General features: G+C 41.4%; 8 protein-coding genes and 8 non-coding genes across 24 annotated transcripts; 5 read left to right on the top strand and 11 right to left on the bottom strand.

Moving 5' to 3' along the window:
- Positions 1-6,303: 6,303 nt before the first annotated feature.
- LOC115372844 (glycerol kinase) lies at positions 6,304-20,511 on the bottom strand. Of its 2 annotated transcripts, XM_030071002.1 has the most exons (21): positions 20,303-20,511; positions 18,779-18,852; positions 18,474-18,580; positions 18,286-18,363; positions 18,087-18,166; positions 17,025-17,162; positions 16,814-16,923; positions 16,503-16,569; positions 15,424-15,441; positions 12,894-12,929; positions 12,711-12,778; positions 12,399-12,441; positions 12,218-12,298; positions 11,906-11,984; positions 11,368-11,464; positions 11,173-11,257; positions 10,533-10,653; positions 9,867-10,010; positions 9,632-9,718; positions 9,292-9,378; positions 6,304-8,290 (listed from the first exon to the last, which is right to left on the bottom strand). In XM_030071002.1, exons 1-21 carry the CDS (start codon positions 20,393-20,395, stop codon positions 8,280-8,282), a joined length of 1,704 nt encoding a protein of 567 aa, XP_029926862.1. In that variant the 5' UTR covers positions 20,396-20,511; the 3' UTR covers positions 6,304-8,279. The 2 variants fall into 2 exon arrangements, with proteins under 2 accessions (XP_029926862.1, XP_029926870.1); XM_030071010.1 differs by lacking the exon at positions 15,424-15,441.
- Positions 20,512-21,780: 1,269 nt separating this feature from the next.
- trnae-uuc (transfer RNA glutamic acid (anticodon UUC)) lies at positions 21,781-21,852 on the bottom strand. The gene has a single exon. It is a non-coding gene; the product is annotated as a tRNA-Glu (tRNA).
- Positions 21,853-22,065: 213 nt separating this feature from the next.
- wbp4 (WW domain binding protein 4) lies at positions 22,066-26,082 on the top strand. The gene is made up of 10 exons (XM_030073030.1): positions 22,066-22,191; positions 22,356-22,428; positions 22,511-22,573; positions 22,944-23,067; positions 23,151-23,321; positions 23,638-23,708; positions 23,848-23,923; positions 24,086-24,312; positions 24,404-24,630; positions 25,179-26,082. Coding segments are annotated over exons 1-10 (1,236 nt in total). The 5' UTR covers positions 22,066-22,189; the 3' UTR covers positions 25,381-26,082.
- A 156-nt stretch (positions 26,083-26,238) lies between these two features.
- On the bottom strand, positions 26,239-30,696 carry mtrf1 (mitochondrial translational release factor 1). The gene is made up of 9 exons (XM_030073017.1): positions 30,191-30,696; positions 29,517-29,614; positions 29,353-29,434; positions 28,950-29,057; positions 28,443-28,615; positions 28,180-28,297; positions 27,839-27,975; positions 27,589-27,687; positions 26,239-26,878 (listed from the first exon to the last, which is right to left on the bottom strand). The coding sequence occupies exons 1-9, from the start codon at positions 30,609-30,611 to the stop codon at positions 26,738-26,740; spliced, it is 1,377 nt and encodes a 458-aa protein (XP_029928877.1). The 5' UTR covers positions 30,612-30,696; the 3' UTR covers positions 26,239-26,737.
- ccdc122 (coiled-coil domain containing 122) lies at positions 30,638-34,578 on the top strand. Its single transcript, XM_030075477.1, has 7 exons — positions 30,638-30,642; positions 30,762-30,787; positions 31,462-31,577; positions 32,512-32,910; positions 33,129-33,245; positions 33,805-33,878; positions 34,338-34,578. Exons 1-7 carry the CDS (start codon positions 30,638-30,640, stop codon positions 34,411-34,413), a joined length of 813 nt encoding a protein of 270 aa, XP_029931337.1. The 3' UTR covers positions 34,414-34,578.
- A 27,494-nt stretch (positions 34,579-62,072) lies between these two features.
- On the bottom strand, positions 62,073-89,524 carry LOC115371978 (TSC22 domain family protein 1). Of its 3 annotated transcripts, none has more exons than XM_030069656.1 (3): positions 86,608-89,524; positions 65,639-65,690; positions 62,073-64,059 (listed from the first exon to the last, which is right to left on the bottom strand). In XM_030069656.1, the coding sequence occupies exons 1-3, from the start codon at positions 88,740-88,742 to the stop codon at positions 63,790-63,792; spliced, it is 2,457 nt and encodes an 818-aa protein (XP_029925516.1). In that variant the 5' UTR covers positions 88,743-89,524; the 3' UTR covers positions 62,073-63,789. The 3 variants fall into 3 exon arrangements, with proteins under 3 accessions (XP_029925516.1, XP_029925524.1, XP_029925532.1); XM_030069664.1 differs by lacking the exon at positions 86,608-89,524 and adding an exon at positions 70,442-70,591; XM_030069672.1 differs by lacking the exon at positions 86,608-89,524 and adding an exon at positions 66,182-66,507.
- Positions 89,525-96,432: 6,908 nt separating this feature from the next.
- On the top strand, positions 96,433-96,504 carry trnad-guc (transfer RNA aspartic acid (anticodon GUC)). The gene has a single exon. It is a non-coding gene; the product is annotated as a tRNA-Asp (tRNA).
- Positions 96,505-97,759: 1,255 nt separating this feature from the next.
- Positions 97,760-97,830, bottom strand: trnag-gcc (transfer RNA glycine (anticodon GCC)). Its single transcript has one exon. It is a non-coding gene; the product is annotated as a tRNA-Gly (tRNA).
- Positions 97,831-98,262: 432 nt separating this feature from the next.
- Positions 98,263-98,335, bottom strand: trnak-cuu (transfer RNA lysine (anticodon CUU)). The gene has a single exon. It is a non-coding gene; the product is annotated as a tRNA-Lys (tRNA).
- A 3,157-nt stretch (positions 98,336-101,492) lies between these two features.
- Positions 101,493-101,565, bottom strand: trnam-cau (transfer RNA methionine (anticodon CAU)). Its single transcript has one exon. It is a non-coding gene; the product is annotated as a tRNA-Met (tRNA).
- Positions 101,566-101,878: 313 nt separating this feature from the next.
- On the bottom strand, positions 101,879-101,951 carry trnam-cau (transfer RNA methionine (anticodon CAU)). Its single transcript has one exon. It is a non-coding gene; the product is annotated as a tRNA-Met (tRNA).
- Positions 101,952-102,291: 340 nt separating this feature from the next.
- Positions 102,292-102,364, bottom strand: trnam-cau (transfer RNA methionine (anticodon CAU)). Its single transcript has one exon. It is a non-coding gene; the product is annotated as a tRNA-Met (tRNA).
- A 1,712-nt stretch (positions 102,365-104,076) lies between these two features.
- LOC115373738 (N-chimaerin) lies at positions 104,077-131,872 on the bottom strand. The gene is made up of 15 exons (XM_030072265.1): positions 131,837-131,872; positions 131,385-131,483; positions 129,159-129,197; positions 128,863-128,918; positions 122,353-122,384; positions 121,818-121,931; positions 120,380-120,506; positions 119,603-119,764; positions 114,219-114,296; positions 113,085-113,169; positions 111,839-112,012; positions 110,673-110,750; positions 109,933-110,070; positions 109,586-109,691; positions 104,077-108,899 (listed from the first exon to the last, which is right to left on the bottom strand). The coding sequence occupies exons 2-15, from the start codon at positions 131,401-131,403 to the stop codon at positions 108,728-108,730; spliced, it is 1,380 nt and encodes a 459-aa protein (XP_029928125.1). The 5' UTR covers positions 131,404-131,483; positions 131,837-131,872; the 3' UTR covers positions 104,077-108,727.
- A 628-nt stretch (positions 131,873-132,500) lies between these two features.
- Positions 132,501-132,574, top strand: trnai-aau (transfer RNA isoleucine (anticodon AAU)). The gene has a single exon. It is a non-coding gene; the product is annotated as a tRNA-Ile (tRNA).
- Positions 132,575-132,810: 236 nt separating this feature from the next.
- LOC115371355 (FERM, ARHGEF and pleckstrin domain-containing protein 1-like) lies at positions 132,811-203,255 on the top strand. 3 transcript variants are annotated; one of them, XM_030068701.1, is made up of 28 exons: positions 132,811-133,109; positions 139,125-139,352; positions 164,895-164,999; positions 167,473-167,515; positions 168,131-168,209; positions 170,879-170,976; positions 172,333-172,447; positions 174,573-174,720; positions 176,268-176,363; positions 176,503-176,669; positions 176,872-176,940; positions 177,610-177,685; positions 179,076-179,286; positions 186,328-186,533; positions 187,357-187,446; positions 190,595-190,728; positions 192,784-192,865; positions 193,024-193,085; positions 194,175-194,350; positions 194,474-194,604; positions 195,011-195,079; positions 195,256-195,345; positions 195,730-195,812; positions 196,433-196,545; positions 199,031-199,191; positions 200,513-200,620; positions 200,744-200,895; positions 202,074-203,255. In XM_030068701.1, exons 2-28 carry the CDS (start codon positions 139,179-139,181, stop codon positions 202,147-202,149), a joined length of 3,114 nt encoding a protein of 1,037 aa, XP_029924561.1. In that variant the 5' UTR covers positions 132,811-133,109; positions 139,125-139,178; the 3' UTR covers positions 202,150-203,255. The 3 variants fall into 3 exon arrangements, with proteins under 3 accessions (XP_029924561.1, XP_029924552.1, XP_029924543.1); XM_030068692.1 differs by having other exon boundaries at positions 179,076-179,310; positions 187,360-187,446; XM_030068683.1 differs by having other exon boundaries at positions 179,076-179,310.
- A 1,507-nt stretch (positions 203,256-204,762) lies between these two features.
- On the bottom strand, positions 204,763-208,593 carry LOC115371370 (gamma-glutamylaminecyclotransferase). 4 transcript variants are annotated; one of them, XM_030068720.1, is made up of 3 exons: positions 208,493-208,513; positions 207,498-207,569; positions 204,763-206,949 (listed from the first exon to the last, which is right to left on the bottom strand). In XM_030068720.1, the coding sequence occupies exons 2-3, from the start codon at positions 207,530-207,532 to the stop codon at positions 206,457-206,459; spliced, it is 528 nt and encodes a 175-aa protein (XP_029924580.1). In that variant the 5' UTR covers positions 207,533-207,569; positions 208,493-208,513; the 3' UTR covers positions 204,763-206,456. The 4 variants fall into 4 exon arrangements, with proteins under 4 accessions (XP_029924580.1, XP_029924573.1, XP_029924596.1 ...); XM_030068713.1 differs by lacking the exon at positions 208,493-208,513 and adding an exon at positions 208,307-208,480; XM_030068736.1 differs by lacking the exon at positions 207,498-207,569 and having other exon boundaries at positions 208,493-208,593.
- Between the last annotated feature and the right edge of the window lie 215 nt (positions 208,594-208,808).

The raw sequence follows: 208,808 nt of genomic DNA, 5'->3' as shown, positions 1-208,808 counted from the left end.
AGTGGGTGGCAATGGGGTAAAGGTTTAAATCCCCTCTCCACCACCAGTAACTGGAGCACCAAAAAATGAATCCTGGTTTGGTGTGTGAGAGGTCTGTAGGCAGGGTGTTGTGAAGAATGTGACCCAACCAGCTGAAGTTTTATTGTGCCATAACAGCAGAAGTAGCTGCTTTGGAGGGTACAGACAAAATGAAAACCTCTGAACCTGAACTCTTCACACAGTGTTGAGTCTATGTATTGTTAATTATGTTTGCTGTACATTTAGTCCATAGATTTCCTCGAGGAACCGGTCTCTATTACAACACTGACAGCAGTGTTTTTGTGGTGATGTAATTCACTGGAGTGGTATTTACATTGTCTGTATTTCTTTGGAGTGGTCAATTGGAGGCAGTTTTTGTTCTCTCTTGTGTCTTTACCAGCCTTTTTGAAGACATTGTAGATTAGTTGTTACATAACACCTTAGTCCCAGTGGGGAATCCAGGCTTTTGTAATTGTGTTCCCACAGAAAACCAATCCATCTGAACTCCCTCTCACTTTGAGCTCAGCTGTATTTATCAGGATATTTTCTACAAGTGTTCACACGACTGACAGCAATAAGATTTCAGAACAGTACAGCTATGAAACAAGCTTACAACCTCTGTCACAGGAGGCAGGTGTTTATCTTACTGAGCAAGAGCCAAGGCAAGGACAGGTGACATTTATCACTGAAATAGAAATTGTGATTACCTGAAGGGAGAGGAGGTGGCCTTTTTCAGCACATACATGCAAAGGTGAGCGCCCCCAGCTGTCCCTGGTGTTGATCTGCGCCCCGTGTGCCAGCAGGTCCTGCACGATCAAGTGCTGATTGGTGGCAGCAGCTACCTGAAGCGCCGTCTGCGCACAAAGAATCGGTGTTTTCAAAAAGTGGAAACGGGAAGATACTTATGTTACATTTATTCATGTTAACAAATACAATCCTTTGCATACATGTACCTGGTTATTGTGCTCTTTTATATCCAGTGAGCCATTTATGGCCATTTTTGCAGCAAGCACATAGGCGAGAGCTCTTTTGCCTTGCGCCACTGCAATGTGAAGAATTCTGAGGGTTGAAACAGGCGACAAAAGCAAAGTAATTATAATAATAATTGTTCGATGCACAATCAGGTTTTGCTTGTGAATAATGGCATTTTTTTTCATACAAACAATCAATACATACGTGTCCCCGTCTTCATCCTGCATGTTCAACACCTCAGGGTCTGTTCCTGCCATTCTGTTTGCCTCTTGATTGATTTGCCAGTGAAAAAATGTCAATTTGCCATTAACATTGGGCGCATCCCTCTGCAGAGCTGGGGTTTGAATATATTCTGGTGTAACATGACCATTTTCAGGACTGGGGAGGAAATTATTATGAAAACTGGGGTTTATGGGCAAATAAAGGCTGGGTTCACTGAAGTCGATCTCGGGTTTCACAGCCCGAATTTTATGTCCCAAGATCTTTTTTTCCTGTGAGCGGATCCATTTCTAAAAGAGATATGGGTGAAAAATCTCAGCAAGACTTGAAAACATTATGCAATACAATTTAAGAGCTTTTTTTTTCTTATATAATTACACTTCCACTTCAAGGGTGAGAATTTAAGTATGAGTTGTTGCATTTGTGGTCTATTTTCCAGCGTAATAACACACACCCACATTTGGCACTGGCAATAGCCTGGGGACAATCAGACCTCTGATCACTGACACCGCTTTTCACCACATGATTTGCATACTGAACTTCCTCCACCTCACACTGAAAGAATTTGTTAACACACTGTATCCTAAAATGAAACAAACTGAGGTCGAGACTGAAACAAACGATGGCACTGATGTTTGTGTGGGACTGTCAACCTCGAGCAAAAATCACCCAGAAACTGCAAACACCACGTCTATACTTTTCTCAGGGACATAACGCACATCCAAAATGTACAATATTTTCATGTAGCTGTTCAAATACCTGTTCATGGAGCCTACCGAGGCGCTTCATCATTATCAGTTCTTTCACAGTGTGCTTGTTGTGAACACTGGTCCTCGGGCTAAAGAGAGCACACCCTGTGAAAGAGGAATGGAACGATTACACCTGGACATACCAAAAAGACGATGTTTGTACTTCCAAAACTGTATAAGTATCACTCCATTCCCTTATATTGTGTAAACTCCATTAAAAATATCTTGTTTATATTGTCTTATTTGAATGCTGACCAATGTCTGCTGTGTTGACTACACAAATAAATTTACAGGACACACTTCTTCCTCACCATGGCACTCTCAAACAAGGCTGCTGGTGTACAATTTCAAGGAAGCAGGCTGTAAGAATTGCACCAGTAATGAGAGAAAGACTCACCCTTATCATTTTCAATGGAGCTGGAGACCCTTGACAGAATTTGTGTCCCACTCATGTCACTCCGACTTTGATCCAACACGCTCAGGGAATCATGTATCAGCGCTGTCCTCCGGCTGGAACAGACGTGCCTCCTCTCCCAAAGCTCTCCTGAAACGTGTTCTGCTGATCAGTGAAACGCAGTGAACCTTTACTTGCAACATTGGTTTTGAACTATGCGTGACTCACCCGGCTGCACCTTTCTCCTTTATCAGTACGTTCAGAAATGAGGAACAAGTGCGCTGTTGTCCCACACCAGGGAGACGGGGGAACAGCTTCCTGGTTAATGGATGACTGATGCAATCCTCATGTTTCAAAACAAAAGTTTGATTTTGAGAGGAGACACAATATGCATTACATGTAATTACATTAGTATAGACATTACACATGACTACATTTTATTGTATCTCCTGTTAACTTTATCCATACGCATTTTGGCAACATTTGATTTAGTTATGACTGAGTTTTGTACCTATGAATTTACCTTCCAAGGTCACAGCGTTGCCATGACAACCACTGCCTTAAGCCAGTTTATATGTAAATGAGCTCAAATGGCCACAGGTGCAAAACAACACACCTTTTGTCAGTCATCTGAGTCAAAAACAGAAAGAAAGAACGAAAGTAAAAACAAAAAGAAAATACAAGTAACAAATAAATGTGCAAATAATAAATATATTTAATTATACTACATATTTTACCTTTATCTTCTTTGACTAAGAGCATGTTTCTTTTCAGCCTGAGTGTATTTTCAGAACAATTTTATAATATATGAAGGGTGACTTTCCACAATAAGATGCAAAATATAAGATGTGAGATGACTGGGCGAGTCAATATCAATATAGGATACCATTTGGTGTCCCGGGCAGAAATCACTCACTTTTCATGAAAAATTTGCAAAATAACAAAACTCTGAGGGTTTATTATAAATAGCCAAACATTTAAACACACATTGGTACAGAGATACATCTTTAAAAGGGTGTTTTTCATATTTAAAAAAAATGTTCTATGATTAGATGCATGTGATTTTGCCATGTCCCAAACTCCTCTCTATTAACTTCACTGAGTGAAATAAGTAGATAAATGATATACAATGTACAAACCTTTTACATGCTCTTGTTGCTCTCATCAAGTACTTGAATAAAATGAGTCAATTGGATCATTTATGGTCTAATTTCATAATAATAATAAACGTTTTGCATGTGTCCCTAGATTTGCTGTCCACCCCGTCATTAGGTGGTTACTGCCACTAAAAGAAACCACCTGCTATAATCAGTGACATCACTACCACTGCTTTGTCTTTTACAAATGGAGTGAAGAATAGCTCCTGCAGAGAGTACATATCAACATTTATATTTTGACATTTTCATCATTTTATGATTGAACTTGAATGTGTTCAATCTTAATGTGTCCACCCTGTCATTGCAAAAAATGAATCTATATAAATGCTTTTCAGAAATTCAAAATATGTTTGTTAAAGTATACAGAGTCACCTTCCTAACTGATACATGTTGCTAGCTAATGGTCCAACATGTGCTCATTAAATGCAAACTTCAGCCAAAAACGTCCTCCCTGTCATTGTCCACCCCGTCATCAAGTCTAGTTTTATAACAGTTTTATAAGTTTTTCAGTGTTTTTTTGTGATCGGCCGACATTTAGGGACCAACATGTTTTTGTTTTGTTTATATTAATCTTGTTTTTTTCGTCTAGTTGAAGGTTTTATTTATTTATTTTTGCTGTTGTTGAGTGTCATTTCCAAATGTAGCCTACCTGTGCACAATTCAAAATACAGTAGGTGAAAAAAGTCATGTTTTGACAAAAAACATTTGCTGACAAAACCGTAACATTGTTTCCTTTAAATATATATGAGGCACTTCACTATTGTCCACCCTGTCATGCCAAGGTCCACCTCGTCATGTCATTGTCCACCCCGTCGTGTTCATGTTTTACGTGAATAAATAATTATTTTCACAAGTTATCAAAACCTTTTGTGTGATTTTGCTCTGAAGAGATTAGGGCCAAACAGTATCATTTCAAAGTTTGACCAGATACCTTTATTTATAGAGTTTATTCAGAAAAGAAAGTACAACTTTCACAGATTTTACATATACAAACATATTTTTCCATAATTTCTGTATTTTTGAGAGATGTTTTCCAGAAACTAAAATATATTCCTGAACGAGGGACCAAATACCTTTCTGAAAATGTACATTTTGTAATCAATATATGATTAGAACATATTTACTCTATTTAGAAATTGTCCCATGACAGGGTCGACACATTTTGCAATTCGCTATGCTTGCAGTCAATTTATAAAAGGTGCAGGAGTTTGACCAACATGCATTTCTAACAGCTGAAGGTCTACTTTATACAATGGATATGGAGTTCAGTGGAAAATCTCATCTTTTTTTGTGTGATATTGGGAAGTCTCAATGGCACTCTATACTGATATTGACTCGGGCATCATTGGATTATTTGTTTACAAGTTAGGATTATTTTTGGATAATTAGTTGTATATATTTTTTAAAAATTGAGCAAAGGACATCAGGTATGCTGTTTTCCCCCAAAGAGAGCATTTTGCATCAGGGAATAATGTGTATATTTCAAAGCAGTTGTAATAAATCTGCAATAAAATGAGCATTACACCTTTAACATGCCTCTTCTTTGGAGTAGTTTTGAGTGAATGTACACTGTAGTCACTTTCACACCAAATTATATTCCTAACCACTCCTCTGTGGGATTTTCCCTTTCAGAGGTGTGATGTGCTCAGAGATGACTGGCATGCAGAGCCGCCTGCTACAGCATGTGCTGTTTCCATGTGAAACACCTGCAGATAAAAGAGGCCAAGTGAACTTATTTTGGCTACTTTTTGTTGTCAAATGATATATTAATGGCTGGTAATGGCTGATAGCAATGGATGGAGGTGAATGCAGTTTTTATTACTGTATTATTGTCTCATTTTATGTTGTGGTCTTTTATCCGTTCCTATTTCATTTTATTTTTAACTCACTTTTTTAAAAACTCATTTGTGGCTTATTATATTCTTGTATATTGTTTATTGTTTATTTAAATCCCTATTAGTTGTTAACTCGGCAGCAACTACTCTAACTGCATTACTGAAAAACAGATTAGACATTGGAGAATAAGTTTACAGCACTAAACACTGTATCATATGAGTGCTGATCTGTGATTAGTTTTGTACATGAAATCATAATAAATGAAATAAAACTCTAATCCCACGCCAGCTCGACATGTCCCAGTCCCTGTGGCAGGATACTGAGTGGAAGAAAATGATCACTGTAGACAAGAAAAACAAGTTTCAGTGGATTGTGTTCCTCCTCAAAGCTCATTGGTTCTCAGATTCAGCTTCCTCATGCTGGTTGTGCCGATAGATTTGACCAAACTGACAAAGACTAAAACTAAAGGCATGTTCTGTATATTTTCATTTTAGTTAGTTTAGTGAGCTTACATGATTGTTCACACTTTCAACAACTTTTTCCTGCTTTTTCCTGCTTCTTTACATCATAAATAAACACATTTTGACAAAGATCAAATTTGGAAAAATCCAGAGATACAGTGGAGTAGATGCTCCATGGAGTTTTGCCAAGTGATGCACAGTAATTCTTTGGTGCCTGTGACTAAATTACTGGCATATTTCTCTTATCTTTCCTAGCTGCTGCACTGCAAAAAATGATTGTTAATCCACAGGTCAAGATAGGTCATGGCTATCACAGATACAGCAGCAGCAGTGATCTGTGATCAAATGATAACTGTCATGAGCTATTATTTGGTCTCTGTCATGTGTTCAATGCCCTATTCAGCCAATGTTGTCATCGTTTAGGTGGCATCCTGGTGTGCACAATTTGTACTGTGTAAAACCCAAGTGCAAGAGTGACCTGCAGCACAAATGGTTGTTTTTTGATGACATTTATTTACCTGCAAAACATGTTTTCATACATTGCAAACGGTGATGAAACACGTACCAGATTTGTTCAAAGTCAGTATACGTGGAATTTCAGATTGTACACTTTTTATATACAGTAGGTGATATCAATATGTCCCAAACTGTGAGGATGAGTGTGAGGAAATCACATGCAAAGTGAGGGATAGGCTACAACAGGATGCAAAACACTGCACTGCGGGCAGTTGTAGGTTTAAAATCCATGTGTCAAAGATGCTACCAGAAAATTCATTGATCATTGTTTAAAAAATAATAAATAAAAAACAAAACAAAACAGAAAACCACTCACTCCCATCTTCAATGGTAATCAACAGCCTGCTTTGGTCTCATGTCTGCAGTCATTTAAGAATCAGTGTTTTTCAGTGGCGACTTTATCTCAGAAGGAAATTCTTCCTTGTTATCTTGTCACATCATGGAGCGAAGCAAATGACTCCAGAATGAGTCATAAAACACACAAAGACAAGATGACGTCTTCCCTTATATTCAATCCATTGATAAATAACTAAACTGGGCAGTCCTGCCAAGTAAACAGTGTTTACACATCTCAGGAGCCCTTCATGCCGTCACACACACTGTAATTTGAGACCTTCTATGGGATTCAACATCTTAACAATTCAATAAATAATCATATAACTTGAATTCAATACAAAGCAATTAAATAAGTGAAAAATATTTTTAAAATTTTCCAAGCAATATACCCGCTCTGCATGTCGATGCAATGCAAATACTGGCTTCCTCTTTGTTTCATAAAGGGTCAAAATCAAAGCTCAGATCCACCGTTTTAAGCACATGGAAAGAAACAGAAACACAAGACTGAATGCTCACAAACGTAGCTTGAGCAAATTCACCGTGCAACATTAATTGTCCTTTCAGTCCGTCTGTAACCTTCATACTCAAAACCTTCACAAGTCAGTGAAGGGAAGTGCCACATTTCCATCATCTAACGGATTTACTCTAAAGTTGGAACATGTAAAGTTTTGTCCCTTGACTTTTTCCTTCTTCCACTGTCCTATTAAACATTTGACAGTGGGTGGACTGGTCAGGAACACAGGAATCTAAAATCGTCTGCACATTCATCCCTGCTCATCGAAACACCTTATCTTTCACTCTACAAACATTCAAGTAAACAGAACATCACTTTTCCCCAAAAAAACCCTGTCCGTTCAATAACTCTCTTCCATTAGGTCCCAACTTTTCTGTGCCCTAAAAACATACCGAAACCTTTTCAGCGTGTTAATCCAAACTGTCCAAAATATACGCAGCCTCTTTTTCTACACATCTCACAAGACAAACAACAGAAAATATATAAAGTGCTCTAAAATTGTTCTCTAAAGTTCATGGTGGTGGTTTGGGAGGGGGGGGGGGGGTCTCAAACAACATCAAGTCGCAGGATGTTAGAGGACCATTCAAGTGTAACAGTGAAGTGACAAAATAATAAGCGATGCAGATTTAGACAGCGTACTGCACTTAACACAGCCATGGCAAAATTTACAATCTGGAGTACCATCAGTTTCTACATAAATAACAACCTTGGGAAAAATTCACCTCGTACAAAAAAAAAAAAAAAAATTAAGAAAAATATATATTGCATGCACACCTTCTAGAGTTCATGTCTAAATTACAGACAGAGGAACAACCGTGTGTTGTGCCTTGCTGCAGAGAAAAACACACACAAAAAAAATCATCTGTTATGTCCACATCCCATTGCTCAGTTCAAACTTGGCATTCGAGCGTCAGCGATTGAGTAAAGCTCGCTTTGAATTTCAAGTCATCATCGGATTCAATAGCAAGGCTGCGAGCGTCTCGTTCCTCGGGAATGCGTTTTTGTGGAGAGAGCACAGCCAAGAGGACAAGTGGTGGTCTGGTGCGATGAGGATTTGCTTCCACTCTTCCTCTTACTTAATGCCTTGATGCCTCCAAGCGTCAGGGCCTATTTCTGGCCTGAAGTCCAGGGAAAAATATGGAAACAAGAAAACATGTTAGTGAAGCAAACCGTCACTTTGATGTCACTTTTACTATGTGAACATATCAGCATGCATTACAGCTGCAATAATCAAACAGAGGTGAAGGTGTTTCAGACTCAACAGTCTAAATGATCCTTGTTTTTGCAATTTCAGTTATTGTAGGTTTAAGAAAAACCTTGACGTGTTTAAAAGTTTTTGTGTTCCACATGTCACTATTTTTCTAAATGTGAAGCCAAGTCATTGTATTTCTAATAAGACATGGTTAGGATTGTTATGAACAAAACTACAGTAGCTAATGTTATTGTATTATGTGACAATTGCATGGTGAGGAATAACATGAACACTCAGTGCAAAAACATAATTTTAAAGTTGTAAATACAAATTAAAATGATGACATAAGGATGCTAAACTATGAATCCACTGATGAAATCCCATACATTTTTCTCCTATAAATCTAGCTACATTCAAATAGGAATTTTGATTGTAGTTTCTTCAGTGACTACATGTATAATTGTATGTGTTTGGTGTTCACTGTAAATAAATCAATTTAGTGAGGCTGTCATATAGACATTACTGCAATCTGCTCCTAAATGAGAAGTCAAAAACCGTTTGATTGTGTAATTTTGGGGTCTCAAATAACATGATCTATTGATGGTATAAACTCTTCAATACTGCTATGATTATGTGAAATGTAATCAATATGTGAGGCTAACGTGCTCTGCATATGCATATAATTTGATTACCTCAACAGGATCACGTCATGCAAAGAGCACAGGAATTTTTTGTTGTTGTTTTTCCACCAATATGAGTCATCATAACTGGAGTCTCCATGCAAAAATGAAATGCCAAAAACACTTGTAGGAGCAGAGATGGTACAGGCCATCTGTGCCCTGTCCTCCCTAACTGTCTATGTTAGTACAGATTAGCTCACTGGCATATGGACACACTCAGCAGATATGCAGGCAAGCAGACACTGACCTGAGATGTATTTTGCTCCGATTAACATTAACATGCTGCCCAAAATGTAAAAGCCCAGCGGGACGCTACTGAAGATACTAGTTTCACCTGGTGGTTGTTCAAGCCAAGGTCCAATTCACGTGAGACGAAAGAGAGAACATAAAATACGATAAATACACCACATCCCAACACTGACAGTTCATAATCAGTGTCAATCAGGTAGAAAAAACAGAAACAAAATAAAACAAAAGAACATTCTTGCATGACCTACAGGACTTCATAATCGTCCTGGTTTTTATTTTGTGGTTCTATCTGGATTGGCAGCAAACCATTATGTTGAGAAAAACATGACTGTGTTTACCGTTTCCATTACAAATGGGCTCCGTCGTTTCCCAGTTCATGGCTTTCTGAACTGCCTTCTTCCATCGTGCGTACCTAAACTCACTCTCTGCCACACACACACACACACACACACACATACACACACAAGCAGACAGACACCTCCTTTTACTCAGCAGCCCGTGAGGAAACATAATGATTAACAGGCATAGCAGCAGTCTGAGCTGCCCTGCTGTACAGAGGCAGCCATGTCTGACCTTCAGGGTTGATCTGTGGCTCAAATTTCTCTGAGGTGACTTCACTCAGGTCCTCGGGGCTCAGACTCCACACGCTCACGCCCTCTGCTGCTCCTGCTGCCATCGCCGCCCCGAGAGCAGTGGTCTCAGGCATGGAGGGCTTCACTGAAACCACAATAATCCACCGAAGTCAGAGGTCATGGTCAACCACAGAGCAGCAGTGTTACAGTTTTCAGGGGCAATTTTATTGAACTATGAAATAACACATTTGCATTGCATATTGGCAACATTAAGTGTGACATTAAGTTTTTTCAATGACACACACGTCCCACAGTTTTATCCCACTACTTAAGAGGATGGTGCCATTTTCCCCTCTCTGTTCCAAGCTCGTCCATCTGACTTGGCTATTGAGTTTTTGACAATATTGGTTGTTTTGATTTTGGCTGCCCCTGTTGTTTGTGTGCATCATTTCCATTATTATCTTCATTCCAAGATTGCTAAGAATTTGTGTATTGTGCGTCAGAGTGGCCTCGACATCAGACCACCCAGAAAGTCACAATCACAGTGTCTCTATTATGTGACCATATGTGCTGTTTCAGTGTCTTTGAGTTTGACTGTGACCCCAACTGGCCAACTTGCTGTTAAACACCTAAAAATGTAGCGGAAAAAGGCACTGGGCAGTCTTACCAACAGGGATACAGAGTATGTCTGCCTGCAGCTGCATCAGCAGTCTGTTGGACGTCATCCCTCCGTCCACCTGCAGCTGATTCAGAGGAATGCCGCTGTCCTGGTTCATCGCATCCAGTATCTGCATCCAAACACACATCCATCATCCAAATACCCCCGGCTTATCAAATATATATGTAGAGTTTCAAAAGAAATGCTGGCTTGTGCACACTACAGTGCTTTGTGTCACATGTGACATTTGAAATCCTTTTTTTTTTTTTTTTTTTTTGCACAAAGGACTATGTTGTACAGTGAAATGTGGTGGGCAATTAAAATAAACTGAACTTAATCATAAAACTATACATAGGGGCTGGGTGATAAAAGCCTGGTTTTAAAGGCTGCATTACAGTAAAGTGATAATATTTTCTCTACTTTTTACTTTTAGCAGTTTAATTATTCGCCTCTCCCTGCTTGGTCGTCACAACCAGTCTATTCTAGTCTGTTTAACAGAAACTGAACAGATAGCTTACTTATTCAGTTTATTTTCTGTAAAAGCAGAAATGTTTTTAGCTGACGATTGTATCACGCTATCTGGGATGGCATAAACATTTCTCAATGTTGTTCACATGAAGAGAGAGCGGGAGAGGTGTTTAGGTTTTACCTCTCGTGTCTGGAAACAGACGGCCTCCAAAGCAGCGAACGCTAGGTGACTCCTATTTGTGAACTGAGTTAATCCACAAATGATCCTGCAGCAGAGAGAGAGACGGCCAAACAGAAACGTTTAGGGGCATAAGTTCACTCATGGTTACTAAATACATACAATATCAGAGTAGATTTGGTGAAGTCTTGGACTCACCCTCTTGCGCTGGGCTCCCAGTAGGGGGCATACAAGCCAGAGAACGCAGGAACAAAATAACAACCGTAAGACGTGCCGACAGATGCAGCCAACTTCTCTGTAAAGGCAAAAGAGGAGGGGAGTGAGGTCAATTGGTTGGATTATTTGGATCTCTTTCAGCTCACTGGGTAATCTCTCAAAAGTCAAAAAATCTTCCAAGAGTCCAGTGAAAGATGTTAAGAGTCTTTGTGGTTTCAAATCTTTCAAAGTTAACATCAGAGTAGCGGATTTTTCATTTAAATCAACTATATCATGCAGAACTCAGAGGAAGAGAGGGAATGACATCCTGGTGATTTTAGCAGCATCACTGAGTTTGCAGACGATTCAAAAACTGTTTCTAAGTAGCTCCTTTCTTGTTTTTTGGTCGCTGCACGCTGCACAGCAGTCAGACACACACCCAAACATTTTTTTACAGACAGTTCAGTGATAACCGAAAACAGCAAAGCCTAAAGCTGCTCTTCATGTTAGACTTTTCTTCACCATAAACAGTGGCACACACCCAGTTCTTCAGAACCGTCGATGATGCCCAGATTGTCCTTCAGCCACCGAACCACAGCTCCTGCGATGGCCACAGAGCCCTGAGAAGGACCGTCACAGACAAAGATCAGCAAAACACTTAGCACACACTCCAGCTATTAACTGAGGAACTGGGGAAATATGAGATGACAGTTCACTTTTGACACTAATATGCAAACAATTCTACACCTTTTCCATATTATGATCATTTCAGGATGTTTTTGTCTTCATTTTTTTGTCTTAGCAGTTAGTGGGTTGAAAAAAGAATGTGTTTGCTAAAATGTATTCAAATTACCTCCAGTGCATAGCAAGCAGGTTTGTCTCGGCCAAGCTTGTACGCCACAGTGGTCAGCAGACCGTGGTCAGACATTACAGGCTGAAAAACACCCAAAGGAACCAACAACAACGCTAAAGTCAATGTAGATCATGATTTTTTTGTAGAGACGTCATAAAATATATGGCATCAGTAAGTGTACCTTGGACCCGGTGTTTCTGAGCAGAAAACAGCCAGTCCCATATCTGAAACACATGATCACCAAACTGTTAGTGATGAACACAGAAACCTGAACACATGAACAAAAACAACATTAAAAGCGACACAATGGGGGAAATGGTACAAAAGTCAGAGCTCAGTGAATACTTTAGCTTTATGGGCATGGTTTAATATTTTTTTTTAATCCAGCTGAGATTAGTGATGCAGCAGTGTATAGATGAGCTGTGAGCACATGACCATATCTGACAAGCAACTGCTGATACTACTCCGTAATGCAAACAAGACACACACTTACGTGTTTTTGGCGTGCCCGTCCTGAAAGCACATCTGTCCAACAAGCGCCGCTGACTGATCCCCGAGACACTGTTTTAGAAAAAAATACATTTATTTGTCAGATGCTGCCACTACTGATTGGTGCCAAATTTTAAAAAACTAGTTATAGGACCATTTTTTAAAAACAATAAAGAGACAAACTTACGCCAGATATCGGAATACCTGTAAGAGCCCCTGATTTCTGTCAAAAAAAAATAAATTGGAAAAGCTGTTAAAAAGGAGACTCAGAATGTGTATTTTCCTGTTAAAGTCACAATGAAACAGCATTTATTTTGAGAGCATCTTGTTTCTGTAACTTGTGTGTTTGGCTGAAACAGGATACTGGTGACAGGACATCATGTAGGGAAGTTTAAAAAAAAAAAAATCAGAAGTGTAACCCAGCAGGACATCAGGGAGAGAAAGGTGGTTTTATTTGATGGGAAGTACAGGACTGTCAAAAAATTTGATGTTTTTTACTTGGAATTTTACTTCTGGCAAACATAATGATGTCATCATTAAGGATAACCCTTTTTCAGGCAGAAATACAAAAAGATTTTCATGTGTTTTTTTGGCATTTATTTCAACAGGTATGTGCAAAAGTAGCTAATGAGGATTACATTTTAAAAAATATTAATTAATAATAATGATAATTTCATTGTGACTTTAAAGCCAAGCAGAAGCCCTATCTAAAATGCAGGGATTTCTGTGATACGTCAACAAGACATACAGCCATTTTCTTTTCACATCTCAATGCAAAATCTGAAACAGCAAAGGTATAACACTGATTCTTCACATATGAAAATTTGGACTTGCTCAGTGTGATACTGTAATCACTTTGCTACATTCATCAAGCATAATGTGGATTAATTGCCTGTGAAGTTAGTGATGGTGCATTTTTCCGTCATTTGAACATAAGAATAACTGACCAAGACCTTAAATTCCCCAGAAATTATCTGTGTGTAATCAATAATAATAATAATAATTTATCTTAAATCACAAGTGAGTCATCAGTGGATAAATGTTTAAATGCTAACCACTATGAGCTGTGAAATAATCTATGAATATGTATATGTCAAACAAAAAGGGAGTTATACATGTTATTTGACCATATGAAGCCAAATAACCACATTTTGGCAACATTAATAATATTAATTCTATTGTAATGTTAAACATGGAATAATCTAACAATGAACACACGACAAGGGGAAACGAGAGCAAGTGTGAGTTTGCACAAATCAAATGTCTTCACTCCTACATGAGGTAGTGGTAAGAGAGAGAGCACAGCGTGGGGATCTGTGGCGGCTCCAGCAGGCCTCTGCCTCGTTTAGACTTTTCAAAACGGTGGTTTAAATAAAACTGTTGCCAAGAGTGAAGAGATTTAGAAGACGTGGAGGGACATCACACAAGGAGGACTGTCCCTTAGGCAAGCTGTGGGCATCACCGACAATTCACATGCCACAACAGAAGCAATGTGGGTCAATAACCATCCAGCACATTTCCAATAAAAGTAGTTCTTTCACAGAGGCGTATGAATATGTGTGTGTGTCTGTGCAGGGTCAGATGTTACCACCCACCTAGGCCAAATGCTGGTAAATTTTGTCTTTGGCATATAAATGTTAATAAATTATATTCAGGCAATTATTTTTCTCCTGTACTCATTTTCACTTCAGACTGTTTGATTTTGAAAATGCCAAAACAGAGCGATGATGCGGATTACCTTCAACAAAATTTGTGGCGTCTGAGATAGTTTGACAGACTAAAGGGGGCTGATCCATGGTCCCTTGCCCCAATTCATCACAGGGCACTATAAAATAATTTTTTTTTCCTATGTCTCTTCTGCTGTCTGGATAGCTAACGAGCATAATCTGAGCTGAAACCCAGCATTATTCCCTTATAGTGACACACAGCAGGTCTGAGTCCAGCAAACACTTAAAAAAAGACACATTGTATAATCAAGTGTTAATTTATGAGTCTAAACTCTGGTCTTTATTCAATCTTTCACCCAGCACCAGATTCTGTAGATTAAATGCCACTTATACCAGATTAAGTGGCATCCTTCTACAAAATAAACGCATGTTAATTTTTTTTGGCAAGTAAACAATAATTGCCAGGTAATTTTTTAGTTTCCTTGACATTACTTTACCAGCTCTTGACCAGTGAGCCGAGAAGTTAATCTGAGACGGTGTGTGCAGTTTCTGAGGCAGGTGATTATTCTGTGACAGCACAGCTTTCTTTTCTAATTGTTAATTGAATTAACAGCAGCAAACCAGACAAGCACGTAGAACGCAGAGGGAGGAAAGGCTTTGAGGACATTAGATGTAAGAGATATAAAATGCTAAAACTCTCCATCAATATGGAAATGACGTCAATACTTATATAGTAGAGCAATTTGGCAGATCAACTCAATGTTTCATACTGATAGTACAGTTTTTGCGTTTTCATAATTTCAAAGGAAAATGATCCATATTCTGAGATATATTTTATTAGCTAAATCAACCATTAAAATTAGATCAATAAATCAAACTCAGCAATATTTTTATAATTGCTTCCTCATCTCTGTCAAATGCAATTCAATACAACTTGTCTTTAGCTTGGAAATGCACTGCGTGATGGTGTGTTTGCTTTGGCCACGGAAAAGCAAGAGAGGGCGGGTTACTTTTTGTGTGAGGAAAACACCGATGGCGGTTATTACTTACCAGGCTAGAACATATTTTCTACCAGTGAGAGAAGAGAGACAAACATGGCACACAGAAAATGCCTAAAATAATTCCTCAATCAACCTTCATGCATTTGAAAACAGTTAAAAAGCACACCAAGGAAAAACAACAAGCACGAAACCGTGCAGACCCACGGCGCGTACTGCGCATGCGTCCTACTAAAAACGTCCCTCGCCAAACGTCCCTGAGTGGGCGAGTGACCACAAATTGCCACGCATAGCCCAGAGCGGCAGTACTGCACACGCCGTGGGAAAAAAGAATAAAATAATACTCGTATCACCCTCTTAGCAGCCTGTTGCATGAAACTCTGTCAACACAACACTAGACTCACAGGAGACAAAACAACATGATATTCCAATGATTAAAAACTTAAAGTTACACTCACTAAGACTGGAATGCCATGTTGAATTTTACTATTAAAATAAATTAGAGCTGAACAATACTGTGGTCATATTGTATAGGTAATGAATTAATTAATTTTACAGCTTTTGCAATTGTGATATGATTCAAGATATTAGTAGGAATGATCATTTTTGCATTATGATTTCCATTTTCACTGAAAGCACTATTAAAGTGATGACGTATGTGATGTTTACTGGGGTCTGTACAAAACAAACAGGTTTTCTTACACCTGGAAAATACAATTTGTAAGCCAGGTCATCTCTGTGGCAACATAAGAATTAATTTACAACAAGGTCTGGACCCACATTTTACAAAAAAATGCAATTTGGATATTGTAATTAGCCATATAGCGACTTCAATAATATTTTTATTACTCATTCAGCCCTTCAATAAATACAGATATAATTTGTTGTTAACATCAGTCACCTCTTATTACCTCCATATTGAACATAATTGTACTGTGGCTGCTTATACACAGTCAGCACTCCAGTCTTAGTGAATGGAGCTTCAAATGTAATAGTAAGAACATTTTGAGTATCCACACTGTTACAATGATGGCCTAGATTTGGTTAGTTACTGAGAGATTTATCTGATGGCTCAGCATGTCAAGCAAGACATTTCCCTGACGTCAGAGTGAAACTGCTGACAAAACTCACCATGAGGCCGTATATCTCTGAAGAGCTTCTCACTCTGGGCAAGATCTCCATCGGAATACCAAAATAACTGTTGGAAATTAGCAGAGGGAGAGGTACGAAATGTGAGAGACCATGTGCTATTTACCATTTTGCAGGTGAAAGCCACATACACACACACACACACAATACTGGGCTACCCTGTTCACAACTGAATATTGCTTTACTTGTGAAACGGTTTCTTCTTTACGCAATTGTCTTGTAAAAAATGATTGCATAATAATATCAAGCACATAGACTGTTTTACTAAATGGCACTCCAGACGACTATCATACCTGCAAAGCTCTGGGTCCCAGTCCATGGTGTGAATGTTAAACAGCATGGTTCTGCTGGCGTTGGTCACATCTGTGCAGTGGACGCCTCCCTTTTTCCCCCCTGTCAGGCACTGTGGAGGGTCACCAAAAAGAGCAAGAAAAAGTCAGTTTTACACACTGTGTCACACGTTTCCACAACACTGACACAGGCGGGGGGGGTCTTCATTCTCACCCAAATGAGCCAGGAGTCGATGGTGCCGAACATGGCGCGGTGGGACAGGATGGCCTCGTGCACTTCGTCCACGTTGTCCATCAGCCAGCGAAGCTTCACCGCGCTGAAGTAAGTGCTGATGGGGAGGCCTGTTTTATGCTGCAGGGACACAGGGAAAATGATCACAACTCTAATAACTCTGTTACTATTACATCCACTAATAAGGTTAGACCAATCTACCTTTTTTTGAATATCAGATATCGGCATGTTGATGTTTTCCCTGTCTGATACAAAAGAGGTTTTTCTCTAGATCTGATAAATAATCCTGTTAGACAATATCTCATCCTTTTGTTTTACATTTGCAGCATTCTCTCTGTTCATTTTGTTTATTAGAACATTTCATAACAGGGAAAATATGCTAACAAAAATACATACACATATAAAAATAGGAAATAAGGGGAAAAAATATTGCAAAGCATACTGAACACGTATCTATGACGTGGGTAATCGCCATATATTTATTTTACTATTACCATAGCACACACCATTCTGTTAGCACAAACAGAATCATGTTTGATTTAGACACACCTAGAGTGACGCAAACTAATTGAGAGCACCTGGTTTTCATTTATTACTTATTTTGTTTGCTATTATTGCGTGTGTAGCAATGTTTTTTTTTTTTTCATGTCTACTTCACCAGTCTGACCTGCACCTCGATACTCCGGGTGTGCATTTGCTGTTTTTGAATTTCACAACTGATATTGAGCTCCCAATAAATAATTAACATTGACGAGTAGTAATAAAAATGTAAAGGTTACATTCAAGTTTGCAAATAATGAACAATAATAATATTGCATGTGAAAAACTGTGCATATAAACAATATAGTACACAACTTTTGCTCAGTAATCTTGAAGATAATGTGAATTGCTGTGACTATGCAACATTAATGTGGTGATATAACTTCTGTGACCACAACTGCTCTCCGACCTCCTTGTGGAAGGAAAAGGGTGAGCAAAAAAGACAAAAGTGGAAAAAAAAAAATCAGGATGCTGACAGAGTCAAGGGCCAGAAAAGCAGTTCACCTTAAGGTGATTCTTGTTCCTCCCTGGAGTTTTGTTAATCAGACGTTCAACTGTTGATTGGGTTCGCAGGTCCAGCCACACTGAAGAAAAACAAAAATGTATACCACAATAAAAAAACAACAACATTTTTTTAAAAATCAGGAGATGTGTGCAGCAGTTGGGAAATAATGTAACTTCAAATGCTTCACAGAAAATTTACCGATTGCATTGTAGAGGGGTTCCCCTGTCTCTTTGTCCCACACAAGCGTGGTCTCTCTTTGGTTGGTCACTCCAATAGCTAAAAAACAGTCAAGCACGGCAAACTGTAAACACTCAACACAACAAAAAACGTGCGCCATGTTTAAGTGGAGCATGTGCTTGCATAAGACCAGTGTGTGTGGTGCATACCTTTGATGTTTGAGATGTCGATGTTGAGCTGTGTGAGTTTCTCACACGTCCGCTCCATGCACTCATACACCGACTGCAGGATTTCTCTAGGGTCCTCCTCCACCCATCTGAAATATATTAATTTTAGGGGAATTTTAGCCTTGTTTTTTTATCAGAAACCCTGTGCTGCTGCATCAGGGACACTTCTGGTATATTGAAATTTGTTTGTCATTTATTATAATGTGATTGTGACACTTGATCACTCTGCAAAGGGAAATTCAACACCCCCTTAATAGAGGATTTTGAGACAAATTATTTCCACGTACCCCTCTTTGGGGAAGCTCTGTTTGATCTCCACCTGATGATGGCTGAGGAGTTCTGCTGTTTTCGAGTTGAACACCTTTAAAGAGAGAAAAAAAACACAAGAGAAAAGAATTCAGTCTCACCCAACCGCATAGTTTCCTTTGACCTTGATTCACTCATGGAATGTTGACGGAGTGTGCCGTCACTGCGGGCCATGGCGACTGAGGTGAACGGGAGAGTATCTTTTCACAAGCTCTACCGTAGGTTACTGTCTCCCTCAAGTAAAAAATGAACGCTGGTTAGTTTTATCAGGTTATTATGTTGTAATTCATGGCACAAGGCAGAACCTGCTCCAACTGATGGCATTTCCAGACACACCTGTAATAATTATAACTGCAGGGAGGAATACTGCACATTAAAAAGCTGCACCCCAAACTGGACAAGCTGCAGCGAGGAGCCCCTTTTGCAGCATCGATACACACTTTGTGCTCCTTTGCTGCATGTGTGTGTGATGGAGGAAAGGTGGATTATCACTCACTTGCATGGCCGGTATCACACTTTCATGGTATAATAATCAAAGCTACAAATATCCAGGCAGGTGTCACATGCTCTTTACCAAAAATAGCTAAAAATTACAGAATCACTTGATCAAAAGTATCTTGGACATCAATATAACTGCTTTCCTGTTTTGTTTTTTTTTGTTTTTTTTAAATCATTTGTTATCCTTATTCCTCCATAATAATAATAATAATAATAATTAATTAATAACTGTAATTAAAGTTTTATGTAGCTGCCTTTCTGTTTGTTCACTGGGAGCCAAAGGTTATATGGACTGCAAGTGTTACAGTGTTATAATTCCTTTATACGAATAAGTTGGGCGAGTTAAAGCTTGCAACAACCCGGGAACTCTTTAGCAAGGCTTTCCTGGCTTTTTTACAGTTTCTCACTGCCAGGAAGGGTGACTCATGGTAATTTAACTTCAAACCAGCACCTCTTGTTCTTACTCTTGAACAAGTTAGAGAGCAGAGATTTAAAAAAAAAAAAAAAAAAAAAAAACAGGGTTCAGCTTTCCTCAGTCCTGTGTATCATGAACTCATCAAAAATGTTTCAACTGAGATTTATTTATTTATTTATTTATTTATTTATTTATAACTATTACAAATCCGGTATTTATTATCTATAAATCACCTAATGCAGTATTTCTGTTGCTACAAGACAAAATACCTCCGTGTCATTTTATTTTCAAAGTAAAAACGGCCACCAAAGAAGCAATTTTTGACTAAAAGCGCATTAATCAGAGGTTTACAAAGAGGACTTGACAGCAGCACATGAGTCAAAGTAGCTAACTTAGCTAAATGGTATAATTGTGTCGGTTCACGTTAAGATAACAGAGATAACGGTACATTACATTTAATGTTTACAGTTATCATTACATTGTCTATGTTGGTGAAGCGCACACAAGGGCACAGCTCGGGTTTTAGGTGTCTAAACAGAGAAATAACAGCGCTAGCTTGCACTGAATGACTTTACTGTCGTCTCTGTCTTACCAGAAACCGAGTGGAGCTCGTCCCCTGGTCGATGGCGGCGACCAGCGGGCCCAACATGATCCGGCTTGAAGATGCGGCCATGTCACCGTTCATGTGCGCTCAGTCGGTGGTGTGGAGCCACGGAGCTTTTTGGCACCGACGCGGAGAGGAGACCGACGCCACGACCGGTGTCACGGCAGGAGGTGCTGGCTCCACGGCAAAGTCGGTCGGTCAGTCGCGTCTCACAGGCGTCACTCTCGCCCCGGCTCTTAGTGATGACGCGACCAGGTGGACCAGATCCCATCCCTCACATGAATTCCTCCGTCAATACATTAATCAGTACAGTGCAATAAAACACAACTAAACATGGCACAAATAAAATACGAAAACAGGTTTAACTGGATGATAATTTAATTTAATGTAAGGTCTCATTTCATCTCATGTATTAATAATAATGCTCACAATTAACTGGGGTTCCTTAAAACCAGTAAAATAACGTGTAAGTACAGTGGAGACAGTTTTATAAGCCTGAACACAGGAGAGATATAGACTCTGTAAACATCAGCTGACTATTGTTACTGCCTTGCTGCCATGCTCTGACCTCTTACTAACAGCAGTAAAGACAGAAAAACAGTCAAAGAAATATCAGGATTATCAGGGAATATGCTATTTTGGTGACAAAGGGCCTAAACATAGCAGCACAGGAAGGTCACTATGAACTCAATAATGAGTGTACAGGCCTACTTTAACTTTGTACCAACAGGGATATTCTAGTGTCTGTGTTTCTGTTTCCTTAGAGAAAAGGATTGAGTCAAAGGACTGACACAGGCACAGTGAATTTGTCTTTTGTGTTTCAAGACTGAAGAGGATTAGGACCATATGACCTTTTTTTCTGTTTAAAAAAAAAAAAAAAAAGAGTTATGGGACTAATTTCAAAATTCTGAGTGGGGGAAAGTGTGAATTTTGATATTAAAGTCATATTTATGAGCTTTAAGTCAGAATTTTGACATTATAGTCAGAATTTTGGGGTAGCCTAAAACTGTTCCTGTGCAATGTCTGGACAACCTGCTGTTGTAACTCAAGAAATTCCCTCTTTTCTGATCAATAAATTACATCTATCTCTGTATCTATATATTTATATATCATGTCAACATTCTGGAAGAGGATTAGGGCTATATGAAAAATAATAATAATAATAATAATTATGGGATTACTGCAACAGTTCAGAGAAAAAAGCAAGAATTCTGAAATTAAAGTCTGAATTCTGACTTTCTTGTTTTCCTTCATATAGTTCAGCTTCTGACTTGTTCCCACAGAAATCTGATCCTGCGGTCTGAGTCGCGCCTTTTCCCTCGTGATGCTCATTTGTCCATCTCAGGATGTAATTACAGTCTGAATTCTCCCTTTAATTAAAAGTGAGTTCTCACTTGTTTTATTTCCACATGGCCTTTAACCTGTGCTGTGTATCCTGAAGTACAAATGAAAGGGAAAAGGAGTAGTTCCCATACCGGGAGTCGAACCCGGGCCGCCTGGGTGAAAACCAGGAATCCTAACCGCTAGACCATATGGGAAGTGATGACAAAGTCACACAGAGAAAGGTTTTTACTATTAATAATAAAATATAATGTGATTCAGAATGTGTCAGTAAGTGTTGTCAAGTTTACATCATTTAATATAAAGAAGCAAAACCCATTAAGTGGCTATTATCTGTGAAGGGTTCGTTTTTATTCAGACAAAACGAGGTAAAAAGGGCATTTTGAAGTAAGTGGCAGCTTCAGTGACGACTAGTGTTTACGTCATCAGAAACGGACAGTGTTGTTATTCTTGAAATGTGCCGAGCTGTTGTCCATATTTAGTTCGTTTTGTTTTATCTTCCTTTTTAGCCAGTATTTATAGCCCGAACTGAAAATGTAAGTACACAGGTTTACTCTGAATTTTTATGTGTCAAATACGTGTAGCAGCGGGTCATTTATTAAGCCTCAGGATGAATCAAACCTGTCCAGTCAAAGTTAGCGTTAGCCACCAAGGCTAATTAGCACACTCTAACATGACATGTTTGTGTCCATGCTTTCAGGGCTGATTATTGGAAATCGCAGCCGAAGAAATTCTGCCAGTACTGCAAATGCTGGATAGCAGACAACAAGCCTGTGAGTAGCTCAGCTGATGTTGAGGTGGAGGAGATATGTTGACTTCTGGTTGTAAAGCAGTCATGTTTGTTTTCCTCTGCAGAGCATTGAGTTCCACGAAAGAGGGAAGAATCACAAAGAAAATGTTGCTGCCAAAATTGCTGAGGTATCTTGCCGCCTTTGCATGTGAATCAATCCACAATTTAGCTGCCAAATTCCAGTTGAATACATTATAAGATATGCAGGAATCAATAATTTGCTCACACACACACACACACACACACACACACACACACACAGGCATTCAGTTTGCTTGCCCAGGATTGTACACACACTGTAGTGATCAGCAGGGGGTCTCCTGTGCAAAGAGGAGGCACGAGTTATGTTAACAGCTGCAAACAACTTGACCGTCTTGGCACAGTTTCACAGGACTGGCAGGAGAGATAACCTCCAGACATAACACTCTCACCACAGCACTGCCCTCTTATTGGCTGCCAACGCCTGCCACTCATCTGCACATGTCTCTTCTGCTGCAGATTAAAAAGAAAAGCATCGACAAGGCAAAGCAGGAGGAACGCATGTCCAAAGAGTTTGCAGCGATGGAGGAGGCCGCACTGAAGGCGTACCAGGAGGACATGAAGCGGATGGAAATGGAGTCAGGTATTGGTGTCGCATTTTCGGTGTCGAATGTTTTTTCTAATGTGAGCATTTTCAGGTGGATCGTCACAGCTCTTTTTGTGTAGGTTCAGCTTCCCAGGCTCGACCAGTAGCCCAGGTGCAACCTCAGGCACCAAAGCAAGAGAAGACAAAAACAAAAGCGAAGAAGGAGCGCAACAAGCCCACACAGTCAGAGGCATGGGTGGAAGGACAGACGGATGATGGAAACACATACTACTACAACACAATAACTGGAGGTGAGGATAACCCAAAGAGAAAAAGAAAAAACATTGCATATCCAATAAGAGCTTTAGAAAATAAAATACACTAAAAAATATCTATAGAATATCTAGACCTTTCACCTTTGAACCTTTGACTATATGTATAATGAAATATCTGCAAAATATCTATAGAATATATGTATATACTGAATAGATGCATATATGCTTTGCAATAGATGTGCAATAGATGCTTTTAGGTCATAGGTGTGAAGAGTTTTTGTTTGTTTCTGTTATTAGATAAAGTGTTGTGGCTCTTACAGTTCTATTGTTTGTGCTTGTAATGTTGCAACAGAGTCTCAGTGGGAAAAGCCAGAAGGTTTCCAGGGTGAAAGTTCAGAATCTGCACAAATCGGACAGAGTGAGGTACCCTCCGAGAAATTTTTATTTCATGATTTATCTGGTAATGGTTTCTGTTGTTGGTTGCTTATCTCATGCATTCACATGATAAGTGCTGCCTTTGAGACTTCAAATCATGGTGTGAGCTCATGCTGTGTCTCTGTAGGGCTCGTCAGGCAACGCTTGGATGGAGGCGGTCAGTCCTGATGGTTATACCTACTATTACAACACAGACACTGGAGGTGAGCTCAGCAGCATAGAAGAAAAGATAAATAAAATACAAAATGCAAGACATGTTTTTGTGGAGTAATTTAGCACTTGCAGCTGTATGTGCTTTTCTCTTTTTTTCTGATTTCCATCTCACCTTTTTCTGTTATTCACATCATCCATCTTTCTTGCCTCAGAGTCCAGTTGGGAGAAGCCAGAAGACTTTATTGCTACGGAGGCGTCTGGAGCTGGATCCGGATCCAGTGGAGAGGTAGAGGGAGAGGGTCAGGAGGAGCCGTCCACACCTCAGCCGGAGCCTCTGTCAGGGGGAGAGGAGAGCTCCAATGGGGCCGAGGCGTCCAAGGAGGCTGAGGACAGCGGACAAGCCAGCCAGCAGCCCAAAGTCCCCAAGATCAGCTTCAGGGTGAGAGGATTCACCCAAGAGTTCACAAGAATTGTAACTTCAGACTTGATTATCAACATTCAGTGAATTCTTCCTTGTTTGCTGTTTTCAGAAAAGAAAAGCAGAGACGGAGCCATCAGAAAAGGAGGAAGGAGGGGATGAAGCCAGCGCTGACACCAAGGAAGATGACAGTGAGGAGAAGAAAGGAGAGGAGGAGGCCCAGAGCACGTCGGCTGAGCCCAAGGAGGAGAAAGAGGAAGAAGAAACACAGGCCAAGAGGCCGAGGGCAGCCAACCCATATGGGGTGTGGGAGCAGATCCAGCAGGAGGAGGACCCATAGTAAGTGTCCCATCTAGGAATACAGAGGCTCATTTCTAAACATGTGCACGTTAATTTTGGGAAAAAGTTGCTACCTGAAATTCATCATTTATTATTAACAAAACCCATACAACATCTGGACAGTCTCATAGCACAAAGTGACATACAGTTCTCTCTCATTATAGAAAGAGTATTGCAGGAGTTTTGTTAACATTTACAAAGAAGTTAAATTTTCAACATATATCTTACATCCATTTATGGAGAACATACCACATAAGAACATGCATGATTTGTTGAAAATGATGTATGTAAGATCCATAAACCAGGTATATAAGAATGCCAGAATGCCGCACAACTGAGAGAAAAAAACAAAACAAGATGATCTTGTCAGCAAATACCCTGCTATTTAGTAAGTCATTCACAACTTTAAAGCTGAATGTTGCTTAAAAACATACTTCATTTTGACATTGGCATGATTCCCCATTTTAGTGCATCATAATTTTAATTGTCACTGAAAATATTTAATTGAATGAAAATACAAAAATGATCCCTTTTTCTCTCCTTCCCAGTGCCAGCGTGGACCTGCAGTTGCCTCAGGTGGAGGGAAGTGCCACCGGCGGGCCAGATGAGCTGCCGCCAGAGCCCAAGCCCAAATTCAAGGAGCGCATCATCACCTCACTCGGAGAGGAAGGGGGACCTGCTTCGTTCAAGAAGAGCAAGACACAAAACGGCAAATCCAGGAGTCTCCGACAGAGGGACAAAGACGACTGACCCAAACACCGAACGCCTTGTCAAATTTACAGCCAGAGTGAGATGAGACTTCTGCAGCATCAGAGACTTTTTCATGTGTGAAATTAAACATTTCAGCAGGTGAAATGTGGCTGTCAGGGAGCTTTGACATTTAGACGCACTGCTTGGGTCTTTGAGGACTCTGCTGACTAGGAATTTAATTTTTTTTTTTTTTTTTTACCAATGATGCATGTCACAATGTCATCATATTTTGTCGTGGGTTTTTTGTTTTTTGCTTCCTTCATAAAGTAGGGGGGCAAATTGGCCTTTAAGGAATAAACCAAGAGGGTTGAAGTTGCAAGGAAACAGGATCATTTTGCACTATCCACTGTCTTCCCTTTGTACTGAAATCTATCAAAATAAAAAAGGTATGTGACAGTTTTGTAGCGCACAGGAATTATCTACTCCATACAACATTGTCATCTTCTCAATCTGGTCATTTTATTCATGTAAATACAATTCTCCTGTTGTCTGTTATGTGCAGACATACGATAGAGTAATTGTGAAAAAAGTTTTTGTAATTTTTTTTCCCCCATATTTGTATTTTTTTACCTGTGAAATTTATGTGACGCTAGTAAGGCATCGTGTGGAAATGTCATCATTTTGTCATGTAAAGTGACTGACTTTGTTATAGCAGTATGAAAAGAAGTTATTAAAGGAGGGAAAAAGCTGGAGCTCCATGAACAGAGACTAGTTTTTCATTTCAGTAATTTAATTTAGGCAATATAAATTTGAAAATTCAAAATTTTAATTTGAAATTTCCCCACTGTGGGACTAATAAAGAAATATCTTATCTTATAATGTAATAAATGAAGAATTTTAGAGGTCTTGTACTACATCTTTGTATATAAGATAATTTATTTTCCAAAGACAAACAATAGAGAGGAAACAGCTTCCAACCATGGTCAAAATACATTCTTTTATTATGAGGTCAAATGACATGGAGAAATATTGAAGGCTGCCAGTCAGCTGGCACACAAACACATAGCAACACACTTGGGGTGTGACCAGCTGTGCCTGAACGAGTGTGTGTTGAACTGATAGGTGTTTTCACCACACCCGGGCTGGCAGCGGACCACTGAGGATACTTTGACAATAAATTAATGTCTGTGTTTGCATCCCACGGCTCCTGCTAGTACTGTATATGTCCAGATGATTTCACTTTGTGTCTACTAGTATCTACTAGTAATTCCAGCTCAAGCTGACTGAGGAGAAAGGTACGGTTGTCCTGGAGTTATTGCACTGACCCTGCCAGGGTTTAGAGGTTTGGTCTCCACCACAGTTAAGAAAATCACTCCAGCATGCTCCTGCTCCAGACTGCGTTCAGGAGCTCCAGGTGTCAATCCACAGACTGTCCAGACTCGGGTGGTTTCAGGCTGCTGGTGCTGCTCTCAACCAGCTCCAGAAGCGCTTCTCTCTCTCCGTGTTCAAGAACGTCAGAGATTAGATCATCCAGGGCCACCCCTCCTCTCATGAACTCCTAAATATGGGCCAGAACAGATTGTGACATGTCAAAGGAGGTTCAGAGGGGTTTGGTTGTAATGCCTAGCTCAGGAGTGAAGCCGTGTGATGCTTCTTCATGAAAAATGAGTGTCAGATAGAGGCAAACCGAATTACTGTCTCCTTTCAACAGCTTAAATGTCTGTTTTATGAGTGGGACTGTATTATTTTCCCTGGTGAAACATTACAAATAATGTGAAGCATGACAAATATAACCTGCACAACAGCTTTAAATGGACAGCTCACCCAAAATAATAACAAAAAAAAACCTAGTGCAATCTATCCATAAAGACAGCTTCTGTGTACCCACTATCTATTCACGTGTGAGTTCATATTCCTTTGGGGAGGCTAGACACAGTTTGCTGGTATTCTTTGACAGGAAACAGTTTAACAATACTCTGCACCCCTGAGCCCTGGGGATTACATACTCGTGTCAGTGGCCTTGGTTGGGCTTCCTCTCTGAACAGGCTTTGCATTAACGGGCATATCATTAGACTGGAACACGGAACACACATGAACTGATACACTGTATCATTAGAATGGAACACTGTATATACAATGTATCAGTTCTTGCAAAGCCCATAGAGAGAAATCCCAGTGAGGGCTGCATCACTGAGTGGTTGCACATGTACATTTTTGGAGTTTGGAGCTCCACAAGCTCATTTGAGAGATACACAGACACACTCTTACCTTGATATCTCGGGTCACATATCCAGTCCTGTGGTCTGTGACGCGATCCTGGCTAAAGTTGTACGTACGAATCCTCTCTGACTGAGATCGGGTTCCCACCTGAAGTTTGGGGGCATGAAATAATTAACTAAAGATAAACATGAGAGAGATGAAATGGGAGAGATTCCCAAGTGGAGTCTTAGCACTAAGCAGTAGTTCCAGGTGAATCAGTGAGGTGTTAGGATGAGACTGCATTGCAGAATTCAGTCACCTGCTGCTTCCGTGCTGTGTGCCTCTGCTCAGTCTCTTTACTCATCATGCTTTGGTAGAGGCGGGCCCTCAGCATGCGCATCGCTGTGTCCCGGTTCTGGAGCTGTGAGCGGGACTGCTGACACTCTACAGTGGTACCTGTGGTGGTTTTGTGGGCAGAGCAAACATGAGAAAGAGAAAAAGGCAAAATAATAATGATGTTGCAAAGGTGTGCAGACACAGTCTTCAAGTACAACTCAAAGTAAAATAGCGGCACTGAATAAAACTGGTCACAACTTTGACAGTAAGCACTTTAAGAAATCATTTAAATCTTAACATGAGTGCTCTGCATGCATGTTTCACCTGTAGGAAGATGGACTATGCGCACAGCGCTGTCTGTTGTGTTCACACCTTGACCTCCAGGACCCCGAGCCCTGAATGTGTCAATGCGCAGGTCTTTTGGGTCAATGCTGACATCAAGCTACCAACACAAACAGTTTGTTAAACACAAACCACAAAGGACAACAAAAACACAGGAACAATGTAAATCAAGCTGGTCAATTATATCATGATGAGACAAATGTATCTCAATTCACAGACCAAGTGATTGACCGAGTGCACTGTACCTCGACAGACTGAGGCAGGATGATGACGGTCATGGTTCCAGTGTGGATGCGCTGCATCCTGGAGGAGAGGCCCACCTCGGGGATCCGCTGCACCCTGTGTGTGCCTCCCTCATACTTCAGGTGTCTGTACACATCCTCCCCTACTATTCTCACTGCTGCATGGTGCAGACCACCTGAACAGATCAAGTGAAACACCACACAAACAGATGCCAAGTCTGCACTTTAATCCTGCAGTCCAGTGATCCAGGATATCTCAGTATATTTAGAAAGATGAGCAAGTCGCCCTCAAAGCAAGAAAGAACAAAGCCCCTAATTATGCCTTTAACGGGCAAATACTGGAGGCTGATTTTACTAAAGTTAATCAACAAGTAAACGTTGCATCAGACATTTTGGAAGTAAATAAAATGAGTACAATTTATTCACCATTAAAACTAGTCAATATAAAAGGGATTTCGTTTCCATTATACAGAGAGACAGACAGGCGGGTCAGAGAGGAACCTGTCTTACCATACTCAGCAGGTGTGTAGTTGAAAATCTCAAAGTCCCAGTTCTTGTAACTGGCAAAACCCTGGTACATGTCGAACATTTCTCTGGTGAACTGCTGACAGATGTCACCTGAAACCACATGTAAGGACAATGAAGCCTTAGAGAATGTATGCTATGGTTGATGCAGCCAAATCCTGTTGAAATGTGGTTGAAATGTATATGCAGTCATATATATACATAGTACGTATATAGTGTATGCTCTAGTTGTCACTCTTGAGGATAGGGAGTGTGTGTTCAACCATTCAGATACACTGCTGAAACTACGCTGCCTCTAGGAAAGTAAACTGGTGGGTAAAAGTTTGAGTCTCTTAACCGATGTGATCATGTCTAACAGCATATTTTAACATATTTTCAAAAGGCGTACCTCCTGTTGTCCGCCCTGACACGACCTCCAGAAGAACATTGCTGGAGTCATTTGGGTCACTGGGCACAAGAGCTTTGATCAGCTGGAGAAAAAGAAAATACATTCCATATTAACTCATTTTACATACTTTGTGCATATGTTCAGTCAAGGGTCCATGCTCTTACATCTTTTCTCAAAGCTACAATCCTGTGGGAGATCTGCATTTCTTCCTCTTTCAGCAGCTGGCTCATCTGTTTGTCCTCATCTTTGGCCCCGACTGTACCTGCAGCCACAGGGAACACATGGTGTCTTCAGGTGTCAGGAAGCCAAATTTAACACTGTTACTGTATTTTTAGTGCTACGTAATGTATTTGAATAAAGAGGAATTTAACAGCAAAATGAAGACGTGAACCAAGGGAAAACCATCTATTTACAGTTGAACATTCTAACCCTATTTTGTATATTAATTTCATGTCTAGTGGACATTCAAAGAAAGACTTATTCAGACTTTTCATGACCCCAAGGCCTGGACACCTTAAACATAAGAAACATTTAAGTGCCATCATCAAACAGAAGTAAATATAATCTTCCCTCAGGGAGTTATATTGTGTCCATAGTGTGTCTCCTGTAATAAACAGTGAGTTGATACTGACTATATCCAACTTTATTGCCTCTTTTAAGTTTGTATAGTATGACTAAATGATTGGATGACTTTTGTAAAGGATTAAAAACAAAATTCCACTGGAAATGGGCCACCTTTTCCCAGCATGTGACCCAATACCTTTCCTTTGTGGCTGTGGCAAGAACAAAACATACTGACATTGCTACAGACAGAAATGACAGACATAAAAACACTCACTATGCAACAGAGACAGGACTTCCTCAAGCTCTGCCAAAGCATGCTGTATGCTCTGAAACACGTCCGCCACGGGGAGCATCTCTGCGTGTTTCTTGCTGAGGTCTTTCCTCTCCGACTCGCTCAGAAAGGCGAGCTGTAACTTCTTGCTGACCTCTCCGTACTCCTCCATAAACCGGTGAAGGTACCTCTGAACACACTCGTTCTTGTACAAGTCCCCCAAATCACTGTGACAGTAGCGTTTGGATGCTGTGGTCCATCGCAGCGCTCCTGTCCAACACGGCTCACTGTTTTGTCCTGTCAGTGCCCTCCACCTCCATCCTCCTCCTCCTCCTCTTCCTCTCCTGTTGGAAACCACACGGCTGGAGAAGCCGCACAGCCGAGTCCAGCGGTGAACGAGCATTTGACTGCATTTACACAGCATCAACTACACTCAAAATATAAGAAAATATGTTGTGTTAGTCTCTGGAGCCACCGCGAGTACAAGCCAAGTACAAGCATGAGTGGAGGACCGGAAGTAATCTGAGGAAAACAAGGTCGAGGACGTTTACGAACTGAATTCTGGGAATTGTAGTTTTGTTGGAGGACGTTCAAAGGCAGGTGAGTGGGCCCTCTAACGTCAAATTCACTTTTTGTTTTGTTCCATATCATTATATTATTATACAAAACAGTTTTTCATCACCATCTCTCCATCTCTTTCACTGTAATTTCAAGTAAAGTATGCCAAGAAAAATATATAATATATCAGGATAACGTTGTCTTCTGTCCAGATTCCGATGCCGAGTTGTACTTAAAACTGAAAAATGTCAAACTCAAGGACTAACGTTAGCGAAAATGGTAAGATACGAGTACACATGTATCAGAACAATGTATAATAATAATAATGTTAATATGAATAACAATTTAATAATGATAAAATAATTATAATGATACTAGCCTGTATGAGACAATATTGACTGCTAGCTTAACATAGCTCAATTACTCAGTTTTTACCTTAAAAATGAACTTAACTACGAGCCTTATGTGACAAGTAGTTAAGTTGGGGTTATTTAATTAACTTAAAGACAGTTTCAACACCGTGTAACATACATATAGAGTGAATTTTATGATATAACATAATTGTTTGTGAAAGTATGTCACTGAAAAATCAAACCACCAATGATCGGCTGGAAATGAAGTCGCTAGCTAAAGCTGACCTCTCGCCTGGTAACTTATGTCTGATAAGTGACAGTTTGATTGGCAAGAGGTTATGAGTCTGTTTGTGTCCTCTACAGAGACAGAGGAGATGCCTGAGTTTACATTAACTAAGGCAGTGGAGGATGTCAGTCAGAAAGGCTACGCCCAGATTATGGCCCTGCAAGAGAAACAGCAAGAGCTCAGCCACCTCCAGGTTCATCTAGCTTATAATTCACTATTCACTGATTAACTGCATTACTTTGAAAATATGCATTTAGTCTTCATTTTGCCCTTAAAGCACTGCCAAACATGGTGCTACAAAATGAAGCCTCCAGTGGTGGTAGTTATCGCACTAGCTGTAGTAGTAACTGCAATAGTTGTAATAGTTGTGTTAGTAAGTAAGTCTAGTCAGTAAGCAAAATAAAGTATGTATGCACGTACACACAATTAGATTTGGCAAATGCCCATAAGAGAGGAAAGAGGTGCAGCTGAGCCTTAACCCCTAAAAACCTAATTTCCCCCTAAAATTCCCTTAGGTAGCTTCCATATTGCATGACAGCGGTACATACATATTTTGTATCTGCTAGTTGCAGCCTTATAGACACTGTAAAAAGAAGGGAAATTTGTCATTGTCATTGTCAGTACAGTACATAAAAACAGTATCAAATGCTGCTTTCAAGTTTTCCTTCAAATGTCCTGTTAAGTAGCTGCAAAGTTATAACCCCTTTTTTTTCTTTCTTTTTTTTTTTAATTCTATGTCACATCTGTTTTATTTCTGCTGGTTGCAGTGGTTCACTGAAGCTACATCACACTTACATTGAGTGAAATATTCAAACTCAAGATGCTATTGTTTTATGGCTGCAGCATTACATTAGACAGAAAATATCTAGATGTCTTGTGCATCATTTTATACACATTTCCCTGGAATTCAGCGGGACTGATTTAGTATTTTGAAAACCTAAAATAAAGTTCTGTGAGTTTGAACAAAGCAGCATCTGTAATCATGAACTCCCCCAATGAGTGTTTCAATGCTGTGTCATGATCTAAATATTGTTTGGAATGACTTCTTTCTTTCAGCGGCCATTCTGTCTCAGGCATTTCAGATGGAAACACTGATCTGGATGTTTTTTGTGTTTTTCCTTTTACAGGCCATTCTTGCAGATGTTGAGAAAAGAGGTGAGGAGGCGCAGTTGGAGCTGAGGTCTAAGATGAGGCACATCTTCACTCTGGAGGATGAGATGGAGTACCTGGAGCGTCAGACACAGCTCCTGCATGCTCACTGTGTCTCCCTACACGGCAGCAATATGGAGCTGCAGCTTTGTATAAGTGAGGACAAGGAGAAGGCTTCCATCGTGCTGGCAGAGTACAACACCTACCGGAAAAAGATGGAGGGTCACAGGGCCGTGGTTCAGCACGCAGAGAGCCAGACAGAAGCCCACAAGGAGCTGGAGGAGAAGAGAGCACTGGTTCAGACGCTGACACACAGAAAAGAGGCACTGAGGAAGGATCTGGAGAACCCGAATGGAGAGACCATGCAATTTGCCAAGGTGGGGAAAGCTAGGAAACAAGTTCAGTTATCTCAGTTTTTATTGATATGTAAAACTTTATCATAATGGCTTGAGCTGGGGTTTAGTTTCACGGTTAATATTTAAACTTTTCCATCTTTCCTTTAATCATGACATGGGGTGACCCACACCAATTGTTGCACATTTTCATAGTCCATTGATGCACATATCCACTAAATTATTCTGCATTTTGCCAACAGAGGGAGATTGAAGATCTGAAGGGGGAGATTTCAGTCTTGAAGAGGACTGTGGCTGAGAAGAGAGAGCGACTGCTGAAAGAGTCTGACACTCATTCCAAGATAAAGAAAGAAATAGAGGTATGGCAATGAGAAGGGCTTTAATAATTCCATTTTTTATTTTGATCCTGGAAAGAAATAATCTTACTGCAACCAGTACCAATATTCTTTATTTCACACTTAAGATTGATGGTAATGCATTACATACATAGTGCTTTGGTCCTCCTTTCACACACTGAGTCCTGTTTTCGATACGGTTAGATGAAACATGAATAATGATGGGAAATTGGACCATCACATCAACAATTAATGGGATATTTTTAAGATAAGAACAAACAGAAATCAAACACTGGATGTTGTGAAGCCATTTGGGACTGTTACTGATAGTTGAATATATTGAAAATAATACATTACAACAAATAAAAGGTACAGCATCTTTGACACTGGCATGCTTGCCAGTGTTTACAGTCCCAACATCAGTTATCTGTATTTATTACCTTAGGTAGATGCGTCTGAGTCTAAAAGAGAAAAGCCTTTATAAAGAACTGGGGACTGCGCCGCAAATCATAGTTTGAGCCCTTGATTTTTCCCACAATGGAGACTCAAATAAAAAAAAAATTGTGTGTTTGCACTTTGTAAGATCCAGAACAAACGTTATGAAGCCATTGTAAAGCGTCTCCGCTGCCAGCTGAACAAGGCCCAGGCCATTCACAGGTAAGTCAAACAACAACTTCAAGTGCTGTCTTGTTCATTTTAACCATATATTGTTGTTTAGAGAATAGAATTTTAGGGAATGTTTTATCAAAATTCACTTGAGGGACAAACCAAGTAGTCTTTACATAAAGATTACAGCTAACTGTTATTTAATTCTGCATGTCAGAAACATGCCACTGCTCTCAAAACTGTGGATAATGATGATTTTTTCCCCCTCAGAGAATACTGAAATGAAAATGAAATCAAATAAATGTATTTCAAATTTTTACTCATGTTACTGAGATAACAAAGTGTGTGTAAAAGTTAAGAGTTAGTATTGTCAGTTAGTCAGCTAGAGAATAATCAATAATAATTTCCATTAGTTTTCATATGTTGTACTTTACCTTACCTTAAGCAAACTACTCGAGGGCAATAAAGTACATATTACATACACAATTAAAGTATATCTGTTTTACTCAGGCAAATGTCTGGAGATATCTGCCACATGGAGCGGCAGGTGGAGGGGCTAAAGCGGCTGCTGGAGTCAGAGGTCTGAGTGGTCAGTGCTCATCAAACTGTAGTAGCACTGGTGCTTGTAGATTAAATTTTGTTCGTGAAGTTTACTTAAATGGAAGAAAAACTGTCAAAGGCCATTAGTGATGCAGTTAATCAAGTTTGAGTTAGCAGGAAACTTTGTAGCTGTTGCTGTGGTTGAACACCAGGGGGCATTAGTGTACTGCTGTTTGTACTACTGCAGTTAGGACTTCATTACAATAGTTCTTAGTTTGTGGCAACACAGGCCACAGTGATGAACATAATGCTCATCACTGTACGTTTCTCTCCAAATGCATAATATTTGCAGAAAGATGGCACAAATATTATATCTTATGTTGAATATTAAAATATCAGTCTGTTATCAGAATATGTGTCATGTCACATGCTTTGCTTTTCTTTGACATCAGGATAAGACAGACTTTTATCTTCCAGTGGCCTTTCTGAAACAAAAACCAGGGTGATGCCAGCAGGGCGTGGGCAACGATTTTAGGTTGGGGTGAGTGGGAATGAGCTTGTCCGGTCAGTGTCCTCAACACTGACCCGTCCCGAACAAAGCGAAGTGTCCACTCTCTCTGTCGCTGTGATGCTGTTGTTTGGGTACATGCTGTTCCAGCTTCCGCTCCACTGGCTCGGGTGACTGAATGCGAGGAGACAGCTCCTCTGCCGGCTAACAAGGGCGTGACTGTGCCACTCCAGCCATAACTAACTGAGAGCGGGCTTTTGCCATCACACTCTCTCAACTAATTAAACTGCAAATCTTCCATCTCAGATGATTGTTCTAGATCACTGTGTATTGACACAGCCCTCAAGAGAAGCTATGGCCTATAATATTAAGCAAAATCGTCCAAAATATCTGGGAATGCCTGGATAGCAGGGCTCAGTTAGGCCGAAGGTCTCGTTGTGGTCCAACAATATAACTGTACATACAAGACCTAACAGTGCAACATGCCCAAGAAGTTTTAGTAACATGGATTTTGATGGAATAATAACCCAAATAGCAAGTTTATTTCCATGTATCTAGCCAAAGCATGACCTGTGACGTCACTGAACAAAAAAAAATGTGACCTTAGATACTGGCAACTGCTGCACATCAAAATTGCACTGTATTTTACTGAAAATTTATGGAAAGGTTATGGATATAGAAAAGCAAAAAATGTGCAGGAACTACTGTGCCTTCCAGCTTCAAGATATAGTCAGGGAGTGTGGCTGAATGTGTAATGAGTGGGAGATGATGTGTGATGAATTACTCAAAAGTTGTAAGTCTTTTCATTTTCTACCACAAAAATTAGTTTTGCAGGGCTCTCTCCTTTGAAATACGCCTGCCTGCCTGATGCTGTCGCACAGTATTGCTGCTGGCTGACCTCATTAGCATGTTCCCAGCCCAGCTTCACAGCCCTCTGCTCTGTCCTGTTGACACTGCACAGCCCCAGGCCTCCTCTGTTCAAACCGTCAAATTGTACACTCACAGTATCAGACACATTCACACGCACGAATGCATAAACACACACACACACACACACACACACACACACACACACACACACACACACACACACACACACATTTGAGGAGAAACAAAGTTTTCTTGGCTAACACGGGTATAGGAAAATGTTTATATTTACAGAAAAAAGTCCTAAACAGCCACTAAAAAAGGACATTCAAATATGTAGGACCATGCTTGTGTAGTGAATTAGATTTTCCCTGAAGCATTCTCATTGTACAAGACAAGCACGTGCCTGGATACTCCACCACACAACAAAACTCCCTTGTGTGTGGTGTCTGTCTTGTGTGACATTTATGGTCAGAAGAGATAGCAGGGAAAATAGAGGGAATAACATAATTAAATTGTTGTAGTTTGTGTTGAATTGTTGGCTGTAATAAGAGCAGACATTACCTGTCCTGAAATCTACTTTTTTGTGTCATATAAAAGTAACCTTTCATAATAACATGGAGTTAATAAAAATTATGTCTCAATGTGCTTAAATGAGCAGGAACTATTAAAGCAAATAATGGCATTATAATAGATCAGTGGTAATGACAACCCAGGAAACAGCAAGTAATATTGGAGTTTATAATGCACATTAGACATGCAAACAAAACAGTAATAAGATTTGGTGCAAAATATAAATACAAGATGCAGGTTATTTATTTATGTAGGCACAGTTAAAAAGGGGACAAGGAGGGGCGCTTATAAATGGATCATCATCATCTCCATCAAGAAGGAAATGGAGAAATGTTCCTCATTAAATTATCAGATTTGTTATACAACAGCATACTTCAACAGATTATGCAACAAACGAGCCAAAGACAGCAGTATGAGGGACAACAACAATTCGGAGAAAACACATGCATTCACACTGCTGTATGTCAGTAAAAAAAATGATTAAAAAGGGATTAGTATGTCTGATTTTACAGCCTTCTGCACTCCTCTTGTGTGAAGCATATTTAAGAGCCAGTTTCCAGTCTCAGTGATAACATGATGATTTGAGGGCCAAATAGTCTTGGGACGAGTGCAATGTGAAAATGGTCTGTAGCCATATAGCCATAACAGCTTGTGTTCTACTAGTGAGATAATTTGCAAACCAATTACAAGACTTTTCATCAAATCCAGTAGATTCCAGGCGCTTCAGAAGAACTGGATGGTCAAAGGTATCAAAAGTCTCATTAAAAAGGGTGACATAATCCTGCTTGTTATCTATTGCACTTGCAACATCATTCAAGACTTTCAATGCTGCTTCACAGCACTATGCCCAGGTCAAAATTTTGACCATAGAACTTCTTCAGAAGTTGTGATGACTCTGTTTTGATGACTCGGATGTATCAGTACAGGGCTGTGATAGGAGACTTTGTCACATAGTGCAAGAAGAACCACCTGCAGCTATTTGAACTGACCCCCTTTATGCAAAGGTAGGACAAAGATTGTCTTCCAAATGCTTTCTGTTACCACAGTCAGACTAAAAAATATGAGTTAAGCAATCAACTAAAAATGGAGCTGCTAATAATAAAATCCTCGGCTCTAACCCCAGTGGACTTTTTCATTAGGGCAAAATAATTAAACACTTCAAGATTGATGAAGAGTTTCAATGACAGTGACGAAACAGGTTTACACTCTGAAGAGCAATTCCTTATAACTATTTGCTTTGCATGCAGTTATGCAGATGAATACTATTCTTGTCCACAGCTTCAGCGATCCAAAGGTGCATAGATTCAGCGAGGTGTCAACCAGGAATGAAATTAACACTGGCAACCATCCACTTTGGCAGATAGTCAGACATTTCAAAACATACTTGGCGGGTGATAGGGCGAAAATGGATGGTGTGTTTTGATATGCACCAGCCAGCATGAGAAGTTAGTTTCCTACCATGTGTGTCACTCAGTGCCGTCAGCTATTCCAGACACCCTCATGACCAGAGAGAGGAGATGTGACTCAGTGTGGGTTAGATCACCATTACTTTGAAAGCAAAATAAACAGTGATAAACTGCTGGGGGTTTATGGCTACAGAGAGATTTGGTCCCTGTAAATATCACAAAACATCCTGCTGTTTTCATTTAGATCATCCTTAAATGCCATGTTTATGTTTTCAGCATCAATAACTATTTACAAAGAATGACATTCTTGTCCTGTAAACACATCTGGTAGTTGGATCATGAAAAATTGCAATCTGTAAATCTGTGACCATCACAAACACTCATGTCATTATAAACTGAGGTTAATACTAAAGAGTAAATATGACTCGCTCCCTGATAACAAACATCTTATGTTTTCTTATGTTGGCGTTTTGATAAGGCAGGATGCCAGAAAACGCACTGCACTATTTCAAAGAGAATGGAAATAAAGAATGTAATGACTAATAGATAACCTGTCTTCAACTCAATTTTGCTGCAGTAAAGTAAACTTTAGTAAACTTTCTTTCAAAATGACAGTTTTTACCATGTGTCTGGCTTATAGACCAGCTCCTCCATTTTTCTATGGCATTTTAGATAGAGACTATGTGCTAGTACACATTTCTGTCCCCATAAAATTGTGTCCACAGAGGAAGTCGTGGAATTGTAAGGAGATAATATCTACACTGAGTTAATTAACTCAATTAATTTAATCCTAGACATCCATTTATTTGTCATGGCAGGGAGGGCAAATCATATAGTGCTTCCCAGGCTCATCATCCTGTATTTCATCAGTGTTTCTTTAGCAGGAAGTGTGACGCCAAATGAAATATTTAAAATATAATTATGCAGGTCAATCAAATGCATCTTCATAACTTTTTGACTGAATAATAACACTGATTAAGCAGCACAACAGTAGAATGATCAGATCAACCAAACATTTTGCAAGCCAAAAGGTTGCATTCATTTTTCTGATTAATGTTTTTGAAGATAGCTATGAGGAGAGATTCAGGACATGTTGGTATAATTAATCATAACAACAGACTCTATCCTGAATCCTGAACACACTTTTCTTCATAATTTGATCCTTAACTGATCATTTAATCGTTTGCCCCAATTCACCTCTGAGAAATTACTTTGGTGCTTAAAGTGTGAATATTTCTGTATGGCCACCAGCAATTACAATCCAACAATGGCAAACCACGTACAAACACTTTATCTGCTAATACCTTCAGTGTTTTTAATTATACTTTAATTATTTGACTTAAATAGAATAAGTGTTTCAAGCATTCTGCCAGTCTTGCTAGAACTTCCAGTTCTGTTGAATTACAGGGAAATGTGAATAAAATGATGCATGCAATGATGATGACATCTAGATATCGTCTACTTGATGTAATTCTGCAGCCATAAAACAGTGGCATCTTGGGTTTGAATATTTCACTCAGTGTAAGCGTGATGTTGCTCAGTGAAGTGCTGCAAATGTTCCTCCAACTTGGGAGCTAGTTAGGAGCACATATTAGTGAAAATCAGAACCAAATGGGTTAAAAAGCTAGCAGGGATGCACAACGAAATTAGTGTGAGCTATTCTCTTGCTGTCCAGTATAACATCAGATTGTAGTTCCATAATTAGCCTATCGAGAGTGTTAATCTGGCCAGGTAACTTTATTTTTGCCCTGTAGCTCCACGAAGATCCGTAATCCTAATCCTTCTCAAAATTTGATTTTAGCAGGGATCTTCTCTAGAGCAAATTGCAAAGGTCCACCTGCACCACTGAGGCAGATTTAAGTGAATAGTGAATGAGACTGTAGCCTACAGTAGCACAGCAGAGCTACTTCCACTGTTATGCTTGCCATCGCATGATTGCATTAGTGGTTAGATGGTGAGCTATAAATCTCTGCCTCCAAGACAGTACAGCTGCCGAGCAGAACATGACAACCTGTAATTTGAGACTCGAGCTGACACCGTCTTTGCTTTACACATTCTCACCTCTTCATGCCTCCCATCAAGGTTGTACTCCCACTCCTGTGTGATTAGATGTGTTTGACTGACAAATTGATAGCTATGTGTACTTCAAGGCTCCGCGCCCATATGTTGCAGAGGCAAAGACAGCTGACACAGTGCATATAAACACGGCATGAGAAAGTTGTTATGTGCATGCCATGGGTGTTGGGTTCGGTGTAATAAATTCCTGCTACTGTATAACTGTAAGTTGTAGGTGTACTTACGTAGTGGATTGGCATAGATGTCAGCTCTGAGGAAAAATAATGATAGAGTTGTACAACAAAACAGCAGACACACTTTGGTTGTCTGTGTTTACCTTTCTATGTGTTATCCAAATGATTTACAATTCTTGTTTGGTCTCAGAAGTGTATGTGTGTGCAGCAAAGTTTGCTTTAACTTTGTTGAAAATCTCCTTGATGTAATCCCCTTTTGAAAACACATCATGATTTCATCTAGACTAGGCAGAACACCACATTAGATAAATAGATACCAAGGCCTGTAATTGACATAAATACTAATTAAGTCACAGTGAGTAGGATTTTTTTTTTGTTTTGTTTTGTTTTTTGTTCCAAAACCAGCTGGACCAGCAGTACCAGCTGGAATGTGAGTTTTATTTATGGAAAGCCATAAATGTCAGGATAAGGTGAAGTAATCAATGCGTCATAGGTTTTCAACAGGACCTACTAATCACCCAAATGCTCAAAGAATTACCCAAAAGTGCAAAAGGGTTACCCAAATGTACCCCAAATACAAATTTTGGTTACTTTGGGATACTTTTTGGTAACTGCCTGAGAAAGTTTGGGTCATTTTGGGGATATTCAGGTAATTTTTTGGGCATTTTGTGGATACAGTGTTGGTGCACTGTTGGGAGCTTTGAGGTGGTTAGTCAGACCTTTTAAAGATACCACTTAAAGATACATCACTGCCTTCCATATTGTGTGTGTTTGTTTTCAAAATACATAAAATATAAACCTAATCAGCAACTCCACCCATCCTCCTGCCCCCCTGACCAGCAGCCACCAGCCCTCCTCCTGTCCCCAGCCTCAGGCCTGCCTCCCACCCAGCAGCTGGTGGATGCCGGGTGGTGCTACACCTCAGCTGGCTGTGTTTAGATACACAACCAGCTGAGCTGAGCATAAACACTAGGGAGAAGTTTCCCCCCAGTGACATCAGCAGTTTCTTTATAACCGAGACTAAATGGGATGAGATTTCCGAGAACAGGAAGACTTGACCCTGTTACCTGAAATCCGTCCCAATTGACTGTTGTTGGTTAAGTCCCCAAGCTTCGTCAACCTAAGCCCTCACCCTCATATCCTGATGTAAGCTTGGGTGGCCGGGCAAAACATGGGATTTGTTTGGCCTTGATCTTAGCGACTGGAGCCAAGCAGCAGCAGAAGAAGAACAAGTATCGATTTCCTGAGAAATTTACATTTCTGCCTTTGTTATTGTTTCCCTGAGGCTTTGAGAGGCTCAGTGCTTCACAGACGGCCCAGGCAACAGGCGGGGTGGATGAAAGGGGGTACTGTCTTTTGTTTGTGTTAGTAATTACTTTGCGCACCAACTTTTTAATACACTGTAGAAACTGAAAATGCTTTTTAAATTTGCAAAATGATGTGTTCAAAAGGCACTATAAAGACAGATAATAATTGCCCCATCTTAGGTAAAGACAATGAGGTCGAAATTGTTGTGGTCTGTGTTGGTAGAGTAGATATAAAAGTATAGTTTGTTTAACCAAATAAAACCAAATTAAAAAGCTAGAAGTGGGGAGTATCAGAGGAGGCAAAGTTGAGAAACGCTGGGGAAACCACTGTGACTCTGCTGGCCTTTAATTGCTCCCATGGTTCTTGTTAGACTAAACAGCATGACACAGCCTCTCCAGTTTACTAACAGAAGCTGTTGACATTTAAACCAACGCCAAACATCCTGCTTTATTATGTGCCAGCTTTTATCTGCTGAAGCAACAATAACAATTGTCTGCATGTGATCAGACTGCTGAAGTACCCTTTGAAAAGAGAAATGGATACGAAAAACCCATTCATACTTCACTCAGTCAGTCCCTTTTCTTCTTTTTCTGTGCCTTGGGAACATGACTGGATGAAAAACAAGCCCGCTGGGAGAGGCACAAGGGCATTCGTGTAAGGTTGCCAACTTTCAGAGGCGAGGGCTGGGCCCCTCTCTTGTCAAGGCCTATACACAGAAACCAGGTAAAAATGAGGGCAGGGCTATTTCAGGGTGTGCTTGGGCATTAGCTCGAGGAATGTTTTGATTTGCACAGGCACAAAACGACCCACAGTGCAGTGTGACCTGAGAGCAGGCACGAGGGATGCGGGAATTTAAGAGCGTGTCTTGGCTGAAAGGTCACACCTATGCGGTTGCTTTTAATCTGACAGGAAAGAGCACAGGCCAAAAATAGATGCAATAAATGAAACTTTTATCCAGCAAACACACCCATCATGAAGACTCACCCTACTACATGCCTGTGCAAAGCAAGCAAACACATCACACCGGCAGACGGTCCCACACAAAAACTTACACAGAAAGATCAGATTAAAATTGACTGGTTTGTATAATACACGACACGTAAATAACTAAAATGTCACATCGTAAGAGTCATTTAGCATCAAGTTACACATTCAGTAACCATTTATGTTAACCTCTTCAGCCCTTGACATTACATGAGCTCTGCTTTTTGTTCAGCACCCACGGGTCTTTATTTTAAATTCTAGTGGAGATCCCAAGGTTTCCAAAGACACCAAATATGTCCTGCTGAATTACAGGGCAATGATGCACAAGCCATCTAGATAGTGTCTATTTGATGTAATACTGCAGGAGTTGCAGCCAGCAGATACAGAATATGGATGTGACATTGTTGTACAATACTGTAAAACATGTTTTTTTTTCTAATTTTGAAGCAGAACATTTAAGGGGAAATCATGTTTAAAGGGCTTAATTCGAGCCTAAGCACAGTTCATGAGCAGATATACAGTATATGTGGGTGGTACATGAGAATTGTGTGCTTGTACGTACACGCCTTCCTGCTTCCTCATGATGACAAAAATATTGGTAGCATAGTTTTAGACCCACATGCATCACAAATCGACCAGCACACACAAAGATATAGGGGCAAGCCCTGTACATACTGGTTTAAACACACACACACACACACACACACACACACACACACACAGTCAACACAACCACACATAAAATCTCCATTTGAATGTACATCAGGAGGTGTGCAGTGTCAGTGTTTCCCACCCACCCACCGATGAGTCATTTCTGTAAATCCTGTTCAGTATTTTGTCAGCTCAAATCCTCCAGCACTAATCGAATGTCGCCCACAATAGCTTCTAACTGGGAAGATGAGGTGCAGCTCCTGCTGAGAGAAAGCCTGGAACATCATATTGTATCATGGCTTTTAAGGCCTGAAATCATTCAGAACTCCTTGCTTCTTCCATCCAGATGCCGTGTGATTCAGCCTGTGTGTGTGTGTGTGCTGAGCAAATGAACACGTGCTGCAGCCGATGATTATCATTTTTGCTGGTCAAGGTGCTAATTAGCGCACAGTAGCAGTCGCATTAGTTACCTTGTTACGTACCATTTGCATGACTCAGAAAACTCCACACTTGGCCTGGCTTTGCAAATTAAATGCTGTTCAGCTCCATGTGGGGAGGACAGCTCTCCACATCAGCAGTAGATTCTTTACTGTGTATCAGATGATCTGTATGTAATATAATGAGGTCTAATAATAAGAGAACATAGTGATCCAGATAAAAATGTAATCTGATCCAGACATGAAATATTATGTCAAATGTTTCTATGTTTCCAGAAGCTTTATAGAACGTGATTGCTGCTTTAGACAAGATAGAACAAGAAAACACTGGTTGCAGCATCTTTTTCCGGTATTTAATGAGGGATTCTTCGACCTTCTGAATGTAAATCTAATAAGGATACTTAATTGCCCCCTATAGGGAGCTTATCCTTCTGCGTTCACCCTTCGAGAAGGTCAGACTTGGATCAGCTACAAATCCTGTTCAAGAGTAGAGCTGGTAATCATAGTATATTCATGCTTAATTTTGAAAATATACAAGCCTTTTATAACTTTCTCAGCCCACAGATGAGGCCTTTTAATAGAATGTTTGCCAATGTTTCAAGTGTTGGTACATCTTTCCCAGCCTGAAAATACATATGAAACCCATCTTTAGCTGCCTCATGCCCACAGTTAAGAAATAAAAAATAATAATAATAAAAATAAAACCGGTCTTATAGACAAAGTGGTAGCTTGAGTGATTCAGCAATTTCTTTCATGTTTAATACATCTGTGATTTCAACAGATATGATGTTGAGTTTTGCAAGTTCATTTCAGATTCATATATTGACATAAAGTATGCCTCCTCTTTTCATTTTGAGTTGATGGAGCAGGTGGAATCTAATGTGAAGAAATCATTGCCCTGGATGCTTTTGTTGTGGCTGCTTCTGTATTTTGACGCCTTGTTGTAAATGCAGTGACATCCACTTAAAGGCAGATACCCCTTAGTATTTCAGGACAGCACACCTACGACGCATTACCTATAAACAGCTTGGTCCTTGAGTAAATAAACTGCAATCTAGGACACTATTAGATGCCCTGCATGCTCAATGTACACAACTTACACTCTAGATGCTTTGCTCTCCCGTGATATCAGATACTGCTGGTATTTCCCTCCCTACTTTATGCGGCACTCAGAATGAGATGACTGATTTAGTTTCTCCGCAGCCAGAAAGTAGGACAACCACTCCCAGGGGTGACAGCTAGGGGGAGCAATGGGGAGTCCCAGGTCAGCCGTGACATCATGAGAACTGGGATGCGTTCTGGCACTGGCGGGTAGAGGGGGGCTTGCCTCAGCTTGTTCCTTCCCTCTCTCCTTAATTGTAGAAAGAACATCGGGGAGCAGTGAATTATGAATGAAATGGAGAAGGGAAACACTGGGATCTTAAGTATCTTTCTTCCTCTTTTCCCTCTTATATTTGCCATATTGTGGCATATTATTTATAAGCCCATTCTGAGCATATGTGACAAAATCAGATATCTTTGACAGCTCAACAGTGGCTTCTCGCTTCCTTTCCCTTTCCTGCTTTTGGTACTTCTTTCTCAAAATACCCCAAATATTGAACTCCTTTCATGAAGCTACTGATGATGTGAACTCACCAAAAAACCATTGTCCTTCATTCATTTCCCTTTTTAAAGCTACACCACTTGTAATGGAGGAGATGTAGATAAAGAGAGAGGAGTCGGGAAAGCATATTTAAGCAATTAGACAATTAAAATGTGGATTGTGCAAAAAGGGCTGCAAATCAATATCAGGAGCAGGTCCACATGAAGCTTTTCTCTACATTGGGTGCACATGTACAGACAGAGCTCACTGTCCTGTACATGCTGTCCCTCTGTTATACCCCCTCACACATGCACAGAAAGTACAGCTGCAGTTTTAGTGCTGTGCAATAAACAGATTTTTTTTTCCACGGGACACTGAGCTCTGCCTTTCAAACATATGAACCATATCCGCCCCTTTATAGCCATCCCACTCTCTCCTTAAATCTTTCCTGTCTAAAACTGTATCACAGACAACAGCAGTGCCCCAACACATGCTTATATTCCTGTACAGAGATCAATAAAGAACCACATTCAGCCATTGATTCTCCTGTAAGATTTGTATGAGTGTTTCTATGTTTGGACAAATCTTGTATACAAGCCCAAAGCACACATGCTGCTTTACAGGCTGCTATCAGAGAAACAGGTATCGTGTCTTACTTTTCCCACTTCCAGTTGCAATTTGCTTTCAGTCAAATCATACTAAAATCTAATTTGTTTGACATAGCAAACTACTTTCACTAACATAGTCCATGGAGGAGATGTGGTGATGAAATTCGAAAGTCTTGCACAACAAAGTACTAAAACCATTTTTTAACGGAAATGAAAAGTGGTGCCTGTTTGAACGGATACCTTTGCATATTTTTTAATGAACGTGTGCATTCAGGAAGTCATCGTGGGATGAAACAGGCAAGAGAGTTCTGTGTTGTTAGACAAAAAAATCCACTTCAAACTGCTAATTAGAGCCAAAACTCTCACCACAATCTTTGCTCACATTTTTTTGTTTATACCAGGAGTCACGGCACTTCCACGTTAACGTAAAATAAAGTTTTCCTGCCTGTATTTAGTTCCTATGAAATACATCAGAATCAAGGGCTTGCAGCTTTTATCTTTTGTAACGTAGACATGTTTTGTATCCTCTGTGGCACTGACTGAAATTTAGAAAGTACAGGTAAAATGTTGGGCAGCTATGAAATCCCTGCAGCTATAGCTTACTGTAAAAAAACAGGGATTTCATAACAGATAAAAGGCGCACTGGAAAACACACTAACACTAACATCCACCATGGCTGGAATTATCCTTCAGGATGCTTCTTTAAACAGCTTATAAAAAGGATCCTGGCTGAGATAAACACATTATGCAAACAAACTGAGTAGCCTTCTTCTTCTGCTTGTGAGGGAGCATCATGTGATCCTGCTCATATTTGTAAAATACTTTGCATTTGGTCAAGAGAGTAGTGAGACTGATGCACAAACACACAGGCTAGCATTTACTCCCCAGCACTGTGCACTATTCAAGTTTGTGCAGAACATCTAAGCTGCTGCTCACCTTTACATTAATTCCTGTTTGGCTGCACTCATCAGGGCCCATTTTCCTGCTTTCAGAAGAAGCCATTTGCTGCCATTCATTTTTCTATGAAAAACAGTAAACAGCCTCCACAGATCTGAAAACTGCCTGAGCTAGATAATCCATCACAGTTAACATGAGGCCTTTGTTTGGTTTTTTGTCACAGCCCCTGTTATGTCATGATGTCATTGCCCCAGTTGAGTGTTTTCGTATCCGTGCGCGCATTATGTTACGCTCTGCACACTGTCAATCACCTGACACCCACTGGACGAAATAACAGTCTTCACCAGAAACTAATCTCCCCAAAAATGGCACATTATAAGCTTTGTCGTGACATCCATGTCTTCATAAACAAAGAAACAATACCTGGTTAAAACAAATCAAATCATACACAGGATCCATTGCAGAATAACAGCGGTAATTGGGATGTACGGCAGACAGAGACAGAAGTAAATGGGCTGTGACCCTGAGTGACACCTGTATTCATCTTTAAAAAACACACACGAGATGCGCTTTAACGTGGTGTGTGCTGTGCCCACACTCCGCCGTATCGTGACTGTCTTCTCCTGCAGCTGAAACACTAACCCTCTGCTTTTGTTCGCCGTTGCACAACGCCTCCTCTGTGGTTGGGGTGTGTGTGTGTGTGCATGTCTCAGTCTGTGTGAATGTGTTTTGTGTGTGTTATATTCTGCAGTGCACCATGAGCTATAGCTAACAAAAAGGTGTTTCAAAAGTAAGTATAAATTTATTCACGCATTAAAATCAGTGCAAACAAAAAGGACTGTGCTGTGTGTGTCAGCGGCGCAGAGAGAATGCAAGAATGTGTTAACGCTGGGAAACAGTTTCAACACTTATGCAACAGAGACGAATGGTGTTAACATAATGGCAGCACCAGCTCTGGTGTTAATAAATGCACAAGCTCAAAACAAATTATTTTGCCCAAATCACTAAATACATTACAAATAACAATTTATACAACTTTGTTTTTTATTCTACTGTCTTATTGTGTTAAATTATTGTTACTGTTAAAAACTGGATGCCCAGTTTTGAAACACCTGGCACACGTTAAGTGGGAAACAGTCTATAATTGTTAGGAGTTGAGTTACTCAGAGTGGTGTTTAACAGCAGTGGTTATACATGCAAACAGGGAGTAGCCAGTGATTAGTACGTTGTCTAATATTTAGCACTTTGACACATTTAAAAGCAGTAAAAAAAAAAAGAAAAAAGACAGAAAAAAAAGAAAGAAAATATCTCCATTCTAACAAGTCATATTCAGTCTTAAAATCTTGATTTTACTCAAAGTAAAATGAGATAACTTGTTTCTATTGCTAATCAACTTGTTTCCAGAATTGTCTTGAATCAAGTTGCATTTTCTTTATCCTAGCGAGTTGATCTGCGTTATTCTGCCTCATTTCAACGTATTTATACTTGTTCCCAGAAAAAAAAAATTCTGAAACAAGTGAAACTTCATTGGAAACAAATGGGATCATCTCATTCCACTGTCAGATGTATTCACTCATTTTAAGAAAAACAAGACTTTAAGACTGATTGAAGATTGATGAACAGCATTCTTAGTACAAGAGAAATGTTAGAGATACTAGTGTGGTGTTTGTGCCACATCCTATATAATTTAAACAGCGTGATATCCGCTCAGCTTCGTTCCTGCGTAAACAGCTCATGCTATAGGCGCTGTTCGATGCACACGTTTTACATGTATGTACAGCACGGCTCTGCACCTGTGCTGCTTCGGTGGAAGATTCATGAGTGTACAACGCATGGTTGGGCTAGATTTATGGGGAAATATTAAAAAGAATGCCAAGAATGAAAGTGTCTGCGTAAGTCAATGCACGTGGTTTTGCTTGGCTTCGTGGGTACGCTCTGATGTGTGGGTGTGTGTGTGTGTGTCCGCCTGCTGTATACGTACAGTCTGTGCTGGAACACCCTGTACTTCTCAAAGCCTAAAACCCCTCTGCTAAAGAGAGAGAGAGGCATGGGCGGAGAGGAGGAGGAGGGGGGACACTTTGCGTTGCCCACAGTGGGGGAAGAGCTCAGCCCACAGACGCTGGTTGACCTAAATCTCAACTCGTTATGAGTGTGCGAGCGTGTGAATGCCAAGCTCTTATCATTCTATCGGTAGCGTGATGACCCTGTGGCTGCTCTCCCTCGTGTTGTTGACCTGGTTGAGTTTGTGGTTTGTGTGCCAGCGTGCTCATGGGCACAGTGATGGGCCGGTCTTTAGTTGATGTGGGACACCTGCTTCCCCGACTTTTAAGATGTCCTCCAGAATACACTCTGTCTTCCTCTCACACCACGCGTCACCCTGGGGACACCTCAGACATGCCTCACTCCTTTTTTTTTGCGAGGTTAATCTTCCTTTCTACAAACCGAACACACACTCACCACTTGCACCACTGATGTTGGTTAGGTTTCGTTGGTTTATGTTGTTGGCAGAATTCCATGCATTTGATCCGTCTACTGTGTCTTTGTATCTGTAGATAGTCTTATTTAGCCAAAAAATCACTTACGACAAGGAGAAATCCGTCTCTTTCTTTCTCTCTTTGTCTCTCTTTTCTTTGCCTTCCATCACACTGCTTTTCAGTAGCTACTTCAATAAATAACACCTCATATTTGATCTTTAATGTGGCAAAAGCAATGCACACCTGTCCCTCTCTCATAGAATCCCAGCAAATCTTGAACCAATGAATGAAATCATCAAATAAACATTGAATTTATATTTTTGTTAGCCTATCATAATGCTAGTCATGCCAGTTTTTATATATCTGCTTGTAAACAGGCTGTAAAATGTTGAGAATTATGCTAACAGGCATAAAGGGCGTTGTAGTATTGCAGGTATGCATGCGAATCCTCAGATGTGCAGTGTGTATCTGTACAGTACAGGGATATTTGCGTAACCAGCGCCAACAAACTGATTTCCAGTGTGCAGCCTCTCTGTGACTGTATGGGTTGATGATTTATGTCAAGAGACTCCGATGCAGCCTTGGACCGTGTGTTTCTCTCCCTTGTTTGTGGCTGCACCCACAGACGTTTGCGCTTGCCTCTGCTTGCATTTTGTGCCTGCTGATGTCGGCTCCACGTGTCGCCGGCTGCTGCCTGGAGCCGGCCTGTCTCGCTGGGATACCGAGAAAACGTGAGAGAGACCCGTAGAGATAAAGGAGGGACAAATTTAAAGGGGTAACCCAAGTTTTTGGGCGATTGTCCTTGAGCGCTTGAGAACATAGACACCAAAATAATCCCTGGTATATCATTTTTTCATAAATTGTATTGAGTAATAGCGGCAACATTATCTGAAATAAAAAGACTGACTTTTTAGTGATATTTGTGTAACATACTTTTTCTGATGATGCAATAATACTGTTGTTTAGAAGTGTTATAAGTTGTATGCGTAAGAAGATTAGTAAACAGTAGTGGTGTTAGATCTGCTAAACCTCTTATTGCCAGTGAACATTAACATTATCTTTTTGTGAACTGTCAGTGGTGAGCTGCAAAGTGTGTCTTTGCTGTACACGGTCTCCCATTGCCCATCACCTTCAGTTCCTATGGAAACAGGGAAAATAGTCCCTGGTATTTCAAAGCGGTGTTATTTTTGCACCTTATTTTGTGTAAATTTGACCACTCTTGTATAATACTGCCAGACTTGCCTCATATCACGTAAAATTACCCAACAAAATCTCATTTCCTCTCTTTTGAGATAATGCTTTTCACTGGTTTCATTGCTTAACGGGTAAGAAAACTTTTATTCTCCTCAGGATGGAGGGAAAAGGGGCAGAGGAGAAGAAGGTGGAGGGGAAGGAGGAGGCATTTAGGAGAAAGATGGCATTTTTATGGCGTAAAGGGGTGTTGTAGTACAGGCAAAAAACACCTGGAGAGGAACATGAGAGGAAAGGAGAATAATGATGTGGCGGCAAAGGAGAGGGGGCCGCTCTCTGCTATCCCTCTCAGCTTTCCCGCCGTGTCAGTAAAGATGAAATTGCAAGGGGAGTAGACGACCCACTGCTCTTTTTTTAAAAAAAATAATGGAAGTGAAAATGAGAGTGGGAGACAAAGCAGAAAGTAGAGACAGAATGCTGCTGGCTTTTCTTCCTGTCGAAAAAGGAAACAAACAGGAAACACTGCTATAATAAAAGGCTGACCCCAGACTTTGTGTTTATGTTTGTGGGTGCGTGTGTGTGTGTGTGTGTGTTAGAACGCTATGTACCGGACATAATGTTAATGAACCTTTATGTTTGAGGACATAAAGGCAGACAGAGCTTTATGAACTGATAGATGACTGTCAAAATCGAAACATTTTAGTGATTTTGAAGCTTAAGTTTGGCTGTTTGGTGCTGTGTTTGACATGACCAACAGCAGCCACATCTTCACACATCTGTGTACACACACATATGCACTCATGCCTTACAGAGAATGAGCTGGCCTGCATTTGACTTAGTGACCCAGATCATTCTCATCTGTCCCACTTCAGCTGGTGTGAATTGGGTGCTGCTGGGACATATGAAGTGGGACAGATGGGTGTAAACAGTACTGACTACAAGATTGTCTGCACAAGATAATACAAAGTTTATTATTAACCCTCCGGGGAAATATGTCTCGACCTTATCACAGTCATTATGGTTCATGAAAATAACAACGAAAATGTTCTGATTTTAACTCTTTGCCCTCCAATTCTCTTAAATGCCCTCTTAAGCAGCAGATAGAAAATGCCATTGTTTTATGGCTGCACCATTACATCAGATAAAAAAAATATCTAAATGTCTTGTGCATCCAGTGAAAAGTAGATTCGGTGCTTCATACCATGCAATGAACAATTTGACCAAAACAAAGACAAAACATGGAAAATAGCGCCAACTATTTCTGCTCAATAGCAGTTGCAGAGGAAACAGCGTGTTGTCTTTTCTAGGGAAACACCCAAGTGTCTCGTGTTTGTCGTCTTATGTTTGCTAAATTGGAGACAAGATTATCTCAGTGCAAAGCTGTTTTTGGGAAATGCCAGGGTTTGTTTGCCTTTACTGTGTCAGAACTATCCATATGCCGAGCACACCCAGTCCCGTTCCGTTCAAACAAAAAGCGGGATTCATGGGTTTCTGTCAAGGGCTTAGCACATTCTTGCAGAAGTTTAAGGACAGTCCGTGCGCCACACTGAGATTGGACAGATGTCAGCCAGATGATAGCTCCGGCTTCCTATTTACCCCTCAACACAAAGCCTTTAATGTCTGCGCTGGTCCAGGTCAGGGACAAGGACTGTTAGCATCTTTGTGCTGAAAGCCAACCACTGATCCTTGATCTGCACGGCTGCTACTTTGAGAGGCTCCAGGCTTCGTCTCCCATTTGGTGCACACCTGCTCAAACACACCCACTGTGGCGGACGGACTAAATTTGCATAAAGTAAGAAAAAAAAAAAAAAGGTCTGGGCTCTTGGCACACAATGTAAGCACAGTGACATTTAGGTCAGGCACTGTGCTGACGAAGTCCGGCTTGACCTGAGAGTGCGTGAGAGCCGGTCACATTCAAAAATCGATTGTTCCGTGCTGAGGAGGAGAGGTGTGCGGCGGTCAGGCTGTTTTTGAGATCATATTGCTGTGCTGCTGCAGGTCACCGCTTATCTTTCCCCCGGTCTGAACTGCAGGCATGTGAGAGAGAGGGAAAGTGGACATGTGCGTGCTGAGGAAGGGCGCGCTTGTTGCTCATGCTGCCGCTGTGACAGCCTTGCGTGCCGTCTGCTTGTGGACGATCAGCAAACTGTCTGCCAGAGGACACGCTGTCTCCTGTGTTGGTTTTGAGAGCCTGCATGGAAATCAAGATGGAAATCAATGTAATAGATAATAGTAACCTGTAAAAATCTAAACTAAATAAATAGAAAATCAAAAAAGTATTAAGCCTGTTAATGTAGTGTACATGTCCAGATGCTTTAAAGATGCACTACGCCAAATTGCCAAGGGCCAGCTGAACTGAAAATGTGAGCTACGCACTAAAATATTAGTTTAATGAGAGGAGCCATGTAGACTCAATCAAAATTTCTTCTCTCTTCTTTTTCCAGTTGAATCTAATTGTCCTCACTTTAATCAGTCGTTTTTTACATTGCACCTTAAAGAACATCACATGGCTTCATAAGGGGTGTTTAACATTTTGAGCTGATGATGCAATAATACAAGCATTAACGTGATCAGCTGTAAGAATATCATTTTACAACAGCAGCATTGTTACAGTTAAAAATATGAAACATCATTTTACATTTTTTTTTTTTTTTTTTACATTTTCAGATTTGGGATCAGGAGTTGAATATTAATTCCGTATCAATATCGGTCGTGCCAGCACAATATGGGCACTGATATCTGTCACAGGAACAGATGGGAGATGAAGACAGGGGGTCTGGTTTCCTGGTGTACGGGGTAAACAAAGTGACATTTAGGTCAGGCACGGTGCTGATGAACAGTGTTGCTATCTGTGTCTCTTTGGTGGTCAAACTGTTTTTGAAGGGTGAAATTACTGTGTTACTGGAGGCCCCCAGAGGCCCAACTCTCTTTTGTCCTCCGTGTGTGTGTGTGTATTTATATCTGTGTGCACAAGTGTGTATTTGTGCACTTGAGTCCGCAGATTATTCAATCTCAGAGGTGCACTGACCTGCTTCCTAACTTGTGCCCTCTGAGAAATTAACAAAACACACTGATATTTTATTTTCCTTTTCTGAAGCTATACGCTCGCTGCATCCTATGTGAACCATGGATCGTTTCACAGCCCAGCTTCACTGAAAATGGAAGTCACATTGCCACAAGCACAAAAACAACAACAACTCCTCACAGCCAGCCACCTTTTTGCCTCTATAGTTTAACTGTATAGCCCATAAAAGTAATGTCTCTCTCTAATAAACCTGAGCAGTCTGCGTCATAAACAACCTGATTAAGAGGAAAGCTCTTTAAGTTAATGTAGCGTTGTTTAGGCTAGTGTCCTCTCTCCTGCTGTGTCAGCTCCACAATGCTGTAATGACTGTCTGGCAGCAGGGGAGGGACACGCAGACGCACACACACACACACACACACACACACACGCCTCAGTCAAAACAAAAGAGAATTAAAAATAAAGATAAATACACTTATAAAAGGATAATACAGCTTTTATTTCAGGCTATAAGCCATTTCCTATCTCTACATCTAGCTTTTTTTTTTTTTTTTTTTTTTTTTTTTTTTTTTGGCTTGATGAATTTTGAGTGGTGACCCAAAGCTGAAAAAGTGTTTTAAAGGATACACAACATGATCGCATGTGCATCACTGTGCAAAGGCATCACCTACCAAGGAGTAGAAACAAACAAACTGCAGTCATTTCAAGTGAGTGAGATACTAACAGCCAGTGTTTTTTCACAGTTCAGTGGCACTGTTTAAAGTTATCGTGTGTGGCTATGAACACAGTGATTATGATGTATTTTTATTGTATTTACAAAAGAGCCAAAAGAATAGGTTTTGAAACCAGAACACACAGATGCCGCATTAATAGACATGGGCCTATCATTTGGGGGTATTTCCAGCCTTTAATATTTCTCTCTGGAAAAGCTGGCATAATGTAGCAAAGCGGGGGGGGGGGGGGGGGGGGGGGGGGGGGCAATAAAGGCGCTGCAAAAACACAGATATAGGCCATAGTCTCCCCAGATGCTCTTTATGGCCTCCACACTAAAACTATAAAGTTATTTCCCTGAAGCATTTTGGAGGAATTCTCTAATAAAGTGCCTGTATTGATGTCATCTACTCACATTTACATAGAGCACCATATACACACATACATTATTCTGTTATCTCTGCTAGGTGGCAGTGTGGAGGGGATATTGTGTCGGTCGGTGTGTGTAGCTAGTCTTGCGGTTGTGGTTGTGGCAATGCACAACCTGTCATCATCATCATCATCATCATGCCTATCAAGATCTAAGCAAAGCTCGACAGCTTCTGGGGTTAATCCCAGATCTTTTCAAAATCGTAGCAACGCCCCTGCTCATAGGAGACGGAGAGAGAAAGAAACTGGTGTCACCTGAAGCTACGGCTGCACATGCAGCTGGGAGATACAAATTTGAAAATCCAAACTGTCACTTTAGCACTATCCCCGATGAAGATGTGACAATGTGACAATAAAGTTTGAGCGGTGACATGTTTTTGAGTGACTGTTTCTTGGCAGACACTTCCACGTCTTCCTGTGGGAGTCAGGTGATTGACAGTAAGCAGAATACAACGATACACAGCACTGGTATGAAAACAGAAAACTCTCAGCTTGGCACAATGCAGTAAGGGAGTAAGGATAAAACAAAAACTTTGACAAACCAAATTAAAGCTTCATGTTTTCTGTGATGGATCACCTAGCTCGGGCAATTTTCAAGCCTGCAGAACTTGTTTTTCATACTGCGCTAAAATAAATGGCTTGACAGGAAAATGAGCCTTGGTGTCTCCAACTATGCAGACCATGTGCAGGAATAATGGAAATGAGTGGGGCAGCCTTGATGGATGGCTAAAAACTTCTTTAAAAAAAAAAACTGCAGCATTATCCAAGCACTTCCTGAGTCATTTGAAGTATCACACCTAAAATCTGCCAATCACTTCCAGTTGGGATTTGAGCATGAGCTGTCGCGTTTAAAAGTGAGTCATCTGACGGATGCTTTTGTAAATCCCACCAGGAATGCAACAGCTTCGCACATTTTGACAAGTCGAAGAAAGCGTGATGCAGCCGTATAAGAAACCAGACAGACTGCGTTTACATAAAATGGAAATATTTCAGGATGATAGCCAAGTGTGAATGAAAAATCATTACCTTAAGTTAAACATTTAAAAGCTCTGTCAAAGTCAACCACATTCTTACGTCAAAGGGATAATAACATGTTTTCATCCTGTGCCATCAATCATACAGAAGGAGGAACTTTAGCTGTCACTTATTTCAAATGTCCAATATCATCTTTTGGAATAAAATACCTCCAATTTTTAAGATACTTTTGTGATTAAACCCGTCCTGGTTTTGATGTGGCATGTCACATGGGGCTGTGAGGGAGAGGAGGCTCTGAGGGGAGGAAAAGTGGAAGAGAGAGGACAAGAGAGGACCATAATCCCCCATAATCCCCCTCTCTATCCCCAGTGGGGCGCTTGTTGCGTGCCGCTCTCCGCTCCCGTTTGCAGTTTTGTTTGGAAATTTCAGAGTGCTCGCCTGTGCAGCGGGCACGTGCCTCTGAGAAATGTCATGGTGGGTAGAGGACAAACGAGGACACGCTGTCGAACAGTCCCTGCTTCACACCCTGCAGTTAGACGTGCAAAAACACACACACACACACACACACACACACTGACCCTGGGGTTCCCACAGCTGTGCCTCAAGGGATTTCAATCTTTAATTAGAATCCATTTGAGAATGGTAAATCCCCCGTGAAAAAAAGGATGCGTTTGTGTTAAGTAGAGGCATATGCACTAAAATTCCCACTTCTTTGGCTAAAACCTCTGAAATTATTTGGGGTTGCGCTTTGGTTGCTGCAGGTTTCTGTATTCATGTGTGTTTTGCTTGCACTTCATGAACATCAAGCCTTTTTTGTGTGTGACGAGCCCCTAATGCGTCAGCACCAATGAACTAGGTCAAGTTCATTTTGTCGTCAGTGTACTGTGCAAAATAGTGAGAGTGACTAACAAAGAAAATATGTGCCCCAAATCAAAACACTAAAACAGCTACTGGTGATGATGCACTTTGCATTTAAAGGTCCATTTGCTTCTTTTATTCTTACGTGTAAAGTGGCCAAATGTAGTGTGATGGGCAGACTAATGTGGACCCAACTGCAGACACTCATAAATTATGTACTTATTGGAGGTAAACGATACAAGCCAACACACGGGACGGGGTTAAATGAGGCAGGGGTCGGGGAAGGTAACGTAAATTGACAGACGAATACAGAAACACAGACCACAAGAGAGTTAAGGAGACACTTGACAGTCCAGCAGAAATGAGGAGCCAGCAAGTGACTTGTATATATAAACTAATGAAGCCTGATTAGTGATGAGGAGCAGCTGGTGCAGGGAGGGGCGGGGCTGGCCCGATTGAGGACAGGGGACAGGTGTGTTGAGACAGGAAACCTAGCGGACAGGAGTGGAAGAGCAAACACACCACACATGTTCAACACTTCATCCATTTATTGATCGATTCTGTCATTCTGCTACAATATGAAAATGAACGTTCAGAGTCTTAAACCTTTTTTCACAGCAGTATTCCATCACCGTAATAAAGTCCTCCACTTTTGGTTTTTGTGTTTGATGAATTAGAAATTAGAGTTAGAGTGAAAAGGTCTCTCCTCTGGAAAATAGTCCCAGTGGAAATGTTTGCTTCCCATAGCCTATTCTTAGTTCTGTGGTTTACGAATAGCAGAACATCATAAGTTGGCTGTTTCAACCATAAATTCACTTTTAAAATTCAAGGAATGATTTGCAAAATGGTTTGTTGCAATGGCAGATGTGGGTAAATTGTAGTAATTGGATTAAACATTCAAAATGACTGGTATGGTCCTTTAATTTCTTGCTTCACCTCATATTGTAATTTATTGTATATCACCACAAATTGCATCGTATGACCTAAAATTTTGCATTGTATCGTATCATATCATGTTATAACAAAAATCATACTAGAAGGAATCCATTGTAGAGATACTAATGTTTCCTCCATCAACAATAGACTCTGTGGACCAGGATGCATTCCAGCTAAAAGATGGATTTTGATTAAAAAGCTACTCATTTTCTGACAGCTGAAAAAATAATCCCCATTTATCATACTCATGTTTTTCCTATACTGTTGTGATCACGGTCACTATTGATCTCTCCACCTACATGTGCTGAGCACAACAAGTGCTGCTCACACTCAGTATCTGGGAGTTGTCGAGAGGCATTGTAAGAAATGTATGAAACCACTGAGGCAGAAGCGTACAAGGCAGGTTTGAGGGCCAGCGGGAGCATTAAAAATAAACTACAACACTTCATCACAAAAAAATAAGTCCTGGGTTACACATCCCAGATTGATCGTATACAACAATATAAGAGTTTCCTTCGAACTTGTAATTCTGCACAACATGAAGAAAGACCGGCACTAGGCATCACTAGGGAGTTATTTATATTCCTGTCTACCTGGATGGACAAAGCGTGTATGTGTTCCAGATGAGTGTGTCAGTATGGTGAGTGCACACACTCACAGGCGTGTGGTTAGGAGGCATGTTCTCGCTGTGTGCAGGTGCAGGAGTCCGTATGTTTGGCAAGAGGCTCCTCTGCTCTCGTGCTCCATTTGGGTGCAGTTGCGTGCTCCTATCTCCCCCTCAGCTGCTTCCCAAACAGACATGACCCAGATATATCCTCTCCTATCGAATCAGCTCCAGGTCTAATCAGTTCGCTTTGGCTCTAGCGCAGCAGGGTTTGTAATTTTCTGGGAACGATATATCTTCGTATCGTTTGGAGGTTTTTTTTTTTTTTTTACTATGGGCATCACATGCTGCATCAAATGACTCGCCCTCCTCTGGGCTTATGCAGCTCTTATTGAATGTTCAGATCAAACTTCTGATGCACTCGCAGACCTATGGCGACAGCTGACTTTAATTACGCAAGAAATCAGCAGTGATTGAGTATGTGGGGGGTTGTGTGTTTGCATGCCACAGAAAACGAGACTCCTGTTTGGATGGATGCCAAACACTCGCACGATCACATGAGGTTGTACATTAACATTACAACCCAGTGAAAAATGCATATTTTCTCAGCCAGTATCACTCTCTCCATCATCCACCAAGATCCAAGAGTTCCCAAAAGTCATTAACTGTGATAAGGGGGACAGCAGACAACAAAAACACACAAAACACACAAAACATTCTTCTAATATATGTAATTCTTCATGAAAACATAAAGAATTACATATATTAGTTTACTATCCCTTTAACCTTCATCATTATACAAATACAAGTAACAAGTACTGACCATATGAATCCATCCAGCTGAGAGGGAAGCTTTTTTACTTTGACATTGCATGTTTATCATCATCAGGTGGCCAAATTGTAGTCAGCTGTGTTGTTGGTGCCGTGGATCTATATGCATATACATGTAGATATATATATCCAAACCACTCAGCTGTAAAGTAAACAGCAAAGTGCCTGACTCTGTTCTTTACAAACCCGCACCCTTCCTCCCATCTCATTACAAAACAAGCAACCAGTCCCAGTCAGCACATTTAGATGAAAAAATCCCCCCATGGATACTCTTATGCTGTTGTATATCACCAACCTGTCAACTTCAATGCATCCCACAAGTTATTTTGTGACAAAGTGGTGTAATTTATGGTTCTGACGTGCCCACTTTTCCTCAACCTGCCTCATCTACTTAGTGATTTCATAAATTTCCCAAAATGCTTTTCAACAAGCTTCACAGAATATGCCTGAACTTTTTATACACAGTGGTGATTTTTACATCTAGGTGGAAAAAAGCCAAAGCAGATTCATAGTAAGAGTAAAAAGCGTTTCTCCAGGTGAGAAAAAGAAAGATTTAGGTGTGTTACTTAAAATGGCTTGATGCTGCATTGCATTCTGGTCTATTGAGACGACTATCAGTGAAGAAATTGCAGTGTTGGCCACATGTGGGATGGAGTTCCATGTGATATGATTGTTGAACACTCGTTCAAATGGCAGCTCTCAAAAGAGGTGCTTTCTCCTGGATTCCAAAGGACAGACACCAGAACTTGACATTTAGCACTGATGCTCTAGATACCTGAAGAAAATAATCTGCTCTCACACTCCATTTCCTTCTTAGAATCACATTTTTTTGCCTAAGTTAAACCAGACGCCTTGTGTAACAAGAAACGTACACCAAAATGCGCCAATTCAGGCAAGGCACCTCACCAAGAGTTGGTTGCTAAAAGTGTTACAGGGGATTTTAACACTGAGTCAGTGTCAGGAAAGTCACTTGAGTAATCAGAGGCATGTGGCACATTTATACTAAGACTCAAAGGCATTTATTGGAATAAGAGCTGCAAAATCTGGGTTTAGCCTTCTCAAAGCTCTTTGTGCGTTGTGGATTATGCAGTGGACAGTGAGTGTGCTGCTAATAGTAGGTCTTGATGTTTTCTTTTTGTGTGTGTTACAACCACACACCTCCAGTGTGTTGGTGAGGCCAGTGGACGCTGGACTGGCTAATCCCAGTGTGTGAGAGGCCTTGAGGCTGGGAGGCCTGCGGGAGGTGCAGCATTACTGACAGTCTGGCCAGGCGGGGTTTAACCAGCAGGCCACCTGCTTTCTCAGCACATACATCCACAGCTCAGAGGGAGGTCCCACCCAAGAGATGTAAAGAGGATTTTTTTTGGGTTCATTTTGGGGTAGGGTGTGTATATGTTAAGGTTTGTTTGGGGGCAGGGAGGTGGGGTGCCCATATGTCTGGGAGCTGATGGGTAGCTGTAAAAGAGGATGTTTCTTGCATGTGCATCCTTATCAATAAAACCCCCTCATTTCGGAAACTACATTTGAGCATTGTGGCATGTTTATCATTGATCAGAGAAAGTGATGGAAAGTGATGATTAATGCAACAGGCCTACATTTGATAGCTTAAGTATAAAAGCATGTAGTCAAAAAATCAAAACCAGTGTCGTACACATTTTAGACAGGGACAAAATCTGTATGCAACCAGGTGTTAAGGCTTTGTTGATAGATAACAACACATGATACAAATAGATGACTTCTATTTTTACATCACCCGCGGCGCAAATAGTCGGCCTTTAAGCCATGTGTGATCCCCTCACCCTCCCAAGTACATCCTGTGCTCAGGGCAGCGCGCTTGAAGACAACACCTTTGTCAATGAAATGGGATTTGCGAAAGTGCCATCTGGACATGAAAGCAAGGAGCTCTTTGTGATGACGCTCGCCCCGTAACGTCTGATCCTGTGAGCCGGCCAGCCACGCCGAGGTCAGGCCCAGGATCAGGATCAGACAGAGGAGACAGGGGAGACAGGGTGGAGGTGGGGGTGGAGGACTGTAAGGTCTTGCACACCCCCAGAATAGATTCACATTTGCCCTTGGATGTCACTAAATTCCCCTGGATCCCATTTGTTGTCTGATGTGAGAGCTGAGTAGTTTAAATACACTGTATTTAAATAGATACAGGTGTAGAGTGAAACTACCGATTGAAAAAAAAATGTATTTCTAAAGCTTCTAGGGAGTTAAATAAGTATTAAATTAAGCTATTACTCTTTTTATTTTTCTGTGGAATTCCCTCACGGATCCCCAGGTATGCATATACCCCAATCTGGGAACCAGGACTAGTTTTCCACCTTCCGATCCAGTGGATGGGTGGGCTTGGCATGTCCCATTCAGCCCATTTGACACGTGGATATTATGGCTGAAATGGGTGGTTCAGGCCTGTGTAAAAATAGGCGCAGAATTGGCACTCAAGTGTGTGTGGAGGAGTACTAAAAAAACACCTATGAGGACATTATACATCAAAGCAAAACCACATCTGAATGCCTTTAGGAGGTTGAAAAACATGTAGCCCCATGTCATATTAGGTCATAGGTAGGCTGTAGGAATATTTTCTTTATGGATGGTCTGCATAATTTAATTAGTTTTCATCAGCTGCATCAACATCTTTAACCTGCATTTCTGACCTTTTCATCAAATGCTGCTGGTTGTGCAAAGCTAACAATTTGATAATGACCAGTCTCTGCAAGTTTAAGACATTTACAATCATTTGGATGCCAGATTAAACCATATTTTGTACCAAAACAAGTATGGAGAGTTGAAATATGATAGCAGACACTTACAGGAAAGTATTGCATTTAAGAAAGCACTGAGCTGGAAAAATGCACCATTTTTTATAACCCTTGTAACTGCATTTCAAATCTTTAAGGTAGTGAGTTGCTTTACTTAAACTGTAAACACCTTAAAATGTTTTCAGTGCTGACAGACACGCTGAAATCTGAGCCAACATGAATAATCCCCCTCCTCCTCTGTCCTAGCTGTCAGCATGGAGCTCCACGTGACCGTGCCGTGGGCGGACATACCATAGGATGGGGGCACGGGGGCTTGTCCATATAGAACCAATCAGAGGTCTGCAAACACACCAGTATTTACATAGTGGTACACCTCCATGCATTGGTAATGATGTCTGCTCAAACAGCCATTCATCCCCTCAACTGGAGAGCTTCCAGTTTACATAGAGGCTGGTTCATAGACCATTAGAGAGGAAGTCCAACTCAACCTTTTTTTCACCTCTGTTTATTTATGGAATATTTTTCCTACCTTTTTGCACTGACATCAATCTATATGACTCAAACTATCAAAGTGATGCAGTTTGTACCAGACAAAAAATTTAATTGATGCTTTTAAAATATGAAAATATAACCAGGAGTTGTTTTACTGGTGGCTGTTTAATCATCAAAGACTGGGATTCATGCTTTCCCCGTCTATTTTTTTACCAGTATATCACTGATGAATCTAACAGGAACACAATCCAGGTTAGGTTGATGACCTAATTCATAACATGTTTATAAAGAGCGAAGTAAGAGAAAGAGTAACATATTCAAAGATGAAACCAGAGAGTCCAGCTGATTTTTTTGTTTTTCATTTTTATTTGAGGTGCAACTGTTTAGTGCAATTGTAACGTCACATTTGTGAATGAGGAACATGCACAAAACACTGAAATAATTCTACTAGGCATTTTCCTTTTACCAAGTGACTCATAATTGTGTTCAGCTCTGGCTGCCCAATTAGCAACTCAAATACTTGGTTGTACAAAAACAAACAAACGAACAAACAAAGAAAAAAAAATCACCATTGTCATTAAGAACAACTACACAAGTCCTCAAACGGTATAACAGTTCAGATCATTTGAGCGAGTGAGTAAGCGATGGCAGAGGAAACTCCACGTACAGTACGAGGCTGTGTGTCACCGCGGGAGAGACAGCATCTTAGTGGCGAGGTAACAATCCTCTTCTGTTCCCACCCTGAGTACTGACATCACAGGTAGTTCAAAACCTGGCAAAACCATAGATATATATACATAAAAGAATAAAAAAAGAGGCATATGTATCTATGGTTGGAAACCAGGCACTTGGCAGAGTTTTAACTGGAAATTTAAATCTGTACAAAGTTCACAACCTAAAAACAGTCATGTCCTATTTATTCGCCTTTCTTTTATTTATTTTACAGACCACTAGGACATTAATTACATCAACAGAGAACAAAATATAACAAACAAAACGAATTGCAATCCTACACCTTTCCCGGCCCTCCCTAAAAAAACATTGATTCCCTGCATAAATGTTTAATGCTCCATCAGTACTTGTGGGGAGAAAGAGGGAGGGAGAGTGTGTTAGGGTGGGGACATCGACGTGAGCATCAAGAGGAACACTGAGTTCTCAAAGTGAACAATGAGGCGCAGCTAATGTGTCTTTCATAATTTCACACAACCCCGCACTACCCGCCTCTAAAATATGAGATTCCTAATTGACGACTGCGAGAATAGAAACCTAAAAAAGTGAGTTGAGCTAATTGTTTCTCTGCCTCCCATTCCAGATGGGTTGTGTCTTTCTTTTTTTTTGTTGTTGTTTTCTCGTTCTCTGTTGTCCCTCTGCTGTCAACTAGATACATCTTTCTGACAGGTGTCGCTGACAAAAGTGCTTGTTCTAAGTTTGAGCCTCAGAGCGAAGAAAAAAGCAAAAGGTTACAAAAAACAAAATTAGAAGACAGGATAAAAACTGAAAACGCAGGGACACAGATAGGGTTGGGTGCTATGACCGCACACTTTTCCAAGAGTCACTGAAGGGGAGGGATTCGATGAGACCAAACAGAGGCATGCAGCGCGAGCTCTGTGCTCCCCGACTGGTTGGGCAACACATTAACCCCGCCCTCCCCGTCACCCTTGACGACGAAGGCTCTAGGAATGTCAGTTCAGGTCACCTGTGCCCTTGCCTCATCATCACCACCAACACGACAGCCACCACCACCACAACAACGATGACAACGATTGTCTGAAGCAGGTTAAAAGTTGGCGAGAAAGCAGACACACATCGGTGCGACTCCGAAGTCTTTCAGTTAAATAAAATGTGCAAAAACCAAGTCTTTTTTTGTTTTCCTCGGGTTGTTTGTAGCGTGCGCTCCTCGAGACAGTGGCATAGTTGGTCTTGATGCTAGAGTCAGTTCACAGTATGCTAAGACTCCTTCCTCCTCCTCCTCTTCTTCTTCCTCCCATCTTCCCTGTCTCTTTTCCCCGTTGGCATGTCAGCGCCTCAGGGGTTTTCCCAGCGTAGCGTTGCTCCTTGTTTGAGCTATGCGGAGGTGCCGGAGTTTTGTGTGGAGGGTGGGGCCAGCGCCGTCCCAGCCGAGCCCACGGCCGGGGGCTGGGTGGTGCCAGTCGGGGAGCCGCCGGTCTGGACTTGAGCCTGGAACTGAGCCATCTGCTCGGGGCTGGCCAGGGTCTTCAGCAGGTTGTTCTCCTGCTCCAGCTGGGAGTTGCGCTCGATGAGCTCTTTGATCTGCTCCTTCAGCACCTCCACCTCCTCGCGCACGGCGTACATAAGGTGACTCTTCACCAGGTCCTGAGGATGGACACAGGGAGGGATGGAGGAGAGGGAGAGAGAGTTGAATAATTAATCAAATTTCTTCATGCACAGCACCATCATGATGGGTGGCTGCAACTTTAACTGTACCAAGATCTACAATTCACTGTGGGGGAGATGATTTCTATGATACGTGTGAAACTCAACCCTAATTCAGAATTATGAATGTGAAAAGAAAGTGTGTGACACAGCTTGCTGCAAGGGTTAAATTTGCAATGTAAATAACTTCAAATGAAGTCTGGCACAGTGCACGCCAGCTTCTACTGTCACAATGGAGGCAAGGAAAGGAATGCACACACATTGCTTAAATCTCTCCAAAATGCTCCAAAAGATATATATTTGCCTGTCTGCTTCTGTGCAATGTTGAAAAGAGGCCGTTTTGGAGCGCATTCCCACGGTGATGCCTAAGTGAGCGGCTGTGCCAGCCTGCTGAAGGGATTTGCGTGTAATAATCTGTGCATCCCCTCCTCTGTAGACCCGCCCCTCCCCCAGCCCGGGAACAAAATGTTCCTGCATTGGTGGGAGGAGCCAATCATCGGCCGAGTTATTTATACTGAGTGGAAGGGGGGCTGTCACTTGCCTAGCAACACGACAGAGAGAGGGAGAGAGAAGCGAGAGAGAGCATAGCGTGTGAACCTCAGCCTGGCCCACATCAAGTTGCCAACAAGCTGGAGGTCATCAGTCCAACAAGGGAGAGAGCAGAGCAGGATGCTCCGCTCAGTTGCTGGTCTTGTGTAAAACTTGCATTCCAGTACAAAGGACACACATAACCTTTCTCTTAATAAATGGTCTCTCATTTTCATTCCACTGAAATCACAGCCGAAATAAGATTTAAGTCTTCTGAGGACTGTATGGCCACCAGATAACAATCATGTATCAAAAGCATCAGGATGCTTTTCAGTCATTAACACTCTGCCCTGCTGATGCACACAGGTTCATGAAGGGCTGGGCATTATAACATTATTATATCAAGAGGGCATAAGTGTTGCCCTTTCCTGGTTTTAAAGGCTCCATTACAGCAAAGAGATGCAGTTTTCTCAACAAATTTGATTGCTATAGTTGTTATTATTTTCCTCTATCTGCTTGGTCATCATATGCACAGTACAAATGATTGTTGACTAAAAATATCAGCAAGTAAATATTTTGTGAAAGCACCAATTCTCATCCCTATAAGATAAACACACTATAGATAGAAGTATTCATGCAAGAACATCATAAAATTTAATTTTGTCTGTATCGCCAAGCCGTAGGTACAAGCTATTGTCTATTGTCACTAGTTTGGGACTCCCTATTGTCATAACAATGACAATACGGGCAGATATAATGTGCAGTTGTCTTTGGAGTCATATCAGTGGAGGCTAGAAAAACACAAAATCAAAGCACAATAAGATGCAATTTTATTTATTTCCTTTTTTAATTATCCTGGCTCTACATCAATGTTACATAACATTGGAGGCAGCACATACATGCAGGACTGCAGAGCATCAAATGGGCCTATTTACTAACACAGTGAGAGTGATGCCTGCACTTTTATGACAATTAAAATACATAAACTTACCATTGCTTGTTCAATCTTGTTGTCAATGGCCACGACACTTGCACCCGAAGAGCTGGAAGACAAAAAGAAATAATAAATGTGCATTCCTGCAAACCTGCTCAGTAAATGAGGCAGCCTGTACTCTAATCCTAACATGGCCGACTTGAATGTGTATTTGATGTAAATGTATATGTAATAGCGTCGTGACGATTTGTTTAATCTCCACATGGAGCATTTCACGCTGTTTTTTTATTATTATTATTGGCAGATGTCACTGGCAATGGCGGATGCAGGCTTCATTCAATGAGGATGCCAGATGAAATAAAAAGGGCATAAAAAGGGCTGCAGGTATCACTGTGCATTTCTCGATAAAAACAACAGCCTCTGATCAACATTATATCATGATTAGTGTAAGTCACAACATAAACCACAGAGATTGAGGTATGAAGCTTCGGTGGCGGTGAATGAATGAGCCAGCATTTCTCATTCAGAGGACGTCTGCTTTTACACAATACGACTCCCGTATATTTTGCAGGAAAAAAATAACGCTCATAATGACTTTACCTATTGTCAACTTTGACTGATGCACTCTCTTTTCCAAGCACAGAGGACAGGAACGATATTGAAAAATTCCTCAGTTGACAAACGCCAAGGTCCATCGCCACTGTGTAACATTGGGAATTCATGCTATTCCGTCCATCAACCCCCCCGTCCCCAAAAGAAGGCAATTCTTCAGGTGTAAAAAAGATCCAGTGGTATAAAAGTAGAAAAATAGGGCATCGTCCAGGCCGGGCTCTGGATCTGATCTCCGGGCGATGCAAAGCTCCCAGCCGGGACAGCCTGCTATCGCCGCAGCGGAGCACAAAGACTGAAGCGGCAGCCTGGAGATCCGCAGACCGCGTCTCTCTCTGGATAATGCATGCAGGAAAACAGCGCTATGGCGCACCCGATTGGCTGAGAACTGCCTCATTTGCATAATATATGCACGAAACCAGCTCAAGCGCGTCTCCTTTTGGCCGGAGAAGCAGCTCATTAAATATTATCAGCAGCATCGCTCCTACCTGCTCTATAAAACCCCATCCGACATCACGAAATGATGGCAAACTTCACAGGAGGGAGAAAACCTCCTCTGTGAAGACTTTATAGTAAGAGATTTGCTTTGGGCTCGCTGCCTCGTCAACAGACCAGAATCATGCAGATCCAAAAAAAAAAAAATGCGTATCTCAAATTCGACGTAATCTGTGATCTGGCCGGGGGAAATACTCTTATTTTCTTTCTGTCGATATTAAAGGTTTAGTTAATGTAGTTATATGCACTAAAGGTCCGCAGTCTGTGTGGGGGAAGAATGGTGTGCAATCACAAGCTGCTGTCATGTGAAACGGGCCAGATGCAAGGAGCGATATACGAACAAATGTCTTATTTTTGTCCATATCCACCATTTGTTCTCATTTTTATTTTAATAGCAACTTATTTATGGGATTCACTTTTTTTATTCTCATGCTTGCTTTTCTCTAAGGTAAGAATGGTCGAGAGCACTCTTCCCAAGATAGGAAAAAGCTTTCTCTCTGTTACATTCCACAAATCAGTTGTCCAACACATGGAAACATACATTTTAAAATTGGAGCATAAAAAATGCATTTTAGATTATTTTATGGTTTAGAGTGATCATAAGGGTTAGATTACTGAAATAAGAATATTTGATTGTGGATATTTGAGAGTCTGTTTAAGTAACAAACAGCAAATGTGGGCTCTGCATGGGCAATGATTTTTTTTTTTCTCCATTTTCATTTTATTTCAGTAACTGGATGTCTGTATGACTCTGTCCAAATTATATTAACAGGTTCAGATTTTTTGCAGTTGTTGGCTTTTTGAATTTCTTCAACACCAGTACTTACATTATGGAAAATCACATATATATATTTTTTTTTAAACTTCATGTAAAAGTACTTCAGTTAAGCTCAGTTCAGTTCATGCCTTTATTGTCCCGAGAGGGAAAATGTGACTTGGCTCAGCACTCAAACTAAACAATCACAATCAGCTCTTTTTCTTCCTTCAGCCTTGTTTGGTGACATTTCCAATTCTTAGGCAGAGTATTTGGCAAATAGCACAACAGCTGCCCTTATAGTATTTAGGGGGTGTTGTCTTATGTTAATAATAAATACTCAGACACACACCTCCAGTTTATGAACATCATGCAGCACACCTGGGTACAGGCAGATTTGGACGGTTAAGACAGTTTGGAGCATCTGAAGTTGACCTCTCTTACTTACTGACTTAACAGAAAAAGAAAATAGGAGAAATTTAAGAGACTGCTCAACTGCATCTGGCTCAATGCTTCCACCTATTGGTTATAACTGTACGGTTGTAACTGATAGTAGCCTTTTGCATGATTTCTACACAAATTATGTTATTTACTATATAAAAAATGCTCATGTTATTTGAGAATATGTTCTCAACTGCCAGTGTGGCTTTTACTGTGAGGCAAATGTAGCCAAAATATCTCCAGGGCAATGAAACACTTAATTGTCAATTGTGAAATGACTGAGATGATGAAGTGATGGTTAGAAAAATATAAATCAGAAGTGAAAATGTGTTTGGAAATGAGTTTGTCCACAAGAGAAAAGGGGGGCAGTTGAGAAACCCTGTGCTGTGCAGAGGCTAAGCTCCTTTGTCCTCTTAGTGCAGAGTTCATCGGTTTGACTGACTGAGATGGGAACACTCTGTTCTCTGTAGGACACATAAGGCAACAAGGACTCTGCTCCTCTCAATTAGGGACAATGCTTTATGATGAATAATTCAATTAAAGTGGAAACATTCTTATGAATAAATAACTTTTCTGATATTTTTAGAAGCTTTATAATTTTAACCTCCTGAGCAAACAATTTGTCAACTAAATTGAGTCTGCTCACAAATGATATTGACCATATCCAAACAATAAAAACGCGAAAATCCAGATCTCAATTTTCTTTCAGTTTTCATATAAGTGAAATGGGGACAATGTTTGGTCCCTTATGTCTTTTAAAACAACCAAACATTCAGTTATCTGACTATGATGTAATCCGACTTTGGTTGACCAATATAATAGAACAGTAGCATTGTGTTGGTGAAAGGGCAGTTGGGTTAACCCTAACCCTAAGTAAGACCTAAAATACTTTTTTTTCCCTAAATAACTTAAACCACTTTTAATATGCATTTTGACTTGTACTGCTGCATACAGTACAATTAAAATGCATATATTTAGGCTTTCATATAAACTGTTAATTGCTGTCAAGTAGCTGATAAGGTCATGCAAATCAGCCAGGAGTGATGTTATAAACACTAAGTTGAGCATGCACATTTCACAACAATTACTGATTAAGGGCAACACCTCTGTGGGTTGAAATGGTGTGGAGGTGTATATGTAGAGGTGTGAATGTCTGTCACTTTTATAAAACTCGGTCAAAGACAGTGACATTATCGTGTATTGGCAAAGATGTCAAAAATGTCTTCACTACATTTAAGGTGTGATTTAATTTGCTGACAAGTACCGATTTACTTTCTATCAGCGTTAGGTAACTGACCCGTACGTGTTACTCATTCACATCTTTGACTGACTTCAAGTGGACAAGCAGGCAAGTGCAGGAGCCCATTAACTTAAGGTTTAAGTGGTAAGGTTATGGTCTATGACCTCCCGTCGAGCGGTCTCAGACACCTGCCCTGCTCTAAGCTCCTTAGTGGAGTTATATCAGTCTTTGGCTGGAACATTCAAGGAACCAAAACCAGGTTCATCATGAGGACTGTGTGTCAACTTGAGGATGGACATTGAAATCTTGTTTGGGATATTTTCTAAAGGACAGCCCTCAACCTTTTCATTTCTTTGTGATTTATGGACTTTGGCTTTGAGGGGTAGGGATGTTCTGAGGTGATTTCAGAGAACTTGATCACAGCCATTGTGGTGAAATATCAGTTTCTCCCATCTAAAGGAATAGTCTCACAGTGGCATGTATGCTTATGTAAAATACATGCTGGATTAAATACTGTGGGAATGTAAAAATGGGCCTTTGCTTGCACTCAGTTGACAGATATAAAGGTAGAGTACCTTTGTGACAAAATTGTGGGAAATATGGGTTGTTGTAGTTTGTTGACTTTATGTAATCAATGCAGGGCAGGCTGTATACATGCTGGTTTATTTGTCTTGGAAAGGTGAAGTCTTGGTGGCCTCATTGTTCAGGGCAGGGAAGCAAAGTGGGGCTGATTTGACCGTTTTAGGAGCTAAAGTATGATGCTTATCTATGGCACTTGATACTGGAGGGAAAAATTTAACTGCTCTTGGTCTCGGTCCAAACGGGGAGCACACTATTGTAGATGAACATCAGCCAAACACACTTTCACACTGGCGCACAGTAAAGCCCAACGACATGCACACAAGAACATTATGTCCTCAAACACACATATTCCCCTCCAGGGCAGCTGAGCGGGAGCAGCTCAGTCTGAACATGCCAAGGTGATGTACCTTGATGCTTTGCTGCAGGTGGAGATGAGCAGCAATTTCATATACTGCAGAATTATATCAGTACCACGTTTAGATTTGAAAACTGCACGTGTTAGTTTAAACAGAAATGTTTTCACAGCTGCCAGTCATTCTTGGGGTTTCGATACTTTGATAAACATTTAACGTTCATTCCAAGTGAACAGAATCACCAGCATTGACAGGAAGCAGACAGGGATGCAACAACAAAACAAAGCCCACTTTACTAGCTAGCAGCCGCTCTCGTTTTCACCCCCTAACTGCTGCGGTGGACTTTAACCCCCCTGACAGTGTGACAACACTACAGTCATTGTTACCTCTTCAGATGCTTCTCCAGCTCCCAGAAGAGCAGCTTTAGGGCCATCTTCTCCCTGCCCTGCGCTCCCGCTGCCCCGGCAGGCCCCTGCTCTCTCATTGACGCACTCCAGCTAAAAACATACACTCCAACCAAGCCGAGGCCCCCCTCACCCCACCGCCCCAACACCCAAAACAAACACTACCACCCCTGCACCTCCTCCGTCCTCCTCCCTGCCGTCTGACCTGCGCCCTTTGGCCCTATGCCCCCGGCTCCCCTAAGCGGTGGGAGCTTCACATAGGGGAGCTCGGCCAACAATGGGGACCTGGATGGAGCTGTGTTGGATGGGGACGGGAGTGGGAGTGTGTGTGCGTACAACGAGAACGCGCCTTGGTGTGTACATCCTTGCAAACGCCTCCCCCGCTAAGCCGCTCCTGTGCCTGAATCACATATAGATTGGCTGCGTGGTGAGGAGAGATAGGAGGGCAGCCGGTGATGTCACTGCATAACAAGTCGCGTGACGCCCTCCCCCCTCTGTTGTTATGTAAACTGTCAGCGGAGATGAGGGTAATCCGTCCAATGGGGTGAGTTGTTTTTGACCACACACCCCGTTAGCGCGTGCCCGGACGCCTTCAAGCCACTCCCTCTGGTCTTAAACATCTCCTTCTTCCAGGAGACTTTCATCCTTTCCTATGGAGTGTTGATGGACCACAGGTGCAATGGGTTGGCTTAAAGCTGCATCTTTGTCAAAATCTGTACACAGCATTCCCACTTTATGCCAAAATGTAAAATTCCTTGACTTTTCCACAACTTTGCATGACATGATTGCATGTTCAATTTTCACTTAAATGAACATAACATGTTTTTTTCTCCTTGACCAAAATTGGAAACAAAAATGAGATTCACTTACTAAAACTTTGTTACTCTGTTTGAACAAAAAATCTACAATGCATTCAGCATCTTATTGAATTAATTAAACTGAGGCAATTATTTTAAATTGAGGCTGACAAAATGGTATTATATTCCATGATTTGTCCAAAGAATTTAATGAATTCCCTGACTTTCCTGTCAAAATTCCATGACTTTCCAGAATTCCATGACCTGTGGGAATGTTGTGTACGTAAAAATTATCCACCTCCTCGTGTCTGCCATGCTGGATAGATCCTGCCCCTCCTCCACTTGTTTCAATGTGTATGTTTCACCAGCAGTGCCTGTAGCTATCCTGTCGCTCTTCATAAGCGGGTGCACACAGCAAGGACAGCTCACGTGTACCTCCATGCTCCAACACACAGCTTCTATACAGGCTTACATGAAGCTGCACACAGTCTGAACCACGACGGCCAAAACAAGACGGCTGGCCAGCCGACAGTTCAGACAAAGAGCCGCGCGGAGCTCAACATATTCAAACGTTTTCACTGTACCTCGGCAGTGAAAAGCGCAGCATCAATTACAGAGTGCAGGAACTATAGAGAACAAAGGGGAGAGGCAACCTGGCGGATGCTAGGCGAAGATGGCGCGCAGTTGTGTGGGACCATAAAATGGCGGCGAGGGGCGCATGGAGTCAGTCTGTAGTTCAGATTCAACTCAAAGCATACAGTCTAAACTGATGTGACTCGAATGCAGAGAAATGACCGACCTCATTAGGCGAAGGTCAAGTCCTTTCTTCCCTCCACTACATCAGTCACTTGTTCAAGACCCCAAAGAGGGGCAGACAGGAAGAACAAAAACAGAAACAATTGATGCTGGAAGGAAAGTGAAATGTACAACTGGCAAGTGTTGAAAAAAAAAGCCTATATATTTCATAGAGACATGGCGCACAGTTTGTAAAAGTGCTATCACTATGTCGACATGAAAAACAGAGGGCACTAGTGTGCTGCCACGCCTGATCCTGCATGTGAGAAAAGCGTCTAATATTTTATTGAACTGTCTTTACCAGGTAGATCATATGCAGCAAAGCAGTATTTCAGTAAAATGAGCTTTCCTTTTAAATTAGTCTCATTCCTAGTCTCAAGTCTGTTATATCCTGTTCAGAGGCATTCAACTGAGCAGCACCCAGAGGCTCCTCTCTAAATATACAGCACATTGAATTTGTGGCACACCCATAATGTACTCCTTCAAGGCAAAGAAAACAGGAGCCTGGGAGAGTCAGCAGTTTTTGGCATCCTCAGCCAAACCCTTATTATCATACTTCAACTCCAATCACTTGATGGTGAAGATGATCTGAGACAGGCTACACCACCTCTTGCTTCAAAAGAAGGTGAATAAACACTAGTGGCATGATGCTCGTTAAAATTTGATGCAGAATCAGTGAAGGTGAAAGCAAACTGGATGAAATCTTTGAAGCAGAGGCCATCCCTGGCAGGGGAGGTTAGGCCAGGTAAACTGGTACCAGACACACAAGGGTTAGGGTTCAGCTAAGGTATCCCCTGTCTTAGAAAAACAAGTCCCAAACTAATCTAAGGGAAGCATTCACTGTGGTGGAGACAGGTTTACTCTCAGCCAATCGCTGCTGCTGCCATCACCTCTGCTTAGCCAATAGTGAGCAGAGCCATGACATCACAGATGGTCCAAAGTGGGATGCTTTCATTCATTATAAATCCATTTGTGTCCAAAGCTGCTGGTTGTGTGTGTGTGTATCATAGGCTACATGGCCTGTACAAAGGGCTGACCCAGATATTATCTAACCATTCAGTTACCAGAGCACATATACACTACAATCATATGTTCAAACAGGAGTGCACCCAAAATTGAGAAAACAAAGCGATGAGGAAGGTGAAATAACATGGAGGTCAAAGTGGTACAACCTGAAATTAACAACCAATGTGAAATGGTGTCTGACGTCACTGTGATGCTACATTCAAAACTTGGGTCATTAAATAGCCAGTTTATCTTCAACTGATGTTACACATAGCTACCATGCATGTACTATTCAGTTAATTCGATTTAATGCTCAGGAAATCATGGATGAAATAATTAACTGCTGCAGCTTGTTCTAACTCTCCCAAAAGCCTTTCAACAATACACCATTCAACATGACATACACAGAGTGAACTAATCATCCACGGCAGGAAAATTCATTCTTTCCACACTATCAAGATCAGCCAAATGACTCTCAGAGCACCATGTCAGACAGAGTGTCAGTGGTTTCATTTTAATTGTTCCAAGGCTATTTCCTAGAAAACTGCCTCTGACTTCATGAGTTCGAGCGTCTCTGAAGACAAAAGAAAACGGTCTTCTCGACCACCAATGCCACACCCTACATGTTTGCTGGGCACTTACGTAAGGGTGATGTGTGGTCACTGTGTGGCACTCATGCAGCCGGTGCTGACAATGTGGATGCAGAGAAACATGAACAGATGGATACGGCGCCTGGGGTGCCAACCGAGTTTAAAAATAAACAGCTTCAGCACAAAGCAAGAAATCCATAATTTAAGGCAAGTGACACCTATTGTTATATAACAATGTAAATTTTATTAAATTCTGGTAGATTTGAAAACCAAGGGAAACGGTCAAAATTGTACTTTTCATCCAGTATCACACAGAAATTGAAAAATTATCCTGTAGTGAGGATTTTCCGAAAAAGTTTTGAAAGAGAGCCCTGCAAACTAGAAACACTGGGACAGTATTCCACATCTTATGAAAGTACAGCATATTTTCATTCTTCTAAATCACTTTTGACAGAGCCTGGACCAATTATTAATTATGTAAAAACTCACGTCAACCAAAAAGAGGAGAGAATAAATGCCTTAAAAGAAAGAATATGGAAGAACAGGGAAAGAAGCTATCTAAAAGCTTAAGTGGCTGGGTCCTCTAGGAAACTGAAAGATCAATACTGTGCTAATAGCGAGCCTCAGTGCCTTCCAGCCAAGTTCCTTTTGAGTTATGGTCTCCGACTCCATCCTCCCTCCTCCCCCTCTCCATCTCTTCTCTCTTTACCCCCCCTCCAAACATGTTCTCTTCACAAAAGTGTCCAGCTGAGTGTAAGTAACGCTTCCGCCTCACTTCATTGTGTGGTTTGAGGGAGGGCGTAGCCGCTCAATTAGGGAGCCGTCACTCGGGCTGCAGTGGGTGGTCCTGCACAGTATTCCTCTCAGCTTCAAAAAATTAATTATGAAAGCCATAAGTTATGAATTTGATAATCAGGTATATTACCAGGCAGTCAGGGATGTAATTGGGATAAAAAAGCAAAAAAATAGCTCTGTAACAAAATCTATTTTCTGCATAAAACGTTATGAATGGTTTCCAGTCTTTATGTACCCCTTTGCAAGTCTTCACGCACAGTTACACCAGTGTTAGATGCCGTTCAACCAATTATCTGTTTGAAAACCAAATGAAAATGTGGAGGCTGTGTTCAGTGTGTTCAGAACCTATCAACATGACTGAATGTCGTCAGGGAACAGCGATAAATGGAATGGAATGAAACGGAATAGTTATATAACTGTGGAGGGTGAAAGCATGCATTCAAATAATGCAAAGATGGGACCACTGCCAAGGGAACACACACACACACAAAAAAAAAGAAAAAACAGTAAAACAAGCTGGCCTGGCTGCAGTTAGAAAGAGGCCGAGCTGTGATTGAGAAACCATACAGATGGCCTTGGTAGCTTGCACAGAAATGGGTGAAAACACAGTGAAGTAGGTCGCACTCTTGGTCAGAGCCTCAAATAATGTTTCCCTGCTCATCTCCCTCCTTGCATCCATCTCTTTATCTCCCTGTGACATCAGCATCCATACTGCACTGTGATTGGCCCGGTTCCTTCTGCATCACTTGCCCTGAAGCAGTTGGAGACATGAGCTTCTGTGTGTGTGTGTGTGTGTGTGTGTGTGTGTGTGTGTGTGTGAGTTTGTGCATCCTGGTAAGGAGTGTGCCAGTGTGTGTTTGTGTGTGTATGTGTGTGTTTGTTTGTGTGTGTTATTTAGTATTTAGAGTGTGTGTGGGGGGGCTGCACAAACTAGCAGAATCCGGTTTCAGAGGTCTGCAACGCTGGCATTTGCAAGGTGGAGAGCAGAGTTCAACATTTTTTTCCCCCCAACAAAGAGATGCACTCAAAAAAACAGAACTGGAACGATTTTTTTAGGAAGCAACTCATTTAAAATGACAATTACATCATTGAATCTAGTGTTGCACACGCAATCCCTTTTCTGTTTCAATGTTATTATGGCTATATTTTTAGGAACATATGTTGGTAATGTGGTTGCAAAGAAGTCACTGAGAGGAAGACAGGTTTTACATCCCTATCAGAAGACCGCAGAGTGTATCAAGACCATCCAAGACAGGTGTCTCATTTGTTTGCAACTGGGGATAAGCCCCTTTATCTTTACACAAACACACAGACCAAAAAAAAAACAAACAAAAAAAAAAAAAAACAGAGAAAGAGATGGAACGGCCAAAAACTCAAACAGCTCTCGCGGCACTGCAGGGCTCCAGGGCAGCAGCTCTCTGGAGCATGAGTGAATCGGTCTCCGCCATGCACGCAATGCCTTACATAACCAGCCTCAGTGCCATATGGGCCATGAGAGAGAGACAGAGAGAGAGAGAGAGAGAGAGAGCAAACATCTTTTACGATTGACTCCAGTGATGGTTCAAAAAGGCCTTGTTCCACTGATGAACGAGGTGTGAATTTTCAACACAATGCCCACAATAACATAGCATAACATAGTGTTCAGTATGTTTAATAAGGGTTCGCATCAAAGAGAAATAACATGGGCGTTTGCAGCTTCTACGTATTGTGTGGTACGTGTGTTTGTATTAACAGCCAAAAGCTGATGTAAATACAAATAGAGTCCAAAGAGCATGTAATCGTGTATGCATGTGCCCATAAACATATAAAACACTCTTGCATGCACGCACACACACAGGGAGGGAGGGATTGGGGAGACAGTGCACTGGGGTTTTGACTTGGCACAAATACCACAGATTAAAGGATTACACAAAATCTGGCTAAGGCTTGTCAAAATCAATGACGACCCCCACCTCCAGCAAACTGTCTACATGCCCTCCCTTCACCAAACTGGCACAGGGGCTGGCTGTGGATTTGTGACTCCAAGTGCTGTTATGCACAAGTGCACGCGTCTGTGTACATGCATGCTGACGTGTGCATGTATAAAACATTTCCAGCTCTGGGTGTCAAACTGTATGCGCTCCAAATTTGGATCCCAAACCTCTAACAAATTGATGAAAATGAATATTAGAAAATTACCTACGGCTGCAACTAATGAATATTTTCACTGTTGACTAATGTACTAGCCTAATTATTTTTTCTACTACTCGCTATGAGAAGTTTCTATATCTGTATCTTTCTGTGTCTGCTTCGTTACTCTTACCAGCAGCGTGCTTTAGTCAGCATAATACAGGATATTGTGGTCATATGTAATATTCTCTACAATATTCTCTTTAGATTCCTTGAAGCATAATTTAGAATACATTAAATCCATTTTGAAATGTTAGGATGCTGTTGGGTTGGATGAATCAACCACCTGCCCTGACAAAATATTTAATATTGTGTAATTTAACCTACAGACAATATCATGATATTACATTTGCATATTGTACAAGCCCAAACAGCAGCAAAAAAAACTCTAAGAATTCATTTTATAAAGACATGAATGGGGAAAAACAAGTGAATCTTAGCAGCTTAGTGTTCTTTGTGAAGCTGCAGCAAATATTTGGCATTTTTACTTGATAAATGACTAAAATTATTCATTGTTAAAATTACAGTATTTTCTGTCAATTAACTAATGGTTTTAGGACTATAATCATATTATGTAACTTCAACACCAACAACATAACAGACGTCACATAACAGACGTCAGACGTTATGATTCTGAGTCACAAGGATCTTCACATGGTGTTTTTGTGTGGAAATTTGACAAGCAGTCCTAGCTGGCTGGTTTAGACAGAGATCACTGACAACGACCTTGAAAAGCAGGTCTATTCCTTGTGTCAGGTTAAAAAACATGGCCCAAGGCGCTCCATATGGTGCCGACTCCATAAGGGAGCTTTGAATGTGTTGAAACAGTAGTAAGGGTCAGGGCTCCCACATGAAATGGTTGTAATTGGCTTTTCTGAGAATTCCTTTTTTTTTTTTTTTTTTTTTTTTTTTTTCAGTGAAGTATACTTTTTACTGAGAGGTCTACTGGGTCTTTACTGGGAATCCTCACAATTTCAGAGAATATATGTTTTGGTGGATAACAGGATGAATCCCGTTTCGAGTATTTGCAGTATTTTATTTCAATCAGCATTTTTCTGCAGCTGCACAGCAGTTTATTTGGCTCTTTGCGCTTTGACATGGAGTTACATGGAGTCATAGGACAGATGGACCAACAGTGAAGTGTAGGCCTTATTGAGCATTCAACGTACCTCTGTCTCGCTCGCGCACACACACACACACAAAAGATCCTAAACATCTCATTTGTGCTTTGTTCACCAAAACTCCCCCTCTACCCGTCAGCACCGCTTATTACTGAGCGTGCAACAGTCACACGTATTCACCGCCGCTGTCCCAGGCAATGAGCAGGACCTGGCAAGAAAACCATTTCCTAAAAGCGGCCACATTGCAGCGGCAATGGCCGGAGGAGGCTGCTTTTCTCAAATAGGCAGGACAAAGGAGAGCTGCTCGCGGGAGAGGAACACGGTAAAAGTGTCAGAGGCTGATGTAACGTGTCAGCAAGCGGGGGTTAATGACAGTAAAAATGATGTGTGAAACAGCCCTCACTTTTTCATATGTCAGCAGACTAATTTGTCTAATCTTTGCCAGCCTTTAGACTGTGGTGGAAATGCAGACAAAAGTAGTCCTTCAGACTATTTTTCAAAAGTTCCCAGCTGTAGTCACATTACTGCCAATGAGTAGGAATAACATTTGTTCAAAATAGACTTAAGAAGCTAGAGGAGGTATTCCTGGACTTCTTACATCTTATCCTCCAAACAACTCCATGAGCACATGCTTTTTTTTATTTTGTGCTTGGACTGCATGTTTGAGAATTTCGATAGAAAAACAGATTTTAATAGATTTTAATGGTCACTGTGGTCCGTCTTTCTTTTAACACCTATCTCATTAGACTGTCTACTCTCCCAATGATCAGAGAAACTACACGACCCACAGTAATCTGTGCAGTCTACTCTGAAAGTTCCATTTAAAGTTTGTTGACAGATATATGCCAACCTGCAGAAACATGGCTGGTGGTTTACATGAGTCCCTGCAACCTGTGGCTCACATCATTCTCTAACTACAGTTAAGGGTTCATCCTTATGTTTATTTATAAAATCTGCTCCAGTGTCTCTATTGACCTTGTTAAAACTGAAATAACAAGCCAGGATGAACAAAAGGGTCCTCTGTCTCATGTAGTATCATGAGAACAATTTTAAAAAGAAGTAAGTGAAGTATCAAAACATTTTCCACTGAAATCACATTATTACAACAGCTTATTTTTCCCCACTTGTGCACTGATACAAGTGATTCACCCTGAGTCATTAAGTGCAAAACATTGGTAGCAAAAAACAATTATGCTACTGTATTAAGATTAAGACAATTAAGATTTCTAAAGTGACAGCTTCATAGGGAAGACAATGAGACTTTTCTTACTTTTCGTACTCATTAATCAAATTAATTAAACAAAATGATGAGAGCTGTGACTCATACAGTGATGAATTTTAACAAGATTGCACTTGCTGTGTATGTAAAACAGCCCAAGAATACTGCATAGATACTGCACAGAATACTGCATACATGCTGCAGAGAAAAATGATGGAAGAGAGAAATGAGAGAAAGGGAGGACAGCACAACCAGCTGAAACCAGAACTCTTGCTTCTTCTCATCCTCCTCACTGCATTTTTCAACTCACTGTAAAACCCAAAGGAGCAGGCACAACTACGCCTTTAAAATCTTTACCTGCTGCTCTAAACACCCACAATATGACACACCTCAAAGGGAAATGACAGGCAGATGCACACCCATGTGCTCAGAAATGTACATACACACACACGCACACATCACTCTACATCCTGAAGGGTACAGCTCTTAACACACTCCCACTCCACTCTCCCCCACTCACACACACACACATCGTCTCCCGCCCGTGACTCTCCTCAAGAACGTGTGACTCTGAGGACACAAGGCGAACAAACGTGACACCCATCTCCTCAGCTCTGTCCTATTCCCCCCAGCCCCCGCCCATCCTAAAACCAATATTGTTGGGACCCTGATGCATCAGCTCCTCAAATCTTCATATTGGGGATGTGCTTTGAGAGGCTTTAGTAAAGCCAGCAAACAATGTCCGTCCATTGCCATCTTAACTAGAATTCAAAAATGACATGATTACACTTTCAAGAGCTATTTAATTTGTTTATAGAGTTAAAATTAACTAACAAAAAAGAATATGAGATTTGGACTGAGGCCAGTAAGCATTTTAATACATGTATACATGTGGCAGAATTGATGAGCCATCAGTAAGGCTTGTGGCTTGAATTTATCAGGATATTTTCTTGAATTCAAGGCAGTGTCCCATCTCTCCTTTTCAAACAAGCCATGATACCAAATGGCCTGAAAAAAGAGTGCATGTAAGAAAAAAAAAATAAACCAAACCTTGTAGTAACCTTGACGTCAAACAGCACTAATTCTTGTAATAGAAAACCATAGAAACACAAATAAATGGTCCAAATAAAGCAAGGACATCTAGAATTGCCCATTTATTATGCAAAGGCTGATATTAATCATTCTGTCAAATAAAACCCAACATATACATGCTACAGCTCTTGGCGGACAGTGGGAAGAGTGAATCAGCCTAAAGATAAAAATAAGCACACCCACTGTATTACAAATACTCCCAGAGGATATACTTAATCATCTTGTCAGGGCCAAAGAAACAACACAGACCATGATGGGAAAAACGTCTGTTACTGTGTCATGCTATCATTCTCCCAATACATACAGATACATATTTTAGAAATGTATATGAAGGAATTAACTAAATCAATCACAATGGTATTTCAATTGTTTACACATATACAACACAATATTCAAAACGACACATATAATCAGACACAACATTTTGATATCAAAAGGCAAACACAACGGGTCAGTGTTATTTTAAAGAGTCTCGATCTGAAAACACTTATTTGTAGATGATTCATCCATCACATGCACAGAAGCTAAAGGTGCAAGACAGCAGCTTCCACTTAGCCTGAAGGCTTGTTTTAGGTCAGTAACTTTCACAGCATGTAAGGTTATGTAAAGACCAGTGTGTTGACAAAGTGGGTGGTCTGTGAGCCAAGGCTGCCACCTGGTGGAGAACTAGCAGTACAACAAGACAGGACGGCGTTATTGGCTCTCCTCATTCATGCGTCATGTCATCTCTCTTGACATGAGATGACAAATTAATTAACTACCCTCCGGCCTAATCTGTTACTCAAGATGCCTCCCAAGAAACAGGAAGTTCCAGAAAATTCAACATCGCAAAAAGCTGGCCTCCACCCAAGTAAAACATCAACCCACAGCAATACGCAGTATGAGAAAGGTCTTTGTGCTTACGTCTATTTGCAGTTTTGACTACATCAGTTTTAATTATAGCAAAAACAGATGCCGTGCAAAGGCAGCCTCTTAGCAAACACTTTCATGCGTGTTTATATATTAAACACATAATGTACCAATTGCAAGCTATCCGCTCATAGACAGTATATTAGAGGTAATGGATCCCTATATAAACATGACTGTTTATGACCTTCGCCAACCCCTGAGGGCTGAAATGCTGAGAGTCCTGCTGCTGTGAGAGAAAACACACCAGCAGATATGGCTGCAGAGTCAGATTCATCCACCAAACCACATATGTATTCCTAAAAAACATTCTGGATCTGATTCATGGAAAAACCATAACATGAGGAGATAAGTCAACAAATACTGTGATGCATTATCATAGGGTGTGTTCACAAAAGCTGTGGTTCACAAAGATCAGGTTGCTAGATATGATTTGGTGGTCAATTTTAAATGTTTATAGTACAAATGGAGGTAGACTACTTAACCTCAAGGAAGTAAAACACTTATCTATTTTTTCTTTTTGTTTGGGACCCTGGAGAACCTCTCCATGAGACAGCTTGGGAACAAATGATTATAAAATGAAATGCTTTCTACTGTCCATGCAGCTTTTATCTGAAAATAAGCAATAAAGGGCACGAAGGGAACAGACAACTCTTTAAGGAATGCAGCATGACTCCTACAGAAGCTAGTCTTTTCCTAATAACAGGGCCAAGTCCCAACTATTCTCTTGGTAGTAGCTCCAAGTATTGATCCATATTTGGGCTAGGCAGCAGTGGACTCCCATATCCTTGTGCCAGCTCGGTTTTGGATGACAAGCAGGTTGAGAACAGGTGCGCCACTGTCAACAAAACATAAATCACGAGTCAAAGCCAGTATAACAGCAGTTTGACAGGTGGCTCGCCATCACCAAAACAAACAGATCAACACAGACCAGAAAACCAGATAAAAAAAACTGAAGCAAGATATGATCATCTACTGGCAGGAGCCACACAGTCACAAGGATTTTTCAATCAGGAAAATCTTTGAAAAGCAAATATCTGATCTCAGCGGCTCAGCTGAAATCTGCCAGTCAGACACCAGCTGTCAGAAATAGCCACAGAGCTTGAGGAAGACAAAGATGGGGGTGATGCCAAACATGGAACCTGCAAAAAGAGAGACAAAACTGCGAGGCACATAAAGCACCTTGAAATGACAAGTCAAAAGGGAAACCAAACTGATTTAGAAGTCAAGACATAGAAACATGATTAACTCTCTGTTAGAGCTAGAAACCACAGAAAAAAGTCTGTGATTTGAGAAACATGAGGAAAAAATGGACCACCACTGATTATAACTGGTATAACTGGGGACTGATATTTAATCCAAATGAGCTTTATCTCTTTAGTGATGACAATTCATAAAAAGAAAATGTTTCCACAACCCCATAAAATCATTCCAGTACCTGTCACTGCATCAAAAAATGTATAATCTGCCATTCACTATCAATATAGCAGGCCTAAAATACAGCCTCCCAATGATCCCAATGAAATACGGCTTCTTCAGAATTATCTGAATTACTAACTGTTTTAGGATTCGTTATCCCTAGAGGGAAAAAAGACACAATGGTTGACAGATTAGAAGCAGTGTTTAAATGTCTCTGTCTCTTTGATACAATTTAGTCATCAAGACTGACACAAAACTAAATGGAATACAGAGAAAAAAAAATGGAGTCAAATCTCCAACCATCGTGACTACAGTGTAGGAAGCAAGACTTTCATTTACTCACGCATTCTTGCTTAAACACAAGAGGCATGTGAGCCCTAAAGCGAAAAACATGATCAAAATGGAATTAATGAATAATCAAATTTTGGAATTTTATTACAACTATAAAAACTCAAACCATATCAAACTAACTCAAACCATGAGACCCAGATAAAACATGTTTATGCTAGATTTCAAAGATCTGGGAGGCTTCTTTTGTGTTACAGATGCAGCTTTGTGGTTGCTACAATTGCATTGTGTCCCAGCCTGGAAAATCTCATGATTGTCCAATTATGTGTTTACCTCAATCATGTGGTTACCTCAACTGCAGAAGGCACTTTTACCGAGGTTAAAATGGTACTAGACCTTCAAAAGTTCCTGTAGAAAATATTCTCTTAATGTAAAGCTGTTTTTATTTCTAAATCTTAAGACTTGTCTTTAAAAGTTTAAAAAAGGCTGGCTTAAAGGTACAATATGTGTGTCAGTGTACATCAGAACCCTTTAGACTCAACAAAAAAAAAAAAAAAAAAGTGGAATAAGCACATAATTTGATGGTTGATTCTACTTGGTTCTCCTCTGACAGATTATGCATTAATTCCATGTTTTTGTCAGCTGAGTCTTCTTGATCCTCGTTTCAATCCACTGTGAGCAATTTAACAGGTCTTTATAAATGTCCCTGTTCCTGAAAGTATACAAGGGACTCCAAATACCTTCAAAATCTGGTTTCTTCTGATTGGCATTTTTAATAAATGTGCAAATGAAAAACAAAACAAAGAAACCTATGGCTATTGATTTTCAAACCTATTCACATCCACATCCTTTCATCATACAGGGATAACACGCATGTGGTGAAGCCTTTTTCATTCTAGCAAAGACGATTATCAAGCTGTAGTATAACTCCTCCAAGAAGGTGTGACCCCGATGAGGTTAATTTGAATATTACAGAGCAAAAGCTCACTGCTAGAACATGCAGTGAGCTTCTGGTTTTGCTTCTGGGTCTATATTCCATACGCTGTTTTGTTTTTTAGTCACAAATGATTCACAGCACTGTACAGCACCAATAGGTCCTGTGTCTGATGACCCAACCCCCATGAAAATGCCTTGAACTGATCATCCAGCTAGGTATCATTTGGCTTTTGATTCATTGTCCACATAATTTTGTACTAGGAGAAAAGTGTTCGCCCTCTCACATAAACAAACAATTTCTGTCTCTCACTTGCGTTGCTGTCTGACACCCCCTCGATTTCTGCATCAAAGCAACTTGCAGAGGAACAATTCTTGCTTTTTCATTTTAGAGAAGAGGCAGCGGATAAAGGTGTTTTATAACTAACATTTGCATATTCACTGGGGACTGTTCTCAGCAGTGCAACACTAGTATATAATGATATATACTCATTCCCTGCAGCTAGTATGCAGAGAGACAGCTGTTGCTGATGCCATCATAACACATGTATGTGGATGTGGCACCAGCGAGAGAAGTAAACTACACCAAAAGCATGCGTGTGAATGTTACAAGCGTTTTCCTTCCAGTGTGAACTGATGTTGGCTGTCACCCAAAAGTCAAATTACACCGGCACAGACCTGCAGACTGAAATTCCTCTCAGGGAGGCAGGGGGACCTGATGACAGCACTGATTAATATCACTATCCTTGAACCACTATCGACAGCATCAACTGCTCTGGCATCCACACAGGAATAGATGGTAACAAGTTGAGAACAATGCAGAAATTTTGCATGACACAATCACATCCCAGTTTGCTTACAGCACTATTTTGCACTCTCTCACACACAACATGTGCACAACTTCCCTGCCACTGTATCAAGTTATGCTCAGCTAATTTACAGGCTGCTTGGGATCCATTTCAAACCGGCAGCTACATCATATGAAACTGTTTTCAACTTAAGTGTGCCTGTGCCAGTAGGCGTCCTGTTGCATGTTTGGGGTCTGAGCCCTAAAACTGACAGGATCATTGCAATGTTCCACCCATAAAGCCACACAAGGCAATTTCTATGCATAATCCATGAAGATATGCCACTTTTTGCCAGAACACACGTCTTGTTTTGGCTTGGTCAGTATGCTTGCCTGTCAGGAGACTATAAAAGGGCACAAACACAAAGTCAGAGAGAGAGATACTGAGAAATATTGGCAGATATGCAAAATTCCCTGTGGTCTTGTTCTTTGGAAAGAAAAACCTGCAGATTTGCACATAGCAAAGGACTGGAAAGAAGAGAGAACATTGTGTGTACAAAATATGCAAGAACTCGGGGATTTTTGAGGGAAGAAAAGCGTCTGAAAGCAAAGACTGGGGAGACACACTTTGGACAGCTGACATGCTGCACGAAGGCCTGTGTATGGCTTATCCTTTTAAGAGCGAAACAAAAGAAGAGTCACGAAGAGAGAGAGATGAACAGAGAGAGATAGAGAGCCAGAGAGAGAGAGAGAGAGAGAGGAGACAGATCGCGGCGTGACATGACTGTGACTATAAACAAAGCGGACGCACACTGAGGCTGTCTGCCACTGCTGCAGGACAGCAGGCGATTCACGGAGAAGGAGGCTGGCGAGAGGCTGGGCATACGGAAACAAACACACTCACAGAGGAAGCCAAGCAGAGGCCAAGCAAAACACATGTGTGCAGAGCCATGACGGGGTACGTCAACTGGGTGTCACAGTGCAAAGGGATGTGCCACAAAATGCTGACAAAAGCCTCCACACAGAGTACAGTTGTGTTCTGTCTGCACTTATTAGACCCTTTGTCTCTCTTTTCCTCGAGCAGGCACACAAATGCACTCAGTACTTTTTTGTTCAACTTTATACAAAAGGTAGTTTTAGCAAACCAATGCCATGCTGATAATTTGATTAAAATGTGCAACTGTTTGTTCCAGTTGAAAACAATAATTAATTGTTTTGCTATCTCTTTTTGTAACCATGAAACGAATAGGCAATCTTTCTTTTTCTCCTGTTTTTTTTTGTTCTTATTTCCTATAGGTGCAGCGCTCCATATTGTAGAAAACTTTGCAGACAGCACACATGCGCTATGAACTGTTGAACAAATGCCACAAAACCCAAGAGGGTGGTCTTGTCTCTGCTGCTTATTTGAGGCCTGTTGCGCTCTGTCTCGTTCCTGGAAAAACTGCTGCTCTAAAATGCAGGTGTTACTGCGCTACCAACAACATGCATCTCCTGCTTAACCACAACACCAAACAGTAGACTGCTCCCATGACAGCACTCCATTTCTCTTTAAACGCCAGTGAGGAGTTCATCAGGTTTAAGCGACACCTTCTGCGACTGCAACAGTGACACAGCATTTAGTGAAACATACGTGAATAAAGCAATGCGCAGATCCCTGAGGAGGGTGCAGCTGAACAGACTCAGTGGCTAATAAAAGACTACATCCTGGGGACAGAGGGAAAGAGAGACACAGAAAGAGGAGAGAGAGCGTGTGACAGAATAAACGAGCTAATGGACATAGATGTGTGATGGTTGGGGGGTCAGGCAGAGCAGTGCATTATGGTCTTACAACCCCTCGCCCTGCTCAGTCAGTGACTCAGCAGTTCTAACACCTCTATTTCAGACACTGACACTTGCTCATTATCACTGTGCAGTGAATTGTTTTTCACCAACTGTCTACAATGTGACCTTGGAGAATGAAGGGTTAACTGATTTCTGTGACCTTGGACTTGACCTTTGATATGCTAAGTCTAAAGATTTAAACACCTGCTGTGCAGTCTGAAAAATAACAACAACCAGTTGCTGAATGACATTACAACTAAGTGGCTGTGATCAAACAGATTTTTTTCTTTTTTTGCTAGATACTCTGAGTTTGTTAATCATGACTTGCATATTTTCAATGATGCAACACACAGCACTTTTGCATCTTGTATCAACATCTGAGCCATTTTTTATCTGCTGTATCATCCTCACCTGTCCTCCTCTCCCTCAGCAGGCTGGGTCCTGAGGCCCGCAGCAGCAGCCATCAAGGCACTGGCCTCGACTCCCATCCCCATGTGGGCCAGGGATCCTGCAGCGCCACCAGCCTCAGCAGCCCCATCTCCGCCTGCGACTGCCCCCAGCCTAGGCAGCCCAAGCAGACCCTGGTGTTTGGACAGGAGCCTCTGGGCGTCCTCCAACTGGGTGCTTCGGAAAGAGCTCATAATGCCAGGAGCCTGGATGGCTCCAGAGGTCTGTGTGAGGGCTGCACCTGGGGTCAGCAAGGGCTGAAGGTCAGCTTGCAGCGCAGTCAGAGGCATGTAAGAGGTCCCCTGGGTGGGTGCGACCGGGGCAGGGGTGGATGAGGGGAGCTGGGCTTGGACTTGGGGGAGCAGCTGTGGCTGTGGTTGTTGGGGCTGAGTAGGAAGGGCCTGTGCCTGGCCTGGAGCAAATATTGCCTGAGCAGGGGGTGCGGATTGACCTTGAAGGGGCAGTTGTTGAGCGATGGTGACTGGTGGCTGAGTCGCTCCCCCAGGGCCCATCGTCATAGAGACTCCTGGTGTAACATGAGGCAGTGGGGGCTGGACCTGCGTCTGGAACGGAGCAGTGGGCTGGATAAAGTCCGGTTGCCGGACACTGCTCGGGGCCATGCCCCCCACAGGGACCTGGGGTGTGGGGTAACCTACCTGAGGCTGGGCCTGGTGTGGCTCCACAGCATAGGACAACTGCTGGGGCATGACAGAGGGAGGCTGACTCACACTGAGCTGTGCCATTGCCTGTGGTGTTGCTGTGGGGAGAGCGACAGGGGCCATAGGCTTCTGAGGCATGTGACCCCCACCAACCTCCTGCGACAGCACATGAGTCAGAGGAGCGTTTTGGACCAGTCCCTGTGGTGGGCTCTGCATGGGTTGAGGACTGGTGAAGTCCTGGCTTGGCTGCTGATAGGGCTGCAGTGTGTGAGGTGGTTGCACAGCAGGTAAGCTTGGACTGGCCACCACAGTGCCTCCGCTCCCTGGCTCAGTCTCTGCAGCTGCCTCAGTGCCCTTACATGTCTCAGACACAGTTGTGGAAGGAATCTCCTTTTCATAGTACTCTGTACAAGTCCACCTTCCTTTGCGGAACGGCTCAGAGTTAGTGTCCAATTTGACCACCCTGAAACGAGAGCCACCAGCCGCCTGAGTTTGGGTGGGCTGCGACTGAGCACTGGGGGCTGCAGACGGGCCTGCTCCAACTCCAGAGGACACTCCTTGCCCGCTCACACTGGTGCTATCAAAACCTGCGATCCCAGTGGCGGGCATTGCACTTACAGCAGACACACCGGTAATGTTCATAGTGCCTGGTACATGTGTGTCACTGGCCGTACCACCAACCACAGTGGCTAACGGCTGGGCTGCTACACCTGCCAGTCTTGTGTTATCCAATACGGGTGGCCTCCGAGACTGGCCAGGCCCAGCACCAGCTTTGGAAACCGGACCTGGGCTGGAGCTGGCTAGGGGAGCCACAGGGAGAGTTGCCCCTGCAGGCGTCATTGACACTTCTCCTCCCCCCATCTTATCAGGATGGTGACCATGATGATGGTGCTGAGGATAATGCACAGTCCCATTGACCATTGTAGGCTGCTGCTGAGAGCCCTGAGGGATGGAGTGAAGGTGCAGTGGCTCATTGGGCGACACCAGGCCAGGTGTGTCGACCCCATGGAGGCTGTTCAGTGTCTCTTCAGATGAGCTCCTCTCTGGGACGCCCGTGTCCGTGGCCCTGGACACAGACACGTCCAGCATTTCAGAGGAGGAGAGGTCTTCCGTGTGCGACTCATCCATGTCATCATAGCTCTCAGTGTCATCTGCCAAGCTGTTGTTGCCGCTCACACTGATCTGAGCAGAGGTGACGCTTGTTATTTGGAAGCCGCTCTTCTTCTTCACTTGAGCCCCGACCACCTGGGACTGTGGCTGGTGGTGGAGTCCAGGAGAAGAGGATCCAGCCTGGGTTGGGTTGTCCTCACCGCTGCTGACACCTGTCAGTGAGGATGCAGACGCACCGCTGCTGCCCCTCCTGTGATGGAAAACAGTCGCGTGCGACGTTTTCCTGCTTCCGGACCCAGGTGGGTCTCCAGAAAAGTCCTGGTGATGCATTTTTATAGGCGAGCAGTCACAGGCCAGTAAGTGGCTGTCGGCTGTTGAGCTACCTACTAGCTAACAGAAACGCTAGCTAGCTGGGTCAGTTGCAGTACCACGACACTAACCAGCCATAAGTGAGAAGTCAGATGATTTATGTCCTTTAAGACCAAGCTACGCGTCACAGGCTACAGTTAGAAAGAAAGGCTAGCTTTTCAGTGACGTCCCACCTATATAACATGTATACATTTACTTCCGTAAGATAAAGGCGACTGCCTTCACTGAAGCAAATAACAGTTAAAATAAAAGAATAGCAGTAAGCGATATTTAGCTAACGTTAGCTATCCGTTAGCTTAAAGCTATATTAGGTCGCTTCAAGCGATTGGCTGTTCCAGCACTTGGTGTACTCACGCACTAACTCATATTATTTTGCAAATTTTAAAAGGTCACAACTGAGTACACACATATGTCTAACCCTGAATCATCTACATAGTCAGGTGAGACTCAAAGTTAATGTGAAAGCCTCCTAGCTGGCCGGTGTGTCACAGGAAATCATCCATCGCATCCATTCCTGTTCCCAGACGTCGTCTTTTTCCCGGATCAGTCTGTCCAAACGTCAGCTTAGCAAAAAAATGAACTCGGTCTGCAGTCAAAACACAGTGGTGCCTAAATAATATCCGTCTTTGTAGTGATAAAAAGTGTCCATCACGGTGTCTTTTGTCGACTCAGTGTTTGCTGTATCATTGCCGGTGACAGTGGAGCTGCTAGTCGGCAGCAGCTAGCGGGCTGGCTGTCAGTCAGGCGAGGGAGGGGGGAATGCAAACACTGACACTGCGCATGCGCCGCTCTACCATTTTCTCTGAGCTGGTGCTGCGTTCAGGGGCCCCTCGCAAACTTACCCTTCCTCACAGTGAGTACTTAGAACCAGATTTTATTATGTTTTATGCATCCAGTTGATTTATTCATCAGTTAACTTCTTATTAGACTATCTGTACTGCGAAAATACAGTGAAAAGAAGAAAGTGCATTTTCATCAACGCTTTTATTAGTTGCACTTAGCCTTTCGTCGAGCGACGCACTCAGATTAGTACTATTTCCGACAGCCGCGAGGGCGGCATCAGATCCTGGGTTGTGTTTACTTTCCTTCTCGGACGGACTGGTTGTAAAGTGCTACTGTTTATGCCTACTGTATCAATAACCAAACTTTGGCTTGATTAAACCTCTAACCCTGTTCAAAGGTTATGTTGTTAAATACAGAGCTATATATGTCTACTGTTGATCTGCTCTTTTATTTATCTAGGTGTGCACACTTTCAGTTTATTGAGTGAGTGTTTTTCTAAGAACAGCAGTTTGGAATGCAGGTGTTTGTTTATTTTTATCCAAGTCAAGTCTCAAACAAAATGTTGATAAATGAGAGATTCAAGCCAACAAGGCAGTCATCAATTACAACATATTATGCATGACCAACAAGTCCTGACAAAAAAAAAGGTGACATTGAAGCATCACCTCATGTTGGAGCAGCTTGTTTTGCCTGTTGGGTTGTTTAACACAGAGAGATTCAAGGCTGTGTTCAAATAACTCCCCATGCAAATGGCACACACTGAAGGAGAGGAGCTGCTGATTTTGACATCTATCTTTCCCTCTTCCTCCCTGCCTTCTGGCGACAGACTCTTGTGTTAAAGATAAAACACCTTGACAGGAGGCGTAACATGTGCTAGTCAAACCAAGACTGGCATGACAGTTCTGCAGGAGCCGGGGGAAATATCAAAAAGAGTTGAGCCACTGCTGCCGTAGCTCTTCCAAATGTCAGCATCACTGCTAATCATAAACACATCACATGCACCTGGAGGGGAGGGGGAATATGGGAAAGTTCCACTCTGAAGTCCGACTCCAAAGGTTGCATAATACTGAGGCTGTGGAGAGTAAACAGAGAGACACAAGCCACGCTTTCTGTAAACGTTCAACCTGAGTTTCAAGACTGTTCCCTAACGCGCAGGGATCATCTGCTCTACTGCTGGCAAGGAGTTTAGATGCAATGTTTATGTGGGACAGGGGGCAGGAGAGTAATTTTAACTCCTGCTTCAATTTCATTGGAATAAAAAATGCTCAGGTGATATTCAAGCCACCAGAATTTTCAGCATGAAACACAAGTTGAATTTCCCTTAATTCAATATCATAACCTCAAACAGAGGTAATGACATTTGTGGGACTAAATGCTGCATTCTTACAAGCTCACTGAAGCAACTGCATGAAACCAGTCTCCTGGCAGCACTTATTCCAATGTTTTGTTCCTGTTTTGTGGCATGTTGTACTGGTTCAGCATATTTCCTGTACCACTGGGGACATAAAACTGCAATGGTCTCATCTCATGACTCATATTTGCCAAAGACTCAGTTATATTAGCCAACAAATGCAGTTTCTTGCCAACATTAAAGCACTTCCTCCCCATCACTTTTATTTTCTCTGTCAAACACAAAGGTCGACAAGGTCCTTTTCTGTGTGATGACTCACAAGGCCTTCATCTTTTCCTGGTTCTGCAATCCGCTTTCCAGTCCAAAGACGTTCTTTAGCACAATGTAGAGCACACATTGTGCTAAACACACACACACACACACACACACACAGGCTGATACACACACCATGTTCTTCTCATGGCAGGTATCTGGAGAAAGTAACCGTTGAGTGGAAAAAATACAACAGCATATAATGAATCATAAATATGTGTCAGTTTGCATTTTTCACGCATTGTCCTGTCCATCAGTAGGGCTGCAACTATTTATTCACAAGCATTGATGCATTAGTCATAAATCCAGTTGCTCCCATTGCATTGTAATAAAGTAATAAGTAATAAAAATTATTAATCACTCTGATTTTGTCCTGAATCAAAATACAATGCTTTGAATTGAAGCAACCAAGAAGTAATATATCTGTTGTGTCTTTGCAGCTCTATCAAAGTGCATGAATCAGAAAGACTCAAAGGAATGAACAGACTTCAACTCTTGAGGAACAATTTGAAAAAGATTTAATATTGTAGCCAATACATTTGAGCTGAAATGGACTTAATCAAGGTTCCAAGACATGTATTATCAAATAATGGCATCACGAACAGAATGGATCTTTCATTTTTCAAGCCTTTACGCAAACGGCATATAAATGAGTTTTGTTTTTTTTTTTTTTTTTTCCTTACCACGGTATTATGCCTGGAATTCATTATACTGCATGTGCTTAAGGGGTTAAATCCAGGGGTGAACTGTCCTAAATTCCTGGTGTGGGATAGGACTTTCTCAGGGGAAAAAACAATCCTCTGTTGCAGAGTAAGTGAGGCGTTTGCCTTGCTTGCACAGCAACAGCAGCGTGTTTGGAATAAATAGAGGAAGAACTGGGTAGTTCAGAGTGCCACCTACAGAAAGTCAAACTTCATCAACAGAGAAGCCAGGGAAATGATGTGTATTATTACTTAAAACAAAGGCATAGGTCAGATCTTCCTCCATGGGTAATTAATACCTACAAATCTCATTTCAAATATACAGCATTAAATTATGTGTGTCTCTCAATCCATAATATATATTATTGGAGGCTGTAAGGAATGAAGAGTTAACTGTATTTATACTGCTTTAAAACATAAAATCCAGCATGTATCAAAGTGACTTACAAAATAAGAGCTAGCAAATCAAGCAAAAAAAGATAGAAAACAAGGATGTCAAAATCATTTAACATCAACAGCAAAATTAAGGGCAGGGAGTGCATGGTTAAAAGCACAAATTAAAAGCAATGGAGCATAAAAGAACACATGGTAGTCAGTTAACAAAATATTTTTAAACATATATACAATTGCATTTATGCAAAAATACACAGTTTCAAGAATACACAGACAAATACAAAATCCATCAGGACCAGCCGAAGCCTTGCACCATGCAGTACGAGCTAAATACAGACTCATTAGTCAGTGATGAAAGATGTTGTCATCCAGTACTCTGTCGTTTGGTGCAACTACCTAAAATGAAACTAGAAATTACTACTAGAGTAGAAGTATTGCTGCTCCAAGGGCGCGGGAAGGGTGGTGCTGAGGGTGCTGCAGCACCCCCTGCTGAGGAGGGGTGGAATAAATGTCAAATTAATTTTACCACATTTCAAAGTCATTTTCTTTTGAAAATGACTTGATTGTGGCAGTCACTTAGGGTGTGGACAGGGGGAGAAAGTAAAACGTGTATTAATCTACTGCACCTAATGCAAGGAAAACGAAAAACATGTAAAACGCGTGCAGAGGGGCAATCACGCCGAGACACATCACCGGTGGAGTTCTCATCTGGCCTGAAAATTAAGATCCGACCCGAACCGGGCCCGACTGGGCCAGCCCGAGGCCCTACCCGACCCGACTAATTAGCTGAACTTTAGGCCCGACAGTCCGATAAAGCCCGAAAAAAAAATCGCCAAATTCGCCATTATTTAGCAGCGCCGGTCGGCCGCGGCACCGGGGCACCATCAGTCGGTATCAGGCGGGCCGGCCGCACATGCCGTGGCACTGATGGTGCCACGGCATGTGCGGATCAATACGGTAGTCTAGAAAACTGGAGATTTTTTTTTTTCTCGTGCGCCCCCAAGTAGATTGCGCCCTGGGCAGTTGCACTGCCCATAGCAGAAACCGTCCCTGCTGCCGAGTCTGCCAGCACAGCGGGATACTGCTGCAACTCTCTCTCACTTGTTTGCGCTGCGCTCGCACAGCTGGTTGTCTGTCACTGAATGTTTAGCCTCCAAATCCAATCCAGTCCCCCCCCCCCCCCCCCCCCCCCCCCCCCATACGCAGCACCCCCTGGCAAAAAGTAGTTCCCGCGCGCATGTGCTGCTCTGTTGATATTTTATGTAAGGAGGAGTAGGAGAAGTACTACTGAAAAAAAAAAAAACTGACTTAAACCGTTCTTCATTTAAAATGTAAGTTATTCGGTTACTTTTTAGAGACAAGAACTTTGTTACATGTGATCTTTTCCAAGCAAGTCTTAAAGGATGTACAAAGTTCAAACTAGATTCTTTGAACTGGAATTTGGACATTTAAAAAAAAGTACACCAGCAAGGGCAGATTTCTCTTCTCATTTCTGCTGGCTGACCATTCACTGTGAAAGACTCCACAATTTGTTATCCTCAAAGAGACCCAAAAAGGATGTGATTTAAAAAACTGAACTAAATGAAAAATGTTCTTGAGTAAGAGAAAAATTACTAATGTTAAAAAATATGCAGGCAAGGATGCCACACATTTTCTCAGTTATGGTAACAGGAGTCAACACAATTGGTTACATACAAATCTCAGCAGGAAAGGCAAAGACAACTTGGTGATAACCATTATGCGGTTTCACTCACTGCCTTGATGTGTTCAATCATCAGCTCAACCTGAGGAGACTGTGCAGTATGTTAGCTGTGGAAACATGTACGCATTGGCCGAGAATCGAACTCATACCGGGCTGCGGAGACTTGTTTGGCTTTCCCTCTCTTTTTCTAAACCATGCTGCTAAACCATTTAGGATGTAATGCGCTCTTCAGCCGCGGTGGCGCTGTTGCCGCTTCAGCTGCGTCTTTCTATTGGCCTTACTGAGCGACTGGGGAACAACGGCGCCAGTTCGATTCCCGCCGGCATCAAGCTTTTCAGCCTCCACCTCAAACTGTGGCCTCTTTTGCACAACAAAAGGTAAAAACTTTTAAACAAATGACAAGGAAAATAATGGCAGAATACGTATGCTGCCTCAGTTTATGGATCTGAGTTTGTGTTGACTGACATTGATTTGTGGGCTTTTCTCTAGTGTATGAACTTAAAATTGCCTTAACTGATGAAGCAAGTATTTTATCTTTTTTTTTTTTTTTTTTTTTTTTTAATTTTGACAAATCACATTGTTTCCCATTTATGTCTTAGCCTTGGGATGTTACATACTGATGTTTGTCTGTTTTGTTGTCTGTCTTGTGGCCTGAGTAGGTTTTTGGGTTATTGTCAGCATGGGTTTCACTTGGAGCATTGGTCCGGTTTCTCCCTCACACCTGTTCTGGAATTCTCTCACCTCTCACCTCTCTCTCACTTGACCTCCTGCGTTTCTCCCCCTTGCTTATCCATAATTGCAGGAAGGAGTTTGGTCCTGGTTTACTCTTGAGGCAACAGCTTCAATTCACAGACATATCAACCCAGCATGAACCATCATTCAACTTTCACTCTTCACAGTCCAAGTCACCACATCAGCAGTTGCTGGACTTTGACTAACAAAGTTTAGAGTGCAGGACAGAAACCAGAAGGAGAGTAAACTCCCAGACCTTCACCCTCCGGGAAAGACACTGCTGTTACTGTCACACAGAGCTTCTCCTCATGCAACATACAACAGAGACAATGATGATGATGATCTCATTTCAGTACTCCTCCGTCTCTGACATGGAGAAGAGGGAGGGCAGCAGAAAGAAAAGACCAGTCTTGAGACTTATGTATACACTCATTCCATTTATTTGTTTTCATGTTTCACAAACACATTTTTTTTTTTTATCAGCCATTGTTTTCATGCCTTTAATAACAGCATTCACAGCCATCCACATTGAGTACGTTTGATTTCATTCATTATCAATTTCTAATGCCATTAAATATCAGCATTGATGTTACAGATTGTTCAATTTACATATAAATCACTTGTAGTGGTACTGATACAACATGACACACATTTGCCTTTTCTCTTTATACATTTTATCTTTTGTCAAACAAAATGTCTGATGTACAGGAGGAATGATTTTATCAAAGAAAACAAAAGCACCAGGCAGAAGTAAAAAGCATTATACATTTCAAACCGAATTCCTGAGGATTCCAAGCTTCATTATTATAGAAATAAAAAGGAAACATGTCAGTGATGTGGAGGAAAAGTTCAATTTTGAATCAACTACAACACAGGCAAAATGCTCCAGATTTATTAGCTGACAATGAGTTGTGTTTATAAGAGGCGTAGAGCTGGCAGATGAGAATTCCACATGGAAGGCCCAGAGTCATAAGTTTGGTTTTTCCTCAGAGGGTTTTTAGCACATAGCAACATGGCTGAAAATATAATGTTTAACCACACAAAGTTGAACACTAACAATAGAACTACGATCTTTCGCTCTATGTAGATTCAGATGAATTATGATTCACTAACTGGTGGTTTTGATTGAGTAACATTTTTATATTTACTTATTCTCTAATGTATCACTTAGATTTGAGAGTGTAATCCACAACTAGAATCAAGGATTCACTTATGACTTTTAGGCAAAGACTTATATCCGTTAACTAAACACTTTGAGTATTGTAAGACAATTCTTTTCCTTCTCAAATGTGAGAAAAATGATCAGACAATAGAATCAACACTATAACAGTATATATAGCTGTATTTCTAACCCTTTTTTGTGATTCCAATGTGCTTTGCCTCCTTGGTGCGTTATGTGATTTATCGATTTTCTGCATAATAAAGGGTTGCACTCGTCAGGTCTTACTTTTTCATTGCTCTACATTTTGGCAACACAGAACATTTTTGTCTCTACATGACTACAGCCCTCGAGGTGTACTTGTATCATATTGTCATACAACAATCATTGAACAGAGCATGCCTCCCGATGGCAGCTAACGATGCTTCGTTACACCCGACTGCAGTACAGCCACTGAATTGTGACAACGGCTATAATAGCATGGGTCAAAAGCACACTATTTTCGATGCTCCGACAACTCCTCGGTAGTATAGTGGTGAGTATCCCCGCCTGTCACGCGGGAGACCGGGGTTCGATTCCCCGCCGGGGAGAGCGGATCTTTTTCGTCTGATTCTGTTTATGCTTGGTGTTTTACAATCAATTCATTTTGTTTTTTGTAGTAACCACTGCAATATGGGTTAATTATCACTATTCTATTGGGTGCCTAGATAATATGTGCCTCTTTTATCGAGGAGAAAGTGAAGAAAATTGTAATCCTGCCCCTTTCCTTGCATCTGTTCACACAAAAATGGTACAGAAAGTCAGACGAATCATACCAAGCCGCGATTCTGTGTTAGGACTTTGAATCCGTTTGCCTAAAAGATTCAAGGATGCAAGGATTTTTATTTGTCATATTTATTTGTCATATTCACATGAAAAGGTACAAAACTAAGTACTGAGGTCCCGGTGAGCAACTAAAAACATACAGCAAGAAAGAGACATACACGTTTAAAAACATAATAAATAGTAAAGTAATAAAAAAAATCACAGGTAGCAGCAGACATTCAATGTATTGCACACCTCAGAATTGCAATTGCACACCTCAGAATTGCTAATAAATGACTAAATAATAAAGCACTCATATTTGACAGTATATAATTCCATGCAAAAACTGTGCAAACTAATATTCTTTGTGTGTTAATTTCAATCCTCCAATATAGCTCAAATTTATTTACTTAAAACACTTGCACAAGTTATTGAGATTACGTATTCTAATTTGCACTCCTTCAACAGCCACCATCTAGTAGTTAACCAGCTTAATGGTGCCATCCTGTGGCCACTAGCAGCAACTGCATTATTCACCTATTCAACTCAAACAAGGTGCTCTTATTTAAATCTTTAATATTACGTTTTCAAGATAGAAAGCCACACATTACGGACTATTCATGTTGACATGAGGAGACAACAAAAATATAAATTTCATTGAGCATACAAAGGCAGGTGGCAAAAGAAGCCAGGTAAAAAAAAAAAAAATAATAAAATGGATCAGTTGTGTCATTAATGGCAGAGTAAGGAAAGCATGTTGCGCACTCTAGCTCCATATGCACATCTCTCTTGTGTAGATGCCTTTTCAGTCCTCAAGCCTTCTTCGAGATCAGTAAAATTTGTTAAATGTAAACATTAGTGCACTGTTCAAATATTCAAGAGTAGGACACTGTACAGCAGAACTCATGTTTACAGGCGGTTATATTTTCCGAGATGAATAAAATAATGTTTTGCCTCGTGCTCCTCTGCCCAAAACACTACAGAAATCACGATATGCATTTAAAAAAAAAAAGAAAAGAAAGAAAGAAAGAAAAACATGTATGCATTGGCCGGGAATCGAACCCGGGCCTCCCGCGTGGCAGGCGAGAATTCTACCACTGAACCACCAATGCTTACGAAAGACTACAGACATGCCCCAACATCATAACTTTGGGTTTCTCCACCGTAATTCACACCGTTCTGCAGCGTCCTGGTGCCGATGCTCGTACTATCCATGGCACTTCAGAAAGGACCCATTTCGGCATCGCTTCGTGCAGCTTTCTGGAGAACCGCTCAGACACTCAACTTCACACACACACACACACACACACACACACACACACACACACACACACACACACACACACACACACACACAGCACTGCCTTAGGATGGTGCTCGAAAAAATTCAAGTAACTTTGCAATCAGAGAAATTCCTTCCATCTTAGTTAGATAGCGGCATGACTGACGTGACGTTACAGGTGCGGCAATCAAAAGATGAGCATTATTGTCGTGCTTGCTTGACTTTGATGTCACTACAAAGGGGAGAAAAAAGAAAACATTGACGCCCAACGTGGGGCTCGAACCCACGACCCTGAGATTAAGAGTCTCATGCTCTACCGACTGAGCTAGCCGGGCTGTATGCGTCTTTTCACCAGCCCCTTTTATATCCGTTTTATATTTCATATCAGTTACTTCGGTTAATTCTTGTAAAGCAACATTGAAATTAACATTAACACTGACACCTTTTGAAAATACAGTATATTGTAAAAACCATCAATGGTGTTTAAGATTCATACTGAAGCTGTGACCTGTACATTTCCTGCACAGAGCTCAGATGCTGGAGCTGTACTGAACTGAAATTGCTCTATTATTCCCATTATTATTGTGACTTTTATGCTTTATGTCAGGGGTCACCAATCTTGTGCCATGGAGGGCCGAGAGGCTGGTTTTCATTCCAACCAAGACCTCCACCAGGTGATTTCACTGATCACCTCACCTTGTATCAGAAAGGAGAAGCTAATCAGTGAAATCACCTGGTGGGGGTCTTGGTTGGAATGAAAACCTGCAGCCTCTCGGCCTCCATGGCACATGATTGGTGACCCCTGCTTTATGTGTCCAAGGAGACGTCAGTCAGCATGACATGTCACGTATGATGGAAATCTCAGGCCTATCACGTTTCATTCATTCATCAAAACGGAGGGAAAATATCTCGTTTTCACGAGAAAACGGAGGAAAATTATCTCGTTATCACGAGAAAACGGAGGAAAATTATCTCGTTATCACGGGAAAACGGAGGAAAATTATCTCGTTATCACGGGAAAACGGAGGAAAATTATCTCGTTATCACGAGAAAACGGAGGAATTATCTCGTTATCACGAGAAAACGGAGGATTGTTACAATATGTATACAACAGATAATATTTTGAATGCAAAAGGATCTATGAACAAAATACACTGGTGTTAGTTAAATATGACCTCTTAACTTCAGCTCGGCCAGGACGAATTTCATAAGATATATCTCTTGTGTAATATTATTAAATTAAATGTTTAATTTTAGCTTTGTGTATGTGAATTCACAAATTATAGAGAAGCGACACTTTCTTACAGGCCTACCAGCTGGAGGGAATTATCTAATAAAATGAAGACTATGTTGTTAACAGCTACCGTGGGTCAACACTCCCACTCTTACATGGGCCTTCTGCAAAATGCTGTTAATATGCTTAGTGAGGAGGTACTGAAGAACAAGAACTTGCCTAGACTGCCTAGGATGCAACAATAACTTCCACTGTTCATTGTGTTAGCTCCCGATTCTTTTGTTGAAAGCCCAAGAACAGACCGGAGTCAGTCTTCAATTTTCTGATGCAATATTTATTATGGTCCAGGGTTTCCTCCAGGATTTTTTGAAACTGCGGCCCCGAAAACTCCTGGGTGTGGCTCGGGGTTTACTTGGTGCTGACTGGATTTACTCACGGCGCGATGTGGTGTCAACAGAAAGCAAACAGCCGGGCGCTAGGCGTCCCTAGCAACACGGCCAACACTACCAAGCTAACGCTAACGTGCTAGCTAACGTTAGCTAACAGTAACAACACACTTTTTAGACGGCATTTTTAGGGACGCTAACGTTTGCTTTAGGGAATGTTAGCGCTAACAACAGGCTTTTTTAACAACACGCTTTTTGATGCCCCGGTCATGGTCGCACAACCGCCCGGTAACTTTACAGGAACGTCCTCTCACTCGGCCCTCCAAGTGGAGACACGGCAGGTGAGAGGGGCGAGCCAGAGGACGTTCCTGTAGCAGCTCCTGCCCCCCAGATACTACCAGGAACACTGCAGAAGCCCCAGCCACAAGCCATCCACAACCCGAAAAAGCTCCAGCCCCGTCATGTCATATTTGGCTTTGACTATGACTGAACATTTGCTCTCACTTTAAGGAAAACAATATCTTTATATATATTATAAATATATATATATATACGATATATTAATATATATCGTATATATCGGGATATGACTTTTGGTCCATATCGCCCAGCCCTACTGTCGGTCGCAATGCAATGTTAACATTAATAACACTAGGGTCGTTTTCACAGGCTTGAACAAAAAATGGATTAAACTTAATCTTGCTTAGGTACCTTGCTCTCGCCCTTTTCTCTCCCTCTGCTTTTTACCGCCTCCACTCTTGAGCGCGCAGCAGTAGCACAAAGCAGGCGGGTGATAACTCCGGTGCGTTTTCAAAATAAAATTAATTGCAACGTAGTGTAACATGTCGTGATATTTATCATTTAAAACTCTGATCATAGTAAGTATATGTGCGCAAATATATGCTATGTGTGTATATAGGGTCGTTTTCACAGGTCATTCATACAATATACTTTAAATTGTGTTAACGCCCGAGGAAAAAAAAAAAAAAAAAAAAAAAAATCATCATTCCCAAGCCGTGGCGGCTTTTATTTAGCCGTGGCGGCGCCACGATCAATTACATGCAGCGGAAACCCTGCTGGTCACATATAAAGCAAGGCAGCGCTGGTCTCAGTGTGACAGAGCTCCTGCAGGAGCTCTGTCAGAATGAGCCCCGATATCAGGAAATGATACACATTTATGTTCTTCGGCTTGGGCCTGCCCGTACATAGGTTGGACTTAAACGCAACCGAGAATAATTGGCCAGTTACCTGACGTGGACAGGCCAACCACTGTCCATGCCTTGTTTCTGGAATGTGCTATGCTATGTGTGTGAATTGTTGACTGGGCGTGTATCTAATGCAACAGACCTAAATAACAAGATAGAGAAAGTACATCTGGCTCCTGCTGTGTCTATCCTCTGCTTAGCAGCCAAGCTGCCCTGGACTATGTAATAAATTGGATAATGCAAGAAACATTGAACTATACGGCCAATTGTAACAATTGTGCAAAATCTAAACTGCATGTCTGAATGTATTGCACAGACAAGACCCCTGCAATCAAGTGGCAATGCAAATTTCTGACTCTGTCTGATCCCCTGTTCTTTTTCAGCACTGATGGCTCCAGGGCCACTTCCATAAGCATTATTATGTGTAATAACCTCACACATTAATCTGTTATGAAATGAGAGAACACGTTTTGATGCAGACCACAGCCTTGTACAGTGGTGTAAAGGCAAGAAGGGTCATGGAAGCTGATTCCTGACAATACATGATGTCCAGCTTTATCTGTAATGTACCTACACCCACATAAGCGATGCAGGGGACCACCGAGAATGCAGCCACGCCATCTCGACAGTATTACGTATTTATTGAGGAACATAAAAGAAAAATATCTGCCCCGTGTGAGGCTCGAACTCACGACCTTCAGATTATGAGACTGACGCGCTGCCTACTGCGCCAACGAGGCTCGGGAAACGCCACAACCGCATGTCTCATGGTAAGACACTTTCCCCTGACAGGAAGTGTGCTCCTGAGTGGTGTTTTTCACGGTTTAAGGCAACTTACTCAAACAGAATATGCACCTATCATGCACCTCCTTCTGTATCCAGTCATAAAAAGTGTGAAGTACCAGGGTTGGATCTGATAGGTATCAGCACGGTGCCAGGGGTCTCCATCTGTCACCTGTACTTTGGACGCCACGACCGTCGCAGCAGACGGTGGCAAAGTTCCAACAGGGAGTTGAAATAACTTGACAAACTCATGTAAGGAAAAAAAACATCTGCCCCGTGTGAGGCTCGAACTCACGACCTTCAGATTATGAGACTGACGCGCTGCCTACTGCGCCAACGAGGCTCGGGAAACGCCACAACCGGATGTCTCATGGTAAGACACTTTCCCCTGGCAGGAAATGTACTCCTGACTGGTCTTTTCTTCTATTTAGGGCAATTTACTGGAACAGAACATGCACATATCTTGCACCAAAAGGTATCCCCTTCTGTATCCAGCCATATAAAGTTTGAAACAAAATGTTTTGTACCAGGGTTGGACCTAATGGGTACCAGTACGGTGCCAGGGGTCGCCATCTGACCTGTTCTTTGGACGCTACGACTCATGCAGCAGACGGTGGCAAACGTCCTACTAGGAGGTTAAATACCTTGACAGAATCACATAAAGAAAAAAAAAAAAAAACATCTGCCCCGTGTGAGGCTCGAACTCACGACCTTCAGATTATGAGACTGACGCGCTGCCTACTGCGCCAACGAGGCTCGAAATACATCTGAACAGGAAGTATTTATAAAGGAAGCTAAGAATACAAAATGGTCACTTAACAGAAATACACGCAGAACGCATCCCACCACATAAACATGGAGATTCAAATACCCTATACGATCGCCCTTATTAAATAGCGCTAACGCTTTTGCTCGTACTGGTCCACAACACATCATCACACCGCATTTAACTGAGCAACACAGATGATAGGGAAAAATACAAAAGTCACTTGCAGTTCCCATCCTTGTCCACTGGGTGGAGACAAAGCGCTGCCAGTGAAACTTCAAACGGGATTCGGGCCTACACAAGTTACACTTAAACTTCGAGTTTTGGGGAACGAGAGTTTCCATTTCGACATATTCCATATTAGCAATGATACAACTTCTAGAAGTAAATCCTCAAAACTAGACGCATGACCGAGGCAGACTCCATAAAAATAAATACCAAGTTACAGCTGCGAGGCGGCCGCACCACCAATCGCCAGGCTTACTCTCGACTGTTCAAAACATTTAATGCAGTAAATATTTGGAATGAACACCATCACCACATAAACACATGCATAAAACATAAAATAGCCGATACAAACGCCTTTACAGTATAATGTTATAAGTTTTGCTTGTACTGGTCGAAAACACAAATCAGACGCTTAAGTTACTTGCAGTTCCTGTCATTGACCACTAGGAGGACACAAAGCGCTTCGAAAACCAAAAACGGGATTTAGGCCTTCACAGGTTATAATTAAACGTCGAGTTTCTGGAAAAGGGGGTTTTCATGTCGATATTTTAAATTGTGGCTACTATGACTACCTTTACTTCTGTCAATATTTCCACAAATCTAGAGTCATCACCGAGGCACACAACATAAAAAACAAATACTAAGTTACCGCTGCGAGAAGGCCGCACCACGAATCACCAATGGTCACCTGACGCTAAATTATTCTCGACTGTTCAAAACATTTAACACATTAAATAAACACAGAAAAGAAAAACGAACCTACAAAACAGACGTCAACAAGCACTCACCAATTTCTTCCGTTTTTTCTTTTCTTTTCCTTTAAGAAAACCTAAATTAAGTCCAACTTTGACGGCGATTTGCGTTAAAAACCTGCATAAACAGTGACTTCCATCGAGCGACAGGTGTTTTTCTCTCCGGCTCTGGCGTCTGTTAGGAAGCATCCAGACTCCGAGGCGCCTGCAGCCAGCAGCCAATCAGATCGCGGAGCGTTAATTGGACACACGAACGGGACGAGTGTGTGCGGTGATGGGAAGATGGACGAAGTCGCGTGATTTCTAATGAAAATAGTGAAAAAATATGCGCTTAAAATATGGATTAAGACCGGAAAAATTGTTGACTTAATTAAAACGGCCTACATTGTGAACTAAAACTATCATCAGTCTAAATCAGTTTAGTTTAATATCAGATAAACAGAAATAGAGAAGATGAGGTTTGTGGCTGTTATTGGCTCAGATTTAAGTTTAATCATTTCACTTTGATGTGAGTGTGTCATCGCTACTGATTAAAACTAACATATGGGTCTATCTCACAAATGACTTACGAATGAAAAGGTTGATTTAGTGCCTTAATAATGAGCGCAGGAATTGACAAATATAAACAACAAAATCCGGTGGTTCAAAGGCTCTAAATCTATTTCCCCGAATCTTGATGAATACTGTTTTTTTAACCAAACCAAACAAAATGAAGCAAGGGGTCAACTGAAAGCCAGATTTAATAATTTAATATCACCATGCATAAACCATATAGAAAATACTTTACAGTGAGGACAATAGTAAAAACATTTCATGATGCAAAAAAAAAAAAAAAAAAGTCACAGATCACAGAAGGCTGACAAGTTCTCATTGGGTTAGGCAGCTGATAGTTTAGTACATGGTTAAATCAACAGTTAAACTTCACCCTGGGGAGGAATGAAAAAGGGGGGAAAGAACAAATATAAAGAACACGTGAAACCAAAAACATAATCAAAGTTTGTTAGAAAAGGCTGATGTTAATCTATATATTACATCCACATATTTTACAGCAAAAGATCAACCCATTATGGGCGCGCTTGATATTACAACCTGAACTTGGCCTTTGCACTGTTTAGCTGATGGAATGGGCAGGAATATTCACCGCTTTGCAAATCAAGCACACTTGGAATGGTTAATCAGGCCCCCCCGACAGAAATGGGGGTAGAAAAAGGATGAAGGTGTGTGTAGTGTGTGCGTGTGTGTGTGTGTGTGTGTGTGTGTGTGTGTGTGTGTGTGTGTGTGTGTGTTGAGGTGCGGGTACATGCAGAAGGCAACCGTTCAACACCACCCACCCTTCTAAAATGGCACCGGTTTCAAAATATACAATATGGCAAAAGCACTCCTTCATACTTAAGATGATTACCATCATCCTGCCACAAATAATACTGCTGTCATCACATCAAACCAGGGTGAAAACGTTAGAGGCAAATCTTTCAGTACACAAACATAAGCCGCTACGTGATCCTTTCATATTTCAGAGCACGTTGTGAAGCAGCTCTGTCATCTGCACGGCATTGGATTATACCCACTTGTAAATGGATCAAATCTAAAAACATCCCCCTTTTCTCTATTTGTGGTGGGCAGAGGTAAAAGAGGAGAAGAATCGGTGCTGTTGTAGTGGCATTAATATGAAAACTAACAGGTTATTTCTCAAAAAGTGAAAGTTTCCCTGGCTTGAAATCCAGAGAAAAACTTTGAGGATTTACTGAGTAATTACCCCCTGAATGAATAATGACATGTAATAGGTCCATGTAGGATTATGCAGGCTACAGCAAACAGACTGCTGTTGCTACCAGCCCCCTTTTACGTCCATAAGCATGAAAGAAAATAAAGATATTACATCTCACCATTTCACAGTTGGATAAAAGTGAAAAAATCAGCACTGACATGTCAGGTTAGCAAAAAAAACAAAAAACAAAAAACAAAAAACAAAAAACAAAAAAACACGATGTTACCATTTGGTTCACCAGCAAATCTAAAAACGCATGTCGCTGTTTTCCCACAGGCCACCTCTCGCCATGTAATTAACACGAGCGAACACTGATACCAATCACATTATGGCCACTTCAGCGACTGACACATCACTGCTCTGAGTTAGAGATGCACCAATAATATTTTTAATTGCCAATTCTGATTCTGGGCAATCAGCGTTATGAGATTTTGCTTCATTACTAGTCACTTTCCTTTAATTTTTTTTTAAAATGATACACATTGCTCAGTTTTTAATAACGCTTAAACTCTCTGGTGTTGGTTGTAGCAATAATGTCTAATGGTGTTGCTCACCTGTTGTTGTTGTATAAATGTTTTTCTGACATGGTGCCAGCCCAATATCCACTTATATTATTGGTGCATCCCTGCTTTGCGCGTTTGAATGATGTGACCCTGACAAGCCATGGAGTTAAGAGTGTGATTCAATGTGTTGCTTTCTGCACTGCCAAGCTCAGTCAGTCACAAATCCTCAATTTCAAACAGCATTCTGACACAAAATCTGCTTCATGACACCGTTTAAATACAATACTGCTTCATATATATATAGATATATAAAACAAACAAACCAAAAAAAAAAAAAAAAAACATAAAGCACTTTTTCACATAATCATATTTCAAGTCACTTATGATGTGTCCCTCTCTTCACCATCTGCCTTTGCTGTGTCCTGTGAGGGATGAAGTAGTGTAAAATGGGACTCATACACACCCGTTAGCATTAATTTAGTTAATTCTGTTAGTTGACTTTGAATTGGTCATCTCTGTATTAGTGTTGTATGATGTGGTTTTAGTGTTCTAAGCATTTATATGTCTGGATATGTGAAAACAATGTGCCAATTTAAAGCCCCATGACTTTTAGGTCTAAAGTCTTTTACCTTTGACCTGTACAGATAAAATAAGCCTGTGGAGCTTTACTAGCCAGTGATAATTCAAAACACAAGTCTTTACTGAGTTGCCACTTACAATAATCACGACTGAATAAATGCAAAAAGCTGTTTTTGTGAACATTTGGCAGTAGATCTGTGTCTGAAGTGGGAAGTTAAGCTATGTACAGATTTGATATTAGAGTTTCTAATCTCAAAAACATCCCTAAAACCGCAAAACAAATCTGTGCTCAAGCACTCTGCAGCTACAGTTAATGTGAGAACAGCTGGATAAGGTCAAAATACAATGTTACCCAAAATGGGCTAGAAATGTAACGAAACCAGTTTTTGTCGTAACTTAATGGATTTTTCCAATAAAATTTTACTATTACAACAGCTGCATATCACTTCACAAGGTGGGTAACGTTTTTAAAATTATGTAATAATACTGACTAGTACTGTAATAACCCGTACAGTCAAGGTAACATGCAAAAACAACTGCAGTTACTACATAATTTGGCAATATTATTGCATCATTAGTTACAAACAATAAACTCTGTGAAGTAATAATGTTATAATCTGATGTAATTTATTACATTACCAGGTTTTATTTCTTTTGATGAATATTTCTTTGCATGATTTGGCTGTTATTAAATCATCTGCTACTACCAGCACTTTGTGAGTATATAATTATTTAACTCTATAAATCCAGTGAGGCTTTAGAGCTTCACAGAGTGTTGTGATGTTCCTTCAAAAGCCCTTTCTGAAGCACAGCCTGGAGACGACTGGAGGGAAACACTAAAGCTGTCACCGTATTTCAGCAACACCAGCTTGTTTCCAGTTAAAGGGGGGGTGTGGGATTTTAGGAAGCCTGTGATCTGGCAGATTACTGAACAAGACCGTCTTTAAGGAAAAGCCCGTGTCAGAATCCCAAACCCTGCCTACAAGGCAATGCTGTGACCCAGCAAATATTAGTTATGTTTCTCAAAACTTTAAGCTACAACTTTCCGGGACAAGGCAGGCGGGTGGAGAAGTGAGGGAACACAGGATTGGTTCAGAGACAGTGAGGAAAAAAAAGTGAACCATTTAATTTACAGCTCCCTCCTCTCCATAATGCTGGTGCAATTAGACTGCAAGTAAATACTAACCTATGCTAATCCATAATTTGCTGAACAAAAAACTAATACTGCAAGAGGCTGATTGGGAGATGGTTTTCCCTCTGTTAGAAAGTTTTTTAATTAAACTGCCAATAAAGGCCAACATAAGCTGTGTCACACTTGTTACTGCATACATTGTAATTGTCTAGAGGAAGGAGCTGTAAACTTAAAAAACAACAAACAAAAAAACAACATTAGGTCCATCTCACTTTAAGTTCCATTCAACAGAATGAGTGCGTATTATGGGTGAGTGATTCACTTTTTCCATTCACTTGTTGTTTCAGCTATCTACTGTTCCCCATTATAGTCAATGCTTCTGCTCTTGAGGAAGATTAAAGCGATATCTTGACATTTTGAGAGAAAAAAAAAATCTTTGCCAGAACTTGCTACAACATGGGGAAAACGTTTCTCCGTTGGCAACTTGGATGGTTGGAAAACAACATTTTTGCATTCTTCAGTGAAACCGATGGGAACCACCAGATGAGAGCTGGCTCATTAACTTGTGGCCAGCAAAACCAAATAGATTCATTGAGAAAAGCTAAGAGTGTTGACAAAAGGTTTGCAAGGCAGCTGAAGAACAAATATGTAAGCTTTTTCCCCACAGCGTCTGACAAAGAAAAATGAAAACTGAAAACGTCAAGGTATCCATTTAGGAAAGCGTGGATAGTAATATAAGGATGGTCCTCCCAGTGTTTCCCCTGCTCCACTACCATGAAATTCTCTTTTTAACAAACACTAAATTTATTTTTTTCCCAGCTCATCAGGAGAGATGATTATTCACCCTACTGTATGCAACCCATTTTATATAATTACTGCATAACAATTGTGGAACTCAGCTTTTTCAAGTTTGTTTAATGAACTGAACAAAACTTCCGCTTGGTTTTATTAAAAAAAAATGCACTAAAAAAACCCTAGGGGAAACACTGCAGCCATCTAATCATTTCTTCACTCTCGCTACACTTTGTTATGAGAGTTTCCACTATCTCTTTCCTTCTTTGCTTCATTAATTCTTTACTAAAAGAAGGGGAGTCACTTCTTCTTCCTGTCCTCCATCCACTCCCCCACATAAAACAGGTAGTGTCCTTGTTGTCGAATCCTCGTTTCTTCTGTTTAAGTGATGACATTCCCTGTGAAGACCACCTTTCATTTCTCTCCTCCCTTGTCTTGTCAAAATACGACTGGTCGCTTTTTCCTTCCACCCCTTCATTCATTAATTCATTCACCCTCATCTTCTCACAAGATGCTGCGTATGAGCGTCTTCACAATCCGTTCTTCTCCCCTCTTCCCACCGGAAGAGTCATTTTTCGCGTCCAGCCTCGTCCCTCCTCTCAAAACAAGACGTCTTCGTTGGTGATGAGCGTCTCGACCACCAGTCTCTGGTATCGGATGTCGTTGAGAGCCGTCATGGCGTCCAGCTCTGGGGCCCTCATCAGTGTGGGGCCAAAGACGATGCCCAGGTTCTCACTGGACATGAGGTTCTCCTTCTCATATTGAGTCACCCTGGATGGAGAGGGAGAGGGAGGACAGGCGGTTAATGAAGGGAGTAGAGGAGAAACAATTCAAGCCTGCGGTCAGACAGGAGGCATTCAAATGTAACGTGCACCTGTATATTTGAACTTAGCCAGCTAACATGAAGTAACAGAGGGGTAATGTAACAAAACCAACAGGACATCCTGCTACTTCAAAATATGTTGGCCTTACTATCTTTAGCCAAAATCAAAATCCAGTCCTCCAGTTAAACAGCAGGATCTAGGGCAGGGTAAAAATATTGATTTTCCGATAAATTGTAATCTTCATGTGAACAATCCGATGTCGATTCTTCACAATCCTGAGATTATTTTTTTTCCCTGGATGTGTAACAATTCATGACCAAACCATGTTTTGAACCAATGAGCAAACCATTGAAGCAAGCACCATCAAGCCTTAAGTGATGGATTTGGGATTTAAAAACCATGACGGTAAAGAAGATATGGACAAATCATATTGTAACTGAGATACCCCTAAATGAATAGGTGTGGAATTAAACTGAATCAGAATCAGTATTGTGAACTGGGATTAATAGAATGTAATTGAAATAGAAATCAGTCCTAATACCCAGCCATACTCAGCCACAATGGGATTGCTGAACATGAAGCTCACAAAGCAAAGTAAGTAACAAAGTGGAGCCGTGGCTCCTGTGTTCAGACCTCTTGAGGTGAGCCATGAGGTATCGCAGTGTCTCACAATGAGCGGGCGGCAGCAGCTTCAGGGCCTCATGGAGAGACTCCAGCCGCTTGTCAGGGTCGGCAATCTCTGCACACAAAATGCAACAAAGAGAGGGAGATTTGCTTTAGAGGACATTTTCAAAAGGCAGGCACATTTGCCACAATTCAGATCCTCGTTGCAAAACACAGAGCAAGGCTTTAAAGCTCAAACTGGGCCACAAACAATTCTTGTATGTTTCTTTGCACGTTATGTAAGAGCGCACACACACACACACACACACACACACACACACACACACACACAGACACAAAGTGCTGTGAGGACATACTTGCAGCCTCTATGAAGCGTGGGTAGGCATCGTATGTGATGAGGGGAATGGGCAGCTCTCTGAAGTAGAGCTTGAGGGCTCCAGTGATGATGTTGATGTCTTCATAAACACTTGAGGAAATGTCAGCCTTCTCTCCATCTGCAGAGGATATCAATTAATCAACCAGTCAGTCAAACTAGCCAATAAATCTGCAAACCATGAGCCAACAAATCAATGAATCAATTACTATCAGTGTGAGAGAGACACGGTCAAGTCAGAAAGCATTACTATAACTACAAAGACATCTGCCCTCAGTACAGCTCTCAAGGGGATTTGATGTGATACTTCATTGATCTAAAGAGACAAATTCTCTTTCTGTCACAGTGAGGTCAGAGGTCAGGGTCAGCGATGGAGCCACATCCCTGCAGCTGGTGGGGATTCAGTGTCTGATTTCAGGACACTTCAAGGCTTGTCGACTTGAAGCTAGACTTGAAACTAGATTTTTGAAGAACGGCCTCCCTGCTTGGATGTATGAAAACTCGGGACAGCCCTTGTTTTACGCTTTTCACAATAAATCTTAGGGATCTTAAAGCATCCTGATCTGACCCCTCTGTGGCACTAACTACAATGCAAGACTTTTATTGCACTGCCTAGGGATTCAAAATAATAGACTTTCAGTGTTTAAAAGAGGTTAGAGGAGGTTAAAACAACTGCAACTGCAACTGCAACTGTGTTTGCAGTTCAAAAGGGGCAACACTCACCTCTGTCAAAGGCCATCTTGACGTCTTCGATTAGCTCACTAAAGCCTGATATTCTATACAAACCCTCAGACTGAAGACCTAGAGGGAAAGAGACAGACAGAGAGAGTTGGAGGGGCACTATCATTTAACTGATTAAGTTAATAACACCAGCAATAAGGAAAAAAAACTGAATTAACAGTATCAGCTGTTAATGTCTACAATAAATAATATCTTGCTCTCTATAACCTATGCATTTTGATATGTATTGTTTATGTATTATTGTGAACACTATTTGTAATTTTAATCTCAGTATTACCTTGGTGTTTTTTTGCCCCCTTAATTAAGAAAAGCCCTCGGTAAAATAAATGTATTATTGGCCGTAGTATTACTATTAGGTCCACTGTTTATGCTGATAACATGAAAAAAAAAACATTAGGGGTTTGTAGATATTTATTTATTTAATTATTTATAGTCCATGTAAAAAATGCATTTAGAAATTACACATTTAAAATTTAATGCATTATTTATTATTATTTGTAGTAGTATTAACATTAAGTCAATAGATGTAGTACATATTTAGACTGAACTGTATTGAGATAGGAAGATGAGAGGATGGAGAGGGAAAAGTGAGGAGCAGAGAAAAGATACAGACACACAAATTAAACAAGATATAAAGGGAGAAAGGAAGACACAGAGATGAGAAAGACAGACAAAGGGAAGAGGAACACAGAGGCAGACAGGGAAAAAGAGAAGGGGAGAGTGAGAGAGAGAAGAAAGAGCGAGGGGTAAATTCAATTGGCTGAACCGTGCCAGTCAGGTTCATTGAGTCCCATGAGGCGTCTGTATTGATTTCACATATTAGATTCACTCAAGGCTTCAATCATCGTCAATAAAACCCCCACCATTGTAGCTCCCCCATGGCTACTTTACACAGATTCACACAGGGTGTCTAGCTCTGACACACGCCGATGCACACACACACACACACACACACACACACAGACCTCATTCTCCTGAGCAGACATGCCAGCCGTGTGGGTGTTCCCTCCCTCCCTCCTGTTCATCTCTTCCTCCCTCTCCCGAGGTTGCAGCAGTCTTCTTCAAATGTTATTCAATCACTGACTCACACACACACACACACACACACACACACACTTACACACACAGACACACAGCTTCTCTCTCACCTCTGGCCTCTATTTCCTGTATGCACATGTCGACCACCATGGGTCTCTTGGTGTTGTGGGCTTTGACCAGCGTGGTCAGGTCGCAGCTGTACACCTTCTTGACGTGCCTGAGGTCCGGCTGGCAGTCATTTGGCACGACCTTGGAGCACTGCTTGTGGACGTTCAGCCCACAGTCTGGCAGAGAGGAGGAAAGACAGATCTTAATATGACAAGCAGTTTGAAGACAGCTATTTCATGATCTTGTGTCAGATATGGGACTCAATCATTAGTAAAAACGCAGGGCCAGTGAGATTATGCCGTTTTGTTTTAAGCTGGCAACAATCATTGTGGCTCTACATGGCAAAATTTTATTATCAGGGATTTACCATGCGATTTTAGGATCTTTTATTCAGACTACATATCCTCACTTGACCTAAAAATGGCTGTTAATGCTCCTACTGCAGTGTATTTATATAAAAATGTTTCTGCATTTAGTTTTCCAGCACCACATCTCGTTTAAGTCTTCTTGATCCATGACCCTTCAAAATATAGCACTTATCAATCTGCAATCCCCAAGGGGTGAATAGTTCAGCTAAACAATGATTTTTCTTTTTCAGGATTTGTCAGAAAGACAGAAACCGAAAAAAAAAAAAAACAAAAAAAAAAACAGATGATAAATTTGTTGTAGGCTGTTTGCTTCAACTCTGTAAATTAGTTAAGGTCTTAGGTGGACAAGTACTGAATCAAAACACCAATCAGATCATTTCAATATTCTGTTTTGAAAAAAATGAATTTACATAAGCACAGGAGGATGATCCGATTATAAAAGTTGCACTAAAACAGAAAGTTAAAGTGCAGCCACTGCTGATTCACAGTTAATCACAGAGACCCACACACATGCATCATCAAGAGCTGGCAGGTTGCTGCTTGGCCTCGTATTCAATGTTTTAACATTTAAATCCATGATGCACTGCCGATGAGTCAACAGCCAACTGGACTAACTTTAGCTCACTGTCCCAATTTGAAGTCACGGATTGAGAGAGCGAGAGAGAGAGAGAGTGAGAGAGCGAGAGAGCGAGAGAGAGATGTCAAAGGAGGGAGCGGAGGAGGAACAGCAGCGGAAATGAAATCTTGTTTGGTGGAGGAGGGATTGATAGCACATAAGCAGCTCAACTAAAATTATTCGATAAACTTCTGAACCTGTATGTTGCATAATACACAGATGAAACAGTGTGTGAGAATGTGAGCGTTTGTGCATGTATGTTACCTGCACACTTGACTCCCTGAGCGATGAGACCCCACATGAAGTTGGCACAGTATTCACACCAGTGGGGGCCCCTGAATGTGTGAACCTGGGGAGGGAGAGATAAATAAAACAGGCATTTTACAGGATTCAGCAAGAGAGAGAAAGAAACCTTAGTTATAGGAGAAAACAGACAGCGACAGAGTGATGAATGTGACGAGGTAAACTTTGAGGCAAAACAGGTAAGAGAGATAAGAATTGGGCAGTTTTTCCCTTGATTGTCTATCAATTTTTTGCTCAACACGAGATATTTAAACTCTCCAGATGCATATTTAAGCCCGATTGCCACATTTTTCAGGGACCTACAGGCACTAAGAAGATGATGATGATGAGACCAGGGGACTGTTGAAATTACAAGTTTTAAAGTTAACAGTGAGAATGATTGAGTTTTGTCCTATTTATTTCACCAAACTCTACATGCACAGGCAAAAATGTTGATAATATCCATTACTATGCTCTGTCTACATCAGTATGTGTTTTTAAAAATCAAATCTTGCTACTTCTTCTCTGCAAGGCTCCTATTCCACATTTTCCCCTCGCACCTCTCTCAAATGAGGGCTCTGGGATAACAATTATTGTGAATTCACTCTGAGGTTTAAATTCCTTACTAGTGGTATTACTCTGCATAATGGAAATCTGGGAAATATGAAACTTATTGAACTGGACTGGAAATGCCACAAGAATCAGTATGTAGGTACCAAGTCAACAGCAAAATACTGAGAACAATACCAATATTGGTGTTTTTATTATCACTAGTGGTGACACATTCAAACATATAACGCCTATTGTTTAAATTCATAAAATACTTTTGCCATGGTATTGAATGAGGTATTGAGAACTGTGGAATTTCACTGGCAGAATTTTGACATCCTACAAAGGATTAGTGTCAGCTGAAAGCCTGAAATGTAAATGTAACACTGTACATCTACATGTACATACTAACTCCCAGAGGTGAATTACAGCAGGTCTGTATGAGCTGAACGAGCAATTCTAGCACTGTCACCCCCAAATACACAGAGGAGAGAGTGAGAAAATAACAGACCAAGGGAGTGGAAGACAGGAAGGGATGGAGAGAGAGGGACGGAAGTATTGGCTCACCTTAAAGTTGTGGACCTTTTCATACTTGGGCGCCAGGTCGCTCTCCCTCAGGGTGGCTCGCCGCACCAACGATGTCAGCTGTGAAAGGGCAAAAGATCTGATTGGCTGCCAGAAGGTGCTGGAGGGGGAGGCAGGTTTGGGGGTGGGTGGAGCTGGAGAGAGACGGGGTCCCGACCCGGTGCTGGGGTCCAAACCAGTGCTGGACACTGGCAGGGAGGGAACTGAACCCCTAACATTCAAACCCAGCGCAGCTGTGAAAACAGCCCCCTTGTGCCCCGCCTCTTTCTTGGAACGTCTGCCCGATCGCTTTTCACCTTTGCTAATGACACAGGACTCTCGGCTCGGCATTGTGGGACGTGTAGTTTTGGCAAGTATTTCAGCCCCAACTGAAAGTGAAAAAAACAAAAAAAAACAAAAAAAAAAAAAAAATGTTGCCTCTGAGAACAAAAACCTAGAGACTTACAATGAGGGTATCATGAAGTCAAATAAAACCAAAGTCGCCTTTTTCCCAAAAACGATGTAAAAACGACAAAAAATTTGTAAAAAAAGAATTCCTCCTAAGTTAGAAAAAAAAAAAAAAACAATGCCTCTATACAAGAAGAAAAACCTGAAAGCAGCAAAACATCTAGATGCTCAGAGAGGTGCGACTGGAAAACAAGCTCAGGATGCGGCTGCCCCATCTGACAACAACATGCATCACCGTGGAATCCCAAACCGAGAAATGGACCAATCGCGTTGGCTCGGAACCACAAAGATCAGCCAATCAGATCAGCTCTGCATCTTGACGGGGGATGCACTGTGCGACTCCAGCCCATGACCAAAAACAAAAGCCAATCAGCCAATAATAAATCTGTCTGAAGACACGAAAAAAGTTCAGATAATATATAACTCAGTAAATCTTCACTTCTAAAATTATAAGCCCAAAGAAAAATAACAGTTTTCCAATTCCTTAAGACCAGACTGATGAACCAGACTGTACATTCCCAAGCTCTTGATCTTGTGGAGGTGATTTCGTCTGTGTGTGCGCCTCAGCCCGCATGGCTCTGTGAGTGTGTGTATATGTGTGTGTGTGTTAATCCTCTTCCCCCTTCCTCTGTGAGCCTACACATTCACTAGGCAGAACCAATGAAGGAGGGAGGGATGTAGGCGGAGAGAGAGAGAGATAGAGAGAGGAAGAGAGAGAGAGAGGAAAAAAGAGAGAAAAGGAGAGAAAGACACAGGGGGGGTGGGGGGGGGGGGGGGTGGGGGGGGGGGGGGGGGTGTTGAGCTACAGTGCAGTAATGGATGGATTTAACAGGTCACATTGAAAAGAGAAGGAACCAATCACAGTGAAGCAATTCTTGTTCATCACTGATTCTGCCACCTCGATCGTCCCAGGAGAGGAGAGTCACAGAGAGCGAGAGAAAGAGAGAAAATGAGTAGAGAACGAGCGCTCATTGTCACCAGTGTGCTTTTATAGCTAAAGGAGACATTTGATTTCATTTTTTAGTCACCAATACAATTGTTTCCCTCTTTGCTTATGTCACTTATTCTCTCTGTCAAATATCTATCCCCTCATTTGTCTTTTTTTCCTTGACATGCCATCCTCCACACTAGTCCTCTTCTTTTGTGCTCCGTTCTTCACAAAATTTGTGGGTGCAAAATCAACGGCCCTCGTTTTCCATTATCTTAGTTTATATAAAGACGATTACGTAAGAACAGTTTGAGGGTGAATTTTAACTTCAATAGTGCAGCGTGTGTGTTTTTGGTTAAGTGCCGCCTCTGGTGGGTGCTTGTGTTTACTTGTCGTCTTTGACAATGTTAGGGCTGTAGCGGCCCGCTGATTATTTTTGGGCTCAGCAAACAACCAACAAACAAGTGGCACGGCTGCAATAAGCCCTGTGCCTCCGGGAGAAAGACTTAGAAGCTTCACGCTACAATTTTCCTTTTTCTTTTTTTCCTTTTTTTTTTTTTTTTTTAGCTGTTTGACAAAGGCTCTACATTTTAAATCAATGATATTTTGATGTTTCAAGGCAAAGCAGTGAAAGCCTTCCCACTGAAGAGCTTCATTCATTTCCCCTCTGAGTTCATCGTAACATTTTAGAGACATATCTTTGCTTAAAAATCTGGCAATGCATCTTTAACTCTGAAATGCCAATTAAAATGAATCCGCAGATAGTCAGTGAAGAATCATCTCTCTCCCCCTAATCACTCCTCCTCAGCTGATAGACACAAAAATGCGAATATGTATGAGCAGTCATGGATATTTCATGACTGTTTTCACTGAACAGGGGTGAAGGACAGGGGGGTGAACTCACAAAGGGGAACCAGGATCATGTTTAACAGAGAAATTTATGTCTGGTATAGAAACAAAAGAGCACAACCCCAAAATACAAGGGGGGCATATCAGGTCCAAGCAAAAAGCATCACCAGTTGAACAAAAGATCATATATTCTGCATGGTACATTTTGTCAGATAATATTGAACCTTTGTTCAAACATGATATGTTTAACTAAATCAGACCAATGATCAATGAGTTACTGCCTCTTAAAATCTATGTACTATCATTTGTTTACCGAATGTCACCAAGTTTCGCAGTAGCTGTACATTAATTTTGGTTGGGGTAGCACAATGTTTTCAGATGTTTTGTCGATTTTTTTGAGCAATTGGCTCTGTCCACAACATCATTGTTAGCTCTAAACTCTGGCACCCAGCTGTGACAAAACTGTACAGAGTATAAAAGCTCAATTTCAGAACTTTTATTTAAAAGAGTTCACACATGCTGTGCGGCAAATTTGGTGAAAGTAGGATCAAATTTGGAAGAGGAGCACTGAAAAATGTGCATTAAAAATTCAAATTTGTGGGCAGTTTAGTCAGATGGAAATGTGAGCTGAGGTTGCCTGACGCAAGTATTCCAGCATAATTATGGTCCAGAAGTTGTAAGACAGAGATAATAAGAAAGAGTGATAATAAGAAAGATAAGAGTGTTTTAACCACTCTATTAATGTATTTTTTAAATTATATATTGGTCGCATGAGTTTGTGCCTGCGTCTCCTCTCTTTGTCATCTTTCCTGTCACCATCCACTACATAAATGGCAGCAACACCTTAAAAATAACCTTTCAAAAGCACTTAGCATGATGATATCTTTTTTTCAGTCTCACAGGTACAATACAACTGCATTTAATCCAGAATAATTGGGTAATAACCCTAATATGATCTAACTCTAAATATGTATTTCTCCTGTGTTGTCCTCCCTTAGAGAGCCACCTCTGGTCTCAATGTCAGCCAAATTGCTTTGTCTGCAAATCCCCCCTATTATGAAAGCACACACGTACACAGGACCACCCCCTTTACACACACACACACACACACACGTACACACACAGACAGTGATGTATGAGGTGCGGTATAGGTGGTCATGGACCGTGGGTCACAAAAGGCCTCAGGAGGCTCACAACTGGTGTACAGAGAGCCAAACTGCACACACTCCACCTTCTTTACTATGTGCCTCTTAGTGTGGATCCATTCCATTTTAACTTCATTGTATTATGTGTGTTCTTGTGCGTCAGCTCTCTAAATGGATCCCAATCTCCTGCCTCATTTGCAACCACCCACCTGCCTAGTTCACATGCTAGGGCTGGGCAAAGTGGACAAAATCAAATATCACAATATTTTTGACCAAATATGTCAGCATTGATACTGACTGTTGGTGCTTTCACAAGATTTACACACAATCACTGGTAATGTGGATGTGATGACCAAGCAGGTAGAGACAAATACCAGAATAGCTACAATATTCTGGCAACTTTAGAAAACTGCATCTCTTTACTGTAATGCAGCCTTTATCATCAGAAAAAGACATGACTTATATCACAAAAATACAATAACCAAAATCCCAGACCAGATCTAGGCTTATTTCACAATATCAACATAATATTGATATGCTGCCCAGCCCTACCACACACACTGCTCCCAATTTCTCCACTTCTGTGTTTCTTTCGCTGATTCACAAGTGTATCTGTTCCCCAAATGCACGGAAATGTTTATTTTCCCTGAGGCCAAACCAAACGATTAAAAAAAACACACTCTAAACCTCACAAGTTGATGGGCATTAATAAGTATGCAAGCCAGTTCCTGATAACTTTGTTAGTTTTTGGTAGATAGGTTTGTGCAGGGATACTGCTGTTATGTAATTTTACTGCAGAGCCTTTGGCTGGTGGCCACTTCTCCTCCACACCAGTCCTCCCCCTCTCATCCCTCCATCCTTCTGCACAGAACCTAATCCTCATCTCCTCGTCTTATCGTTACTCTCTGCAGGGTGCCTAAACATTTCATTTTCAATTTATGTTAAATTTGGGCCCTTATTTTTTGGACACTGTAAACTTAACTTACACCATAGATTTATACATTGAGCTATACATTGGTACAGGTTGGAAGGAAACCCCGAACCCGGGCATCTTCCATTCCATGCTTGTTGTACCTGCTGAGCTACACAGGACTGCTAAAAAGGACTGCTCTAGAAAACCTCAGCTGATATGTCAACAAGCCTGTTACGTAAAGAACCAGAGCTTATGGAATCAGAAATGTCTTGTATATAAATAAAGCACCCCATACGAGAGAATGCACAACTAAAAAAAACACATATTCATGGCAGGATCGGTAGGCATAACTCTGTGAGAAATGCCTCAAAAATCTGACAACAAATACAACCAATCTATAAATCAGACTGTCCGGAAATGTAGATTGAAAATTTGGAAAAGTAAAAAAAAACCAACCAACCAAACAAACAAACAAACAAAAAAAACTCATTCTTTTTTTTTTATGTAAATATATACATAAAGCACTCCAAATGCAGTTTTTACTGGATATTATCCTTGAGAAAAGACATGTTGAATTATTTCACATTTATTGAGGTGGCATTTCATACCAGCTCACCTTTCTTTGGTGATCAGCAGTTAACAGCCAATCAGTTTTGGCACTGCTTTGTTTTTCCACTTTTGTGATTTCATTTCATGACCTATAGCTCTACCTGGCAGCCAGGAGCGCAATGAGCAACAAAATGTTGATTACACCCATTCAAAACATTCCCGTTCACTGCAACTGCTATTCCAAAGACTGGAATAAACATCCCAAAAATGAAGACTGAAGAATGGTTGCATCCATTTTTTCTGTTCACTTGCATTTAATGCTATCTAATTAGGACTAGCGAGCAGGCTTCCTATGTCAAATCTTCCAAACAATGTAATCTTCGAAAGGGCAAAGACAAAACAGTAAAAAATACATAATTTGACTGCACAGTGTTGTAGCTGCACAGAAACAACAGTGTCAGCTGCAGCCTGTCACACTGGCCACAATCAGTCAGAAAAGACGACATGTATGCATGTACTGTATGATTGTCCTCACCCGTTCCTCTGCGTTGCCCCCTTCTTTTGCTGGTGCAGGTCCATCGGGGGCCTCGGGGTTGTGGGGCAGATGTTTCTTCAAGGTGGGCTCCTGGCTCAGCGTGGTGTAGCCCACGTGTTCATAGATGGGGTTGATGGTCATCTTAGCAATGTACTCCGCTGCCTGATGGAGATGAGAGGGTTATCGCATTAGATAGTATAGACCAGCATTTCCTTTGATTTTTGATATGTTACATGTAGCTCTCTGACTTCACTTTGAAAATGTTGGCCTAATGGATTTAGGGGAAACAAAAAAGTATACAAGCATTTTAAAAGATCTAATCATGCATTATTTATGTTGCTGCATAGTGCACAAACATACAGCGCTATTGCATTTGTTCTGAGATGATGAATGTTTATTTCCCTGTCTCTGAGACCACATTTAACCCAAATGACCTTGACTAAGAACTGAACTTTCCTTCTGGCACTTCAGTGACGATCACGTAATCAAGTGGTGATCAAGTGATGTTCTGGGCCAGATGAGTCAAAATGAATCACATTGGACAGATCAGAAAGTTTGCCTGACAAAAATGTTTTATATGCAAACTATTTTTTTTTATGTAAGTGAATAACAGATTAATTACTTTGGTGTCAAAATGAGTGACTAACAGTCTGATCAAGTTGTTCATTATATGAGGAACATTCTGGATGTTGAAGCGATATAGCATTCTGTCTGCTTGGGTTAGCGGGGAAGGACAGATGGATACACACACACGCATCCACACACATGCACACACACCTTGGTCTCGATGTAGAGTGTGATGAGACCATCTGTGACGAGATCGTGGATGGACTCAAACCTCTTCTCTCCAACAAAGTGCTTCCCATCATGGTAGAGACGAAAATTTCTCGTCTGGTTCCCAAACCTGGATGGCATGGAGGGATAAGCAGAAAGCACTTCAAAGCCTGGATTCACAGGTAACTGATCTGCAACAATCACCTCTGTGCATCAAAACGATAGTTTTCATTTGGGATTTAATACTTTCTGGCAGTAGAACAGAGTCACACCAGTGGGATTTTCAGTAACTTTTCATCCTTTTCCATTTTTATATTAGAAACTAAAATCACAATATTAGCGTACACACAAGCAAAAGTGCAGCTCTGTGTGTTAACATAAAACAAAGTCTAAAAAAAAAAAACAACACAAAATCTGTGCGACAGAACTGGAGGGACCCTGAACTGGGCCAATGTATTCTCGGCTCCTCGGTGGATCATAATGAAACCACCAGAAGACAAAACGGTACCGTTAGATCATTAACCCAAAATCCAACCTTTCCTTTTCTGCCGGCCCAGAGTGGGGCACTAGTTTATAGGTGAGTATTTATGGAATGCAATTATAACTGTGGAGATGAGAGAGGCAAAGAGAGACGGAGAGTGAGAGAAAATTCTGCAGGTGGAAGAGTGATAGAACTATGAATAGAACAAACTGACCCAGAACCAGTTTGACTTTCGTTCCAAATGAAGCCATGCACCCATTTAAAACTGTGACACCCACTCCTGACAAACTGATAGTTGACACTGAAGTAAAGCTGACCACTGATTAACACCACACACATTTCATCACACAGAGGTCAAGAAGAGTCCTTCAAACAGTTCAAACCCCCATCACTCACAACAGGCCTCCATGCTGAAGTGTCTGTGAGCAAGACATTCTCTGCCATTTCCAGGGATAGCTGTTATGTAGCTGACCCTAAACTCTGACTATGCTGCGCAATAAGAGATATTTTCTTCCTCTGTCAACCAATAGAAAAGCACAAAAATAAATAAAACTTTTCAATGCTTAAAAAGAAACATCTAACCATTTGCCAGGTCAGCTAAGGTAAAGTATCTTGCCCTACTAAAATGCCCTCATTTCTTATGTCCAAATGGTTTCCTGTGGGCTAAAATTTTCTGTAGATATAAGGATTGGAAGTGGTGTCCAAAATGAGATGCCAGGCATTCATTTCTGGCCTTGGCTGAGGGTAATTTGGAAATGTTCCAATGAATGCAAAAGAAACACAGGTAGAGAATCAAAAGTAGCTCTTACTTATACAGTGTACATATTCAGAGAGGCGCCACTGAGCTGGTGTTTATATGCTTTGGTTGGATGAGTTTCCCTGCTGAATTAACCGAACAAAACACACACACACACACACGCATAACACACACACTCTTGCACCATATCAATACACACATACCGTAGAGCCAGTGTATATGTGCCCGGTTGTCTCTGACTTTCTCTGATGAGGTAGCTGCCCTCGGCCTGGCTCAGTAGCTGGTCGGCCTCTTCTCTGGAGATCATCCCGTGGTATCTGAACCCATGAGAGAAAAGAATTAGGCTGAGCTCATTCATACCACAAAAAAAAAAAAAAAAATCATCTTTTCAAATGCTAATCAAGAAGCCATTACAGCACCTTGTCATCACAATGCAAATTTGAGTGAGTAAGAATATTACAGAATATTGCAAAGTTGTAATGTGCAGTACTGAGAAAAGAGTTCAAAGGACTACATCACTCACAAATGAGGCTAAGCCCCTTGGTGCCATCCAAATCTAATATTAAATCATTTTTATTGTGTTTGGAATGAGTTCTGGAAAGTCCAACAAGATGTGCTTATCGGAAAGTTGATGGGAAAAGATGGATTCATCATCCTCCTCTTTGCCTGAAATGCACTGACTCAACGTTCATGACTCACAATTCAGTTAAGTGCTAATATTTGAAAATACCAACTTACTCTCTGCCATAATATTTAGGCCGGTTGTCCACCTGTAGGGAAAAGAAAAACAGATTTTGTGAGACACTGCAACGAAATGAGCTGGTAACACTGCAGCAAGTGGGAGAATTCCATTATTTTCATTAAAGGACAGTTAAGAAAGGACACTAAGTGAAGAGGAAAATCCTCATTGCTCCCATGCACTGTTCCTTAACATTCACCATTTCCAACTTAAATGATTTGGACCTACTTATGTTAATATTTAAAGATCTTGGATGCCATATTAGGCTATGCTGACAGACACTGGGAAATAAAAACATTGCATTATGTAAAATAAGAGAGTTTCCAGACTTTAACATAAAACTTTGCTCACTAATCAGCTTGTGCCTGGGTTTGTGGATGTGTGGGTGTGCAGAATATTGCACTAGTCAGATAAAAAAGGATGAGCACAGAACATTCTGTTGTTCTCAACAAAACTGCTGCCTAGCCAATAAATCAACAAAGACCCAACAAACAGCAGTGAATGTTAATTTGGAAGCTGTGTGTGCTTCTGTCAGCGAGGAAGAAGGCAGGTAGGTATGTGTATCAAAGAGGGAGATTTGGAGAGAGAGAGGTAAGGGACATTCAGTAGTAAGTAGGAAGATAATTGGTGAATTTATTTTGATGCACTTAGTGGATATCAACGTGCAGTTAGGGTATGGAAGGTGTCCAGTATGGTGAAATCAGGACTGCAGGTGATGTGGTTCTTTTGGCCTCGTCAAGCTGTGACTTCCAGCATGCATTGGGGCAGATTGCAGCCAAGTGTGAAGCAGTTGGGATGAGGATCAGCACCTCCAAGTCAGACGCCACGGTTATCTGCCGGAAAAAGTGGTTTGCTCCCACCAACTTGGGAGTGACTTACTGCTTAAAATGGAAGAGTTCAAGTATAACGGGGCCTTGTTCAGAAATGAGGGTAAAATGAAGTGGAAGATCGACAGGTGGATCGGGGCAGCAGCGGCACTTATGTGGCTGCTGTATCAGACCATTATGGTGATGAAGGAGTTGAGCGAGAAGGTAGGCTCTAAATTAACTGGATGATCTTTGTTCCAACCCTCACCTTGCCACAAGCTCTTGGTAGTGACCAAAAGAATGACATCGTAGATGTAAGTGGTGGAAAAGACTTTCCTCCACAGGGCGGCGGGGTGCACCCTTAGGGATTGGGTGAGAAGCTCAGACATCTGACCAACTAATTTTGACTACTTTATCACAGTGAAGGAATACTAGTGCGAAGAAAGTTTGAAGTCTCTGAAACTTAATTTTCATATCGTAGTGAAATGAATGGAAACCAATGGCTACATAAAAGATTGGGAAAATTATGTTTGATTTCTAAAATAAAACTGCTTGCTTTGGGAAAAGATTAGCAGAAACCTTTTTATGTGGGCAGTGCAAGAATGAAAATGTGGAAATGATTTGCCATTGATGAGTATAAATGATAATCCAATATTTAACAAGAAATGTTTTAAAATCTAATGTTTGACAGTAAATTCAAAACAGCCAAACCTAACTTTCCATAAGTGGGTTCATTAAATGTTCCTATTATAGCGTACAGTCTGCAAGAGGTATAGCTATTGGCTTGACCTAGAGTTATTCAGATCAACAGCTATGATTAGCAGTCATCCTGCTCAGTTCTGCGTCCTGAGCATAGTATTTGACCTCCTTTTTCTGACATGCAGTTCTACTCCTGGCGTGAATGTTTTTTCTCCCTCTAATAAAAGCTTTCTTGGGAGTTTTTCCTTGCATGCACTGAGGGCCTAAGGCTGATGGTGCCAAGTAGGATAAGTGGGCTTGCTATATCCTGCTAGAACTTACTATTGTGTCTCGTGCTTTGTTTTGCTTCCTTGTGTTTACATTTCATTATTCTATTGTATGACTGATTGTTAATTTGTTAAATCTAAATAGCCTCATTGTTTCTAAAGTCTTTTGAGATGTGCTTGTGATGAAGAGCTGCATAAAAAGACGAAGCTGAACTTGGGAAAGAGGGAGATAGAAGGTACACAGTTCCTTAACAGCTTAACTGTAGTTACTGATTTTTTTTAACTGACTTTTTAATTTCTTTGGCTTTCCAGACATTTCATGACCCATGGGAATTCTGCACATAAAGAAAGTTTGGTTATGCTATGTATGAGACAGCAGCAAGGGGGAACGAGTGGTTAGAAAACCATCCCAGAACCATAAAGTCTCAGGATCTCATCAGCCATGCATCCTGCCCTATCCCTAAAATATAAAATATAACAAAAAGTAAATGAGATAAGAAATGGGACAGACTGGGAAAGGCTGATAGAGCAGTGTTCAGGGGGGCCTGGATGGGGACTAGTGGTACCAGCTATGCATATGCTCAGCTGGACACCTCCCAAAACTGCTCAGAGGCCTGTCAGTAAGCCATGCGTGGAACCAACAGACTAATACCCATAACTAACGCTCAACAGTCATCCTCGACTGCACACAGCAGAGCACTGAGCTGCAGGGAAAGGAACTATTTGAAAGAGGAACCCATTTCCAGTCCCCGACGCACCCATACTCTCAGTCAAATGATGAAATAAATTGATGTAGGGTGAAATGGAATGGTTGGGCAATTTGGGTAGCAGGGTGGGCAGAGAGGGCACAACTGCTTGGCACAACCCGGAATCAAATACATGCATAAAAATACAATAAATGTATTTGAAGAGTTGATTTCTAAAGCACTGTATATCCATTTGGGAAAACGTCATTACTTGATGTTCACAAATGAAAACAAATCTTTCATTAAATTATATTTTGTCAAAGATTCGAGTTACCTATCATAACAAATAAATTCTGTTTTTGTGAGGGAAGGTGTCTTCTTTGTTGTTATTTGGACATTACAGTATGTAATTAATTTCTTGATGTCTTTTTAAGAAAGATGAAGGGTGAAGATGTGTTCAGGGTTATGTACAGTCACCAAACGGTTAGGGATTAGTACAATGTATACTTGCTCTAAAGACAGCCAATTAAAACTAAATACTCCAATATCACAACACACACTTGATAGCTTTAAATGCTTATTTATTCCTGTAAAAACAAAACTATATATATATTCAACAAAAAACAGATTTTAAAAGCCTTTATTCCTGGTTTTCCTAGTGGTTTTGAAAAGCAGACCACAGATACAGTTCTTGATGTCTGTGGTTTGCCATCTCCCAACTCTCTCCTAGTTAACCTGTCACTCACGGCTTTATGGGGCTACAAACAAATTTGGAATACTGATATGATATTGGACCAATACCAAGCTAAAGTAAGGTATTGTGCTAAGGGGATTTCATTACCTTTTCATACCTAGATTCAATTTGACCTATGTAACTCAGAAAAATAGATTACATCTCTTGACTAGTGATACAGAAGTCGATAAGGTCCCGTATAAGCACTAACACTACTGAGCTATTAATAATGTCATGTGATTTTTTTTTCTTTTTGCTTACTCCTTCACAGGGAGGTCAGAGGTCAGGGTCTGTTAGAAAACAGCAATTCTGATATGGGCAGGAATTCAGTGTTTTGCTCAAGGACACTTCAAGAGACTTGACCCAAGGTCCTTCTCAGCCTCTCTACTTGCTGCACCACCCCGCCATTCCTAAACTTCAAGTATCAGCAGTGAGTAAGTGCTTATTGGTGCATCCTTTAATCACATAAAGCAGAATTGCCAGAAGGACAAAAAAGGGGGGTAGTGGGGGTAAGAAGGGGTCCACTCCCAGTCTGTCTGTCTGCCACTCTGCTGTTTTTAACTGGGTCACTGCTGTCTCTCTGACCTGAACAGGGCATTAAATTACAGCTGTTCATTTAGTATGCCCGCACATACACACACACACACACACGCCACCAGTCATCCATCTATTAGGTCCGGAGAGAGCTGTCTTTTGCAGATTAACACACATACAAATACTAGACACACAGTCCCCTTCTTTAATCCCTCTTGGATTCCCCCAACCTTGCCAGAGCTGTCCCCTACACACACAGAGACACACACACATCTGGTGCCAGCCCACCCTGAGGGCAGCCATGCTGGTGCATGGCATTTGGCGGACATCTGCAATGTGCCATTCCACCTGATTGCCATCAGCTAAGTCTATATGAACTGCACTCATTTCGCCATCTGCATATGCCTTTTGTTCTGATCAAGCATCAAGCCCCACACTGATTTTAACTACTTAAAAAGGTTCACTGGTGCAGTACTTCAACCCAAATGAGTCCATTTGAGGGTGTTTGAGTTCCCACTTTGAAGAGAAATGCTGGGCAAATTAAGTGTATTGACGCTGAGATTCAGTGTGGAGGTAATACTTCAATGGGAAACAAAGGCATCTTCTGAAGCAGCTGAAACGACAGGACATCAGTTGGGGTGCAAAGTACAGAAATCTGTCTGATGACTATGACAGAAGCTGTAATTCAAATGAGCATTCTCAGCACCTGGCACAATTGTTTTGCCTAATTAAGCTTACTTTTGGCTGGGATCAGTTGGGTTGCTGAATTGCTGACCAGGCTGTTTCAAGACAGAAGGGTAAACTGTCCCAAGAGAGTCTACTGCTGCTGAATTTCTTTTGCTTGAAACGGGTTTTATTTTTCACACAGGATAAGGTCACAAGGATGTGCATTGATCATCTTCGCTGTCAATAATCAAGACCCTCCTGCCCTCTCTTCTATGCCAGGTAAGATCATGGCCAATTTGGGTGTCCCAGACGGTCCAAGACAAACTGTCAAGATAGGAGTAAAAACAGACTATTGTTACTTGCACAGTGTAAGAAGGTCAGCGCCTCTCATTCCGATCTCCTGATGCAGTCTGGGACTGTCTGGGACATCCAGATCATTTTCAAAAATTATTTGAAACTGATAATTTTGCCATTGCTTGTGTTGTTTAGAGGGTCCAACGAGCTGATTTGTCACACAGGCCAATTAGATTGCAGCAAAATATGTCATCACTCTGTTTACTGCAAGGCAGATGAGCAGACAAACAGTGGGCACAATTACAATTTTTAGTAAAGCAACTTTCTCACTGCCAGCTCACTTTGTAAATCCAATCAACCTAATCACGCACACCCTCCAGGCCCTCGTCATCATCTTCTTTTTTCCATTTGCACGTATGATTGAGCAAAGAAAAACTTGGTGTTTTTATTGTTACTAACGCAGTCATCTACATTAATTAGCAATTTGGCTTTCCGTCAGAAAGTGATTAACACAGCACCAAAAATCGTCGGCTGTCCTCTTCCCTTCTTTGAGGAAATTGCCAACACCAGATTCCTCTCTAAAGCCACTAAAATATCACAAGACTGTTTTCACCCCGGTCACTCACTGTTCGAACTGTTGCTCTCAGGCAGATGCTACAGATGTCTAAAAACAAGAACTAGTAGACTCAGGAACAGCTTCTTTCCCAAGGCAGTAACAGCCTCAATCGAAGTTAAACTTTTCTGACACACAGCACTCACCTGCATTATTTAACACTATTTATTTTTATTTATTGTTGTGTGATGGTGTGAGTCTTATTATGTGAATGTGTCTTATTGTGTTTTAATGTTATGGATGTGATTTGCATGAAGCACCTTACCGGAGCAGCACTCCAATCTCATGGTATTTTTAATGGAATGACAATAAAGGCATGCTATTCTATTCTATTCTATTCTATTCTATTGCTGGTTGTAGCACCCCAAGGCCAGACGGACAAGACTTGAGCATCTCATCAATTCCAGTCTGAAGTTGAGCTCATTCAAGACTATGGAGTCCCATATCATTGAAGCCTTGTAACGTGCAAACCTCTCATTGTAGCCTCATCCTAGAGTGTGGCACTATTTTGATGCAAAATGGGATTTTGTAGCTCAGCAAATGTCAGATATCCTGCAACATTTGGTTGTGTAATATACTTCTGGCATAGGAGTGAAGTGGCGAGTCCTGCTGCTTCGGTGGATTCCAGGTTGCAGCAGGTTTAGGTACACGATGAGTGTAGCTCACAAACTTAATTGCATGTCATCACCCCTGTTTCTCTCCAACCTTTTCAGTTACTCTCTAGATACTAAATGTGATTTTGGAAATCAATGGAAGCTAAGTGTCTCAAAGAGACTGCAAATGGATGGGTGTCTCATATGTGAACTACAGCAAAAACGATCAGTGCAGCTGCAGGCCGAATCATAAACTACTGTTTTTTCTCTGAGAAGGCACCAACCAACACATAGGCACACACAACATCACCTTTTCTCCAACATACAAGTTTTGTTTTTATAATATATAGGTGTATTTGTGTTAGCCCACCACACTATAATATAGACCCAACAAAAACAGATTTCCCAAGGAAAACATGTTCAGTTTCAGAAAATAACAGACGGACCAAGTGCTTGTTGGCTACCTACCAAGGTAGCTCATGAACAGTTTTGTGAACATCTACAACATTAATTATTTGCAGCAAGAGCCAAAATTGTGCTTGTGCTAATTGCAAGATCAACATTTAGACATGAATCTATGTGTGTGTATGTGGATATGTGTGTGTGTGTGTGTTCTCACCTCACAGGTGCAGGTGACTCTGCGTGGGTGAGGTGCCTCCTGCTGGAGCTGGTACACTGCAGAAGAAAGCAGAGCACCATCAGCAAAAGGCAGCGCTCATCATCCTGGCTAATTATGTATATATATGCACACTGAAGGAAAAGCTCAGGACAGTGAATCAGAATAGCTTTCATTCCTAATAGCAGGGTATTTTCAAGTTTATGATCAATAAAATAAAATATTTTTTGTGTAACATTAAAAAAAGAAAACCATTGTTCTCAGTAAGGTAAATTACTGTGCCCATTTTTAATACTCACAGTAGGACTTCCAGACTGGTGGCCTGTATTCATCATGGTCTGATGACAGGAAAAAAAAAAAAAAGTATTTCAGTGACCACATAACCACAAAACTTTCTTTTTCGCTTCCTTTGCCACAGTGCCCCCAAGTGGTTAAAAGAGGGTAGTGATAACTGATGACTGCCAGTCTATGCGACCCACTTTCTCCACCAACCATCAACCAGATAAGATCTTAAGATATTAAGTGTGTTGAAATTGGGATGTGATCATGACTGCCTGGTGTTATCCTCTTTCGAAGTCAGAAGTGAATGAACAAAACAAATACATCTCCCTGAGAAATCAAAGACAAATATTTAAACAAAGAATGAGGTACATCTGCTAGGTCTGGTGGCACAGACTTAACAAAACAGTCAATATTCAAATAAGACAGAATGCTAATCTTGTGGAGGAAGAAACACTGTTAGGTATTCCAGCAGATCACATACGAATTACAGCTAAAGGTTGCTTCATAGTTTCAATACGACTGTCAAATACACAAGCAAAAACAGCTTATTGTCTATGAACCCAATAATCAAAAGGTTCTGATACATAAAGCATGACAGACAGCATGAAATAAAGGTTTGCAGGTGTCCTATTTTCATTTGAGTGCAAGTGTTTTTAGATATTAGTGGTGGGTCGACTTTGATCTTGCAAGCCAATCACTGACCCTCTATTTAAGCAAACCTTTTCTTTGCTTTGGAGCATAAACAGGGACTAAGTGATTGAATAAATAAATCCACTCTATGGAGTCTAAAAATATTGTGGGAGACTGATTTATGGCAAGTGCAAATGAATGGAGTCTTGTTAAAAGGGCTCTCTGTGGGATGTTTATCATTCTTACACAGTCAGGCTTTTGCTGTGTGCTCCCCTCAGGCCTACCCGCCTTAATTATAGATGGATATTGATGCTATAGCAGTGTTTCCTCACAGTTTGTTTGTCGATGGTGGACCACTAACAAAACTGGCATCACCTCTAGGGAAAATGTGTTATCAATAGAACATTTCAATTTAAAAACAGGACATGTTCACCCTCTGGCAATGAGGCAGTGATTTAATGGAACAGAGTTAGCAAGCTAATGAATCACTTGGCTAAGTTGGCTGAACATCCCAGTAGCTGTTATGCTGAAAATTTCATCTCCAAGGTCTTGCGCCAGACACCACAAATTAAAGAACAGCCATTTCCATGACAACATGATCAAATTGTACTGTGTCCATCATGTGCATTGAAGGGCTTTACAGAGAAACATTACAAGTTGTCATCTCTTGTGCACATTTTGATTCTGTAATGCATGTGTTTGTTTGGTGATTTACAGCTGCTGACTGATGAAGTGTAACATAAATGCAAACAAACGGCTGCACACTTTGATGCAGTGCCTTGTTTGATAGAACTAATACTGACATTTTAACAACAAATGCTGCTTAATATTTACCTGACACAGGCATTGCATAACAAAACGCTGTTCTTCCTTGCATATTAATATAGTGTTTCCTTTACAGTCATTTAACTGTGTTTCATTTTCTATTGCTCTTGGCCAAACGCGTATTCCGGGGCAAGTTGTTTCCAAATCGTCTCTGCATGAGTAAAACAAATACCCTGCTTCCCGTCTTGGTATGTGTGTGTGTGTGTGTGTGTGTGTGTGTGTGTGTGTGCGGACACTACAAGCCTTATCTATTCAACACTCGTCGTCCCGGTATCCTGTCTTCAAAATAACCCTCGCTCCTCATCCAGCAAGTGTCTCTGCTGCATGCTCAAGGCAACATGCCCACCCACACACATATGCACATACACAAACATACACCCTCACAAGAAACCAGACATAACACATCTATTGTAGACACTGATTGTGTCTACAATAACAAACTGTAATACATGAGGGAGCATACTAACCATTTCACCTACATAACAGCAGGCAATGGGCCAACTTCTGAAGTCATGGCTATTTGTTGCACAAGATTTAATTGACCACTTCCTCTTTTGACCAACCAAACTGGATTGACATCATATGAAAATCTCATTTACTGCCACAATGCTGGGTAGACTCGTGAAATCGCCACAATCAGGAGTTACCTGTTTGTTACCTGCAACACACACACGTGCGCGCGCATACGCACACCAAACAGTCCCGTAGACATTCACTTTCACATTCACAAGTGTATTTCTAAATGAAGGCAAAATGAAATAAGCGATCAGGGGTGTGATGCTGCTTACCGAACACATTTAGGGCCATCTTGATTCGGCGATATGATAATGGAACAATTAACCAACAGATCCCAGTTTCCAGCAAAATGCAGCCACTTAGTTTAAAACCTACAGGAGAATGAGGGGGAAAAAGAAGAGTATGCTATTGAAGCACTGGCTATTGTATGCGAGCCTGGCAAAGATACCGGCAAAGAAATAGCTGACTAACGATAAGCATGAAATCATCAGGCATCAGGTCTGAATGATGAGAGAGAGCTAACGTTAGCGGGTTCGGCCAGCGTTAATTCACACAGCACGCTGGGGGTAAATTGGCTCAACTTTGAAAGCAGAGCACACGAAAGGCAAGAGCATATTTTATAACTCCGTAATAAACGCAAGCCGACGACGGCCTCTGCGAGTTTGAAACTACGGCGCGTTAGTTTACTTAATCTAACGGTTAGCTAATATTAGCCAGTACTCACATTCACATCCATTCTACATTGTGGTCGCCATCTTGATGGGTCACGTGAGCGGTCTCGCCCTCTCCTCGCCCGACAGATTTGTGTGGTCGCTATGGCAACGGGCGGCAGTGATGCTCGTGGACACCGAGGTAAAGTTTGCTTCTTTACGTTGGACTTTGGTTGCATATTCCTACCTTTAAAGTCATAATGCACGAAATGCGTGAAGCACATAAAAACTGCAATTACTGTTACACGTTTTTATTTCATTCTTTGGGACAATTTTGTCACTTCCGTGTGGAGTACACTGATTTGTAATAGGTTTATATGGCAAAAATTGGTATGAACACAGAGGTGAGCGAACAGAAATCGGTGGATGAAGGGAGGAAGACTGCTTTTGGCGAACACCATGTGAGTATGTTTTGATCTGTAATTGATTTATAATTTATAACGCCTCCAGCTAATAGTTTCGGGTGCTTTTTTATTAAATACATGCAAGGACAGCAAAAATATGAGGTATGAATATCCAACCACACCGTTCGTATGTAAAACAAAGTTTACCTCAGTACAGAAAATACGAAAGTGTCGGGTGCACAACTTCTATTTATTCAACAAAATAAAATAAAATAAAATAAAATACAGTGTCCACTTTCTGAAATATCGTCGTGCTCTTATTTTGGAATATGATGGCCGGTTAGCTCAGTTGGTTAGAGCGTGGTGCTAATAACGCCAAGGTCGCGGGTTCGACCCCCGTACTGGCCATATGCCTTTTGCCATACATTGGTGTCGTCCGCAAAATGTGGAAGACAGAGGTACACCTTTCCGAAGCCAATAATTTGCTTTGCAGACCTGAGTCCTTGTGTAGCTTCATACTGACTCTTATATTACTATACAATCCCAACAAAACCAACACGAGGTCGTTGCACTTCCCCAAATCACCTTCAGGTGGCGTCGCTCATCAGCAAATCACTTTCTCCCGGTGTGACAGTGTGGTGCCGGGTCCCTAGTGCTGGAGGCGGTGTGTTGCTCTTTATTGTTCGAGTAGAAAGCTCAATCCACGGTTCCCACATTTGTTTCAGCATAGCCGAGGCGCGACTCTCTCTCTCTCTCACACACGCACACACACATACACACACTGCCTGTCTGGGGTTATGGCCACAACACAGAAACCAAGTCCTACCTGAGCGGAGAGGCTTGTGCCGCGAAGACAGGACGGAGGAACCAAACTAACTCGCAGGGCTGTGTTGAAAATTAAAGGCTATACTTGAGGATTATCACTGGATCCTGAAGAAAGGGGGTAAGGAAATCAAGCTATCCGGATTATGTAGCGAGGTTACACGTAGCCTGCCTCGGATCCCATGAATGGTGTAGCCAATTCATGGAAATCGTATGTTTTCTGATTAAAGAAAAACATTCTGGCTTCTTTAGTCAACAATATTTGATGTTTGATGTGTGTTTCAAGTGCAACTGCTTGCTTCGATTTACCCTTGTGGCAACCAGCTTGTTCATTTTCCTAATCGGCTGAGCTTTAGGAGGTTCAGGCTCCTTTTACTGTAAGCTTAATGTTACACAAGGGTAGCCAGTTTAAATAAGTACTTGCAATATGCAAATGCACACCAATACTAGTATTATGCATGCAAAACTAAAAAAAAAAAAAAAAAAAAAAAAAAAAAATGCAGGTTGATTTTTGGAGAATATAACAGGAGACTTTGCGGGAGGTTGTCCATTATCATGCGTTTAATTTTCTCCAGCTTTTCTCCCCAGTTATTTCCTGCTGCTTTGTGTAAATGCCAATCACAGCCCGTAGACTTATAATGGGCTGACTTTATCATTGTCAAAGCAGCGCCACATGCACATCAATTCTTGTGAGTGCTATACAGCCACACACAGCCACACACAGCAGCCCATCCTCCGAGTGTGAGCAGGTTGCCTTAGCCCACTGACATCTTTACCCTGGCCTAAAGGATTACTCTGCTAACCTACATTCAGGGACTTGAACTTAGCCAGCTGGGATTCTCTATATGTGTGTCTTTAAATGGGTTTCTGGGTTTAGAGTGGATGTACACAGTGCTGTTTGTTCCTGTTGTGTGTTTGAGTGCATGCATGTGTCGAGGACTTGAGAACAGTTTGCTATGACAAGCCTTGTAGCTGCTTTTTCTCCTCACTGCTATAGGTGGTGAAGGACATCAGCTGACAAGCACATTCATTCCCTTTCCTCTATTGATTCTCTTTTTTTTTTTTAAAGGGGGGTGGGGGGGGGGGGGGGGGGGTATTCAGTTTTTGCTTCCCCTCTTTTTACAGGGGGGTCATAGCACAGTGAGAGAGCAGCACGTTTCAAGCTGGTAGGGATTGAATGTGTTCCTCAAAGTCAGTTGATATTTCATAGGTTGAAGCCTTTGTCCTATAACTGAAGGTTTGTTTCACTAATCAATGCGCCACCCTGCTGCCCATTTGATTTGGGAATCAATATATTGTCCACAATGGCTGGGAAAATTGGTGTGACCCTCTCTTTCCTTCATTGTCTCTCTCTCTCTCCCATAAACACACACGCATACACACACACACACACACACACACACACACACACACACACACACTCTCACAATGGCCATTCTTCCCTAGGGAAACAGAACAGAGTAACTGCTAGGCGAGTGGAGAGTGTCACCTTGATAAACACGGTATCAAGCACAGCTATTGATCTGTCAAGGACCATGGGAGTAAGCATGCTGCAACCTTCATGTAGCCCTTAGATGTGCTTGTTCGGCCATAGTTGAGAGACCATGGTTTTTGTTGTGTTTTTTCAGTCGTTCCACATTAAGAATGCATATTCCTGCTGTTTTGCCTGCATTTTTGCATTTTTTGTGAATTTGATTCTAACCTTGCATTAAATAGATCCACATAGTGAGGTGGGGCTAAATTCCCACAACACTCTCTGGTGCAAATCCATCTTCCAGATAACAGTCCCACCCACAAATGCATATCTTGCTTGTTTTCTATGAATGAAACCACAACCTCTGTGCTGTTGTTATTCATTCACTTTCTGAAGCTGGCATTATTTTGCTTTCTTTGACTTTTGTCTGTCTTCGTTTACTTAAAACTGGTCAGGATATTGTAATACCATCAGGATTAAAACCAGACTGGATGTAATACTGTGTTGCCAAAAGTCAAGCTCTCTCTGTTTCCAGCAACATAAGCCTGCACATACACACGTTCATGCACACAAACATCCAATTCCCTGGACCCTGCTTCCCTCTCACAAACTGTTGGGAAATTTTCAACTAAATAGTTCAAAGGCTGGTTGAGAGGCCTTGGTCCCTCAGAATTAAAACCCTGCTGCTGGAAGCTCCCACAGTAGCTTCCTTTGTGCCTCTGTGACCGACTTGCTCTGTATTCCTCTCTTGCTGAGCTCCATGCACAGTCCCCAGCCATGAGACAATGACACTTATGGTTTGTAGCTAAGTAAAAGGCCTCTTTCACTTTCTACATTTGTTTAATTGCGGTACTGGTTTCAAATGAGGGACAACATTAAGTAACCTGTTTGTATATGTTGTTCCTATGGTCTTTAGGCAGTCCAGTTAACACATATGTAAATAACTAATCCCTGCAGCTAAAAAAAACTAAATGGAGAAGCTATTTAAATAGGTATATCTTGTTTCTGTGGCATTATTAGTCCAGGGATGAGATGTTTTCTAATGTAGTGAGTTTTTTTTGGACACAGTGCTTCCATTCATTTTAATTGTATAGTACTGTTCTTTTACAATATTCCCGCTGTTTGTGTTCCTGTTTACAAAAACTACTTTGAAAGGCCTTAAATTTAACTTGCCAGATCCTGCAGGCTCCCTGTTGGTGAGAGATTGTGCTGAGAGAATGAAGACAGACAGGCAGACAACAGCCAGCCCTGTATCCTGCAGAATATGAGCTATGTTTTGTCAGGGTAATTGGCACCTGCTTGTTAGTGAATGATTAGGTAGAGCTATAAAACTGGCTCTGAGTTCACACTTGTTTTCCTTTGATGGCTCACACAGAGAGAGAAGCGAGTAACCCTAACTGAGTGAAGTGTACGGTTTCAAAAACAGAATATTGTGTTGAAGCACCATAATGATTGACCTAGTTAGAGTTGAAGCTGTTTTCAAGCAGTCCCAGTGCTACTGAGTTGAAAAGTCGAGTATTTCCAACATTAATTCATATTTTTCAATTGTGCTGTTCTAGACGACAGCTTCTATTACGAGTTACTGGGGGAAATATCACTAAATATTACCATCACATATCATTTATGGGGAGCCAAGTCTTCCATATGAATAAATAAACGAATGAATCATTAACAATTCAAACATAAAAATGAAGTGATAAGCGCAAAAATAAATTGAGGAAGGTGTATTTACTTACTTTTTTTTTTTTTTTTTTTTAATTTCATACATGTATTTGATTTGTGACTTTATTACAGCAGTTTAATTTCATTTACCACCATTCCAGGCTAATGAGGGTATGCCAGTCCAGCACTTGTGGGATGTATTTATAACATCTGGTTGTTCATTTTTTTGTGCATGGATTGATTGAATTTGTCTTACTCTTTCATTTTTTACATTGTTTACATACAAAACAAGTTAGCTAACTAATATGGGCTCAAGTTCTACACCTGATTCACTGACACAGTCCTCTGAAAGTGGCTGAATCAGCACCAAACCTTGAATGTATCTTTCAATACTGCGCACTCTGACTCTTCTTAGCACATACTGTCTGCAAAATAAATCGATTGCTTGAAGTCAGACTTGATCCTCCATAATCAGGCTCATCCTGAATGCACTAGATGAATAAAAGTGACCAACACAATGCCTCTACTCCAGCTACTGTTGCTAGACGCATATACAATAATCAGACACACGGTGATGCAGTCCAAGCCAGTCAGGTAATCTGTGGTAATCTTTCAGGCTGTGTAGATAATGAACTGCCAAAAAGCAGCTGAACAGAGCTTTCTTTTTTTTTTTTTTTTTTTTTTTTGTTTGGTGGGGAAGTAGCCGACAAGAACAAATGAGTGTTCCCACAGGTGTAATGAGTAACTTGAATGTCAGGTCCCTTTTTATTGTCAGGTCACTTCCTTGGCTGGGCTCCAGTTTCTAGTTACAGCCTTTGTCACCGAGGTGCAGAGAAGTACCCGGTTTTGTGTGTGTGTGTGTGTGTGTGTGTGTGTGTGTGTGTGTGTGTGTGTGTGTGTGTGTGTGTGTGTGTGTGTGTTGTGGGTGTGGGTGGGGGGGGTTAGTAAAAGATAATGTCTTTTCTGTGGCACTGTGTTTGGGTAAAGGTTGTGTTACCTGACATGCAAGGACGCTTATGAACAGGGACATGGGAGGATTGTTTGGGGATTGTGAGGACAAGTTGGTTGGCATCAGTATAGTTATAAATATGAAAAAAATGTTTTCTTTATTTAACATCTTTTTCCCATGGATATTTTTGTGACACTCCACTGATCCGCCCAAGAGAAGTAAAATTTCACTTGCTCCAAGAAAGTGAAACAGTGAACTTCTCCACGGGGAAGTCAAATGTCAGGTTCAGCTTCAGAGGAGAGGACAGTCTCCCTCTTCACTATCACATTGTGTTTGTTCTCATTCAAACAGGGTTATTGTTGGAGAGAAACTGAAGACTCAGCTTACATGTTATCTGGGATAATATCTGCTTGTAAACAGTCAGTTTATGTTAATCCGGTGGCTGCATGTTCCTCAGGAAAACACAGACGACTTATCTTTGTGACTCTAAATGGAGTTACCGCGGGGAGAGCCTGACACTGAGGGCCTAATGACCTATTAATCAACATAATGACCTATTGGTTCTTAATGACTCATTAATTAAATGATTTATTGATTACCATGTAATGACCTTGGGTGGGCTCATGAAATGTGAAAATGGACACAAAACTGCAATTCCACCTTGAAAAAGACAGAAAACGTGATGGGGGAGATTTTTTTTCCCTTCATTTTCAAATGGATACTCTGAGTTCTTGGTAGAACAGCAAGCACTGTGTTACCAGCTTAACATGAGTTTCAGACTTATTTATTTATTCATGTAACAGCTAAAGTTTTAAAGGTCTAAAAAATATTTTCCATGTACCAGTCAGTCAAGGTTTTGTGAGTTTTTCCTCATGGTTGCTAAGCTCAGAATTACTGCCATATCATGTAGTTGGACCATTGGAGGAATATGGGAGTGTTTATGGTGCGCTTTGTTCGATAAGCTGCCCTTTGAAGAGTAGGATAGCACACACATACGCTTACACACTACACACACACACCATACAAAGTCCTAAGGACCGTTCATGTAGGCTGGAAACAGGACCAGTGACTAATTTGATTGGAGTGAACAGACAAGTACGTGTGTGTGTGTGTTAGGACAGTGCAGCGGCGTGTAAACCCCGGACCCTGCAGTGCCCTCTCACTGTCTTCTGTCTTCTAAAACATTCCACAGCTGTGATGTCACCAACCGTCTGAGAGGCTATTTATTGTCTGGGGCTGAAGGTTTATCAAGTGTGGGATGAAGGGGAAGGAGGGGGGTGAAAAGTGTGTGTGTGTGTGTGTGTGTGTGTGTGTGTGTGTGTGTGTGTGTGTATGTGTTTATGTCTGGCAGAGGGGAGGGGGGTTGATTCAAGTTGCCTTTGTGTGTTCTCAGACCCTATCTCATCTGTCCTACATTGCACGGCTTTGATTCAAGTCTGAACTGGTCTTAAACAGAGCTTTGCGTTCAGTTTGGAGGAAAGGCAGCAAATCCCACCTGCATGTGGTTGGAGCAGGCATGTGCATGAGTGTGTGTGCCTTTTCCCCACCACGAGGCCCAGCTATAATATGGAACTGTCCCAGCTCTGTGGTGTAAACACTCATCTCAATTCCAACCAATAAAAATTCACCACTGAATAACACACTGACAGAATGTCTTGTGGTTTTTACATTGTGCAAGGCAAGTTTCCTCAGACTGTGTAAATGTTATAAGAGTCCTCACACATTTCTTGAACTAATTAAGCAGAAAGTTTCTATCTGAGCCAAGTTTTCTGCATCGGGTTGCCACAAGAAATCCTCTTACCACTTAGCAGTAAATCTGAAGCAAATCTTGTGTTTTTTCCAGGAAACCTTTTTTTAACCTTTACCCAGAAAAAGGTTAATTGAGAATGGATTTGTTTTTCTGCAACCTCTCTTAAAATGCTTCATATTAAAATAATGTTGTTATTATTTTGCTTAACCAAACAGCTAAAAAAATACCCAAGAATTCATGAAGAGAAATACCTGATTTACTACCTGATGTGCTAAAATCCACCTTTCTTTCCCTCTCCTAGACGTGAACCGAGGCCCCATTAGGTAGAGAGCGCCTTACTGTAGAGTCTGTCATCATGGTGGAGCCTGCTGACAGGCCGTCTACAGCCGGCCAGAGGCTGGGGGCCCCTGAAAGTTTTGGGGTGTCCACTCTGGAGCCTGGCCTGCGCCCCCCTGCCCAGCCTCCAGGACGGCAAATCTCCATACGGGTTCAAATGCTCGACGATACACAGGAGGTCTTTCAGATATCGGTGAGTCTGAGTGCCTGCTCAATTGCTGTTGTTGGATTATTGCCATAATTGTGACCCTAATTCAGACAATTTGTTAATGTTCATATCCAGAGAGAGTCAGGGCGTGTCAAGGTCTCCTTGCTCATGGACACCTTGACCAGATATGTGGCTGTTGAAGTTTTAGTCGGTTTAGTTAGTTTTAGGGTCAAGAGGCCTTCATCCATCCATGTGTCCATTTCTTAGATGCTTATCTGAGTCATGGTCCAGTTAAACAATGGAAAAATACCAAAACTGATGTCAACAGATATTAATTTCACCATCAGCATTGTGCCAAATGACTTTTTCAGGATGGTGGTTCCACCTCAAATCACCCGCTTTTTTTAAACTTTTATTTTCTCTTGTGGCTCCCAGATTGTCTGCAACTGATTACAAGTGTTTCAGTCTTCACAGACACATTTAAAACAGACTTTTTTTCAGCCTCTTTTGATACTTTACCATGTAGACCATACACACAGCCTAGTTGCTTAGGCTATAAAGAACACTCAGGGCTCCCAGATGGATAAATAAATCAAAACACTTCCACCTTGCAAGCGATCTTTATATATACTTGATATACCTGACGGAGATCCCTTGCAGGATTGCAACATTGTGATTTATTCACTTAATCTTGGAGCATTAGAAAGGGAATCACAAGCTCTACATCCATTTTTAAGTATTAATTTAGTACAAGAGAGTGTGATTGGTGGCATGCAGCAGAGAGCATTTGTCTGATTTGCGTCTTAACCCAAGGCATGTTGATTACGCGGGTAAACCACAGGGTGCCTTGAGGACTTAAGCAGAGAGGCTGAGCTACCTGGTGCCTGACAAATATTTTTAAAACGAGTTTATGTGCATGAGTGATTTCTCACTAAATTGCGCAACAGATTGGAATGAGAGGAAGATTGTCACATCTCAAGCAGGCAGTAATTTATCCTAACATTGTGATGGTCTGTTGCTTTCTTTCTGTTTGTCTGTCTTGTGTATCCGTTTATCAACTCTTTCTTACACCCCCACAGTCAGGACTGATACAAATCATTCAAAATGCATCATAAATGCATCATAAAGTACCTGAGATATGGCTTATAAGTGGAGATGTTTTCCCAGTTCCTGTGACTTGACCGTGTGGAGGTGCAGCACTGACAATATGTCATTCCAGAATGGTGGCTAAATATTTTCTTCTCACCTTGAGGCAGTTTGTGTGGAGCCTCGGGAGACACACTGGAAGTGGGAGAGAGGCCAGCTTCCTGTCTCAGCACACCACACCTAAAGACCTGAAACCAGAGGGAGTGCTGATTAGGATTCTGCCACATAGACAGAAACACACACACTCGCTCAGACACACACACACAGACACTGGTCTTTGCTCCGCTGCTATCTTTATCTCTGTCTGCCTCTCTGCCTCTGACTCAGTTGTGCTCTCTGCTCGTCTGTCTGTCCTGTCTTGCCGATGTGCCTGTGTTCGTTTTGAGTGTACGCTTGCATGTAAGGGAGTGTGTTTTTCTGTGTCCACGTGTTTGTATCCAGCAGCTCTCTTGACTTCCTAATGCTGTTTATAGAAAGCACTCCTCTGAGAGGCTCCACTGCCAGCTGTGTGTCCATGCTGACGTTCGTGCTGCGGTGTTTCGGTATGTCTTCTCGGGGTGTATCCTTGGTTAGTAAAATTCTGAACACACACAGTTAGCCTCTGCGGCTAGCTGACAAAGACTTTGGTTTCACGCCCAGCTTAGCGCTTAAAATGCCTATAGAAAACCAGGATCTGTATTTAAAGAAAGCCAGCACTTTTTGTACTTTTTGTGATGGTAATTAAGGAAGAATCCAGCATGTCGCTGTCTCAGGATATTCAGAGCTGTCAGTTCAGGGCGCAGTAATTGGCTCTTGTAAAAATGGCAAGAATATACGTAGTAGTTAGTGTGTCAGTGCCTGAGGATCTGTCTGTGACCATGCGGATTGTTTGACAGGAGGCAGGAAGATGCGATCTGCATGCTTTTCTTTCTTTTTCATGCTAAATTGATGTCTTCTCAAATTGATGTAAGAGCACCGACGTCATGGTGTGCCACAAAGCAGTACAACTCCGTGCTCCCACTCTCCCTATTTTTTTCTCCCTACTCTTGCACAAACACACACACACACACACGAGTGCCCATAGAGGCCTATCTCCGTGGAACATCTTTAGACGTCACTGCTCAGACCGCAGGGAAGCGGAACGCATCAGCTGAGAACACACTGAGAACATCAGGGCAACCACAGAATACTAATAATGCACACACACACGCAAACCCACACAGACACACACACTACTGTTTATGGTTGAGCCTGTTTGATCTCAATCACCAGTCAGAGCCGGAGTCTGTGCCTCCAAATGTGAACCAGCACAGGACTGGACTGGGAACGGTAAGAAGGACTAGAGATGGGAGAAATAAAAGGAAAGAAGAGGAGGGCATTGAGAAAGAGGAAAAGAAAGGACAACAAGGGAAAGGAGAAGGAAGGAAAGTCCCAAGGAAAACAATATGTTAAACAAAGTTGTCTGTAAAAGAGAGAAATGGGAGAAGTGGGAAGGAAAGCAGGGAATGGAAAATGACCAAATGAAAGGAGGGTTCAGACCTGATCGCTGGCTCAGTGAAATAAGGGAGCCATTGTCTTGGAACTTGACTCACCTGGGCCTTTTTCCTAATGCAGTGCCCTCCAGTGTGTTTGCTCATAAGGTGTTGTCTAATGTGTGAATCAAGAGATTAGCCTGCAGCTTACAGCACCCTTGGCACCAGATTTGGCAACTCCTGTTATAGGGATGTAAAGTGGAAGTTTAGCACAAGCCAACCCAATTCTTTCACTTGCTCCTAACACCCAAATCATTCCTACCCCATACATTTTAATTACATTTCTTGACTCAGTAAACAAAGCATCCTCTCAGGGCTTGGAAACTTAAATGAGCTGGGGTTTATGGAATTTGGTCACAAATGAATCAGAGCAAATGGACATCCAGTAGGATGACAATGAGAGCTCAGGCGGCAGCTTTCATCTTCAAAGGTTGTGTCCTTACGGGTGATATTTCAGGCCTATTCAGCTGTATCCTCAGGGCCTGCATAGAGAATGCGGACCACGCTCGGTGTGCCGAACGGATTCTATTAGACGGATTCCCGGGAGGGCAAACTTGGAATCCATCAGATCAGAGGGAGATCTTCCAGAGTTTCAGCTTGGACTGTGCTGTTGTTAAAGGCGCAGATCCTGAATACCTTTTAAATCCCATACAGCTTTCCTTCTCATGGAATGACAGGGAAAGCTGGCCTCTCACAATATAGCACATGAGGAACTTTTTAAGCTGTTAAAATGAGAAATTCAGCAAGCAATATATTTTCATTTGTGCTTCAAGCTACCCCTTTTTTCTAATTCTTACAGGATTGATTGCTCTTACAATAAAGAATATTTCAGTGTTCAGAAGGATTTGGTGTCAATAAAATGAATGAAATACATCCACCCAACACACACTGACAGGAGTAGTGACCTTGTTACGTTCCACAGAAACACACACACGCACACACACACACACGTATACACACTTAAAAGCTTCATTATTCATGTGGAGAGGAAGCAGCGTGTGTGAAGAGTTTGTGAGTGCAGAACATCGTCTCTCACTCCCACTGGGTAAATAATTGAGGGACGAGAGGATGTAGAGTGTGTGTGTGTCTGCAACTGTATCCGTGTTGTGTGTGTGTGTCTGTGTGCATGCTCAGTGAGTAATGGAGAATGTCTGAGTTGTTACTCATTTGCTTAGAGAGGTTTCACCTGTTTTGTTGACGTAAGTGTGACACCGCTCACGGAGCTAAATTATGGATTGTACCACTCCAAGTCAGCTGTGTTCGTTTTCGGCTCACTTATTGTACCAAGTAGATTGAAACTTTGACAAGGCTGGCTTATTGGCTGTCACCCATTACTAACACACACACACTTGAACATTCAGACATGCAGATGCCCACATCACACGCCACTCTTGGCTCAGTTCCTTTTGATAATTTATTTGATCACAGTTTAAGTCTGTTTAAGCCTCAGTGTTTACTTGCATGTCAGAGAGGAACTTTGTAGTGTGATTTAGATTGAATCCCAACATGCCCTCACAAGTAAAGCCTCTTGTCCCAGATTTTCTCAGCGTACCATAAAGTCGCAGCATCAGTGTTTGATGGGATTTTTGTCCCTGTTGTCGACGGCGCCACTTTGGGATGGAAACCATTTCTGTGTTTGTGTTGGGAATTAATGCAATTCAAGAAGTAAATAATTTCTGCTATCTTGCTTGTTGAAATAGTGCTGATGTTCCAAAATTGAGCGGGGAGTCAACATCAGCTAAAACTCTCACATGTTTGCTAAATATTGGTGGCAAATAGCATGCACTTTTCAGACAGACACTCGGAAGTTGAGTCGTACAATTTTGAGATTCTTTGACTTTCTGCTTGTCCCGTCTCAGCAGGGAGGTCAGAGGTCAGGATTACTTTAAGACCAGTGGAGCTGGTAGGGACTCAAGGTTACTTTCAAGGGCACATCAGCAGGGCAGATGCTTAATTTCACTAGGATTTTACATAAGGCTCTCCTTTTGAAAGGTTCTGTCTGTGCAACTCTGCTGCCCCTTTTTTACTACTACTAATAAACTTACTGTATATCGGACTCATCTAGAAACATGGTTAACAAAGTGGTTTTCAATAAAAACGATGAACAATGAAAAAATTACACGAGTCCCAATAGAATTGAAAATATAAAACTGATGCAGGATACAAGATAATAGGACAAAATGAAAATGAAACATTTACATGAAAGCCAATCTGTTAAAGTGAGGAAATTGAGAAGATGATACTGATTTGGCTAAGATTAGCCCCTGTGGTCACAAGCACTTGGCCCTCTCGGCTTTTGAGTCTATATTTTGGGTCAGTGACCCTCTGCAGCAGGATCTCAGGTTGCACTCACTTTTGCAAGCAGTGAACACATCAGCAAATGGCAAGAGACTGGATTATGCAGCGCTTCCAAAATGATCAGCAAAATCTGGAAATCAGTCGACTGGCAGGCAGTCAGTGTCCAGACACTCAAATAGGGGGTATTATCATCTCTTTGTTCATCCCCTGGATAACTGTGTTATCCGGGATAACTGTGCGTCATCCAGGGGATAACCCGGTCTCTTTTTCTAGCCTGGTTTTATAGTAAGACGTGGTTCAGCTGTGGCTGCCTTGAGATTTGTGAGTCAACTGGACAGCCTCTATACTGCAGAACTAGCTCCCGTTACACCCCAATGGCAGAGATGAGCTTGTCCTGATTCCCCAGAGCATTTGAGCTCATCTGAAGTCCCTCCCACACAGGCCGCCTCACTATAAGATAAATCTTATTGGTTTTGATGATGACCATTTAATAGCAGTCATGGTTAAGGCCTGCACCTCTGGAACCACATGTGTCCTGGCTGGCCTGGTTCTCCTGCGTCTCACATATTCTGTCTCTGTCAGCCTCTCTACAGCCTCAATGAAGATAAAATGCTAAAGGAAGAGAGTGTCATTCCATTCTACATATTATCTCTATCAACTGGCCTTTCTGTATGCAGTAATTTTTGTGTCACTGCCTTCGATTGGTGTTAGATTTTTTTCTGTGCTTGTCACGTGTACCCTGCTTGACCTTAAACCCTGTCAGATCATCCAATATATTCTCATCAGGATTGACTTGGAGGTTCCTCAGTGGACCTCAAAAGCTTTAGAAAGGACTGGTTGATAGGTTGTGTGTGTGTGGGTGTGTGTGTTTTGGGGTTAGAGGATATAGAAATATAGAGATGGGAGTTTGGAGTGGGTGTGTGAGGGTGCGATAGGATCAATGCATGGCCTTTTGTTGCGTGATTGGATTGCAGCTGTATGATCTACATGGCCCCTAACATTACGCTTGTGTGTGTGTATGTGTGTGTGAGAGAGATGGGACTACAGGGGGAGGGTTATGGAGATTAAGCTGATAGAACTGCTTTATAGACGACATCAGTTGATGGACTAGCAGTCCCCAGTGTACATAAGGCCTATGATAAATGAGCTACAAGTCCCCCACACTGTCACACACACTCTCTCACACGCGCACACACACACACACACACAAATTTGCTCCTCAGCTCTGCTTGGGAACCGTTGACATTTCAAAATGGATGAGCCTTTGTGCTTTCAGCTGCCTTGGGAGTAAATGATACATGTGGAAAGAGCAGATATAAAAGGAGTCAGACAGGAGGAGAGGCAATCACATCTTTTGAAAGCATCTTTAAAAAAAGAAGAAACATGAAGACTGACTAATTCTTTTCTGTCACTTTCAATGCAAATGTAGCGCTAGTGTCACATGTTATAAATGCATATTTTGTCTACCTACCACCTACCTAAACGACTATTTAGTCTACCTACCTACTACCTTTCAACCAATGTCTAGGTTGAAAGGCAGTTTTTGAATCATGTGGTCCAGAAATTATTAGGGCAGCTCCACTAAGGAAATATTTATGGGTTAAATGCGTCTGCTTCTCCCATCCCACCTCCACAACAGAGGTATGACTGTCTCATTGTTATGCTTCTACCACCGGGACCTCGGCTGCTTGGCCCCAACACGAACAGAGGAAATGAGGTTTAATGCAATTTCTCTGCTATCAGTGAATTAGTATGCATGGAACCAAGGCACTTAGTCATTCAGGGAAACCTGTTTGGTCTCCAGACTTGTCATTTGCCATGCATGGCTTCTTTTTCAAACTCTGGCTTGAGCAACAAAGGCATTTTCTTCTCTTTGTACCAGAGTCAGCTAGCATTCTGGAATTTAATTTGGACATTTTTTTTTTAACAACTTTATATTCACTGTTTCTGTACAGTTTGTCTGCATTCTTTTACCCAGGAGTGCTTTAAACTCAGATGAGATTCAGTTGTGTTTCCCTTCCCTTTATTTTGCTTTTATACAATTGTTTACTTTTCCCCCTGGCATTTAAGCTGGAAAGATAAAGTAAAGTAAAAGGGGAGAGATGAGAAACGGACTTTTTAGAAGCTCAAAGCTGAGCTATGATTGCGTTTCTTGATGTCTTCTAAAGTTGGCCGGAGTCCTGGCAGTTAACTTGCAGTAGTTTGGAAGAGTGGGTTGAACTAGTGTTTAAAGATGGTAAAAATCTAGTTATTTCAGGGTGAGGCTGAAATACTTTCTTGTGATCTCTGCAAGTTTATGACCTGTCTTCTCAGCAGGGCAGAGATGGTCTTTCTCTTGGCTCCTTTTAGGCTTCTCTTCTCTTCTCTTCTCTTCTCTTCTCTTCTCTTCTCTTCTCTTCTCTTCTCTTCTCTTCTCTTCTCTTCTCTTCTCTTCTCTTCTCCTCTCTTCTCGTCCCTTCTCTTCTCTTCACTACTCTTCTCTTCTCTTCTCTTCTCTTCTCTTCTCTTCTCGTCCCTTCTCTTCACTACTCTTCACTACTCTTCACTACTCTTCTCTTCTCTTCTCTTCTCTTCTCTTCACTACTCTTCTCTTCTCTTTACTTCTCACGCACTTTCTTATTCTTGATCCCCCCCAAATTCTCTCTCTCTCTCTCTGCTTGGAGCGCTTACAGAACTAACAGTAGCTTTGGCAGGCCTCATTCATCAGCGTCCACAGAGACCTGCTCTGTGTGTGTGTGTGTGTGTCAAATCCTTCCAGGCCCAGCTCAATGCAGCACTGTTACACATTAAAACTAAATTGATGGTGTTTACATGGGCTCACAAGGGCCACGTTAAACTACATTTTGGACATGGGAGCTCTATGTAAGTGTGCATATGTCTATATATGATGTCTATATCTGTCTACAGATTGCATATTTCAGTGTGTTTTGAGATGTTTTAACCTCCCTGCCAGCTCTACTGACTCTCACAACCAGTTAATTGCAATCCTATTAGAATAAATATTGCATTAGATTTGTAGATGTAATATCCTCCCCGACTCACTTGTAGATGGGAATGAAAATTAGCAGTGCTAAATAATGTATTTTCTTTTAAAATATTTAAATGAATGGCTGATGCAGAATCTTGGCATTGAGTCACTGACCTGCCCTGAACTATTTAGATGAATCTGCATGCACATGGATGTCCACACAGTTGCACACACTTTACTGCATGTTAACACTCGAAAGCATGCAGACTCAGCATCAATGCACACATGCTCCAGTATTTGTGAGAAACACACGAGCCTGTATAGCTGTTAACAGACTACACATGAGTTTTACATATACGAACAATAACACAGACGTGGGGTACATTCATACATGCGGTGCAAGCCCACACAAATAAACACACATAGGCATGTGGATGCAGTATGCACACAGTCCTATATTATGCAATAGTTGGCATCTCCGGTTTCATTCCTGTGGTTGGAGACATTGGAGAGGGACTGCCAGCTGAGGACTGACTTCACTCTCAGCTCTTTAACTGCAGTGTAGCTGACCCTGGGCTTTGACCCCCTTGTCCCCTTCTCTCTAAATGCCCTTCAAAGCCAGCAGATCCCCTCACTGTTATGCCTTTTCCACCAAAAAAGTTCTGGTTCTCAAACTGGTTCAGTTCAAGACTCTTGGAACCAAGGTGCAACCATGGTGACCCCGCCAACTGCTTGCTATCAACTGCAGCACTGAGCCCGGCCCCTCATACCTGGCAGAATAATTAGCCAACACAATCTGAGCCTGATAGAGTTCAGTTTGAGAAAATTAAAAACACTAAATTGCATTTTTTGTGTACACAAGTGTGAGGGAATCACTGTTTAGTGTTGGCAAAACATTTTAACCACTATTTTTAGCCAGATGCAAAGTTTCATCTCTGTCTTTCCTTGTAGAATAATACACACCCACTAGGTTCACACTTGAGAGCTCTTATTTTCTTGGTCCAACTGAGAACCAGCTTTTCCATTCAGGAACCAATCTATATTTGATGGTTAAAAATTTGGTGTGCGAACCAGAACCAAATCAGCTGTGGTGGAAAAGAGGTATGTAGCGGTCCAGCATTCAGCCCTGTAGCGCTCTCTTGGTGGACGCCACATATACACTCGCCCACTTGTCCGGAATATGGTGGACGACTCATCTGACCACATCACTTTTTTCCACACGGCTCTCAAATTTGCATATGTATTTGTAATGCAGACTTTATGCACATGCAGCCCTACAATAACATCTTTGTCTTTATACTGTTGCTATCTTTTGAGGTAACGGTGTTCCAGATACTTGCAGAAACTATGCCAAAGTACATTTAAGCTTCTCTGGCAACTTGTGGTGACCCAACACCTTACTCACTAATACACTGTATGTTGGTTTTCCTTTAATTTGTCACACAGCTGTAGTTCAAGAGTTCAGGCGAGAAGAGGTAACAGTGCTGCAGTTTCTCCTTTTTGTTGTCATTCCTCCGACAAGATGGCGTGTCATGCAAGGCCAACCAAGAGCCACAGTCTAGGCATTCTAGACATTCTGTGTTTCAGGAAAACCCTGCCTTTTGTGTATACCTGCATGCCAGAGTTTGTGTGTGCACTGTTAACGATTAAGATTTCAGCATTTTAGACCTGCTGAGTTCAAAGACAGGGCCACAGACAGAGCTGCCTCCAAGCTAGGAGCGAGGAAGCGAGACAGAGACTATTAGTGAGAAAGCCAGAGAGCTTATTGCTGAGGCAGAGACTGTTTCTGAAAGAGGGAGAAGGATGGGGGTAGAAAAAGAGACAGTGCCCCTCTTGGAGAGGGAAAAAGAGGCCTGGTGTTATGCTAGCTGTGATGGAGAAAGAGACAGATTGTACCACTGACAAAGAGAGAAGGACACATACAGACACACATCCGTCTCCCCGAGTAGCCTTTCGCATTACGCCAACAGCCAGTGAATGAGGAGACGATGTCCATGCTGAGGATTCTTTTCTCTGTAATTGCAGTGAATGAGATCCCCAGTGAGGAGGAGAGGCGAGCCAACACTGGGACTGTTGGGCCTCATTTGGGGTTATCACTGTACCTCAATTACGCCGAGCTACACCAAACCACCATAGCAAATTGGTAGAATTTGTTGATTAGCAATAATGGTTCGTAACAGGCCCTCTAAACTTCTACAAGGTTGCCTTGTTACATTTTTTAAAGTTGAGGTAGTGGGATGGACCGTGTTTCATATTAACGATTTCCTGTATGGGCTATTCATTTTGGTATTTTGATGCTCAGAATACGACAATAATACCTCAGATTCTTGGTCACTGAAAGTATTGTGCTGCTTGGCATGGTGTAATACATTTGTCTTGTTTAGGAACAATGGAAAATTAACATCAGCTGTCAGCCAAACACTGTTCAAATTTGGAGTTTTGGCTGTCGCTGGTAGGCTTATCTTCACTACCAGACACTTTGGCTAGAAATCAACAACCATTTGGAGCCCTGGCTCTATTTGTAAAACCTATTTGGCTCCTAAAATAATGAAGGGGATGGTTAAAAAAAAAAAAATAGAAAAAGTGGTTGGTGAATTTTGAGCTATTGGATGAAATAGTTCTTGCCCTGGTTTCATCATTCAGTAGTGCCTTATTTCCAAACTTGACTTTATTTCTTTATTATGCAATGACCTCATTGGACATGGGAAAGCAGAGGGGAAAAGGGAGAAGAGTTAGAGAGGTGGATTGATGCTATTGGGAAACGGCTAATTCTTCCTCAAGACGGAAATTCTTTCAACGACCCCCAAAAAATGTCACTCAAAATGTATAGAATCATCGTCAAGGACGTTTACTGAGTTTTCTCCAGTGTGAGCTAGACAGGTCTGTGTGTGGAGAGTTATTAGCGTGCGTGGCTCTTCTTTCCAGCTGTCTCTGTGGCTGTAAATCTTCAGCAAATGATGGAGTGGGTTAGTTTGCCTGTGTCAGGGTTTTCCCTGCAGAAGGCTTAGGTGGTAAAGTTGGCGGTGGGGTAAACTATTGCGCCGGGCTGCTGGAGGGCTTGAATGCTCTCCAAGAGCACATAACCTTTTAGAGAATCAAATAAGGCTAATGGAGGCAATTGTGATTCCTTGTGGAAGGAAAAGACGTTAATAGAATTTTAGGCTTGAATCTTTGAGGCAAACTTGCCCTTTTCAGATGAGGATTTCTATAACTTTTTTCATGTCTACCTCTTTTAAATGGATACACATCAGAGCAACTACCCTCATTTGTTAAGTTTGTCCGAAGGAACACCATCTGTAAATATTTTTTGTTGCTGTAACATAGCAAAAGGTTGTATAACCATGGTTTCAGTGCTTAGGAAGCTCTGGAACCCCCCTTCAGGATATCTGGAGGTCCTCTGCCCCCCAGTTTGGGATCCAGTGCTTTGGATTAGGAAAAAAAAGGGGGGCAGGCGAAGAGTTTCATAAGCACAGTAAATCCCAAGTGTCGGCTTCAATATCCTAAATGAGATTTCTCTCCCTTGCTAAGTGTTAACCATGGCTCTTGATTAAACCTCTCGAAGGCTAAAGAAATACCTCACTCAATCTCTGTCGCAAATCTGGACCAAACCCTGAAGCTCCACTCCCGCTGAAGTCTTCATTGTGAGTGTGTGTGTGTGTTTGTGTGTGTGTGAGAGAGAGAGATAGAGCAAGCATGCCGCACCAGGCTCCCTTTGAATAGGTGAAGTGTTTCTTAATCTCTCCCCTCTCTTCTCCCCTCCCCGTCTCGTTTTTGGACGCTTTCCAGAAGCTCCCATGGAATTGAATGGCGGCTCTCCTGCTGCGTCCTGCGTCTCCAGCCGTTTGTATCTCTGAGAAACTAGTGGAGGAATGCAGCGATGTCTGGGAGAAAATTTTTTTTGTTTTGCACTCTTCTCTCCTGTTTTTCGCTCTCCCTCTCTCTCTATCACCCCTTAACTCTTTCCTTCTTCCTCATCCTCTCTCTTTCTCTCTCAGACTTCACGTCCCTCTGCCTGTCAAGCCATTTGGTCACGCTTAACTGTCACCGGTTTTACAGATTTCAAAGAGAGCACCGTCCCACCAACCTTTATTTTCTGTACTTTCCACTTTTGCGGCCCCTGTTGAGCCACTGTTGCCCCACTGCTCGCTTCATCTGTCTTTTGACTTATTGCTTTGCATTTTTTCTGCCCTCAAATTTATTGAGTAAGCGTTTAATACAGGATTGCAAAGATGTCTACATAAGTGTTGTTTGCAGACAATGTAGGTTAGTTGTGAAGAGATTTATCCTTCTAAAAATGCTAATATGTGAATGTGGATTGACACGGATAATTGTGGATTGGGGTTTAATCTCGGGCTACCAAGTTGTAAATCAGTCGAGGATTTCTGTGGCGAATTTGGTAAGAGTATAAAATTTTTATGTAATTTCATTGCCTCTCTACTTGTAAATCTCCAGTAACACACACACACACACAAAATGTATTTACCACAGTTCTAGTGTAATTATTCGGTTTTGTTGCCGCACCCTTCTTCTCTCATAAATCACCGAGTTTCAGCATCACGCAAACACACACACACACGCACAAACACACGCACAAACACACTAAGCTTAGGCATTTGTGACATGCTCCTGCTTCTTTGCTGCACGGTTGATACAGGGTGAGAGGACTTAAGGCTCTTAAACCAGCTCTAGCTGAAGTATCTGGGCCTTTAATGATGTCGTTGATCTGTCACTGCTTCTCTGGTTAAATAAACCTGTTTTAAAGGCACAGTCCGCATGGAGTAAGTCAGTGTTCCACAAGCATTCTTAAAAGTTTGATTTTAATTCCCCCAAATTGAGTCTGTATGACACAAAATATGGATGTGCTCTACTCTGTGGTGTTCCCATAAACCTTTTACAGCTTGGAGATTGGTTCAGTGTGGCAGGGCTACCATTTTGTTTGCATTTGGACTGTGGATTATGCACTTGCGCTTGATCCACACTCCCCTTCCTGCTCCACATGAGAACAGATGGAGCCAATGGAGAGCTCCACCATTTTATTACACCTGCTCCAGTCTCTCCTGCACACTCTTTTGAAGATGATATTCATGGTGCGCCAGTTTTATTGGACATTTTTATAAAGTGGAGAAGGACAAAAACGATGTGAGAGAATGGGCCGCGCTTGCCAAAGAAGTGGCTGTGACTGTAACAGCTGAACATACAGCTAATATCAAAAATAACCAACATCAATCACTTGCGCGGTAAGCAGTTAGGGAAACGCAGCTGAATATGACTGACTCTGGCATTAACGCTTACAAATGTGCTTATGGTGCTGTAAGGTGCTTTGGTGTGTAAGTATCTACCAAATGGCACATGTCATATCGTAATCTGCTCCATTTTGTTGTGTTGTTTCTCGATAGAGGTTTTCAGGAAACAAAGCGGCCCTGTAGTGAGATTTACAGACCTCATTATTGCATGAGGAACAGTAGAAATGCACTCTCCATGCTTTGTATACAAGACACTAATAGCTTTTTTAATGGTGGAACATTGTATGTGAATTCTTCTCTGCTGCTCAGTTTAATTGTCTGCCTCATGTGTGCTGTGAGCCGTAACACACACACACACACACACACACACACACACACACACACACACAGCAACAGACACCGTTGTCTTCATTGCACCCTGCAGGCGTTTTCATCATGAGCTCCCCATCAGGGGTGTTGCCAGTTTGATTTCCCACAGTGCCTTGCTGTCACCGCTGACAACACTAGCAGGTATTTTGCCAAGATGCTGTGTATTCAACCATCCAGTTGGCTATGTGTGGATGTGTGTGTGTGTGTGTGTGTGTGTGTGTGTGTGTGTGTGTGTGTGTGTGTGAGACAGAGTGTGTGAGTATGATGGGACCCTGATTCCTTTCCCTTCAGACAGCGTGGAGGAACTGGCTCTGCCGTCTTCCCAGCAGGTTAAGCCATTTAACCTAATCTGAACGGGACGACATGATTGGTGGACAGTCAAGGAAGCAGGAAGCCTCCCCCAGCTGACCTGCTGATTTGCTTTTTGTTGTTTTGGTTCATTCTTCATTTTTCCTTGAGGGGATACGGTGCTGCTCAGAGCCATGGCAGTCAGTATTCAAAACCAGATTAGTACCAAACAGAGTGCTGAAAAAAATAAAATGGTACCCGATTTCAGAAATGGAAGTTATTTCTTATGGTTTTTATGTAAATACCTCACAAGTTATCCTAACCCATCCAGCTGTAGCTACAAGTTGATGGTCTGGAAACCTGAGACTGAGCTGAACAATGTGCTGTAATCAGAATGTGCTTTGCCTTGCCAACATTGCCATTTATTTTCAAAATCTGCAAGCACTGAAGTCCACATAAATTGAATCAAAGTTGAATCAGCTGTTGATATTTTCTTTCTGAGAGCAGTTGGCAGGGTTTCTACCATACCTTACAATGCAAAAAAAAAAAAAAATGGAGGCTCAATAATAATGACACAATCAAAATAGACAACATCACACAAGTCTCCAGACTCTTTGGGCTTATCCATGCTTTATTGCTGGACACAATTGGATGCCGTCTTTTGACCAAAAGATTCATTGTCACTCAACACCCGCATTTCTACTTTGTTGAGAATGCATGAAATGTATTCTGCCTTTTCCAAGAAACGCCAGGCAGTTGCATTTTCTTAAGTTACATTGGGAGGAAAGAATACTCAAGACTCATATTAGCCTCGCGGATTCTTACATTTCCACACAGGTTCCAGTGCACTGATATTCAGTGAAGTATAAATAAGCCTTTTTGGGACAAAGAGTCTGGCTAGGACTGCTTTCAAAGTAAAATTTTGGCATTATTATGAGCATTTCTACATATTAATATCAACACTTGAGTGCGCTCTCTCATTTTTCTACCGGTGCCAGGGGCTGGTCTGGGAATAGAACAATATATGGACATGTATGCGAATACACTCATAGGAAGTCACATGCAAACACACGACTTCCTTTGACACAGCTATTCTGGATTTTAACTTCAAGCGTCCAACAAGTGTCATTTTGCTTTCTTGGAACAGTTGCTGTAGTTATGCTCTGTTGAATTCAGACCCACCGACCTGCAGCGTCGGAGCAGGAGATGGCCTGCTTTCTGGTGGTAAGCTTGGAAAGTTCACATTAAAGCTGACCAGTGGGGAAAACACCCACAGATTTACAGCTTGACTTATGGCTCAATACATAGAGGAATGCACATGCACATGCAAACACACAGACTTGGTTTGAGCTGGGGTTCAGCTCATTCCCAGTCTGTCTCTCAGCAGGACAGACCACCTTCTTTCTCACTTTCTCTGTCCCTCTGACTGTGTCTGCCTTTTCAGCATATATTCAGCAAATGTTCTACTAAATTTGTTTTCCGCTATGCAACATAATAAATTGATTGATCCCCTCTGTTTCCTGCCCACCTCCCCTCACAGCAGGGTCAACTTTCAGGCCACCACTCCTGAATGGATATAGTGTAAACACTGAAAACACCCAGGAATCTTCCGACTAATTTTCCGTGCCAGATAATAGTACCGTTTCAAAGTAATAATTCAAAGCAAAAACGCACTTTTCTCTCATCTACCTGACAAAAAGCTGTGCTGTAAAGGTTACTGCTAGAATTAATATCAGGAGATTGAAGGGAGGGAGAACAGCTTTGAGGTGTTTTTTCCATCCTTTCTTTTCCCCCATGGAGAGTTCTTATCATCAGTCTGGCCCATCTGGTTTCTATCCCAGCTGACATCAGTCAGAGCAGAGCAGGGCACTGGGGAGGGAAGCAGAAAGAACCTAAAGATGTAAGTGTGTCTTGCCTAAGGACATTTTTACTTGCACTAGAAGATAAATTTGCAAATTTCAATAAATGACAGTTGATCTACGTCAATATGAAACTTGTATTAGGTTGTCTTATGCAAATGAAATGAGATAGATTATCTTGAAAAACATATCTATTGATAACAGCAAAATGTCAGTGCACTGTTATTTTGATGAAAAAGTCCTGAAATAATATGAGCAAATCTGGATAAAAGATAAAATCTGTTGCCTAGCTTTCCATCGTTTGCAGTGAACCAGTAAAGAATAAACTAGGGACCTACAAGCATACATCTATATATATTTTTGCAAATTATATTTTCAAATCCATGCCAAAAATGTAATTTACAACAGATGTGTATGCCAAATACAGCATTTCATCTTGATTTTTTTCTAACTCTGTTATGTATCAAAACATAAAACTAATATATCTCATTAGAAATATTGCTACAGATGCAAGTTTGATTAATTGTTATAATGCCAGGAATGTCTGTATGTTTTCTTTTGGTCATGAGCTGCAGGGCAGCAGAGGGGGAGGAGAGAGATGGACAAGGAAAAGGGCAGAGGAAGGTAATTGGCTAGATAAGCAAATGGTTGCATACATGGACAGATAGAACATGTTAAGTTTCACTAATAGGCCTTGGCTGATCTGGTAAGTGAAAGACAGGCCTGTGTAGTTTAAAAAGGAGAGTGTGTGAAGAGATAGATGCTTAATAGGCACATCTATTTGTTTCACTAACCTCTGCCCTGCGTGGAAGAAAGGAAGAGGGAGGGTTTTCATTAGCCATTGACCTCTAACAGTGAGAAAATACTGGATAAAGAGCGAGAGAGTAAGAAGGAGGAAAAGGGATTAATAAAATTTATGTTGGTTTTGTTGGCTGCTGGCTGAAAACTGAAAGGGCACCGGATACAAGAAGAGAAAGATTGCTACACTTGATGTTTTTTCCCCCTGCAAGCCCCTGATCTAGTACTATGTGAGAGATCTTGGAAGGGGGCAGGAGGAGGAGACAGAGTGTGTTTACTATATTTTGTGTGTGATTGTGCTTAGCCGCTGACTTAGCAAGGCAAGAGCGAGGGAGGACTGGGCAAAAAGACTGACTGGCAGACAGGCGAGCTGACAGCTTTTTGGCCGGTGTTTTCCCACTAGGCATGGAGCCATAGGCTAACCAGGGTCTGGACACCAAACAAGAGAGGGAAGGAGTCCAAAAGAAAGACAGAGAGAGAGAGAGAGAGAGAAACGAGAGATCAAAACAGGACCACATCTTCCCTGATTGCTAGTCACATTGCATTACCTTGCAAAGTTCACACCGTCTCATTTCCAGTATCCATGCTTAGAGAAGTTTGGCTTATTTACAGTGCAACAGTACAGTTACAGTGTAGGTTTCCTTTGCTCACACAGGGTACTTTTTGGTCTTGTGTATTGTCTGTAAGAGAAACAAGAAACTCCCTCACAGCCACTGTAATCAACCTGCCTGAGTGTAATGGAAATGTGTAAACCTAGCTGTAAACCGCAGCTCCAAAACATGCTTTTTCAGGGAAAACAGCATAATGTACCACTAATATAGTATGTAAAGGCATGCATGACTGTATGAGAGATAAAGAGGGAACATTTGCCACGGCTGCATTTTATGGGCAACTTTTTGTGACTGTTTACTTGCTGTAAAATCATTTATTTTGCTCTTTGGTGAAGTTTCATCCACAGAAATTGTGGTTTTCTCTGTTACCTCCGTCACAAACAAGGAAATTGGGGTTTAACAGCCGAATGGTTATCATGAGTCATCACATCCATAATGGCAGGGGGTCTGCAGAATGTTTTGCATTGTGAACACAGACTCCTATTTGCCTTTCTCCCACATGTCTGGTGCTATTTTGATGACTTCTTCAGGCTTTGCTTGTCCTCTTGGAAGTTTGTCATATCTTTTTTTTTTTTTTTTTTAAGGATATGTTTGCCAAGTGTGAAGCCAGATTCCAGCAGAGCTCACTGACTGACAGTTGGATGTTAAAGCTCGCTGCTAAAGCTCACTGCTTGACAACGAAGCCCTCTAATTATCTTAAAGGGGAGGAGCCACGTCAGTGCAGGACCCAGAGGGACAGCTGAGTGAAACTGGACCCTGCCTTTAAGGGTGCGACCTTGGCAGCAGAGCTAGAGCAGGAAGGTCCTGCCTCTTTAATCTAAACTTAGTTTTTATATAGTTTGCTCTGGTCCCTGTTTCCACTGTTTTTCTCTGACTCTTTTTGAAGTTTAAATCAGGGTTTAGAATCTTGATCACATTACAGTGAGACTGAAGAAAATAAATTCTTCTATCACTTTGATCAAAAATAGATTCAGCGTCAAGGAACAGGAATTCTTCGGTCGCAGCATGCATCTGCTTTAGATGTGTGTATCTGGTGTTTGTGGCGTGTTTGCATGTACATGTGTGTGTTTGTGTACATGCATGGTTGTGCAAAAGAAGTATCCTGTTCTAAAATATGAAAAAAAACAACATTTGTATGTGTGCATGTCTGTGTGTGTGTATGGGTGTGTATAAAGAGTGAGAGAAACACTGAGTGTGTGTTTGGCTGACGAAGAAAGGCCCATTGATGGAAGTTGCTGAATGAAGTGATTGTGATTTGAACTGAAAGGACCTCAGTCTGGCCTCCAGTGGGCCAGGTCAGCTCTTTTCTGCTGAAACACACAATTTCAACACACACTCCAGTTATTATCAGACCTTGGAGTAAAACATTTAGCCTAATAGTAAGTTTGAGGGAATGGGTTGAGTGATGTGTGAAGCCTCAGGGTGCTTGCTGTTATTCCCATCTACAGCTGATATCTCTTCAACACTTGATGAAGCTGTTGATTTGAAGCTGCTGAGGAAGAGCGACATTTCGCCTATTTATAGTCCCATTGGAAACAAAACATCATATATATCATATTTGACCTTAGCCGGGTGATCATTTCCTCTGATGAACTTGTGGCCAGAATTGGGGCAGGCCATGAGTGCAGACTGGACTCTGCTGTTTTATGTGCTTATAGCAACTAATCTATTAACTAACATTTGTTCCATATTTGACAGTCAAATACCAATTGCTGAACTTCAATGAACATTTATTTAACACTAATGTTATTGTCTGCTTTGTCTATGTAGATCTGCACTCTGGGCCCTATCTTGTGCCACCCGCTATCCGCTGCCACTACCCGCTACCCGCAAATTGCGGATTTAGGAGCTTCCGCTATCCCTAAACGGTATCTTGCGCCACCCGCTACCCGCTATCCTTATGCCGACTCCGTCATTTGCGCCTGGAGGTGTGTCCGTGGGCGTGTTTCATGCGCTATCCCTAAGGTTGCTATCTTGCGCACCACCCGCTATCCGCTATCCCTAAAGTTTGGGCTGTTAGGAGAGCGCGTCCAGGCGGCTTCAATGCGCGCCCCGACGGAGCCTCACCACGCACACGGTCGGACTGATACCGGGACGCCGCCGGAATGGACTGAGTATATTACTCATATAGACTGTTTAGAGGAAAGACTGTTTTAATTGGACACTTACGCCAGCACGTTTTATTGTTTTATCATAAGCCAGCAGCTGTGCTATATTTTTATTTTTAATATTTTATTTGCCCAATCTACCTTGTCAATAAATTAGTTTACACATAGTTCCACCTCTGCCTCTTGTGTGTGTGTGGTGTGGCCGGGGATTTTACTCAATCAGTACAACCTTGTGACACGTCCACTTGGACACATGTGGCTCCACCTCCCGAATTAACTCGCCTATAATATAATATATCATATGTATATATATATATATAAAGCCAACTTGCTTTAGCCTCAGTAGAAGCCCTGAGAAAATCTACCTCCCTCTCTCCATCGCGGGTTTAGGATTTAGGATTTAGGATAGCGCATCCTGCCCTTAAAGGCAATGGCACCTGGCACACTGATTGGTTTAACTGGCATAACGCCCAAAACACGCCTATTCATAATATAGCGGGTAGCGGAGGTGTTTTGCGGATAGCGGGAGGTGCACAAGATAGCAACTTTTACGGGGGAACGCCTCTTCCTAAATCCTAAATCCGCAAATAGCGGGTTTAGGGAGTCTGGCGCAAGATAGGGCCCTCTGTCTACAGTGCACTTATTTTAATTTTTTTTTTTTTTTTTTTTTTTAAAAAGGACCAACTAAATAATTGTCCACTGGTAATCAAAAAACTAAACTTCGTTAAAAAAAAAAAAAAAAAAAAAAAAAAAAAAAAGAATGGAAAATAAATACAGTTGTAGCAACTGTTTGCGTAGCTGTTAGCATTTGCTTCCAATTATACCTTTTGTTTAATGAATAGCAAGGGCTGCTAATCCACTACTGGAATCCACAAGAGGTATAAAGCTAGCTTTATCCTGTTAACCTGAGGAGAGGCCAAAGCCTGTCAGTGCACAAAGTGCACAAAAGCAGTTTTTCTCTCGTAATACAGCCTAATATCAGTTATCAGCTTAGTCTGTCTGATCAGTAAACTCACATAAATAAATGAAAAACAAAGTATGAAACATTTGTAATCATACAATTTGTAATAGACTACAATATCTTGCTCGTCTACCATTATGGAATCATGTTATCATTACAACCTTTTAACACTTAAATCTGTGTAAGCGGCCTGAAAAATGCTGGCTGTCTTCCAGCTACCTTACACCCTGGCTTCAACTGTTTTGATTGCCAAAACAAATCTAAGGTTTTCCCTCTTCCATTATCCAGGGATGTTATTTCTGTTTTTTTCCTTGGCATGTTTCTTTTTTTAACCTTTACTTAACCAGAAGGCTCTCTGACCACACTTGCCTTGATAGAGCAAGAGTGCTCAGAGAGTCATTCGCACAGTTACTCATTATAATGTTCACCACTCAGCAGCTCCACTGGTGATGTGCCTTGCTGAAGGGCCCTCATCAGCAACTACTGAGGCACATACCTGCCTCTCTAACCATATTGCCACTGATGCCCTTTTTTTAATGAAGATTCCTCTTTTCCTGCACACCCCCATCGTTGTCTTCTTGCTAAAGGTGTCAAGGTAAAGGATGGGAGAAAGGATTAAAGGAAAGGATGGAATTTCTAACTATTAAAAATATATTTGTTAGAAAAGTTTCCCATGGAACGGGCAAGTAATAATGACCAGAATGCTCTGGACCTTTGACCATTAAAGACAGGAGCATTGCATGCTGCAAAGTGGATTGACCTTGCGTAGGAGGGGGATTAGGAGCTGAGGTCCCAGATGAGGTCAGAGTGGAAAATTACCACTATTATCTCAGATGACAGGAAACTAGGCCTCTTAGTGTATGGCACGAGGTGTGTATCCTCTCCCTCAGTCTTTACAGCTCCATATAGTTATTATGAGTCTCTTCTGTCTACTGGTATTGATAAATATTCATTGCAGGATGTGGGCCTGTATTGCAATATAGTGCTCGGTCTTTTTCTAACAAGGCATTTATGACTCCAAAACAGGATGTGGGTGTCCTGGGACTTTAGTTGCTTGTCATCCCCTTTTTCTTTCCCCAGTATTTCCTGTCTCTGTCTTCTGTAAAACTATCCAATAAAACAGAAATATCATAAAACCAATCTTTAAAATAGGGAAGAACAGGAAAATCATGCACTGATGGATGAACTTGCATACATACACTGTATAATCATGTCAGAACCTTCTCAGAATCACGGTTTAAACTCTTAGCAAAGCTCATAATGGTTGTTGATTCTCTTCTCTCTTGATATTTTTAGATTAGAAAGGTCTTTCCCAGGGTCTGGGAGGAGGATAAAAGCGCTCAAGTCAAGTGTTGTGGATGTAAACAACTCTCCAGTCTTCAGTCCAGTGTCCTCGCTGGCTTGGGACCAACGCTTTAGCTCATGCATATTTGTACTTTCTCTTTGTTGTAATGCTTTGAATCCATTCATTCAGTCCACCCATTCATTGCTGTGTGGAGCGTATTCTGTGAATATGGCCAGCTATGTTGATGTTAAGAGATTTGACTCAGTGTTCAAAAATAGCTGAAATTGAGCGCGTCTCTTGGGCTAAAGTTGGCTTGGGATCCTGCTACGCTTTGCTTCCCAGGACTCGATCGGTCTCAACTTTTCGGTCTCTTTAGAAGTCACGAGCAAAGTGTCGAATGCCGGGTCCGATTTGGCTTAAATTTATCCTTTATTTAAACACCAAGTAGCAGCCAGGTTCTTTGTCTGCCAGCAAAATCTGATCCAGGCTCGTGAAATGCTGTCGGCTTCAACCTAGTTTCTGTCACGTTTATGTCGGGCCGCACTTTCACAAACCGAAGAATGTCTTGGTGAAGGTGTTTAGTCTTTGCGGACAGCTGTAAAGAGATACAGTAAGCCTATAGGGTGACACAGCACGTGTTTTGGTGAGGCTGGCAATGGCTATGTTATTGTAACTGGTATTGAATTTTAAGGGTTTCACCACCACTCCCCTAGTGGCATTGCCTTCTGCATTCCTTTGTCTTATATTACTTGAGGAGGAATGCAATATCTCCCCAACACACGGCACACACAGACATGCTGTAGTTATTGGAGACGAGCTTGTTGATTAGAGGAAATTGCTTACGTCCAAAACATACTTGGAATTCCGCCTTGGTCTGGTTAAGCTTTTGCACAAGATAAGCCGTTGTATCCTGGGTATCCCACTATCTAAACATTTCTCATCACTGCTCCTCACTTTCTTGCTCGCACTGTTCCTTTTCTTCCACATGTATGATCCTTTCCCAATCAGGACTATGATCAGTAAAACAAACAAGTCAGACAAAAAGCAAGGAAATGGGTGTTATTGGCTGAAAATGAAAGCAAGGTTGCATCCAGACCAAATCAAATAGATGGTCCCATACCTAATCCCATTTCCTCTCTCTCTCTCCCTCTCTCCAACAGTTGATGTGAAAGTAATGTCTAAGTTAAGAACAAAGAAAGCATAAAAGGAGACTGACTAAACAGCAAGTGTCTGTTAAATCAGACATTTAGCTTGTCGCTTTATGCAGAAACAAACCTGATTGTACCCAAATATTGTCCCATTATCGTCCATCCATGTTGGACTTCACAGTCTTTGAGTTTACTTATGAAGCACATTGAAACCAAGCATTGTTGTGCAGAGGCAATAGAGAGGATGGAACTAATAAAATGGGTGAGGCTACAGCTTGAGGAGGGAAGGAAGAAAGAGAGTTGGGACACGGGCAAGAAAGGAGGCCTTTGATTATTATTTATTTCAGTGTTTATTCTTTTCCTTGCCTTTTTCTCCTCCTCATTCACCTATCTCGCTCTCAAATTCTCCTCTCGCCTCAGACTTCCTCTTTTCCTCTTAACCACCAGTCAGGCAAGATTAACCACAACCCATTTGGATCCCGTCCAAACTCAGAGATCCCTTTAGACAAGACGGTGTCACCTGCCAGTCAGTCTCCTCCCTTCGTCAGCTTTCTCCTATCATCACCCTCTTTCAAATGCACACAGGATGACATCCAGTCTGACAGTCAGCTTATCAAACACCCGTCCAAACCGTCAGTATCACAAACAGACAGCGAGGATCTGTGTATCTTCATTATGTGGCAACAGGATGCATGTCCATCTGCAGAAGAACCGACCTACTGTTCCCAGCTGCCATTGTTTCTGGATGACAGAGTATTGTGTGTGTGTGTGTGTGTGTGTGGGTGTGTCAGTTGGACCTCACAGACAGACTGACCACACGGAAACAGATGGACACACACACACACACACACACAACTACACACACTTGCATACACACGGTAGCCAGATGGTGACAGACTTGGCTCACACCTTGGCCTTGACTGCTCTGATTCCTCTCTTTCTCATTTCTCTTCCCTCCCTCCTTCCACTTTCTTCTCTCCTCTGCTCCTAAAGAAGAAATATTGGTAAAGAAATAGTATTCATTTAAACCTCTGAAGTTGGATGAAATAATATCATCAGAACATTTTAATTCATGTAGAAAGTCTGTGAAAAAAGCTGTCGAATAGTCAAGATTTTGATAGGCTATAAGATGACAAACATAAAAATAATTTTGCTCTTTAAATCATCATGACTAATAACTTTTTGAAACCCAGGACCTCTTGTATTTTGAAAGCTTTTATTTCACCCTCTTAACAACATTCACCTTTTTTTCTTTTTCTTTTTGATTTTTAATGAGGATTTTTTTTTTTTTTTTTTTGGTAATTTGATGGCAATTGCTGGGTTAATGCTAATTTTGTAGTTATTTTCTGGTAATTTTCGTGCAGCTTTATAAAGGTCACAATATCTCGCAAAAACAGACAACATAAAGTCTGCACACACACCTTCCCTTGTCATGGGTGTATTGAAGACCTTGTTCAGGCAAAGTTTTCCCTGCAACTGAACCAAGAAGTTATGTGAGTGTTTACAGTACAGCTGTACTGGGCCAGATCCCCAGATAGACTACTCATCTGTCCGTGTGTGTCTTTGCATGTGTGCGACTGAGTCTCTCTCTCTCTCTCTCTCTCTCTCTCTCTCTCTCTCTCTCTCTCCCTCTCTCTCTCTCTCTCTCAGCGTGTGTGCATGTCTCTGTCTGTACTTTTGATGTATAATTGCACAAAGCAAGAGATCGTGTGTGTCTGGGTGTCAAAAGGAGGAATGCTTGTCATCGCAGCTGCATATGAACTTGACTGGAGGCTGGAGCTGCCTCAGACGCACTTAATGTGTAATAGCATGCTGTAGCTCTTCAGAAGCTCTGCAGACTGAGAGGGTGGTGCCGTTTAGCTTTAACTGCCTGGGAGAAAATTAGTTAGGGCTAAATTTGGGATTTGGGTTCCACGGCTGTCTGTCTTTCAGCTCCACTCTTGGTTCTCATACTTGGTGAAGGGCCTTCCTTATTTAGACATTTTACCATGAAGAAATCAGCAAATTCTCAAGATTTTGCTCATTCCTGCTTGGGTTTTGACTGGAAATGAGAATGATGATATATATAAAAACACAACACACCACACAAAACAATACAAACCATGTATTGCCCCCACCAGGTAGTAAAATCATTGGAGTGCAGCTGATGCTATAATAGCAGCAGAGCTGGTAAACACACAAACACAAATCTACACACACACATTTTTCCTCAGGCAAGACGGTTGTTTTTGAGTGTTACCACCAGCTGATCCCTGGCCTGCGGCAGTTCATTAACCCAAAGCCTGCACCCTAAGCTTCACATTGGGGTCACAGGTCATTAGCTCGTTAAGGGAGGAGAGGCTTGTTAAAGGAGACTGGCATCTGCCAATCAGGATTTTTGAGGTTTATTTTAGTCTGCTTCACTTCCTTACTGTCTTTTCCCATCTTCTGCTTCCTTTCACTCAAATCAGTTACATTTGGAAACAATCAGCAATCCCGAAATATGCAAATGTGCCGATTATGGAAATTGGACAAGAAATGTGTCTTCTTTGTCGCAAAGTGGTACGTGCCTGGTCAGGGGAAATAATTGACTAATTTTCATAATGTCAGTGTATTCCCCTTAATCTGAGCTCTTTTCAATGGAGCGTTATTGGCATGACTGATAAGCAGGGAATGTGGAAGACAATGCGGGTTGTTGTGGTGGCTTAGCGAGCTGAGGCCATGCAACGGGTTTGAGCCTGGCTCTCAGCCTGTGACCCACATCCTTTCCCCTCTCTCCCTCTTTTAACTCTCCTGTCCCCCGCCACTGTGCAGTATCTAATAAAGTAAAACACTTGAACATAACCTCTAACCCTTCTGTTCCATTAGCAGCACCACCCTGATTAGGTGCCGTTTGACACCGTGGCCTTGTCTCTGCTTTCTTCTAATCTGTTCTCTTCTCCTCGCCTGTCCTTTCCTCCAGTCGTCCTGATATCATCATGATTTAATTTTCCACTTCCGTTTGTCTCTCCGCAGCAACGTTCTCCTGGTAAAGTGCTGTTTGACCTGGTTTGTGCTCATCTCAACCTGGTGGAGGGGGACTACTTTGGACTGGAGTATCAGGACCAGCGCAAGATGATGGTGAGGAACCAACCCACTGCTATAATCTTGTTTTCTGTGATGCTGCTCAGCTCAGACGAGTTTAGAAGTCATCGGTTGTACTGTGATCATGATTGATCTTATTACAGGTATTTGTCTCGGTTTTTCGGAAAAGAATTATTTCAGTACCCACCAGCTTGACGGTCTTGTTTTCTCTCCTGTTTTAATCAAACTGAGGTTCTTATTTACAAAATTCAAGTTGCATTTGAAACACACTTTTTTTTTTATTTTGGGATATAGCTACAATTTAAAGGCAAAGCGCTCAGAATTTTAATCGTGTTTGTTGTCACCTGCTTTAAAACCACATGACACTCGCTGACCCGGTTTTGTTGGGCCTGTATGATCTTTTTTACTTTCCCTGATGCTCTCCATCTTAACTTAGCTGTTTAGCTTTCACTTTTGGTTACACGGATGCACATTGCACATTTAAAGGTTGCAAAGAGGTTGACAGACCACTTTGGGACTCTCAGGGGAATTGAAAATGTAACAGTCACTTTCATAGTATAAGATTACATCCCTTTTTTGGCCAGTAAATTACATTTGATCTATGCAAACACTTAAAGGTTGCATTTTGTCCTATATTCCTTTCATCTACATGTAATTGAAATTAATTGCCGAAAACAGTGAGATCACAGCTTTTATATGTGTTTGTTCTGCCTGTTTCAAAGGAAGAGCAGCTGTGCTACTGTCTATCCAGCTGTTTGGCAGTCATCATCTACTGGCTTTAAGCTTTCTCACTTATGCAGATAGCTTGTTTAAAAGGAAAATGTAGCACAAAGAGGACAGTGAGCCCAGATTTGGGAGAAAGAGAACAGATGGAGTGATCCACTTACCTCTCAGCGCGCGCGCGCACACACAAACAAATACACACATGTACCCAGCACACACACACACACACACACACACACACACACACACACACACACACACACACACACGCACACACACCATTGTTCTTAGTGTGAAAAGCCCCAGGCATTAGAAGAATTGTCTTGAGGTGGACCAGTAGAGCAGATGAGTTAATTCTTATGGAATAATGATGAAATTATCAGCACACACAAGTGTTGCTCTTAAAGCGCTAACAGGCACCATATGTACATTTGAAGTCCATCATGAATGCATTACTCCCTATGTTAAGATCCTGATTTATACTGTAACTTTTGCAACACTCTTGAAAGGTTTGAATACCCTCTGGGCAGATGTACAAGTATCACTAAATCACATGGTTGTCAGAGTAGATCCATAGTGTATTCCACTTTATGTGAAAAGACATTACAGGCTTGTATTTTTCATATGTCTCTAGTGTTTGCATAGCACATATCCACTAATATACATCAGGTATTCATGATTACTTACACTGTAGTTCAAGTACAGTATTAAGATGTGGTTTGTGTGTCATTGTATACTAATACAGATAGTGGTGCCATGTATTAGAGTAATATTTGTCCAATCATGCCACCTCTAGAGGCCGATGAGAGCTCAACCTTGCTGATTGTAGATCTTTTGGACAAAACAGAGAGTTAGGGTAAAAGGAATATTGGTCTGTTAGGGTAAAACTTTTTTTTTTTTTTTTTTTTTTTTTTTTTTTTTTTTTTTTTTGTAGATGACAGATACTTTTCACTCTCACAAGGTTCCTGTTGGATTACTTGGAGTATTTTGTCTCTGACCTCTGATTCTAAAATGTGAAGCTGCAAACTTTCAGTGACAAGATAAGCTGCTTTGAATGACTTCTGTGGCCGCAGTGCTGATTGCATTGACAGAGGCACTTGCACGACTAATCTGAAATTTGGATACGTTTATCTGCGCAATGTGCAGTTTCAGAGTCACTCCCTGGTTAAAAAAAAAAAAATAGGCACAGCAGAATAATAACCTCTTTCAGACTTCAATACAATATTAGCTGCTCCCTGTCTCATTTTATCTGCAAATCTTATCTGCAAAGATTTTGATAAATGGAACTAGACTATAGAAACAATGACCATTTTTATTTATGCCATTTATTCATTTTAAAGAACACATTCACTCAGGTTACAACATTATGTCTAAAATTATAACACCAGTAATTTTGCCAGACGCCATTATCACGATTAGCAGTTGACTGGCGTTTTCAACAAGCCAGTTACAGCAGTGCACTTTAAAGCACCTCAGCATCTTAACTGTCTTCACCTACAATGGAGGTGCTAAATGAAATGGAAATGTAATGTTTCCTTATTGGCAATATGCCAGTATTACACAGTCCTTATTTATGGAAACAAATCATAACATGAGATTATGTGTCATTAAATGTACAGCCGTACCCATAACCTTGGGAGTGTTTTATTCCATTTTTGACCTATTGAACTCTACACTATAGAGAACTAGACAAGCCAGACATCTAATTTATCAGGGTGTTGAGAGAAAATCCTCCAGCAGCTTCCTTTGAGGGCGTGATAGTGAAGCTGTGCTCTGTGGTCCGCAGGTGTGGTTGGATCTGCTGAAGCCGACAGTGAAACAGATCAGACGTAAGTAGCTCACACACGCACTCTGCACATCAAACCATTAAACACACCATGTCCGGTGAGGTCCTGCTGTTAAATTGATGGTTTTTATCGACAAGTCCACAGGAGAGGTAGTAGTAGAATTTGATTCTCCTATCTTAAAAAAAAAAAAAAAGTAACACCTAAGCTTGCCACATGACCGTGAGCAAATTTTGTTCCCTTTAAAGCATGATAGTCTAGTCTATTTTGAAGACATATTGAATAAACCTCAGACATTTTTATTTCTCTAAAATGGATATAATGTATAGCACTTTGGAAACGGAAACAGTCATTTCCAGTGCAATAAGAAGCGTCAGTCACACTTACTGAATCTGAATTGCAGTCATTTACTCAGCATTTTCCACTGATGGACTATTCAGAACACTTAATCTTTTCAAATCAGTTTGTAACGGCATATAACAAGGCAGGCGAAGAAGGAAAACCACCATGAAACAGATAAGATTATGTGAGAATATCTAGCCCTCGCTGCAAAGTTGTCTCTCTACTTACTTTCTGTCCCCCGCTGTGTCCTCCTCTCTCATTCCCCCGCCTCTCTTTGCATCTTTTCTGTTTCTCCCTGTCTCCGTTTCCGCTCCTCAGGGCCTAAAAACACCATCCTTCGTTTCGTGGTGAAGTTCTTCCCTCCTGACCACACACAGCTCATGGAGGAGCTGACTCGGTAGGTCCTCTCGATACAGAAACCACACCTATCCGAAGAAGGAAAAAAGCCTCTCGAATTAAAAGACATTTTGTTTTTCTTCTGGTTTTGAGTGTTCTCAGTGCTTCAAGCGAGCGCGGGCGGATTTATAAGTACCATTTATGGTTTACGGCTGACTCCAAACAAAAATCAGAGGCTTTTTGTTAAACAATATGTTTGCATCTTCTCTTTTTTTGCCTAACCCTTTTGTTTCCCATGGTCAGCCACTTACCATTTATAACACATTCATATCCACATAGCAAAACATCAAAGCGGGGAGAATACTTTTCACTAGAGGTTTTTTCCCTGAATCCCAAACAAGAATTTATCTGTCATCTGGGAAACAGGCTCAGAGAAACATATTTGTTGCTTTTGTCACAAGCGGACCAACCAAAAAGAGGCCCTGTGCACTCATCCCATGATTTTGGAAAACAGGGATTTTACAGTAAAAAGACTTAACCTTGAAAAAATGTTTAATGTCTGAGTCATTTTCCAAAGAGGCTTCTAGCATTTAAAGGCTAAATTAGTAAGCTTTAATTTCCTCTATGCTTAAGTTGTTGGGCAGAGTAAAAAAACAACAACATGCAATTACAATCAGACAACTCTCATTTCAGCAATCCTTGTGGAATTATATGCAACAAAATGTATGCCCAGTAAGATATAGCGGCATTTTTTTACCCTGTGTTTATGTGTTTGTGTCATTTCATTCAGCACTTGAAGTTTGTCATTCATCATATAGCCAAAATATAACAGGAAGGATGATTTGACCCTCCAAACCGCATTTTCCCATGATGCTGCACTCCTCCCAGCCGCCCAGATAGACTTACTAGATACCAGCGCCAAGCAGGAAGTGTGCATCGTGCCACTTGCCTTTGATGGGTTCTCGTGAGCCTTAAATGAAAGGCTTAATTTGACAACAAAATATCATCACCACTCCAGAATGCTGTACATATTTTCCACTGCCGTCGGGCGGCCGCTCGGTCGCCCAGTGTACTCCACTGAACTCGTCCTGCGTTGGAGGGAGGCTGCAGCCTCCAGCGCTAAACAGGAAGTGGGCACAGCACAGCCTTTTTTCCTTTGTTTAGCTGTCAGAGCGAACAACTGCACTCAGTGTTTCCTTTGATGGGGAATGCGGGAATAGACAGACAAGAGGCATGGACGGATGTAAGGAAGATTTGTTGCTGATAATATCTCAGAAATAAATCTTCGCTAGATTCATCCATGCCCCTTGGACTCTTTTTTTTTATTATTATAAGCTGAAACTGGCTCATTAATTAACTGCCATCCTACTTACAAGAATTTTGTACAAGGGTATATTGAATACAAAATATAAACTATTCCCAAAGTAGTATAGGTGTTCAAAAACCCATATTGCTCAAATCAAAGAACAGACTGATAGATGGATGAAAACAAGTAAAGATGGGTACATGAAGACAGACAGGCAGAGACACATCAGACCTAAACAGACAGACACACTGACTGAAAGACAGAGTGCAGCGGTACTCACCCATGTGCCCTGGAGGGTTTCCATTCCAGCCAAAAACTACACCGGGTGATTTCACTGATTACCTCACCTTCTAACTAATCTAAGGAAGTAACCTGAACTCACCTTGGGTAGTTTTTGGTTGGGATGAAAACTGGTAGACTCTCGGCCCTCCATGGCACATGGTTGACATGGTGTGCTAACACTGACAGTGCTGCTTAACCTTCCTAACGTGGCCGTTTAGACCATGCAGACTCACTGAGCTTTATGTGCTGTTCTTGTGGAAATGATTACTAAGAACGTCTACTGTGGCATCCGTCCAAGGCACACATGTAGTCCTGAATTACTAAATTAGAACAGAAAAAAGGTTTTGTAACATAATCTTTTAACTGCATCATGTGACTGTTCATTAACTTGAATTTCAAATTGCACATGTGTTGCTTTTCAAACTGGATTGGTCTTGTTGTGTGTGTGTGTGTGTGTGTGTGTGTGTGTGTGTGTGTGTGTGTGTTGATTGATTATTAGCTTGAAACAGGACAATACTATTTGCATCAGTTTGAGTTTTTTCTCATGTATTCATGTTCATGTCTCATATTACATGGGTACAGATGCTTCCGTGTGTGTGTGTGTGTGTGTGTGTGTTGAATCAACACTGTGTTGGCTATGAACTGATAGGTGTTGACTTAGGCCAGCTGTCTTGACACTGACACACACAATCGTACACTATGGCGTTGTCAGTGCCGTTTTCACATTGCGGTGCAACATCATGCCCCAGCAACATGTGCATGCCGTGTGTGTGTGTAAGAGGTTCAAAGCTCCTTATAAGTAACCTATAGAATAATGATTAACAGAAAACAACTGTTTAACAGCTAAGTTAAGGCATCTTCTCAATGAGGGAATGATTATAAGTCAGTGGAAGTTCAGTATCAGCAGTGTGTGTGAGCTCTGGCAGTTTGAGGGTAATTGAATGACTTTTAAACTATTGAATGACTTGTAAACTATGTAGACATTTATAGACTATTTATTAAGCTAATAACATTAGCCTTTCTATCTTCCTGCTTGACATTTTTACTTTCTCACCCTCCCACCCTCTCCTCTACATGCCCCACTCACCCCCTCTCTGTCTCTCTGTCTCTCTCTCTCTCTTGCTCTTTCTCACTCTTTCCAGGTATCTGTTTGCCCTTCAGATTAAACATGACCTGGCCTGCGGTCGCCTCATCTGCAACGACACCAGCGCCGCTCTCATGGTGTCCCATATCATTCAGTGTAAGCACACGACACACACATGCACTCACACACCAATACTGTGTGGCAGAGGTTCTCAAATCTTTTTCGAGCCACATGATATAGTCTCACTGTGGGACCCAGTCTAATGAAAAAACATTAATTTTCCTCTTTGGCTGGGAGAGCAACCATCAATCAACCATCACACACACACACACACACACACACACACACACACACACACACACACACACACACACACAAACACACTCTCACATATGACAAATTTTCCCTTTTCAGGCAACATTGTCTCAGTCAGTGTGTTGCTACTTTTGGTTTAAATGAGTTTGCTTGAAACATTACCAAATAAATTAGATTGTTCTCTATTTTTAATACTACTATTGTTACGGCCACAACCTTTACTGCTTATACTGCTAATGCTACTATTTCCACTGCTGCTTCTCTTGCTACTACCCCTCCCATGAGCACCAGAAGCATCCAAGGGGCCATTTCCCCCGCCCTAACATTAGTAGATGTGTGAGCAGCAGCATCACTCACTGTACCACCTTGTCACCCCTCTTCCTTTATTGTATTATCTTTTCAGTTACACCGGGCACCCATATCCCCTTACCTTCAGAACCAGTCATATTTTACAGGATATTTGAATGAAATGAAGGCCACATGGGCGCCCCACAGCAGCGTGCGGGCGGCTGTCCTCCATTCCTGATCCTTCAACCGTCCCGCACCTGCTCACACGGTTCTTTCAGCTTATCTCTAGAAACATTATTATTCTGCACCCTATGTGGATGATATAGGATTTCTGTATGTGATTCAATCATGCAGACGGAATGCTAGAGACTATCACTTTGTTGCCATGGTGACAGCCACTGCTGCATGTGTGCACCTATGGGTGGTACAGTGTGAGGGTTTATTGCCGCTGGTGTTGAACAGATGGAGAGAAACAGCGGCACACCCAACCTGATCTACAATAGAATGTAATAGGATTGAGTGGGAATGAGGTAGAAATATTGAATTAGAAGAGAAATAGAAATATGACAGTCGATAAAAAGAAGAGACTGGGCTGGGATTAGAGGTAGACAGAGGTATCATTAAACATTTCCTTTTTGCCATGAACTGTTGCATTGCTCCTTCTCTCCTATTCTCCTTATTCTCCTACTCATATCTTTTTAAAACTCTCTCCGTCCCTCATCTGCTCTCCATTTCTTCATCATTATACATTCTTTTTGTTTTCTGAACCTCCTGTCATATCCATATTTCTCCCCAATTTATTCAGACCATTTTTATCCTCATTTTTTTCATACAAATACATATTGACTCTTTCTCTAACTTCTAAAATTACACCTTCTCCCTCTCTCTCTGTCTCTCTCCAATCACCAGCGGAAATAGGTGACTATGATGAGACCCAGAGCTGGCAGCATCTCCTCCACAATAAGTATCTGCCAGACCAGGATGCCCTCAGGGACAAGATCATCGACTGCCACCGCAAGAATGTGTGAGTTGTCCCATGCACGCGCGCGCGCGCACACACACACACACACACACACACACACACAAATGCAGAGACTCACATGGGCACAGATTCAGCTCACAAGGTAAATTGACCAGTTTGACTATACTTGGAGGTAAATAGCACTCCACATGAGTTCACAAGTACATTTATGTGGTAAAAAAAAAAGCTGCTCTATTTTGGTATATGCTGTATGAATGCACAAATGTGTGCAGCAGTGGTACATTTAATGTGCCTCTACAAATAATAAAAATGTGTAGTGTATCCATAATATACCATATGCATTATTTAGTATATGGTACTTGATTATAAAGCACTATGCCAAGAATTAGATGTGCTTCTGTATTTAATAAAACATGCCCATGCAGTGCAGAACATGCACAGTATAGATTTATTCTGGGCTTTAGCACTAATAATAGCTAATTCTGAAAATCACCATGGCAATGCTGTTTACTGAAAAATATTGAGATTATGTCAGCATGAAAAACAATACTGACCTGAGCCTTATTGTGACTGGGGACCAGTTTCTGGGTAGCTTTAAGCTAGATGTTGGGACATACACACACACACACGCGCGCTCACACACACACACATTCACACCTACACACAAAAACATTACACCCAACTCATAAATCTGTCTCCAGCAGAGATGTTTATCTCCTAATCTACAGCTATTTGCATGCACACACGCTGGCCCACTCACAAATCTAATCTCTCCCTCCCACAGAGTTGGCTATCTACAAACAGGCCACTTGGCACACCCTGTATGCCTCTGGGACGCACACACACACAAACACATGGACATAGTTTCCATACTGCTGTTTAAAATATGTGACACAAACATTTCCTCTGTTTTTCTCCAGCTGTAGAGGTAAACATTCCTTTCTCTTTAACCACGGACATAGGCAGCAAAGCAAACTGTTTACTTGTTGATTATTTATCCTGGGATATCCCAGTGGTTGGGAGGCAGCCCCGTGCCATCTCACAGTCATGCTGCACCACATGCCCTCTCTGTTTTGGTGGGCTCCTTCTCCCCTCCCCAGCCAGCCCAGGAAGGAAGTGGCTAATTCAGCAGCCTATACAGGAAACAGGAAGCTATTTTCAGATTTGTCAGGAAGCAAACTTCTTTTGTGGATGATTTCTTTTCACCCAAAGCCCTCTGATCCTGTGGTGCATTTTTCCATTAAATTTGTCCAAATACTGAGTCCTTGAAAGTGATAGATATCTTAAATTTGAACTTATGAGGTCTTTCGACATCAACTTTTTGTTAAATTAAATTTATCCAGCTATTTCTTTTTTTCAAAATTAGTCAGTTATCTGCATCAGATCCTAAAAAATTAGTTAAAAACTGACAGATTCCTATTTAAAACATAACTGTATGGGAGACCAAATATAGCATCCATACTTACCTGCAGCGCTTGAATTTTTTCCAAAATAGTCTTAAATTTCATTAGCATTTGTTTTAAAATGTCTTCAAAAAGCAGTTTATTTAACTCTTGCATCTATGATACAGTAATCATTTATGTGAACATCCAGTTGGGATCAGTCACTTGATATGTTACTGTTGGTACTTGCAAACAATAAAAGATCGCTTAAAGGCAGTGATTTGTTCAGTTGTTTACATATCATTTGGCACAGTAAGCCATATTTTTTGGCACCGATGGCTGTTATTACTATGCTTGTTGCTATGGTGACGGTCCCTGGCGCCCACCTATGGTTGGTTGTAGTGATTATTGTTGCTATTGAACAGGTGGAGATGCAAACATCGGCACTTGGCAGCTTATCTACAAGCCAACAGAGCAGTGAGGGGTTAGAGCAGAGATAGAAAGAAGTACATAGACAAGAGATACATTAAATATTAAGGATATATTAAAATAGAAAGATTGCAAATGGCCACACTCTCAGGAATTAAATAAAAGACCAAAAATATGCAGGCTTAAATTGAACTGGTTGTCTTGATTCTTTACAGATATTGGTTTGAATACAATTTAACTTCAGTGTTTTCATTTTGTTATATGTGTCTCTGCCTCAGAGGGTATAGGTTGTTTGACTGCTGATTGATTGGCTGGTTTGTTGACTGATGGATTGATTGATCTCTCTCCTTCCACAGAGGGCAGACACCAGCGGAGTCGGACTACCAGCTGCTGGAAATCGCCCGGCGGTTGGAGATGTATGGCGTTCGCCTGCACCCAGCCAAGGACCGCGAGGGCACCAAACTCAGCCTGGCTGTGGCACACACTGGAGTGCTGGTATTCCAGGTAAAACCAAAATTAACACTCCTTTTTAAAAAGAATCAAGGTTTGTTTTTCCGTTAAGTTAAGATGTATGGACTTAAACTCTAAAATGGTTTTGCTAAAAGGTTCAGGGTTTAAAACCAAGTTCTGAAATATTAATTCCTGAGCTGAACTTTGTTGTTTTCTTAACTTAAGTTGGCCATTTAAACACTTTCTGGAAAGGGGTATGCATACAGTTCTATTTTGTAGCAGTGGTGTTTTGTGGTAATTGTGGTTTCAATTCCGTGCCTGTTTCTTTGTGGGTCAGGTTTTGATCCCAGTGCAGGTTGTAGTTTTAATTTAATAACATGGTCTAGCACTTAAGCAGTTATGACGATGGATTTAACTATTTATTATCCTTAAAGCACCAGTGGGTTAATCCAGTGGGTTTTTCTTTCACATTCTCCAGTCATGGTGTCAAGTTTTATTGCTGTGGTTTGCCACCACTGCTGAGTGAACTCTGAAACAAAAACTGAGACAAGGTCACAGAGAGCTATTTTAAATGTAGTTTGTACAGCATAAGTCAGCATGCATTATACTGCTGTAGTTTAATGTAGGGCATGCCGTCATGGCTGACCTGACACTTTCTGGCACCTAGCTCAGTTTATCAGGTTATGTCAGGAAACATTCCTCCAACAAGAGATGATAATCCCTTGTTGTAATCCCTAAATCAACACCTATCAGCTCTTTTGACTATTTTTCACAACAATTAGGACCCAGATACACTAATTCTTTGCCACGATTTTTGTCACAAACATTCAAAGAATGCCAGCATCTTGAAAATGTGGCTGATCTGACAATTTGTTTAATTGGTTTAGTAGGTCTTGTGGTGAGCCTCCACCCACACTTGGCAACATCTCAGCCAGGAGAGAAGAATGTGCTGTTTTGTTTAGTTTGTGCTGAGTTATTGGCCCAAATGGGCTGAGTAAGACATGGCAGGAACTAAAAAGTCCTAATAATTGGGTTGGGAATTTCCACTCATCAGACATTGGAAGTTTGTTTTTTTCCACATAGTACAATCAAATACACATATTCTGTATCTGCTGAATGTTGCACTTCTTTGGAGCTACTTGTCACATATATTGAAATATATAGTGAAATATTCAATGCCAAGATGCCGATTTTTTTTTTTTTTTTTTTTTTTTTTTTTTACGGCTGCAGCATTACATCCAATACAAAATATCTAAATGCCTTGTGCATCATTTTATACACATTTGCCTGGAATTCACCAGGACATGTTTGGTATCCTGCGATGGACTGGCGACCTGTCCAGGGTGTTTCACTGCCTTCCACCCTATGTGCGCTGGGATAGGCTCCAGCAACCCCCCGCGACCCTTGTGAGGATAAGCGGTTTAGAAGATGAATGAATGTTTAGAAACCTTGTGATCTCCACTAGAACTTAAAATAGAGTTGTGCTGGTTTGAACAAATTTCATCCCTGCAGCATGCATTTATAATGATGAACCCATCGACAGGACCGGCAGAATGAAAGAAGTTTAGCCATCCTAATGTCCTGCCTTCCGCTTCATGCAGGGGTACACAAAGATCAACGCCTTCAACTGGTCCAAGATTCGCAAGCTCAGCTTCAAACGCAAGAGGTTCCTAATCAAGCTAAGAGCAGACCCAGCTGTACGTAAATACTATATTCCTTTATCTAATTCCCTCCTTCCAAAAATCATGCATGTATCCACCGATCTATCCATCCATAACTAACTTTACTCTCAATCCTGCCTGCCTGTCTCCATTTCTCTGTTTCTGTGTCCTCCAGCAAAATGCCCACCACGACACGCTGGAGTTCGCCATGGCCAGCAGGGACTGCTGTAAGATCTTCTGGAAGATCTGCGTAGAGTACCACGCCTTCTTCAGGCTCTTCGAGGAGCCAAAACCTAAACCCAAGCCTGTCCTCTTCACCAGGGGCTCCTCATTCAGGTTCAGGTAAAAGCAACAGAGACTTAGAGAAGGGAAAGAGAAGAAAGGAGAGCACAGGGGAGAGTGGGGAAGGAGGTGAGGAAAGGCAACCAAAGCAAAGATGAGGGATTTTTTAAATGACTTCTCTTCCTTGCTCCTATAATATGCTTTTGTCTTTCATTTGTTTTTCACTGTCATGCTCTTCTGTCCTTGTGTCCCCTGCCCACAGTGGTCGAACCCAGAAGCAGATCATCGATTATGTCAAAGACTCAGAGTTCAAGAAGGTTCCATTTGAAAGGTGAAGCCACCTCCTTTGATCGGGTGTTTGAATGTTTGGGTTTTTCTGCCCTCGTCGGCTTGAGGCGAGAATGCATGTGTCGACTCACAACAATAGCTCTGACTGAACAGATGAAGATATTGATTTTCTGTGCAAGAAGCGTATTTTGTTTGTGTGTGTGAGCATTTGTGTGTATTGTAACACACCCCTTTGCATATAAATACATTTATATTAATTTGTCACAGTGTTTACCCTTTGACAGGGAATTGATGAAATCTTTGAAAAATACTAATGAATAAATTTTAAGAGGAACAATTGTACTTCAAATACGTTGCTTCCCACCAGTAACACAACGCCTCCCTTGGGCAATCAGCAGTGACAAAATTAAATTTTGCAGTACGTGGGAAACAATTTGTCAACATCTGGAAAAATCTCATGGGATGAGCTTGTAGGATCTTGAGAAACTTGTTTCCCAGGATGAAATGCATCCCTCTAAAAATGCATTAGGACAGCAGCGAGGTTTGAATAAATTGCCAAGTGTGTTTTCAATAGTGTTATTGCTGAATATCAAGATGTATTGTTTTAAACTGTTTTAAACAAGTTATCTTTATGTATTTCATTGGGCAGATTTCTTTATATCCTTATTGGGCGCATATGATTTGAGGAGTCTGTTGTGTCTTCTCCTTTCAGGAAGCACAGTAAGATATTGTCCAATAGCAGCATGTCTCCTCAGTCTTCTTCATTCCGCTCACAAGTGCCAAAAGAGGTAACACACACACACACACACACACATATCAACACCAACAAACACTATTATGTTTTCTTATATAGCCTACAATATGGTAACTTTGGGATGAGTATCACTTGCAGTTTCTATGTTCTACTTGTCTCTCTTCTTCTTTTCTGTCTATGAGGGTTGCGCACATTCACATGTATGGTCTTTCATACTCACTGAGCTAGAAATGTTGTTGAGTCTTTACAATGTCTTTATTAAATAACATTTATTTTACATTTAAAATTTGTACATTTGTATTTTTATCCTTTTTGAGGCTCTGCATGCCTCTACAGTTGCCTAGAAACACCCAAGCAATTACCTAGTACTTCACTGCTCATGCTATAACCATCTTAGTACTAGGGCTATTATTACATTTTTCTTGCATTTATTGATTACTATAGGACATTAAGAAACAAATGGGTTCAGCTTCAAATAGTCAGTCTATTAAGCTACAGCTGCTGCTCCAATCACGTTATCTACTACTTAAAACACTTAAATTACTGATTCAGCTACTTCAAGTCCTGTCTTGTACTTTAACTATCTACCTTTTCAAGCTGAAGAAAGCTAATTTTCTTCAGAGAATTTAGCCTTTTCTAGTTTATTTATATTTTTCTTTCAATCTCAGGCTGTTCTGTGGCCAACAGTACATGACTTGGGTTTTTCTTTGTAGCTCCCAGGAGTGAGTGTGAATGTTTGCAACTCACCCTGGTTCTGCAATGAGTCCCCCAGGCTCCTGCTGTAAATAAGAGTTTGAAGACAGTATCCTGTTTAGATTAGAATGCATTTGTTTTCAAGTAGCCTGGTTTAAAATATGTTCTGTGCTAACCAGTGTGGTTATACAAGACAGACATCCATAGGTCCTAAATAATCTGTAGGAGTCTTAAATTAGCTACATTTGATGCCCGAAAATTGTTTTTTCAAGAATTATAGGTCATATGTTTTACCAATATGCTCATTAATTTAAGTAGTGCAATTGACAGTTTCTTTACCTCTGGTCATATTAAGTTAAGTAAGTCGCATATAGAGCCAGAATGAAATACTTCCATAATGCCCACTCTTATTTCCCAATGTCCTTTTTCTTCACTAATTGTTTTTGAATGTTCAGTTTGAAATACCATGTTTTCTGCATTTTCTTGTTAACCTTCTGTAACAAATAATTATTGGTATCAAAAAGTCTTAAGAAGACTAACACTTGTTTATTCTGAAACATGCAGATATCTAAGAATGGCTTATCAGCAAACTAGCCTCAGTCATCCAATCAAAAGTTATTTTTCTATCTCTTTTTTTTCCCGCCTCTCTTCCACTTTACTCTACCCCCACTCCATTTGCTCCTCCTTCTTCTTCATCTCCTCTCGTCCCTCTTTCCCTCCCTGACCTGCAGAGTGCCATGTCTGTCCCATTAGCAGACCAGCCCGACTCTGCTGGAGTGGGCCACAGAGCAGACGCTAATGGTTCTTGTGATGAGCCACCAACTGCCACCTCCACCGCCAACGGCTTCCACGACACACTGCCAGCACCAGGCTCAGAGCCAACCCAGTCCCGACAGAACCACCAGGCCACCGGCTCAGCACCAGACCAGCTCCTCAACCCAGGTCCAGCCTGCAGGGCAAACAAAGGCAGCAGTTCTTCTATTCCTTACATAGACTGTAGCGACATAGACAGTGAATATGATGTAACTAAAGACATGAGGGCTACCAGGGGCCATGGCAATGCAAATGACAGCAACGATGATGAATCTAATGTGTATAAGCGTGGCCTTAGTGCTGGAGGTATTGGTAATGGCGGAAGGGTGGCTGGGAGTTTGTTTGGGGTGGTAAATGGGCTTTACCACCCCAACCCCCAGGGGTTGATGCAGCAACAGCAACATCACGGTGTAATGCAGCAAGGAATATTGGGTAATAGGAACAGGTTGGATGAGCCTCCAGTGTCAAACAACAAGTTTAGTATGAGTCACGAGCTAACTGACGATGAGATTTTGTCCAATGGTGGGTCATTTCATGGCCACCTTCCACTCCACAGCACGCTGTTGGATGAAATCTTTCAGGGCCGAGACAAGCGAGGTGTGGCGGCAGGACGCCCGTTGGGAACCGGGACACGTAGCCAGTGCTCCAGCCCCGTGATTAGCAGTTTCCACCAGCGGACCAACTCTCTGAGTCACGCTGAAATGGTGAATGGCTATGGTCAGCCGCGCTCAACCTCGCGTTGGGATGACAGCGGCCATTATTTCAGCAAACGTCCTGGGGGGGTTCCGGTCGAGGCCCCCACTGTCCCATCCCCTTCCCACCCTGTGCCGCCAAATCACTATGGCAGCTACTCCCCTATCACGGCTAACCGAACCCCGTCACATCTGACCAAACCATATCACAATAACAACATGCGAAACCGCTCTGATACCGACCCATTTATTCTCAGCCAGCTGACATCCACACCCATTCGGCACCATGACCCCTTTCGCTCTGGGTTACGGGCAACCTCCATCCAAGCCCCTTCTTCTGCCCCAATGGAGCGAAGAATGGTGGTAGCTAACGGTAACCATGGGGGCAACCTCATGGTTCCGGGACAGGCACGGTCCAGCACTGTGCAGCGGCTATACGGGCGGCGCGGGAAACCCGGCAGCAACCCTGCGCATAGCAACCTGAACCAACCAGTCCAAATGATTGACGGGTCCACTAGCAGCGGCACCGACACCAGTGACACCGAGTCAGACACCGGCAGCAGCGCATACAGCCAGCCGTTAATGTATGGCAACCCTGCCGCCGTCAGTTCCCTCAATTCGGTCAATTCTAATGGCATGAACGCCTCCCCGCTGCCCCATAGCAAGTTCTCCTTTGGAAGCCTCCAGCTCGAGGAGGGGGAGGATGGAGACGGGGAGGAAGAGGGGTGCTACCGCTTCAATGAGGAAGATATAAGCGGTCGTGTTTTCAGCTGTTGAAAAAGGGTGGACCCTCATTAGGAATGAGGAAACATCAGAAATGTGTAGTTGTGTTGCAGAGGGATTGTAACAATTCCAGAATATACTATGCTACAAAAAATGCAGAATAAAACTGGTTTTGACTTGTTGGAGAAATATAGAATGTAACTGAAAGCAATTCTATCTACCACCTATATACAATAATGAAGACTGAAAAATAGGTGCATTTACTGACAGCAAAAGACGATTTAAAAAAAAAAAAGAAAGAAAGAGAAGTAAAGAATTTTTTAGTTTTGCTGTTCACACTGGGCATTGGATAGTTCAAATAAAATAAGTTAAAATGCTAAAATATATTCTATCAGCTGTGCTCCAATTAGGGTTTGTCATATTTTGAAGTGGAGATTGGCCTTTGGCTGACTTGGTGGGCTCTTTCACTGTAAAACGAGAGGCCTGCCCTACTTTTAGGTCAATTCATTAGTCCATGCCCTGCAGTCTTTTGATTGTTGTTTTCAGATCCCACAATCCCATTATTTTGTACTCAGCAAAGTTTATGCAAATCTCTTGGCGAATTGCTGATTTCTCTAACCTTAAAGACATGTAGAAATGTTGGGTTAGTCGTTTGTCAAAGGGAGAATCCATTAAGTCTGAAATGCCCCAAGGCAATCCTGTTAGCTTTGTATAAAAATCTGTTGAAGAATCAGTGTAGACAGCGTTTTAAGGAAACCCTTTCTTGCAATGTGCCATAACTTATGAACTGTATATTCAATATAGAGGTAGGTGTAGATGAATAACATAGATTATGTGGAGAAGTTAAAGAAATTTAAAGAAATACCTTTGACATTTTTAATTGTAGTTGGTTGTTTTTGTGGGAGAAAATGTTTCTACAGTTGTTCCTCACTTTCCTTAAAAATTTGTTAGCATTGTTAATATTCCTCCATGTTAAACCAAGGAACACTGCCAGCTGCAAGGTAACTGTGGAAGACTAGAATTCATAATGTGAAGCTGTAACTAAGGAAGTTTTAAGTTTCTGGTGAATGCAGAGATATTGATTAGTTTCGTTACGTGATGTTGAGTGTGAAACATGTTGATAACCTGTCCTGAAAGCTGTTGAGTCGATTGGCGATAATGCCTTCCAGTACCACTATACCTAAACAAGACTATATAAGTAGTGATGAAGTGTTCCTACCTGTAGTTTCTTATGTAGCATTTTCTTTGGTTATTTGATTGTTGTCTTGTGCAATAGAAGGGCTGTAAGGTTTTAGGGGTTCATTTTGAAGATCTCTAAGGGTTTAAAGGGAAACACCATGTCTGCTAAGAATTTCATGTGATTCCTTTAGTCTAGTGTTGGGAGACAGTTATTAATGCTCACAAATACTCATTAGACACTGCTAGTCCATGGCGATGACATATGTATTCTTGAATTCAGCGGTATTTCCCTTTAATTGTATTGTAGAATCTCCTTGGTAGAGAATGAATTGTATAGAAGAACAATGTGTTAGCTTTTTTGGATCTGTTGGAAGAGAAATGCTGTACGTAGAGACCGGCCATGCTGCCTTCTCATTCAGTTTCATGACAAGTCCAAGCTGATTTCCTTTTCTTCAGAGCACTTTTTTTTCATTGTTTCATTCGATTTCTGTCTTTTATGGGCAATTTTGCACTGTTACCTTTGATGTCGTTGATAGAGACTTTTGTAGGACATCCTAGGGAAGTAAAAGCACTCCGTTCCAAGAGGTAGAGATATAGAAGAAAAGACGTAATCAAGAGGCCTCCACATTATCCTCAAAAAATACATTATCTGTGCTGATGCTAATATCATTGATTGGTGTGACAAGTGAGTGAGAGTAGGTCTCTGGTCCTCTTCAGTTTGTCTCTCTCTTGATCTTTCACTCTCTTCCTCTGTTCCTCACTTTCACGGATTTACGACACACACACACACACGCAATGATGAAATTACCCAAGACGTCTGCCATCCTTTTACCGTCCCTTTACACACGTCCATCCAGCTTGCTGTCTGCTTTGCTTGGCTTGACCCCTGGCATGCACTACAACCACGTGAGAAAAAGATAGCTCATTGTTATCTTTGACTTCCTTTTAAATGCTGCTTTCACTGTTCTGTTATGATGCCGGTTAGTGAAGGTTTGCTGGCCTTCCCATCGCCATCACTGTCATTTGCTGGCTGTCCACTCACTGCAACGCTGCTCATATCAAGAAAGACATTCTTTGTTTTTTTTATTGCAATAGTGAATTGGGACCAGCTGCATTGAATTGGGTTGTACTGTTCGCTATTTACCCACTAGATCTACTAAGCCCCACATATTCCTTTTACCATACTGATTTGGATCTCTTTTAGTGCTTCAGATGCTTAGAAATGCTTTATTCTCACTGTCTGTGTATAAAAATACTGTTTTACATTGAACAAATTTAGGATCCATGTTGATTTCATGAACCTTTTATTGGGTGAATGCATGCTGCAAGATTTCTAAGACACTTCCTGAAGAAACCTTTCTCAGCCCAATTTCCTTCAACAGAATCTGTGAGAAAGCCTCTGTGGAGAAAACACCAATGTTGGAGTTTTGATTTGACTTTCTAGATTGTTTTGGGGTGACTTACTTGAGACTAAATCTCATTAGTACCTTATCATATACACTCTGAAGCCAGTTGACAGCTTTTTTTATTTTTTGTTTGTTTGTTCCTCAGCAGAAACAACCCTGACTGTTAGCAAAGCCATTGCAGCGTTCACGCTTTGTAAATGCACTGTTTTTAAGCATGTTATCTATCAGTGGGGGGACCAAAATGCACCTCACACTGTTTTCTCACCGTTTCCTTTACTTTTCCTCTGAATGCATGATAACCAGGCAAGCAAAATCCCTGTGTTTCTGTCATACTGCTCTGCTCTTTTCACTCTTGTCACTCACTGTCTCTGTCAACATGCTCAAAATGGTTACAAATATTTGAGAGGCATTAGGTGCACCTAAAAATGTACAACTGTTAATTTGATTTAATGTGATTCATCAGGTTTTTGGAAGTTTTCAGTTTTTCAGACTTAAAACTCCCCTTGCTGTTTCCTTTTAGTGTTTCTTATCACTTTCCCATAATGAATTCAGTGCACCTTGGTTTTTTCAAATATCAGATACCATTTTGCGTGTTGCCCTGGGTTTGCTCACTATGCACAAGGACAAAACAGGGCCGATTCAACTCCATGGCTCTTTTCGTGGAGAAGGTGGGTGGAGGGTAGACGGACACAAGTCAAGTTAAGCTTCATGCATAATGTAAGTGTTAAAACAGATGGGTATGTGTGAGAGATCTGGCGTTTTGTTTTGTTTTGCAAAGTGTGAAAGTTGGAGTATTGGCAGTAGTTGGATTCACATGTAAACACACACACACACACACACACACACACACATACGCACACACATACATGAGCACTGGAGTTGATTCTGCCCTGTTGTCCCTTCCACTGCCTGTCACCAAAGTAGCACTTGCAGCAAGTCACTCTCATTTAGGCTTTTTTGTAATTTTAATGTACTGTAAATACAAGAACAATAGATTGTGGTTTTGTATTCATATTGTAATTTGTACGGGAGTTAATCAGAAACAAATTTGTCAGGTTTATTTGACAATAATTTGATAATAATAGGTGAATGATTGTAGATTGTACTGCGGTATACAAGTTGTGATCTTACTGATATTTGGCTGCTTACATATGATTGTTGAAATGCCACAAGTTGGCATTATAGCATCACATCTGTGCTTCTCTCTCTGTTTACATAACAAAATGACTGAATGTCTTTTGAAGGAATAAACTGACTTTCTGGTGTGTAATTGCACTTATGGGAATTATCATTATGTGATGTGAGAATTTGTAGCAGTTTTATGTCCAGAATTCAATTTGTTCAATTTCTCATGGTGTATGCCAGCATTTCTTAAAAGCACTAAATACTTAATACAGACAAGCAAAACTGCTGCCAATCTTCTTTTCACATGGAACTAAAGAGCTGCTCTGCCAAAAAGTTGCCATATTCCTTCACAAAAGACAGACTCTGCATTGAAATGATCACACTGAATATGTGACCTAAAGGCTCACTGACTGCACCGGTTTCCCTGTCGCTCTTGTAACTCTTTGTATATCTGCACACCTGTCCTTTTTCTTTTTTTAAAATTACAAAACACCTACTGGATTTTGTTCTCATGATTTCTCTCTTCCTGCTTTTCCCCTCTATTTTTAACACTGTAACTGATTTTGTGCACTAGTGTCAATAAAAAACGACCCCGTATGCTCGAAAGACAAGGGACTCCAGAATTTGTTGTAGAGTAGAGAAACTGTTTGTAATGTGACCCACCCCACATCCCACACACACACACACACACACACACGATGTGACAATCACCCTGGATGCGTGCAGCCCTTTCAGTTCCCATCCCGTGTCCTGTGTTGTCGTAGTTAGAGCATAGAATAGAGGTTGTTCGTTTTGTCCGGTGTTGTGCACGTGCACGTCTGATGCACACGTAGCTCGACCTGTGTCTGTCTGTCTGTCTGTCATATTTTGCTAGTGTAGCTGGTTGTTTCCCGTGTCTGTCCTCTTTGTCATAGCATAGTCTTTTGTTCTGTATGGTGGTGAGTTTTTTTATAGCACCCGTCACAGATCTGCACTCAGTGGTTGCCATGGTTTTACCCATGTTCCGGTTGGAAACTTTGCATCCGGGCAAGTATACAGTCATAACGTTGCACAATGTAGTCTGCCTTTGTAGTGACTAGATGTAGTGAAAAGTAGGTGACTGTCCTTAGTTTTGTGTCCAGATGATCATATTTTCCCTCATAAATGATTCAGCAGTGATTTTTAGAAGTGGATGGGATCCGAACCATAATCAGGCCATTAATTCCTATGAGAAACTAAGCTGATTTTGCAGCACCATCATGACTAGCAGGAGTAACTTAGAGTAGCAGTAGCAGAAGTCCATATCTATTATGCATTGTAAGGGATATGTAAAGGCTTGCAGTGCGGTCATAAATAGTTATGATGCAGTCAAAATGCCATGTAGGAACATGTATCGACAGTGCTTTACTAACTCTGAGCAACGCAGCACTGATTTAAATTGAGATTACTTTTCTATCACATTGTGGCTATGCATGGCTGCATTATTTGTCATTTTACTTGCCCTACAAATGCACAGATATGGTCATTACTGAAAGTTTTACCGATTAACTGACTCATATAATCCATAGCTCCTTACTAACCGTAGTTCATTGTGGGTTTTTGAGCATTTTCAGATGAGGATCTAAGTGGACTGAATGTTGTCTCATAAATTTCCAAGAATTATTGAAGCATCTTAGCTCTGCCATGTGAAAAGCTGAAATATCCCAACAGTCCATACCCCATAGTTCAATATATTGGGTCAGATAATCATATGATCTTGAAATTCACTGCCGAAAAGATAGGAATTATTGAAATAGTATGTTTATATCAATTTCAGCTAGTTTTGTTCACCTGGCTTTTCTTAAAATAAGAAGCAACATGGTGATGAAGAGGAAAACAGTGGCAGTGAATTTCAATAAACTACTTGAGATTTGTATTTTTTTAAGTATGGAATCCACTTTAACATGAATCCCCTTTCCTCTTCTATCTTATCTTTTCCTATCATTTTCTCCCTCTTCTCCCTCTGTCCTTTATTTCCCACCTCTTCTCCCTCTCTTCTATGTTTGTGTTTTCCTTTCCTCTCTCAGGAAGTCCCAGTTCTTCTGCAGACTCACCGCTGGCCAGTGCCCATGTGCTGGTTAATGGCACCGGATCTGTCAACGGACAGGCGACAGCCAGCACCGGCATCCCGGGTCAGAGTCCCGATGGACGGCTGCCATCGCCTCTCACCAGCCCTCTGCTCACCGAGGCCGGATACGTGCGCACGGATGACGAGGATGAGGCGAGGAGGAAGGTGTGCATGCAGACAGGGAGACGGATGGATGGCAAAGTGGAGTCTGAAAAGCACTATATGTGTTTAGATACAGATCCTGAAAGAAGTCATCGAAGGTCTTAAAAAAGCAAGGCTGTGCAAAATCTTATGCGCAGCCTTAAATTCTGATTGAACGTCTGCATATATCATTATCAAAGCGATTGGGATTATGGTCTAAATACAGTAAACAAATGAGATTGTGTTTGATATGACTAGCAGCTGCTATGGTGTCAGTGTCAGTGCTCTCAAAATTAACACAACATCGCTCTGTTTCTATTTATTGCAAAGAGGATGTTGCTCCTTGCTCCCCCTCCCTCTGTTGTCACTCCATGTGCATTTTATCCTTTGCTTCGCTACAGAGGGTAAACATGTCAGGAGTGATTTTTCCGTCTGCCTTTCATTCCCCTATTTGCAACTGCGAAAACCTCAAAATGTTTCCTGCAAATGATTTCCTGCAAAAATCCAACCCGCAATGTAAATTGCAGCATAGAGGTTGACAGATGCTGACAGTTGTCCCGGTGTTTGTTTACAGTAATTATACTAATGTCTCAAAATTAATGTGTTGGGGATTTACTGATGTTAAAGCAGAATATGAATCACCTTGAAGCTGCAGAATAGGTTGTTTTCAACGCTAAAATTCAGTTGCAAAATTGGTTATGTCTTCATCCAAAGTGGTGTCTCAGTGTCTTCAGTTTAATTTGATGATACTTGGAGAGACCTTGCTACAGACAAGGCGAAGGAGTGGATGGATGAGAGGATGATGGATGGATAGATGGATGATCCTCCTCTTTCCCTGTGTGTCTAGAAGTTTCCTACAGACAAAGCCTACTTCATCGCCAAGGAACTGTTGACTACAGAGCGGACCTACCTCAAAGACCTGCAGGTCATCACAGAGGTAAGAATAACTGTGTGTGTGTGTGTGTGTGTGTGTGTGTGTGTGTGTGTGTGTGTGTGTGTGTATGAAAGAGAGAGAACAAGTTCATTAATGTGTACATCTATGTGTTTTCTAAGTGGGTGTATGCCTGTCTTAGTGAATGTGCATGACTGTATACTGGAACCTGGAAAAAAAAGTTCCTAAAATCTGAAAAAAAAAAAAAAAATAGTGTAAAGTTTTACAAGGCATAAAAAAGACCCATTGTTTTTATTAACACAGAATCACTTTTTGGTGTGTGTGTGTGTGTGCGCGCACATCTAACCACACACACTGTTCACACATGCCATCTCTCTGTGTTTGCCTGTCTAGCCTCGTCCATTGCCAAGTTCCTGTTAAGTGTGAGGCCATTTTCAGCTGGCCAAGAGAAAGAGACAGAGCTTTGAGGAACCATCTGTGTTGAGGCCAGTAGCGAGCCTGGCCAAGTGTAAACACGCTCCCCGAAGTACACCGCTCTGCTTTAACTCGCGGACACATGCCCAAAGTCCTGGGACAGTGAGCCAAACTTGGTCTTTTAAAGCATCAATATTGGGACAGTGAGTCAAAGTTGGTCGTTTTAAAGCTTAAGCACTGGGATCGCGAGGTATAGTTGGTCAGTCTACAACCTAAGTATTGGGACAGTGAACTAAATTTGGTCTATTTGAAGCCTCCGTGTTGGGACAGTGAGTCAGAGGTGGTTATTATAAAGCTTAAGTGTTGGGACGGTGAATTAAAGTTGGTCTTTTTTAAGTCTGAGTGTTGGGACAGTGAGCCAAAGTTGGGTTTTTTGTCGCCTAAACATTTGGAAAAGGAGCTAAATTTGGTGTTTATTTGCTGCTGTCAGGCAAAAAAGTGTCTTTTCTTGTGTTTTCTTTTTCCCCATTTTTGGAAAGTTGAATCACAGGTAAAATAAATGACAAAAACAATTGTCATGCTTTTTGTATTTTACAGGATCGCGAAGAATATTATTCCACCACATGGGCTGAAGTCTTAAATCTCCAGATTCCAGCCAGGCTGGTGGAAATTGTTGCCACCTTATGATTAGCATTCTCCTGTTTTCAACTTAAACGTTCAACTTAAAAGTCTTGTTTGTTCTATAAAACTCCACAGCTGTCCTGCTGATCAGCCCTCGGGTGTTTACACAGATCTGGCACAAGTAAAACTGCTGAAATCAACAGCGAGGGGAGACTTACTCCTATTCATAAAAACAAGCTCTAGATCCTGAATCTTAGCTGCAGCTCAGTATGGGTTGAATTGTGTCTTGCCTTTTACTTTTAATTTAGCTTTACTGTTGCTAGTAAATTAGGAGAGTGTCAGGAGAGATATTTTAGGGAAGCAGAGTAATAGAGGCTGTCAGCTGTGAGGATGTTGGGTCAAGCCCCCTGAAAGCAAAGAGAATTTCCCTTCTTTTTGTGCCTTCCCACACCCTCTTGAGGTCTTGCTCATTGCTCATGTGTCCCGACCTCACCGTCCATCTGTCCCATATTCCCCTCGCCTCTCTTTTTTCTCCCTCTCAGCTGTTTTTTTTAACAGTAATTTCCATCCACTTTGATGTGGGAAGGAGGCGTGCACTGGCGCTTTTTAAAAACCTCTTAAATATTTGCTCTGGCTGGTGATGCTGAGCGATGAGGTCCCACCCCCACCCCTCTCTCTGTCTCTCTCTCTCTCCCCCTCCCCCCCGTCACCCTCACAACATTCTGTGAAACAGCTGGACTCGCCACATTAGCTGTCATCGTCGTGTGTGCTTGTCTCTGTGGAATTCAGCACCTCGGTGTCAGGTGTTGGGGTGCGGTCCCCTGAGGCCACAAGGATTAAATGTGTGTGTTAGGCTTGGGATGAAATGAAAATGTCATGTCATGATTATCCTGGCTGAAATAATTGCAATTCATGATATTATCCTGATAATCATCACTCTAAAGATGGCACTAAAACATACTCACTTTATCTCACAATTGTTAAGAAACAAATATTTTTACTGCATATATAAATGAGAAAATCAGCTTTATCATATCACTCATGTGACACTGTCCTGATTTTCCTGTATCCTGATAATGGAAAAACACCACAGTCAACTTTAAGAGTGTTTTTAATTGCAATTCGTATTCAATCTTATATCATCCCATCCCTAGTGTCTGTGCATGTGCTAACTCTAATGAATCTCTCAAGCCAAGGCTCATAAACAAACATGAAACACATTTTGAACGGTTATTGTCAAGGAAATTATTTCTAATTCCACTCAAAAATCAATGAGGACCGAGATAAAAAGCTTTTACACGCATGTCACACTTTAATGCCCAGAGCATGACACACAAGAAAATCAACCTTGCAAGTGTGCTGAACAGTAGATTAAAGGCTCCTTTATACAGGACTTTTTTTTGCCTCGCTCTTATCTGGTCTCTTCCTGCTCTGTCAATTTCCAGCTGGCCAAGGTCGCTTCTCCAATTATTTTTTTTTCACCAAGTTTATCATACATTCCTCTACCCTTAGCTAACTTGGTTTCATGTGGATAAGGCACATGACACTACCTTAGCTCTGTTATATACAGCAGTCCATCTACCTAGGCAATATTACACTAAAATTAAACTTTGTATAGCTCATGCATGGCTAAAGATTAAAAGTGAGCAAACCTCATATATGGTTATAAATAACCTAACCCTAGCCCTAACCCAAAAATGAAGTTGCTGGTTTGTGTTTGAACATTTACTTGATTTTAGTCCTAATTTGAGCATAAAATATGATACATGAGTTCTGCACATGCTATTCATGAGCTAGTCACACATAATCCTGTTGCCAACAAACATCAAGGACAGCATCATTTGCTGATCAAACGGTGTTGGCAAGTATACTTTGATTAGATATGGGGAGCCGAAGATTGCTTCCTCTGTTGATTCTGCCCAGGATTGTTTGTACAAAATGCTTGTTATGGTAATACATTCATATATACTGTCTTCAAATGTGTAATGCCCACATCATTTGCTGTATCGGGAAGTAGGAAGACAGCAATAGGTGAAGTGAAAGTTCATGTAAATAAAAACCTGTGACTTCCTTTGATAACCATTTAAAGTGCTCTCTCTCTGTGTGTGTGTGTGTGTGTGTGTGTGTGTGTGTGTGTGTGTGTGTTTGCCGTCCCCAGTCCTTCCAGAGTGTTGTGGGGACAGACGAGGCCTTGCCGGACTCTGTCAGGAACCTCATCTCTACCAACTACGATCCGGTCTACAAGTTCCACCAGGGGTTCCTCAAAGAGGTGGAGCAGAGGCTGGCGCAGTGGTCAGTGTCCGTGTTTCATTCCATCCAGAAAACCAAAATGTCTGCCACATTTTCATTTTTATCTCTAAAATGGCTCATAACGCAGGCTTTTACATGTAAATACTCTTAGCTACAGTGCAGTGTGTATACTGTGGGCTTTTGGTGGAACCTTAAATGTCAAGATCACAAAAACTTCAGGTGATGAATAGGCAAGAAATACAAATGTCACGGTTATAGTGTGCTGACAATATTCTTCTTATCATACATTCCTCTACCCTTAGCTAACTTGGCTTCATGGTCATGAAACCATGAAAAGGGAGGCGCTATGAGTTAAGGCAAAGGAAGACACAAAAATCACCTGTTTGCCAAAATGTCTGTGTGTGTGTGTGTGTGTGTGTGTTTGTTTCTATATCGGTCTGTCAGTTTGTGTGTCATCATAGTTTGTGTCGGCCTCAGGGTGGCCTAGTTGAAAAGTGTGTGTGTGTGTGTGAGTGAGGTGTGAATAGCTCTGGAAGGCTCTGAGCACAAACACACACCTCTGCCCACCTGCAGAGCTCCATCAGAGCTGTGTCACAGTTTTGGAAAATTGCCCTCATCCTTTTTGACAAATGGGTTGTGTGTGTACGGACAGAAAGGCCAGCAAATATCCAACAGTGTAACACATTTTATATAATGATGTGATCGATTAATTTAATGATATATAATAATAATCTAAACATCTAAGCAATATCTAATATTAATCTAATAATAATAATCTATATTTATAGAGCACTTTTCAAGTCTCAAAGTGCTTCACATAGGCAGCAAAAAATAAAATGAAATAAAATAAAACAAGTCATAAACTCATCAGGTTTTGAAATAACAGATTTTTTAAAAAGTAATAGTACTGCAGTAATGACAAAACTGAGTATAAAAAGCACTTTACAGACAAAAAAAAAATCACATAGAAACACATAAAACATGACTAAAATCAATAACTTAGTCAATAATAAAATAGGACAAAAAAATAATAGTAATGAATACAAATCTACTTTGGTTGTGGGGTTTGCTCCAAGTGACAGAGCATTTGAGGCTGTTTTAGTGCTCACTGCATGTTTTGTCTCAACCTAAATTCAGAAGCGGTTTTCCATCCACCGTCAGGCGCATTTTCAGCAAATTTTAGGGGCGTTGCAAAAAAATAAATTGCATATTAGGTGCATTTGTGTCAGCCGGGGTGAAGTGAATAAACAGGCTTCCTGAATGTCAACAAACACATCCGCTAGGGGGAAAAAAAAATGGGATGCGTTTCAAGAACAGATTAGCACCAGGCAAGTTGTTCTTGTTCTTTTGTGTCAGCTCGGTGCTTTCATTCAAGGACAAAAACAAAGAAATTCACATTGTAGTGCTCTATTTCAGTGTTATTGTTTCCATTCGTCCCACTCATTTATAATATACTACATCATAATTCACAAAAATTGTTGGATGCAAACCCAGCTTTTAGTTAGTTCATGTGGGGGGGAAAGGGAAGAGGATCCGTCTTAGCCGTCATCCAGTGGGAAAAAACTCAGACAAGAAGGAAATCCCTTCAGTTTCTACTGAGATAAATGTATCAGTGATCACAACTGTGTGTCTTTGTTGGTGGAAAAAAGCTTGCAGAGCTGAACTTTTGCCCTTCATCACCTCACCTCATTGCACCAGTAGTTTGTGTCAAATGAGAGCCACATGCACACACAAACACCAAGTCCTCATTTCCCTCTGTGGGAATATTGTGTCTTCTTCATTTCATCATGACTGACAGGAGCAATTTGGCTTTTGCTCTGCTCTGAATTGACTAACTCTAGCGCGCACACACACACACACACACACACACACACACACACACATATACATACATACTGTGAGCATGGTTCCTTACCTTGCTTTTGGACGCGGCCCAGCGAGTTGCTGGTAAGATGAATGGGATTGTGGGAACTGAGTGAATATTTTCCATTGTCAAATCATGCCTGTGCAAAAGCCAGCTCTGGCCTGACACCTACTGGAGCATATGTATTACTGCATGCTAAGAAACAGCACAATAACTCTGTCTCTCTCTTTCAGGGAGGGTCGATCCAATGCCCATATTAAAGGAGACTATCAGCGGATTGGTGATATTCTCCTTAAAAACATCCAGGGCCTGAGGGTAACTATCTCAATCCACTAACATGCACCAGATCTAATGAAACTAGAATCATGAGAAAGGAAACTGGAAAATAAGACTTAAGAAGGGATGTTTTCAAAGCCTAAAATATCTTTTGCTTCTCCTCATTTCTATTTTCACTTTGTCTTTCTCATCTGCAGCAGTTGACGGTGCACCTCCAGAAACACTCAGAGTGCCTTGTGGAACTGGAACGGGCCAGTAGGTGGGTACATGACGCGGGACAGAGCTGTTTGTAGCCCGAGGTCAGAGGTCACTGGCAGGCACTTGTTCTTTCGCACTTGTTCCCGGCCTGCAGCCTGTTGAAAGTTGAATCTATTGTCTTGTCCACAACACAGTCTGAAAAGGATCCACTTTAAATGACAGGTACTTTCCATAAGTGCTGGTAGAGTATACAAACTGAAGGAAGACAAATGGAAATGCTGACATTATTATGAGGCCTTTACTTACCAAAGAGTGTCACTTTCAAAATATCATCTGTGTTTTTGAAATATGAAGGGCGTTTTTCATAACTGAAATATAACAACATATACAGTTTTTGGAACACTTGCTTTGACTTTTCTCCTGAATTTTATCACAGTCTGTCCCTCATAACTGAAGTCATTTTTATTACTGAAATTAAGAGGGAATCCAGCGTTGGAGTGGCTGTTATATAAGTATCGTTTCATGAGCTACCAGTTAGTTTACATTAAAGGACAGCAAAGATACCCACAAGAGAAATATGCTGTAGTTGGTGAACAAAAATTGCTTATAAAAAGTAGTTAAAAACGACTTTGCAACATCAGATCATATTTACACCTGCAGCGTCATGTAAAACAAAATCAAAACTCAGCACATACTGCATGTGAATAAGTAGGTAGTGTGCTTATTACAGTGCACTGTACACCACATGAGGGCATTATGTGCATCTTTGCAGATGAGGATGAAAAAAAAAAAAAATAGTGGAGACAATGAGACCAAAGACAGTTACATCAAAACATGAGAGGCAGCAATTACATCAGTTAATTAATGCATAAAAGCATAAAAATGCCATATGCTATTTGTCTTGCATAACCAAAAAGCAATTAACTAGGAAAAACACATTCTGAATTTGAATTTAGTCACACTGTTACCAAGCTACTGCAAAATTTAGTTTCAAGTTCGACTCCTAGCCTAATAACATAGTGATTGAACCTTTAACCCGGGTTCACCTGCTCAGTCTGTTTCATAGCATCAACACTTTGCTGTGATATTTTCAACACACACTGTAGCAGCCGTCTGAAGCGAACCTGTCTCCTCCGTCTCTGTGCCTCAGGTCCAGCCGGAGGTTGGAGACGCTGTGCCGGGACTTTGAGCAGCAGAAGGCCTGCTACCTGCCCTTCAACATCTTCCTCCTCCGGCCCCTCCACCGCCTGCTGCACTACAAGCTCATCCTGGAGAGGCTCTGCAAGCACTACCCGCCCACCCACGACGACTTCAGGGACTCAAGAGGTAATTTTTGGGCTGTGTGTGGTTTTTGTATGTTTTCTGCATTCCTTATTCTACGTTTTTCTCTCATATGCCAAGAGATAAGGATAATATTGTTCCCTCCTCCATCCCATCCCTCCTCTCCAGCGGCCTTGGCCGAAATCTCAGAGATGGTGCTGCAGCTCCAAGGCACCATGATGAAGATGGAGAACTTCCAGAAACTTCTGGAGTTGAAGAAAGACCTGACAGGCATTGAAAACCTGGTCATCCCAGGAAGGGTGAGAGATTCAGTCTGTTACAGTGTGCCAGCATTTTATTTTGTCTTAGTAGCAACTGTTCATAAAGCTCAAAAAGTTCATTTTCCAATTCAAAGTGATGAAATTAGTTATGTTTTGTTTCTTGTTCTATGTCCTCTGGTGTTGTAGAACAAATCTCGTCCATATAAGACTGAGCTAATAAATTATTTAAGTCTAGGAAACGTCAAGGCCTGGGTAATTTCTTTGACAACAACACATAAATTGGGGATTATGGGATAAGCCCTGGGAATGAAAATCTTTTTTCAGAATAGTGTTCCCATGCCAATGTTGATTAAAAAAGTGACTCGTCCTGCTGATTTGTAGAACGTAGTTTTCCCTCCGTTGTTCTGATGTCATTTCTGCTCTGTTTTTTGTGTGTTTTTGACAGGAATTCATCAGGCTCGGTTGCCTCAGTAAACTCTCAGGGAAAGGCCTTCAGCAAAGGATGTTCCTCCTGGTATGGGATTTACAGATTTCTTCCTCTAAGACACCTTCAAAATGTCTTGAATATTGCAAATATAATTTTCCTCTTCCTTCCTCTTATTATTTCTTTATGTCTTTCCTTCCTTTCTGCGGTCATCCCACCTTATCCCTGGCCTTTTCCCTTGTTTCCTGCCTCCGCCCTCCTTCCAGTTCAGTGATTCCTTGGTGTACACAAGTAGAGGGATGACCCCGTCCAACCAATTCAAAGTTCACGGCCAGCTGCCCCTTTATGGCATGACGGTAAGTAGCCAGATTTTCTTATTTGGTGACTGTCCACATTGTACTGCAACCATGAGATTGACTGAAACATCACTGAAATTTGTTTTGTTTTGTTCTGTTCAAATTTCTCTCTCTCTGTCACTGCAACTGTTCCTTCACTACCACATTTTGAGGTGTTTTAAAATGTATTTTCTTAATGTAAAGTATGTATGTCATATAAGTATGTCATTGTGTGAATATTCAGGGATATTTGTGATTGAAGTGTGACAATGGACACAAAAAGCTTATCTATAAAAAGAAAATAAGTGGAATTTGTGCGTGTCAATACACTGAATTTCTGTTTGTGTGTGCGCGTTTGTGTGTGTGTGTGTGTGTGTGTGTGTGTGTGTGTGTGTGCGCATGCAGATCAGAGAGAGTGAGGAGGAATGGGGCGTCCCTCACTCTTTTACCCTGTTTGGACAACGCCAGTCTGTGGTGGTGGCAGCAAGGTGAACACTCACACACACACACACACGCACACATATATATATATATATATATATAATGATACAATTTATATAGGACTTTTCTTGACTCAGAGTTTACAAATTACCATAAACACAAAGCATGATAGTTAAAAAATGTAAATAAAGGAATTGTATGTAAGAGACAGAATGCAAACACCAAAACAATAAAGGGGATGCAAACTGAATTAAACATGACAAAGAAAACAACAAATGTTTTGCGCGAAGGCTCAGTTATCCATTATGAATGCAACCCATATGCTCTTAAGGGTAAGTTTGTGAAAGATTAATACAGGTCAGCCTCATTAAATATGGATTCATACAGAACCCAAGCCACTGTTAAGTTGTACGTAAATTAAACCGAACTATGTGACCTATTTTCTATTACCCCATTACTCATGCATAGATGGGAAAAAGCTGCAGATACAGATTGTGTTGCATTATGCAGACGTAATTAGAGGTTGCCGGTCATACAAATGTACATAGTGATTTTATATGCTGGTTATATGCGTTTTTTTTCCTCTTTCTGTCCTCATTTATTCTTCTTTTTTTTCCTCTTGCTTTGTGTGGTTTCATAAGTGTCCCTTTCTCTTTCATGTCCCCAGCTGTGCGTCAGAGATGGAGAGGTGGGTGGAGGACATCAGGATGGCCATCGACCTGGCGGAGCAGAGCAGCAGTCCCCACGCCGACCTGCTCTCCACCAGCCTGACCGACAGCAGTAAGTGTGTGTGTATGTGTGTGTGTGCGCGCGAAATAAAGAGAAAGACTAGCTTCTAAGCAAACCACACTTCACCATGGACATATCTCTCACATGTGTCCTTCATAGTTACCACAAGCCTTGAAAATCCATTAAAATTTATGGATCTGAGGAAAAATAAAATAAGGCCAGTGTTTTTTAAACTGGATGGAAGACCTTGAAAGTACTTTTTTGCTTGAGATAAAAATTCTAGCACTTGAATTTGTCAATATGTGTCAGCTCTTTGCCATGGCATCAACACTTCACATCTGAAGGCAATTCTGTTGATTTTGCAGCCGTTTTAAAAGGAATCATTTCATCACAGTTTTACGACTTAGCAAGATCATGAGCAAAAAACAAGTTTACCACGTCTTACTCTTTTAAGGCATAGTTCACCCAAAATACAAAAAACTAGATTTTCCCACTTTCTCCTCATGCAGTACATGCATCCAAATAGTTTCTGTGTGATTTGATGAGGTTTCCTGTGTGTCTCCCTTCACCCCAACACAGTAACACTAGATGTTTATTGTTTGTTGCAGCTCAAACCTTGAAAAATTCACGTCAAAAAACAGTGACATGGATACCCGGTGTAATCCACAGCCCTTGTGGGTGAAGAGTTTATTTGGCAACTATTTCCTGTGTAAGAATACAGGCAAACTGCATCCTGTTCTCTGTCCACCTCTAATTTATACTGGCTGGGAGTGGATGAATGTAGTTTGCCTGTGTCCTTCAGCAGAAAACAGTTCCAAATAAGACCTTGAACACCTTTCTTGAATTTTATGTTCAAGTGAGTGTGTGAACCCTATTTGTAGTATTTGAATCTTCTATTTCTCCCCTTAAGAAATGCTAGCGTAAATATATATGTTTAGCCTTTATTTATGCTGAGCATATTTTCTCTTTTCCAAAATTACCCCCCAAGTGCTCCTGTTGTCCCCAAATATAACAGCTACTCAGCTTTGAGTGAGTGTGACCTGTTGTCCCTGTTTTAGACTCACTTAGAGCCCAGAAAGATAAAGCCCAAGAGGAAATAGGTCATAAACAAAATTCCAGAGAATAATTATTCCTGGATGTTGGATGTTACTCAGTGGGATTTGTTACCCACAGCGGCTTTTCTTGCAAAAGCCTACCAGTTGAAGTAAACACTTTATTGCATTCCTTGTTGGTATTACATGTTATTTGGAGTGACTTTACAGGGGATATCAATGGTTTTGGTGTTGGACTGATATTTACATGCAAGAAGGTTTGCATTACCTTTTAAATCACAGTGAACTGGATCATGGACAGGCGAGCTCTTGCATATTCCTATTGTCTCCGTAATTCTGCCTTTCCCCCCGACCGAGAGGATATTTTTCACTCTTTCTCCTCCTTTCTTTTCCCCTCATGAGACAGACAGCTGCACTCAGCGCCCTTTATATGACTAATATCACTGAATTGTTCCAGCTTCTCTGTGTCAGTTTGGTATGTTACCTGATCTATTCATGTCCCATCCCCAGCTGTCGTCCCTCTTTCTCCTTTTCTCTCTTCTCATCCTTTATGTTGAACGCCTGTCGGGATGTTCAATGGGTCCTCCACCTGGTGAACTTTAGCTTGACTTCTCCATTGTCTCTGAGCTAAAGGACCTGCTATGTACAGGTTTTTATACAAAAAAGACAAAGTATTGGCTTACAAAAAGATAAAGTTACTCTATATTTTGACCAGACAGTATAGCAAATTAGGTGACTTTGATCAAATTTGGCATTGTGGCTTAGTTCTTTGTTTGTTTTTGCGATCACAGTGTCAAAAGTTCTCTTGCAGTTTCCTCTAATAGCCATGTTAACACCAAAAGCTTGTTACAGGTTGTTGTTAAGTCATGTGATTTAATGCCCACTGTTTCAGACTGATTGTCATCTCACCATAATAATATGAAAAAGTACATGCACTAGCTTTGCAGCCTTATGAGAAAACCTGGTGAATATTGCAATGTTGCAACCAGTTACATTCACAGCATATAAGTGTCATGTGATCCATCAGTTTTTTCTCATTCTTGTGCATTATAAATGGTAACAGCTGTAATTTTGTGATAAATATATCTTAATTCTGTACTGAACACTAATCCCATGGCAGGCTTTCTGACTGGCTTTATGTTGTAATAGAAGAAAATTAGCGGTTTTGTCTATTTGTGGCCAGTTTTTATTCCTAAATATATACACAACACACAAAGTAGAAATGGCTCCTAATTCTCAGTAAGTGCTTCAAATACACAGATGATTATATATTTAAAAGACTAATGGCTTCAGTAGTAACCCATAATATGCTTCCCCTTTATGCCAACAGTGTTTTGATCAGTGTTTTCATTTTGTTAATCGCTGAAATGATACAGACTGTAATTTTATGCTGAAGCAGATCTCTTCATTTCCTGTACTACTCAGTGAGAGTTTCAGTGCTTTCTGTTAGCCGTCATATTTTAACCCCGTCCATCGTTCCTCAGAACTGTCGGAGGATGGAGGAGCTGAGCAGGAGTCGGAGGAGGAGCTCTGCGGCTCACGCTCATCCCTGGAGCGTCACGGTCACCGTGGCAACACCACCATGCACGTCTGCTGGCACCGCAACACCAGCGTGTCCATGGTGGACTTTAGTGTCGCCGTGGAGGTACCCGACTGCTGTTTATGTCTCAGTCTTTCTCTCTCCACCTGTTTTATCCACACATCCCGTACTGTTTCTTTCCTCTCAGGCTTGTGCCTCTGGATTCCCGCCTGCTGCTTTTTTTCCAGTGTGTTGAGTCTTGTATTTTGTCTGTTTCCATTTCAGTCTGCCTTGTTAAGCAACTGAGTCTTGGTCTCCGTCTCTGTGGACAAAGGACCATTCCTCCAGTGTCCTTTGTCTTGTGTTTCCTCTCATGTCTGTGTTCTCCTCTCCCTTATTCCCCCTCTCCCTCTTTTTGTCTCTATCTGTCTTTTCCTTCTCTCTACTGTCTTTCCACTCCTACTTCATTTCTGTCTGCCCATGCTGACGTTGCTAGCGGCTAATAGTCCGGCCAGTGAGTCACAGAGACCCCTCAGCAGACACCAGGGGCCCGTCCCTCTCTCTGTGGTCTGCTGGTACAGAGCACTCAGCCTTTCCTTTAGTGACACCTGCTGGAGTAGAGAGGTACTACAACAGAGATGCAGATTATTTTTTTTTCTCCCCTTCTTAGAGAAGTCAGATGTCAGAGTCAGAGACAGTGCAGCTCCCCTAGAGCTGGTAGGAATTCAGTGCTTTCTTCAGTGACACCTCAGCCAGGTGAATGGTTGCCAAGGGTTTGAACCCCACTCATCCAGTTGAAGGAAAGTCTCCCCTCATACTGTGCTACCTGCTTCCCAAACTTTGTACCCAGAAATATCACTATAACTTTACTATAGACCATACCATACATGGTACAATTATCCCTGAGAAGACTCTGGTAGAGAGAGAGAGAGAGAGAACAATCCCTGTTTCTCTCAACAAAAACCTAAATCCTGAAGGGACACTACACAAGCCACTAGAAGATGTCATCAGTCCTCCAAAGGCGTGTGAACTCCCAAGCCTCCTCTGCCCAAACAAATTCACCATGAGGGCCAGTAGTATCACAAACCAGGCCCAGGAAAAGTGCTTTAGAGGGTCTGGTTTACTGCATGCTGCTTTACATGCAGGAGCATGGCTCAACCAAATGGACACTCACACTTACAGTAACACAGAGGTACATTTCTGAGAAAGAGAAAGCTGGAAATTGCTCAGTTGTGATTTTAATCGCATGCCAAAATGCTTTTTAGGCCAGGTTAGTTATGTTGTGTGAATCTGAGGCTCTGGCTGATACATGTCTCTCTCCCCTGTCTTATTTTCTGCTTCAACACTGAATCACTGACTTTGTGTTTGTTTGTTGAACCCTGTTTGTCATGGGTTTCATCAGTTCCTCTCTCCTTTTCTTTGTCCCTCTTTTCTTCTTTGTCTGCAGAACCAGCTGTCAGGTAACCTGCTAAGGAAGTTCAAGAACAGTAACGGCTGGCAGAAGCTTTGGGTCGTCTTCACGAACTTCAGCCTCTTCTTCTACAAGTCGCACCAGGTCAGATATATAGAAACAGAACTCTTGGTATTGTTCATCATGATTTATACTGATTAAAATCATGAAACATAAACAGATGAAAATGAATAATAGATCCTTTTCTATTGGCATTTCTTCTGGCAGGATGACTACCCTCTGGCCAGTCTTCCTCTGCTGGGGTACTCTGTCACCGTCCCGTCCGAGTCGGAGAACATCCACAAAGATTATGTCTTCAAACTCCATTTTAAGTCCCACGTCTACTACTTTAGATCAGAGAGCGAGTACACCTTCGAAAGGTACCGATTGAATTTGGAAGACAGATGCTGAAAGATTTGTTTTTAAGGCTATTAAAATCCAAAACTCAGTACTTTTTGGCTTAAAACTTAACCTCTTCAACTCAGCTGCTCCCACTGGGGGGCTTGTCATTAAAAATGCATCCTGAATGACTGAGCTTTGTTCAAACTCACAGAGTGTTGTTTTTTTTTTTTTTTTTAATTTCTAGTTGACATCCCAAGGATTCCAAAGATACCAAATATGATAAATTGCAGGGAATACAGGGATACGAAAAATGATAAATTACAAGGAAATGTGTATGAATTGATGCACATCTGGAATATAAATATTTCACTCAGGTTTAAGTGATGTAGCTTCAATGAAGTAGTGCAAACAGCAGATACAGAATATGTATGTGACATGGTCGTACAATTATGGAAAAAAAAAATAAAAAATTAGATTTCAAGGGGTTGAAATCAATTGAGATTCTAACAACCTCTGCGAAGAAGTATGGTATCATGTTCAGGTAGTGGGCATGTGAAAACCTGCTCAAGATTTTTAACCACATGCTAAAGGCATGCTGCATCACCTTGAAATGAACAAAATAGATTACCACAGCTTTAGGGCTAATAATTGACATGCATTGGCAGAGCTTTTAGACAGCTGGAGTCAGAGTGACATGAAACCTGAGTCATTCCTTTTTTTTAATTTTTGAAGTTATTTCAGTCACTCGTTTGTTTTAAGTTTGTTTAAAAAAAAAACAAACATCAAGCAGTCTTTGACTATCAGCGATCAAAAAATTGCAACATCAGAGGTCTGGCAGAGCTTATGAGCTTATGCTAGGCTGTAATTAACATAAATAATAAAGCCACATTTTCACGTTAGAGACAAGTAAGGTAGATAATTAGAGCAGAGATCAAACAGAAACGTCTCATGAAGAGATAATAAATCTTAATGGGGGTGTAAACACCTTCTTCATTCTGTCTTTAACTTTCGTCTTCTGTCAGCGGTGGAGTAAATAAGCCTTGTAATTTTGTTTATGAAAGTATCAAGAGCTGAAAAGGCTTCTGTAGTTGCCCTTGGCTCAAAATGAGTGCATCTTAAGTACTTGAAGTGGCAAAAAAAAAAAAAAAGTACATCGCACTTTATTTATGCCACTCTGCATGTTACTTCTTTTTTTTTTTTTTTTTTTTGTCTCCAGGTGGATGGAGGTGATCCGCAGTGCCACCTGCTCCGCCAGCCGCTCCCTGCCGGCCACCAGGAAAGACCTTTACTGACAGATCTGACTTCAGCCCTCATGTTCACACCTGCTGGCCCGGTCACAGACACTCACCTGAATGAAGATGTGGACGCTGGTCTGCCAAAACTCTGGGAAACACCCCTACTGACACAGCAGGCATTCAGATCAACATCAATGAACATTTCTGAGTAGTTATTTGGATCATACGCCTTTCGACTCACTTCACAAGCCCAGTCAAAGGACCCCAACTTCACCTCCGTCCCCTCCACCTCCTCACTCATGCACACACATATGCTGCTTACAGCTGATTTTTTAAAAAGCTACAGTACTTTTTACATCACTGGTGCTGAGCATAGGCAGTCTCTCTATAACGGCAGTTGTCCTTTATGTAATTCTTTTGATAATTTTACAGATTTTCTGCGCCAGCCAAGTGGCAGCACACCGTCTTGCTGTCCATGTTTACCTTCCCCCCGTGCTTTGTTGACTTTATTTTAAGATTGCACAACCGAGTGTGTTCACATGCACACCAATAGGCCTTTTCAAGTCACCTGCACATCCTGTTTACAATAGCGTCGGGGAAGATTTTATCCATATGAAAAGCCTAAATACATTACTTGAGTTTTATCAATATGGGATATTCATGTAGTCTGTTCTATTTCTGCAATGGTTTATAATATTATTGTTGTATACAAGTATATTTATGATATGGATAAAAGGTGTACATACATAGCTTCAATAAGACCTGAACCCGGATTAGAGAGTGGAATACTGTGTGCATGTGAACACACTCAATGTGATTATTTTTGTTTGTATGACAATCTACACATAATGAATACATGTGATACCAGTTTGGACATAATTACGAAACACATCTTTTGCTTTTATAGGGCAACATTTTGTACAGTCCTTTGATACACTGTGAAACGTTCTCTGCTTTATTATCTCAATTTTGGTTGCTACTTGTTTTCCTGTGAGTCCTGCCTTCTTTACGCTGGCAAAAAATTTTCCAGAACACTTTCTCTACTTCCAGGGCCGACAAGAGATTTCAGTGGTTCATTGCCAAATATCTTCTCCTCTGTATTCCTGTCCTAAAGGTTTCTGGATTTTACTGTTTTAAATAAAGATGAGTAAAGATTGTGTTAATACGGTAACATTTCGAAAGATGACTACGAAACTGGTGGGTTTTTTTTTGTGGCCTGGTTTTTCTGTATTTTCCATGAGGACACAAACCACGATGCGATTAGGAAAACACACAAAAACAGAAAATATCCAAAAAAAAAAAAAAAAAATCTGGAAGGCAGTAATCACTAAAAATCAGTTGTATACACAGGAAAACATCAAGCATTGCAAAAATGTGAGAATGTGATTCCCAAGGGTACTTTTAACAAAGCATGTTTTGTATTCTTAGGCAGTAACCATAATGAAAGATTGTGCAGTTGTACTATATATGTTATATGTTAACTGCATCGGATCCGGAATGAATTCAGTACAGATGTATGATGTAAAAATGGATGTTGAGATTGAGATTATTTTATTTTAGCCCCCAAGTGCTGTTTTTCATTCATCTGAGAACCTCAGGTCTCCTAAAATTACTGGACACATCACCTCTTTTCACTCTTTATCTGAATGCCAGGATGATCACAATAGCCCTGTGATGCAATGTAAGCATATTGGATAATGTCCTGGGATCCCTGTACCCCTGTATCCCTTGTAGGATGCTGGCACGGTATCAGCTGCTTACAACACTTGGAATAAATCACCTTTTGTAGCTCCGTTTGAAAGGAACAGAGGGACAACTTGATATCTTGGCTCATGTAAAACAAAGGACAAACGCTAGGAGGATCTCAAAACTGGAACACACACCACAACACAAACCAGTGGTGAGTAGTTGCTCGTAACATGACACTTACATACAAACACATAAGATTAGATATAAGAATAGGAATTCAGTTTTGGAATTTTTTCTATTTCTGTTGAATTATAGGTGCTGGTGAGAATCTTGTATTTTATTATGGATAGCATAAATGTTAACTTTTTCCATGATTGCTTTTATGGGTAATAATGGAATAAAACTGCCCCTCTAAAGGGTTTATGAATGGTTCACAATTAGGGTAGTAATTAGGTTATAAACACTTTATAAATATGAATTATAAAGAGGTTGCAACACAGTTTTCGTAATTGATGCAGACTCAATATTTGGTAAGATCAAGGACAGTAAGCAACTATCAAGATTTGAGCTAGTATATAGAATATGTGTGGTGCTGCAGTAACTTGATCCTGCCAAATAGTTCATGTAGTGAGTCTCTGTATTCACAAATTGAAGCCTTGTGAACCACTGGCTCTTCAAAAGAGGGAGGCCTTCAAATTCCATCACCCCAGGGTGGTGCTTTATTTGGCCATGAAAATGGAAACACACAATTACAGACGAGCGGTGTCTTGTTTCAGATAACAACCTGCAAGTGAATGCGACTGACAACAGGATTACCATAATTTGCCAAGACATTTCAGTCTTAATTTATACTTTATGTACTAAATATGTGGAAAACTAAGGTACAGCCTCTTTTGTCCAAAGTGTGTGTCCTGTCCTCTCTTCCATCTCCCGCTATTGACTGAATTATATCAGTGTGGTTCATAGAAAAAACATGTTGTATGTTGTTCAACCCTTTATTTATATCAATATCATCAATTTGTACTGGTGTCTAGGCTAACATCATTGATGACAGAATAAGGAGTGCATGTAGGAAGGACCAAGGCACACTGAAAGGAACAAACACAGAAGAGGGTGGAGCAACATTAGACGAGGTAAGCTATGTGTGAAAGCTCTGTTCAATAGGTAAATACAGTATCTGTGGATATTCGAATTTAATAACAGGAAAACTCTAGTAAGAGTTGACCAAATTAACAGCACACCACCCCATCACAAATATGAAATTATGGTTTCTTGATATGTCTTGTTTGGTTTCACAGTAAACAGCATGTAGTGTGAGCTTTCAGACACAAAGCAGTGCCTTTTTCTTACGTCACACTTGGTCCGAAACCCTGAGACGGCAATTTCACAAGCCTGTTGGGCAACATTCAACACTAAATTTAGCCAAGTTAGTTTTCAAGGAAGAAGTAAGTCTGCAGCCTGTTCGAAACTGAACACCAAAGTCCATTAAAGTCCATCAAAGTATAATGTGCAAAGTCAAAATATGATAAAAATGATTGAATGTTTGGGTTGCAATGGAAAGTGGTTCAAGAGTAAGCCAGAAAAAAGTATTTTACATTTACAAACATTAAACTGTGCTTAAGCAATTTCAAGGCTTTGAATAGAGACAATTTCAAGATTATAAAGACATTTTAAAACTCATTTAAAAAAAAAAAAAAAAACCTGGGGTCATGTTGTTACATTATGTGGCTGAACTGTCAGTGTTACCAAGTTAGATTCACATCCATTTGCACAGTGTGTGCTTTTGATCAAAGGTGGAGACATTCTTGAACTGAACAGTGTGCTCATCATACAAATCGAGAATGAGGTAATTAACTGAAGCATTCTAGTTATTCAGACTGTTGAAAGGTATTTATGCACACTCTACATTTGCATGACAGCAGCTGCCAGTTCATTTTCATGATGAATCATCAAGACTGCTTTAGGGTAAACAGGGAGGCATAATCTGCCCTTGATTCTTCCTTTATGTCAATTTTTAAGCCAGAAACAAAGATAACCTGTTTAAATGTATTTATGTAAGCAGCACTGTCTTCCAATGAACTTCTGCTTTGCTCTGAGGCCCTGTTCGCAACTGGCAATAAAATGCGTCTTGGGTGATCCGAGAAGCATTGAGGCACACTGAGATCCAAAAGCTCAGACCACATTCAGAAGTGGTCTGGGCCACGTACAGTCACATTCTTTTAGCAGTGTGTGCAAGAATGTGTCATGGCTCACACTGAAGGACCGCCTGCTCAACTGACATCCTCAGCTTCAGCGGCAGTACATGCTTTTCTTTGTGCACCAACGGCATCATATTACAGTGCGAAGCATCAAGAAGAAGCAACAACCATGGGCAAAATGGATTCCCATGGATGGAGTACACACAACACACACTCCTTTTGGGCATTTGTTATACATGAGAAGTGTATTATTGCCTTCAGGTGGTGAAAAACAACAACGTATTTGGACTTTGCAAACGAAAAAGATGTAGGTTTGTATTCGCATGTGAAGTGGGGAGGTGAGATTCGATCACAAGTGGTCACGCCAGGTGTGAACAGGGCCTCATACAAATTAGCAGAACTAACGGAAGGTAACTTAAGTACCACACTGTGAAACTTTACTGCCTTTGCAATACCTAGCCCTAACTAACCTGGGTGTCATTGTCTTCCTTCTCTGGTGACATACTCCAGTCCGTGACTCCCATACGAATCATAGCTCTCATAGTTGGGCAGAGCGGGCCAGTCTGGTTTGTATGTGGTTGTGCTGTACACAAACGCTTCCACAATGCTTCCCGGTGATGGGGTCTTCTCTCCAGCCGTTTGTCCCACCCATTCCTCCACCTCCAGCTTCACTTCAGTCCTCTGGTACATGGTGGGAACAGTCTCGAAATCATCCAGGAACTTCAGCATCTGGTCATCGACTTTGTAGATCTCCCCTCGGACGCGCTGGCCCTGGCCGGGAATGTTAAGGAGGAAAGGGATGTTGTGCTGACCGGCGATCACTAACGGGAACTTCTCGGTGGTGCGGGCCGATGCCAGGAATTCTGACTTGCCGTTGGCCTGGTCGAACATGCGGTAATAGTTGGGCTGCCCCTTTTTCAGGGTCCCATAGACAAAGACGTGAGTCATGTTGATCAAAGACGGGAGACACCTGCAAAACAAAAACAAAAAAAAAAAAACGGCAAGGGTATGCTAAGCATCATGGTGACACAATGAGAGGCAAAAGCAATGTTAAGAACATGCCCCATTCTGTCTCTTGGATCTACTTAACATCACATGTCACTACCTGCAGTGTAATTACAACACAATAGTAAATCAAGCCAGTTATTTCCAACCAGTTTAACTGCCTAAGCGTCTCTGTAACCTTAATGCACAACAGTCATGTACACGGGCATTGAGACTGCTTGCATACTTTTGTGTAGAGTAAATCAGGTCAGTGGTTAATTTTTGGAGCCTATCCGTGATAATCTGGCGATGAGGTACACAAGTTACATATTAGCTAGTACTAATGATTGACTGTAAAAAAGATAACCGAGTATAGGACGCACAGATTTATGATAAGCTGGTAAGTCCAGCACAAGGTTTTTGTTTGTGAATGTGTGCACACAGATACTACACTGCTGATTTGTGTACAGTTCTGCCTCTGGTTCTGGTTCTAGTTCTGCCTGCTGAGAGACACTTATTTGCAAAAGTATCCACCTGCAGACCTGAAGACCGCCTTTATGGCTAGGCATGGCTCCCTGGATCAGCTGACAGAAATGAACCTTGTGTCTTTAAAATGAAAGACAGAAATGAACATTGTGAGTTAATTGTGTTTCTGTTTTAATTTTTTTTTTTTTTTTTATGTGTAAAATGCACGGCCACACCACATGCACAAACACAAAGGGCTTAAACAAGATTTTTGGGCCTTTTAGTTCAGTAGGTCTATGCCATGAATATTTTGTTTGAAATCCGCATGAATAATAAATGATTGGAGTTTATTTGCTTATTTGCTCGTGAAATATATAACACACATGCACACACACCTGGTTATTACTGTAGCAGAGGCAGGCTGAGGCCTTAACATACAGAGTTATGAGATGTAATTTTCTTAATCAAACAATAAAAGCCTCACCATATAAACACTGATCACATAACAAAAAGTTCCCCAGTTTAAGTTGGGCCTGTTTAAGTCTATAAAAATTCAAACAACAGACACAGCAGTATCTTTTAAAAATGCAAGAACTAAATGATCAAAAAATTAATATTTCTCCACAGTGTTTCTAAGTTAAAGCGATTATCTGAATGCATAATATAAAAAAATGCTAGTCGTGAACAGCGTTCTGCAGTTGTAATTGTTAGAGCTAGGGGATCCTTGCAGGCCGCCCAGGCAGGGACAGGTCCTTTTTTTTTATTGCAAAGTTGTTGCCTGCAGCTGCCCAGCCTCAGAGGCGGTGTGCGAAATAGCTGTTTTACATATTAATGCGCCAAACGAAAATCAATTTAGCTCCATTACAAATAATACTTACGCAACTCAATGTGTGCTCCTGCTCCATCAAAAGTGCAAATCCCCTCCGCGTCGTGCCATGTGACGCACCGCTCGGCTGCTCTACAGTCACCGTTATGCTAGAAACATGGCTCTTCGTGTCGTTTTTGCTCACAGAAATGCTGTTAAACACATGGCTGTTTTTACTGAGTATTTCTAGGACACTTACCAGCAGTGCAGTGAGAGAACCGGCGGCCGCTTCTGTGCGCTCTCATTGCGTCACTCCCAGTTTATCAACGTGTCTGACATGCGCACTGGACAAACCCAGACGTCGACGGCAGCACACAGTATGCGGTGCGTTTTTTTTTTTTTCCTCGGATGGCTAAGGCATCACATGATTGACTTGCATTCACTCTCTACAGCCTTTACCCACAACTAACTAACTTAAACGCCAAAATGAACCACTCAAAATGTGCAAAAAAAAAAAAAAAAAAAAAAAAAAAAAAAATCCGCCATCCTTGAGGGGAAAATAGCCCACAGGATGG

This window comes from Myripristis murdjan, chromosome 2, assembly GCF_902150065.1.
Source record: "Myripristis murdjan chromosome 2, fMyrMur1.1, whole genome shotgun sequence".
Lineage (NCBI taxonomy): Eukaryota > Metazoa > Chordata > Actinopteri > Holocentriformes > Holocentridae > Myripristis > Myripristis murdjan.
The sequence above is the reverse complement of the archived record's forward strand: the minus strand, read 5'-3'. Positions and strand labels throughout refer to the sequence as shown.

Bases quoted from the DNA above. Each gene is read 5' to 3' on its own strand.
- LOC115371978 (XM_030069656.1), bottom strand. From the start codon at position 88,742: ATGCATCACCAGGACTTTTCTGGAGACCCACCTGGGTCCGGAAGCAGG. The intron at 65,691-86,607 runs GTGAGGATGATA...TTTGTCTTCCAG, and splicing joins GCTGAGGGAGAGGAGGACAG to CTCTTCGGGTGCAAGTGTCG. The intron at 64,060-65,638 runs GTAAGTTTATGT...GTCCATCCTCAG, and splicing joins ACAAGATTGAACAAGCAATG to GACCTGGTGAAGAGTCACCT.
- LOC115371370 (XM_030068720.1), bottom strand. From the start codon at position 207,532: ATGCCTAGCCATAAAGGCGGTCTTCAGGTCTGCAG. The intron at 206,950-207,497 runs GTGGATACTTTT...TTTGTTTTGCAG, and splicing joins GGCGGTCTTCAGGTCTGCAG to GTGTCTCCCGTCTTTGATCA.
- ccdc122 (XM_030075477.1), top strand. The intron at 32,911-33,128 runs GTGGGGAAAGCT...TTTTGCCAACAG, and splicing joins AGACCATGCAATTTGCCAAG to AGGGAGATTGAAGATCTGAA. The intron at 33,879-34,337 runs GTAAGTCAAACA...TGTTTTACTCAG, and splicing joins AAGGCCCAGGCCATTCACAG to GCAAATGTCTGGAGATATCT.
- LOC115373738 (XM_030072265.1), bottom strand. The intron at 121,932-122,352 runs GTAAGTTGGTAT...TCATGGGTTCAG, and splicing joins CCTAAATATTATGGCAGAGA to ATACCACGGGATGATCTCCA. The intron at 113,170-114,218 runs GTGAGCCAATAC...CTCCCTCCCCAG, and splicing joins AAAAGGTCCACAACTTTAAG to GTTCACACATTCAGGGGCCC.
- LOC115371355 (XM_030068683.1), top strand. From the start codon at position 139,179: ATGGTGGAGCCTGCTGACAGGCCGTCTACAGCCGGCCAGAGGCTGGGG. The intron at 174,721-176,267 runs GTAAAACCAAAA...CGCTTCATGCAG, and splicing joins CTGGAGTGCTGGTATTCCAG to GGGTACACAAAGATCAACGC. The intron at 200,896-202,073 runs GTACCGATTGAA...TTTTGTCTCCAG, and splicing joins AGCGAGTACACCTTCGAAAG to GTGGATGGAGGTGATCCGCA.
- wbp4 (XM_030073030.1), top strand. The intron at 22,574-22,943 runs GTATCTTGCCGC...CTTCTGCTGCAG, and splicing joins TTGCTGCCAAAATTGCTGAG to ATTAAAAAGAAAAGCATCGA. The intron at 23,709-23,847 runs GTACCCTCCGAG...GTGTCTCTGTAG, and splicing joins CACAAATCGGACAGAGTGAG to GGCTCGTCAGGCAACGCTTG.
- mtrf1 (XM_030073017.1), bottom strand. From the start codon at position 30,611: ATGCTGTGTAAATGCAGTCAAATGCTCGTTCACCGCTGGACTCGGCTG. The intron at 28,616-28,949 runs GTAAGACAGGTT...TGATCTGTTCAG, and splicing joins CTACACACCTGCTGAGTATG to GTGGTCTGCACCATGCAGCA. The intron at 26,879-27,588 runs GTAAGAGTGTGT...GCCCATATTTAG, and splicing joins ATGTGACCCGAGATATCAAG to GAGTTCATGAGAGGAGGGGT.
- LOC115372844 (XM_030071002.1), bottom strand. From the start codon at position 20,395: ATGAACGGTGACATGGCCGCATCTTCAAGCCGGATCATGTTGGGCCCG. The intron at 12,779-12,893 runs GTAAGTTTGTCT...TTTCTAAAACAG, and splicing joins CAGGTATTCCGATATCTGGC to TGTCTCGGGGATCAGTCAGC. The intron at 11,985-12,217 runs GTAATTTGAATA...GGTCCTTCTCAG, and splicing joins CTGCTTGCTATGCACTGGAG to GGCTCTGTGGCCATCGCAGG.